This window comes from Ahaetulla prasina, chromosome 3, assembly GCF_028640845.1.
Source record: "Ahaetulla prasina isolate Xishuangbanna chromosome 3, ASM2864084v1, whole genome shotgun sequence".
NCBI lineage: Eukaryota > Metazoa > Chordata > Lepidosauria > Squamata > Colubridae > Ahaetulla > Ahaetulla prasina.
In genome coordinates, this window is record NC_080541.1 from 78,366,153 (window position 1) to 78,654,510 (window position 288,358).

The window sequence follows — 288,358 nt, forward strand, 5'->3', positions numbered from 1 at the left end:
AAAGACTAGATATTTGGATCTATACTGGATTTTGATGAGGAAGGACTAAAGTTGAATAGATATTGTAATTTTCTGTATTGAAATTTTATGTGTTGTACTGAGTTTTAAATAGAATATTCTCAAAAGATCTTATGTAAGAAAGACTTGGGGAAAAAATTATATGGTTATAGAAGCTATAAGGGAGATATTTTTTGAATTGGATTGGATTTTTATGCTTTAGCTGGTTTTAAATACTTTAGGATTAATTTGTTCTATTGATTTATATATTTTATTACTGTTAATTGTTAATTATTATTTTTTATTTTTTTTTATTTTTTGAAGGATTTTGGTTATGTTAGGAGGAAGTCAGAGCTAGAGAGGGAAAATTGGTATAATAGTTTTGGGGAAAAATTTTCTTAGCATATGTTTGTTTTATTTTTAACTATACCTTGTGCTTGTTCCAGGAAGTCAGGGGAGAGGGGGGAGGGTATTAGTGAAGGGAGGGGGGTTGGGGAGAAAGGGAAAAAAAAATTTTTTTGTAAGACTTTTTGAATTAAAAAAAAATGATACTGTAAATTTTAGTTCCAATTGTTTTTTACCCATATCAAATCTTTCTGTTAACAGAGCTTATGAAAACCACTCAAAATTCTCTATCCTTCTACAACTCCATTGACTTTAACTAGAGATACGTGGTTTCTGAACACAAAAGGGAATTGTACCTTTGCTGCCATATCTAATAACTACCAATCAATCACTTTACACAGATCTCATTTTATAAAAAAAACAAAACATTATGTCATTCCAATTATGTAATAATTTCCCCTGATTAGCCTGATAATTGAAATAATAAAAATATGTTTGAATGGATGTTTGCTCAGCTCAGCAAATCAAACTGAGGAAAGACAAGTGTTTCTCTAACATTTTACTTGAATATTGTTTTTTTTCAAACCTTGATTGTGAGCCCAAGATGGGAATTTGCAAGGAAGATGGTGGTGGTGGTGGGGTGCTTTTTGAAAAGAAAGACACAAGCAGCATTAAGTATGTGGGTCTGCAGTGCTGCTGACACAGCTATAGACAATGGCATTTTGCCCAGCTACAGAGGTCTGGGATACTATTATCAATGAAGCACTAAGGAGAAAGGATTTATATGCTACATCAGTGATTCCCAAACTGTGAGCCGCGGCTCCCCAGGGAGCCGCGACACCGCCACAAGGGAGCCGCGAAGAAGCAGCGTCCGCTCCACACGCGGTGCCGCGAGATCCCAGATGCACAAAGCCGGACACGGCCGCAGCCGCAGGGACTCGCACACCGCAACTCGGGACAACTCCAAAAGCCAAGGGACCCCTGCGCAGCCGCACCCACACCCCCCGCGGGGCAGGCCACAGCAGGCAGGAAGACGGCAGACGCCGACGACGGACCAAAGGAGAAGCGCGAGCTCTGGCCCCGCCCACCCGCCTGAACCACAGCGCCCGCCCAGACCCGCCGCCTGACGAAGCAACGGCACACCTCCCCTCCAGTCTGCCCGCGACGCCACTGGCCTCCCAGACCACCCGACACGCTGCCCAACACGGCCGCGCCACCACGCCGACGGCATCGGGAAAGAGGGCTGCGCGAAAATAGCAAAACCACCCCGTTAGTTCCTCCCAGGTGAGCCAGGCTGGAGGCGAGAACAGCCACCTCCTCCACAAGGCGGAGACCCGAGGGAACAAGGGGATCGCGAGAGGCCAAACTCCGAGACCGAAGCAGGGACCCCCACGCCTGGGAAAGTTCCACAGAGGCCGCTCCCATCAAAGGAAACGGCGCGTCCATCAGCAAAACATGAGTATGCCAAACACTTTGTAGAAACAGACTTTTTGATTAAACTCACATACCTATGTGATATCTTTGAAAAGTTGAATGTGTTGAATCTCTCTTTACAAGGAGGCAATATGCACATTTTAAAGTTAACAGAAAAGATTTCAGCTTTCAGAAAAAAATTCAGAAAAAAAGACAAAAATTAAAAAAAAAATCGGATGTACCTATTAAGGGAGCCGCGGAAAAAATCCGAAGTGTTATGGGAGCCACAAACCGAAAAAGATTGGGAACCTCTGTGCTACATCATTATTTATGTATTTGTTTTTTTATTTCAGTGGATATCTAAGAATGCAATTTTAAAAAGAGAAAAGATATTTGTAAGCCAGACCAGGTTAAATATACAATTTGAAATAACATTATCTTAGTGCTGCCTTTAAAGTCTCTTGCATCAATTTAAGACTTTAGAACATTTTAGAAATCAAACTGACTTTTAACAATAGTCAGTAAAATGTGAGCTATAAGTCAGAAAGCAGAGTTAATAGAAATTTCTGTCAAATTCAAGAATTCTGTCCATAGTCACTGAATCAAACAAAAGTTTGGGTATTAAAGCTCTGTGTTAAAACAAGCCCAAATTTTGAATGTAGTTCAAATATATATATATGTATAACTGTAGAATCAATGCTGTTAATCAAATTGAGTTTGTTTTTGACACAAATGCATACTTCTACGACTTGATTTGCCCATTCTTCCATAGGTGATATATTATTATTTAATGATACTACATACCATTATCAATCTTCTTCTGCTGTCCGGTGAGTTGTTTATTAATTCAATGTCTTGCCACAAATACTCTGAAAATTTATTCTTTAGTAAATCTAATTTTCATACTGAAGGATTTGGATACTAAAACACAAGGAGTCAGTTTTTTTGGGCAGGCTTTTTCAGAGGTATATAAGGTTATATGTTGAAAAAGTTGCATTTGTCTCAACTTTGCTATGCATTAAGAAAAGCTACAGAGTATGACAGCTAGTTTCCTAATCTAACAGATTAACAGAGTTGGAAGGGATCTTGCAGGTCACCTAGTCCAACCCCCTACCCAAGCAGGAGACCCTATATCTGCCTCTTCCTAGGACCCAACTCACAACCTCCTGATTGTGAGGCAAGAGTTCCACCTCTAGGCCAAATCTGAAAAAGTAGAAGGAATGTTGCCATTGATGTCTATCTGAATTACATTTTTCACTTATCTGAATTACATTTTTCACTTATCCAAGAATGAAAACATTATTATTATGCAGGCTTTTTTGCCTAAGATGGGGAACCAACAATTATTTTGAATAAGAAAATAAATATTCGCCTGTTTCTTCTTCATAGATCTTTGTAAATGACTTTAATATAACTTAACCTTCACATGTGTGATGGACAGCACTCTGCTGAGATGCCTGCAGGCTGTTCAACATCTTGTTGCACTTCAAAATCTGCTACCTTCTTCAATGACTATAATCTACTCCTGAGATCAGTTTGGGACTTAAATCATAAGGACAAATCCAGATTTTCCTTCCTTTCTGTTTCTGAAAATTATCTTGCCTAATTAAAAAAAAAATCTAAATGCTTTTATGCTATTTTGTAACATTTGGGTTGGCCTACAAAAGGCACTGGTTAAATGTAGGAAAATTTTAAAAAATATTCAAGTCAAATTTTATTTCTAGTTATTTCATGGAGATATTCAGTCGATTCCATTCCAATAATATGGAAATTATTGTCACTGTTTTCTTCAATAAGCTTATGTATGTATGTATATATGTACCTACAACCGACATATGTATATCTTTACAAATTGCCTTAATAATTCCTGGAAGAATCCCACCCAAGGACTAATAAGGCCTGGCACTGTTTGGCTTCCAAATCTAATTCAAATTACTATTAAACTTCTCATAGTTCCCACCACCCATCTCCTTCCACTTATGAGTGTATGACTGTAACCTTGTTGCTTGTATCCTTGCGATTTATATTGATATTGTTTCCTGTTTATTTTTTTAATTTTTTTATTTTGTCACAACAGTATACACAAACATCAACATAAAACAACAACACATCGTATAAACATATATATAAGCAAAAGTATGCAACAACTATATTAATTTGATATAATGAAAGGGAACAATAGGACAGGAACGGTAGGCATTTTTGTGCTCTTATGCACGCCCCTTATAGTCCTCTTACGAATGGCGTGAGGTCAATAGTAGACAGTTTTTGGTTGAAGTTTTTGGGATTTTGAGAAGAGACCAAGAGTCAGGTAGTGCGTTCCAAGCGTTAATAACTCTGTTACAGAGGTCATATCTTCTGCAATCAAGATTGAAGCGGTTAACATTAAGTTTGAATCTATTGTTTGCTCTTGTATTATTGCGATTGAAGCTGAAGTAGTCTTTAACAGGAAGGACATTGCAATAGATGATTCTGTGTGTTAAACACAAGTCTTGTCGGAGTCGGCGGAGTTCTAAGTTTTGCAATCCCAGGATTTCAAGTCTGGTGGTATAAGGTATTTTGTTGTTTTCAGAGGAGCGGAGAACTCTTCTTGTAAAATATTTCTGGATGTGTTCAATTGTATTAATGTCAGAGATGTGGTATGGGTTCCAGACAGGTGAGCTGTATTCAAGAATAGGTCTAGCAAATGTTTTGTATGCTCTGGTTAGTAGTGTAGAGTTTTTGGAAAAGAAGCTGCGTAAAATTAGGTTTACAACTCTTAGAGCCTTTTTTGCTATGTAGTTGCAGTGGGCTTTGGCACGTAGGTCATTTGATATGAAAACTCCAAAGTCTTTAACAGGGTTGGGGTCATCTGTAAGGTAATGTCCATCAAGCTTGTACTTAGGGTTAGGGTTCTTTTTCCAAATATGTAAGACTGAGCATTTGCTGGTTGAGATTTGGAGTTGCCAAGTTTTAGACCAATTGGATACAAAGTCAAGGTCTTTTTGAAGGGTAGAAGTATTTTTGGTGGTGTTAAATAGTTTGTCATCGTCAGCAAAGAGAACACAATAACTTGAGATATCGTCACAGAGATCATTTATGTATAGTATGAAATATATTTGTATATTTAAGTATATATATATATTATATTATTATATATTTATATTTTATCTATATCTATCTATCTATCTATCTATCTATCTATCTATCTATCTATCTATCTATCTATCTATCTATCTATCTATCTTTGTATATTTAAGTATATAAATATATTTGTATCCTATGTTGTACCTTAGAATTCTTGATGAACGTATCTTTTCTTTTATGTACACTGAGAGCATATGCACCAAGACAAATTCCTTGTGTGTCCAGTCACACTTGGCCAATAAAAAATTCTCTTCTCTTCTCTTCTCTTCTCTTCTCTTCTCTTCTCTTCTCTTCTCTTCTCTTCTCTTCTCTTCTCTCCTCTCCTCTCTTCTCTTCTCTTCTCTTCTCTTCTCTTCTCTTTTCTCTTCTCCTCTCCTCTCCTCTCCTCTCTTCTAAATGCTGCCACCTGCTGTGAGATAAGTAGTAAATTATTATCAGATTTATGCACGAGCAAGAGCTTCTGATATTTTTTGCCCCAGGGGATTTTGAACACAACATGAGAAAAGCCACCATTTTTGGGGGTAACTGGTTCCTCTACTGGACTTTTCTCACTGTTGAAAGGTTTTATTCTTATATTCAATCAGAATCTGGTTTCCTATCTCAAGTTATATTTCAGGTCAAACATAAGAATCTTTGGGAGATTCTTTTTCTCAGTCTCATAACACATGTGAAAAAAAATACAGATCCTCAGTATATTTTCTGTAATGTTTTGGGATACGATCTAGCAATTGTATTTCTATTAAGAAGTTCTTTAAATTCTTTTTAAAAATAATATTGATTGTTCCACTGTTGACATTCACTATATTTTGTTGGGAGAAATGTCCATCTGGGTTCAGTTCCAAGTGGGGAGAAAGACACTGGAAACATGGTGGCTGATTGGAAAGGTTTTTAATGGAGGACAGGATCACATGGTTTGATGGGAAAAAAAGAGATGTTGAGAGTGCTCCGGTTTTATGCCCTCTCTGAGCTTTTGAATGTGAGCTTGTATTATGATTGGTTGTCAGATGCCCATGGGGCCATGCAGGGGCAACTCTGTAGGCTTTCCTGAGCCCCAAGCTTGGTTGACTCTTGCTGCATGATGATGTAATGAAAGGGCTTTGGGATTCCTATTATGGCTCTGCTCAAGACATTTTTGTTTCATCGCGCAGGGCTGGCCTAATAGTTTTAATGGGGGCTTTTATTAGAGTTTTATTAGAGTTTTAATCATTTCTAGCCAAATTGAATTAGTTTTTTAATAATGTTTTAATTTTTGTATTTTTGTTTTTTATTCGGCTGTAAACCGCCGACTCCTTCGGGAGAAGGGCGGTATATAAATCAAAATAATAAATAATAAATAAATAAATAAATAAAGGAGGTAAAGGTAAAGGTAAAGGTTCCCCTCCCACATACATGCTAGTCATTGCCGACTCTAGGGGACAGTGCTCATCTCCTCATCTCCATTTCAAAGCCGAAGAGCCAGCGCTGTCTGAAGATGTCTCCGTGGTCATGTGGCCGGCATGACTCAACGCCAAAGGCACACGGAATGCTGTTACCTTCCCACCAAAGATGGTCCCTATTTTTTCTACTTACACGGCAGCACTAGGCTGAGCTGCTGACCTTCTGATCTGACAAGCTCAACATCCTAGCCCCTGAGCCACCATGTCCCCTCTGAAGGAGGTAGATCTTTGTTATGTAGAATAGACTGGCCCAGGCCTTAATGGCCCATTGACAAAGGTGCGAGGGGCTGATTTTCTGTCTCCCTTTTAGGGGAAATATTCTGCCCTTTTAATATTTCCTAAAATATCTCATTTTCCTAGGAGAAGGGTGGGTGCTAATTTGAAATTTCATTTTTTTTCTTTGAATTTATTACTGCGAAATGAGAACTAAATATATAATTTAAAAAAAAAGAATAGTTACCCTAAAAAGCCAGATACATATGTGCATGGAGACAGCAGGAAAGGGGAAGGGCAAAGAGCAAATCTAGATGGGTTGTCCTTCTGTGATTGCTACCTGACTTATAAATCAACCTTTTTACTCTTATCCAATCATAGTTATTTGAAGGGGAAAAATAAAGTCACTAATGAGAAAATTAGCATATGTGACAAGTTTACATTTGCTAAGTATATACCTTTAGACATCACAAGCCTAATAATGAGCTGGTATAAGTTTCTTTTGACAAGACTCTGCAGGTATGGACAACACTTATAATATGGTTCCTTTTTAGAGGAAGAAACATTTATTTCATAGCTCTTAGAAATGTGCCCTTTATAAGAAAGAACAAGATCATTGTGGGGTGTCTCTCACAGAACTGAAGTTACAGCGATTGTGAAATGAATAATGAGGTTTCTGACTTTGTCTAAAACTGCAAACCACCAGATCTCAACCTCTACATCCTTTGTAGATGTAGCAAACAATAGAGCTGGGGTGACTCAATAGGAAGATGTGTGTAGGAGAACCAGACAGGTCTGAATCACCAGTTTCTTTATCTCTGAATCACCGTTAGTGTCATGTAAAACCGCACTTGCATAAACTCGAACCTGCTGTTGAAGACCCATGTTATGCATTTGAAAACTGGTTTGCACAAAATGCACCATTCCTTTGTACGAACAGATGATGACCTGTTTAGACAGGTAATTTAAGACATCAGTGAATTCCAAACATTTTCCACGGGTTTGACAAGCAAGCTCTAATTTCACAGTTCTAGTTCTTTCTTTAATGGATGTTCTTGCTAGCTACTCCCTTATTTCTAGCTGTAAAACAAAGCAGAAATAAAATACAGTAAACATTATAGAAGGCAAATGTTGTTGAAAAAGGTGCCAGATGAATCATAAACAAATAACGCTTAGATGGAAAGTGTGGGGGAAAAAATGCAATGCATATTACATATTTTTTTAATCTGCCAAATAGAAAATGCCTAATTACTGTCCATAATATTTTTATAAACTGCACACTCATGAAAGTGACTTTCTTTTAGAAAATTCCCTTTGAATTTCCTTTAATTGGCCCAATGTACACCTTAATTAATCAAAGGTCAGTCCGTTAAGATAATCTCTAAGTATAATATTAACCTATTTGTTCTCTCTAGTTTCAACAGACATTTAATGGTATTGCATCTTTCATTTCTTAATTCCAATTCTTTTGAAATAAAGTGTTTAAAATCCATGCTTGCTTATCAAACTTCCAGCCTGCATGCAAGAAGAAGTCATATTATGCCAGTTGCCAAACCATCTTTATGGTTTTCCTTTGTTTTTTTCTAGTTCAGAAACAAGGAAAACAAACCAAAAGACAATATAATATTGGGCACGCTCCCAGGATTATGGTTAGATGACAGTTTGTTGCACATTTATAATTGTTTACTTCATGAATTATATCCATTTTTTGGAATTTAATATCAAGCAATAATAACATAATACATATTTATTAATTAATTAAGGATATATACTAAATATTAAGAGATGTGGTGGCTCAGGGGCTAGGACGTTGAGCTTGTCGATTGAAAGGTCGGCAGCTCAGCGGTTCGAATCCCTAATGCTGCCGTGTAACGGGGTGAGCTCCTGTTACTTGTCCCAGCTTCTGCCAACCTAGCAGTTTCAAAAGCATGTAAAAATGCAAGTAGAAAAAATAGGGACCACCTTTGGTGGGAAGGTAACAGCATTCCGTGCGCCTTTGGCGTTGAGTCATGCAGGCCACATGACCACAGAGACGTCTTCGGACAGCACTGGCTCTTTGGCTTTGAAACGGAGATGAGCACCGCCCCCTAGAGTCGGCAACGACTAGCACGTATGTGCGAGGGGAACCTTTATCTTACTAAATATTAATAATATAAAGTAAGATACTGAGGTAAATTGGACAACTGTGATGGTTTTTATGTTCAGAGCACTGGAAGCAGACACTGCTTATTAATTAAATAAGTATGCAGATGTATCTCTTTTAGGTTAAAAAAAAATGGAAGTTCTTTCAAGTTTTTATATTAAGAGTTGTGTTTCCCAGGAAATATTATCTGGGATGCATGCAGAGATCAACAAAGCCAAAGATAGCTCTAAATAGGTCTATAATAAAACAGGACAGTCCCCCCCCCCTCTGTGAACCTCTTTTTACCTCTTTCTGTCATCCACTTCTCACTTTCTCTGCTACTCAATTCATTTTTATTTTTACATCTTGCTAAAGAAAGCAGTTCTTCAAGTGGGCATGCCTTCTGGCAGTGAAAAAAAAATGAGACAAAGTGTTGTCATGCACCATTTCTGCTGATATGACCTAAAAAATAAATTGTGTTTTATGTGACCACTTGTTGGAGATTTTATCATTGCTATGAACCTAAGAGCTTTTTAACTACTACTGGTAGGTGAGAAGTAGAGAAAAGAAGGTATTTTCACGTGCTGCCCACATTTCTGTTTTCTCATGTAGCCTGAAAATAAAATGAGTTTCTATATTTGAGACAGATGAAACTTTCTCTCCTTCCCCATCTCCCTCTCCTCTTGTGGCTTAGGTGAAGGTGTGACTTTCCTACCATATGTATGTATGTATGTATGTATGTATGTATGTATATATGTATGTATGTATGCATCTATCAGTGGTGAAATCCAAATTATTTTACTACCGGTTCTGTGGGCGTGGCTTGGTGGGCATACTGTGGCTTGGTGGGTGTGGCAGGAGGATACTGCAAAATCTCCATTCCCACCCCACTCCTGGGGGAAGAATATTGCAAAATCTCCATTCCCACCCCACTCTGGGGCAGCCAGAGGTAGTATTTGCTGGTTCTCCAAACTACTCAAAATTTCCGCTACCGGTTCTCTGAACTGCTCAAAATTTCTGCTAATGGTTCTCCAGAACTTGTCAGAATTTGCTGGATTTCACCCCTGGTATGTATTATGTATATATATTTAATTTCTATGCTGCCCATCTGACCTAGATGACCCTAGGCAGCTTACAAATTATTTTTTAATACATCATCTCCCTTTCCCATTTAGCCAGGTAGTGGAAAATGTTCAGATATATCTTAACTTCTGGGAAGAAAGAGTAACAGTTAGTAACAGAAATATTTATTGCCAGTGAAAATGTTCTTTCAGTATAATATGTGTGTGGAAAAAGCTGCAAAACTGGAAACATGGGGGGCAGAGGTGGGGGGGAAGGAGGGAAAGAAAGTAGAAATAGGCCAAGAAGCAGAATAAGAGGTAAGATAGTTGATAATGAGAGATCAGAAGAAGCCTTACATGTTTTGGCTGGATCAAATTAAAACTCCCTGCTGCACTGTATTGAATTACATACATTGATTTGAGTCTGTCAACCACTCACAGGTCACTAATGCTATAGTATTATTTCTGTATGCATTCATTTAAAAATGATTGTAACATTGGGAATAATAGCTAAATTATTTTTTCATGCACAAATAATATGGAGTAGGCAAAAATGTGTACATTCTCATGGTGTGTGTGTGTGTGTATGTGTATGTGTATGTGTATGTGTGTTTACTTTCAAGAAAAAAAGTTGATTCCCAATAACTGTCTGAAGAAGTTCCTGCAGTTTTCTTGGCAAGATTTCAGAAGTGGTTCACCATTGCCTTGTAGGAAGTTAGCACTCACCCCTCTCCTAGAAGAATGAAATATTCTAGGAAATATTAAAATATTATACCTCCCTGGATGAGAAAAGGAGAAACATGCTCTTGGAAAGCAACCACCTGTGCTAATAGCCACAGAAAGGCTGGCCCAGCTTATCTACAACACAAAAGACCTTCACCCTCAGGACCTAATAGGATTAGCCCTCTACCCCATCTCACCACATGACACCAGAGAAGATTACATCACCCAGCACGATTCAACCAAGCCTGGGTCTCAAGACAACCTACAAAGTTACCCCTGCATGGCCCCATGAGAGTCTGACAACCAATCAGGATACATTTCTTGCCACAGGAACAGGAAGCAAGTTCAAAGCCCAAGAGAGGATATAAATCTCTCTCCCCCTCTCACCCATGTGCTCTTTTTGCCCAGCACCTCAAACCATGTGGAATTGTCCATCATTAAACCATCTTTTCAAGCAGTCTCCATGTTTCCAGTGTCTTTCTTCCCACTTGGAACTGAACCCAGATGGACATTTCTTCCAACAGCCTGTTTCCTAGGGTTGAGAGACAGTGACTGGCCTAAGATCACTGGCTTTGGGCCTAAAGTTGGACTAAGAACGTATATCTGATGCCTTTTTTAAAAAAAAATATTTATTTATTTGTCACAACATTATACACAAGCACATATAATGAAGGAAAACAATAGGACAGGAACGGTAGGCACTTCTGTGTACTTATGCACGCCCCTTATAGTCCTTTTAGGAATGGGGTGAGGTCAATAGTAGACAGTTTTTGGTTAAAGCTTTTAGCTTTAACTACTTAACTACTACAACTTTATAAAATTTTATAAAGGCCACTCAATACCTTCTTGTAATTGAAAACATGGATTAAGGGAGCAGAGAAAAGGTGTGCATGAGAAATTATTTGATTTCAGGTCAGAGATCTATGGATTTTGGAAAAGGCCTGGAGTTTGTAGATCCCATCTTTTCAATCACTAGAATCAGATTCATTCCCGACTCCTTTTCAACTTGACTTTTTGACATCGTCTATTACAGAAATGGTTTTTAAAAAATAATGGTTGTAGGAAAAAACAGTTACAGCATAGCCCTGAAGTAGGGGCGGAGAACAGTGGAATTATTTGCAAATCAGGATTTTCCCAGCAGAGAGTATAGCAGAGTAGAGCCTTGTGGACTTCAACTCCCAGAATTCCCTAGTCAATGGCTGGGGAATTCTGGGAATTGGATCCCACAAGTCTTAAAGTTGCCTAGTCTGGAGACCCCGGGAGTAGAGGGATAAGGAGGGTTAACCACGTCCTGTATCAGCTCCGACTCCCGAAAGTGACAAGATCAGGGAGCTCCCTGGAGCGAGGCAGGCTCGTGCTCTTCAGCTGGAGCCCTCTGCCCTTCTCTCGTCCTTTCGACCGGTCAGGCCTTGGGGGTCAGACGCTGCGGCGGGATACTGCCAGCCCGGCTTCGCGGTGCTTGTTTACTCCTTAACGATAGATCTCCGTCGCCAGAGCCAGCTCAGCTCCGGGCAAAGGAAGCCAGGCGGGGAAGCCTCCCTATTAAGCCAGAGCCACCCTCCAGCCGGTCTGGGGGCCAATGACAGGTTGAGAGCTCAAGAGGGCGTTGCAGGAAAAAATCCACTCGAGGTGACAGCCAAAACTCCTCCTATCCTCACAACGCTTTGGCTTGTATTGTGGGGAACATGGCAGATAGAGATTAGAAACGGGGCGGCTGCTGGGGCTTCGGTTGCTCCTACCTCCCGCGCCACTTGTTGGCTGCCCTTCGGTGCCCTTGCATTGGAGACGGCCGGGATGCAGTAGGGCGTTTGCAAAGGACCTGGAACCTTTAGAAAACCGAGCGATCGGGTTGATCGGGATTTTTTTTTTTTAAAAAAATAATATCGCCGGATTCCTTGAATGCCCGCGCGTGTGCGCAGCGCAGGCAAGCACGGGGAGCTCAGGGCCGTGCGCGCTTGGGATGACCCGGCCATGGAGGGGCAGCGGCAGCGAGCCGGGCGGGCAAGCCGCTTGCTGATGAAGACGCGCTGGACGCGCGGCAGGGGCCCGCGGCCGGGAGCAGAGCCAGCCACTGCTGCAGGGATCGGGTGCCGCTGGCTCCCTGCGGCGGCAGCAACAGCAGCAGCAGCAGCAGTTCCCAGTTGGGACTGGGCGCCCTTCGCGTAGCAACCCCGCATTGCTCGTAATCTTTGCGGCTCCGCGCGAAAGGGCCGACGCGGAGGAAAGGAAGGCGCGTCGGGCATCCAGATCGCAGCGAGGAGGAGGAGGAGGAAGACGAGAGGGGAAAAAAAGGTGAGGGTGGAGGGAAGCAGACAGAAGCAGCCGCAGCAGCAGCAACCATGCTGCCCGGGGTGGGCGTGTTCGGCACCAGCCTGACCGCCCGGGTCATCATCCCGCTTCTAAAGGACGAGGGCTTCGCGGTCAAGGCGCTCTGGGGCCGCACTCAGGAAGAGGCAGAAGAGCTGGCCAAGGAGATGAGCGTCCCCTTCTACACCAGCCGGATAGACGAGGTGCTGCTGCATCAGGATGTGGATTTGGTCTGCATCAACCTGCCGCCTCCCCTCACCAGGCAGATCGCGGTGAAAACTCTGGGTGAGTCTCCGCAGAGAGCTTGGGGGGCAGCTGGTTTCCGAGGGGCAGGGGGAAGGCCGTGGAAGAAGCGGCAGCGCCTTGAAATGGAAAAGGCCTGCTTGGAAGCCAAATTCCTGGCTGCCCTAGATGCCCTCTAGAGTGCCCTCTTATTAGGTGTATAGCCTCCCTGACTATTTATTGGGGTGGAGTGGGGGGAAGGCTCTGGGCATCCTTAGGGGCACAGGCTTAGTTTGTATTACTGCTTATGCGACAGGGCCTTTCTTTCCCCCTTCATAACAAGCCCTACATCAGAATACTGCTCCCTTTCAAATCCCAGATTGCTTAACTGGTGCTTCAAAAGTCCTTTCTTGCCTACAGGGGTGTAACTTTTGAAAGGGTTAAAGTGCCAAGCAAAGGCCCTCTTCATATGTTGTAGAGGTGTTCTATTCCTGAAAACTGGCAGAGTGATGAAATAAGGGAATATAAAAAACTTGCACAGAATTATTCTTCAAGGAACTGGCAGTCTGCCCAATTTTTTTTTTATATTCCTAATTTCCCCCCCCCTGGCCAGGGTGGTTTTCCTCATGGATTTCTCATCTTCTGTGACTGAATTATCATTTTTGTATCAAATCATTCTTTGAGAACTTTATTTCTGTGGATTTGGTCAGCCCATTTTACTCAAACAATACAAAATTGAGGTTCCAGCTGTTTTCCTTCTGAAATTCTTATATCTACCTGGTGCTCCATGGTGTATGATCAGAGAATAACGGGACTAGGTTTTGATATGCCCAGTATTGAGTTTGACATGGTCAAGCTAGAGCAGTGTGACAAAGGCAGATGGAAAGTGGGTTAAAATATCCAAAGCCTATCTCATTCTAAATTAATTTAATATTTTTCCCCTTTGGAATGGATTTGTGTATTCATTTTGAATTGAATATAATTAGCTTTTCAGGCAACTCAACCCCTGCTTTTTTGAAAAGTGTGTGGTAGGAAACAAATCTTAAACTTACTGATTCACTAAATAAATTAGTGTTTTTCAAACACCCCATACACCAGGCATGTCTGACCTACAGTCCATTAGCTGCATGTGGCCCTGGAAAGCTAGTAATGCAGCCCAAAAGATAAAAATATATTAAAAAGGGAAGCTTGTTACTTATATACATTAACTATATTATATATTTTATGTGTGGCCCAAGACAATTCCTCAATGTATCCCAAGGAAGTCATATGGTTGGACAACCATGTCACAGACCTTTCCACTGTTACACTTTTATTTTTGTCCAATATAAGAGACAATAGTCTTTAAAAAATTGATTGGCAGCATAGTCCTTGCACTTTGTTTCCCTCTATTGCTAATATTTATTATAAATAAAGCATTGTTATTTCCAGTGTAAACAGCTCTCTGTGGAAAGGACACTGTGTTGTATAAAAAGAGCCAGTGTTAAATTTTTGTTTGAATTTATGAAAGTTATTTTTCTATGGGAAAGTGATGTAGCTTTGTATTAAAGCTATACTTCAACTACAACAGATCCTACTTTCAGTATCTAGCATTCCAGGTAAGGATAGAGAAAATTACTTTGTAAAATCTTGGAAATCTGAAATCAGTGTTGATCAAAATTTCCCAAGTAAAGTGTATTCCAGAAGTATTAGATTGCAACTCTCATCAGTTGGCTCCTCTTTTTTTTTTTAATTTGCATTTATATCCCGCCCTTCTCTGAAGACTCAGGGCGGCTTACACTATGTCAAGCAATAGTCTTATTTATTTATTTATTTATTATTTATTATTTAAATTTTTATACCGCCCTTCTCCCGAAGGACTCAGGGCGGTTTACAGGCAGATAAAATAAACAGTACTATTACAAAATAAATACTATTAAAATACCACTAAAAAACTTATTCAATTTGGCCGCAATTAAAATTTAGCAAATAATAAAACCCATTAAAAACCCATTAAAAACCCATTTAAAACCCCTTAAAACCCACGAATTTAAAAACTAATCCAGTCCTGCGCAGATGAATAAATGTGTTTTAAGCTCGCGACGGAAGGTTCGGAGGTCCGGAAGTTGACGAAGTCCTGGGGGGAGTTCGTTCCAGAGGGTGGGAGCCCCCACAGAGAAGGCCCTTCCCTGGGTGTCGCCAAACGACACTGTCTCGCTGACGGCACCCTGAGGAGTCCCTCTGTGAGAGCGCACGGGTCGGTGAGAGGTATCCGGTAGCAGTAGGCGGTCCCGTAAGTAACCCGGCCCTATGCCATGGAGCGCTTTGAAGATGTTCACCAAAACCTTGAAGCGCACCCGGAAGGCCACAGGCAGCCAGTGCAGTCTGCGCAGGATAGGTGTCACACGGGAGCCACGAGGGGCTCCCTCTATCACCCGCGCAGCTGCATTCTGGACTAACTGAAGCCTCCGGATGCCCTTCAAGGGGAGCCCCATGTAGAGAGCATTGCAGTAATCCAGGCGAGACGTCACGAGGGCGTGAGTGACCGTGCACAGGGCATCCCGGTCTAGAAAGGGGCGCAACTGGCGCACCAGGCGAACCTGGTAAAAAGCTCTCCTGGAGACGGCCGTCAAGTGATCTTCAAAAGACAGCCGTTCATCCAGGAGGACGCCCAGGTTGCGCACCCGTTCCATCGGGGCCAATGACTCGCCCCCGACAGTCAGCCGAGGACTAGTCTTCATCCATTTGTATATTATATACAAAGTCAACTTATTGCCCCCAACAATCTGGGTCCTCATTTTACCTACCTTATAAAGGATGGAAGGCTGAGTCAACCTTGGGCCTGGTGGGGCTTGAACCTGCAGTAATTGCAAGCAGCTGCTGTTAATAACAGACTGTCTTAGCAGTCTGAGCAACTCAAGGACCCTCTTCATAGCCAGTGGTATTGTTCTTAAAAAAAAATCTCAGCAAGAAAAACAGCAGCATTTTCATAATATCTAGGGACATTGGGGTTGCAGTTTTACCTACTTGGAGAGTAGCCAGACTGGAGAAAATTCTTTTAGACAGGAGTTAAGAATCATGATTTAACCTTAGAATTTTTAGAATTTTATAATTTTTCAAAGGTAAAAACTCTTCTTAATGATTCACAAAAATAAAATAGCATGTAAATATTATACAAGAATAGTCATGTAAAATTTGACCCACAATGATACTGACCCATAATAATTACTAGTTTTGTATTCCTTCTTAGACTGCATCAATTTATATACAATAAAACCTTAATTTAAGAGATCAAGGGAGAGGGTGGGTGGTTCCATTATTCCCAAACGTCTATTAAATCACAAATTATGTCATTTATTATAATGTAGATCATCTGCATAATACAAATGAAGCAGATAGTTATTTCAGTCAATTTGCATTGTTTTAGTAACCCTCTCATTAGGCAAATGATATAAATTATGAATGATGTGAAATTATCATAAAATATTCAGTTGCAATGGACTTGTTTGTTGCTTCAGGGGCTGTCCAGAAAAAACTTTGGTCTCTTGCATAAAAAGGGGTCCATTCAATTGAAGTTTTGTTGTATTGTGTTTTCAAATAGGATGCAGATGTGATAGAATAGAGGTTTTTTTATTTTTATAAAAAAGAAATCTTTAGATATTTTTCAGCAGTGTTGCATTATTTTTTTAAAATTGCCAAACAAGATTTTTTTGGTTTTCCTGAATTGCACACCTGCTGCAGTTGCATAAAAAAGAAGTGTGTTCACTTCTGTTTTTTAGACCAACACAACAGCTATTTCAGGTTCAGAGAGGAAGATAAGACAGGAACCAAAGTTGGTCCTCAGACATGTTGCCTGACAGAAAAGTGAAAAAAAGCAAAAGATATTTTACTGCCTTTCCAAATCCCCCTTTATAAAAGTTTCTAGAGTTTCACTTCTTTTGTTATTTTGCTGCTAGAGAGAAAGAACTGAAGTGGAAACCCCATTTGCTAGGTTCTCATTTCTCCTGCCTCTTTTTTAAAATCCTAGATTTTCCCCAAGCCAATACCCTATACTATTTAGGTGTGTTAAGAAAGAACAGAGTGAGTAGCATATTGGGGAGGATAGGAATTGTACTCTACTGTCTCCAAAAGATTGCCATTAGATGTTGAAGATTGCCAGTGAGAAATGTGTGTCTCTTTTTAAAGGAACAACTAATGGCTTCCATTGTTATTAGTGACTAATTCAATCAGGGATTCCCTGAAGTTAAGCAAAACTACCATGGAGACCACTGTAGTGATACTGAAAAGCATGCCTATTTTATACCACAAGACATCTAATTTGACACAATTGACAATTGGAATATAGATATATATTCATTTATGCAATATATACACATTATATATTGTGCTGAATACTTGTATGTCCAGAACCTTTACTAAATATTAGTGTAGCAAAACTGCCATGGAGACCACTGTGGTGATACTGAAAAGCATGCATATTTTATACCACAAGACATCGAATTTGACACAATTGACAATTGGAATATATATATATATATTCATTCAGGCAATTAAGACACATTATATACTGTGCTAAATACCTGTATGTCTGGAACCTCTACTAAATATCAGTGTAGGTTTCCCCCCACCCCCAGGTAATACGATCAATATAACTAAAAATATAATAAATGTAATATATATTATACAGTGGTGAAATCCAATTTTTTTTACTACCAGTTCTGTGGGCATGGCTTGGTGGGCATGGTGTGGGTTGGTGGGTGTGGCAGGAGAAGGATACTGCAAAATTTCCATTCCCACTCCACTCCAGGGGAAGGATACTGCAAAATCCCCATTCCCTTCCCACTCAGGGACCAGCCACAGGTAGTATTTGCCGGTTCTCTGAACTACTCAAAATTTCCTCTACTGGTTCTCCAGAACCTGTTAGAACCTGCTGGATTTCACCCCTGATATTATATAAGAATTATATACAAATGTTCATGTTTTGTGGTGGATGTTGATTAGTGTTATGCTTGGCTTTTCTTTTCTAGTAAATGGTAAACAAATCTGGGATTTTATGGATTTCTGAAAAATTTTGTGGATGATTTATTTCTCTATAATTGCTTTTAAAGTAAACTCATTCCTAAACATTGTACTTCATTCTTTTTTAAAAAAGAGATATCAGTAGACATGACTTCCTTCCCCTCAAAATCTCCTCATAAGTACTTTTTAATATTAACTATTAATTAGTTTCACTTAGCTTTCAGAAATCTGCCATTTTATGTCTAAAATAGAGTTCAGGAGCATACTTGAATGAAATATTTGCCCTTTGTAGCCTGGATCCCATGTATCCCTGAGAAAATATTATTCATCTTTTTTATGCTTTGTTTCTTTGGTCCTCGGAGCTTCAGCCTTTGTGTATTTGGCACCTGAGTAAAGTTTATTTCATTTTATTTTGTATATTTCCAAATTGCCTATCTCCTTCAAAGAGTTTTTTTTTTCATTTTCTTAAATTAAAAAAAAATACCGGTTCTAGATTTTTCTCCATTTTAAACAAATCATTTTGAATATTTATTATTTATTTATTTATTTATTTATTTATCTTGTCACAACAGTATATATAAGCATAAGCATGAAAGCAACTATATAATATATAAGCATATATATAAGCATAAGTATGCAATAACTATATTAATTGGATATAATGAAAGGAAACAATAGGACAGGAACGGTAGGCATGTTTGTGCTCTTATGCACGCCCCTTACAGACCTCTTAGGAATGGGATGAGGTCAATAGTAGACAGTTTTTGGTTAAAGCTTTATTACCATAAAGAATAGACAATGAATGAAACATCCAGAGATAGTGAAGTGTCCATTATTCTAAACGCAACATGGGAGTAAAACCTATGTCCTACATGTTGAATATTCCAGATTGAATCCCTGCCATTTATAGAAAAATTCTGGGCAAACCCTCTGAAATAATTGTTCTTATGTTATTGAAAGTTTTAAAAAAGGAAGGCAAAAACTAACAGAAACCAGTATAAAGTAAAGAAGAAAAAAGAAAAAGAAATGAAAAAGAAAGCTAAAAGTATAAGAAAGGAAAAAAATAAAAGAACAATGGCAAAAAAAGAAAAATTAGAAAGTGAGTTCTGATCTTCTTTATACCACAATATGTGCAATTATAAATTTACCGCTTTCTCTAAAAGATAAATAGAATAGATGACTCTCCATCTATCCTATTTAGCTAAACCATAAATCATGAATTCATTTCTTCTGTTTTACTCAAAAAGTCCATAAGGAGTTTCCAGTCAGCAATAGATGTCTTTTTTGTCCTTTCTCTACTGTAATCAAAGAAGTCAATTTGGCCATCTCAGCAGAAAGGCATTAAGATTCAAACAGTAATCTGCCAAGTATAGTAATGGTTTGATTTATATTGGACATCTTCTTATGTTCCTTTGACTCTTACCTTTCCTGGTAGACTGGCTGGATCAGTGGATGTGTACACAGCCATTTACTTAACAGGAAGTCCATGTTTCCTTCCTCAGCCTTTATTTTGCAAATAATGCATACAATATAGATTATTGTTTGGCTGGAGCAAAAGGAACCTGTGTATTAGGCCATGGAGAAAATAATTTCCATCATATTTTGTTTACATGAGATTATATTGGAAGAGGTTTGTGGGATTGTTCCTTTTACACTGGCCCCAGTTTTATGCCTCATGTGCGAGACAAGAAACTTTAGAATAAATCTAAAAGGGTAAAAGTCTTCATGGATTCTAGAATAATGAGTGTAGAGAGTTCTGGATTCTGAGCCAATGTTTGTATGTAGGAATTTAAGATTTTACTGTCTTGGATAGCTTGGCAATATCCATTGGATAGGGCCTCTAGTGCCCCACAGCATCGCAGCAAGGCTTAAACTTGCAGCACTTTAACCCATTTATTATTTATTTAAAAAATAAATAAAGATCCATTAAAAATGTAATGGACATCAAACAAATAAATTAAAAGCGCGGCAGTAAAAGATTTGGAAAAACAAATATACTTTGAATTGTCTCCCAAGTGATATTAAAGAGAGCGCTTATTTCAGCTTTACTGGCAAATTATTCTATATCTGGGATTCTGCCACAATAAAAGAAGAATTATTCATTTAAAATGTACTAGTCGAGAGACTTGAAAAAGATGCTCCTTAGATAATCTAAAGGTATAAGATGGACTATATAGAAGCCTTCGTCAATTCATATGGCTATCAGGAGGAACATTATATAGTATGGATGTATCTAAAGCATACGACTCAATGCTTAAAGTTTGTTGCCATATCTTCTGGCACTGCTAATGTGAGGGAAAAGGATGGATAAAATATTGAGTCCTTTGAAGATTGTCTATAAAGGCTATACACAGTTTGAATATTCAGAAGTGTGCTTTGGAGTGTGGATGCAAGCATAGCATTTTTCTGCTGTTCCTCAAAACATGCATATCTTTCAGACTAAAAAGCCATTACTTTAAGAATTTATTAAAAGATGTGCTATTTTAATTATTCAGTTTATTAAAGCAGTAGCATCTTTTTTCAGATTCATGTGGAAACCTGAAAAAAAGTGTTACTTTAATTAATGGTAGATAAATGCTATGGTGGGGTGAAATCAAATAAGTTGGTAATAATGAATGTGAGAAGAGAATGCCAAAGACTGAGAAACAGAAGAAAACAAACTGGAAGTCAAAATGAACTGTGGAAATTGCCAGAAAAAGGAGAGAAACCAAATCCAAGAAAGACAAAGAGATCAGGAAGAAATTTAATAAAGAAATTAAGGGAAATTAAAATAACCTATATAAAGATTCCAAAGGTAGAAACAGACATGGTCAAATAAGGGAAGTCTTCTAAAAGGCTTCTAAACTTAGAAGAAAATATCAACCTTAAGTTTCTATGCTAAAAGACTTCAGTGGACAGAAGATTAAACAAAAATAGTATACTAAAATTCTGTGTTATAGATACATTAATGTTATGGATAACCTAGAAGATATTCTCTATTTACAAGAATCACTAGTACTTAAGCATGAAGTTAGATCAGCGCTTTGGTCATTATCAAGGCTGCAATAATTGGTGGAATTTACTGAACTATGGCAAGCAATAGAAGAAGAAACAATAATAGTTCTAACAAAACTATGCCAGCAAATCTGTAAAAAAACACGGTGGCCAGCAGATTGGTAGAAATTATTTTACATTTTAATACTTAATAAAGGAGGCTTAATTGAGTGTGTATACTATTTCACAATATTTTTATTTTTACATGAAAGCAATAGTATCCTTAGTATCATCAAACGCAGATAAGAATGCTACATGAAAAAAGAGATAACAGATGTTCAAGCTGATTTTGGAAAAGACTGAGGAATAAAAGACATAATTGCTGATTTATGCTGGTAATATGTGTGATGGCTCAGCGGTTAAAGACTCTGAGCTTTTCAGCTGGAAAACCTGAGACCTGAGTGCCATATAACGGGGTAAGCTCCCATTCCTTGCCCCAGCTCCTGCCGGCCTACCAGTTTGAAACAAGCAAATGCGAGTAGATTAATAGATAATTAATAATATCTTCACTGTCATCTTAACTCTGGATGCTGGATGTGGGGTCATTAGCTTATGTCCTTTATCATAGTCCCATTTTATATCTGCTCCTTTCATTATTAAAGCTTGCAGATCACTTGTAGTTATCAGAGCAGTGTTATCAACATAATATGGTTGACACAATTGAAGGTCTTTCTATAATCAATGAAGCAAATGCTGATTTCTTTGGGTATCCTTTGACTTTCTCAATTGTCCAGCAAGGTTTCCCCTGTCCATTTGTGTCCGACTCTAGGGTGCGGTGCTCATCTCTATTTCTTGGCTGATGGAGCCAGTGTTGTCCAAACACATTTTCCATGGTCAAGGGGCCAGCATGGCTCTATGTCAAAGGCGCACAGAACACTGTTACCTTCCCACCAAAGTGATATCTAGGAGTCAAAACCAACATAATGGCACATAGTCAGTATCAATCAGATAGATGCTATGCATGAATAAAATCTGGAGTACTTCCTCCAAATATATTTTCGAAGTCTGTTTATCTGAAAAGGAAGAATTTTAAGGGTTTTGTGCTCAAGTGTCTAGATCATGGGTGTCCAACTTTTTGGTTTGCCTGGAAAGAGTTGAGTAAAGACTAATTGTCTTGGGCTGCATATCAAATATATAATATAGTTAATGTCTATAAATCACTTGATAATGTTAAAAGTTTACAATCTTGTGGGGCCGCATTACTAGCTGTCCAGAGCTGTATGTGGCCCACAGGTTGGACATACCTGGTATAGATACAACTGCCCTTGTTCCCTTTCCTTATCTGTATCTGGCAACTCCAATATAATGCTCTTGCATACTAGTGTGCTGGTGGATACTTTCTTTGGCACTTGCCAGGCTTCAGCGTCATTTTAATTTCTGAGAATGAATCTGGGATGCAGGTGTTCATTATTAGAGAACACAAACCATGAGGAACTTGTCCAGTGTTTGCTTTGAAAGAATGATTTGATTAAAAATCCAGGTAAGTAGAGGTAATAGGGATCATCCTGTAGAAGGTAATGATTGAGGAAGTTGGAGTAAATTCTTTTATAATTTGGTTATATTGTCTGTGGCAGTTATTTTAGGAACTGACAAATCTCTTCTAGGAGTTGTTTTGTAAGAATCCACAACGTGTTTGCAAAATTGCAAATGTGCTACTGGCACAAAATACTTAGAACTCGTGTGTTAGTCTCTTAATTGCTTGTTGCAAGCCCAAATTGACCCCAGGTGAGTTTCTTTTGATGTACAAATATTACTGTTCTAACCACCTCTTGCTTTACGATTAATTAAAAAGTAATATGAAGTCTCCCTTATTTAGTATTTGAATTTATTTATTATTATTTTTATTGTGCCAGAGACAAGGAAAAAAGAATCAGTAATATTTTATTATTCTTAGGATATACTTCCTGGAATAAAAATGTAGTGTTTAAATTATCTTACAGAGCTCTTTTCCTCAATATTTTTTTCTTCAGCTTCCAAATTATGTAATGATCTTGTGCAGTTGCTATGGTGTAGCCCTTCATTATAACTTAGACCCACTGATCAGATCAAGGCAAAATTAGGATAAATAAAACTTCTGAGAGATGTTATAGAACTGGGCAGCTTATAAATGTCTAAAATCCATAATAGATAAATGATGTCAAACAACCTGTGTACGTGGAAGAGGCTTGTAATAATTTAAGATCCCTGTGATGCATTTTTAATATCTGTAAAATCACTTCAATGTGAAGCAAAATCCATTAATTTTTTTTAGCAGGATATAACTCTTTTTAATTAATCTTTTCCCAAGGTTGAATTAATTCTCAGCTACAACTAGGTGTTAGTATTCTATCTAACTGATCTCGGAAACTAATTGGGATTGGTTAACACCTAAATGGGAGACCATGAGAAATTAGATTCCTGTAGATTAGATTAGGAAATAAAAATAAATCTCTAAAGAAGGAATTCCCAACAGCTTTCATGCTGGAGTGAGGAAAAATATAGAAATCACCAGGAGTTGAATTCTACTGAAAGGATACTCCTCAAAGAGTCTTTGAGGAACAGGTCTTTGCTATTGCAATGAAGTTGCACTTACCATCTTACCAGTTCTGACTGCTGTTCCCCTTTTAACTTCCATGTTTAGCAAAAACAAACATTTTAATTTTTTTTAACCTATTGCCTCTTGCAGATATGAGAATGAGAAAACTAAGTCATCAGACTATTTAAACACACCCTGTTAGTTGTGCTGATCTATTACAGTATACAAACAAGAGAAATGCGACACTGATCAGCACTAGTTCAGATATTCTTGCTGAACGTTATCTAACATTTATAAAAAATATAACTTTAAAAGCAATAGAATATTCTGGGCTGGGCATCGATTTACAAGAGACGATTTCTTAAAGCCCTAAAAGAAGACCATTCAAAATGTTATACCAGAAGCTGGAATTCAATTTGGCAATAAATTTTTGCTTTAGTAAATATAGGCTATGTATGTATACATTCTTTTTCTATGTGAAAGCTTACCTAAGTCTTTTTTCTATAGACTCATTCAGAAGCGAGCATGCAAAAATATTAATTTGGTTTGGGGATATAACTGCATGCCGGTTCAGATGTAACTCATTTAAGAATACGTTTTTATATATATGCCTAGTAAATATTAACCGAACCATTTTAGTAAAAGTGAAAGTAGGAAAACAAATCAGAGTTGTTCATTTCTTGAACTGTGTAGAAGAATTTTGAAATCTGTTTGTTCTGCAGTAAATCTATGGATTTATATTCTAACTTTGATTGGAAACTGTAGTCTTTGAAATACTTAATATTTAGATATTTTAATCCCAAACATTGGGATCACTGAACTCTATAGTGGAGAATAGCTCTAATGCTAGAGAGTTGTAGAACTCTTTTCTCTGTCCATGAGACTGCCATGACTTATACTACAATGTACCCTTCCTTTTTTCTACTACAAAGATACCTGTATTTTTCAGAATATAAGACGCACCTTTTTCCCCAAAAAGAGAAGGTGAAAATCTGGGTGCGTCCTATACTCCGAATGTAGCCCCGCCCAGCTTCTCAAATGGAGGTTTCAGAGGCTGAAAAAAGCATCAGAAATAGAGCTTCAGAAAAAAGCCCCAAACGGAGTTTAACGGAGCTTAGAAAAAAAGCCCCAAACAGAGCTTCAGAGGCTTTTTTTCTGAAGCTCTGTTTCGGAGGCTTTCAGAGGCAGAAAAAAAAAAGCAAAAAAAAGCAAGTCACAGAGCTCACAACCAAGGAACCTGTTGTTAAAATTCACCTCTGGGAACAGCTGATTGGGGGTATTCTGGGAGGCCAATCCACCTGCCAATAAGCTTTTTTCTTATTTTCCTCCCCAAAAACTAAGGTGCGTCTTATACTTCGAAAAATACGGAAGTTTATGGTGGTTTATACTATTCTTAAAATGCATAAAGGCAATAGTGTTCTATCTAGCCCCAATGTCTGTAACAACACCATGGTGTTGTTTTTTCAAGAGGCCACTGGACTTTCTGGTTTTTCTTTGAAGACGTTTTGCTTCTCATCCAGGAAGCTTCTTCAGCTCTGACTGGATGGTGGAGAGTCATTTCTTCCCAGGGTACCATATGCAAGAAACTAAAACAGCAAAAGAAGCTTATATGTGTAACAGTTTTGTAGCTCTCTATATAAATGGATTCAGAGCTGCCATGTATCATAATCGATTTCACCACTAAGTGAGATATTCTAATGCATTAAATTAATTAATTGATCTCTATTTCGAAGCTTGCAGCCAAACATCTTGTTTATTAGTTCTGAATTCAGTTGGCTAAAATTAAGCAAGCCATAATCTTTTTCAATACGGGTCTCCTACTTTACTGATTTCTTTTTTATTTACTTTATATTCTGTTTATTTAATATATATGCAGTTCACTCCCATTTTGTGGCTTACAGCATCTACAATAATCCAGTTTAAAATTCAGTCTAATCATAGTGTTGTTGACCCTCTCCTTGTTGTAATTTAAGAGAAGGCTTTTATGTATATGTTCAATAATACAGGTAGTCCTTGGCTTATGACCACAATTGAGCCCAAAATTTCTGATGCTGAGACAGTTATTAAGTGAATTTTGCCCCATTGTACAACTTTTCCTGCCACGGTTGTTAAGTGAATCACTGCAGTTGTAAGTTAGTAACACCGTAGTTAAGTGATTCTGGCTTCCCCATTGACTTTGCTTGTCAGAAGGTCGCAAAAAGTGATCCCAGGACACTGTAATCATTATAAATATGAGTCGATTGCCATTTGAATTTTGATCACATGATTATGGGGGTGCTGCAGTTCTTGTAAGTGTGAAAAATGGTCATAAATCACTTTTTTCAGTGAACTGCCACTAAATGAACTGTTGTAAGTTGAGGATTACCTGTATTTGTTTCCTGCAGGAAAGAGCTGAGATTTCATGTAAATAAGATTATTTTCTGTTCACACTATGATTTAAAATATGGTCTATGACATTTGTAACATTATCAAACTTTCACAAAAACTTTGATTTTTAAAAAAAATATAATGTAATGCCCTTAACAGAAAAAGCACAGTTGAATATAGTTAAAATTTAATAGTGTTTTGAACAAGGCTGGAGGGCTAATGATTTGATCTACATATTTCTACTTCCAATTACTTTTCTGTTAATTGATTTAACTACGGTACCTCTATTTTTTCTTTTGCCTTTCGACGAGCAAATTGGGTGATTGTCCTGCTACATATTATCGTCCACTGCCATGCGTTCTTGCTGATGTCATATGAAATATTAAACACTAACAGTAATAGAAGCACAAATAAGGCAAAATACTAAGCTTTCTTTTTCCTTCTGTTGAGGTCTATAACCCCAGGAGCCTATTGAATCACAATTCTGTAATTATTCCGTTGCCAGAATAGATGAGTTACCACTAGAGGATTGAACTGGTTTTTACTGAAAACTGGCACATCGCTGAATGAAAAATAAAAGGCAAATGTTGATTATGCATTTTTTATGAGCAGCAATGATATTATGAGTAGAAATTGGCTCACGCTGCCAGCTTTTGTAGTTAAAATGTAGCTGATTTCATAAGGTATCTTATGTTTTGCATGTAATAGTAAATCAGAATTTCCCAGCATCCTGGCTTACTAAAAATGAGCAAATATATTAAAACATCGTGATGGATCATTTCTATTAAGCTTCTTTGGTCAGGGAGATGCAGCTGATTAAACAGGAAAAAATCTTCTATAGTTTCCCTATTGTGATATGCAAAAGTAACATCCTAGCTTGTCTGTCCCAAACAAGCTTAGATTAAATGTCAAGAAAAAGCCATGGCCTCTGATTCTGACTTTAGGAACAAGGTTTATCAAGCAAGGACTTATATCTTTCATGATTCGTCAGACAAAGGTATGAGAGGAAAGACAAAATTAAACGAAGAGAATTTTATTGTTTATTCAATTTATATAACTCCCCATCTCACATACATATGACTATGGGCAGGTTACAACACTTAAAAACAAGACAAAAAGCAGGATACATTATAAAAACATAAAACAATATGACTGTATAATTGTTTGATAAAATAAATAAAATAGAATAAACATAACTGCTAGGTTACCAGGGAATAAGAATGAGATTCTAGGTAAATTTGGAATTCCTACTCATTTTCTAGCATCACTGATGTTCTTCCTTTCGTTCTATTCTTCTTTTTATATTGGAGAATACATTTGTGTTTGTTGATAGATAACTTTAAGTCTTTTCTTCTTCAATAGTGTCTCCGGTAATTTAAAAGTCCTGAACTGAAAAGACCTCTGCCTGCATATAAATAATCAGCTCCAAACACGTGAAAGACTGTTAGAACAACGATAAGATGCTCACCTTTATTTTCTACTCAAATTAAAATACTATTGTGTGTTCAGATTGATTAATTAGATTTAAGTATTTGTCGCCTGCAACATGCTTAGGTCCAACTTTTTTTGTCTAGTTCAGGTGACATTTTTTATCTTTTTCCATAACAGCTTTGCTCCTTCTTAACTACCAGCCTATAGACAAAATTCCTGTTTTTTGTCCACCCTGCTTATGTGTCTGCTTCAACTTTAGATATGTTATACTATACTGAATGGGTATATCAGTGATGGCGAACATATGGCACGTGTGCCGGAAGTGGCACGCAGAGCCACCGCTACAGGTATGCCAGCCGTCACCCGTTGCTGTTCCGGGTTCCAGTGTGCATGCGGGCCAGAATCCAGAAGACCAGGTGACCGGCGTGCATGCGCACACTTGAAATTGGAAGCTCAGCTTCCCGGAGCACACATGTGCACCAGGGAACTGTTCTTCTGATTTTTGGTGCTCCCGTGTGTGCGCATTGGGGAGCTGCTCTTCTTGTTTCCGGTGCTCCCATGCATGCGCATTGGGGAGCTGCTCTTCTGGTTTCCGATGCTCCCCCGTGCGCACGCATGTGCTCCCGTTTCAGCACTCGGGGCCGAAAAGGTTTGCCAACACTGGGGTATATTATACATTTGTTGGAAGATTAGCACAACCAACACATTCACAGTGTGCTGTTCTGGGACAGCTGACAAATTAGCTTGATGAGTGCAAGGGTTTTTATACAGTTTCTGAAATGCTGCTGGGGGTTGTGCAAAGTCTGAAATGTCCTTAGGAGATTGGGCAATGTAGTGAGCACTACCATAGCTAAATGGTAGTGGTTAATCCTCATGTCCTAAAGCTGTGATGGCGAATCTATGGCACATGTGCCACAGGTGGCACACTGTGCCCTCTGTGGGCACATGAGCCATCACCCCAGTTCAGCTTTGCCGCACATGCGCACGTCTCCCGCTGGCCAGCTAGTCATCGGCTCTCTGCTGTGCATGCACGTGTGTGTGACGTGTGTGTGGGTGCTGTGCATCAATGCGTGGGTGGGCGGGTGTGCATGGACGTGGGGCCAGGGCACATAGGCAGGGCACGTGCAGGGGGCGCATGCGCATGCGTGGGGTTGGGATATATGCATGGGGACTGTGAGTGCATTGCATTTTAGGGGCTCGGTCGCGCGCACACGCGCTCTGGGCACTGGGTCCAGAAAAGGTTAACCATCACGGTCCTAAAAGGTCATGTCTTGTTCTTAGAATTTGGGGGGAGGAGAATCTCCATAGACATATACCTTCTTTTAACATGATGGAGATCATTATTTATATATTAAGATTGGGATGTTTGGGACTGATTTTCTTAAGCTGCTTTTTACTTTGCTATGTCTTTTATATAGGCCCTAATCAGGGTAATGCTTCCACCTTGTCACCAAGCCACACCCAAGACAATATTAAATTCTCCTCAGCTGTTCTGAGTTAAAGTAGGTTTTTCCCCTCAAAGCAAACCATGGGAAAGGAAATTCTCAGTCATCCAGGTCATGGTTGTCCCAAAAGTGTTTTTTCAAGAGGCAACTGGACTTTCTGGTTTTTCTTTGAAGCTGTTTTACTTCTCATCCAAGAAGCTGAAGAAGCTTCTTGGATGAGAAGCAAAACATCTTCAAAGAAAAACCAGAAAGTCCAGTTGCCTCTTGAAAAAACAACACCATGGTGACAAAAGAAGGTATACCTTTTCAGTTCTGAAACCATGTACAAATGCTTGGGAGGTGGGGGGGGGATGGGGGTTGAATGCCAGATGAGAGGAGTCTTGACTTCATGACTTGCTTTGTCATTTGTTGTTAAGAAAGGAGAAATGGGCAGAAATTGCTGGTTGTTAGTTTTGTACTCCCAATCTACTGGATTGTAGTATACCAAAGAAGCGCAACACCGTAGTATAAAGCTTAAAAATATAACTATTTCATGTTATTCGCTCCTCAAACCAACATAACTTTTATGGAGACAATAGTTTTGCCCCAAATGTATTTGTTTTATGTATCCCTACTTCAAAGGAAACCCCACAATTTATAGATTAAATCCTTTGTTGAGGCTGCCAAGCCTGTAGTTTTCTAAAGGAAATGCATTTTCCTCTTTTGGACTTAGTGGAATTCTTCAACGTTTATAATATACATTAATCATTAAGCCACATTCAGCTGTTTGTGGAATCCAAGAATATCTGAATAAAGCTTAGCTTAATGAACCACCAATCTGGCAAATTCAGTGTACCCAACTTGCTTAATATTTTCATGGACCTAAATATAGATTTAAAGAACGCCATAAATATTATAACTTTCAGAATCCAAAGCCCAAGTTGTGATTAGCAGAACCCAAGCCTGACAGATATGCCTGAAATGTATATTTCTGTGTTAAATGAAAATGTGGCACAAAACGCATGAACTGTGGCATACTATCACATAAAAAATAAATGGCATTGAAGGCGAGTATGTTGAACAGATGTCATCAATTGAAAACAGTAATGCCATTAACCACAGTGTGTTGAACCACTGTCTAAAAGGGGTGAGGCAAAATCCAGGACAGTATGCATGTATCCCCTGCCACGTTGGCCAGAATTTGCAGATAGAGTCTTCATTCACATGATTTCTTCATTTACAGCCTCCCACAACCATACACCCAAACACACCAAAAGCCATGTTTCAGAAATTAAGTTTTAAAAGATACTCTCTTGGAAAACCTTAAGATTTAATTGAAAGTCTAATTGTTTTGTTGGACAATGATTTTTTTTGAGACACAGGCAGCGCTGAGGAGCGAAGGATTACTTTCTCTACCTTGTACGCCCCTGCCCTCAAAACTGAGCTTTAATGGCAATGAATTTTTAAAGTAGGTTTCATAACTTTGATTTTCATATGACTTTTATACAAAATATCTATCTATCTATCTATCTATCTATCTATCTATCTATCTATCTATCTATCTATCTATCTATCTATCTATCTATCTATCTATCTATCAACTCAAACTCTGCAGACCACTAACCAACTAAGCAGCAACTTGCAGAATTGATGTTATTAGCACTTTACAAATGAATCATCAACATAGAGTAAGTATGGATTTTTATAATAAAATGTGACTGCCATACAGGTAGACTTTGACTTATGACCACAAAATTTCTGTTGCTAAGTGAAACATTTGTTAAGTGAGTTTTGCCCCATTTTACAACCTTTCTTGCCACAGTTGTGGCAAGCGAATCACTGCGGTTGTTAAGTTACATGGTTGCTAAATGAATCTGACTTTCCCATTGATTTTGCTCGTCAGAAGGTCACAAAAGCTGATCACATAACTCCAGGACACTGCAACCGTCATAAGTATGAACCGGTTGCAAAGCATCCAAATTTTGATCATGCGACCGAGGGAATGCTGCAGTGGTCATAAGTGGACGTAAGTCACTTTTTTCAGTGCCATTGTAACTTTGAATGGTCACTAAATGAACTGTTTAACTGGAGGACTATTTGTAATTGATTTTGTTAGAACTTTTATATGTCTTAAATTTATCCATGAATGTTTCCATTACCTTTTTTCCCTTAAGTTTGTGTACTCTTTGTTTTTCTCTTTATTTGTTATACTTTAATTTGAGACTATTTAAAGACAGTCTTGCAGTATTTTTTATGTTGGTGTATATGTGGGTTTTTTTCAACCAGTACTGGAGGAGAGAGGGCCTGTTCTTTTCAGAACTTCAACAGCTTTCCCAAGAAATCTCTAATGCTGGGAGATAGAGGCTTGGCAGCAGTGGTGGGTTGCTACTGGTTCTCCCCGGTTCGGGAGAGCCGGTAGCGGAGATATTGAAGTGACAATGAACTGGTTCACTCCGACTGCCATCTGGGCCCTCCCGCCCACCCTGCGCTATACCTACCTTTATTCCTCCGTTTTTAGCCCAGCTGAACAGCACGGCAGAGTGGATTGCATTGCCTCAGCTATTCATCCAGTCAATGCGCTTGTGTGAAGCACATGCGCAAAGTGAATCAGTGGTAACCCACCACTGCTTGGCAGTGGGGGCAGGATTAGAGATTAGACAGCTGGAAGAATTAATGGGGCTGAAAAAGAAGATATAGTTTGATCAGAGTGATGGGGTAGGAGACTGCTACAAACTGCCCTTTCTGACCTTTGAACTAGAAATGCCTCATATAAGTAGTCCTTGCTTAACGGCTAATTGCTTAACAACTGTTCAAAGTTATGACAAACCTCCCCCCTCGCCCTGCACATAGATCCCAATTTCTTACAGCTTAATTTCAAAGTTAGAACAACTGGACGCGCACACTCCTATGGTCCCATGACTGCATTTTTGGCATTTGGCAAACACTTTGGCAACTGGCTCACATTTATTTTGGCAATTGGATCACATTTATGGTTGTTTGCAACTCCCGACAGTCATGAGTCTGCGATTTTCAGTGGTTTTTGGTAAAAAAACCACGTCCAACACAGATTTAACCCTTGTGTTTGCTTAACAACCTCATGCCTCCCACTGACCCGTACGCTCGCACAGAGAGGGCCTTCTCAGGGTGCCGTCCGCCAGACAATGTCGGCTGGCGGCCCCCAGAGGAAGATCCTTCTCTGTGGGGGCTCCCACTCTTTGGAATGAACTCCCCCCTGGTTTACGCCAAATACCTGACCTTCGGACTTTTCGCCGCGAACTGAAAACATATCTGTTTGTTCGTGCGGGGCTTTCTTAAATTGTAGTTTTAAATTCTAAATTTCTCTCTGGTTTTAATTGGGGTTTTTTAGATTCTTAATTATTTTAATTTTGGCCACACTGTATAATAAGCTTTTTAATTGTATTTTAACTGTATATTGTTTCTTTTTACTTTGGCTGTACACCGCCCTGAGTCCTTCGGGAGAAGGGCGGTTTATAAATCTAATAAAATAAATAAATAAATAAATAAACAACCATCATCTAAATGGTTGCAAAATTGAGCATGATCACATGATGACCTGATTAATGACTGCAATGACTAAGAACCGTGATGTGTTATCCAATGGGCGTGAAGTGGCATGCAGAGCCATCTCTCCGGCCACATGAGCTGTTGCCTGTTGCTCTTCTGGGTTCCAGTGCACCAGCCAGCTGCTCTTCACGCACGCGGGACCTCCGAAAACCAGAAGAACAGCAGCCCGGTGCACATGCGCATACTGGGAAGATGATCTTCTGGTTTCCGGTGCACATGCGTGTGCAAAGACCACACCAGTGGCCAGTGCTCATCCACCGGTCAGCTGGTCTTCACGCATGCATGTGTGCCAGAAACCAGAAGAACAAGTGGCACACCAAAAACCAGAAGATCATCTTTCCAGCGCACGCATCCACATTGGTCAGGTGCTGTTCTGGTTTCTGGCACACACACGTGCTCCCGTTTCGGCACTTGGTGCCTAAAAGGTTTGCCTACGCTGACTTAGAACCTTAATTCCAGGCTCAATTACAGTCGTAAGTGGAGGACAACCTATACTCAATGTAGGGGAAAAGGCTGTCTTCTAATTGTGTGATAGGTACACAAGATAAATCCTCAACTTTGCAGACAACATCGTATGGTGTATCTCACACTCTGTTCTGTTTCCCTCCCCCCAATACTCCCAGCAAAGAGTCAGTCAGAGGCCTTCTTTTCTCCTTTTATTTACATAGATATATGTCCTGGCCACGTCTACCCACGGGCCTGCCAAGTTTCTGGAGATAACGAGGAAATTATAGATAAGGCCAGAATTATTCACGAATATATTCTTCCCTCCATTGAGACAGTTAGCCCGCGCCAATTCATTGCTTTGTCCAAGACAAAAAACCAGGAAGTCCCGCCTCCTATTTATAGTCTCTGCAGATGTCACTGCATGACAATTATAACTTGGCTTTCCCCCAACTCTTCTGCTGCTGCGCACGCCGATCACGTCTGCGCAGTCTTGCATCACTCCAAAACTGTTCTTGGGGCGTTGCCAAATCAGAAGAAGGCTCCAGGGAATCAGGTCTTGCCGGCCCCTCCTCCTCCCTTTGAGTGGGTGCCAGGGAGGGAAAGGGCTCAAGAGAAACAGGGCTTGCCAGGTCTTCTCTCTCACTTTCTGAATCATCCGAGTCCAGGAGTCCGGGTCCAGGAACCTGGGTCACAACACACTCTTTTTGGCCTGCACCAAATATAACCTTATTTTTTTTTTAATACCAAGGCTTGCCAATCAGACAGCTAGATGCATCCGTCATCTATCTCAGTTCCCTGGGGCTTCTTTGAGTAAGGCTTCACATATTACATAGACTTCCTCTAAATAAGGTCATGTATGCAGCTAGTATTTAAAATACATTTTAATAAAAGTGTTCCCTGTCACTCATTGTGAGTCTGCCTTGTCTTCATATTGTTCTTTCATCAGGAAGGCGATCCTTTTTAGTGGAAAACCAATTCCACCTTTCATCCTTGTAACGGTGAAAGGAAAATCATGTACTTGAGAGATAAGGGAGAGTGCCAACCTTACCCGCAACAGAAATGTACCTTTCAAGAAAGAATACATTTAGGCACCGCTATTGTTTGTCTTTTAATGTGCTTATAATCAACGGACATAGCTCACCCCAGATGCATCCTGTAGATTTGTCCCGTGGATTTTGAATAAGGAGAAAACAAAGCTAAGCACTCCTTCCTAATTTTGGGGAAAACCACAGATTGAGTCATTCTGAAAAGCACCCTTATTTTTCCTTATATGTTCTGGGATGAATATACATATTCAGTGCAGTGACTGCAGAAATTAATTACAGAGAATTAGCCTTACATATTCCTTGGATTTGGTGAACATAACAGGAACAGTAGTTGAGAAGAATGTATCTGTAAGGATAGAAGAATCTCAAGGAAACATTTTAAAGTGATTATTTTGTACTGTGATCACAGAAGGATGTCTAATTAAAGGGTGTAAACATTTGTGGATAAAATAATCTGCCTCTTAAGAATAATCAAGTAAAAATATGACTATTTGAGTGGTCACTTGAGTTATCACAGTTGTAATCTCACTGAACAAAATTATGAGTAGAGGACTAGAATGGAACCCTTGAAGTATGGATGTATTAATGTAATAATTTGTAAAGCTAGAGTTATAGATAGCAATAGCAAGAGCACTTAGAATTATATATCACTCCACAGTGCTTTCAGCATTCTCTGAGCGGCTTACAAATATCAACACATTGCCCCCAACAATTTGGGTCCTCATTTTACTGACCTTGGAAGGGTGGAAGGTTGAGTCAACCTTGAGCTGGTCAGGATCGAACTCTTGAGTGGGGCAGAGTTAGCCTGCAGTACTGCAGATAAAGTGACAAACATGCTTTTCATAATCAGTTTCGATATTTGTGATGCCTATTATTAGGGGAGAGCCGCCTAGGGACTGAAAAATATCAGCAATTTTTAAGATACAACTAGGAAACACATGCTAGTGTTGATCAGTGTTTACTTACTTTGTATGGCATTTAGGCATACTCAGTGGTGGGATTCAAGTAATTTAACAACCGGTTCTCTGCCCTAATGATTTCTTCCAACAACCAGTTTGCCAAACTGCTCAGAAAGTTAACAACTGGTTCTCCCAAAGTGGTGCAAACTGGCTGGATCCCATCACTGGGCATACTCTTTTTAAATTTAAATAGAGGTATCACTGCTTTGCAGGCCTCTTAAATAAGTCAGACTGGATAGCTATGAAGGCTCACAAAGACAAAAGTAATAAAGACTGTTAGGTAGAGAAAACCATGGCTGCCTGAGTAGTATGACAATTGTAATCCAATACATCAGAGGCCACCAGTTTGAGGAACAGTAAATGAGACTATTTTGTTTTTCAGAGAGTTAAATCCATGATTCTTGATCAGGTTAGTATATGAAACCGATGTTCATTTTCTCCAGATATGTACATCTGTATTTCAGAAATTCCCTGTTATTCAAGATGTGCAAATAATGTTGATATTTTATAGTAGAAGTGTATACATGAACTACTAGATGTGTTCAGTGGGGAAAATGGATGGCAAAATGTTGTATCTAACAGCTTTTTCACTGTTAATCTCCCAGAAGATGATCTGCAAAATTGCAAGAGCAGAACATGCATTTTAATTTAGCATCAAATGACTGCTTGCTCAAAATAGCACGCTTGTATATTCTTCATATGAGCTGTTTAATCTCATAAATATTTAAAATGCCTTCTTTTACATTAATTCTGTAGCTTGTCTATAGCTGTAACATTAACATCTATAGCTTGGACTTGTCTCATCTTTATAACCTTGAAATAAATATCTCCCTTTCGCCTGATTATCTATGTATTGCTAGGCAAACAATGGAAAATGTCTCTGGGGAGAATTACAGCCAATACGTTAGGTTCAGGAAAATCAGATATTGGTCAATATTTTTTTTAAAAAAATCCTGCTTGTTAATGGTGTTCATTAATGTCCATTTTAATAGTCACAATCATTATTAAAAATATGTGATTCACGGTTCAGTTCAAGACTTGAGCTTATTTGTGCCCTTCCAACTCTGTTATTCTGTTATTTAAGTTCTATTTAGAGGAGATATGCATGTTAAATAAGAACAAATTGGCATTATCAATTCTAAACAAGGAACAGATGTTTCCAGAATCTTAAGTTAATACTGGATTCAACAGATCTTTTTTTGGTTACCTTGTATAATTCAGGATTACTTGAAAGAAGCCAGGGTTATATGTAACAGGCTAAAGCAGAAATGTTGTGAATGGTCTTCAACTTACAACCACAATTGAGCCCAAAATTTCTGTTTCTAAGTGAAACTTTTGTTAACTGAATTTTGCCCACATTTTACAACTTTTCTTACCACAGTTATTAAGTGAATCACTGCAGTTATTAAGTTAGTCGGTATGGTTGTTAAGTGAATCTGGTTTCCTTATTGACTTTGCTTGTCAGAAGGTCGCAAAAGGGGATCACATGACCCCGGGACACTGCAACACCAACCATCATAAATTCTTGATGAACGTATCTTTTCCTTTATGTACACTGAGAGCATATGCACCAAAACAAATTCCTTGTGTGTCCAATCACACTTGGCCAATAGAAATTCTATTCTATTCTATTCTATTCTATTCTATTCTATTCTATTCTATTCTATTCTATTCTATTCTATTCTATTCTATTCTATTCTGTTCTGTTCTATTCTATTCTATTCTATTCTATTCTATTCTATTCTATGCATAAATGTGAGTCAGTTGCCAAGCATCTGAATTTTGTTCATGTGACCATGGGGATGCTGCAACGGTTGTATGTGTGAAAAACAGCCATAAGTCACTTTTTCCAATGTCGTTGTAACTTTGAACGGTCACTAAATGAATTGTTGTAAATTGAGAGCTACCTGCATCGCGCATAAAGGCGGAATTGCTAAACCTAAGTTTACATTAGAATCCTGTACTTGTCTATTCTTGTTGAGTTATCTCTACATCAGAATATGTGGGGAACTGGGACTGTATCTGAATGGTATCATTTCTTTTTCTTTTCTTTTTTTTTATTATTTTTTTTATTTACATTTATATCCCGCCCTTCTCCGAAGACTAAGGGCGGCTTACAGTGTGTAAGGCAATAGTCTCATTCTATTTGTATATTTACAAAGTCAACTTATTGCCCCCCCAACAATCTGGGTCCTCATTTTACCTACCTTATAAAGGATGGAAGGCTGAGTCAACCTTGGGCCTGGTGGGATTCGAGCCTGCAGTAATTGCAGGCTGCTGTGTTTTAATAACAGGCTATCTTACAGCCTGAGCCACCACGGCCCTTTTGATCGGATTTCACTTATAATTTTGCTCTCAGAAATTTTCTCAGGTAAACAGAAATATCCCTGAAGTACTAAGGTGGAAAGAGCTCTAGACACTTCATTACAGCCTGGCTTTGCTTCAGTATTTAGTATTTTAGAGATGAAATAATTACAGGTAGCAACTATTATTGAAAGAATATGCAAATAGCTTTTAGTCCTCAAAGACAAGTGATTGAAAGCAGCAACTTCCTCAGGAGTATTTATAGCATATGAAATCACTCTAAGGCAGTTTCACAATAAGGTCATGGCAGTCTCAAAAACATAAAAGCAAATTTTTGAGAACTGTTATGTGGCTTAGAAAATTCCCAAATATACCAATCTCTTCTTTTTAAAAAATTGCTTCAGATTTTACATGTATTATTGTATGATAGGTATAATGAAATGCTGGTTGATTTTGGATAGTTAAGAACATGTTTGTTAAGTGAATCTGACTTTCCCATTGATTTTGCTTGTCAGAAGGTCACAAAAACTAAACACATGACTCCGGGACATTGTAATCATCATAAATGTGAACCAGTTGCAAAGCATCTGAATTTTGATCACATGACCATGGGGATGCTGCAACGCTTGTAAGTGTGAAAAACAGACATAAGTCACTTTTTTCAGTGCTGTTGCAACTTTGAACGGTCACTAAGTGAACTGTTGTAAGTGGAGAACTAGCTATACTTATTTCATAAAGGCAATCATACAGGGGTGAAATCTACTTACCATCCCAACTGGTTCGGAAGTGCATGTGCCACCCACACGCGCTGGCTTTGCTCGCACTGGCTTTGCTCGTGTGCATGCATATCACGTGAACACGCAGACCCTCTGTGCATGCACAAACCCTTTTGCACATATGCAGAGAGTAACAAACAGGTTACTTCCTGGTTAAAACCAGTAAGTAAAGGCGACCGGGTAGATGGACGGAGCCTCACACCACCATCGCTACCGGTTCTCTGAACCACCGGCCGCCATTGCTACCCATTCAGCTGAACCGGTCTGAACCAGGAGCATTTCACCCCTGCATTCATACAAATGCTACCTGTAAAAAATTATGTTGTGATATTTCATTGATTCATTTATCTTTGCTCAGGATGGGGAGCAAATCTAGCAGTAGAAAATGTAGATCTAAGGCAAGGGTGTCAAACTCAAGGCCCGTGGGCGCGATCCAGCCTGCGGGGTGCTTAGATCTGGCCTGTGGGGCCACTCTGGAAACAGCAAAGGACTGGGCCGCCGTGCCTTTGCTAGCGAAAACAGAGCTTAGGAGTCCCTGAGCTCCGTTTTTGCTGGCAGAGGCTGCAGGAGGCTGTTGCGGCTGAAAACAGGGCTGGGGGAAGGGCTGCGCATGCCCCCCCACCAGCTCCGTTTTTGCTGGCAGAGGGCTAGCAAAACAAATTAAAAGTAAAACAAAAGGAGAAATGTTTCCCCTTTTGCATTTGAGCATGAAGAAGGGACAGGAAAGGAGAAAGGGAAATGGGAAAGACAAAGAAAAAGAAGGGAAGATGGGAAGAGAGCAAGGAAGGAAAAATAAGGAAAGAGGGGAAGGAAAAAGAAAGGAGAATGAATAGGGAGAGGAAGGAAGGAAGGAAGGAAGGAAGGAAGGAAGGAAGGAAGGAAGGAAGGAAGGAGATTATAATGAGAGTGAGGTAGGGTCTGACGGAAGTCCTGCCTTAGCACTTGGCCACCACAGGTGCCCCCAACATGAGTGACATCGACCTGACCATGCCCACCCTGGCCATGCCCACTCCAGCCCCCTGAGGTAAAACACAACTCTGATTCGGCCCTGAATGAAATTGAGTTTGACACTCCTGATGTAAGGAATCAATAGCTGCTGTGGTCATGGAATTAAAAGAAAGAGGCTGCCCCCACCCTTCTCAAATTGATGTAAACTCAAAGGAAAGGAAGCACTATACGTTATTCAAGCCAGGGAGTCAGGAGTACATGCCCTGGCAGAATAATTGCTTTTCTCAAGAGATGCGTAATTAGAAAAGTCTGCCAGCACTAACCTTTATAGTCATTGCTTATTAATGAGTTGGCACTCTGAAGGTAGCATCAGGAATTAGATTCAGTGTGTTTTGCATTTTGGCTGGGCATTTGAACCGATCATCGGATTGCTTTGCTTCAAGGGTTCCGTAAAACATGCTTTGGATCCACATTGTTCTTATGTTGAAATCCTGCTAAAATACACATTGCCTGTTTAGGAATGGCTCTAAATAAGAAACACTCCCTCAGATCTTCAGAAAATGGGCCATGTCTTGTGCTTTCATCTTCCTTATGACCAGAGGGATGAGCAACAAATAGCTAAATTAGCCCAGAGTTCCAGCAGTTTTATGATATGTGACAACTGGAATCACACAGGGCTCTTATTTCTGCAAGTGAAATCTTGTTACCGTATAAGATTATGCAATGTTCCGTTCATTTTCAACATGAAGTTGGACTCCCTTTTTGGCAATAACTATAAGCTTTGTTGTTTTACACGGTAGAAAAAAAGGAAGCAGAACTAAATAAGTGAAATGTTCTTTCTGGTCTGAGGTCACTTTCAGCTTAAGTAGCTTGAGGATCAGCTATCAAGAATACTTTACAGATAGTGTTGTGCCTCGCCCGCCCCCCTCTCCACAGCCGGGCCCCTCTCATCTCCTGTTATCTCAGCCAGGGACTGATAGTGCAGACGAACGGCCTGACATGCCTCCAGCCCCCAGTCCTGGCACCATGCCCGGACAGACCGAGCAAATAAACCCCTCCCCCACAGCATGTGAACATGAGGAGCCTGAAGCCAGTCACGAGCTAGAATTGCCGGCAGCTGGAGGGTGGACGGATCCACGCTTCTGGAGAATGGAGAGGCGACGTCAGCAAAAGGAAGGGAGGGGCAGGTCTGGATAAGTGCTGAGTCATGGAGCCACACCCCATGGCCTATATAAAGGATCTGCTTTCTGGCATTCTTTGAGTCAGGCAAAGTCTAATTTGGATTGCTGAAGTCACATCTTGGACTCCTGCCTGCCCTGAGAACTCTGACAGAACTTTGGCAAAGCTGCAGAGGCTTTGTGGCCACGCTTGATACAGACTTCCCCGACCCGGCCGTCAGAGGAGGAGTGGGACATGACAGATAGTGTTCGACTTACAAGGACAATTGAGCTCAATTTTTTTTTTGCCAAGTTTTTTGCCATTTGCAGTTTTGCCCCATTTTATGACCTTTCTTGCCACACTCGTTAAGTGAATCACTGTAGTTATTAAACTAGTAACATGGTTGTTAATTGACTTTGCTTGTCAGAAGGTTGCAAAAGGGGACATTGCAACACCAACCGTCATAAATGTGAGTCAGTTGCCAAGCATCTGAATTTTGATTATGTGACCATAGGGATGCTGCAACCATCATAATTGTGAAAAACAGTCGTAAGTCACTTTTTTCATTGCCGTTGTAACTTCAAATGGTCACTAAATGAACTGTTGTAAGTCGAGGACTAGCTCTACAGCAGTGAATAATGTGTGGGGTTAATGCAGGTTGCCAACAAATGACTTTGGAGAGACATGATGTCAGTAAAAATTCCTACCGTCTCATGCTATTAGAAATGAGGTTCTGTTTTATCTTTTAAAAATGACATTTTATTTTGCATTCCCTGATCTCAGATTCAAATAATACAATGCTTGAAAGACTGGAAGACGCCTTCGTTTTGGTCCAAGCTCTGGAATGCTTCTGTGGTTTTCTGGTCCTGTTTCTTCTGTCTTGTTAAGACTTTTCATGCCAGGGAACGTGAAATGTTTACCTTTGCTGAATAGCTTCTCTTGGTTCACATCTGGTGAAAACTCATTACATATTCTGTGATCTGTTTATTTAGCATATGTGCAAACCTAGCCAACTGTGATTTATTCAGTGAATAATGATTTTTTAATGCCAGTTTCTAAGGCATCGAGGTAGAGATAGAAAAGGCAAGAAGTGCAAGAATGTAGTTCAGTGGGACTTGCTCCCAGACAGGACTGGGCCTTTATTCTCTTTCCTTCCAACTTTATCAGACAGCAGTAATATGTGACTATTGATTTTGTAGGCTACAAAACGTGTTCTTCTTCTTTACCATGCAAAATTAAAATTCCTGCTTGTTGTTGTTGTTGTTAGTTGTGAAGTCGTGTCCGACCCATCACGACCCCATGGACAACGTTCCTCCAGGCCTTCCTGTCCTCTACCTGGAGTCCATTTAGGCTCACGCCACAGGGATGATCCAGGATCTTTCACTGTTGAAGGTCTCCTCTCATCACTTATTTCCAAATAGAGAAATTGATCATACAGAAAATGGTCAAATCTTACTTCAACACTTGTTATAGAATTTAGGGAACAGAGGAGAGGAGACGGTTTTCCTACCATGTCTTGTCACATTCTTTGCCCTTCAGTTTGCTACAGCATTAGCTAGTCTAAAGGTAAAATGAATTGTTCTTCCATCTGCAAAATGCTACAAGGACCTTCCAAAGAAGAAATAACCCTCTGGGCTTTTGTTCACAGCTGCATCTTCCTGTTCTTGAATAAGCAGATAAATTTGCTGGCCAAGTTACATGCTGCCTGAACTGCTGAAATCTGTTGTGCTTCAGGAGTGAGGCAGTTGTGTGGTACTGCCCTTACAAATGAGGCAAGTTAAGGGAAATGATTGCTGGATTTCTCTAGCTTGCTCTCTCTAGTTGGGAAAAACAACTACTACTTTCCTTTCCTTTATATATGAAGGGGCAGAATTGGGAGAGGTGGGTTTGCGATGCAAGGATTTAGCCACCTTTCAAATTCTGTAAATGCAAGGATACAGATGTGGAGCTGTTTTGTAGGTGCGACATATTAATTGGGCTATTTTTAAACATAAATCTAGTTCTCTTATGAAAGAGCATAAGAGAATGTCCAAGAATAGGGTGACTGACAGATTGCAAGTGCTGTGGGGCAAAGTGGGAGGCAACTGTCCTGACACATCAAGGTCAGTCCCTCCACTTCACCGGTGCCTCAGTTTTGTTAATTTTGAACATAATTTTAGCATTCGTGCGCTTAGAAATAGTGCAATGACACAGAGGATTGGCAAGGACGATGGGGGAAACTTCCCTTCATTCTCTGTGCCTGTCAGGTTAGCCTAAGATTTTAGTGTTTGGTTTTAATTTATGTATATTTTAATGAATATGTATGATGTAATCCACTCAGAATTACCCTATGGCAGGGGTATCAAACTTGATTTCATTGAGGGCTGCATCAGGATTGTGCTTGATCTTGTGGCCTGGGGTGGACATGGCCAGCTCAACATCACTCATGTCGGGGGCGCCTGTGGTGGCTGAGCCCTCTGCCAGCAAAAATGGGCTCGCAAGCTTCGCTTTTGGCTGCACTTTTGAATGGCCATGTTAACACTAAAGCAAGTGTAATTTCCTTAAGAGAAAAACTCCATAATAATTGTTGGATCATTAGAATGAATTATATTACTCGCTGTGTCTTTGCTTCTGGGTGGAAGTCTCTGAATGCTGTGGGAAGTAGCCATTCAGGGATAATCACAGTGGAAGTATCTTCTTTGTGTAGAGATGTATGCTTACATGATCAAAGGTAAGGCTCTTGAAGTGACCACACTGAGTTTTGGAGAGAACAGGAAGCATCTCTCTGAAGGATTCATAGTTTGAACAATTATCAGTCAAGAGCAGATGTGGTTTTCAGCCGGTTCGGACTAATTCGCCTGTACCGGTAGTGGAAATCATGGATGGGTCCCCGCGCCCACCTGCCCTGGCTCTATGCTATCCTATTTAGGCACGTTTTGAGGCCAGGTGCATGTGCAGAAGACACACGCATGAGCAAAGCGCATGCGCGGAAGGCCGGGTGCATGTGTGGAAGGCAGGCGCGCACAGCGAGCATGTGCGTGTGGAGCAAACCGGCAGTAACATAATGTGAAATCCACTGCTGGTCAAAAGCCACACGGCACAACCTTTGTATCTTTTGCTGATTAACTGATTTTTGTCTGAAGATAGACAAATATAAAATGTTAAAGTTGTCTTGGTTTGGTAGAATTGCAATGTGTAAGATGATGTTGCTGCCCAAGTTTAACTTTTTATTCGAGATGCTACCGCTAAATTTGACAGAGAAAGATATTGAAGGATATCAGAAAAAATTGGACAAATTTTGTAATGGTGGGAAAAGACCTAGATTAGTGAAGAAAATGTGGTATCAAAATCAAAAGGAAGGTGGATTAGGAATCCCCAAATTATTTAATTATTACTGTGCGTATGGTATCCGGATAGTGGTAAAAATATTTAAAGGTGAAGATAACTATTGGAGGGACTTAGAGTTAAGGGATATAGAGAAATTTGGATCAAGGTGGTTTTTAGATAAAGCAAACTTAAAATGTGTAATTAGAAGTTATTGGTTAAAGGGATTAAGTAAAATGTGGAATAAATTTGTTAAAATTTTAATTCCGGATATAATCTTTTTGGGGAAGACAATTGGAAATTGGCCGATTAAAAACAATATAAGACGTAATGAAGTGATTAAAGAGGAAAATATAGAAACTATTAGAGATTGGATAAAAGTTTTGGAAAATGAAAGGAGGAATAAAGAAATTACTGAAAAATTAGGGTTAAGTTGGTTTGAAAAAATACAGATAGAAAAATGGACAAAAAAATTAAGGGAAAACTATTCGATAAATAGATGTGAAACTGAATTTGAATATTTAGTATCTCGGATTATGAAAGATGAAATTGGGCTAAAGGGACTCGTTAGTAGGGTTTATAAGATTATAAACTCTGATGAAAAATTACAAAGAGTGATGAGGACAAATTGGGAAAAAGATCTTAATATTGAAATACCAGAGTCAGATTGGAATGTGAATTGGAATAGTAGAATTATGAGAACTTTATCTATAAGGATTAAAGAGCATAATTATAAAGTTGTTTGAAATGGTATTTGACTCCAGTAAGATTGTCACAAATGGATAAAAAATTAGTAAAAATGTTGGAGATGTGAGATGGAATTGGGGACTTATGAACATATGTGGTATAAATGTGATAAGGTTAAAAGTTTTGGCAACAATTGGAGAAAATGATATTTGAAATGATGGGGAAAGTAATAATATTGAGAGTGGAAACTATATTATTGTTGGTAATTAAGGAAATAGAATTAACAAAATATGAAAAAGAATTGATTAGAATTATGATTATAATAGGTAGAATTATAATAGCTAGATATTGGAAATTAGATGTGATTTTTAGAATAGAAGAGTGGAATTCTGAAATGTGGAAATTAGCCTTAAATGATAAAATGACATGTGATATTAAAATTAGAAGTGGTGTGTATAAAGAAGATATTTTCTGGAAGACTTGGAAACCATTCGTGGACTATGCGCTTGGAAAATTGGACGCTTCGGTACCTGTACCTCGAGAACGTGGATTTTGGCAATCATGAGGACATATCCGAAGACCCAAATCTTCCTTTTTTATGTATAGCACAAGGGTGCAATAATGTATTTTCTTTTTTGTTTGTTAGAAAAAAGCAATTAAAAAAAATAATAATAATAAAAAAAAGAGCACAATAGTGCCTAAAAAAAAATAAAATTAACTGATTTTTCTGTGGCTTAAAAAAAAAAAAAGAACTGAAATGTGAAAGGGAGAGAGGGAGGGTTCCAGATGGAAGATCCCAGCATCTGGAACCCCTATTCAGTTCTGTGAATGGGCCATCAAGGAAACAGCCTCTTTACAACCACTATATTTTAGAAGCATTCTATAAAATAAAGTATGGAAAGTGATCTGTTAGGCATTCCAACTTAAGCAATATCTGCTAAGGTTAATAGGCAAGCAGCTGAATAACAGCTGCCGGAAGCACAAAAGACCACACTATTCAAACAGCCAAGGATTTGATAAAAGAGAAATAAAGCAGAGCCTTTTCCTTTTCCCAAGGAGAACCTTCCTTTATAAACAAAGAAGTCTAATCATTTCTATCTTACAAAGATCTAATGCTTCCTGTTGGTATGTAAATTACTACACTCCATTTCTTGTGATTCTTCTGCAGAAGCAACATTTTTGGGGTTGGGGACTCGTCAGTAGCAGAGATATAAATTGGGAATTTACTGGGGAAATAATTGTGATTTGATTTGTGCAGGATGGATTTTTGTTCTTAGGACTGATAAATAAGAATGTTCTCATTTTTATCAATCCTAAGGATAAAAGGATGTCATTTTTATCAATCCTAACTTGTACAAGTTCTTTATCTTTTAAAATCATGGTGTTTAAGGTCCAACTAGATATTTTCCTCTGGCCTTTCCATATCAGTGTCATGGGGTTATGATCTGCCCAGATATTGGCTTCTATATCTACTTTTCTTATATTAAGACTGATTTCTGTTGTCATCCATATCATATCTATTCTGGACCATGACAAGTGTCTATTAGAATAAAGGACAGGAAATGGTTCATTGTTAATAAGCACAGCCATTGATTGTGATGACTGGTTTGATGGGAGCTGCAGTTTGGCATATTTGTAGGGTGCCTATTTGAACAAAATAGCTCGAATCGTCTTTTCAAGTTACTCGTCTCCAGGTCATCCTTACAGAGCATTCTGCATTTGATCTTGTTTCTACAGCTCATAGAATCAAAGTTGAATGGGGCCAGAATATTCTTTTTTCTACTTATTATAAAAATCTAAATCAAAGCATTCTTATCATAGATTATATGAGTTGGAATGGATTGCATGGTTCATCTAGACCAGCGGTCCCAAACCTTTTTGGTATCAGGGACTGGTTTTTGGGAAAACGATTTTTCCACGGATCGTCGGGGTGGAGATGGGGAAGTTAGTTTTGTACACTACCTATATCCTGCGCATGCACAGGATGAATTTTTGCTCACTTGCACAGCCTGGTTCCTAACAGGCCATGGCCCGGTACTGGTCCGTGGCCTGGGGTTTGGGGACCCCTGATCAGTGGTGGATTGCCCCCAGTTCGGACCGGTTCTATAGAACCGGTAGTAAAACCGGTGGGTGGGTCCACCCACTGACCCAAACATCATCAAAAGTGATCTGTGCATGCGCAGAAGCTTTGTGCGAGCACGATGTGAAGGTAAGTAGAACCCACCCCTGCCCCTGATCTAGATTAAACATCTATTCATTTTTAAATGAACATTGGTAAAGCATTCCTCTTGATAATTAGCCTGAATCATGGTCTTTAAACTATAATTTCAACTACTATATTGGTCCTTGTCATCTGCTCAATTTCAGCAGATCTGTCTCTTCTTGTAAAGGGCAACTTTTTATATACCGGGATTTGCAGATCGTTGCATCTTCCTTCAGTCTACTTTTTTATCCATTTCCTTTAACCATTTCTTAGACAGCTTATTTTCAAGAATTGGTATTGCAGTTCTCCTCAGAAGTTTCTCCAGCCTCTTCACATCAATCTTAAAAGACCAGACATAGTACATATACTGTGATCTAAATAGCACAAAGCACAAAAGTAGTATTACTTCCTGTGATCTGAATGAAATATATTTGCATGCAGCTCAAGGCTCCCTTGTCCTTCTTAGCTATTCCTTCATACCATTTGCTGTTCACCTGGTAGTTCAGTATTGTAAATCCCTCTCACACATAGAACTGGAAATTGGCTTTGCCAGTCATTACTGGTTTATTTGATTTTTCTTATCCAGATACGGATGGAGCCCGGAGGACCCCATTTAGAATTTCTCTCTGTGTTGACACAAAACCATCTATGGGAAATTTTGATCCACATGGCTTTGTAAAAAACTAATGCTGTATTGATAACAAAGAAGAAATGTATTTGGTTCTGGAATATATAAAAAGGAAAATATAGTTTTAAAATGGAAGATGAACTAGGTTCTACAGTAAAATCTACAAACTTATGATAACATCAGGCCCTGTAAGACTCATGGTTGTGTAACATCTCATGAATTTGGTAACATTTCATTTTATGCTGAGCTTAGTTTTCATGCATTTTTCAAGCAGATGTGTTTCTTTTACTTTTTAAAGCTATTTCATATTTTATTATTTATGGTTGATTTAAACTTGTTATTGCTGTCCTTTCTTTGTTGATGAGAGCAAGTAAAACAACCCCCTAATTAACCTGATGTTCTTGTCTGACTTGTTTTAAGTTAAATACTAATAAAATGAGTACATGGTTACTCATTTGGACCAGTTCACGTTATTTCTGCAACTTAGTACAGTAGCTCTTGAAAAATACTAAGTAAATTGTTTCATGTAAAGGTTAGAAGAACCCATTGATTTGGGTAGTTTATATGATTTACGTGTTAAAAAATTATGTTATAGTTGCAGTCGTAATTGCAATAGTAATTGCTATGTTTTAGAAAATAGTGATGCAGGAATATGCTACAAGTAACATAATATAACATGGGTAACAACACTAGAATTTCAAACTGTTCCTAAAAGGGATAATTAAATAGTGATTCAGACACAACCCTTAATATTTTTGATTGCATAAATTAACCTCTGATTATCTTATAGGAGTAACATTTTGGTTTGGTTTTTTCAGTAATAGAGAATTAATTCTGATGGCAGGAGTTAAAAATAACCATCCAAACTTTTGATCAACAGAGACCAATTTACAACTCCTTTGTCATTATGTGAGACTAATTGGTAACTGTTGTTACTATTAAATGTTGCATTTAATGCCTTGCAGTTACACACCTAGAGAATCTTAAGAGTTTTATTTAGCCCTAACAATAAGCAAAGGAATAATTGCCAGTATTGCACTCAGTAAATGTATAAATAAATCAGTATTGATGCTGCCATAGCTTTTTAATGAAGAATAAAATATTCGTTTCTGGATTATGTGAACATTTTTTACAAAATATCACTGGCCAGTATGACCTGAGGTCTTGTTTTAAATGTAATTTAGTTTAAATACGCAACTTCATCTCTTGGTCAACAGGGGCTAAGGTTGAAAGTGGCACTTGAATAGGCTGCTTAAATCTCTTTCAAAGCAAGAGAGCAATCTGGATTGGAATAAACTATGTATGGGAATAAAATACATTCTGACTCTTTGTATCAGATGTTTTATGCAAGGCAAAACAGCTGTGGTTAATCAATAATTAGCTTTAGTTTCAAATGTTACATCCAAGTAATATGAGATCTTTTTGTGGCATTTTGTCAATACAGGGAATATAAAATACAATATATAACTTCCAATCCTTTAAATGATTAGATAGTTGTGAAGTAAAGTTTTGAAAAGATAACACTTTCCACTCCTGTCTGCCTCCTCCATTTCAATTTTCTGTCAGTCCCTATTTAATTATGAAGATAGAACCAAGTCAAACTGATGTTTGAAAATTTAATGTGCAGTTATGTTTATCATGACTGTGATTTGGGTGTTTTCCAGATATCATGCATCTAACTAATGGCTATTTTGAATGGATAAATTTACGGAAAACAAAACAAAACTCAATGTTGCAATGTAATTGACAGAGCAACTTTTAGACAGCATTCCTGTATTCCAGATTTGGTGTAGATTTAGAGAATCTTGATTATAATCCTTAGTTTTCAAAGTTAGGCCCAAGGTGACTGTCAGGTTCTTTTAGCACAAGGGTGTCAAACTCGATTTCATTGAGGGCTGCATTGGGGTTGGGTTTGACCTCGGGGGGGAGGAAGCTTGGGGGGAATGGCCAGGGTGGGTGTGACCAGCTTGACGTCATTTGTGTCAGAGGCACCTGTGATGGCCTGAGTGCTCTGCCAGTGAAAATGGGTTCCCAATCTCTGTTTTCTGTTTGCGTGCGGCCCTCCCGAGCTCCATTTTCACTGGCAGAGGCTTTCAGAAGGCTGTCCCAGCTGAAAACGGAGGTTGGGAGCCTGTTTTCGTGGGCAGAGGCACTGCGGGCCGGTTCTTTGCTGTTTCTAGGGCGGCCCCACGGGCCAGATCTAAGCACCTCAGGGGTCAGATGCAGCCCACAGGCCTTGAGTTTGGCACCCCTGATTTAGCAAAAGAAAAAAAGAGACATTAACAATTTGCAAAGCAGAGCAGCAGATTTAAGTGTAAAACTACCGTTCCATAATGGTTTGGGGCTCCGCCAGAAGTTGTCAGGTATCCGTGTTATAAAAACATGGATGCTATACCGGAATGCGCACCGGCCAGCTGGTCTTTGTGCGTGCGCGCATGCATGTCAGAAATCGGAAGACCAGGTGGCCAACGCGCGATCATCTTCCTGACACACTCATGCGCACCGGACGGCTGCTCTTCCGGTTTCTGGTGCTCCCGTGTGTGTGGCCGGCATGCTGGAACTCGGAAGAGCAACAGGCGACGGCTCGTGTGCCTGGAGAATGGCCACTTCCAGCACACATGCCATAGGTTCACCATCACGGGCATATATGGTAAAGTGATAATTATAATTCTAGAAGCATATCTTAACTCTTTTCAGGAATATGTGACTAAGCTTTTATGATACCAATCATAATTATTTCAGTGTCTTAATAATTATAATTATTTTGGTTCTATATTTCTGTTACATAGAAGTCGTGGCTAAAGATTTCTTAAATAAGAATCTGTCATTAATGAAAAGGATGTATTGGATGGCTAAATTTGTGTGAGACTTGTATGATTTGGTTCAAAACTTGTCCACTGCATATCTTACAGTTCTATACCTTTATCGATTTGGGATGTAACTCACAGCTGTGTAGTACTTCTAGTGTATCATCGATCTGTTCAACTAGACAATTCTTTATATGGAAGAGCAAAGGAAATTATTTTCCATTTCCTCCCCATGCTGTTCTTTTCAGCATGACTGCCTCTGGATACTGACATGCTGTAGTGAAAGACAAATTTGGCTTCTGGGCATTTTAATGTATCACAAAAGCACAATCCATGAAGGGTAATAGTAAATGGACTGATGCTATGAAGATAAATGTCTCTCTACTGGTGAACATATACCACTGAACTTTGCAGAGAGTTCAAAGAAAGTCAACGCATACTTGAATTTTTTTTTGCCCTGAATGTGATATAAGGAGTACGATTTAACTGATGCTCCAATGATAGCATCGTCATAGCACTTGGAATAAACGCCCCTTTTATCCTTTCCTGTTTATTACTGTAGTTGTTTACAATTTATAAGTTACATTACAACAAAATTATATCCTGGAAAAGTTTTTGTCCAATTGTTCAGTCAAACAAGAGAAACAGCCTGGGTTGTGCTATTTTTCAGAGCTGCTTTCTTTAAGTCTCCTAGTTAATTTGCAGCAAAAGCAAGTATTTAGGAGAGTAATTAAACAAAACTTGAAAAAAATTAAAGTCATTGTCATTGTTTTTGTTTAAAATTCTTCAAGAATAGAATATTCAGTAGCATACGTAGTCCTCCTTCAAATAAAAAACGTTGTCTTGAACCTAAGAGAAAGAAATGCAGGGCTCTTTGTTTAATTAATTAATTCATTAATTTGCAAAGAGCAATCATATAAATATGCAGATATGCCTATGTTACCCGGACATAAAATTATTCCCTTTTGAAAATAAAATGTGGTGCTTCTAGTGCAGAGTATATACAATTCCTTATATACCCTTTTTTTTCAAGATGTATGCAGCTAATGAAATAGCCCCAAGGAAACAGTGCTATTACCTTAATTGCCATTCTCAATGTTAACTTAGAAGTGTATACCTAGCTTAACCTATATCCTTTGGATTGGTTTCAGTCTAAAGATATTTTATATTCAGGTAGTCCTCAGGTTGCAGCAGTAATTGGGACTGGAATTTCCATTGCTAAGTGATGGCATTTGTAAAATGCAATTCTTCATCCATTGATTAGCAACAGACAATCCCACCAACGTGCAATTTGGTGGGCCGCAGCTTTTGGGAGGCTTCAGAAGCAGCATGAGAAGGAAGCATATAAGGAATTGTATATACTCTGCACTAGAAGCACCATATTTTATTTTCAAAAGGGAATAATTTTATGTCCAGGTAATATAGGCATATCTGCATATTTATATGATTGCTCTTTGCAAATTAATGAATGAATTAATGACACAAAGCACACACACAGTTTGGAGAGGAGCATGTGCAGCTTTGGAAAGAAGACCTGGTATGGCCAACAGCTGCTTCACATAGGGCCAAGATGGGTGCACCTTGTTGGCAGCAGGTCATCTGGGGGCAACAGGGCTTGTGGAGTGCAGAGCCATTGGGGCTTTGTGCTGTGGCACTGGTGTGGTTGGCTGGCAGCAGTGGCACCATCAGCGATGCTGAGGCTGAAGTAGAGACCCAGGAGCATTGGCAGCCAACTGAAGGCCTCAGGCATCTATTTCATCCTCAGCACTGCTTGTGCCACCACTGCCAAGGAATGCTGCTATGCAGGTAGCCAAAAGAGCAGAGATGAGAAAGATTGGTGGGTGGAGGGAACTGAAGTACCTCTGCTGTCATAACTATGACGAGTTGCTAGACACTTGAATTTTGATCAAGTGACTGCAGGGGCCTTGCAATGGTGGTAACTTTGAGGACCATATAAATGTACCATTCATTCAGCACTGCCATAACTTCAAATGGTCACTGAACGAATGGTAGTTAAGAGAGGATTATCTGTAGGATGCTCTCTATTGCTCTGTACTTTGTATTGTTCGGGATTTTTTTTATATCTGTGCATTCATATTAATCAAAACACAATATTTAGCTAAAAATATTTTCCACATTTTGTATTCTTTACAATGGAAATTGTAGAGTCCTCGGACTTACGACGCCGGCTCGCGCCTTGCCAACAGCAGACGGCTGCTGATTGGCTAAGGCGCGAGCCGGCTAAAAGAGCGGGAAACCAACAGCGCGGCGATTGGAGCCGCCTTCTGACAGCCGGTGTTTAAGAAGAGCTGTCAGAGCTTTTCTGTTCAGTTTTTGCTTGTTCGTTTCTCGTTGAGCGTTGTCCCAGCCAGCGCCTGTTGCGCTGAATAATAAAGCCTTTGTTCCTTTCCGTTGTCGCCTCATATCTCCCATACTTTACAGTATCCAGCAGAAATCACATTCAAGTCCTAAGTGTCAAACCGGACTTAGCTGGGTTTATATGTGATAGCAGATGTTATGTTGAATGAAAAGTATAACAGTTTATATCAGTGGTCACCAACTGGTGGTCCGTGGACCACTGGTGATCCGTGAGAAAATTTTGGTGGCCCCCAGAAAAATTATTTGCATTTTTTTATATTGCACTAAATCGGGTCCTCAAACTAAGGCCCCTGGGCCGGATACGTGCAATGAATGTTTGTGTTGCTGTAAAGAGTCTCCCCATTTGGGATCTTTTTGTGTGGGTCAGAGGGGGGCAGAAATTCCGACTTGGGGTCTGCTTCAGCCTCCTGGTGCGGGGCTTTGGGCAGAGGTTGGAGGGAAGCACCGCTGGTGGCGAAGAGCCAGAGCGCCTTGTTCCAGTGGGATTACATCATGGCCTGGAACTAGCTGACCATCTCAGCCTGCTGAGCCGCCAGGTGCCGGTACCTGGTCTTGCACTCTCGCAGGTCTTCCCTCTGCTTGGAAAGCCTATGCTTGTAGTTCTCAGAGAGGTGCTTCTGCTGAGCTCCTTCTCAGTCAGATCAAATTTGAACTGAGCTGTTTTGCCAACTCTTTCTCGTGGTGGCTGCTTAGCTCTAACAACTGCTTTCCGTTGGGGCCCTAAAGAGCCCAGGCGGGCAGGCGAGGAGTGGCGAGTAGAGGCTGGCAAGGTGCCCCTCGACATGAGTGACATTGAGTTGGCCACGCCCACCCAGTCACATGACCATCTTGCCATGCCCACCCAGCCGGTCATTAGGCAGATCATATTAGTGGTCCACAGGATTTAAAATTATGAATTTAATGGTCCCTGAGGTCCGAAAGGTTGGTGACTCCTGGTTTATATAAATAAGTGGTATAGGTGACCTTTTTATAACATAGTGCAGAATGTGGAGGCTTAGACATTTATCCTAAACATAATGACCTGTATTGAACTGGTCTTGAGTTGCCATTAACATGGTTGGTATTTGGACTTCAAAATTTGTGTTTCACAAAGCCATACTTTCAACAAATGCCTTTCAACAAGATGCTGTGGGATTGGGATTAACGTGCTTAAATTCAAAAAAGTATCATTTTGATCCCTTCATTGGCTTAGTTTTCCTTCTGTTGAAATTAATAAGTGGAACAACTTGCCTGCAGAAGTTGTAAATGCTCCAGCATTGGAAATTTTTAAGAAAATGTTGGAATACCATCTGTCTGAGATGGTGTAGGGTTTCCTGCCTGGGCAGGGGGTTGGACTAGAAGGCCTCCAAGGTCCCTTCCAACTCTGTTGTTGTTGTTTTGTTGTTTTTTTTTAATAATAATAATAATAATAATAATAATAATAATAATAATAATAATAATAATAATAATAATATATTTCCAGTTAAGTATCAGACCACCAAATCTTTGCCCATTTTTAAAAATTTGATGTTAATTATATTTCATATTGAACATGAATGGGGGGCACAAAGGAAGTGAAATGAATTTGTTGAAGACATAATTTCTTGCTGATGTATTCCTTGCTTCGGGAATAACTTGTTTACATAGCCTTGTTCTAAAGCATGTAGAATATTTTTCCTTGTCTCCTAAGATATAGACTTCCAAAATCATGTTGGTGACCGTTCTGTAAATTACCGGCATGAGTCTTGAGTTTCCAAAAGCAAAGTATTTGCTTCTCAGCAGTAATTTACTACTATACATTTAATACTTGCTGTGCTTTGAATAATTATTTGCATAGTAAGCAGTGTTTTTTTTAATAAGGTAATGTGCATACAGAGAGAATGATTGTTTGCTTTGCATTAGTAGAGGGAGGCATTTCATGTGCTTTCTGAAATGGAGACAGAAGAAAAAGCAATTAGCTGAAGTTGATGTTGTCAGAGTCAGCTGAATATCATGACCAGATGTCTCTGCATTGCTGGTTCTTGCTCCACAGAGTATTTTTGGACATTGCAGAAAGAACAACAACAGCCTTTAAAGACAACCAGAATCAATAGGGTGAAGTAGTATTTAGGTTGGGAATAAATATTCGGTTGATTCAATGTGGGATTAAAAGGTTAGTTTTGCTGTTTGGCATGGCTGCTGCTGCAAATCTTTTTCAGGCAGATTATACCTGTGTGAAATAATCTTCAAGCTTTGTCATAGTTATATGTCTGCAGAATTCTCTAGGGAATTACTGAAGGATTTGGCACACATACACTGTAATTTCCTAAAATTAATATAATGCATACATGCTTTCAAATTATCTGGTGATTTCTAATCTTTATTATAATGAGCTTTCGCTGTGGACTTTCACATTTAGCATGGAGAACATCTCTGAATGAGACTCTTGCAACTCCACAGATAAAAGGATGTTGCAGAGTTGAAAGGGGCATTTATTTAAGGCTGTAGAGAATCATGGCCAGTTGGAATGGACTTTAATAAACAAAGTCTATGAGATTGTTTAAAGTTTAATTGTTTTCATTTGTTTACATCACTTTCATGCATACTTCCTCTGATGTAGCTCTAGTTGTTTGTTTCTGTTTGGTAAGACATTTGCATCTGGTTTTTATTCTTTTTCTCCGAAGTACAAACCGTGCATTGATGTGTGTTGTTCCTCTTATGTTGAACCTGACAGTATACATAGATTAACAATTGTCATGCAAACAGCAGAGGGATCTAAAGCAAAGTCTGGTATTCTGCCATTCCATGGTGCTGATTCTCTGCAACAGTGCCGCTGTCATGGAGATAGCTGATAGATGGAACAATATAGAACATTGCATCTTGTGCGTACACCCACTAGGTTAATAGAGGACAGACAGACAGAATGCTCTGGGTGAATATGATATACTGGATTTCCCTGTCTGATGTAGAAGGGTCTTAAGAAGATTGTCTCTAATGATGGATGTGTCTAGGTCTTGTTTTTTTTTTTTTAGCCCAATGTGGCATGAACCTAGGAAAATTATTATAAAGTATTCATCTAAGTACAATTTTCAAGAAAAATAAATAAATAGAGCAGATGTAAATCTGGCTTTCGTCAGAATTGGGTGAGGCCAGGGGATAGCAGTGTTCAAATTAAATCAAGTCTTTAGGTTCCAGCAAGTAGCCTGCGTTGAATATCTAGGTTCTAGGGCTTGGCGCAGAAAGAAGCCACATGCATAGGCACCAATACGTAGCTGTCTAGGTAAAGCTGTCACCAAAGTTGTTCCAGCAATAAAGTCTGAGACAGACTTAAATACTAATAAAACAGGACATATGTAGCTCAGGGATTAAGGTATGGTTCTCTAAGCTTGGTTGTTTGTGTGCAGACATTCCATTACCTGGCTAGCAGAGGTGGGTTTCAATGGATTTTGACCAGTTCTGGAGAACCGGTAGCGGAAATTTTGAGTAGTTCAGAGAACCGGTATATACCACCTCTGACTGGACCCGTCCCCATCTATTCTCAGCCTCCTGAGTCCCAGCTGATCGGAAGGAAATTGGGATTTTGCAGTAACCTTCCCCTGGAGTGGGGAGGGAATGGAGATTTTACAGTATCCTTCCCCTGCCATGCCCACCAAGCCACACCCACAGAACTGGTAGTAAAATTTTTTGAAACCCACCACTGCTGGCTAGGTAACATTTTCAATGGATTGTTCACCGAAGATACTATCCAGCCAGGTAATGAAATACCTGCATGAAAGCAACCAAACCTAGAAGATTACTGAGGAGTCCACAGACTTAAATGCCAATCAGCAATCTCCTATCCAAGTGCAACTACGGTTAAGTAGCTTTGATTTAATAAAAATGGATTCTGCAATGTTTTTAACCTTGGTTGTTTACCTATTTCTACTGATGTTCCCAAGGAGGCTAGTGGGATTTTGTCTCCAAAACTAGACCAGAGTTTTTTTATATCAGGACAAGGGGCATTATGGCCTATAATGGTATTTCACTAGAATACTAGGTATTAGAACTTGGTTCCATGGTCTCTGGGTTGCCAAATACCTGGCTTGATCATATACTGGCCCCTGATGACAGTTACCTGTCTGTTCATCCAATGTAAGTAATAAAAACCTCCATATAAATAGGAAGAATCAAGTATAGACAACTTGCTTGTGTATATACATAAGGATCTGTGTCATTTCTAGTGTCATGTACACACAGCCTGATCAAGATAGCTTGCCCATTGTCATTATGCATATAATTCAGATTTTCTTAAAGCTGCTAAGGTGCTTCAGTGGGATCTTTATGACCAGTTAGCTTATTTGAGCTATTAGCCCAGTTCTACATGTACATAAATGCTCTTATATTCAGGTCACCAAGAATAGTTTGTTCAGTTTTATAAAAAGAAAGATAAAAATAAGGCATCCTGATTCTAATGTTTATAACATAAATGCTGCTGTTTTTTTTAACAATATGCACTAGCCACTTGGCAAATAATAGAACTAAGGAGAAATTTCCTGACAGTTAGAACAATTAATAAGTGGAACGACTTGCCTTCAGAAGTTGTGAATGCTCCAACACTGGAAATTTTTAAGAAAATGTTGGATAACCATCTGACTGAGATGGTGTAGGGTTTCCTGCCTGGGCAGGGGGTTGGACTAGAAGGCCTCCAAGGTCCCTTCCAACTCTGTTGTTATGTTATGTTATATTAATTATTTTATTGTGGGATCACAGTCATGGCTGCACAGAATCTTTATAAAATTAGTGGTTAGGGAAGGTGGGAGAATGGATGGATAGATAGATAGATAAATAGATAGATAGATGGATGGATGGATGGATGATGGATGGATATTGGTCTACTGCTTTCATTAGCACATAATATCACTAATGATCAAGACATACTTTGTTATTGTTTTTAAATCAAGATCAAGATCTAATTGCCTGATGTTTCCCTAAACATCCCCAAATGTTTTTCAAATGCATTGGTCAAACATGTTCATTGCAACATATTTTCATTTGCTATAAGGATAGCGATTGTTATTTATCACTAGATTACAGTCTGATCGTCTTTCAGATACAACAAGGGTGAAAAGATTCACTTGAGGCAGCAAGTTACGTAGGCTGCTTTCTAGATAGCATTCTCCTATGTCAGGGACTTTGCTTCAGTAATCAGCTGACAGCCCCAAGATGTGGAAAGGCCATAGCAAAGCCGGTGCTGATTTTCCAGTAGTTCAGAAAAACTAAAATATCAAGTATCCCTTGAAAATCCAGGGGATTTTTGGCTGGACATTTGCTATCTCTTAAAAGGGATTCAGATTCACTTTTAATTTTTATTCCAATTGAAATGCTAATTACCACATGCAGGTGCTTAATTTAGAGAGGGGTACAATACAATAGTTATTTATTTAGCAACATTCATTTAGCAGTTGTAAAAAGGTTTCACTCTGAGATACCAGTGACCCACCCATTTCCAAAGGAGATTGAGTGAGTGGAAGGAGGCTGAAGCATTTCCAAAGCGCTGTTTGTTGTGGCCTCAGAATATTCTCCAACAGTAGCTACATAATCAAATGTAAGTTTGTGATAAAATGTTTTATTACTTACGTTCTACTAGTACAATTAAAAGGTTAACTTCATACTGCCTTATAAGTAGGACTGTACTGTACTGTACTGTATTACTGTACCAGGATTGGGTTTCAAAAAACTGGGAGACCACTAGATGGCAGTATGTCTTCCTGCTGTAGAATAACCAGCACTTGGGTAAATGTCTATGGAGATTCTTAGTCATTCAGGTCATGGTTGTCCCAAAGGTGCTTTTTCAAAAGGCAACTGGACATTGTTTTTTCTTGAAGACGTTTCACTTCTCATCCAAGAAGCTTCTTCATGCTCTGCTCTTATTGGGCTCTTCAGAAGCTTCTTGGATGAGAAGCGAAATGTCTTCAAGGAAAAACAAAAGTCCAGTTTCCTTTGAAAAAGACAACCACTTGGGGTAATATACAGGTAACATGTATCAGGAAAAGGAACTGATATGAAAGAAGACACCATTAGTATAAAACTCTAACTTTATTCTGTGGTGATGGCAGAGGAATGTTAAGGTGTATTTTAGTCTCTCCCATACAAAGCTTGAAGAAATTATATTACTTCTGATTAAATAATACTTTTCTTTAAAAAAACAGCCTTGCTTACTCTATATTTCTGTGAATTGTCTATATCATCATCCCATCTATTGTGGTAGAATTCAACATTTTCTTCCCATATAAATAAATATCAGCTTCAGAGGTGAGATTTTTTCCCTCCTGAACTTCAGCTAGGGAAGAAAAACACAAATTTACTTTCTACTTGTGCTTTTCCCAGTAATTCAAGGTGATCCCGTTTGTGTTTTCAAACCTTTGTGTGTTCAGATACAAAGACACATATTTTTAAGAAGTTCCATCCTTAGTATGAACCTTTCATTTATACTAGTAACCAAATGTTGCAGTAGAAAGTGCCTCTGTTTATTTGGTGTTTCAGCTATTCTGTTTCAAATCTGATTTTATTTTATGGGTCAACTCAGCCCCCATCCCAGTTGTAGGTTAGCACTCCCTGCCTTTGAGCATGTTCTGCTCTTATTGGGCTCTTCCCCATCCCCAGACATGAGATTCAAATAGATTACAATTTTGTATTCTTGCACATCTCAGTCTCTTCCAATTCTGCTGGTATTTCTCTCTTGGACATAGACGGTACCATGTTTGCTGCATAAGCAACAGCATTCTCCGAGAATGCAAATACCACAATTCTGCTGAGTCCCTTCCTCTGAGATCCGCAGACCGCCCATGCAACTACTTTAAAAGTGATCGCTAGGCTTCCCAAATATATGCATGATTACACAGTGCAACAAAGCATGAGCTGAGCATCTGCTGTGACTCAGCTTGAGTAGTCATTTGTTAATCAAATGGGTGGTGGCAGTTCAACCCCCTTGAAATGCTGAAAAATGCTTCTCACAAAGCCAAGAGGCTGGAGAGCAACATTCTATGCTTGCAAATTGAGGCTGTAATGGCATGTGGTTTTTGCTTATTCTTCTAGGCTCTTTCAGTTGTTACTCTCTTTCTCCACAACTCTGTCACTTTAAACTGACAGTTGCAGCATTGCTTTTGTCCTATGATGGCAAATGTGTCTTCCTTAAATTTGGGGAATCAGTGGCTTTTAAGCAAAATGGATGAGATCCCGCTGAATGTCTGCAATTCTCTTTTACAAACTGTTAGAATATTGAATTTAGTAGCTGGAATAGTAACGTGTACAATAGGCCAGAACACAGTTGTAGTTGAAATGATAGAAAACACAGTTGTAGTTGATTTGAGGCAATCTATGCTATGATTGGTTGTGGTAAGTATAAAGGGGGCGTTTCCCTCCTCCCCTCTTTTTCCTGTGTGTTCTGTATACTGTTTAATTCACCTCATGATATTCCTGCATTCCTAACTATGTTATGTTCTTCCTTTTCTGGATGATGATAAATTCTGCTACTGCTGGGCAATTCCATGACAGAAACCTAATAGCAGGGGCTGGCAGCAACCCCACAGCAACTTTTAAGACCAGTTTCAGTGGCGATAGGGAATTTGAGAGGTGGAACTCAACCCAGTTGGAAGGTTTGAGGGTGGAGAGGGCTTGCATTAGAACTTCATGTGAGTTATAGTTGTGAAACCATATTACACTGTATTTATTCACAAACTTTAGATTTAGTTCTCCTGTTTCTGTTCACCCATCTACAGTGGCTGCCAATTCCACTACATAGTTATCAGATAATGAAATCAACTTATTAGGTTAGGGATGCATAAGCTGAGGCTTAAGGGCTAACATGGGTACATAACATGCGACCTTTCAGATATTGCTGAACTGCAATTCTTTCATCCTTTGTTATTGTCCACACTGATTGAGACTGTTGAGAGTTGTAATTCAGCAGTATATACAAGATTGGAAACAGTGCAGCTGTGCCAAAAGTTTTGGATGCTGCTCCCAAAGCTGCTCCAAATATGCCAATCACTAAATTGTAAGTTTTAAAATGATAGAATGGAAAAATTAAGTACCTGAGAAGTAATCCGTTCTTAATCTTAGTTAAATGTTAATTAAGTTAAATGTGTTACTCCCGACCCATTCATTTTTTGGATAACAATCCTCAGCATGCCACTGAAAAGTTCTGAGTTACTTGGAAGTCTGTACTTTAATCCATAAATACAGTTTGCAAATTGTAATTCTTCTTCATGTATCAAGTGACCCATTAGCATCATGTGTGAATTTAGCCACTGCCAGGGAACAAGTTATTATAATGATAAATCCATGGAAGCATAATAGTCCATTTGTATAATAAGTAATTCACAATGGACAAATAAAGAGTTAAAAAAACTTGAATTATATTCGTTGACATAACCTACATGCAACAATCTCAAAAATTTCAATAGTATTGTTTTATCATTTTAGTTTATAATGCAGTTCAAGATATTATTTTAGGCCAGAAAGGTGGAAAATGGAAGGAATTCTGTTAAACTCAGATTTTCTTTATAAATGATGCAGCAGAGTATGATACAGTATACGTTAATATAAAATTTAAAGAAATTTCAATACAAAATGAAGAGCTGCAAGCAATAATATAGAATGATGTCTGTTTGCAGAAGAATTGCTCTTCTGCAGGCTGAACTGATAGCTTTTGCCAACTGAGACCCTTCGAATTTGTGTTAATTGTAAGTGAAGCAATAAAGGGAAAGAAAGTTTGTCATACCCTCCTGAAATTGTTTTTAAAATTATTATTTTCTTCGTAGCTTTTCTTGATTTCTACACTTGTACTTTGTACCACAGCATATCCTAAATTCTCCTTACGTTTTTTTCCCTTCAATATCTAACAGGGATTGGGAAGAATGTCATTTGTGATAGAACAGCCACTCCGCTGGATGCCTTTCGGATGATGACAGCTGCCCACTATTATCCCAAGCTTATGAGCATCATGGGCAATGTTCTCCGTTTCCTGCCTGCCTTTGTGAAGATGAAGCAGCTGATCCAAGAGGGCTATGTGGGAGAACTGCTTGTGTGTGAGGTACAGGTTCACAGTGGGAGCCTGTTGGGGAAGAAATATAATTGGAGCTGTGATGATCTGATGGGAGGTGGAGGGTTGCATTCTGTTGGTACCTACATCATTGATCTCCTGACTTTCCTCACCAGTCAGAAAGCAGTGAAAGTTCATGGACTTCTTAAGACCTTTGTGAAACAGACTGACCACATTAAGGGAATACGGCAAATTACGAGTGACGACTTCTGTACATTTCAAATGGTCTTAGAAGGTGGGGTGTGTTGCACTGTTACCCTTAATTTCAACATGCCGGGAGAATTTAAACAAGATATTGTTGTGATTGGATCAAGCGGGCGGCTAATTGCAGTCGGCACTGATTTGTATGGACAAAGCAATAACTCTCCACAGAAAGAGCTCCTCTTGAAGGATTCTGCCCCAGTCAGCAATGCCTTGTTACCCGAGAAGGCCTTCAGTGACATCCCATCTCCATACCTCCGGGGCACCATAAAGATGGTACAAGCAGTCAGGGAGGCATTTGAAGATCAAGATGACAGACGAACCTGGGATGGCCGGCCACTCACAATGGCTGCAACTTTTGATGATTGTCTCTATGCTTTGTGTGTGGTGGACACCATTAAGAGATCCAACCAGCTGGGTGAATGGCAGAACATTGTGATTATGACTGAAGAACCAGAACTGAGTCCTGCTTACTTGATCAGTGAGGCCATGAGGCGGAGCAGGATGTCTCTGTACTGCTAGATTTTTGTCTTGACTTGGGGGAAAAAAGGAAGTGACTCGAATCAGTTTTTCCCTGACAGAAATACGACTACACATCTCAGGCCTGGAAAAGGGAAACAGTTTAAGGAAACAATATTTGTTGCTAAAGCGACATTGCCTAGTTGGTGCTCAAATTGTAGATGCATTTGAAATGCCCTCGTAGCATATAATAGTTGCAGATCCTTATGAAGGAAAAATGTGTGTTAGCTTTTTACCAAATAATAAGAAGGTAAAATATAATCAGTTTGCAATCTGTTGGGGTATGACTGATTCAATTGTATTTACTGTTTTTAAAAAAAATGGTTCAGGAAGGTCCAGTTGGGCATTACAGAAAAAAACAAAACAAAAACCAGGCCATAAAAGATGCTTGAATCAGAAGCCTATGTAGATTGCACAGACGTACCCATACCTTCTAAGAGCTCCACTGATAAAAGCATGCTGCTTGGTTCTTAGTTGGTTAAAAAACCCATTGCATTAGTTAAATGATACATAAGAACATTTGGCATGAATATGTTATCTGATGTCAAAAGAATTTGGTAGATTGGTTTTCATGGCTAACATAAATAATGTTTTTGGATTATTTTTTCTTTTTCGATGGAATGTAACTTGAACAAATAGGTTCCCCCCCCCCCGGCCCAATTCATATTGTTCCAAATTTATTGTATGTTCCACTTCAGGTTCTCCGGGCCCATAGGCTCAGTATGCTTTGATTCAAAGCACAAAATTCTATAAAAATAGGATAGCTACATAACATTTGATGAGCTTTGATTCCTGGTAAATTCCAGGGTGATATATTTTGCTTTGTTTTGGAGCAAAACCATGTATAACTCCTATGATACCTTAAAATGTTTACTTTAGCACAAATTTTCATGGACTGGGCCCTTTTTTTTTTGTTAGAGGCATGAAGTAGTCTGTCTGACAAAGTGGAATTAGTTGCAAAATGATATACTGTAATATGTTAGTTCACAAGCAATTACAAGGTTACTAGTTCCTAATCTGGAATGACATATTTAAGTCTCAAACTAGGGGAACAGAGGGAGATAATCAGCAAAACATAGCTTTGAGCCAAATCTCTTGTGTTTTAGGCAAAACCTACACAAAGCAAAATGATGCCTCCCCAGTAAGGAAAACCCCAGCTTAGAGAAAAAGTAATTTAGCTAAAGGTGAGGTGAGATATGGCAACTGATCATTTTTGTATGTTTGAGTTGGACAGTTTGTTCTTGTTGTGGAAGCATATCTGTGATCATAATTGGTGTGCCTAGCAGTTTTATTGCAATATGGTTTGAGTATCTAATCCATATCATAATGACAACAGGAGAGCCTTTTGTCCTGTTGCTCCCAAACAGTTCATTCTCTGGGATTTTCATTATGAAAACTCCCATCACAATGAACTGTTCATGTTTCGTTTCTTCCACTTTGAAAAATTCAAATAAATATTGGAGGTATTACTTGGGACTGTAGGTTTCATATTACTTTATCCCTAGAACTGAAATTATCCTGCAGGCATTGATGCATATTTCCTTCTAGCAAAAGTTGCCAGAGCTCACTAGACTGAAAAAAGCCATTTGATCCATAACTACCTACAGCCCTAGGCCAAGACCAAAACTCAGGAATTGTCTTTGATGGGTGAACTGAGCCAACGATAGCCCCAAATGGTAGGAATTTGATCCGATAACCTCTCTCCCTCATCACTTGTTGGCACTCCTATATATTTTTCTCTCTCTCTCTCCTAAGTAGCAGAGTATAGATTAATTGATTTCCTGAAGAGAGATTTTGAAATTACGATAACCATGATAGGTGTGATCTTCGTCACATCTCTTTACAGTAATTTGCTTTTAGAAAAAGTCTAATCCTGAACAAGAGTCATCTTGTCTTTTGATTGATTTTACAAGTTGTGAAAGAAAAAAAGTGTATTCTTTCATATATATATACTTTTTATTTTCTGCTCTGGAGTGCCATCTGCAAACTCTCCTGGATAAATTTAATCAAAAATCTTCTTAAGAAAGTCCCCGTTTGTTTGCAATATCATCATCCCCACAAATATTTGCTATTAAGAATCCTGAGAGTTGCACTGGCTTAAAATGACACTACCCTTTTGGTGGGAAATGCATGGAATTTGGACATTGTTTATAAAGTCATTATAAAGTCCTTCGGGAGAAGGGCGGTATACAAATTAAAACATTATTATTATTATTATTATTATTATTATTATTATTATTATTATTATTATTATTATTATTATTATATTTCCAGTGAAGATGGGACTGATTTTTTTAAAAAACGATGTATTGGAGAAAGGAAAGGTTGGGAGGGTTTAAATATCTATTTTAAGGAGGGTATTGCATTAAAAGGACAAGTTGCACTGATGAAAATAATAATTTTCCTGGCAACACTGTGGGAACTGAATCTGGCCACAAGCCACAAATGTCCCACTCTTGTTTTATATCATAATTTGCATTTGTCTGGCAACTGATCTTCACTAGAAGTTAATAAATTGCCCAAAGTCAGGAACTAAAGATTTACGAAAAGCTGGATTATACTTGGTCGGTAGGGCTTGATTTAGCACTTTGCATGTATAACTGAGAGAACTGCATTAATTTCAGGAACTGGATAGAGCCCATTTTGTATAAAGTCAGATGAAAATTAGTAGAAACAGAAGAATCCTGTTCTGTCATGGAACTCATATGTACTTGAGCTTGCCTTATCTAGCTTAATGTTGGGGGGAGGGGGTTATTTAAAGGAGTATCTGTTATTGGGACATTGTAACAGCATCATGAGTAATCTCTGCTGCCTGCTAAGGTGTTTCACTTGTGTCTATATGGATTGACAGAGCATCTTTTAATAAAGAATCTCTACAAGGGTCAGTAATATAACCTCCCTTACTTTTCCTTCTCTCCTAGATCCAAAACTACAATTGAAATATCAGGTGGGTGGGTAGGAATATGTTTGCACTAAGAAAAATTAGAATGTAATGGCATCACTTTCTTTATATTATCCCCACTATCCCTCCATCCTTGTTCAACGTTTTACATATAGTATAAAATACTGGATAGAAAAATAATTTTAAGAGAGCAAAATGCATGAAGCACTGGAAAACTGTCATTGTTATTGGGTGGTATACTCCATTTACTTGATAATAGGCAAAGCTTCTCCAACTTCATGTTCTTGGGATACATTGAAACACAGTGCCTATTATCCCAGTTAATGTTGGCTCTGCAATTTTGCAGTTGTGGACCTAATACAGCTGGAGGGCACCAGATGGCTGCTATAGACTATTAAAAGTTCTCTATCGCTTTTGCTGCTGGTCTCCATTTGAACAATCCTTGCAGAATGATTTATTCTCTGATTTACAGGTCCCCCCCCCCCACATTAATTTAAATAATAAAAGGATGGAAGTCTACTGGGAACATTTTGTTATTTCGCTTAATCCAAGGCAGATTTAGTCAGTTTTTGTTTTGTGTCATTCTGCTGTCCTTCTCTATAAGAGCACTGAAGATGACTGAGGGAGATAGAGAGGTACTTAGCCCTATAAATCTTCTTAAAATAGCATTTCCATGATAGATTGCAGTTCTTTACTTGATCTGGTTCTAGAATGACATTTTGCTCTTTGCTTTTAACTTTAAGCATTCAAGTGTACATTTATTGCTGTATTTAATATATATATATATATATATTTATTGTGTTTTACAAGCATATATATTATATAGAGCATGAATATATATATATGTATATATATATATGTATATATATATATATATATATATATATATATATATATATATATATATATATATATATATATTCAGTTGCATGGGCATTTTGTGTGTAGCAAATATTTTAAAAAGTTATTTATCAAACAATAAAGATGTGATTAAAAACAGATTCTATATTTTATACCTCAAGAGGTTAAAAAGCAAAAAAAGAAAGCGGGGTTATAAAATAAAAAGAAAAGAGCAGATGTGGAGAATGTCCCCAGCTTTTGACAACCTGGCTGCTTTTTAATAGAAAGCAGCCTTTGATGTTTCTCAGCTACAATAAAATCCATACAACTTCTGTACAATGTTTATGTGTTAAGTCTTTCATTGTTTGGGGAATGTAGTTAGATATAATCAATCCTTGGCATATATGTGCTGCTTTAAACAAGACTTCCTGCTGTTCATACATATTTGATAATCAGAATAAAAAGAACTGAAATGCTGAATAAAGACATAAAAGAGACTGGGTTCCAGCTGCAAGTCATTCCTTTCAGTTGTGTGTTGTTCATCCATAGCCTTGTTTTTTTTAATTTTCATTACTCCCACAGCATAACAGATGTTTAATTTGATATACCTGAATGAAAACTCCCAAGATTTCTACTATCCATTTGGTTTTGTTTCTTTGAGGATAAGACTCCAGGGAACACAGTGGGAAGAAGAGAAGTAATTGATTCTGTTCCACTTCCCTGGGGCCAGTTTGAATAGCTATTTTGAAATATAAAACATTTTTTTAGTATTTCTGTTGAATAGTTTTTATCTGCTTTTACTCGGCAGAATTCTGTTAGAATTCTGTATGGCATAAAAGATGAATCTTAGAAGCCAAACATTTTTACCATAATTGGCACAAAGGCAAATCCAATGCAATATAATACAGTACGAATACTATACACCAACACATACCCTGTGTTTATTCTAAGCTTATTAATCAGTGCTGTTCTTTCTTTCTTGTTTCCTTCCCAAAGTGGACAAGTTGTTACAGTACTAGGTGCTATACCTAGGTACAAGGTAGTGTTTTTGCTCTCAAAAGCAAAAGGTAGTTTTGCTTGGTAGTTATCCTACCCCAGGATGTACTTGAGAGAAATAGTTTTGGGGCTAGAGTGCAAACCAAGGCTGGTCTATCCCTTCTATGAGTCTTCACCCCCCCCCCCAAAAAAAAACCCTATAAAAAGCAAATGGCTTCATTTTAACCAATCTTAAACATGGCCAAATAAGTACATGGGTGGTCTCACTATGCTTTGAAAAAATTATTAGTACACTGAGCTTTCTTTTGCAAATTTGAGTTTGGTTCTAGCCTAATCTCCATTGATACTTCATATTTTAGTCCAGGCTTTAAGAGATAAAATTAACTACTGACTGATGAATGTTAAAGATGTCCCTGCATTGGGAAAATTAAGTGCAGGGGACAGTCCACAACTTACAACCGTTCGTTTAGTGACTGTTCAAAGTTACAGCAGCATTGAAAAAACTGACTTATTTTCACACTTATGAAAAGTTGCAGCATCCCCCATAGTCACGTGATCAAAATTTAGATGCTTGACAATTGACTCATGACGGCTGCAATGTTCTGGGTCATGTGATCACCTTTTGCAACCTTCTGACAAGTCAATGGGGAAGCCAGAGTCACTTAACAACCATGTTTTTAAACAACTGCAGGGATTCACTTAACAACTGGGGCAGGAAAGGTCATAAAATGGGGCAAAACTCATTTAACAACTGTCTTGCTTAGCAAGAGAAATTTTGGGCTCAATTGTGGTTGTAAATCAAGGATTATCACCGGTATAGCATTCTTAGTTTAGTCTTCCAGTGCCTTGTTGCTACATGCTCATTATGCTGTCCACTACCTGCTTGCTGCCCAGAATTGTGTGTTGCAATGAAGCAAGCACCAGCTTGTCTTGTGTAGACATCAGCACTTGAAACCATGTGTGGGCTGCCTCTCTGATCATCAGGAACATTTCCCAAGAAGACATGTGAATGCAGGGTATTGAAAAAGGACAACCTAAACTTTGGATTTCCTTTTTCCTGCAATATCCCAGAATGGATGTTTGTATCTGATCTCTGTCTACGTTAATTCAAGGCCTGCATTTATATTTGAAGTAAGAGCTAATTAAGTTTCAATGGAGCCCTAGGGAAAAATGTCATAAAAACAAGTGCTGGAAATACAGCTGGGCTGTTATAGTATTGATTAAGTAAATGCAGCAACTAAATGTTGTTACAATGCAAAAGGCTTTTAAAAATCAGTAGAGCAAATGGGACGAGAGCTTTCTTTTTACTAAGATGTTTTCACAGGGGTTTGTAGGATTGCTCACAGGGGGTAGGAGATCAGACTGGTGTATTTAGTTGATTTATATACCACTCCTAATGTCTGTTAAATAGAGGACTGTCCATTAACTCAGGTTTTACTGTAGATTATGCTATTTATGTCCATTAAATGGTACAAATCTACAAATAATGTGAATTTGGATTTAATAGACATACCCTATCTCAAATTATTGGATAAATCAAGGTTTAATTGTCTTCAGCCTTCATAATACCTATATTCAGGCAATGAAGCAGAACATACTTTCTTTTTGCCATATATTCTCCTAAGCCATTTTTTAGAAAATGAGACTGACTTGGCAAAGAAAAGATAACTTGTATTGCCCAGCCATCGTGCCTTTTTCCTTTAATTGTTGCAATAAACTTGCAAGATAGGCAATGCTGAAAATAATTGGTACAAAAACCAAGAGACATTTAGATTTAACAGCAACTTGAATTTCAGAATTCTAGCGAGAAACTGGGAATGCACAAAACACTCCTCAATTTATGACTGTACATTTAATGATGGTTCAAAGCTACGAGTGTCTTGGAAAAAGTGATTTACTCCTTGTCCTTGCACAAGACCGTTTCCCCCCCATGGTCACATGATCACAACCCAAGTGCTTGGCAACTGGCTCGCATTTATGACCATGCATTATAGTTTTACCGTTCTCCAGTCATGTAGTTGTGATTTGTGTCTCTGTCAGCTGGTTTCCAGCAAAAAATGTTAATTGGGGAAGCTTAACATCTATGGCAGGGGTGTCAAACTTGTGTTGCCATGTCGTCACGTGATGTATCATGACTTTTCCCCCCTTCGCTAAACTGGGGATGGGTGTGGCCAGCATGTGACCCATCCGGTCTGCAGGCCACGAGTTTGACACCCCTGATCTATGGTGATTTGTGTAATTGTGATAAAAATGGTCATACAATTGGGTCTGGGTACATGATGACTCACTTTAACAATTGCAGTGACTTAAGACAGAAATTCCGGTTCCAATTGCCCATAAATTAACAGCTACTTATATATGCTTCTAATACAAAATTAAGAAAAGATTTCATCAAACTGAAAACATCTGCTAAAATATGTGACTATAAAAAGATTGCAAAAAAGTCTAGAACAGTTAATGGAAGATAATGGCAATCAAGATTTGATTGTCACTTCTTCTTTCCTCTTGAAAGCAGCTTTGACTTTTATTAACATTTCAGAAACATCAAGGTAGGGAGATGTATAATTCAAGACAGCAATTAGGCTTATGCAATCACTCCCTCTTTTATTTATTTATTATTTATTTATTTATTTATTTATTCGTATTTTTATACCGCCCTATCTCCCTAGGGACTCAGGGCGGTGTACAGCCATCTAAAAACAACATAAATATACACAGTAAAACATTAATCTAAAAAACTTATTAAATAGGCCGAATATTTAAAATAGACATAAATAATAAAACCCCAAGTTAAAACCAAATCTAAAATTTAAACAATTAAAATTTAAGAATCTAGTCCAGTCCTGCGCAAATAAATAGATGTGTCTTAAGCTCGCGGCGGAAGGTCCGAAGGTCAGGAAGTTGACAAAGTCCTGGGGGAAGCTCGTTCCAGAGGGTGGGAGCCCCCACAGAAAAGGCCCTTCCCCTGGGCGTCGCCAGTCGGCACTGCCTAGCTGACGGCACCCTGAGGAGTCCCTCCCTGTGGGAGCGCACGGGTCGGTGGGAGGCATTCGGTGGCAGCAGACGGTCCCGTAAGTAACCCGACCCTATGCCATGGAGCGCTTTAAAGATCATTACCAAAACCTTGAAGCGCACCCGGAAAACCACAGGCAGCCAGTGCAGTCTGCGCAGGAGAGGTGTTACATGGGAGCCACGAGGGGCTCCCTCTATCACCCGCGCAGCCGCATTCTGAACTACCTGGAGTCTCCGGGTGCTCCTCAAGGGGAGCCCCATGTAGAGAGCATTGCAGTAGTCCAGACGAGATGTCACGAGAGCATGAGTGACCGTGCATAAGGCATCCCGGTCTAGAAAGGGGCACAACTGGCGGACCAGGTGAACCTGGTAAAAAGCTCTCCTGGAGACGGCCGTCAGATGATCTTCGAAAGACAGCCGTCCATCCAGGAGAACGCCCAAGTTGCGTACCCTCTCCATTCGGGCCAATGACTCGCCCCCAACAGTCAGCCGAGGCATGCATCATAGCAGTGGTGGGTTCTAACCGGTGTTACCACCGGTTTGCTTCGCACACGCTTTTTGCTAAACAAGAAGGAATAAAGGTAGGTATAGCACAGGGGCCGGCGGGAGGGCCCAGCTGACGGTCGGAGCGAACCGGTTTGCTCTTACATCAACTTTTCCACTATTGACTCTCCTGAACTGGGGAGAACCGGTAGCAACCCATCACTGCATCATAGACGATGGGATATAAAAAGGGGCAGAGCATTAATCACAGCCACATCGTGATTTATTCATTTTTGATCCTCCTTGTGGATGCTCCTGATTTGGTGATACAGGTAAAAATTTCCTACCACGAGAAGCTATGTTTGTAGGGCATCAGCCTCTTAATACAAATTAATATGCATAAACTGCAGAAACATGGTAGAACTAGCAGCCATTGATTAACTGATTCATGTATTTATGTATCTCCCTTCGTAACCATATACTGAGTTAGCCAAGTTCCATATAATTATTATATAAAACATGAAGAAATACTTCTGCCTGTTTTGTACCTCCCACTGTTCAGCTTTGTTTGATAACTATAGCCCCAGGAACGAAAGGATAAAAGCAGTAAGAGAATGATTTACTTCATGTTGGAAATGCTCCAACTTCAGAAGCAAGAGAGAAAGTTTTATATTTTGTTTTTCTCTATGCCTTGCTTCTCCCAACCCCCCTCCAATTAATAGGAGGCAACTGATTTATACCACTGGCTGAATAGGTTTAGAAAATATGCCCCGAGGTCTGAAGAACTGTGGCATTTCTACTAATTTCCATCATTGGAATTTGATGCTGGAAAGACCCATGGTCATTTCTAGACTATTTGAGCTGAATTCTCCTGCAGGCAGATCTCTGCCCATGTTTAAAGATAGATGTGTCTGAACACATTTATCTTCAGTATAAGCTTTTGTGTATGTAGCTACCTATAAATACACAACCATTCTGTATCTCTGTGTTAACACAAACATAGACTAAATCCAGAGAGACTTAGTTCTGCATTTTCAAAGTTACTGTCAATATTTTAATAAGATGAAGCGATAAGTAGTCAAACGCTGTATTGGTTATTTTTAATTTGCCGTCGCATTCTCAGACTAAAATACTTAGAAAATCCTAATCTGGGCATTTTACTGTCAAGAACACAATGAGAATTAAGCTACACTAGGTAGCATTATAAGCAAGGTCCAAACACCATAGCTTAAATTGTGTATCCAAAGAGTGGATTTAACATTTCATGATTACTGGTAGTCCTTGATTTACAACAGTTCATTTAGTGACTGTTTAACATTACGATGGCACTGAAAAAAGTGACTTATGTCCTTTTTTAAAGTTAACGACCGCTGCAGTATCCCCATGGTCAAATTCAGACACTTGGTAACTGGTTCACATTTATGACAATTGTAGTGTCTCAAGGTCATGTGATCATTTTTGGAGACCTTCTGACAGGCAAAGTCAATGCGGAAGCCAGATTCACTGAATACCCGGGTTACTAATTTAACAACTGCAGTGATTTACTTAACTGTGCCAAGAAAATGGGGCAAAATTCACTTAAAAACTGCTTCCCTTAGCAACAGAAATGTTGGGCTCAATTATGGTAGTAAGTCGAGGATTACCTATACTGTATTTCTCTCAAATTGCTTACATAATGAAGACACGCCTTTTCTCTTCTACCCTACCCACGTTTTACAACCCTATAAACATGCCCAAGCTCTTAGGTGTGCCTCAGCAGGCTTTGTTAAATCCTGGCTCATGGATCTTGTGACACCAATAGAATTTGTTTTCATAAATAGGAGGATATAAAATGCACAGAACAACTCTGCCGCTAATCGACAGGACTTCTAACAGGCGCTCTTAAGAAAAGCTAGTTTAAGGCTGCCATCTCCTGCTCCTGCAGTAAATTGCAGCAATAAAAAGTGAGGAAAAATGCAGGTGAGTAATTGCCCCCCCTATAAAAAGCAGCTGTTATCCAGAGCATAATAGTATGCGCTTCTATCTACAAAAATGTTTTTCTTCGGGATAAAATTGTACAAAATAGCTAATTACCAGTTAATAAAATGTTTGTTTTGCACCCACATTTCTCAAAAGCAAAACGGTAACATTTATGGGCTCCTTAAGATCCTAATAAATATATTATCATCAAGGTTTTGTGGCTCACAGGCTTTTCATTAGATGTATGGAGTACAGCACAATAAAATATAGAACTGATTTTATCCAGCAGTCCTTTCCCCTCCATGTTTTGTGATTTCATTTGTACAATCATATACTTTGTTACCTAACGAGTTTGACATTGCAGCCTTTGTAATCTTTAATATTTGCTATTCTAAAACTGCATTACTAGACACACACTGTCTAAGAAATTAAGTGGAGTTTTTATAGTGTCTTCAGCCAGCTTTATTTGATTAAAATTACTTCAAGATAGCTCAAGAGAAAACAATAAAGTGCAAATATTAGAAACAGAGAAAAGAAAAATAAAACTGAGAAGTAGCAATAACAACAGAGCAACTGCCAAGAGGAAGCTATTGCTTTGCAGATTCTGGTTAGCCACCATCCTACAGGCCTGGATCTGACTCAGAAAAAAATATTCTATGGTCAGGCAAGACCAAAATTCTGGGATCAGTAAATGTACTTTGAACTAAATTCAGCTTCACCTAACCCAGTATCTTCCAGATGTTAAATGGTAAAAGGTGGGAAAGACCCCCCACCACCACCAAAAAAACCCTTTAGTCCAAAGGATTGCAGGCAAGTCATCACTTCAAGAGAGCAATTGCACTACGGGTAGTCTTCAATTTACAATACTTCATTTAGTGACCATTCAAGGTTACAGTGGTACTGAAAAAAGTGACTTGTTTTGTTTGTTTGTTTTGTTTACATTTATATCCCGCCCTTCTCCGAAGACTCAGGGCGGCTTACAGTGTATAAGGCAATAGTCTCATTCTATTTGTATATTTTTACAAAGTCAACTTATTGCTCCCCCAACAATCTGGGTCCTCATTTTACCTACCTTATAAAGGATGGAAGGCTGAGTCGACCTTGGGCCAGGCTTGAACCTGCAGTAATTGCAGGCTGCTGTGTTCTAATAACAGGCTCTAACAGCCTGAGCTATTCCGGCCCCTCCTTACGACCATTTTTCACACTTACGACCATTGTAGCATCCCCAGGGCCACATGATCAAAATTCAGATTCTTTGGCAGCTTGCTCATATTTATGACCATTACTGTCCCAAGGTCGTGACCATCTTTTGTGATCAGATAAGCAAAATCAATGGAGAAGTCAGATTAATTTAACAAGTGTCACTAACTTAACAACTGCAGTGATTCGCTTAACAACTGTAGGAAGAAAAGTCATAAAATGAGGCAAAATTCACTTAACATAAATTTTGGGCTCAGTTGTCATAAGTTGAGGACTACCTGAACTGCAGAAGGCGTTTTACCAGGTTGCACCAGCTTGATACAGGTAGTCGGTTGACAACAGTTCATTTAGGAACTGTTCAAACTTACAAAAGCATTGAAAAAAGCAACTTATGACCTTTTTTCACACTTATGACCATTGCAGCATCCTCAAGGTCACGGCATCAAAATTTGGATGTTTGGCAATTGACTCGTATTTAGGACTGTTGCAGTGTCCCTGGGGTCACGTGATCACCTTTTGGGAACTTTCTTACAAGCAGTCAATGGGGAAACCAGATTCACTTAACAACCACGTTACTAACTTAACAACTGCAGGGATTCACTGAACAACTGTAGCACAAAATGTCGTAAAATAGGGCAAAATTCATTGAACAAATGTTTCACTCAGCAACAAAAAATTGGGGCTCAATTGTGGTCGTAAGTCGAGGAGTATCTGTACTCTGGTAATAGGCTGCCTCTTCTTAACGGCTCTACTTTGACATATTATTCAAATAATTATATAATAACCCTCCCCTTCGGAATATGAAACAAACACCACCAAGAAGACACCCCGCCCCCACCCAGTCGCTTTGGCCAGCCCCCAGAGTCCAGACTCGACCGACGCCGAGGTTCGAACACGTTTCCGCCAGAGGCTGCAGCGGCACGCGCCGCGCAACCTCTCTCTCTCTCTCTCTCTCTCCCTCCTTCCCCCCCCTCTCTCTCTTTAGGGAAAGCAAACAAAGCGGTGCGCGCGAGAACTCGCGATATCTCGAAGGCGAGGCCTCACGCCGCCCGGTTGCCTCCGTGGTTTGCTCCCTCCCCTTCAGGTCTGAGCCGGTTGGAGTCTGCGCGGTGGAGCCGTGGGAGGGAGCTGCTGACTAGCTTGGAGAGGCCGAGGCGTGGCTCTTGTTTTGGCCGGCTAGGAAGGAAAGGGGCGCGAGGTGTTTTGTTAGCTGCCTCAGCCGGGTCTCTCCCGCTGTTTTTCCTGCTCCCGTCGTGACGGCTTCCAAGTCAGCCTTTCTTCGGCATTCAGTCACTCTAACGAGCTGCTGGTTTCCCATCTCGCTGCTCTGTTTGTTTCGCCGGCTGTTTCAGTTGACCATAAGCTCTTCTCTCGAGGTGCCCTTCTTTCCAGCCATCTTTCAACTGCCCGTTGTCCCATCTCACCAGGTGGTCTCAATTTCTCAGTGGAGAGTGAGGGGCGCTTTTGTTGATATCCTGCGGACTAGCGCCTTTGCGCTTTGGCTTTCAAACTGCTTACCCTCCTAAAGCCAGTCCTTTACAGCCTGCTGTCTTCCGATTGTGTTAGGCTTCCGCTCCTATTAGTAGGTACTTCGATATCACAACGGTGCAACGTGATCTGCGTGTTTGAAGGTCGTTTAAGGGGCGTGCATAAGAGCACAAACGTGCCTACCGTTCCTGTCCTATTGTTTTCTTTCATTCTATCCAATTAGTATAGTTATTGCATTCTTATGCTTATATATATATATGCTTATATATTATATAGTTACTTTCATGCTTATGCTTATATATACTGTTGTGACAAAATAAATAAATATAAATATAATATAAGGTCGAAATTGGGGGTGGGTGTTACTTAGATTCAAGTCCAGCCCAAGACTTTGTTAGCTTGTCCCAAAACTTAACCAAATTTATTTCACAGGATTATTCTGAGAATCGGGTCAGAAAATAATATGTAAGTTATGGAAAGATAAGAATAATAATTATGGCTCCTTTTTTTTTATTCCCTGTGGCATAGGAGTGAAAACAAAGGTAACTCTTTAACTTCAGAAACAATGGAGATTGGTTTGGTTTTGTTGCTTTAGAAGATTAACATGTTTATCACAGACAAGTCTTTCATGTACTATAATCCACTTTATGAATCGAATGCTAATCTACATATTAAATATTTGAAAGTCTTTTAAAGTATTGTACTACAAATCTTTTTTCCAAAACCAGTTAGCTTTCTGGAAACTTTTAGTTTGATCTGCAAGAGTCCTTTAATGGCATAATTTGTAGTGAAACTAGATTGTGCAGGATTGCTTTTTATGTTTTAATTCCAGGGTTCTATTTTAAAAAACACCTTAATTTTTAAAAGCAAAATACGCTGTAACTATCAGTGTTTCCCCTTAAAACACCAACCTAATAATGTTTAGCAATAAACCTGAAGTATCCGTTCACTTTAGTTCACCTGCCTGCCACTGAGGTAAGGTTTAAACTTCTGAAATGCACTTTCTTCGTGCATTCCATTATTTTATTTATTGCAAAGAAGTAAAGATGAAGCTATCTTTAAATTTTTAAATTGTAAAGCATCTAGACATTGCTGTCATGTGACGTATAGTGATGTTTTTCCTCGTTGCAGAGCTGGGGTGGGCGTGGCCTGTGAGTGATGCCCGTGGGCCACCAGTTTGACACTCCTTTCTAGAGGTATTATATGCCTTTAGTGACAACTACAACACACACTGTCTATGCTTCTTATTTTTGCATTATTAAAGTGTGAATTCCAATGTCTGTGCAGCCAAAACAATATCACCTCCCACCCCCCAAATGTTTCTGACGACTAAGTAAAATTGAGGTGTGCAGAAATTGAAACCCACTGTGCAGGAAAAAGAAACAGCAAAGTGGAAAGAAGGGAAGAAACTGGCCTTAATTTTGCTGCTTATCCCTGTTTCCCATCATGGTTTAAAATCACAACTACATCAGATGTTTGTCTTATTTTTATATAGAAATCATGAATACTGCCCTGTGTTCCAGTTCATGCATAGTCAAATCTGCATTTACCCTGCACATAAAGGACTACGAATATTACTTGGGTGGGTAAACCTCATGGTCTTTAAAACATTGCAAACAAACACCAGAAGCAGAACTGATCTATCCAATGAGAGGAAAGTTAGAGAAAAGCCTTGGAAAAGTGAGGCAAAAGGGGCAGTGGAATTAATTATTTGGAAAGGAATAACATCAAACAGGATAATTTTGTACTGCAGCATTTTCTTGTTGGATATACTTTATTTGCTGACATACTTTATTTGGTGACAGACGTTAATTTGTCTTTATTTTAGAATGAGACATGGCTGAAGATCCCCAGAGAAATTTTCGATCTGTGTACTATGAAAAAGTAGGATTTCGTGGTGTTGAAGAAAAAAAATCATTAGAAATTCTTTTGAAAGATGATCGGTTGGGTATGTGCAATATATCTATGTAGTATAATGTTTACAGTTGCTAAAAGTGTGTTTTGAACTTAAGCAGAATTACCTTTTCGGTCTTTTTGAATTATTCTCTAGGTTCTGAATTTCTCTGACAACTGAATATCCATTTCCCCCAAAGCCCGAAATGTTATTTACAGCAAGATAGATATGAGGAATGAGAAATATGTTTTTTCTCTCCTCCATTTTCAACCTTTAAAAATATCCCATCTTAAGTATTTCATAAAAGCAAATTGTTTTAAGTCAGTCTTCTGCTGGGAGTAAGAATAGTAGACGAGGACGTGTCACCTCTTGATTGGACTACCGTAATGTGCTCTACATGGGGCTGCCATTGAGGAGCATTTGGAAGCTTCAGCTGGTCCAGAATGATGTCCATGTGTTAGAATAACAGAGTTGGAAAGGACCTTGGAGGTCTTCTAGTCCATCCCCCTACCCAAGCAGGAGACCCTATAGTATTCTGGACAAATGGCTGTCCAATCTCTTAAAAACCTCCAGTGATGGATCACCCATGATTTCTGACGGCAAGCTGTTCCTCTGGTTAATTGTTCTCACTGTCAAGAAATTTCTCTTTAGTTCTAGGTTGGTTCTCTCCTTGATTATAGTTTCCATCCATTGCTTCTTATTCTGTGTTCTGGTCCCCAAGGTGCATTTATTTTAAAGGCAACTGGACTTTCTGATTTTTCTTTTTCGCTTCTCATACAAGAAGCTTCTTCAGTTCTAACTAATGGGGGGGGGGTTGATGGAAGGAATTCCTACTTTCTGCAACCAGGCAGTTAATATTCTGAGGGTTTTTGAAATAACATAGGTCCTAGGGGCTAATCTGTGTCCTCAGAGTCACCTGAATCAGAATGCAAGCGAGTGTGGAACATCTTGGGACTGCTGAAAGGACTGCATTGTAAACAGATAAGTAGTGTCAGCAGAGGGGGAATATTCTCTGGAAACCCTTTTGTTCTGGTGCCAGGGTTCCCGTGTCAGTATTGATTAGAGCTGCCTCATAACATTGTTAAACACTGTTTTTATATCTTTATTTACAGATATTGAGAAGCTTTGCACATTTAGTCAAAGGTTTCCTCTCCCATCCATGTACCGGACGTTGGTATGGAAGGTGCTTCTAGGTATGGAAATTGGTGAAGACCAAAGGCTTCCTTATAAATAACAAGGGTGGCTTTGCTGATCTGCTTGCAGTTCTGCTCCCTGATAAAACCTTGCAATAGATGCCTTAGCAGGTGTACCCATTAAAATATATTAAGAAGTGGTGCTAAGCAATATAATTGGCTACTATAACACTTATAAAGTGAAATTTCCAATAGTTTGAATTAACAGTATGTCTCTGGGTAGTTTTGGTTAACCTGAGGTATTTAGGAAGGAATCCTGCTTAATTTTTTTTTCGAAAGTATTCTGATATTTCTCTAGTCTAGATTTTTAAAGGTGGATCTGAGAAAAATTGCTCTTTGAAATTTTCAGAAAGCTACTATCAGTCAAAATAGGCAGTTGTAGTTTTTAATCAGCTTCCCAATCCTGGCTTCTTTCAGATATGTTGGAACTGTAAATTTCAGTTTCTCAACCACATCTGTGTCTGGGATGGGGAAGACTGGCTTATATAGTCTCCCTGTTTTGCTTCCTAAAAACAAGTACATGGTTAAAATGTTCAGTAACTTTGTTAATAAATAGGGAGACTTCGACTGTGCTTGGAATTTTCTGTATAAAAGCTTTATTCTGTAATTAATCCTAAATCAGTCATACCCAAGTCCCTTTCCATATATGTACATATATTTATAGGGGGTACTCCTGTTCATTTTTTAAAAAAGTACATGTATGAGGCTTGCTTTTCTGCTCATTCCTCCTGTTCAGTGTCTTCAGCAACAAAACTATCCTTGCAGTTTGTTAGCAGAGATATTAGTGAACATTAGGCAATGTGTGACCCATTGGCTCATCCTTCAAGAGATGCAGTCTGATGTGATCAGGATGAATAATGACATTTTAGGCTGACCATATTTTTTTATCCTAACACTGCACAGTCCTGTAATCGTCTTAAGAAGAGTATAAATGGAAAAATAATTGTAGTGGCAAATGAACTTCAGTAGTAAGTCAATATTTGCTTAACCTAAAAAGATAAACAGAAGGACTATTGGGGGGGGGGAACTGTGGGAGAAGAAGTGATTTCTGTCTACCTGCCAATTTCCTCACTAACTTGGCTGCTCACATATTCACAGTTGTGATCACGGGAATGCTGCAATGGCTGCAACTTTGCAAATAAAACTGGTCTGAATATTGTGGAATTTCAATTCCACAAAGAAGGTCCCGGGTTTTGTATGCGTTCTTAATGTATTTTAGGTACCTTGATTGAAAAATTGTTGTGATATCATGCATAGTTTGGGCTAGCTTGCAGATAGAAACAAACTTATAAGCACAATGAGAATTTTAGTAGTATATGGATAGCAAATTAGTGTTTGCAATAACAGTGCCAAAGCATTTCTTATGAACAAATGCTAGATCTTTTTTTATTTGATCTGAGAATAATTGTTATGAAGATGAATGTTTCACCCTTAGAGCAAGTAGATTTAATTTAAATCTCTCATCTTCTCTTTTTCTTTATAGGAATTCTCCCACCTCACCATGACTCTCATGCATTTGTGATGAAATATAGAAAAGAACAATATGGGGATGTATACCGTGCCCTTCAAGTAATTCGCTTTATCACAGATTCTACTCCACAGGTTGAAGTATTCCTTCGGATATATCAGTTGGAATCAGGAAAACTACCTCAAAACCCATCTTTTCCTTTGGTCAGTGAAGATTAATTTTGCTTTTGATAAAATTTTTACACACAAACCCAGATTTTTTCTTTCTGATATTAAATGCTATGGCTGTTCAAAACATGTTGGTATTTGCAGTAATGTGATAGCATCATCTATGTATAGATTCTGGTTAGTTAGTGTGGGGGAATGAAACTTTTGCTTAGGGCAGAAGTGGGGAACTATGGGCCCTTTATGATTTGTGGATTTCACCTCCTCAGCATGGCTGGCTTAGGAATTCTGGGAGTTGAAGTCCACAAGTCATAAAAGGGCCATGGTTCTCCACCCCGACTCCACCTCTGACTAAGGGCATCTCCCATAATTTTAATAAAATTAAAAAATATATACTCTTGTTTAAGCCCTTTGTTGCCCCTATGTTTGAAACTGCCTTTACATTCTGTCTTACCTTCAAATTGGTATTTTTATAAAGTCCGTGTAATGGGCTGAGAACAGGTTGTCCTCAGTTGCGGTTGGCAATTGAGACTGGAATTTCTGTCGCTAAGTGATATAGGACAACATCATGCGCCCGTACCACAATTCCTGCACTTCTGGTTGCTATTGTTAAGAGACTCCCACTGTGTTGTTCAGTGCAAAGTCACATGGTTGCCATTTGCAACCTCCTGATGGCTTTCTTATTGACTTTGCTTTTTGGAAGTTGGAAGTTAAGGTTAAAATTACATGACCGAATTATACTGCAGTGTCGTAATTGTAATCCAGTTACCAATACACTCCAATAATCAAAATTAAGTATCTCTCTTTCAGAATAGTTGTAAGTTCAGATGGTTATTGAAAGTAAATGAGGGCCACCTGAAATCATATCAATCACAGTTTTATTTTTAACTTATAATAACCAATCTTTAGGACCCAGGTACAACGTGTTCCTCTTCCATAATGTGTTTTAAACACAGTCTTATCTATAGAGGTGGACAGTCTTAAAATTACCTTCTGGGTCCATTGTTCAAAAATGCCTTTCAAAATGTCTGTTTTAAAAACCTGTTTGGTGTAGTGGTTAAGGAATCGGGATAGAAAGCAGGAGACTGTAACTTCATCCCGCTTTTAGGCACAAAGTCAACTGGGTGACCTTAGGCCAGTCACTGTCTCTTAGCCCTAGGACAGAGGCAGTGCAAATCATTTCTGAAAAAGTTTGCGAAACAAACTGCAGGAACTTACCCAGGCTTCTGTCTCTGAAAATCAGACATGATAGAACGAAAGAAAACAAACTTTTGTATTTAAAACTTCTTCCATTAAACATTAAAAAAAACTCTTCCTGTGCTATAAAACCTGTCTATCCAAAGGTTCCTAGTAACTGAAAAGCAGTTAAAAAGCAATTTCTGAAAGGGATTAGAAAATGACCCAGAAAAGAAAAGCCAACCCAGTTTTCTTTTGAAGGCGCTGGTCAAAGTTTAAGCAAAATATGACTTATGTCCTCATTTCCCAGCAGTTCTAAATCCACTGATGTCATATCCTCGCTCCCTAACTGTCTGGAGCATTTGTGGGAGATCTCAAGCCCTCTCCTTGTTTGGAAAGTAATCATGAAGAGCTGGTCTACTTGCCAGCCCTTCTGCTGAGGTCATCAGTTCCACTTCTAGCAAACTCATTTTCCGTTCACCATTTCATCTCAGAAGTTCTGTAGCTTTGCTGATTTAGAAAGTTTTGGGTAGCATCCTCAGTGCACATTTGTACCAAACACATTGCTATTAGTGGGAACTTGATTGCAAATTTTTAACTGAATGTATGATGCACGTGCTCTCTTTCTCTGATTCTCTGCCATACCCCCTTTGTTTTCTAGCAATCAGAAGATGAGATATTCCTTGCTATTGCTAAAGCAATGGAAGAAATGGTGGAAGATAATGTTGATTGCTACTGGCTAGTCAGTAGTTTTGTGAACCAGTTGAACAATAGGTACAAAGAGTCATTACCACAGCTGGTAAGAAAATAAGTGTTATCTCTGCAGAACTGCACATATGAGCTTATGTCCAATATAGAAATAGGATTGCAGGTACAGATAAGTCCTCGACTTACGACCACAGTTGACCGCAAACTTTTAAGCTGCTCAGTGAGGACAATTAAATGAGTTTTGCCTCATTTTTACGAACTTTCTTGCCTCAGTTGTTAAGTGAATCACAGGAGTTATTACTAATATAGCTGTTAATTGAATCTGGATTCCACATTGACTTTGCTTGTCAGAAGGTCACAGAAGGGGATCAACATGACCCCACAACACTGCAACCATCATAAATATGAGTCAGTTGCCAAGCATCTGATTTTTGATCACATATCCATGGGAATGTTGCAATGGCCATAAATGTAAAAAACGATCATAAGTAACTTTTTTCATTGCTCTTGTAACTTTGGTCACTAAATGAACTGTCGAGGACTGCCTGTATATAATTGATAATATGTATCAAGCTTACTGTTAGAGATAAGGAAAATATACATTTTCAGTTACATGCAAATGTTTGGGTGAAGCAAAGATACTGTAGTTACAATTATCTAAATTAGTTTCTGGCTATGGGCTGTTGGTTTAAGTAATTTCACATGAGATATCAATGTGAATATTAAAAAAACTTCATGATTGACTCCTGCTGTTTGCTTGTCTTGTAGGCTTTATATTCACCATGTGTAAAAAAACCAATTGCCTAGGATCAGAACTTTCTACTGTCATGTTAGCCATCTCTAATATTTGTTGCGGATTTATGTAGTTATAAAACTTTGATGCATTGAGTTTGTGCATATGCAAACTTTATAATAGACTCCATTGAATTCATTATCCATCGACACCACATTATTTTGCATTTGTTATAAAAAGTGGATTCGGGATTGTGGTAAAAGAAGATAATTTCCATAATAAGTACAGTCCACTTATCTGTACTCTTTGACACTTGTTTCTGGCAAGGTATCTTAGAAATATACATCATGGTTTTGAAGGAGACCCAAGAATTGTGGTCTAGATTGGAGAAAATAGGCTGTGATATAGTAGGAGATAGTTTGTTTGCCCTTGGCTTAGTGTGTATGTGTGATCTCCTCCAGTGACACTTGGAACAGTAGTGGGAGATTGGAAATAAGCTGATTATTTCAGAGAAGATGAATCATGTAAGAGATAGGCTAAATGAATATTCTTCAGGCTTCAGCTTCGTGCTCCCAGAAGAAGCCTGAAGATTGCTCCCAGAAGCACGAAGCTGAAGCCTGAAGATGACGAATGAGACTTCGTCGAAACGTCACCAAGACACTTCCAATCTTACGCGGGAGAAAAACCGAATAACCAAAGACCTACACACACACACACACACACACACACACACACACACACACACACACACACACACACACATATTCAGTATATATATAATTAAAATAAAAGTGCTTGCTCTGAGATTGGAACATTCTCAGTATGTATGTATACCCCCCCCCCCAAACACACACCTTACTGATCAGCTTCTATCAATTCTTGTTGATGATTTCTGTTACATTTCATTATCTTGAGAGTTGCCGACAAAACCAAGAGGTGCAAAGAGTGATAGCGGAGATTGGGTTTTTCGTAATATATGATGATTTATTGTCATAAGTGATCCAGATTCCTGCTGGGCTTCATGTGCCCCCTGTTACCTTTTACACATCTGCTAGGAGTAGATTGCAAACTTTCACATTCAGTTTTGATTAACTACATTATATTGCTGCACCTGAACTTTAAAAATGTGCTAACCTTTACTTGGTTTGGAGGTTAGTTATTTCAAGTGATTTCAAGTGATTTTCCTGCTGAATCAACTCCAGGGATTGGTAGAATTGGAGGCACTGTTCTCCAGCTTTCTTCCCTTACTTAATTATATCTTTCAATCCCAGACTAACAGAGTGAGGCTATCAAAGTTCGGCTCCAGAGACCGGTGGCTATGCAGGCCAGGATGGGGATGGAACATCTTGAGTTCAGTTTTGCAAGTACCAAATGGCTATGGTTGTTAGGGCTGCCTGGATCTAGCGAAATTCTTGCTGATCTTGGGTGCAGTTGCATCTCGCTACTTGGATGGTGCCCAATCTGAGGGTCTTGTTGGACTCATTGCTCCTGCTTGATGAAAAAGTAGCAACAGTGGTCAGGAAGGTCTTTAAGCAGCTTCACCTGGTGCAACAGCTGCATCCTTTTCTGGTTTAGGAGGCCCTTCAAACTTGCCACTCGTGGTCTAGTCCAGGGGTGTCAAATTCACGTCATAGCGGCATCATGTGATGTATCATGGCTTTGATACCGCCCTGAGTCCCGCCCTGAGTCCCGCCCGCCCTGAGTCCTACGGGAGATGGTGCGGTATATAAGTATGATTAATAAATAAATAAATAAATTTCCCCTTCGCTAAACTGGGCGTGGATGTGGCCAGCGCGTGATGCATCTGGCCCGCGGGCCAGGAGTTTGACAGCCCTGCTCTACTCACTCACACCTTGTCTTGCAAAGCAGTATATGTAGGGCTGCCTTTGAAAAACCCTTGGAAGTTTCATCTGGTTCAAAATCCAGCAACAAAGCATCGCTTCTCTCTGTGAGCTGCATTAATTATATGCCTGGTTCTGGATGTAATTCAAGGTGCTGGTTATGACCTTGAAAAACTGATACAGGTAGTCCTCAACTTAGGACAACATTTGATGTGCAAATTTCTGTTGCTAAGCAAGGCAGTTGTTAAGTGAATTTTACAGCATTTTCTTGCCACTGTTGTTAAGTGAATCTGGCTTTCCCATTACTTGACAGGAGGTTGCAAAAGGTGATCACGTGATCCCAGGACATTGCAACCGTCATAAATACATGCCAGTTACCAAGTGTCCAGATTTTGATCAGGTGATCAAAGGGACGCTTACATTCATAAAATACACCTGGAAGGCCTGATTTTGAGTGGGGGGGGGAGGGTTATTCTTAAATTGTGACCAGTAATTTTGAAGATGTTGGATACAGTCCTGTATGCATGCAAAATATATGTGTGAAGCAGAACCACTGAAAAAAAAGATCCAATTGATTAGCAGACAGAAACTGGTGTCAAGGTAAAAATGTCATAATGTGCTCCTTTTGCCTTGTGATGCCCCCCCCCTTTTTTTTTTTACAAAGCTGGTTCTGTAAAGGAATTCTCAAATGATTTTGTAAATATATTGTTTTGTATATTTCTAACTTGTAAGAAATATAATGAATGAAGTCATTTGCTTCATATATCACACTAAATTGAATTTGATGGTTTTCTTGCCACAAATATCTGTGATCAAGAAAAGTTTTGATTTTAGCATATTTCATTAATTCTGTTTATGTTGCTACAGCCAAAACTTCTGGAACAAATCCTGAGCCTTGAGGACAACCGGCTTCTCGCATATCTGAAGTCGTGTTCAGCAATGGGTCAACTTCCTTATAAACTTTGGTTTAGAAAATGTTTTGCTGGATGCCTACCTGAATCAAGTTTACAAAGGCAAGTTTCTCTCCCTTCCACCTCTCCTAGACTGGAAAAATGTACATCCCTGTAGTCGTGAATCATGTAGAGAAGATGTTTTGACAATCAGCAATATTGCCAACATGTCAATTTTTCAGCTTTTCTAGGGCTTCACCAAATTTTAATTTTAATCACAAAGGCAGTATATTGATAATATAAATTGTAGATGTAAAGTTAATAGACAATTTTATGACTGTCTTGTTCAATTTTCTAGGGTTTGGGACAAGGTTATTAGTGGTTCTTGCAAAATTCTTGTCTTTGTTGCTGTTGAGATCTTATTAACGTTTAAAATGAAGTTGATGGCCTTGACTAGTGCTGAAAAGATTGAACACTTTTTGGAAAATGTAAGTATTCTTTCATACATTCTAAATTGTAAGAAAACTGCTTTAATTAAATTCAATAATATGTTGAAGTCCAAGACCAAACATGAATACTACACTGTAAAATACCTCTATTTCAAGCTATGCTTTTATCTTTCATAGATACCTCAAGATAACACTGATGCAATTGTGAGTAAGGCTATTGAACTGTGGCACAAACATTGTGGGACCCCTGCTCATTCAGTTTGAAATTAACTGCATTCTGTTTTTGTTTTATGTTTGTTTCCTTCTCCAAAATATATAATTAAAGTTATTTAAAAATTGTGGGTACAGTGGTTGTAATTGTGATGTGTTACTCCTGTTGCAGAGAGTTGAAATCTATAATACGACAACTCCTAGCAGTCAAGTCCCAGTTGACATTGTGAATGGTGAAGGATTCAGGATGCTGTAGTTCAGCAACATTTGGAAAGTCACAGATTTCCTATCAGAAATATTTTTTATCAGATACTTTTTAGGAAGAAGCTAACTGGAAAAAGGAAAATGTAAAAGCAAAGCATTATGAAAGGAAAGTTTTGATCAACTTAATATAGCTCATTCATTCTCACCATGGTAGCACAATGGTTAGAATGCAGTATTGCAGGCTACTTCTGCTGACTGCCGGTTGCCAGCAGTTTGGCAGTTTGATTCTCACCGGCTCAAGCTCAATTCAGCCTTCCATCCTTCCGAGGTCAGTAAAATGAGGACCTAGATTGTTGGGGGCAATATGCTGACTCTGTAAATCGCTTAGGGCTGTAAAGCATGGTGAAGCAATATATAAGTGCTATTGTTATTTACTGAGGTTCAGCAGAATATGCTCTTTTTTATCATGAAGATTCCTCTAGCTTTGAAGAAAGGAATATGTGGGCCATAGCAGTGCAATAGCACAATCTCCTACCCTTAGTATAACAGGTCCTATCTCTGCCTAAACTAATTGCAATAAACTGGCAGAAGTTCTTTTATACATCTCAGTTTCTGTACAAAACAAAGATAATGTGCAAATCAGTCAATGTACAAAAAGGAGTCAATGGCTGTTGGTGTTAGAAAGCGGTCCAATTAAAATGCTTTGGGCTGTTTTTCATGGTTGGCATACTATAGTGAATTATAAAGTAACCCAGATAGGCTAGGTTTGCACAACATTGCTAAACCATGAAACAAACCAAGGTTAAAATTAAATATTATATGAGTGCATCTGTTAGAACTTTATCTGACCTGGTTAAACATTTTGGGTGAGGATAGATCTTTGTGTTGTGCATCCAGATCGTGACCCTGTGATTGTGGGTGCACTGGGATGGCTGGAACTCCAATGACTTTGTAACCACCATTCATTCAGTGCCATCATTACTTGGAATGGCCACTGGCTGAATGGTTATACACCGAGAACCTGTAAACTGTATTTGGGATTTAACATTAATCTTTACCCTGTTTTCATGAATATACCTTTTCCTTCTATTATATTAATTTAATAATTAGAAATCTGTCTGGTCTGTACAGAGATTTTGAGGACAGAATGTTTTCTTTGAATTAGATCCGCTGTCCAACTTCTAGTCTGTCTAGAGAATTGGGTTTTGTTTTTAGATTTTTCTTTCTTAAATTTGTAAGCTGCTGTATGACCAGGATCTGGACAGTTCTGTAATTATCCTCCACCTTGAATGTCTAACTTTTAATACTACATTTCAAAATAGGTTTTGGTCTTTACATTTTACATTTTCTGTTTTTAATAAAGTTTGATTTTATATGTGTGTGTGTGTGTGTGTGTGTGTATCCTGTGGGATTGATTTGTGTCTCAAAGGGAGAAGAAGGGTTGAACCTTGTAGCCACCATTACTCTCCCCTATGCAGCAAGGAAATGGCATTATATAAATTATTTGAACTTTTTATTTCGATAAAGGGCAGCATTGGACGTGACTGATTTTTTCCTCTCATGCCAAGACTAAACATTGTATACCAAATGAAGTAATTATTCCTTACTCCACCCCAGAAGATGGATTCTGGCAGCAGGAATTACTAAGCTGCTAAACCAACAGAGGAAATGGGATCAGAGTTTGAATATCAGAGATAGCAATAGCACCTAGACTTATATACTGTTTCACAGTGCTTTACAGCCCTGTCTAAGCGGTTTACAGAGTCAGCATATTGCCCCCAAACAATCTGGGTCCTCATTTTACCGACCTTAGAAGACTGGAAGGTGGAGTCAACCTTGAGTCAGTCGGGATCGAACTCCTGGCAGTGGGCAGAGTTAGCCTGCAATACTGCATTCTAACTACTGTAGCACCACAGATCTTCTGGAAGAGGTTTTAGGTTCTGCAGCCATCAGCAACTCATAATAGAGTGGATTTATTTTTATTATAGAAAATAAATGTATTGCCTTTCCATTCATATGCTTAAAATGCAGATTACTTTATGATTAAGGTAACATTGACAGTGTGTGAGCAACAAAAGACTTCTGATAATGGCTCGATCCCTTCTTCAAATTTTATTTTCTTCCACAGCAGTGCAAGAGTCCTCACTGTGTCAAGTGTGAATTGCTATTTAAAAATAAGGTGCCAGACTAATGAAATTCAAATCTTTCTTCAGAGGCAGGCTGTTCTGTTTAATGTTCTGCAAAGGTTTTCACCTGAACAAATCTATATTAGATTAGTTTAGAAAGAGCTCATAGAAGTTTTTTTCCACAATGCTCAGAAGTCAAATATTACCATGTGAATGTTAGTGGAAAACTCATCACTCAGTTTTGCATACAAAGATTAAGGATGGAACTGCTTACTTTGTGGAGTGTAATTAATTCAGCGATACACTCTTCAATCAATAACTGTCCAGGGCTAAGAGTACTAAAAGAGGAGACTTGGCAGAATTTGACAAAATAATTAACTGCATTTTTTTCCCCGGTGAATTGAAACCATAGCTATGATTTCTGAAAAACTGAAAACAATGAAAAAAAAATTAAAATGTAAAAAGGGCAAATGAGATTGCTTAATCTCCAAAACCAATGACCAAATTGCTTGGTGGGGTCTTTTTAAGGTGGCTTCTGGAACAAATTTTGATTCCTGAGCGTCTCTGAACATGTAACAGACAGAAGAAAGAAAACCAGAGCATTTTTTTCTTTGAAACTTTTTTTTAAAGAAACTGCATACATCCAAGACAATTTAAATACCATGCAGTTTCAGTATGTACAAATTGAAACTCTAGATGTAGAGATTCACTTTAGTGTTTTCTCTAGATATTTACATTTTATCATCATCGTTTTTTCATACAGCCATAATCTGTTAAATTACAATACTGGAAGATCACAGTCTTGACTGTCACCACATTCACTCCTATACAAAGACAAAAACTATGTACATTCATTTGATGGGAAGAGGGCCTGGGAAATGTACCAGTTTCAGAATAACTTGGAGAGCAACTGGAATCCTCATTTCTAGTCCTGCAACTGTTAAATTAAGCTGTCTAATCAAGTTGGATGCGGGACTAACTTGCAACCTTGTGTGCCTTTTGCAAGATTTACAATCATCATTCTTTCATAGAGATTAGGGGGGGAAACGGTTCCTCCAGGAGTGGAAAATAGATGTCTGTGAGAGCTTCATGTGAACAACAAAGGCTTAGAAATAAATTTAATATGCTAGGAAAATGACTTCCCATCTCCATTTAAACAAAATACACCCTACTCAAGCCCTGGTGAAATGAATGGGAATAGGGCAACAACAATAGCTTCTTTTCGCCCATATCCAGAGATTTTAGTGGTGAAAATAGTTAAATTTGACATAGCAGTGGAGTATACTCGATGTTTCAGCTGACTCTGAATAAGAAAAATAGCTGACTGTGCTTTAGAAAGACCAAACACTATTCAATCTTCAAAAATAAGCTATTTTTCACAAAAGAGCTTAGGGAATAATCATTTAAACATTGAATTGGTGGGACCTCAGCTGATAACTTCGACTTTTTGAAAACGGATAAAGAGCTTTGCCCAATTCAAGAATTTGCAACTTGTATGAATGGTAAGGATTGGAATAAAATATTTTGCGCACAAAAACCTGAAAAGATTTGTATGCAGAAAGCAAAACAACCCTCCGTTTTGATAAGCTACACCATATGGTTCCATTGTATGAATTAGTTATGCCCTATTTCTTGATTCCATCAAGATTCCATTATTTTTACCTGCATAAAAATAAAGGAGTTATTATTCCCTGTGTCTTCCAACATGGACAAAAATGCTTTCACTTTTATGGAAGATGATGTAAGAGAAGGACTGGCAGTACCTGGGGGCAGAGTGAAAAGGGGGATCAGCCTAGAATCCCTACATTAGGGGTATCCAAACTTGGCAACTTTAAGACTTGTGGACTTCATTTCCCAGAGTTCAGCAAAGCTGGCTGAGGAATTCTGGGAGTTGAAGTCCACAAGTCTTAAAGTTGCCAAGTTTGGACACTCCTGCCCTACATAGTTCAAATGAACTAAGTCCAATCCCCCCTTGAGTGCCATTGACCCTTATCTAACTTTAAACAGGATGCTGACCATTAGTTGAGAAGATTCTTGTGCCTGGGCTTTTAGCAGTTCCATTGAACCTTCATGTGTGGTCCTGGTCTTTTACTCCCCATAGGTAAAGAGGCAGGAGACAGGTAGTACCTGGATTGGGAGTTAAAGTCATCTGGAAATTCAGATGTGCAGAGAGGATCAGTTCTGTAACCTATTAATTCTTCTCAAAAAGAAAAAAAAAGATAATCTGTGGTGGTGGGAAAAATTAAGTCTTTGAACAATGGGGAAGAGTTTCACTCAAGGGTTGGTGGGCAGAAAGGCTGGTATGTTGGGCAAGCGGGTCTCCATTATTTCATAATGCTATGAGACTATGACAGTTGAAAACTGGCTATGTTAAAATGACAGTTTTCAAGGTATGAAAAACGGCTTATGTGCCATAGATTTGCTCTGTGCAAACTGGGCAAATGAATTTAACATTTTCACTACCCTCCCATCTCCACAGTCTTTTTTTTTTTTGTTTGTTTACATTTATATCCCGCCCTTCTCCGAAGACTCAGGGCGGCTTACAGTGTCTTAGCAATTCACCCAGCTACAAGCCCATCTACTTCATCTGCTGACCACTAATGGTGTCGTAATCTTTTTATTTTTTGTATTTTTTTTAAAAAAAACCAATACATGTACTTTTATCTAAAAACAAAGTACTCTTATTACTTCATCTCCTTTTTTCTTATACCCAGAGTAACAAAACTAGACAAACTAAATTGTATAAGAAAAAATGAATTTTCTTAGTCTAGTTTAATCACCTATTCAGTGGAATCTGAGGATTGTAATGGGCACTGCAGTGACTCAGGTTTTAGTTTGGAGAATAACCTGAATCATTGTAGTCACCCATTAAAATGTGCTTCTATATACATGTTTTCTAAAAGAAAATCTATTTAATCCTAAATAGATGAAGCCCACTAAAATCACCTGAATTTAAGTAGCCATCATCTTGGAGGAGACCCACTGAAATCAATAGTACTTAAGTTATGGTATAATTAAGCCCTATTCACTATAACGGGTCTCCTCTAAGTATAACCATGTTTGGATCCCAGATTATAGTTTTACACCAGTGAAGGTCTGAGAACTAAAGCTGCCATATCTATAGTGATTCGTATCGATGGGCAAAAAGTTCAAGATGGCAACGTTTCTACCTAAAAGGCATAATCAGATATGTTTAATCTGAACTAGATGTAGATGTTAGTAGACATCACCAAAGTGTTTTGATTACGGTGGGTTCATAATTCTTTCCAATGTGCAAAGATAATCTTACTAAGAGAAGACCAATACCTTAAACGTGAAATAATATAATAAAATAAAATATAAAATATGATAAATAATAACAATATCACATCTCTAGCCTTTTGCCAAATGCTTTGGTTCTCAATTTAAGACTGAGCCATTCACAACAGCGTATTCAGTTATTTATACCAAGAAGCACTTTGAAGAATAGAAATCCCTCCTGTGAAAAGAAGAAAACAAAAATCAACACCCAAGCATACAGCATAAAGTCAACCTTGAGGTTCTCTTTAACTTGTGTCTTTTCTGTCTTGCACATTAGTGAATTGGAAAAACCTATGTAAAGCTGACAGGCCACGCCAGGACAAGCTAGGCTATCGAACTGCTACACAGGACCATATGAAACATGAAATAGTCAGCAGGGTAGAAGGCAGTATGACAGGTTCCACTGTAGAAATGAAAAGTTCTTCAATCTTGAACTCTTCCAAACATTGCAGCAAAAGAATCATTTGAAGAGGAGAAATGGATGATGAAGAATCCTTGGTCCTGTAGAAATCAAGAATATCCACCAGTCAGCCAAAGATCTTCCTGCAGGTGATGGGGCTTGGAAAGTCAAAGAGAGATGGACCCTTTGAGGTGGGTTCTATTTCCCCAGCTCACCCCATCAAGTTCTAAGGTGCTCCACACAGAATGAAATGTTTGGTAGAAATGTTGTTCCAGAACAGTGGCTTTGTGTCCAGCAGAGCTTCTGTCCGTGTCAAATACCAAGGGCCTCAGCTTCCTTCAGAGATGAAAGAGGACTGACGGGATCCAAACAAAGACCACTAATGTGAATGAATGGCTTGGGGACTCCACACAGCAGCATTTAAAAGTGCCAACTCCAGGCATGATTCTTGCCAAGATAGCCTCAGTTGCTGAATGTTGTGCCAACAGATTGTATGAGGAAGTTATTTCCAGGATGAGAAAACTCACATTTCCTGCATGTTTTTATAGGTTTTAGAAAGGCAGTTCAGAAGATTTACCACTGTACGTAACAAAGGAATGAATGACATCAGCACTTATGGTTCTTTTCCATTACGTTCTCAAGATGGCAGCATATTCAGTTCCTATGGTCTGTGAAACCTAAAAAAGTGAAGGAAAAAAAGCCCAGACAAATGAGATAGATTACTATCAGCAGTAGCCCCCATACTCAGAAGAATCAAAGTGACAAAACCAACCAAACAAAAACTGGCTTATAGTGATTTTAAAAAAGGGGCTTTATTTACTAGAGTGCTTTAAGTCAAGGGTCTCCTAACTTGGCAATTTATAAGGCTTGTGAACTTCAACTCCTCAGCCAGCTATGTTGGCTAGGGAATTCTGATAGTCCATGAGACTTAAAGTTGCCAAATTTGGAGACCCCTACTTTAAGTAAAATATGTGGCAATGTATTTGCCTCAGAAAATGGCAGACAATGAAACTATCAGACCATAGAGAGGGCTGACTCCCAGTAATTACTTATTCAGTAAGCTACATAGAAGACATGAGAGAACAGATAGCACTGATGTAAACATCACACACAAAATAGTGTTTCCCAGCCTAACACATTCTATATAACTTGAAGCTGTAACTTCCATAACTCCCAGACAGCAGTCCCAATATAACTGATGGATGCCAAGCTCTAAGAGACCATTGCATTGGAAGGCAGGACATTACACCTACCATGAACTTAAAAAGGAGTTGAGGAGTTATTTTTGTCAGGTGAAAAAAAAAAATCTGAGGGCTCAGATGAGAAACAAGAAAAAGGCAAGAAAAAGGAAACTCAGAAGTGCAGTATGATGTGGAACTGTTGTGAAGATTAGGTAAATAGAAAGCATTTCTCTTGAAAGTATAATTTATATCCCACTTTTAATTACATATCTCTGGCTTGCTTCACATAATACGTTTTTCAGAGTGAGATTCTTCTGACTCCAGAAGAGTCTCCAATTTTTTTTGATACCCAAAAACCCCCACCTTTCCCCCTCTCTTCTCCTTATTAGGAATCTATATCTTTGTTTTCAAGAAGAAATTCGAGTTTTTTATTTCTGCTTATTAAGAGTAGTAGAAAAGCAAAATTCAGCAGTGGCATCTTTGGGGCATTCTGACAATTGCTGGAAATTGAAATGATGGATTCCTTCAAGAATTTAGCTTTGTTTCTTCCCTGCATATAAAATATCAAGTAGAAAAGAACCCTAGGAGGTCATTCAATATGTTAATATTGGTTAATAGCAATATTGAATATTATTGAACAATAATAATGTTGAAATAGGGCTGATTGCCCAAGTTCAAGTCTGCCCTCAGCCATGACAATACCCTGGATGATTCTGAGTCTGTGTCTGCATCGTTCAGCCAAGCCTTTATTTATTTATTTATTTATTTATTTTTCATATTTATATACCGCCCTATCTCCCTAGGGACTCAGGGCGGTTCACAGGCAATTAAAAATACATATAAATACAAGTTAAAATGACAATTAAAAAACTTATTCTATAGCCGAATTATTAAAAAACAATATAAATAATAAAAACCCATTTAAAACCAGTAAATTTAAAATTTAATCCAGTCCCGCGCAGATGAATAAGTGTGTTTTAAGCTCGCGACGAAAGGTTCGGAGGTCCGGAAGTTGACAAAGTCCTGGAGGGAGTTCGTTCCAGAGGGTGGGAGCCCCCACAGAGAAGGCCCGTCCCCTGGGTGTCGCCAGACGACACTGCCTAGCTGACGGCATCCTGAGGAGTCCCTCTCTGTGAGAGCGCACGGGTCGGTGAGAGGTATTCGGTAGCAGTAGGCGGTCCCGTAAATAGCCCGGCCCTATGCCATGGAGCGCTTTAAAGATTGTCACCAACACCTTGAAGCGCACCCGGAAGGCCACAGGTAGCCAGTGCAGTCTGCGCAGGATAGGTGTCACCTTTCTCAGAGGTTGTTGCAAATGGAAATAAAATTGGAGGAAAAAGTACTACCTATGCTACTTTGAGCAGGAGAAAAATCCTAACTAATAAGATAAATAAGTAAGATATAGAAATAGCCTCAAGCTTGGGTGGTTTTTAAGAATTTAAAAAAGTTAAGTAAAAAAGTTTAAATGTTTAAACATCTTACCTTGTTAAATGCCTGCTTAATTCATGAACTTCCATTTCAGTGCTCTTGAATTCATTTAGCTCTTTACGAATTGCTGCCTGCGTGGGACAAAGGAATAAGCGATTAGCCCAGCTGAAAAGAAATATGTCAGTAAACTAGATGAGGAACAGCCAAACTCTGCTGCTAAGGTGAGGTTGTGGAAGACAGTTTCCTGTCATGTGTCACTCTTCCACAGGGAAGAGCATTTCAAATGGAAGAGATGCCCACCACACTCTTATACATGTCAATAAATGAGGAAATGTAATGTTGTAAGAATAAAAGGCTTGTGGGAAGCAACCAGAATTATTGTACAAGTGCCTGATAATAAAATTAACTAAAAAGCTAGAACTAAAAATAACAACAACAAAAAAATGGTAAAAAGAAAGGACAGGAAAAAACATCATACAATTCTGGCTCCTCTTGGGTAGGTCTTTCAGCTGGAAAGGATGATGTTGTAATCACTGCCACAGAAAATAAATTTAACTACATCCTCTGGTTACTGATTCCCTCCAAAAATATTTTAGAAGTTTCTTCAGTATCCTGGCTGTTTTTGAGGCTTGTCCTACTTACTTTGTCAGCAGCTGTTAGCCTTGTCCATGGTTTATCTGCCCGTCTGTCGTAGTCCTGAGCATCTGCCACTTCTACATAATCACTAAAACGGATGAGAATTTTCCTCTCTCTCAACTCTTCCACCGTAGGCCTTTGACTTAGCTGTAGGAAGAGCAAAATAGGAAAAGAATACCCAAAATGTCCTTCTTTCCAGAAGACTTTTCCAAATGTCTTAAACAAAAGAGCCATAAAGGAAAGGCTGCTTTATTTTCAAGTTAATTTTACCAGTAGTCCTTGACTTACGACCACGACTGAGCCCAGAGTTTTCCATTGTTAAATGAGACAGTTGCTATTTGAGTTGGGGCTCATTTTATGACCTTTTTGCCGCAGTTAAGTGAATCACTGCAGTTAAGTAAATCATGCAGTTGTTAAGCAAATCCAGCTGTCCTTCCCTCAATTGACTTTGCTTGTCAGAAACTGGTTGGGAAGGTCACTAATGGAGATCACATGACCCCAGAACAATGCACCTGTCATAAATACGTGACAGTTGCCAAGTGGTTGACTTTAGATCACGTGACCATGGGGATACTGCAATGGTCATGTGTAAAAGCAGTCCTCAGTCACATTTTTCAGTGCTGTTGTAACTTCATATGGTCACTAAACAAATGATTGTAAGTCTAGGACTACCTGTAATGGCTAGAAACTATTATCAGCTGTTTAATTATTAGACAAAACTGTATATCATGCATAGTGAGATCAAGCAGACACAACCTCAAATAAGAGGGTGTGAGCCCCAGGATCACAGGTAGTTGACAGCTTGATTTAAAAACCTTTGTAAAATAATCTGATTTTCTTCTACTCCTTTTCTGAGGAAAACTGTCCTCTGCATTTCTTCCCTCTTTTAGACTTATCAAGATTCTTGTCCTCTTCCTGTTCACTGTTTTTCCAACAGAGTATCAAAAGAGGCAGGTCCTTTCAGCTGGAATGTTTTTTGTGTTATCAGTCCAAAAGCTATTCATCTTTACTTTTTTTCCCTCTGGTGATGAAAAGCCTGAGACAATTCCAAATCAAAGACAATGAGGCTATCAAGACCTTCTGCTGGTGTGCAAGGGATGGTTTTGAAGGAAAAAAAAACCCTCAATGGTAAATACATAGCACAGTATCCTCCATGGTCATTGTAGAAACGGCAGTCAAAACTTGCCTGCGGGCACCCTTTGGATTGGCTTGGTTAAGGGAGTCGGGTTTAAGCAGCTATTAGAGATACCCTTCTGAATGTGGAAAGGGACAATAAAGGAAAATCAGTATAAAGAATGCATGTGCGACATCAAGATATTGGATGCTCCATGAGCCACAGAGGAAATCTCTGGAGGAATGAATGAAGAAAAAAAATGAAGAAAGACGATTTGTTTTAAATGCTGTAATGAATTGTAATCAGAAATGCTGATATTGAACACAGGTCTTCTAGTCCATCCCCTGCTTAGGCAAGAAACCCTACACCACTGTTCTCCAATCTCTTCTTAAAACCTTCCAGTGTTGCAGCATTTACAACTTTCCACTGATCAATTGCTCTAAATGTCAGGAAATTTCTCCTTAGTTCTAAGTTGCTTCTCTCCTTGATTAGTTTCCACTCATTGCTTCTTGTTCTGCCCTCAGGTGTTTTGGAGAATATTTTGACTCCCTTTTCTTTGTGGCAGCCCCTGAGATATTGGAACACTGCTATCATGTCACCCCTACTCCTTCTTTTCATCAGACTAGATATACCCAGTTCCAGCAACCAATCTTCATATGTTTTAGCCTCCAGTCCCCTAATTATCTTTGTTGCTGTTCTCTGCACTCTTTCTAGTGTTGCAACATCTTTTTTACATTGTGGCGACCAAAACTGGAGTCAGTATTCCAAGTGTGGCCTTACCAAGGCATTATAAAGTGGTATTAAAACAACCCAAGTTTGCAGTCTTATTTATTTATTAAATTTGTTCACCACTCATCACACCACAAGTGAGTCTTATAACCAGGCTCACCAGTCTTACAACAATTCCAGTAATGTTAGGGACTCAAAGTAAAATATACGAAGAGGAGGAGAAACACACATTGGGTTAGAGAGGAGATATGGAATTGACCTCTGCCTCAAATGGATCTACTGCTAGTAGATGGAACGGTCTGATGATAAATTAAAGCAGCTGTCTGGAAATGCTGGAATGAATTGGGCTGATTGTGCACTACTGTGACTTCCAGCCTTAGAATTCTTGAGCATAGCTGATGTAGACTGAAGAGGTTGACCTTGTTGGAGAAAGAAGAGATCCGTTGCCAAAGCAATGAGGAGAGAAACATTGCTTAAGTCCAAACAACGGAATGCAAAAATGTTTCAGACCTCCCTAATTCACATTAGTATAAAAGAGGAGACGGTAAACTATAATCAGATGCTCTTACTGCAGCCAATCTTAATAAAAGTAGTTTAAATCTTAATATAAGAGTTCGTTTCTTGGACTGATCTACAACTTGGGGCTAAGATCTATTTGTCATTCAGCAACTCAAGATCAATAGGCTTAGTGAGAAAGTAGCTGACTTTCTATCCCTACTGAGAAATCACAAGCTGAAGCTACTTGTTATAAAAAAAAGAGTTTCAAATAAAAATGTTTTCCAGCTAAAAGCTGTACAGGACAGCCTTTAAAGCCTTTAGCCTGTCCTTTAGGCAATAGTATCAAACTGGCGGCCTGTGGGCTGGATGTGTCATGCACAGGCCACGCCCACCCCAGCTCCGCGAAGAGGAAAATCATCACGAAACATCATGCGATGGCAACGTGACGCGGCAAGTTTGACACCCGTGCTCTAGAATGTCTTGATAGAAGGTTACATGGAAGACAAGCACAGAACTATGGACTGCTTATTGATATGCTCAGATTGATATGTTCTTTCTCTCACTCTCTCACACACACATGCACGCACATATACACACATACAAGTTGACCCCAAGAAAATACTGGGTTTTACATCCCCAAAGAAAATCTGACCTTTTTGGAAAATGCACATAAAAAATTCTTTGCACTTCTACAAAGGATAAAAGTAAAAAGCACACAAAAATTTGCTCGGTGTTGTAAACTCACTTGTTATAAAGGGGTTTCCTTCTCATAGTATTGGCTAATTTTGAACTGTGCATCAAAGTGTACATTTTTATTATTGTTTTTGCCACTATGGTAACCACCCAATGATTATTTATTTTCCATTCTGTTCCTAAGCCGAATAAGTGAAACAAAAATCGCCTGAAAGCCTTTTTTTAAATATCAAAGATAGGACTATAAGCACAAAATATGCAGAGGTAAATTGGATTTGTGCTATCTTTGTTCATGTTAAAATGTCATTCTTTTCCCACTTTCAACATAAACTAAGGATTATATGTTAAGGATTCTGAAGCTATTACAGAATGTCAACACTTCTGAGAGTTTATCATTGAATGCTATTTAAATGAAGCAAGACTTTTAAGACCACTATAACTACCACAGTGATGGCTAACCTTTTTGCCATCGCGTGCCAGGAGAGGGGTGGGGGGTTGCGTGTGCCCATAACCATAATTCTATGCACCCCACCAACGTGTGACCCCCACGCTCCCCCCTCTCCCAGCACATGATGGCCCGGTAGGCCCGTTTTTCTCTCTCACCAGGCTCCAGAGTATTTCTAGGAGCCTGGGAAGAGTGAAAATGGCCTTCCCCGCCCCCCCAGAGGCCCTCCAGAGGCCAACTTCCGGTGGGACCAGAAGGCCCATATTTTGTTGTCCCCAGCCTCCAGAGCCTTTTGAAGAGTCTGGGGAGGGCGAAAACAGCCCCCCCCCCACGGAGACCCTCCAGAGGCCAAAAACACCTTGTTTGCCAACTTCCGGTCCCACTGGAGCTGAGCTTGTGTGCCCTCTGATATGGCTACATGTGCCACCTGTGGCACGCGTGCCATAGGTTCACCATCACGGCCCTACCATAAAAATAGACTTAGGTTACAGGAAAGACGAAGGCGAAGAAGAAGAAGAAGAGGAGGAGGAAGAAGAATGCAATCACTAAACTGGGAGGGGGCAGAGCCAGCAGGTGACGCATCTGGCCTGTGGGCTGCGAGTTTGACACCCCTGCACTAAAGTAATGACCTGAATTCAGACAGCCACCTGTTTGGTGTACTGATTATTTAAAATATCTTTCACTGCACAGCATTAATTAGGTGAACACAGCTGTAACCAATAATCTGGAATATTTCAACATACATTGAACTGAATACATGTAATCCTCGATTTACGACCTCAATGAAGCCCAATTTTTTTGCTGCTTAAATGAAACATTTGTTAAGTGAACTTTGCCCCATTGTATGCCTTCTTGCCACAATTGTTAAGTGAGTCACTGCAGCTGTTAAGTTAGTAGCATCGTTGTTAAGTGAATTCAGCTTCCCCACTGACTTTACTCGTCAGAGGGTCACCAAAGGTGATCACATGACCCTGGGATACGGCAACCGTCATAAATATGAACCAGTTGCCAAGTATGCGAATTTTATTCATGTGACTGTGGGGATACTGCAATGGTTGTTAAGATTGATCTACCAAACCTCTCGAGTGTTTGAAAACCTTTCTTCATTCAATAAACATTAAATAAAGAGATGTAAATATAAATGAATATAAATGTGTAGATAAGAATAATGAATATTATAGTGTGTGTGTGTGTATGTATGTATGTTGGAGTAACACGATTATCCTACTATTGAGTAGTAAATAGAAATGATAGAATGGAGAACTACAAAAGCAAAATACCTAAGTCGATACGAAATGCTGTAAAATTACCATTAATGTTATGTAATGTTTAATGCGTTATGTTTTGACGTCTTGTTTTTATACATGTGTGATTGTTTTTTGTGTTGTTTTTAAAGACAAACTGTTTAATAAAAATTATTTTTAAAAAAAGAAAAAGAAAACCTTTCCTCAATTTTTGCAGCTCCAAGCAATTTATTGAATTCCTCATGGCTTTCTGACAGCCTCTCTACTGGTTTCTCTATCCACATTTAGGACTTCAAAGCTATTATCAAGAGAAAATGCCTGAAGGATTCCTTGTAAGGAATAAAGTGTTTGGAAAACATGCTTTTCAGGAAACAAACACATCAAAGATATATATAGTAAAGAACATCCGTTTCAAAGCTTTAAGGTTGTCACAAAGGACAAAACAAAGGAATTTCTTACCTTGCGGGTTAATCTTCTCTTGATCTCTCGTTTTTCTTCCTGTTCCTCTTGCTCATTCCGTGCTAGAAAAGATTGACAAAATTCTAAATATGCATGCATTTTAAAAAAATGGCAAAGGGTGAATAGTGCTCCTTGATCATTTGGAGATAAATTTCTGTACGTCTTAAAAATACTCAAGTTCTTTAGTCTCTCACTGGAAGCCACCCAAAATTGGTTATAAGATGGGTAGCTATATAAATGTTTTCAATAAATAAATAAGTAATTATGTTAGTGTTCATTTGACAGCAATCGTCTGCGATGCCAAGATATCATTAATCTCTGCAATTTTTATCAAGATTTATCAACTACAGATAAAAGTAGAGAATAATCATGACAGGGCAAACAATAGGGAAGGGTTTCTGGAGTGTTTCTAGAATTTTTAGGCTTTAAAAGATATTGCACTATACAAAAAGATAACACAGATTCCATGCCTATCTGTTGAATTTCAACTATATAAGAAATAAGTTTCAACATACTGCTTCGTTTACAATATTTATTCGATCCATCGTGACAACATTTTATTATATGCACTTACACATAACACTTAGGTGGTTACCGTTTGGTTATACATTGTTGTAGTCAAATAACCACTGAAAGATTGCAGCAGGCTTGTTTTATTATTGAAAGAACCACAGTATGGATAGTGATCAAGCCTCGAAAAAGAGCTGCAAAGAACCATGAACTAGTCCCCAAAAGTGCTTTTCCAAAAGACAACTGGACTTTACTGGGGGGGGGGTAGTCCCCTTTGAAAAAAATTTTGCTTCTCACCCAAGAAGCTTCTTCAGATTTGAACTGAAAAAAAAACACCTGAAGAAGCTTCTTGGATGAGAAGCAAAATGTTTTAAGGGGAAAAAAACCAAAACAAGAAAGTCTAATGGCTTTTTGGAAAAAGCACCTTTGGGACAACTATGACCTGCATGATTGAGAATCTCCAGAGACCAGAGTTCCCCAATATTTCTGGCTTTGCGGACCAGTTTTTTTTTGGGGGGGGGAAAGGGATGGTTTGCGCAAGTGGCCGCAAGCACAAATGGAGCGTGTTTGCACCCACTCACCCACTGCTCACACAAATGGGGATGTGTGTGCATGCCTTCACCAGCCATTTCTACAGCCCAGTTGCAAGCCCCTCACAGCCCAGTAGTGGGCTATGGCCCATAGGTTGGGGACCCTGCCATAGACAGCCCTGAACTAGAGTCATGTATGTAAGAAGGATGGCTATATAAATTGAAATAATAATAAGAATAGTAATAATAAGAATAGTAATAATAAGAATTGTAACTAGCTGAGACATGTAAAGATGCATCTTTGATCTCACTGTTTGTAATCTCTATTACAAATATTTTTTGTAGGTTTGAAATTTGTCTCAAGATGGCTATTTATTATTTTATTTAGTTTGCCTAATTCCAATTGACTGCTCACAAAGAGTGACATAAAAAAAATAACAGTACAACCCCAAAACCAAGATGATTCTGGGCACAATATACTTTGTGAAAGCGAAAATAATAGGTACACCCAGCAAGGGACCACACCAATCAAGATCTGGGAGATTTTCAAGGCTTTTTGGAATGCCAACAAGATTGGAGCCATATAAATTTTAGTGGAGATCTCATTCCACAGGCAGGCTCTGTGACAGAGAAGTCATGCTTCCCAGATCCTGATAGATGACATTGTTTAATTGAAAGGACCTAGAGCACCCCAACTCTGCTAGCACATTCTGGCCAGGCAGAAATCATGGGAAAGTGGTAGTCAATCAAACAACTGACCTTACACATATAGGGCTTTGAAGGTAATGATAAGTACCTTGAATTGCACCCAGAAGTGGCAATCAGTACAGCTTGCAGAGCAGAAGTGTCACAGAGACATACTGAGGCATGCCCATCACTGCTCATGCCTCTGTGTTCTGGACTAGCTGAAGATTTTGAGTGATTTTCAAAGGCAGCCCCATAGAGAACACTTTGCGCTAGTGAAGCCTTGAGGTGACAAGGGCACATGTGTCTCTCTGAAGGGCCTCCTGATTCCAGCTTGTGATTGTCAAAAGAGCATTTATAAGACTGATCACAGTGGAGTGAAAGCAGATATATAGTTGGCTTGCGTCTCAAAGCACGCATGCTGAGACACAGTCTTACTAGCATTCAGTTATTAATTGCATCAAAATACCAGTCATTTTGCTGGAATTTATGTTCACATTGCTTTGCTTAAGATTAATGTCCTACAGCCAGAGGAGTGTAATTAAACTATTTTCTCTCTTTAATTATTTATGGCTAAGTGTCTTAAACTATTTTCAAGTCAAATATATTTGTGCCAGTATGGCTTTTTGCTGAGGATGAGATATCATTAATTCAGGTTGTACAACCAAAACTCTAGTATAAGGTGTGTTTTTTTCCTGTTAAAAAAATGTGGCATGAAAATGTAGTTATATATTTCTGTACGAATGACTTGCGTACTACTCTTCGATATTTGGCCAAGGCTGTACATCTTTATTTAGGATTAGCTCCACTGCGTTTTACTGGATCCTTTTTCAACAAGCATAGATTAGATTTTTGGTTGAAATCCATACACAGTATCTTAGACGTAAACACGCTGAGGTCAGTAGGGAATATTTCTAAATAAATCTGTATAGGGTTATACAGATTTATTCAGAAATATTCCCTACTGATTTCTTTTCGATAAAAGAAAAAGAGAAAATGGTGATCCTTTATTTGACTATCCTGGGCTGACCTCAGTATGTTCTCATTTCAACTTTAGGCTAAATATGACTTCTTTATAAGCAGTCTCTTTTAGGTAATAATAACAGCGCAAGAGCATAATGTATGCCTGTCTCAGGCAGGTAAGAATGGAAGAATGGAAACTCCATCCTGGATGGATTCCCTAGAGCAGTGCTTCTCAACCTTTTCTTCACCATGAGCACCCTTTAAATATTTTTGTGGCCACGGACCATGGCCATGGACCCCCAAGACTTAACATTTAAATCATAACATTTCTTCAAGCCTTCATGGACACCCTGTGAAGACATCGCAGCCCACCAGGGCTCTGCAGACCACAGATTGAGAACTACCACCTAGAGCCATGTTTCTCAACTTGGAAATTCCCCAGACAGCATTCTGGGAGTTGAAGTCCACACATCTTAAAAGACGGCAAGGTTGAGAAAATACTGTTCTACCCTGGGGCATACTTACACTGTATGATTTTTCCTTGATTTAAAAGGTTTGAAGCTACTTACGTTTGAGAATATTCCTCTGCTCTAATTCTTCAGCAGTCGGTCTCTGGCTCAGCCGCCTGTAGAAAAATTTCAATTTCAATTTTTTCACCATATCAGGAGCTCCTCCAGCCTTCAATATTTGCCAGAGTCACTCTTCAACAGATAATGCGAGAGCTCAGGAAATGACATTGTTCCTATGTAGATACAGATATTACCGAGTAAAACATAGCACTTGTATTTTCCTTTATTGCAAACCAAGGGGAAACCAAACAGATTGTGTCATATTACCCTTCAGGCTAACCAGTGGAGAGTTAGATGAGGAAGATTTCTTTTACTTAATTTCCTTCCTTCTATGCTAGCTTTCTGACTGTCATGAGTGTGACATCAGTTCTGCGTTTTTGTTGTTGTTGTGTGACCCTCCAAACTATGGAGAGATCAAAGCAATCCAGGGAAACTACCAGGCATGTTTACTATGCTCAGATTAGGGCTTTTCCTTTGTTCCCTAGATCAGACTTTCCATCTGAAAACTTGTCTTCAGATTCTGGAATAAAACCTGGAGGGAGGATAGAAGGTGAAATGAGATGATCTCCAGCCAACATGAAGGTCATCAGATTATAGGTGGCTGCCTTAAAGTAAACCTAGAAAGCTACCTGCTGTGAGCAGATCATCTTGTTCAAGGATTTCAACCTGCCAATTCAACATGGACCTTTCAATCTGTTAAACCAAAATCAAAATTTAAAAAAATTGAACAAGTCTTCTCAATAGCTGGGAATATATTGTGAACAGACTCTCATCTGATTGTTTTTGTTTCCTAGCTCAGAAATATGAGGAACCCGTGTGGTATAGTGAATAAGTTGCTGACTAGGAGTTGGGAAATCCAAGTTCAAGTCTACACTTAGCTGTGGAAATTCTCAATCTTTTCAATTCTTTCTCAGTCCAACCTCTCTCACAAGACTCTTGCCTATTGGAGGAAAAAGTGCTTTGTGTGCCATCTTATCCCCATGGCATAGGGCCGGGATACTTACGGGACCGTCTACTGCTACCGAATACCTCTCACCGACCCGTGCGCTCTCACAGAGAGGGACTCATCAGGGTGCTGTCGGCCAGACAGTGCCGGCTGGCGACACCCAGGGGAAAGGGCCTTCTCTGTGGGGGCCCCCACCCTCTGGAACGAGCTTCCCCCAGGACTTCGCCAACTTCCCGACCTTCGAACCTTTCGCCGCGAGCTTAAGACACATCTATTTATTTGCACAGGACTGGACTAGATTTTAAATTTGAAATTGGTTTTAATGGGGATTTTATTATTTTTATTGTCATTTTTAATTATTCGGCCATTTGTAATACGTTTTTTAATGGATGTTTTATTTGTATTTATATGTATATTTTTATCTGGCTGTGAACCGCCCTGAGTCCCTAGGGAGATAGGGCGGTATAAAAATACGAAAAATAAATAAAATAAATAAATAATAAATCTTGAGCTTCTGGTGCAAAGAAGGGGGGGGGGGAATAAAAATCTAACAAATAAACACAACAGATCATCAAACAGCCTCCTGACAAAGAAAACAGTGAGCAGTTCACAGTAGACAGTATTTGAAAAAGATCCCAAGAGGTATTACTGTACTTACTATGAGCACAGGAGAACCAAGGCTAGTAACCAATTTCTCTGCATCATTTTTTTCTCTCTCTCCAGGTTGTAACCAAGCTTTTAACTGGGTTACTGACTGAACTTATTTTCTGAATTTGCCCAATATGGGCAGTCCTCAATTTACAACCATTCATTCAGTGATCATTCAATGTTTCAATGGCACTGAAAAAAGGGACCTACAACCAGTCTTCGCATTTACAACTGTTGCAGCATCTCCTCTGTCACATGATTTGAGTGCCTGGCAACTGGAATGCGTTTAGAACAGATGCAAGTTTCCTGAGGTCATGTGATTGCTATTTCTGACCGTCCCAGCTGGTTTCTGGCAAGCAAAGTCAATGGGGAAAGTTGAATTTGCTTAACAACCACAAGATTCCCTTAACAACAGTGATTTGGTCATAAAACCAGGTGGTTAAGATGCTGAACTTATTAGCTGGAAAGCCGGCAGCCCAGGTTTGAGACCCGAGCACCAAGACAGAGGGTGAGCTCCTGTCCTCACCCCAGCTCCTGCCAACCTAGCAGTTTGAAAGCATGCAAATGCAAGTATATAAATAGATACCACTTTGATGGGAAGTTAACAATACTCCGTGATGTCATGCTGGCCCCATGACCGCAGAAATGTCTTTGGACAGTGCTGGCTTAATGACCTTGAAACGGAGATGAGCACCACTCCTTATAGTCAGCAATGACTAGTGGACTAAAATCTGCAGGGACTCCTTTAGCCTTCTTTAAAACCTCTCTACTAATGTTTTATTCTGAGCTTAAAGCAATAGAAAACAAAAGAAATGTTTCTTTAAAAACATCTAGATCAGTTTTCTTATGAAAATGGAGAGTCCTAGTTGAAAGCAGATGGGTATGATTATTGTCCAAGGAGTCGTATGCTCAAAATGTTGTTGTTCCTGCTGGAATTAATGTAGTTAATTCAATCAGCTGGCTGTTTTAAGACTTCAGGAACTTTCTTTAGAATGTTGCATTTCTAATGCAAAATTATTAAATTTTCAATAACACCTCGCATTTCAACCTTCTCAGAAGGCTATAATTTTAAAGTTTTTCTTGACTCTGCTAAGAGCTGATATCCTTACCGAGCCCAGATAGCTTAGTATGCCACCTCTAATTCTCTATGAAAAAAGGTTTGAAAGAATGATTGCAATATATTAAAGAAGAGTTTGAGATTCTCTTGAAGTAAGAAGTATAAATTTTGGGGAATGAGAATGCAAAAGAAGGAAGAGGTAGATATCAAAAAACAAAAATCCTTCAACTTTGGACAGTGGAATTTCAATTACTACAATCCCAACCAATGACAACCGGAGGGCATCTTGTTCAATGCCTTACACCAGCTGAGAATCTTGTAGCAGGATTGTTATGTATGCTTTAAATGTCTGAGTACATTGTTGTTGTTGTTTTAAATCCCACAGCCAAAGACAAAATAAGTGATAAAAGGAAGTGATATGACAACAGAAAGGCTGAAAATGAAACTGGAAATACAACATGAACTGTTTCCTTCTCAGTTTTAAAGGTTAACTCTCAAAGAGAACGACAAAAGCTCTTTGCATGCTTTATTTGACACAATCCTAAGAATTAAATGAGATAATTAAACAGGGTGAATTAGTTTTTTCTTTGGCTGGATTTTACCTATGAGGGATGTGAGAGAAATTTGATCAGTCCTCATTTTAATACAAAATTTTTGATTCAGTAAAGGAACCAAAGCTCTAATAACATTTACATTCACTCATGGTTGATTTTTGTTTCAATGTGCTCATATTAATAATATATAAAAATCCATTAGTGAAAAACTGCTTGCAAAATATATGTATTAGGGAAATGAAAAATATACACATTTTCTTACATGAACTTTATTTGTGTCAGCTTTAATACTAATGGACTCGTCATTCCAAAACGTGAGGCTAAAACAAAAGCTTTCTCTGGGCACCTTCCTAATTTATTATTAGGGAAGCCAAAACAAAAATAGGATACTTGACACTTGTAATTAGATAAATATCCATTTACAAGCAGTCTTTGACTTATGACTGTGATGGAGCCTGTCCATCATGGTAGTAATTTGGGATTGTTATAAAAATGGGTCATCAAATGACCAACTCTGTTTTATAACTATTTTGTGGTTGTCGTTGTTAAATGAATAAAAGATAATATAAATAAAATAAAATAAAATAAAATAAAAGATCATTAAATGAACCCATGCTATTTGAATGAATGCAGTTGTTATTTAATGAACTCATTATCTGCTATGGGAGTGTTTTTGCCCAAACCTAGAGGTAAATATCCATTTTTGTCAAAAATGTCATAAATCTCAGTTACGTGATGAGGGGATGCTGGAAATGTCCATAAATGCAGCATTATGAGTGTGGGGGAGGGGATTTGTCAGATATTGGATCATAAATATTTTTTGAGGAGATACAAATAGTCACTAAACGACCAGTCATAACTGGAGGACTACCTGTAGAGCAAATTAAGGCTTTTAACGATCTGGGAGGGTGTGTGTGTATGTGTGTGTGTCATTTTTCAATTTTCTGCATTGTGGAGGAAACAAATAAAGGCTACTTGTGGTGGGCCTATAATATAGGTAATATAATTCTGCATTTGGCAGCAGCGATGGGAGACAATTTTGTGCCTGCTGCTAAAACATCCTCGAAGTCAAGGTGAGAAATCTCCTCCATTGAGACTCACAGATTTGCAGTATGAAGATCCAAGTCTTCTGAAAGCCACACAAATTAAATTTCTGAGAGAGATGCTCTGAGTCACTGAATGCACTTCAAATTTCCTTCTAAATTTGGAAGACAGGCTGTCCCCCTTTGAGACCCAAATGAGATTTAAGTGCCTTAAATCCTGGCCAAAACTGATTACTTTAACTTCTGCTAGAGGGCTTCTCATCATCCTGGAAGAAAAATGGAATAGAACTGAAGCACATACAGCACACTACAGTTTATCGGTCTAATGCTTTATCTCTTTGAGGAGCAGGAGAGCCAGCACTGAAGCTGACTTAAAAACAAAATGTTTTTGATACTTATCTCCCCCCCAAAAAATCAGAGGTCAGCCTCCTTCTCCAGTGGTGGTTGTTTGTCTGGCTAACTTATAGTGACCAGATTTTAACATTGGTAAAGTGGGACACCATTGACCGGGGGGGGGGTTTCTAATTTTTTTTACTACTGGTTCTGTGGGTGTGGCTTGTTTGGTGGGTGTGGCTTTGTGGTCATGTGACTGGGTGGGTGTGGCCAACTTGATGTCACTCACATCAAAGGTTAGGGTGCCTGGCCTCTCCTTGCCTCAATTTGTATCCATCCATCCATCCATCTTCTATCTGTCTGTGTCTGTGTCTGTGTCTGTGTCTGTGTCTGCCTGTCTGCCTGCCTGCCTATCTATCTATCATCTATCTATCTATCTATCTATCTATCTATCTATCTATCTATCTATCTATCTATCTATCTATCTATCTATCTATCTATCTATTATCTATCATCTATCTTTCTATCTTTCTATTATCTATCTATCTATCTATCTATCTATCTATCTATCTATCTATCTATCTATCTATCTTTCTATCTATTATCTATCATCTATCTTTCTATCTTTCTATTATCTATCTATCTATCTATCTATCTATCTATCTATCTATCTATCTATCTATCTATCTATCTATCTATCTATCTTTCTATCTATCATATGTCTGCTTAACAATCATCTATCTATCTCTCTTTCTATCATCTATCCATCCATCTTCTGTCTGTCTGTCTGTCTGTCTGTCTGTCTGTCTGTCTCTCTCTCTCTAATCTGTCAAATTTGTCATCTGTCAATCTTATCATCAGTCAGTATCTGTCTGTCAGTCAGTCAGTCTGTCTACCAATCCTTCCTTCCTTCCATCCACCCACCCACCCACCCACCCATCCATCCATCATCCATCATCTGGTAGCCTTAAAGCTAAATACAGGTATATGTATGTGATCCCAAGAGTTGGCCCTGCCTACAGGTATCTCTGTCTCGAAACTTCTCCTTAAATCTGAACTGCCTAACTATGCTTGACGGTCCCTTTACAGCAGCGCCCAGTTCTCCCCGTCCCGCCCCGCAAAACGCAAAGTCCGCACCCTTCCTTGTTCCACAAGTTGACAACGACCAAAAAAAAAACAAAAAAAACCCCCCAAGAACATGCTGACGTTGTTGCAGTCTAACAAACTTTTCGCGGCTTTGCCTCCCTTCCCTTCTACAGCGCAGTGATCAAAGGCGGCATAAGACAAGCGCGGCCACCCTCAATCCCCCCTCCCCCAAAAAAGATCTCTCTCTCCATTTGCTCAGAGTGAGACGCTGCCTCCCTTCTGCCGGCTCCTTCCTCTTGCAAGAGGGGGACTCTCCAGGTTGCCCTCCTCCCTCCATCCCTCGGCGCCCTCTTCCCTTGGCTCCCTGCTGCTTCCCCTCCTTTCTTGCAACTCCTCGCCCCTCCCTTGGAAGGAATCTCAAATTGACCGCGTGAAAACTCTGCCTCCTGGTCAGCCAAGGACCCTTGCTCGCTCTCGCTCTCCTGGATGGGGGGAGATTCGGCTCTGCCTAAAATGAACGGATGCCGCAAAATGCACCCTCACCCCTTCGGCACCTCCGCAGGAAGTCTCAATCGGGACTTTTTCAGAACGCCGCCGGATGCGGGACAAATTTTTAAAAAACGGGACTGTCCCGCCAAAAGCGGGACGTCTGGCCACTATAGGCTAACTATTCACCCCATCCAATAATCAGATACCATCTCATGCCTATCACACTAGAGAGTCCTTTTTTGATCATGTTTAAGCCCTGTCATCTGTGAAAATAGAAGAGAGATACAGCAATATCCCAAAGCAATATCATTTCTGCCTTGCCTATTGGAGGAATCCCGAAGCAAATCATGTATGCATTATTGCAGGGGTGTCCAAACTTGGCCCCTTGAAGAGTGATGGACTTCAACTCCCAGAATTCCCCAGCCAGCATGAGCTATAAATACGAGCAAGTTGCTGGCTGGGGAATTCTGGGAGTTGAAGTCCACCACGCTTCAAAGGGCCAAGTTTGGACATCCCTGCATTATTGTCTTGTCCTATTGCTATACTCAGTTTAGCAAACTGACCTAACAAATACCTGGTTTCTAAGCCTCTCTCTGGGTTCAGTTGGGAGAACCTTTGCTTTTTGCTTCCTGGCATCTGGAAAAGTGCAAAGTTCAATTCTGTGATCGGGGATGTCTGGAAGTACAGGGTTGCTTGTCAACTATACAAGTAGTCCTCGACTTATGACTGTAATGGGAACCCATTACATTTGCTAATTGAGTTTTGCCCCATTTTATGAACTTTCTTGTTGTAGTTTTAAGTGAATTACTGCAGGGGTTAAGTAGTAACACGGTTGTTAAGTCAATCTGGCTTCCTCATCAACTTTGCCTGACTCAGAAGGTCGCAAAAGGTGATCATGTGACCCGAGGAGACTGCAACGGTCATAAATATGTGCCATTTGCCAAGCACCTGAATTTTGATCACGTGACCATGGGGGATGCTGTCATAAGTGTGAAAAATGGTCCCAAGTCACTTTTTTTTCCGTGCTGTTTTTTTTCCGTGCTGTTGCAACTGTGGTCACTAAATGAACTGTTGTAACTCGAGGGCTACCTGTATTTGTAACACAGAATAGCCCTAGCTTGATTTCATGCTTGTTGGTGCTGAGAAGAAAGGCAATTCTTTCCTACCTTGTCAGTTTGGTGCCAATCTGCTGCCTGAGCTCCAGCCGCTCCTCATCTGTCTGCATGGGGAGGATGTTCTTCTCCTCCAGCTCACGCTTGGATGGCCTGTTGCTCAATTTGATAGCTAAAGAATCTTTCCTGCAAACTTTCATTGCCAGGGAGCCTTGGAAAGAAAGAATCACGTTCAGTTTAACTGCTGCAGTGCAGGCACAGGAGCTTACTTTTCCATTTCTTTTGTTAAAAAATAAATAAGGAAAATCAAATCTGTTTTTAAGATCTCTACCCTTACGGAAATGTTGAGTATTGAATGAGAGAGCCCATTTCAAAAGCATTTCCTCCCCTTTAGTGTGCTCTCTTGTGAAGGTGAATGTTTCAATGCTGAATATAATGTTATCTCAACCCTCCATGCAAAGTGGATTATTTTGCATGTGAATCAAATGTGCATATGGAAGTGATTTCAAGGTTCCAATCTCAGCTAGTTCAGGCCCAAGACTTTTAACTCTTGCCATCTCCAGGGTAGGAAAGAGCAGCGGACCTAATAGGCCACTGTAAGAAAAACAACCATAGTTGGGATGAAGGATTGTGGGAAAGAGAAATGGGGTTAATGCTCTCCTCCCTGTCTCAGAATCCTAAATTCAAGGAACTCTAATGGTAGAAAAGCACAATATGTAATGATATAACAACTTTTTAGCCTTTTGAATTTTTAACTGAATTCCACTTTTACAGTGTACATTTTAATTTTGATTTAAACTCCATTTTCAACCTCTCCGTTTACATACCCTGTTTTCCCCAAAATAAGACATCCCCTGATAATAAGCCCAATCAGGCTTTTGAGCGCATGGCAATAAGGCCAAGCATTTATTTCAGAGTTTAAAAAAATATACGACAGGGTCTTATTTTCGGGGAAACACGGTACGTGTTTACATTGTTCTACTGCCCAGATTCGTTCCGGTAACATGGGCAGTGTAGAAATGTAATGAATAAAGAACAAAATATAAATTGCTAGTCTTCAACCTATAGACGGAAAGAAAAAGGGGGAACACCTGATTCCTCCTTCATTTAATGTTACATCCTGCCAATCAATCTGATCATATCTGTCAAGAACATTATTACGTCCAACACTAGATATTTTTCCTTGCTTCTGCAGTGGGCCATATTCCCATGTGGGCTGTATTCCCATATTCCCAATGAAACTTAAACGATTGCTGCTTCATTGGATATTGTTCAACACCAGTTTTTTTGTGTGTGTGTGGCAATGGGATAAGAACGTCATATTTGTGTTGCAGTATTTGCAGCTAGGGAAATAAGGAGGCAAGGTGACAATGGAGACAGAAAGGATTGGACTGTATTCTCCAATTCCATTGTAGTGCAAACCCAGTTTCTTTTTCTGAAATCTCAGGCTGAAAAGCAACATACCCAATGTTTCGGAATGTGATCAATGGGTCAGTAAAGGGAACAGTCTTGTCGGTAGAACAAGAAGAACCACACAGGGGTTCCATATAACAGACCTGGAAAAACTAAGTAACTTGTCTTTTCAAGCAACATTTGAGACTTGTTGCTGCTACGTGTTGTGGTCTGCCAGCAGCCTGCGGACCTGGCAGCAGAGTTGGACAGTGAGGAGGCTGGGGAGGACAATCGGCCAGTACTGGAGTCAGGGGAAGGCTCTGCGTCGGAGGCAGAGATGGGGCCAGGGCCATCTGGGAGCAATGCGTGGACTCCGGAGCCTCCAGAGGTAGACAGCAGAGAGGCAGAGGAACAGGAGGAGCCTGTTCCTAGTGCACGCATGCAAAGAGCTGCCAGAAGGTAAAAGCAGCTGAAGAAAAAAAGGACAACTTGGGAGTTTTCTTCAGCAGCTGAAGAAAAAAGGACAACTCGGGAGTAAGGCCAGAAGATGATTGGCCACTCCCATTAGGTTTAAAAGAGCAGCAATGAGCCATTGGGTTCTTTGTAGAAAAGTAACATTGATTGATTGTCAGTGTCTCTTGAAATTTGTGGGGGTTTTGCCAAGAAAAGCCTTTGGCAGGTTGCCAAAGACATCAAAGGTTGGTGATAAGGCCGAGGGACTGGTTATTAAGAATTTTGTTTTGGACAAAGCTGAGAATGAATTAATTCTCAGCTGTTTTAATAAAATAAGTTTGTTGAGGACTGAATTGTGTTTCGTAATCACTACTTGGGCCTTGGTCACAACACTAAGATTTGGAGCAAGACGTTGAGTGTCTTTTCAGCTCCCCATACGAATATGCAAAGATTTATGCAGATATATCATGTATCATCAATCCTTTTCAGATTTTGTCCAATCCCACTGTACTCCACTGTCACCTGTAAGATCATTTTAAGATTATTCTCCAAGTTTTCTCTGGTGATATGGGAAAAAAAAATCTCACAAGATTTGGTGATCTCATGAACCATTGGCCTTCCTTCAGTTCAATTGCAGCAACAACTTGCAATTGTTATGTTATGAAAGGACTCAAAAAGGTTGTGTTGAGACTCTCTACAAGAGATCAAGCAGAAGTTATACATTTCCTGATCTATCACTTTTACTTTTCTATCCGGACCTGTTAATTCCCAGAATTTTCATATTCTTACAATATGCTAAGGTTTTCTCATATATTTTATTTCCCATAAGGAACTGTTTCACCCCGGAAAAGTTAGCAATCTGAGAACCGGGCAACTTTTTCTCATTATGATCCATTCAAAGCAATTGCAAGAACCAGTACTGTTTTCTCTAGCACCACGTGAAAAAAACATGTAAACTTGACTTGTAATTAATGAGCTCTACTTACTTGAAAATAACGAGCTGTCATCATCTTCCTCTTCTTCCTCCTCATCCTCTTCTTGTCTTGCGTAGAGGCATGAAGAATCGCCAAAGTCAGATTCATGAGGCACATTTTCTTTATCGTCATCACATTCAATCACAACGGTTGGCACTTGTCTCATGTCTGCAAGGCCTCCAGGTCCAGTTTTTGAGAGGCTGTCACCGCCATGTAAACTGGAGCTTTAGAATCAAGAAACAAGTGTGGCACGAAAGGTCATAAAATGGGGCAGAATTCACTTAACAACTGTCTTGCTTGATCTCAATTGTGGTCATAAGTCAAGAACTATCTGTATCATTTCAACTATTGTGAAATCATATATAAAGTGATGTTCAGACTTCATCTCTTCATTGTCTTCAGCAGAGCTTGGCCATTGTTTTATGCACACACACACACACACACACACACACACACACACACACACAGATATATATATTTGTAGGTTTTCATGGGTATAGGTATGTAGGCCTTGGCATATTCGGGTTTTTTCCCGTGTAAGGTTGAGAGTATCTTGGCGATGTTTCAATGAGGTCTTACTCGTCTTCTTCAGGCTGATGCTTTCGGCTTCGTGCTTCTGTGAGCAAAGCGTGGTCGGAGCTGCCATCTCTCTATAAATACTGGTGGGGAGGTGGGGAGTGTTGCTGTGAGCAGGTTGGTTGGCTGTGTGGTTGCATCTTGATTGGTAGATGGAGTGGGTGTTTGCAGATTGGTCGAGGTGGGGAGTGTTGCTGTGAGCGGGTTGGTTGGCTGTGTGGTTGCATCTTGATTGGTAGATGGAGTGGGTGTTTGCAGGTTGGTCGGCTGTTTCGTAGCATCCTGTGTGGGTGTGGGCCTAGTCTTTTGTTCCTGAGCTTTTGTTTTGTGGCCTCTGGAGTTCTGTGATGTGATGTCTTGAGCAGGTGGCTGTGATGCAGCATCCCGGGTTTTGGTTTGGCTCTGAGTCTGAGGTCTTCTCATGTGTTCTGGCGTGTGTCAGCTAGCTCTAAGTGTGTGTGTCAGCTAGCTCTGAGTCCGAGTTCTTGTCATGTGTTCCTGGCGTGTGTCAGCAAGCTGTATGTCACCAACCAGTATTTATAGAGAGACGGCAGCTCCGACCACGCTTTGCTCACAGAAGCATGAAGCCGAAAGCACCAGCCTGAAGATGATGAGTGAGACCTCGTCGAAACATCGCCAAGATACTCTCAACCTTACATGTCTCTTGCCACCAACTTTGCAAACTCTTTGGCGATTAACTTTTCCTTTACAGCAAGACTGTGAATGGCAATGCTATCAAAGACATCCGTAAGAGACGTTGCATGGCACAATTGACTTCTTAAAATAAACAAGCAAAATAAACACGTCTTTTTAAAAAATCTACATTAATCTCTTCAGAGATAAGCATGTTTGCCAAAACAAAACAAAACAAATTTAAAATGCATCAAGGCATGTTGGTTTTGCAGAAGCGTTATGAAAAGGGCAACTGCTTTTTCAGACAAAAACCGCCATCAGCTGCTTAATCTCCCAAGGATGAAGTTAACAGATATCATTCCGACAGTGATGGCGACTGAATAATTGGCCCATTATTTTGATACCCTGCTTTGGGATTATGAGAAATAAACATGTGCCACTTTTGTACCTCTTCCCAATCATTCAGCATCTGTCTGAATTCCCACTTTATGAATTATTAACAAAGCAACATTAAACAAGTAGGTTGGATTTAACCTAACCTTGAACAAAGAGCATTGTTTTGTGCTAAAGAAATATAAGGCAAAATAGAATCCCTACCAAATTAACCCAAACCAAATAGAAATGTTATCTGAAAGGTTAAATCTTAAATCTGAAAGGATTTTATAGGATGCTATGCCTACAAGCTGGTTCCATTCGTCCATAAAACACAGGTTAAGGAGAAGAGTAGTATGGAGTCAAGGGCCTGAGAGGTCTCAGGCAACTCACTGTGACTAATTTGCCACAGCCAACTTGCCATGGTCAACTTGTCATGGCCAATTCATCATGGGACAACTCATCATGGGACAAGAGTTACGCTAATATCTAAGAAATGGTGGAATAGAATAATTAAAGAAAGAATGCAAAAGGAGGGACAGAATGAAATATGAATGACAAAAATTAAACTAATTTTTGAAATTATTTTAAACAATTAAATTTAATTAAATTAAATTGAATTAAATAATTAAATTGAATTATTGAATTGTCCTGAGAAGAGTTGTCTTGCAGCAAGTTGGCCATAGTGAACTGGCCACAGTGAAACGGCGGTGGTGAGCTGACCAAGTGAGTTGTCCCATTCTGGGATCTGAAAATGACATCTTCCAATTACAGAGCAAATTCATCAATGGAGACTTCAAATGCTGGAATTGCTCCTGCAAAGGTAAGTGTACCTCAGATACCACCGAATTTCTTTGTAATATAAAGAGGGTTTCTATCTTTAGCTTGATAGTTAACACTGGCTAGGGAATTCTGGGATTTGAAGTCCAGACATCTTACAATTGCCAAAGTTGACAAACAGTGCCTTATGGTTTCTCATCCAAGCAGTTCCAAATCTGACCTGTTTATCTATTGGCCATCAGCTAGGTTTGTCTACCTGCTACCACCAAGCTCAGTATTGATTTAATGGTCAAATAAAAGATTGAGCTCTTAATGAGGCCATCATCTCTCCCTTCTGCTACCATGAAGGTTTTAGCTACATTATTTTTATTCATGCAAGACTGCAATTCCTGTAAAGCCCTATCAAATTCTGTGGGAATTACTTCCTGGTATCCAGACACACACACACACACACACACACACCCGGCAACGAGGTTGTTATAACATAACTGAGATTATGCATAGGAAGAGCTATTCTACAACACAGCACACGTTTTTCAAAGTAATTATCTTTGTGCAAACAACTAGATACATAATATTTGAATCTGAATGACAGAAATATCTTTGAACCTGCACTCTTGTTCTTTTCCTTTACAGTTGTAGGGTTAGGATCAGATTAGGGGTAAAGTAAATTGCTTATGAATACAATGACACTTTTTTTTGTTATGTAAATAGCCGTCAGGATGAAACTTGAACAGCCTCCAGTTTCTTTTGAAATTCAAATAGCGTTTTTTGATGTAGATCATGTTGTACGGGGAAGGTGGGGGGGGGCAGCGTATTAAATTTTCTCATTACATTGTGCACAATTGCAAGGATAAGTAGGCTTCCCTTTGACTCCAGGAACTCAAAAAGCACGAGAGAGTGCTCCATGTTCTTTGGCATATTTCTTTCATGGGGACCATTAATTACTGTACCCTGTATTCTCTGCTTCTGTCCTTTCAAAGAGTTGCCATCTGACTGAATCTTGTCTAATTGATGTTTTATTGTAAGCCGAGGCTCCACAAGTGTGATGAAATACAATTCTAATCTCATAACAATTTATGATTATTAAGGAGAACTGGGCTAGTTAGGACCCTGACATCATGATTTAAATGAGTCCCATTAAACCCACACCTGCAAATCTGATGGTTCCCAAGATTCATACACTTGGAAAAAGAGTGAACTGCCGTATCAGCCTCACGGGCCTTTCATTTTAGAGTGCTTGGTCTCCACTACAACATTAAGCGTTGCTAAAGAATGCCATCTCATAAGGAAAAAATATATATCCCGAAACACCCATTGTTCTGCCACAGTAATTCCTAATATCTGCTTCCAGACAACCCATGATCTGTTAAGATTTCTGCAGATAATTTTACAAGCATAATCTTTTCCCCACTGGGAAGACTGCTGTAGATAAATTACTGAGATGAATATAATAGGTATGGAAACGAGGGTGAAATGTCGTTCAAAATGTATCTGCTTTTTAAATTCCTTCTGATATATAAAATGGGCTGAAAACTGCAGTTGACAATAGGAAATAATCATAGCAGATTCATTATATAGGGATTATATAATCTTATAGGGATAATTGGTTATGTTATTATATAACTGATATATCACAGGGATGACATATAACTGATATATAATAGGGACAGAACCAACATATCATAGGGATGATTAGTTATACCATTATAGAGGGATTATATAATTATATAGGGATGATTAATAAAGCAGCTGGCAGTGACTATTGTCTTTGCGTGACAAGTCAGGAATTTGAAACGACTCTTTGCCATAAACACACTGCACAACGCAACCATACATCCATCTAATAATTATTTGCTTTTTAAAAAATGAACACCTTATATTACAAATTGCCTGATCTAGCCTAATCTGAATAACGAACATAATAATTATTATGGTATTCCACCCACAAACACATAAATATCAGTATACAAACTAAAGGCAGTAAGGGTAATTGTAGTAATTTTCTTCATCTCCTTAATTGGGTCTGACCCATCAAAATAGATAGCCACACATTTTTCAAAAACATGAAACCAACAAATGAAATGGGAAGCAGAAATATGTGATGCAGGAATGTTTCCGATTCGTAACAGTGTCTGTAAAGGTACAGTATTAGTATCAAACAATTTTCAAAGAGGTGTTAGAGAAATTGCTCTCCAAATTACTCTAACCTCTAAAAAACCCCAGGATTATCTCAAAGATAATCAGAGTCAAAGATAACAGAGTCGTTAACGCTTGGAACTCATTACCAGACTCTATAGTCTCTACTCATAATCCCAAAATCTTCAACCAAAAACTGTCCACTATTGATCTCATCCCATTCCTTAGAGAACAATAAGGGGCGTGCATAAGAGCACAAATGTGCCTACCATTCCTGTCCTATTGTTCCCTTTCATTATATCAATTAACATGGTTGTTGCATACTTTTGCTTATATATATATATTTTCTTTTATAATTTGTTGATTTTCTTATGTTGATGTTTGTGTATACTGTTGTGACAAAATGAAATAATAAAAAATAATAATAATGGAAACCTGTGTAATTGGTTTGACATAACAAACACAAGGCCTCAAAATGAATATTTCCCAAGAAAAAAGAAATGATGGGGATCACTGTATTATCAACACCAGGAATAAGTAATGTAACAGAATATAATCTCAAAATTTTGATGTATAAATTAAATATATTTCTGTATTAAAATGTACTTATGTATTGCCTATGCTCAAAGAGTTCTATTTCTATAGTTCCTGATTGATCACATCTCTTGGTATCTACCTCTAATGGGAGACAATGCTTTCTATCAACGCAAACCATTGAACTATCCACCCAGCATTGTCAGTATTGATTGAGAGATTCAAGGCTCCATACATGCGTTTTCCAGCTCGAGCTGGATTCTAACGCTCAGAGTGTTGCATCTTTCCATTATGGATAGCAATAGCAATAGCACTTAGAGTTATATACCACTTCATAGTGCTTTACAGGCCTCTCTAAGTGGTTTACAGAGTCAACATATTGCCCCCAACAATCTGGATCCTCATTTTACTCACCTTGGAAAGAATGGAAGGCTGAGCTGGTGAGAATCAAACTGCTGGCATTTGGCAGAATTACCTTGCAATACTGCATTCTAACCACTGTGCCACCACAGCTCTTTGCTCCCAGTATGGAGAATTATCTGCATTAAAGTCCCGAAGGTGCTTTCTTCTTCTTCTTTTTTTTTTCTTTTTTTTCCCCAAGAGGCAACTGGACTCTCTGGTTTTTCTTGGAAGACTGAAGAAGTTTCTTGGATGAGAAGTGAAACGTCTTCTGAGAAAAACCAGAAAGTCCAGTTGCCTTTTGGGAGGAAAAAAAGCACCTTTGGAACAACCATGACCTGGATGACTGAGAATCTCCACAGACATTTGCATTAAAGGTTAAGTCACCAGAAAGAAGGCATGGCCAAAACTGTTAATTTTGAAAAAAAAAATCAGCCCTTCTGTAAGTAAACAATTTGGGCTCGTAAGAAGAGCCTCACTGGATTTAACCAGAAACCTATCTAGTTCAGCATCCTGTTTTTTACGATGACAAACCAGACTCTAGAAATCAGCCTGCTCGCAAGAGATTATGGTTAAATCGGGGGTGTCATGGTGGCATCACTTGACGTATTGTGACTTTTTTCCCCTTTGCTAAACTGGGTGTGGGTGTGGCTAGCATGTAATGCATCTGGCCTGCAGGCCGAGAATTTGACAGCCCTGGTCTAGATGTTTCTTTTGCACAGCTTTTCTTCTCAATATGCAGAGAGTTGGGATGCTCAAATTACCTTTCTAGCCGCTGCATGGTCATGGACAGTGTTTTATTCAACTCCTCGATCATGCGACATCCTGAAGGGTGCATGGGTAACGTGTTGGATCCAGAAGGCATATGTGGGCTGTGGCTGCCGTACTGATGCTGGTGCGCTGCTAACTGTGACGGTAGGACTGTGTGATGATGCGAAGTCAATGGTTGCTGGGAGTTCTTCTGTGTGGAATAGGATGTGAGGGAGAGATCGGGTCCCCCTAAAGGCATGCAAATCATGACTTTCTTTGGAGGTAGCGGAGGTGATAGCTTGACTGGCATACAAGGCAGCTTCATCGGAGCACCAGGATCTTAAAAACAAAGGTTGAGAAATACGGTTATGAACGTAGGTGGAAAAAGGTACTGTTGTGTCTTGCCCGCCCTCAGAGCAGCCGGGGCCTTCTTACCTGCTCCCCAACACTGAGGAATGTATGCCTTCCGGCCCAAGTCCTGGCTCCATGCCCCCACAAACTGCAGAAGAAGGAGCATCTCCCTGCCCCAGCCCTGACTCCATGCCCAGGCAAACGGAGCAGCTAGACCCCTCCCCCTCCTCCACAGCAGGTGAGCCTGAGGAGGGTTTACTCCCAAGAACAGCTGATTGGAGTGACCCTCGCATCAGAAGATTGGAGAGGCGGAGGCAACAGAGGGAAGGGAGGGGCAGGCCTTAATGAGTGCTGAGTCATGGAGCCACACCCCATGGCCTATATAAAGGAGCTACTTTCTGGCAGTCTCTGAGTCAGGCAAACGTCGAACTTATCTTGCTGAAGTCACTTACTGGTCTCCTGCCTGCTCTGAGGACTTTGCTAGGACTTTGGGCAGAGCTGCAGAGGCAAGCCTGATTCAGATTTCCCTGACCCGGCCGTCAGCGGAGGAGTGGGACACGACAGGTACTTTGATTCGCTCTACAGCCATTGACTCATCTAACATTGAAAGCATTTTTTCTTTTGCATATCTTATGCAGTTCAAATAGATATGAGAGATTACTATACATATCATGCCGTCCTTCCTGGTTCAATCTGTAAACAGGTAGTCCTTGACTTATGACCACAACTGAACCCAAAATTTCTGTTGCTAAATGAGGCATCTGTTAAGTGAATTTTTTAGATTGTTACAGCAATTTACATGGCCATCCAGTTGAAACCTCTAATACAGGGGTCTCCATCCTTGGTCCCTTTAAGACTTGTGGACTTCAACTCCCAGAGTCCCTCAACCAGCAAAGCTGGCTGAGGAACTCTGGGAGCTGAAGTCCAAAGCTGGTTGAGGAACTCTGGGAGTTGAAGTCCACAAGTCTTAAAGGGACCAAGGTTGGAGACCCCTGCTCTAATAAATATGCATCTATAAAGAACGTTTGAAGAGCCGCAAAGAGGAATAAGCTGGAAGAAATCCCCTTTCTCCCTTTCTCTTCATATCATTGGCTAACATTTTTAGCTACAATTCTTCATATATTACCTGTGGAAAAAGAAACAATGATTTTTCCCCCCAGATGCTTGTGAGTTTCATTAAGACTAGAAAAAAGCTCACTAATTTTACTAAGATCAACCTTAGCTTTTGTATGCTTTGCACCCTAATATATTTTGATATGTTTTAGAGTCACTTAAGTGAGATGGGTGGTATAGACGTATGATAAACGAATGAATGAAACTGCTTGGTTTAGGATTATGTTAAGGTAATAGGATTTCAATAAGAGAATATCCTATGCTGCATTTTTGGTACATTTTTAAAGAAAATGTAATTTCATACTAATTATATATGTACATGATTCAATATTAATACAGATATATGAGTGAGAGGGGAGAAAGAATAAAGTAAAAACAGTCTTAAGATTGGGCCATATAAAATCTACAGTGTTAAGTAGAAAATCAACTGCATTTTAATGTGAATTGATCTAATTCTTAGATTAAATGTCTTCCTTTAAATTTTACCACACAGGTCTCATCCCACAAAAATAGCATAGATTAGTAAATAACATATGGAGAACATTTTGGGTAAGGCAGGTGAATAGATGCCCAGTGCTTTGCTGGGGACAGTACAGCAGAAATGTGGTTGGATGCAGGATCTAAATTGCCAATAATTCTCCTTGGATTAAAGAGAAATCTTGAGAGCACACTCATGTATTCTACACAGCTGGAGGTTTTTTTATGAGTCAATAGAGAAATGGATATTTTTGCAGCTGCTCATGATCAGCTGGGAATCGTGGCTTTTATCATGTTCTGAGCCATTAACATAGCCTTTTTTATGAAGCCAAAGTTCAGCCAAGCCTCATCTTTTTAAACACCCTGGGAGTTTAACTTCCTTTTTATTATTTTCTAAAGAGTGAAAATCTTTCAGAACTGCAAACTTTGTATTCACCGGGTTAGTCCCTCTTTAATCCATTTAAAAAAGAAGAAAATATGTGTGTTTCCAGCTCTGTAAGATTTTATTTTCTGTAATAGACACAGAAGGATGAGTATAATGTTGTTTTTGGAAAGTATTTAAATGCTAAAATTTGCATAAAATTGATTTAAAGAAAGACTTGGAAACTAACTAAAATGTCTTCTGTTGTGGGAATTTCTCAATTTATAAATTGCTGATAAGAAGGCTTTGAAGGGTAATCACTAGAAAGCACTAGAGGTTACGTTAAAGGAAATTTAGATTTGTGGACTCAAGAACTGTGTGAGCTTCTTAACCTTATATTTTGAACACAAAGTGTTGAAGAGAATCAAGTTTCTTTGAATAAAATAAAAAGGATATTATAGGCATAGGGGACTCAAAAACTATAATCTACAAGAAAGAGATGGATTTGCAAATGGAGGACTATTAAAAAAACAAAAGTGATACACAAATAAGATATCAAAAAAAGATATTGCTTACTCATTTAAATTAGACTATCAGAAAATTACTAGAGAAGGTACACTGAAATTGCAAATGGACTTTAATAAATATGACAAGGACTTTGAGAGAAGAGACAAAGATAACAGTTTTTAGAAAATGTGTTGAGATATGGAATGAAGTTGTATTTGGTAGTATTTTTAAGTTACAGTCACAAGTTAATATTGGATATACTTGTGGAGATGAAGGGGGAAATTTCTTCATATAGTTTCTTTTTCTTTTCTCTTTCCTTTTTTTTGGGGGGGTCTGCACTTTTTTTTAAAAAAAATTCTTCTTTAATGTATTTTTGTATTAGGTTTTTGTATCTGCTTTATCTGTTTAATATAATCCTTATTAAAATTATTAAAAAGAATAGTAAATAACATACCGATATTCACATTTATATATTTAACAATAGTGAACTTCTTTAGCATTAAAAAACGTTGATAGACCTTGTCAGTAATAATTGGATGGAATAGATCCAATTATAGAATAGAATTCATGTAAACCTGACAGATGTGTTTACAGCCTGATTCTTTTATCTTTAGTTTTAATACACTGTATTTATTTATTTAATGCATGGCAAAAATGTAAAAAAATATGCTGTAATTGTTGTTTAAACATTAATCAAGAATCTGAATTTGAATGTATGGCATTTTCTTTGTTTCCCTTGGCTCAGAGTAGCAAAAAGAAGCTACTCTGAAAAGCTAAAGAATCAGTTTTCAGCAAATGAACCAGCAAACATGTGGAAAACTCTTAAAATTATCACCGGTTATGGCAAACCTCCTTCCCAGGCTGAAGATAATCAACAAGTGGCAGAAGACCTGAATGAGTTTTACTGCAGGTTTGGAAGGAAACTACAGCACCTATCTCCACAACCCCCATCTCAGACACACCAACAACAGCCAAGCCTCCTACAACTGACCCCATTTCATTGGGTTCACAACCCCTAGTGATCACAGAAATGGAAGTGCAGGATCTATTTTATTTATTTATTTATTTATTTATTTATTTATTTATTTATTTATTTATTTATTTATTTATTTATTTATTTATTTATTTATTTATTTATTTATTTGATTTTTATACCGCCCTTCTCCCGAAGGACTCAGGGCGGTGTACAGGCAAATAAAAACAGACAAGACAATATTATACAAAATGCAAGATTAAAAAACTTATTATAATTTGCCTAAAAATTTAAAATATATAAAAAACTAAAACCCCATTTAAAATTAATAAAAACTATAAAATCCATAAAATTTAAGCCAGCCCCGTGCGAATGAAAAGATGTGTCTTCAGTTTGCGGCGAAAGGTCCGAAGGTCAGGTATTTGGCGTAAACCCGGGGGAAGTTCGTTCCAGAGTGTGGGAGCCCCCACAGAGAAGGACCTTCCCCTGGGGGCCGCCAGCCGACATTGCTTGGCGGACGGCACCCTGAGAAGTCCCTCTCTGTGAGAGCGTACGGGTCGGTGGGAGGCATGTGGTAACAGCAGGCGGTCCCGTAAGTACCCAGGCCCTAAGCCATGGAGCGCTTTAAAGGTCATAACCAAAACCGTAAAATGCACCTGAAAAGCCACAGGTAGCCAGTGCAGTCTGCGCAGGAGCGGTGTTACATGGGAGCTACGTGACGCTCCCTCTATCACCCGCGCAGCTGCATTCTGGACTAACTGAAGCCTTCGAGTGCACCTCAAGGGGAGCCCCATGTAGAGAGCATTACAATAATCCAAGCGAGAGGTAACGAGTGCATGAGTGACTGTGCACAAGGCATCCCGATCAAGGAAGGGGCGCAACTGCCGAACCAGGTGGACCTGGTGGAAGGCCCCCCTGGAGACGGCCGTCAAATGGTCTTCAAACGACAGCCGATCATCCAGGAGGACACCTAAGTTGCGCACCCTATCCTTTGGGGCCAATAACTCGCCTCCAACAGTCAGCTGCAGCTGCAGCTGCAGCTGACTGAATCGAGATGCCGGCATCCACAGCCACTCCGTCTTGGAGGGATTGAGCTTGAGCCTGTTTCTTCCCATCCAGACCTGTACGGCTTCCAAACACCGGGACAGCACTTCAACAACTTCATTGGGGTGACCTGGGGTGGAGAAGTACAGCTGAGTGTCATCAGCGTACTGATGGTACTTCACCCCAAAGCCACTGATGATCTCACCCAACGGCTTCATGTAGATGTTGAACAGAAGGGGTGAGAGAATCGACCCCTGCGGCACCCCACAAGTGAGGGCCCTCGCGGTTGACCTCTGCCCCCCTGTCAACACCGTCTGCGACCGGTCGGAGAGATAGGAGGAGAACCACCGATAAACGGTGCCTCCCACTCCCAATCCCCCCAGCCGGCGCAGCAAGATACCATGGTCGATGGTATCAAAAGCCGCTGAGAGGTCTAATAGGACCAGGGCAGAGGAATAACCCCTGTCCCTGGCCCTCCAGAGATCATCCACCAATGCGACCAAAGCTGTCTCCGTGCTGTAACCGGGTCGGAAGCCGGACTGGAACGGGTCTAGATAGATGGATTCATCCAGGTATTGGGGTAGCTGGCGCGCCACAGCACTCTCTACAACCTTCGCAACAAAAGCCAGGAAAAGCTCCAGGCCCAGACAAAATAACTCCTTCTTGCTTAAAAGTCTGTGCTGACCAATTGGCCCCCATCTTCACCCATATTTTCAATAAATCACTAGAGATGTGTTATGTTCCTTCTTGCTTCAAATGCTCTACCATCATCCCAGTGCCGAAGAAGCCCACCATCAAGGAACTGAATGACTACAGATCAGTTGCTTTAATGTCTGTGGTCATGAAAACCTTTGAAAAGCTAGTGCTTTCCTACTTGAAAACCATCACGGATCCGCTGTTAGACCCCTTGTAATTTGCATACCGAGCAAATAGATCAACAGATGATGCTGTTAATATGGCTCTGCACTACATCCTACAACATCTTGAGTCTCCAAAGACCTATGCAAGGGTCCTTTTTGTAGATTTTAGTTCAGCATTCAATACCATCATTCCAGACATTCTTCTAACTAAGCTAAACCAGCTACAGGTACCGGAACAGACTTGTAAGTGGATCACAAGCTTCCTAACAAACAGGAAGCAGCAGGTGAAGCTAAGCAAGATCACATCAAATACCTGTACAATTAGCACAGGGGCCCCCAAGGCTGTGTGCTCTCCCCACTTCTCTTCTCTCTGTATACCAATGACTGCATCTCCAATGATCCATCTGTTAAGCTACTGAAGTTCGCAGATGACACAACAGTGATTGGTCTCATTCGAGACAATGATGAATCCGCATATAGACGAGAGGTCGAACGACTAGCCTTGTGGTGCAACCAAAACAATCTGGAACTGAACACACTCAAAACCGTAGAAATGGTGGTAGACTTTAGGAGAAACCCTTCCATACTTCCACCTCTCACAATACTTGACAACACAGTATCAACAGTAGAAACCTTCGAATTTCTAGGTTCTATCATATCGCAAGATCTAAAATGGACAGCTAACATCAAAAACATCATCAAAAAAGGATAACAAAGAATGTTCTTTCTGCGCCAACTCAGTAAGCTCAAACTGCTCAAGGAGCTGCTGATTCAGTTTTACAGAGGAATTATTTATTTATTATTTATTTATTTATTTATTTTGTCACAACAATATATGTAGGTATCATACAAAAAGATTATATAGTATATAAACACATATATGAGTAAATATTAGGAGGTATAAGCATATATATATATATAGAAAGAAGAAAAGAAAAACAATAGGACAGGAACGGTAGGCACGTTTGTGCGCTTATGCACGCCCCTTATGGTCCTCTTAGGAATGGGGTGAGGTCAATAGTAGAAAGTTTTTGGTTAAAGCTTTTAGGATTATGAGAAGAGACCACAGAGTCAGGTAAAGTATTCCAAGCACTGATGATTCTGTTACAGAAGTCATATTTTCTGCAATCTAGATTAAAGCAGTTGACATTAAGTTTAAATCTATTAGTTGCTCTAGTATTATTGCAATTGAAGCTGAAGTAGTCTTTGACAGGAAGGACATTACAATAGATGATTCTGTGAGTTAGACTTAGGTCTTGTCGAAGGCAATGGAGTTCCAAGTTTTCTAAGCCTAGGATTTCAAGTCTGGTGGCATAAGGTATTTTATTGTTTTCAGAGGAATGGAGAACTCTTGTTGTAAAATATTTCTGGACACGTTCAATTGTGTTGATGTCAGAGATGTGGTGAGGGTTCCAAACAGGTGAGCTGTATTCTAGAATTGGTCTAGCAAATGTTTTATATACTCTGGTTAGTAGTGTGGTGTTTTTGGAAAAGAAGCTACGCAAGATTAGGTTTACAACTCTTAGAGCTTTTTTTGCTATGTAGTTGCAGTGGGCTTTGGCACTCAGATCATTTGACATGAAAACTCCAAGGTCTTTAACGGGATGGGGGTCGTCTGTAAGGTAATGTCCATCTAATATGTACTTAGTGTTTGGGTTCTTTTTTCCTATATGTAAGACTGAGTCTGTAATTTGCATCTCTATAACTGTCTGGTTCGGTTCTGCAACCCAACAAGAAAAACACAGACTTCAGAGAATAATTAGAACTGCAGAAAAAATAATTGCTACCAACCTGCCTTCCATTGAGGACCTATATACGAGTCAAAAAGAGGGCTGTGAAAATATTTGCAGACCCCTCGCATTCTGGACATAAACTGTTTCAACTCCTACCCTCAAAACGACGCTATAGAGCACTGCACAACAGAACAACTAGACACAAGAACAGTTTTTCCCCGAAGGCCATCACTCTGCTAAACAAATAATTCCCTCAACACTGTCAAACTATTTACTAAATCTGCACTACTATTAATCTTCTCATAGTTCCCATCACCAATCTCTTTCCACTTATGACTGTATGACTGTAACTTTGTTGCTGGCAATCCTTATGATTTATATTGATATATTGACCATCAATTGTGTTGTAAATGTTGTACCTTGATGAACGTATCTTTTCTTTTATGTACACTGAGAGCATATGCACCAAGACAAATTCCTTGTGTGTCCAATCACACTTGGCCAATAAAAATTCTATTCTATTCTATTCTATTCTATTCTATTCTATTCTATTCTATTCTATTCTATTCTATTCTATTCTATTCTATTCTATTGCAGCTTATTTTTTTACTGAATGATGGCCCAATTGTTGAAACAAATCTTTGTATTTGGTAAACTAAGGGTTTTGGTACAACATGCTAAATGAGCACTGCCATACAATCAGAGTAGGGAGAGATGTTTATGAAGACCTGTGTGGCTTAATATTTGAGGTTAATCTGCTCTATCTGCTGGCTTGGAGAAGGCTGTCTCATCAAAAATGTTAAAGGAGGTGAAACACTGACTGGTTTCTGTATGCACAAAGGAAAATACTATTTCTCTCTTTGCCTCAAGCATGAAAATGCCTTGAGCTGCCTCTGCGTAAGAAAATATAGCTATGTTCCAACTCATAGATTTCAGCATCTTTCAGAACAAAAGTACACAATCACAGCTCCAGGGCAGTGTGCCGTCTTCAAAAAAGCCTCCACGTTATTTTTAACCAAAATGCATTAATGCGGCAGAAAGGAAAAGGGAAATATATGATTAACCACAGCTAATTTTCAATTAAATTTAAAAACAAAAGCGAAGTATCTGAATTTTTCAGAAATCATAATATGATGACAACAATGAGAAGAGAAACCAAATATTAAATTAAAGGGAAATTATTTTTCTATATTAAATATTCACTCTCAAAAAGATGAAACTCGCAACAGCTTCTGCAAGCCCCTCCTTAATTAAATCATATGGTAGCTTCTATAAAACCAAAAGCAAACTGTCCATCACAACTTGCTACTGGTTATGTTTTGTCTGAACAAAAGCGCATACCCATCATCTCATGGTGGAAATTTATTGAGAATTGAGATGGTTTTTCATTTTCATTGTGTGTTTCATTAAATGCATCTCTTAAAATGCAATCCAAATGTGACATTTTCATTTTGTAAAGAAGGATGAGCTGGAATTGACTGCTCATTTCAAGACTCTCTGCAGGGCAACATAATCCATAATTCCAGCTTGAACAACATCTTTTGATTTATGATCCATACAACCTGATTATAAGCATATTTATTAGCAAATAAGAGTTTTAACTTCACCAAGGCCTAAATTAACCTATAATTTATAAATTATAATTTATATAATTTATAAATATAAGGGGCGTGCATAAGAGCACAAAAGTGCCTACCGTTCCTGTCCTATTGTTCCCTTCATTATATCCAATTAATATAGTTGATGCATATTTTTAATTATATATATATATATTTTCTTCAAGATATGCTGTTTTATCTATGACATTTGTTTGTGTATACTGTTGTGACAAAAAGAAATTGAAAAAAATATTCAAATTCAGCCAGTGGTGGGATTCAAGTAATTTAACAACCGGTTCTCTGCCCTAATGATTTCTTCCAACAACCAGTTTGCCAAACTGCTCAGACAGTTAACAACCGGTTCTCCCGAAGTGGTGCGAACTGGCTGAATCCCACCACTGAATTCAGCTATATATAAAATTAAACTAATTGTCCATCTCCACCATAGATCATCTTCAGATGGGAAGGAGCTAAGAACAGGCAGAAAGGTAGAAAGGGAATATTTAACCCTTAAGCAATTTCTCAGCCATTATTTTATCTGCAAGAAAATAAGTCCCCTATACCTGGCTGGGGAATTCTGGGAGTTGAAGTCCACCAGGCTTAAAGTTGCCAGAGTTGGAGATCCTTGACCTATACTGTATCCAAGAACATAAATACAGGTAGTCCCTGATTTAAAAACACAATTGAGCCCAAAATTTCTGTTGCTAAGTGAGACATTGGTTAAGTGAATTTTGCCCCATTTTGCGACTTTTCTTGCCATGGTTGTTAATTGAATCCCTGCAGTTGTTAAGTTAGTAATACAGTTTTTTAAGTGAATCTGGCTTCTCCATTGACTTTGCTTATCAGAAGGTCACAAAAGGGGATTACATGACCCCGGGAACTGCAACAGTCATAAATATGAGACAGTTGCCAAGCATGCAAATCTTGATTATGTGACTATGGGGATGCTGCAATGGTTGTAAGTGTGAAAAATGGTGACTTTTTTTTCAGTGCCGTTGTAACTTTGTACAATCACTAAGTGAACTGCTGTAAGTCAAGGACTATCTGTAGGTGTGAAGCTGCTTGAATGTAAATAGGCAAGGAATGAGAGGGAAAACTTTCTATTGGAAAGCACTGCCTCTTAGAGAAAGAAATACTGGACATATTCCTTAATTTTACAGTGGAGACACTTAACCATATGTAGTTTAACTGGGAAACTGTGATCACCCTAGACCAAGCCAAGTCTAAAAACACTAGACAATTCCTGGAATCCTGGCACTCAGATAAACTGGTCATCAACAGCACATAGATATAAACAACATCTACATACTATTCAAAAGAGACAGTCAAAAAGCCAAAAAGGAAACTAAAAGATTGAAACACCTCCTCACCAGCAATCAACACCCAGATGAGCAGAAATTTCCACCAAGATTAACATTAGACCAATAATCAAGAAGCAAACAATACTTCAATCAAGGAACTGCCAAACAAGCTAACAGTAAACAACAGCTGAATCAAGGAACCATCAAGACCACTCCCACCAAAACTGATAGGGCAAGCCACTTGAATATAAAATGAGAGCAAACTCCACTCCTTACTAGCACTGATGATGTTACCTAGTTTGGTATTAAAACATCTGCAAGAAAACAATCAAGTTCAGTGAGCACCAAGGACCCCACAACTCTGGGCATAATATTACATAAAACTGCGTTCAACAACATGCTCTCCGATTTCCAAATTGTACTAGATTTACACAAATCTGCAATGATTTTATGCTATTAAGGGTATTCATTAATAAAACTAAATCTGAATTCTTTATTGTCCAAGTGTGATTGGACACACAAGAAATTTGTCTTGGTGTATATATTCTTGGAGTACATAAAAGAAAAGATACATTCGTCAAGAATTATAAGGTACAACACTTAATGATAGTCATAGGGAAACAGTCAATATAAATCTTAAGGATACCAGCAACAAGGTTACAGTTGTACAGTCATAAGTGGGAGGAGATGGGTGATAGGAATGATGAGAAGATTAATAGTAGTGCAGACTTAGTAAATAGTTTGACAGTGTTGGGGGAATTATTTGTTTAGCAGAGTGATGGCATTCGGGGAAAAACTGTTCTTATGTCTAGTTGTTCTGGTGTGCAGTGCTCTATAGCATCGTTTTGAGGGTAGGAGTTTATGTCCAGGATGCGAGGGGTCTGTAAATATTTTCACAGCCTTCTTTTGACTCATGCAGTATACAGGTCCTCAATGGAAAGCAGGCTGGTAGCAACTGTTTTTTCTGCAGTTCTAATTATCCTCTGAAGTCTGTGCCTGTCTTATTGGGTTGCAGAATCAAACCAGACAGTTTTAGAGGTGCAGATGACAGACTCAATAATTCCTCTGTAGAACTGGATCAGCAGCTCCTTGGGCAGTTTGAGCTTACTGAGTTGGCGCAGAAAGAACTTTCTTTGTTGTGCTTTTACGATGATGTTGGGTGTCCATTTTAGGTTGTGAGTTATGGTAGAACCTAGAAATTTGAAGGTCTCTACTGTTGATATTGTGTTGTCTAGTATTGTAAGAGGTGGTAGTATGGGATGGTTTCTCCTAAAGTCCACCACTATTTCTAGGGCGGTGATTATCTAGACAGGAAAAATCCAGGGAGAAAAAAATTCCTTGCTACCATCTAATTATTGTCTGGGTTTCTGCAGCCCACAAATGGTAGGCTTAATTAATAACGTATAAATCTCTGCCACTGATTTTGAAGTGGCCATCCTTGTACAAAGGACTTTCAAAGACTTTCTATCCTGAATCTCTTAAATTACAACTCATCCAGAAATTCAGTTCTGTTCATTTGGGTTTCAGCGGAGACAATAATTGCATGTTGCACTATAGATAGTAATTAATTCAGCATTAATGTGAAATTTTTGTGTTACCACCTATCAAGCTTTCCCCCCCAAGAGATTGGTGTGCTTATTTTGAATACATTCGAGTTCTAATTAAATTATCCCTACCAGTGTATTTTTCTCCCTTATAATCTCATTATTCACAACCTAAAATGCCCTCTAACCGAGCAAAGGAGAATAAACCATGTGTCTGATGACAAGTTGGCTAGGAGTAGGAAGATAAGGAATTGGAAGCTTCAAAATGATATTTAGATGATTTCTAATTGATCAGAACAGGCAAAGTAAGGATATGAAAGTCAATTCTCCTAGTAATGCTATTTTAGAATTTCACGTTCTTGCCATCAGCCCTTGCAGCAGTGAGCAGTAATGATCGTCTATAATTCCTGATATCTTCACATTGCAGCTAAACAGTAAAAGTCCTTGATCCTCCTTTCAAAATCCAAATTTTAAAACCTCTAGTATCTCATGCATAGCACTGCATTTCACAAACAAAAGAGCTGGTTAGAAAAAAGACACTTCCTTTTCAACACAGGACAAATCGCATAAACTATGATTTCACCTCTCAAACCTGCTATATTTATTCCCCAAATCACAGAAGCGGTTTGATGGCAAATTATGATTAACTCCACTTCTGCTGATTTGAAAAACGAAGAACAAGTGAAAATTACTGCCATACCGAGCTACTGAGAGTTTTGCAGCAACAAAAAGAAAAACCCCAACTCAAAGCTTCCACAGGTCCTGCTAATTTTATGCTGAAAAGAAAATGAGAAAAACATTTGTCAGTTTTATCTGGAATTTATTTTGCCTAGACTACCGAAAAGTTTTATAGAGCCATAAAGGTAATATGTCAAGTAAATGAAGTTTACAAGACTTGAAATTCTAGAATTAGGAAATAAGCCAAAAAGTCCTTCTCACTGAACAAAAACCATGCAAAAATGAACTTTGCAGCATTCACATATAACACATTGAAATAGTAGCTGGAACAAAACAATCACAGCTCTTTCACAGTATTGTGGGAGCAGAGAAGTTTGGTGTTAATAGAAACCTCGAGGGGACAAAACTGAAAGGAGGCATGGAAGTCCTCACTTGAAGCCAGGTTTAAAAAGTTTACAAGATCCCAAGTGAAGCCAGATGTTGAAGGATCTAAAACTCATTTAATCAGGTCACATTATTTTGCCTTCCCACTCAAAAGCTCTGGAGTCTGATCATTCTTCTAGTACATTTGGGGCAGAAGATCTGTTCTGTGTACAAGTGTGACCAACCAACCAAGTAATTAGAAAGCAAAGAAAACACAGTTTATGTGAAGAAAGGTAACAATGTCAGATAAACTTCTATAATAGAATGGAAACAGAGTAGAGGAATGGTGAAAGACATAAAAGAGGTAACAAATAAGAGCAAGCAACAGTGAATTCCCCCATTGACACATAAATAGAAAGGAATGAAATCTAAAAGATATTATTAATATTAGTTTTTTTTTTAAAAAACAGAGCAATCAGCTCTTGAAACAACTACCGGTACATAGCAAAGAAAAAAACCCATGAGATTTAAGCTCTCATTATTTATTTCCCATAAGCTATAATGGGAACTTCAGTTCCTTAAGACAGACCTGTGAGCTTCTTTTGGAAGAAGCTGGAGGAAACATAGAGAATTAAACTGACATTTGATTGAAACAGACTCCAGCCAACAATTTAATGCTAGAAAATGTTTTCTTTTATGGTCTAATAGCCACATGTTCTCATGTATTTGCAAATTGGTAACCCAGGTATTCTAACGAAAGATGTAAAAACAGCAGAGGCCTACATGACTGTATCATGAAGAAAATAACATTTTGTCTAGAGATGTGAGGAAAAGTGCATTTTTTCAGGGGAGGGCAGCACAAACCAAACAGGAACATTTACTTACCAGCTAAATGGTTGGCAATCTTGGTAATGGGCTTAGGAGGCAGGGCGGGGGGTTGTTTGAGGAGGGAAAGCTGCTTCACTGGGGTGTCTTCATGATCTCCAGAGAAAGCAGCAGATTTTTTAGGGGGGAGTAGCAAGACTGGTTTAGATGTAGGTTCTTGAGGGAGGTGGATTCCAGATTCACTGGACGTGGGGCTCTCTTCAGACACTGGAGGACACAACCACAGCACAGACGCAACAAGGTTACAAGCAAAGCAGCAGCAGAAAGACAAAGGCAGCAGAGCAACGCAGATTTAAAATGTAATTAGCCATATTTTACTCAGACGTACAAAGAAAAGGAGGAAGAAAAAGAGAGAGAGAGAGAGAGAGAGAGAGAAATTCTGGTGCTTTCACTACAGACCTATCACTAGTATGTCCTTCACTAGCAACAATCTAGGGACAAATTCTCTGCCTTTTTTTTTTTTCTCAGCTTACTTCTGCTGAAGTCAACTGACTAAATACCATAACTGGTAGTACTACATTGGCATTGCTTTTAAAATCCTAACAGTGCCTTCGATATTCCTTTTCTAAAATCCATGGGTTATTCAGGATGTAAAAAACTCTTTACAGAAGTATTTAACAAGTGTTTTTTTTACACTGAGGTCTTTCCCATTGACCAGACTTGCAAAATATCCTGCATGCTACAAAGGATTTTGATATTTATTGTTAGGTGTATCACTTGTACTCAAAGTCTGTAGACTGTCCTAGAATATTTCCATCATGACTGTATATCTCACAGAAAAACATGAAGAAATGCAGAAGTTTCAAAAAAGGATTCTTGTTATAATTGTTCTTCAGTGAGTCTGTCTGTCTACCCATCCATCCATCCATCCACCTTCTATCTCTATCTTATCTCTACTTATTACTCTATCTATCTATCTATCTATCTATCTATCTATCTATCTATCTATCTATCTATCTATCTATCTATCTATCTATCTATCTATCTATCTATCTATCTATCTACCTACCTACCTACCTACCTACCTACCTACCTACCTACCTACCTACCTATCTATCTATCTATCTATCTATTTATTTATTTATCTACCTTCTCTCTCTCCCATCTCTACATCTGTCTGTCTGTCTGTCTGTCTGTCTATCTCTATCATCAGCTTTCCAATTCTTTTAAAAGTTATCGTCATCATTCTGTCCTGTTAAATAATTTTCAGAGACATAATTTTATCTTAAATATCCAAGAGTATTTCTGCTTGGATATTGATGGTGGGAGCTTTCATTTATCTTTTCCAACTCAGGATAGTATTAATACACTGAAAAACTGCTTTTGGCTTAGCTGAACAATTTAAGCTGTACAATTTCTGCCAAGGACCAGCATGTCTTGTCAAGTTACTATGAACATTGCTTTTGAGAAGAATAAACCCCACTGAATTTGAAAACTACCTAATTTGTCCTTCGTTTCATAAACACATCACATTCCCTTTTCAGTACATGGTACTTTGTCACCTCCATATATTGAAAGAGAGAGAGAGAGACAGAGACACACAAAGAGAGAGAGAGATGATGACAAAATCTCACTGATGACATAAGCTAAACTTTGAGCTTGTTCATGAATATGCCAATTTTTTTTTTGGCAGGAATTCTTCCATCATGAAATGAGTTTTCTGTATTGAAATTAGATCAATGGAAAGGCAACATTAAAGTACTAATATACAAGCTACTGGGTCGAATTTACATTCCATATATTTCTGTTGTCTATGGAAAGTATGGAAACTTTAAAAATAATAATCCTTTCCTGCTCTTCCATGCCCTGCTTCTTACAAATATCTCCATATTGTTCAGCCATCATACTAAGAAACACGATGTCACTGCTTTCTTTGCATATACTTAATTCCTTTTACAGCTTTCTAGTGGAGTGGTCAACACTACAACTAACCACAGTAGTTTCTACAAATTAGATGTTGGAAAAAATAAATGGGTGTACTCTTTTAGTTTTCCCCAACCTGATCCAATTCAAAACTAGGAAAAAAGACAATGGCAAGCCAATTCTGGAAACAGTTGCTGAAAAAACTGCTTGTCCATGTAATCACCAGGAGTCAAGGTTGCCTCAAAAGATTCTTTCTAAATTATGTGACTCATGATGGAATTGAAAAGCTACCTGTTCCATCCATGACCTCTGGATTCGGGAGCACTTCATAACTACAGGAATCTCCAGATATTGAACATGGCTCCAGTTCAGATAGGGCTTGCAGTGATACTTGGCTGGAACTCAACGCCTGTCCATTCTCCAATGATCCCTCTTCATTCTGTATAGAAAGCTCTCCATCTAAAAGAAAGCACAATAGTATGGGATAAAATCATAAAGATCATAACTGCGGTTGCAAAATCAATGAAAAAAACCCTTAATACAGAATAGAATAAACCTAGTTATCCAAGTATACAAATATATCTTTGCTTTGGATGTATTTGTAAAAATGGTAACTGGTTGTTGGGACATTATAATGTAATGAAAGAAAGACACTGGAACAGGATTGTTCAGTGTGTACTTGGCATTGAGCTTCTTAGAGCAGGGCACCTCAACCCCCACCTTCCATCTTGTTTCAGGTTTTGAGTGCAATACCGGTCCCACCTGAACTCTTCCGTACAATAATCATAATATAACATAACATAATAACAGAGTTGAAAGGGACCTTGGAGGTCTTCTAGTCCAACCCCCTGCCCAGGCAGGAAACCCTACACCATTTCAGACAAATGGCTATCCAACATTTTCTTAAAAATTTCCAGTGTTGGAGCATTTCCAATTCTGCAGGCAAGTTGTTCCACTTATTGATTGTTCTAACTGTCAGGAAATTTCTCCTTAGTTCTAAGTTGCTTCTCTCCTTTATTATTTTCCACCCATTGCTTCTTGTTCTACCCTCAGGTACTTTGGAGAATAGTTTGACTCCCTCTTCTTTGTGGCAACCCCTGAGATATTGGAACACTGGTATCATGTCTCCCCTAGTCCTTCTTTTCATTAAACTAGGCATACCGAGTTCCTGCAACCATTCTTCATATGTTTTAGCCTCCAGTCCCCTAATCATCTCTGTTGCTCTTCTCTGCACTCCTTCTAGAGTCTCAACATCTTTTTTACATCGTGGCGACCAAAACTGAATGCAATATTCCAGGTGTGGCCATACCAAGGCATTATAAAGTGGCACTAACACTTCACGTGATCTTGATTCTATTCCTCTGTTTATGCATGTTAATGTTTATGCATGTCAATGTATGTTAATCTACAGACTGGAATATAGCATTTTCTGATTTGCAAGTCTTGGCACATCTTCTGCACAGGTTCTTGACTGGTGCATCAGAACAGAATGCTTGACATATCCCTGTTTCATTTCATTTCCATTGAAAGTCTCTATTTTTTTTTATTTTATTTTTTTGTTTACATTTATACCCCGCCCTTCTCCAAAGACTCAGGGTGGCTTACAATGTATAAGGCAATAGTCTCATTCTATTTGTATATTTTTTTTTTACAAAGTCAACTTATTGCCCCCCCAACAATCTGGGTCCTCATTTTACCTACCTTATAAAGGGTGGAAGGCTGAGTCAACCTTGGGCCGGGCTCGAACCTGCAGTAATTGCAGGCTTTGTGTTCTAATAACAGGCTTCTCTATTGCCTGAGCTATCCTGGCCCATTAACATTTATGAAGTCTTGGGGAAAATCTTGGAACTGATATCAATATTACGTAAACACAAATAAAAAATACTGCTTAATTAATTATAAGTAATTATAGTGGATTTAAATAACACATTATAATTAACCAATTACAAGAAATAATGTGCAACTAATCAGGGAATTGTCTAAAACTAATCTACATTTGATTAGACCAATGAAAATACAAGCTAGAAATTGCCCAGTCTTCATTATTTATAAATCCAGATATATAAACAGCAGCAATTTGGTTTCCCAAAAGTTCTAATACTTCATTAGAATTTTGGGATGATTTTTATGACCAATATGAATATCTTTGATTTTGAATTAGCTAGGAAATTTCTTTCTTTTTGTTTGTCTGTGTGTGTGTGTGTGTGTGTGTGTGTTTGTGTGTTTGCTATCCAAGGACTTGCCATTACAGACAATGATTGAATGTTGCTTGAAGCTGCCTTTTCTCAGCCTTCTTTTTCAGAAGGAAAGAAAGAGACTACAATCTACCCAACTTCAAAGGGTTGTTTTTTTTTGAAAGCGAGAGAAAGAGTTTGGAAATGGTGCTGGATGGAAATGGATGGAAATGGAAATGGATAAGCAGATTGAACTTAGAGGGAGTTCTTAAGTTTTAGATAAACTTCCTTAAGTTTATCTTCACATTTCCCCCCAGCCGGACTGGAATCAATGAGACTTATATTCAACCGAACATCACCTGATTGTGCTGTCTGGTAAACAATTACATAAAAGCAAAATGGTAAAGCTAATCATAATTGTTTTATTTATTTATTTATTTATTTAATTTTGTCATAACAATATACACAAGCATAACACAAAAGATTATATAATATATAAACAATATATGAGGAGAAACAAGGTAGTATAAGCATATATATATATATATATATATATATATATATATATATATATATATATATATATATATATATATATATATATATATATATATATATATGAAGAAACAATAGGACAGGAATGGTAGGCACGTTTGTGCTCTTATGCACGCCCCTTAGAGTCCTCTTAGGAGTGTGGTGAGGTCAACAGTGGATAGATTTTGAATAAAGCTTTTGGGGTTATGAGAAGAGACCACAGAGTCAGGTAATGCATTCCAAGAATAGATAATTCTGTTACAGAAATCGTGTTTTCTGCAATCTAAACTGGAGTGGTTGACATTAAGTTTAAATCTGTTGGTAGCTCTTGTGTTATTGTAGTTGAAACTGAAGTAGTCATTGGCAGGAAGGACATTACAATGGATGATTCTATGAGCTAAACCCAGATCCTGTCAAAGGCGACGAAGTTCCAAGTTTTCTAGACCCAGGATATCAAGTCTGGTGGAATAAGGTATTTTATTGGTTACGGAGGAATTGAGAACTCTTCTCGTAAAATACCTTTGGACACGCTCAACTCATATCAGAAATATGGTACAGATTCCAGATAGGCGAGCAGTAATCAAGAATTGGCCTAGCAAATGTTTTATATGCTCTGGTCAATAGCGTGGTGTTTTTGGAAAAGAAGCTACGTAGAATTAAGTTAACAACTCTTAGAGCTTTGTATTACTTGTGTTAATTGTATTACTGCCTTCCATTTCTAAACGATATATAAAATAACAATTCAAAATGCATCAGTTGAGAACTGCTAAGTCAAATGCACTGAATATTGCTAAGTCAAATGAAAGACATTTGAACTGCATATATAAATGTTAAATTTGAGTACTGCGTAGTCTCTTCATTAATATTTCACTGAACAGAAGGATTTAAGATCAAGCTGCTTGCTGTCATCTGTTGAGTTAGATGGTTGGAAAGCATACAAGAAATGAAAAAAAAAACACTAAACAACTTTAATTTTTTTTTTAACCAAACAGCAATCTTGCAACTATACAGAACAAATTACGCTAAAGTGTTGTGTTCTTCTTTAATGGGCTTAGAAAAAAGTTGCCCTTTTTTAGTACGGTATTCTATTTCTAAATTTATTATTCATTTTTCATGAAATGATCCGTTAATTGCTTTTACTTACTGATGTATTTCTGGGCTTCAAAATTGGGCTCAAAGAATCATACAGTTAAAACAGTCTTTATAATTTAGCACCACAAAAAGCTGTGGTAGATACAACCCAGATGTTTTTTTGCATACGTCACAAATGTTATTTTCAGACAATAAAGTAGGCTTCCAATTAGTAACCATTTTAGATTGTTGCTTTTTTTTTTCTTCGCAAATACTTAAATTCCACCAACAAATAGGTTGAACTGGGACACAGCTGATGAGAAGGAAGATTTGAGTCTCATTTCTAAGCAGAACTGGAGGGGAATGGTCTCCAGTTCTGCTAGATCATTATGCCCACCTATATTTCCCTTAGTGTCACAACTGATTTTTTTTTTGTTGTTGCATGGCTTGGGCACCATTCCAATGGTTTGGTAGCCAAGCACTCTTGATCTGTTTTCAAAAGATTGGAGATAGCTTGTGCTAAAAACTGGTAATTCATTTTATGAAGAATATCCTAAGATTTGATGTGCATTAGGTGTTATAGAGACAGATTTTTCAGGTGACTTCTTAATAACCTCAGGAATTGGGTATTTCAAGAAGCAATCCAATTTAGATGAAATATGAAGTGATAATTTGGTCCATTTACGAAGAACTGAAATTGTGATGGGGATTTTAAATGAAGTGTTGTAAGAGATGAAATAAGATAATTAATGTTATAATAAGAAATCAGAAATTAAGGATGGAAGTGATATTGTTTAAGTTAAAGGGTTTCAGTATAAAAATTGAATAGCATGAAGTATCTTGTTTATATAAATGGAGAAATAAGATAATTAATTGAAGCAATGTTAAGAATTAGGATGTGAAGGGCAGGTGATAATATTATACACTATGTATAATATTATACACTGATGATAATATTATACACTATTATTAAGAAGAGATTAAGAGAAAATAAAAAGTAGAGAAAAAAGAATATTATGGCAGAAATTGAAATATGTAAATTGTATTTGGAAAAACCAAAAAAAGAAAATTGGAATGGATTATAAAATATATATAAGTATGTTATACGTTGTATAAGATGTGACCCAGTCAGTACTCTGTTCATAAAATATGTATATAAAAATGTTTAATAAAACTTGTTTAAAAAAAAGGAAGCAGCAGCAATCCAATTTATGAGCATCTAGCATCCATCTTTTCATAATGGAATATTTAATCTGAAAATTTTGTAACACTGAATATAACTCTGAAACTTGAATAGGATTTTATGGTCTCTATGACCATCCTTTCTTGTAAAAATGTGAACGGAGCTCCCCCCCGCCCCTCTCAATGCTGTAAAAATATGGATAATTGAGCTAGAAAAATATCAGTCAAACAATATTTTAATATAAAAGCTGCTCCTGAGTGCATTTGTATTTATTGTTTATTGTATCAGTAGTTGGAGTCCAGCTATTATAAAAATCCAGATCCAAGTCCTAGACTTGCTACAAGAAATTCTTGCAAAAAAAGATAATATTATCCACACCCTCCCATTCAATTCCCACTGTGAGTTGACAGTGTTTCTTACCTTTATCAAATATTTCCTTCAGAACTCCTCTCTTGATAAGTTCCTCTCTGCTTTGCCTCATTGATATTTTTCTTTCAAGCGCTAACAAAAAGAAAGAAAATACAAGTTGAAAAATAAACTCAAAAAATATTAGGAAAAATTATTTTCATCCCTTGAAATACTTGTATAATCCTGAAGACTTGAATAAACCTGAATCATGGAAATGCTTTTACATCTTCTATTTTTGCAAATATTTTCAACTTTACGAAAAGGCATCTGCCCTTATTGTCCTCCCATTAATTGATTTTACATCTGACTTAATATTAAAGATTTCTGTTTGGTGTGGTGATGAGCTGAATTTATGAATTTCCAAGGAGATCATGTGATCTTTTGATTGCTTTATTGCTTAATTAGTAAGCAGAAAACTTCTTTTGTTTTTCTTTGCCTAAATTACAGCTTTATAGTGTCTTTCATTAGATTAATTATGGGTTTGAAATCAGGAATCACTTCCTGACCTTCAGAGGGACCACAGCTTTCTTCAGATTGTTGAAGAACAGCTGAAAGATTGAACTGGTGATGAATTTATTCCCAATTCAAAATGAAAAACAAAACAAAACACAGAGAGAACGCTAACAGCTTTAAAGGCTCTCTCCCATGGATTATGGTTTTTTTTTAGAACAACTGTCTTTACACATATTTATCTGTGAATTAAAGCTTTTTGGAGTTAAAACAAATACTTGATGCTTTCAGTCAAAAAATATCCGAGTTGAATTTTTTAGTAATCGATTCAATTGAGACAAAAGTTGCTCAGCTTAGTGAGGAAAAAGACCTGGTAAATTATTAGGTTGTCAACTGAAACGGCAGTAACAATAACACAGTGATACTATTTTTGACTACCAAAAAAAGACAAATAATTCAGCACAAATTAATGATTCTATTTTAATAAACCAATTAATCACAATTCATTCCTATTTTTTAATGCTTAAATTTCGAATACAGAGAAAATTGGCAGAAAGGAAATCATTAAGAACAATTATTGATCTTAAAAAAATAACATGGTTCTTCTGAACATAAATACGAAGCTGCTTATGTCTATCTATTCAGGAAATAATAGGCTTTGTTTTTTTTTTTTAAATTAACTGGATTAAAATGTAGCATTTTAATCCTTCGACCAGCATTTTTTCCTAATACCTTGATTTCTCTTCCAATCATCATTTCAGCCGTTAAGTTGACCCATTCTATTTCTCAAGGAAGCTCTTAATTAACTCATATAGTGAACCTGACCCTGGAATTTCTACTCTGTTTTAATAAAGACACTCTAACAATAAAATTTCAGCTGGAGTTATTATATGCTAATGATATTTTATATATTGTTGATCATTATGAATATTTTATGTCAAGATTTATTAATATTGTGTAATAATACCTATTAGATGTCATTCTTCCCAAATAGACCAGAAGGGAAAAATGATCAATTTTTCCTTTCTGGACGATTTTATTATAAAACTACTAATTCTATTTTATTGTAAAACTTCATTAACAGAATCCTGCAAGTCTGAAAGTACAAATCTTTCAGTGTCTCCTTTACAGCCTGAAAAGCTAGAGGGGTGTGTGTGTTCCTTCTAAGCATCTTTCTCTGCCTATTATTCAGCTGCAGGCTATGCCTTCTCTTATTTGACCATTCCATAGGCAGCATTTCTTTGCCTTGTCTCTCAAGGTCTTGCTCACATTATCCCAGGTTATTCAATTCAATACAGAATGTATGAAATATGTTCTATGATCTCTGGAAAGCCAGAGGAGTTATGGTGAACTTTTGAAGAAAACTTTGCAAAAGTGGAATCAATGACTGTGGCAAACAGCAAGGAACCGATGAGCAGATTGGTTCCATGGAACCTCTCATGATAAAGAGAGGATGAAACCCCCCACACACACATGCATGTGTTCTGGACCGTTGCTCCACATGAGCAGTCCTCAGGACAGTTTGAATACCGAGAGATGACATGATTAGCCATCTTCCTTGCAACCATAGTGGAGACTTTTAAAGCACAGTATGTTAGCGAACCTCCCTTTCTAATCAAGTCATTGATTAATTAATTAATTAATTAATATCTTGTTTCCAAGATATTAAAGACCTTTGGAATGACAACTTTGAAAATGCTGGATGTGTCTATCTTTAATCCTGAATGAAAGAACATTTTAATTGTAAACGTAAGAATTTAAGGAATCTGAAATAAGTAGCAATCATGCAAAAAGCACTATAGTTATATTATCTAGCCCCTCTGATATCTTGGCAGAGACTTGGTTTCTTTTTCATTACAGCAACAATTCTACCATGATTCTAGTATTAAAACCAACAAGGTATATCTAAGATGTCTTGGACAGAAATCAAAGGGTGATCATTATTCACATGGTAAACTTACATTTTGGGACAATTGTAGTTTGAAACTTCCATGTAAATAGAGGAGTTAATTACTAATAGACAAGGCACTTACATACATGAGGTGGCATTGTTCTATTTGGCTTTCAAATCCATATATTTGTTAATATAATTTGGGGAACATTAGTATGACTTGAAGATGGGAATTATATCAGAGGTGGGTTTCAGCAGGTTCTGACCAGTTCTGGAGAACTGGTAGTGGAAATTTTGAGTAGTTCGGAGAATCGATAGTAAAAATTCTGACTGGCACTGCCCCCATCTATTCTCTAACTCCCAAGTTCCAGCTGATTGGGAGGAAATGGGGATTTTGCAGTAACCTTCCCTTGGATTGGCGGGGAATGGAGATTTTACAGTATCCTTCCCCTGCCATGCCCACCAAGCCATGCCCACCAAGCCATGTCATGCCCACCAAGCCACACCCACAAAACCGGTAGTAAAAATAATTGAAACCCACCACTGAATCATATATTTAAAAGTGGGATTTATCATTATATGGAAAACTATGGATTTATCAGGCACAAGCTAGAACAAGAATGGTTTTTTTTTTTAAAGTGAAAAAGAGCACCTATCCAGACTTGAACTTTTTCAAATGCTTTTCTGGCCTTACTAGAAGTTTCTTTCCTTGAGGGAACTGAATTTTAAAAGAGAATTTTTCAAATTGCCACCTTCGTGATTATGTACTCATGTTTTATATAATTTTTATTTCATAGAAAAAAGTCTATACAATAACTGTCAATTTTCCCTCAGACATTAAATGTCAAATAAGGTCACAGTTTGGTTGCTATTGTAGTATATACCTACTGGTGCCAGTTCACATCAAAGGATTTTTTAAAAAAAAATATATCTGTGACCTTTCAGGAAATTTGCAAATCTCTTTATTTCCTGTTCATTGCAAGAGATAATTACACATGCTGTTCAAAGGGTTTCTTAAGATGTCAGGCCTGCTGAATCTATCACTGAAATATTGAGTCCCACTGAGAAACAGGTGCACAGCTTCTGTGATTCTGTCAGGCATCAATAGCTATTTTGATTTCTCATTCTTTCGTCAAGAAAACCAGCACCACACGTATTATCTAAATTGAGTGTAGGATAGTAGTTACTATCATAGCTGCAAGTTACATAGTGCCATTTTAGCTCTCTTAAAATCTTTTACAATGTTATTTGTCTCATTGTCCTCCCTAAAATCTAACCAATCCCACCATGTTTCATTTCCTTGACCATTTTTTAATACTTCATATTAACATAGCTCTCCAGCCTGATGCTGCTGATCTTCATATGATTTTGCTTCCTTCATTTGATTCTGCTACAGTAAATATTTACCCAAACAGAGCTTCTAAGCGAAACATCCATGCCAATACTTTTCTACACAAATGTCCAGAATTATATGCGACTTCAGAGAAAGTCACTGTTATTGTCTCTGCCATATATGGCTTTCAAGAAAAATGAGTGATAAATGAAGTATATTCTTCCTTCTAGAATATACCTCAGTTAAGCTGCCACAGTTTCAGGGAAGGAATTTTTCACCTGCCGTATAGATCTAACCAGACGCAAAGCCAGTGGTGTATCTGAACAGAAGCACAGATACAGTGGCTGAGAAAGCTATGCTTCCTTACCAAAAATTAGCTTAATCACTACATCAACACTTTTAAGAATCCATGTGCACGCATGAGCAGTTTCAATTCTGTGATGTTGCAGTATTTTCCCCATCAACATCAAAATGTTTAAGAGCAATGAGCCAATATGCAGAACAACTTATTCACTGACTGGCTAACTACAAGTTTGTTTGGCAACGAATCTGTGTTAATTTAAAAAATGATCTGCATTTTAGCAAAGGTGGGAAACTTCACTGCTTGGTAAGAGTTTTCTACATTTACCATTTGGTAAGAGGGATAGTACATTAATTTGTGGCAGAAGGCTATCTTGAAAACATAAACAAACCTGACTTAATGTGTTATTTGAGCAACTTCAGATTTCCTTCTAATAAGGACTGGTCTTTCTGCAGAGGAACCCAAGCTACCAAAAAGTTCCCTCCCCCCCTGAAATCTCTCCTCCTCCTCCTCCTCCTCCTCCTCCTCCTCCTCCTCCAAGCCAGTGTTGATTCCCGATGATTGCATGGACCAGTCCCTGCAGTTACCTTGGCATGAAGTGGTTTTCAGAAGTGGTTTGCCATTGCTTCCTTCCTAGGGCTGAGAGAGAGTGACTGGTCTAGGTGGGACGAGGACTCCAATATCCTAGTTTATAGTTCAGTACTTTAACCAACAACTAGTTTTCTCCCATAAATTCTTACTCCCGCCAAAAAAGCTCCTGCTGTTACCAAGGAACCTTTTTTTTAATTCTTGTTTTCAGTGGAAGGGGATTTACAGACTAAAAACTCCCTTGTATTTACTTTTGATTTAAAGAATGTCCTGATGTTTAATATCAAATAAAATGAGGCTAATAATGGAGAAAATACTTTCCCACCTTTAGAATTAACTTAATAAAGCGTTTTTTCTCTAATCTACTTCTTCCAGTGTTATTTTCAGATAGTTTTACAAATCAACTATATAGTAAGTCTCAAAGCCAGTTGGCAGTTTTTAGCAACGTATCTTTGCATTTAAATATAAGCCTTTGATTGCTATGTGCTTGGTTATTTCCCCCCTACCCAGTCTCTTTTATGTTTTATGTTATGATGATATATTATGTTTTAATTATTATAGCCATTGACTATATGGGAACCTATAGATTAATGTAGTTCTTAAAGAAAAATGAGATAAATACATTTTTTGTTACAAGGTTCAGAACAATGGTTCAATGAACTCTGGGTTCAATGAAACCCAGGGAAATGCAAATCAATGGCATCTGAACGATGCTAGAAGCCTTAGCTAACTGTGGGAAATGCACTGAGAAACTTCAAATCAGGTACATCTAGATCTTTCATAAACTGAAAGTCTATTTAAGAAGAAAGTATTTTCTTGAAAAGAGAATCCTTTAGATTGGATAGAAATTCCAGAATGAATTATTCATAGGCAAACTGAAAAGGGATATTGAATTATATTATTTCCTGATAAAACAAAAGATGTTTATCCATAAGGCACAAAAGAAACCCATTTTAACCAAATCTAGGCAGGCTTAAAGGTCAGCCAAAATAAAGGGAAGTGGGTAGGCCATCTATAATGCAAGTGCTTTTTCCTTTTGTTTAATTTCTTTGTGAGAAACCACAAGCATGTCTTTGAGCTCTCCCTCAGTTTGTAGCAGTGCCATCATCACAGGAAGCCAGATGGATGACATTTTCTATTGAGGGCTGGAGATTACCATCTCTATTACAGCCACCGGAACTATGTCTTTGTGGTTGGAAGGAGACATGATAACAGATTTGGAATTGTAGCTGAAAATGACAATCTACCTCTAGTTTTCCTTTCTCTGCCCTTAACACATTAATTATAGGAACATGTAACCTAATTTTCTACAGGAAGTCAAGGAATTTTTCATTTCCACCTTCTTCTTATTAGCTTGTAAAGAGAGACACAAGATGTGGCAACATCATGATCATTTTTTTCCAGAATGAGGTGTATGATGAAGAAGTCAAAAATATTAATACTAGATTTTGTCATGGAATGTAATAAGAATACGGATTCCCAGGAAGGAGGAGGTGCATTCCAGAGGAATAGGAGGCAACTCATCCATGATCATTGACCATGATCCATGATCTTATGTGTGGGAGAAAGAGGATGAAGGCAGCTCCTTCCTAATTCTTTGTTGATGCAGTGCTCAGTTTGGGAAGATTTTGTCTATAGGTGTGAAACAACAAGTATGGAAGAATTGACACGTGTCCTTCTTGGTTTTGGGCCTGACACACTCTGTGATGAGAAAGTTATGCAATTGTTTGGATAGTCCTGCCTTACGCCGATCTCCATTGAGCATAAAATAATGCTGCACCGATCAATTTCATAAACTGCTTCATTGTAGTTGACTTATTTTTTGTCAGTCAAGATTTCTGGTGAGGTATAGAGACCTGAAGTGTCCCTGAAAAATGGAGATGACATTACCGCTGAAACTTATAGCCGCATGCAGGATCTGGGCCTGCAAAATGTATCTGGAAAGAGAGATCTTCAGATTGCCCACTTATTTGTGTCAACTAAGTTTCAAATCTAGTGAATAGGCTTCCCCATGCACCCAGATTTCAAAGTCATCCATCAATGTCAATGAAAGTTTCTTTCATTTGAATTTCCATCAGCAAACTTATGTGTATATCTAACCGACTGTTCCAGCCATAAAGAGAAAAAAAATGATTGCCATTGACACTGTGACCAGATGAGAGAACTAAGAAATTAAAACAAACAACAAAGGTATAACAAAAGAAAACAAGAACGAGCAAACGTAATGACAATGTGATGAATTGCTTACAAAACCCATTTCAGGTATTTTCATACTTCCATTAATAGAGATTTCTATTAAGGAAGAAGGTGAACATAGAAAGGGCAGGTTGCATTTTAAAAAACCCAGAAACGTAATCTCAGTTTCAAACAGGTTTGGAGCAAGGTGAGAAACATCGTATTTTACTTAGCTGAATAGCAAGAACATTATGTATTTAGTCAGTAGTCCTTAACTGCAAAACAAGCCACATTAGGATGTTCTAAAAATAGCTACCCAATCATATCCCCTGGATTAATCGCAATGAAGAGTATCAAGCCACCTGGAAAATTCAGAGACTCAATAGACAGCAGCAGAGGTTTTCTGCTGATTTTCCACTATCAAGTGATCCTCCTGCCTATATATCAGTAGTGGTATTCAGCCAGTTCTATCTGGTTCGGGAGAACCAATAGTGGCGGCTGTGGGAGGCTCCACCCACTCACCCGGACGTCATCATTTCTGGTTTTTGATGCTCTGCGCATGCACAGAAGGTCCTGCGCAATCACGGAGGTGGTGCGTGAGAGCGAAGCGAGCTAGCGCGCGCTTCACATTTGCGAAGGTAAGTGAATACTACCCCGCTATACATCCCAGATTTGGTGATCCTACCAATGGTCCAGATAATACAGAACAGCTTCAAGCCACAATCTGGGTCCTTTACATCAGCACAGATTTAATGCTGCAGCTTAGAAGTCAGTGTCATAACCTGAAAACAAAGTGGGATTTACTTTTAAGTAGGCATATGTAAAATTACAGTGTAGGTACCTGATAAGCCTAATTGACTCTTAGAGATCTTCTAGAGATAGAATATTAGACTCTCTACCAAGCTTAAATCTAGGAAACCAATTTGGAATAACATACCATAGTCTTCTGACATAGATGGAAAATGGCACTTAAGATGGGTGACTTTTAATAACTGCAACAAAACAGATCACACAGATCCAACAAAACCACTTCAGGAATGCAGGTGCCTCCCAAAATATGGAGCCACCCCCTGGTGGGTTGCTCCCAGTTCGGTCCGGTTCTTGCGGTAGTCTGGTTCTTACTGGTAGTAAAAGCGGCAGGAGACTCCGCCCACCCTCCCAGCCGTCATCATGGATGATCTGCACATGTGCAGAAGCTTCTGTGCGTGTGCTCCCATTGCGAACCGGTAGTAAGGGTAAGTAGAACCCATCCCTGGAGCCACCTGAATAGAATCAGGACAGGCCATGCCAGAACTAACGCAAAGTGTGGAATGGCCGGAAGTCAGCTATGTGATTGCACTGCAACAAATTATAACACATATAAAAGACATAAGAATGTCTTCTAAGGAAATTTCAAGGCACCTGGGATGATCACATCGCAGTCACACTAGAAGCAGTTAGATGGCTAGCTTCCTTAGATATCAATTTATAACATCTATCCCATTGTGATTCTATGGCTCCATATTATGGTGATCTGTAGAGAAGTATACAGAGGGTCAATATTATGGTTTTATCTTAATTTAATATATTATCTCCTATATTCTATTGTCCATTTATATATACACACAGAGTGATATATATATATATATATATCGCGTAAAATTGGAAGTGTCTTGGTGACGTTTCGACGAGTCTCATTCGTCGAAACGTCGCCAAGACACTTCCAATTCTGTGAGAAACCCGAATAACCAAAGACCTACATACAAACACCGTGAAAACCTCAGAAAACACACACACACACACACACACACACACATATATATATATATATATATATATATATATATATATATATATATATATAATATATAGTTTGCTTAAACACGCTCTCTCTCTCTCTCTCTCTCTCTCTCTCTCTCTCTATATATATATATATATATATATATATATATATATATATATATATATATATATATATATATCAAATCTGGGATGTTTGGCATATTTGGGTCTTTTCCTGTGTAAGGTTGAGAGTATCTTGGCGACGTTTCGACGAGGTCTCAGTCATCATCTTCAGGCTGGTGCTTTCGGCTTTGTGCTTGTGGGAAGTGGATCTGCGCCACTTCCTTGCCTAGACTTCTCACTGAGAATGCCTACACAAACGTCACTGAGTAATCCATTTTTCAGCACCAAAGAAGGGGGAAAAACACTGAATTAAAGCATTTAAAAAAGCAAAGAAAGCAAAGAAACAAAACCAAAACGCCCAGGATCATCCTTCCCTGCACCATCGCACCCTCAATTTCTGTCATATTGTTTGGTGGCCCTGTATATACTAACCACATATCAATAGACTATAATAATATCAATATAAATCATAAGGATTACCAGCAACAAAGTTACAGTCATACAGTCATAAGTGGAAGGAGATGGGTGATGGGAACAATGAGAAGATTAATAGTGCAGATTTAGTAACTAGTTTGACAGGGTTGAGGGAATTATTTGTTTAGCAGAGTGATGGCGTTAGGGAAAAAACTGTTCTTGTGTCTAGTTGTTCTAGTGTGCAGTGCTCTATAGCGTCGTTTTGAGGGCAGGAGTTGAAACAGTTTATGAGAGCTGCAGACAAGGGTACAGAGGACCAATATTGATAATGTTTCCATATGTAGGTATATGCCAATATGAAGTATTTCCTACGATTGAAAAAAAAATGAATGAATTACCAGGGAACTAATATTCTGAGACTAGCTGTTCACAAGCATTTCCTAGGCCTGTGGGTTCTTTTTTTTCACCAGACCTTTATTTGTCAATCATATCTGGAGATTCAAATAAAGAATGCATTTTTAAAAAATTGGCACTGTTCAAGTACGAAGTGCAACATCATCTTCACAACTCTACTGGTCACAGATTTGACTATTACATTCTGGTAATATAAAATGGGAATAAACCCTGTAATGATACGCTACTCTATTTTACTTTATGCTGTTGCTAATTATTATTGATTGTAACATGACAGAAGTGTAGTAACTGAAGAGCCAATGTGGTAAAAAAAAATGAAAGAGGACATCTGGCCCAGTTCCCCAACTAGGCAAAAGGAACAGCTGTTTCATGAAGTTTGATTACTGTTTCACTGTAGGGCTCTGCAAATGGTCAAAATGGATATACTGAAGAAACTGGCAAAGATGATAACAGAACCATTCTCAGTGATCTTTGAGCATTCTTGGAAGACTGGAGTAGAAGCAAATATTATTCTCATCTCCAAAAAAGGGGATAAAGAAGACTGGTGAAACTGCGGACCTTTGAACTTGTCTATGAATGGCACAATTTAGAAGATAGGGAGACCTCGTTTGGTGGTGGCATATTTGAAAAGAATCTGGTATCCTTATTGACACAAGTTAAATATCGAGCCAGTGGTATCATGCAGCTGTTGAAAAGGCAAATCCTATCTTGGGGTGCAGGAAGAACATATATCACAGTTTCTTTCAAACAAAACTGGAAATGAAATAATTATCAGAATGAAGCATGTCTTTTAATTTTTCTTCCTTCAAGAAAAAGGCAACGATATACTGTTAACTATTATATTATTAATATAATAACTTTCCCTTTGTCAAATGGATAAGCTATTTGAAACTGATGTGCCAAACATTAAAATACTTCCTCCATCAAGTCAAAAAAATGTCTGGCATTAATCCCAGGGGTGAAATGCTCCCAGTTCGGACTAGATTGCCCAATCTGGTAGCTATGGCGGCGGGTGGTTCGGAAAACTGGTAGCAAAAATCCCTGCCCCCCCCCACTTGCCCAGCTGAACCGCGCGATCATCAGAGGCTTTTTTTTTAACTTTTAAAAGCATTTTTTCTTCGGATGAAAAAATGCTTTTAAAAGTAAAAAAAAAGGCCTCTGATGATCGTATGGCTTAGCTGGGATCGTCAGAGGCTTTTACAACCTCTTTGGCCTGATCATCAGAGGCTTTTTTTTTCTTTTAAAAGCCAAAAAAATGCTTTTAAAAGAAAATAAAAGCCTCCGATGATCAGGCAACTCAGCTGGGATCATTAGAGGAGCCTTTTAAAAGCATTTTTTCTACAACCTCTTCGGTCGAAGAGGTTGTAGAAAAAATGCTTTTAAAAGGACCTCTGGTGGCTCAGACTGCTAAGACAGTCTGTTATTAACAGCAGCTGCTTGCAATTATTGCAGGTTCTAGTCCCACCAGGCCCAAGGTTGACTCAGCCTTCCATCCTTTATAAGGTAGGTAAAATGAGGACCCAGATTGTTGGGGGCAATAAGTTGACTTTGTATATAATATACAAATGGATGAAGACTATTGCTTGACATAGTGTAAGCCGCCCTGAGTCTTCGGAGAAGGGCGAGATATAAATGCAAATTTTAAAAAAGGGGAAAAAAAGGTGGCCACGCCCATCCAATCACATTACCCCCACCACCACCAAGCCACACCCACAGAACTGGTAGTAACAAATTTTACATTTCACCCCTGATTAATCCTATACATCAGTGGTGGGTTTCAAATTTTTTTATTGCCGGTTCTGTGGGTGTGGCTTGGTGGGTGTGGCAGGGGAAGGATACTTCCCCATTTCCCCAAAATCCCCATTTCCTCCCGATCAGCTGGGACTTAGGAGGAAGAGAATAGATGGGGGCGGGGCCAGTCAGAATTTCTGCTACCAATTCTCCAGAACTGGTTAGAACCTGCTGAAATCCACCTCTGCTATACATGCTTACTTGGAAATCTGAATAAAGGCAATCTGATTTGCTTTCAAATAACAATGCACAAGATCAAAATATTACATTTATATTTTATGTGAGCAGTTCACAATGGAATTTGCTTCCACTCCATGTCAAACCCTCCCCAGTAAATGAGATTTAAGAATATTGTAGAAGTAAATGCTGAACTTCAATTACAAATTATGACATACATGAAACACTGCAGGTATGTAATATTCATTAACTATATCAACATGAAGTACAGATTGCTGTTCAGGAGAGATAAATGAATGAAATCCAATAATAATTTCTATGAGGAAGCCTAATGCAAACTTATAACATGATTCCTCTCACCTACTTCAAATATGAAAATATATAAAGGACCCAATTGGAACCACCATGTTCCTAATGGCCACAGTTTGCTATGAATTAGAATCTTGATTTAATAGATTCCTTTAATGCAGGGGTCTCCAGCCTTGGCAACTTTAAGACTTGTGGACTTCAACTCCAAAAATTCCTCAGCCAGCTTTGGGAGCCAATTCTGGGAGCTGAAGTCCACAAGTCTTAAAGTTGCCAAGGTTGGAGACCCCTGCTTTAGTGTGCTTCAGATGCAACCAACCAAAATTTATGTCTAAACCAGGGGTCTCCAACCTTGGCAACTTTAAGACTTGTGGACTTCAACTCCAAAAATTCCTCAGCCAGCTTTGGGAGCCAATTCTGGGAGTTGAAGTCCACAAGTCTTAAAGTTGCCAAGGTTGGAGACCTCTGGTCTAGACATCATCCCAAAATAACAGATAGGACAATTTTTCTGAACTGAAGTCGTCTGGATGAGTCAGTTCAAGTTAAGTTGATTTTATTTTAATTTTATGATACTTGTATAGAGTTATGTCAATTAAGTAATTGTTACTTAGTACTAATGAGTAAATAAGTATTTTATGCATGTATTATTTTATTTAGTTGAGAACTGGAAATAATGGAACACCATTAATTTTTCATTCCAAACTAGTCTGACTATTTTTGTTTAATTTAATATCCAGCCTGAAAGTCTTCTGAAGTCCCCTGACTGTTTTCTAATATTTGGATTAGGTTTAAATATGGCTAAAAGTTGAAAATAACGAATTCATTAGTTGAAGCTAGAATGTTCATAATTCTTTAAAGCGGAGTGAGCTCTGCCTTAGAATCATGAACATTCAGTTTTTAAAAATTCAAATTAAGGTAATTGGCATTCTATGCCCTGCCTGCACACTATATGTGTAGTTGAGTGGGACAGGCTTGCAGTCAGTGTAGCAATATACAGTGGCCCATTTTTTAAAAGTTTATTTCTTTGTTTTAAGATTTACTTACATACAAAAGCATGCCTTGTAAAATAGGCAAAAAGGATCCTGGAAAAAAGATTCTGTGACCAGATAAGGTTTACTAAGAACTGTCCAGAAAGATAAAGAAAATTGCGTGTCTCATATTAATTTTTTAAATATTAAATCATAAAAAATCATGATTGCAAATATATTTTAACTAGTTCCAGTACAGTATTTCCTTCCTGAAAATATTCCTGAATATCTGGAATCTGGAATCACTTAGACTTTTTAAAAAAAATAATTTTTATTAAACAGATTTTTTTTTAAAAAAGACAAAAACAAAAAAGAAATATTGACACTTTCTTCTTTCCAACAGTTTCGCATCCGTGATCAATACTGTTGTGGCTCCAGCTCCCCCCCGGGCCTGGCCCCCTGCCAGAGAGTGACTCAGAGAGTGAGGGGGAAGGGCCGTCAGGGCTCCCCTCCGCAGGGCTGGCCTCTCTGGCTCAGCTCCAGGAGCCAGAGGCAGGCCAGGTGGAGGAAGTAACGAGGCCTCTGTCTCCTGTATCTCCCGCTGCCCAGGCAATGCTCCCAGACCCAGCTGTGGACAATCAGTCCTGGTTAGATCCCAGGTTTCGTAGACAAGAGAGGCGGGAACAACAGAAGCAGGGATGGGGCAGGCCTAGAAAGTGCTGAGTCACGGAGCCATACCCCACAGGGTATAAAAGCAGGAGGGGCTGCTATACTACTTCGTGATGAACAAATCAACTGACTGAGCATTTGGCTTGGAGTGCTGTTTGTTCCTGACTTCCTGGTTGACACGCCGGCACCAAGAAAGATAAAAGAAAAACCTTGGCAGACGCTCGCTGGTTTGCTGCCAGAGCTGATAGCTGCCATGGACTAAATTGCCAGCTAACTGAGTCATTTCTCGTACCTCCCGGACTGAGATGGGGGGACAGAACAAATACTTATACATTTTCTCTCTCTTATCCTAATGTATCTTTTATACATATATTTCTAATATATCATATCATATATTATTCTAATTATTTTATTTACATATATACTTTGATATACACGTGTACCCAATTTCCTTTCCACAATTTCTGTTTCTTTCTATTTGTTCTTCTATTTCTACTCCTAGTTTATCCGTTATTTAATCTTTCCTTGCACTTCCCCCCCCCTCCTTTTCACTTAGACTTATATACCTTTTCACAGTGTTTTACAGCTCTCTCTAAGCAATTTACAGTCAGCATATTGGCCCCAATAATCTGGCTTTGCATTTTACCGATTTTGGAAGGATGGAAGGCTGAGTCAATCTTGAGCTGGTTAGGATCGAACTACTGGCGGTCGACAGAATTAGCCTGCAATACTGCATTCTAACCACTGCGCCACAGCACATTAGTCGCTGTTTCTCCTAGTCATAGATTACTTTAGGGTGAAGAATAGATAATTCATTGTTATCAACATGAAAGTCAGCAATTCTTATTTCTAAGCATCCATTAGATCCAACAATTTTTGTGAAAATCTTGTTTATCGAATGTATTCATAAAATTAATAGCAGATTACTGTAAGATTTATGGAATAATGCTCAACCTCCAAAAATAATTGCTTTAAAATACCTAGGGAGTTTAAAAAGTTTGAACACATGCCCTTGATCTTTCTCTGAACGTCAGTACCATTTTAAGTTCCCTCTAGGAAGTTTCCACTTGAGTAAAACTTGGTGAATAATTCAGTGTATAAAAAAACAACACAAAACTGACATAACTGCATCCTATGAAGATTAGCTTTCTGAAATCTTGTAGGCTTTTACTTCTATTAAATAATTGCTTTTTGATTAAACAGAAGACAGGGAGCTTGATTTAGTTGTTTTAATGTGTAGAAATCTTAGGCTGGTAAGTATATTTGGAATTCTGACACCATATTCTGAATTCTGAGTTTATTCAAAAATTGTTTCAGAAGGACCATGCACCTACAATTTATATCATCAGGGATGTCCACAGGGTACGGTTAAAAATGTCAAGAGGGCAGCTGTGACTGTGCAATTGAAGCTCTTACTGCTTTTTATGAGTGTTGTGACACATAAAAAAACCACGTGGAACTTTGATCGCAGTAGTGAGTTGTCATCTTGACTTTTTAAATCATCCTTGGTTAGCTCATTTTTGTAGTAGCAGTATGGATTTTGTTGTCTATAAATTGTCACCTCCAGGATTGTAGTCGCCAGGCTGGCCAAGTGTCCTCCACTCCTATTTTAATTTATTTTCCATTATTGCAGACTGCCATACACATCTAAGTTTTCCATAAATTTAAACTGTAAAACTGCAAAACCATAAAGACACATCCTATTATTCATTAGAATCAAGGATAGCATTAAGAGAACAAAATGCCAAACAGATGGCATGGAATATGCAGGTATTAATCTCCAAAGGCTGGTCAGAACAGGCATGTTCTAACAATTTCAGGAAGCTGTCTAAGTTAGAGGTCAACCTGATCTTGGGGGAGGGAAGAGAGCTTATTCTAAAATGTCAGAGCAGTAGAGAACAGCCTCTCTATCTCTCAAACTGAGGGTACCTTAGTAGGGGTGGGTTCTACTTACCTTTACTACCGGTTCACAATGAGACCGTGCTCTTGCGCTTCTGCGCATGCGCAGATCACCAATGATGATGTCGTGGTGGGTGGGCGGAGCTTCCCACCGGTTTTACTACCGGTTCTATAGAACCGGACTGAACCGGGAGCAACCCACCAGTGTACCTAAGACATCATCTCACAAGAAGGATGAACAGATTGGCAAACTGAATTTGGATGAGGCTATCTCATAGACAACCGGTATCCAAACCGTATAAAGCTTTATGGATTTAAGCCATCACTTTGATTTGTACTCTATTGGACTGTTGGAAGAAGCTCTTCTATCCATTCCAAATCGTTAAAAAAAAATCATAAGAAACAGAGAGCTGACATCTTGGTATTGTCATCTTCACACCAAAGATCAACTGGACTTCATAATAAGCAAGCTAACAGTTGGAGTCCTCATCTCTATAATAACAGATTCTTAGTTCAACTAAAAATAGAGAGTTTTGGGGCTAGCCCAAAACATTAAGCTGTTAGGAATGGGGAAAACTCAGCTTCAATTGTGACTTTCACTATTTTGAGGTAGTAACACTATATTTTAAGCAGAATTTGAGGTTAGAAATAATAGTAGTACACGCCACAGTGATCTTTTAGAAAAAACAACTTAAATAATTAGCATTATATAGATTGAAAGGGCAGATTGTTACATTTCTCTCTCTCTCCACATATACATTAGGCTATAGATATTTTATACAGATTGATACCTACTTTTTAATAAGCAAGACGTCAAAGAATACCTATCAATAATATTTTGCAGTTTTTTTGCATTACACTTAATTTTTAAATATTTTATTTTCATAATTTTTATCCCTACTTTCTTCCTATATTGTGGAAGTAGCTGACTTAAATGTACTTCTTAATTTAATCAGACAACTTTTAAGTTGATCAAAAGATTTCTAATGGGTTGACTATGGGCATAATTTCACGTTTCAAAAAGCAATTTCTTAAAAGTATGTCTGAATGACTGAAGAACTGGGCTATATGATTTTTCAAGTAAAAGTTACATTTCTCAACATCCTTGTTCATAGTACCTTTTGCCAACACAATAGCATTCAAAGAATACCAGACCAACTTAAGATACTTGAGTTGTATTTAAAAAGTTAAAGCTTTTTTATAATTAGTTGTTGCTATGGCAAGACTGAATTTTTTTAATTGTAAAAGTATCTGCCATTTACAACATGGAAAAGTCACACTTTTCTTTTTTAGCTAGAGACTATAAGACAACCAGTGTTGTCTGTAGGCTAAATGGAAGTTTGACTATAGGACTTGTGGCATCTCACATAATTACTATTTGCCAAATTATGAGGACAAATATCATCCAAAGGTATCTATTTACAAAGTCATGCAATGAGAAAGATTTGCATAAAATCCATTGAGAACAATATTCTGAAACTTGAAATAGCAGCAAATTAGGACAAATTGCTTGGAATTAATTTCGCCGATTAACATAATAATATTATTCCAAAATTCAGAGAAGAAGGGAACAATGCACGCTATTAAATAAGCTATGAAAACCTATGGAATAATTTCTTTCCCATCTTCCCTGCTCTCCAGCATATCTTCATTTTTCAACCCCCTTCCCCCAGTTTTTAAGAGGCTTGCAGCAAATTCTTACATTTCACAATCTGTTTTTTTTTTAACTGTTAGCTGTCAAACGTTAATATACCCTACCTGTCACTGGATCAAATGCGGTCATAGATAATGTGGATCACACATTGGGTTGCTTCAAGGCAATATTTAATTATTTATTTAATTTCTATATCTGCCCATGTCAACCAAGTAACTCCAGGCTTTGGGCAGCTTACAATTCTAAGACCGTGAAAACAATAACAAATATTTAAAACAATAAAATCATCCAAAAATAAATATATATAGCAGCCAAATAGTTACCTAGTAACAGTAAAGCCAAAAAATGTAGTCCTTATCATATTTGGAGCACTAGACCCAGGTATGCCGCCATGTTTTTAAAGTCTTACAGAGGACCAACAGGGTTGGGGCCAGTGGTGGGTTACTAGTGGTTCACCCCAGTTCGGGTGAACCGGTAGCAGCGGTGGTGGGAGGCTCCGCCCACCTGCCCGGATGTCATCAAATACGATCTGCGCTCACAGAGGCGAGTGAACCAGTAGCAAAGGTAAGTGAAAACCATCCCTGGTTGGGGCCACTCTATTCTCCAAAGGGAGAATATTCCGCAATGCAGGAGTTACAGCAGAGAAGATCCATCTGCTAGTCCCCACAAGCCGGCAGTATTTGTCTGATGGGATCTGTAGCATGGCCAATCTGCTTGATAGAATTGGACAGGTAGAAACTCATGGAATCTGATCCCAAATTATGTAAGGCTTTAAATTAACAACCAGCACCTTGAACTCCACTCAGAAATACATTGGATATAATGTAGCTGATGTGTTATATGTGGTGTGTGTCTAGCACCAATGACTACTTACACAACCGTATTCTAGCACCAATGACTACCTGCACAGTTGAAATTTCTGAATGCCTTTCGAGGACATCTACCTCCCCACTTGCAGTAATCTAAATCAGAGGTTACAAGGGCATGGGTGACAGTGATTATACATTTTAAGACCCTGATACAACCTTTGCTTGAATAAAGAAAGTAAAGAGTATTAAGGATTCATTCCCCCCACGACACAGCTTTGAATATGCTCTAGAAACTGGTTTTCTATGGCATGTCATAGCTGTACTTCTGACTGTCTTTCTTCCATGGAGGGTGTATGCCATTGTGCTTCTTCTTATTTAAGTCTGCCTCCATGGGCTATGTTTAAGTGCTGCTCACCATGGCCATTCGTTCATTCGTTCGTTCATTCATTCATTCGATTGCTATAGCTGCCCATCTCAGCAAATGATTCTGGGCTGCTCCCAATTCAAAATATTTCTTATTCTTCTTATTTAAGTCTGCCTCCATGGGCTATGTTTAAGTGCTGCTCACCATGGCCATTCGTTCGTTCATTCGTTCGTTCATTCATTCATTCGATTGCTATAGCTGCCCATCTCAGCAAATGATTCTGGGCTGCTCCCAATTCAAAATATATATTAAAATTATTATTTTTTTAAAAAAAACATTTTAAAACAGTAGAAACAGTAACTCTAGCATTTTATGCATAGCTTTTTCTCTTCAGGAAAAAAAAAAGCAAAATGGTATTTTTAGATAGCTAATTTGAAAGATTTCAGAGCCATCTGTTATTCTGGGTTATGTTGTTCACAAAACACACAGGAATCAATAGAGTGACAGAATAACTGAAACTTACATAATCAAAAAATTAATCAGATGATATTATAGTGTATTGATCCTGATAGTGCAGGAAGGACTGCAGCTTTTTTTCATAAAATAGTATAATGGAGGCAGTAGTGGGATTCAAATAATTTAACAACTGGTTCTCTGCTCTAATGACCAGCTGGGTAGGTGTGGCTCGGTGATCATGTAACCGTGTGGGCATGGCCAACTCAACATCACTCAAGTTGATGGGCGCTTCACTTTAGCTCTTACAATGTAATAAGGGTTAACCAGAGAGGCAGTTTCTGTAAGCAGAGCAATAAAGATTAGGCTAGAAACAACACCAGAATGTTTCCTTCCTGCCTTCCTTACAGGATTAGCCCTGTAAAGTGGAAAAAAACAAAAGGATATTTCTTCCAACAACCAATTCTCTAAACTGCTTAGAAAGTTAACAACCGGTTCTCCCAAATAGATGCGAACTGGCTGAATCCCACCACTGAATGGAGGCCCAAGATGCATTCCATTGCCAAATCTTTATTACAGATTTTGGCAACCTGTTGTCTATTTTTTTTTAAAGCTGGGTCCATGTATTGGTCTTTGCACTTGTGAAATCAAAAGGAAGACACTACCCACTCATGTTCATGCTCTCCTTGACAGAAACTGACTCCAATATCTCAGGCTGAATCGAAAAATCTAAATATTTTTCTACTTATCTACTGAATATGTTTACAAAAGTGATGACAGCCACAACGGTACTACTGAAACTCTGCCTGTTTTTCATGTGGGTCGTATGTGCAATATACAGGTAGTCCTCAACTTATGACCACAACTGAGCACAAAATTTCTGCTGCTAAGTGAAACATTTGTTAAGTGAGTTTTTACTTGTGAGTTTTTACGACTTTTCTTGCCACAATTGTTAAGCGAATCACTGCAGTTGGTAAATTAGCAACATGGTTGTTAATGTCGAAACTGGTTTCCACATTGACTTTGCTTGTCAGAAGATCGCAAAAGGTGATCACATGACACCTGGACACTGCAACAGTCATAAATATGAGTCAGATGCCAAGCATCTGGATTTTGATCATGTGACCATGAGGATGCTGCATTGATTGTAAGTGTGAAAAAAAGCCATAAGTCATTTTTTCCCCAGTGATGTTTTAACTTTGAACGGTCACTAAATGAACTGTTGTAAGTTGAGGACTAACCTGTAACTTGTCTCTTAGAATTATTAGTTTGGAAGAAGAACAGCTTTTTTTCTTCGATCAAAAAAACCTTGTATGTGATCAGATTCAGAACACTCAATTAAGTTAAGAAGTTCTAATTAAAAAGAATGTGATGTTCAACCAGGAGATGGCTCTGGCTTCCTGTTTTCAGGCAGAAGAAACTTATGAAGAACACTATATATAGTAGGTATAGTTATAGACAGATGCAGAGGTCTGTTTATATATTTGTTAACTGGAGCCTAGTTACGAAACTGGATAGACACTTCAATAAAATAGAGTGAATAGGAACACCAAAAACCAGAGTTTCTATTATTATAGAGTTTAAAAACTGCTTCATATTCAGGCTTTAAAGTCCACATTTTAGACACAGACTTCAGAGGATCATTATAACTGCAGAAAAAACAATTGCTACCAACCTGCCTTCCATTGAGGACCTGTATACTGCACGAGTCAAAAAGAGGGCTGTGAAAATATTTATAGACCCCTCGCATCCTGGACATAAACTGTTTCAACTCCTACCCTCAAAACGATGCTACAGAGCACTGCACACCAGAACAACTAGACACAAGAACAGTTTCTTCCCGAACGTCATCACTCTGCTAAACAAATAATTCCCTCAACACTGTCAAACGATTTACTAAATCTGCACTACTATTAATCTTCTCATCGTTCCCATCACCCATCTCCTTCCACTTTTGACTGTATGACTGTAACTTTGTTGCTTCTATCCTTACGATTTATATTGATATTGTTTCCTGATTGCTTATTTGTACCCAATGACTATCATTAAGTGTTGTACCTTAGAATTCTTGATGAACATATCTTTTCTTTTATGTACACTGAGAGCATATGCACCAAGACAAATTCCTTGTGTGTCCAATCATACTTGGCTAATAAAAAATTCTATTCTATTCTATTCTATTCTATTCTATTCTATTCTATTCTATTCTATCATAAAATGCTCAACAAACAAATGCAATCTCCATTAAAAAAAGAATAGACATTACACTTAACATAAAATATATCTTTCTGTGTAGCACCTTTAATGTTCTTTATGATATGCTTTCACATACATAGATGTGTGTGTATATGTGTGTGTGTGTGTGTGTGTGTGTGTGTCTGTACGTACACACATACCAATTCAAACCTCCTCTCAGCTCTCATGCCAAAAATTGCTTTTGGTATTTCTCCACAGAAATAGCCGGGATTTGAAGGAAAGCCAATATCCACATGCATTTTGCAACAAATTTCTTCTTGAATAATAAAAACCCTGTGAAGTTTCTCTAAACAAATTAATCATCCGGCAGTGTAAAATGGAGTTACAACTTTGTTGGAGAATATCAGTCATGCAGCTTTCACACGTTGGTGCCGCAGCCCTTGTAAAGGGATGTAAAAAAATAACACCTCCACTGAAGAGAGCAAAGGGAGGCCGCTTTAAAAAAAAAAAGGCATATAATTACACATGCTGGAAAGGCAAACCAACACCTGTGTTAGCAGCACCTTGGCTTTGTGCAGCTGCAGTGAAAGGACAAAGATATCACAAATCACAGCTTTTCTTCCTTGTTTTGGCATCCTCTGAAATATACAATTAGGAACATTTTCTTCTGCTGCTTCACCACTAGTTCATTGCTCTAACAACAGCAACAACAACAAATCAAAGCTTTTAGAATTGGTGGAATCAGGTGAAAAATACATTGTGTCTTATTAGAAAAGAAACCAGCTTTTTCTTCTCCTTGTGCCTCCATCATACACACTTACAGGACTGCAGGGTTTTGTTCCAGAATAAACTCCCTCTGAATAAAAGGCCAGCAAATCTGTCTTCTATTCCTCATACAGCTGCTCTTTTACAACAAGCTTCTATGGCACCTTTTTCTCCCCCCCAAAAAACGCAGAAGGGTTCCATGTTATCTTTGTCTGGAGCAAGAAACTAGGAGTCAGGATGAGTTCAAAAGTACTATGAGTTTATTTCAGGCTACTTACACCCAAGAATCTGAACTACTAATGATCAAGGCAAATCGAACAACAGAATAACAGAATTAGGGGCAGTGGTGGGATTCAAGTAATTTAACAACCAGTTCTCTGTCCTAATGATTTCTTCCATCAACCAATTTGCCAAAATGCTCAGAAAGTTAACAACCGGTTCTCCCAAAGTGGTGTGAACTGGCTGAATCCCACCACTGGTTAGGGGTCTATTAGGGGTCTATTAGTTCAACCCCCTTCTCAAGCAGGAAATCCTATACCATTTTAGACAAATGGGGGTCCAATCTCTTCTTAAAAACATTCAGTGTTGGAGCACCCACAACTTCTGATGCTAGATCAGTGCCGATTCAGACTGGTTCAAGCGAACCAGTAGTTCCGATGATCAGCTGACCCCGCCCACCTGCCCCTGCCCTATCTTGTCCTGTATTTCCTTCTTTCTGGCTCAGCTGATTCGCGTGGCACAGCTGATTTCCACACCTCCACTGTTCTACTTACCAGGCGGCCTTAGAAAGTAAGCAACTGAGCTTCAAATTGCTCTATTTTGAACACTGCGTGCAAGAGCGTTAGGTGTGCGTGCGTGCAAAGCGTGAACTCACAGAACCAGTTGTTAAACTGGTTGCAGCCCACCACTGCGCTAGATAGTAGTCAACAGAAAATACAGAGGGCTGGACTTAAGCCTTTTGTGGGAGCAGAGCGATTCCAAACTGATGAGCATTTGACCCCTCCCTCGGGCTCAGCCTAGTCATCTTCTACGTTGTTCTGGTGGAAGAACTGAAACAATACACATCGCTCCAACTCAACTAACTTACATGAATCCACTGTTAAGAATGTTAACAAAACTCCACCCCCGAAGAACAGCTCTTTGTAACTACAGGTAATTTTTTTTTTTAAATAAAAAAGTTTTATTTCCATTTTTCAACAACCTATTCAATATACAGTCTCTTATTCAACATTAGTTATTAACTTTCATTTGTTACTTATTCGGACCTGCCCAGCTACCACTTCCTTCCTTAACACAACCTTTTCTCCTCCCTTCTCCACTTTCTTCTACTTTCTTCATCCATCCTTTTCTACTTCCTCTCCTCCTTCCCCACTCTTCTCTTCCACCCTTTCTAACCCTCTCTCTTTCCCCTTTCTTCTTCCTCTCCTTTCCCCCTCTTCTACCTCTCTCTTTCCTACCTACTTTCTTCCTTCACTCTCTCTACTCCTCTTTCCCTTCCCATTCCCTTCTGAAATGGCAGCCCCGATTTCATTTCAAATTATTTCTATTTCTTAATTACATATCTTCAATCATTCCTTTACATTGATCCTTGGCACCAGAATTTCCATTGCTAAGCAAAGCAATTGTTAAGTTAGTCACACCTGATTTTAGGGCCTTTTTTTTTAACCAAGGTTGTTAAGTGGTAATTACCACTTAATATCATTAAATGAATCCAGCTTCCCTCACTAACGTTGCTTGTTGAAAGCCAGCTGGGAAGGTTGCAAATGGAGATCACGTGACCCTGGAAAGCTACAACTGTGGTAAATACACGCCGATTGTCAACTGCCTGACATAAGTGTGAGGACTGGTTATAAATCACTTTTGTGATTGCTGTTGTAACTTCAAGCAGTTGCTAAACTAATGGTTGTAAGTTGAGGACTACCTGCACTGGAGCCAAACATATTACTAACACATAATGCCCTTGGCCTACATAACTCTCATTTCCCCCTGGAAAATAAGTTTTCTAAACAGCCCATATACCAGTAGATAGCATTTTTTATTTATTAATCATATTTGTATAGCCACAAATCTCACGTTAGAGTATTTCTGGACAGTGTACATTTTGCCATTTACGAAACCATACCCTGGCAGCTCTGGAGGAATTAAATCTTATTTGCTAACGTTTCTCACGTGTATTGAGATTGCAGAATTCCAACTACCATTTAAAAACTCTAAGGCAATATTTATTGTGTCAGAAGAAGCATGGTTTAAGAGACCAAGGGGTACACTGTGAGTAGAAGTGATGTGCCTGCTGATTTGTGGGCTGATTTGTGTGCTGGCAGCGCCAATTGCTGGCCCTGAGCCTAGTCATAAAGAAATAATGCTGGTGGGGAGATATTTGGATCTTACATACATTCTGCTCTAGATAGGGTGCTGTTCCTTTAATCATGCTGCTCTGGAAATCCACATCTTCCTCCATCAACAATGCTTTTTATTGGAAGAAGTTCAGGAGTGAGATGGATTCTCGCTCTTTCAGAAAACATCCTAGTTGGCCCTAATCCTTCTCTGACAGCGCAGTGAGCCCTGAAAGTCAAGGGCGATGCTCATTTTAGTTCTGACGGCCTTGTGACTTTTCTATTGCTGTTGTTGAGAGAAACTGGGTTGGAAAAGGTTGGAAGGCAAAGAAAAGTGCAGAAACAGCTTGGGAAGACATCTGTGTACGGTTGTTTCTGGCACAGGAGAGGCTGGATAATGGTGAGATATTCCAAAGAATGAATTTGTGTTCTTCCTTTACTGATTTAGTTTTCTACAGGCTTTAAACAGTGGAGGAGAATTAGTCCTCCCCCTCAATTTCTGGCTGCCAATATGAAAGACAATTACATAACATCCTTCATCTTAAATGTATAAAAGCCTTAATATACCCTGTCTTACTTTTAGCTATGAAGGCTGTAATTAAAGCCAGGAGCTCTGGATATGACTGCAAATTCTAATTGTCGGCAGTCTTCTCACAAGGTTATATAATCCTAATTAAAGTTAATTTTGGACAGCAGAGGAAAAGTCAAGAGACAAGAAACATGCACAACCATATACATGCGCACCATTTTTGTTTCATTACAATGGCTTTCCATTTCAAAAACTGCAGCCCATGTATTCCTGTGACACAAATACTTTAATTTAAGTGACTGCTGTGGCAATAAATAGATTGTCAAGGACTAACAATGAGGATGACTCATTGAAAGCTGGCTAGTCAGTTACTTTCTCTCAGCTCAGTCCACCTCACAGGATTGTTGTTGTTGGGAAAATAGGGGACAGGATCATTAGGTAGATATGCTGCCTTGAGTTGATCAAGATAAAGGCGGGATAAAAATCAATAAAAATACTCCATTGCTAAAATATCCAAGTATATTGCACCAGCAGAGAGGAAATATTTCCACTGAAATATTAGTGTTTGTGTCTTAGACTAAAAGAAGCAATTTGTCTCATTTTTAATCACCTTTCAAACTCAGGAATTGAAATCCAAATGTTAGGAAAGTGCAATGGAAAATTTGCCTTAAATACTAACTGAATCATTGTGACATAAGTTTTAACTGACAATTTCATTTGACCAGATGTGTAGAATATTATCATCAATTAGGAAATGTGCATTTTAGGCATGAATATAGAAAACTACAAGCAAATATTGCAATACAGTCCTAGTCATCTACTGAAGGTACTTATTCCTTGAATATTTATCCTGCGTTATGAGCTGCTATATGAAGTTAAGCAATACAGTTTCATAACAATCTTCGATGCTAAAAGTGGTATTCAAAATTGGTGACAAAAGTTAAATTAATGTTGATTACAATTTGAAGTCAAGGTAACATTTATACCAGGGGTGTCCAACCTTGGCAACTTTAAGACTTGTGGACTTCTATTCCCAGAATTCCCCAGCCAGCCATGATTTCTATCCCTCATTTATACCATTTTCAGGCGTCTAAGTTGAAAAATTATAAAACAGCAGACAACTGAACTAAACTTTGAGAGCAACAGTAGCATACCTGTGCAAAATGCAAATACAGTATGCAGTATTACGAGTCTAAATGTGCACTATTTAAACATATTTTGTTTGGTTAAAAAAAGGCAACTCTTCTCAATACTGATAACAAAAAATAGGAATTTGAACATCCAAAATGGTTGCTCAAACCTTTACTTCTGTAATGAAGCTGATATACAGTACATGCATAATTTTGTAATTAGAATAATGGCACTACAATCACAGAAACAACTCCTGACATTTTCTTAGAACAATTCTTTTATGGTTGCCTGTTGGGTGTGCTAAATATTCTTAATGAAGATACAGTCCAATATACTCATTGATAAAATGAGATGTGCAAAACTAAATGGACACAAACATGAAAATTGTCCAGGGGAAATATTTAATTCCAACCATTTCTTAGCTAAATGTTTAAAACTTGACTTTTTATTTCATTGGTCTGAATCCTCATGGCCTTGTATACTTATTAGGCTAATGGATGGCCCTTAGCTAAATAGTATAATAGGCACATAGAGAAAATAATCAAACCAGGGCCAGGAGGACATGAAATAGTAAATCTGTAATGATGTCTAAAAAATCTCAAATGTCTACACTCCTTCTATGACTGTTGCTCACAAGCCAAATAGAACAAGCCATAAAGTCAGAGCATACTAACTCCAAAATCTGCAGAGAATTCCAAAGCTCTACCAATTAGAACCCAATTGGGTAGAAGGTAGGAAGAAGCAATATTTGGTGCCAATTAAAACAAACAAAACAATAAAAAAAATCCCCCTCACCACCATTTATTTCAATAAATTGATTGGCTGGTCTAGTTCCCTGAATCAGAAGCATGAAACGAGCCTGAGGTCTAGGACTATCTAGAAGCCTGACTACCTTTTGAGACTTTAGAAGATCAGGATGACCCAGGTCTCATGGAAAGTACTCTCCTAGCACATTCCAAAGGTGCTTTTTCAAGAGGCAACTGAACTTTCTTGTTTTTCTTGGAAGATGTTTCGCTTCTCATCCAAGAAGTTTCTACAGCTCTGAGTGGATGGTGCAGAATGGAAGGAGTTATATTCCTTGCAGACAGCTGGTCATTTGCATTCTTTCAGACAGTCATTGAGGCCACTTGGAGGTTTGTCTGTGTCCTCAGGGTCACCTGAGTAGTGCAAATGAGTGTGGAGCTGTGCTTTCTGCAGCATGTTTTCTTCCCTGTGTCCCTTCACTGTTGAATACAGGTGCCATCACCTTTGGGACAACCATGACCTGAATGACTGAGAATCTCCATAGACATTCTCCCTGCACATGTATCTATCCAAAACTGGCCTGCTCCTGTACTCTATTTCACAGATCCAGAACTCTGATGATACCATTCTTAGCTGTGGCAAGGGGAAATAGACACACTCTGTTCAAGACCAAGCAATAGATGTTTACCAGTAGTTATTGAATCAGATTACACCTAAACAAATCCTGTGTTTTGAAACTTTGCTTCTCATCGTTTAATGGTGTTACAGAACCCTTCCTGGCTTTATTATTATTTTTTTCTTTCCAAATATTTAGTTTTGACACAATTGTTTGATCTCTCTATTCAACATTTCAAATTCAAAGTTTAGGTGGTAGAGCACACAGGACAAAATGCTATTAGCATTTTGTTGATGGCAAATGTCATCTTCTCTCTGTTTTGTCCTTGCCCTAAACTCATCCCATTGACTCAGTTGGCGGTACAGCTGAGTGGGAAAGAAGTGCTCAGTGGTCTAATCGATTGTTTGTCAATAGGTTGCCTGAGCTCTCTATGGGGAGAGCAGCAAAAAAGAGACAAGGGTCAGAAGAAGTGACAGTAACCAAACCATGAAGTCCAGGATAAGAAAAACATACAACTGTATGGTGCATCCAGTTTTTCCTGGATATATCCCTTTTTTCCAGTCTTGAAATTGTCGTCCAGTTGGATTTTCAAAAATATCAAAGGCTCAAGGATTTTGTTATGATGTAGCAGATGATCTAACAAAAAGGTAGAGGAAGAAAGCTCTTCTTCTCCCAATCACTTAGAAACGTCAGGATTGGGCTGGGAGAAGGGAGAGGTTACTTTCCCTGCATGGAACTGTTGTTCATGGAATGGCCTTATAGCTCTGTTAAGGGTATTTAGGTGAAGGCTAAGCATTTTGGCCCAGTCTTGGACATCTACCTATGCTCATGGGTTTATTGAGAGAAGCAATTATAGTTTGCAGCTTCTGATTCTTGCCTATTCCTTTCAGCCCCAGATGCAGCCACTGTCAGCTCAATGCAGCACAAGTACCAGGTGTGCAAATCCAGTCACAACTGCATGTCTGCCTTCAAGAGATGCTCTAAACACCGTTAGAGCAGGGGTCTCAAACTCACAGCTGATAGGCCGGATGCGTCACGTGCTGGCCACGCCCACCCCCAGTTTAGCGAAGGGGGAAAAAAGTCATGATACATCACATGACAATCATGTGACACTGTGATTTGACACCCCTGCTCTAACAGCTCTGCTTTGTGCATCTAGGGCATTTTCTGTAACAAAAATCAGGAGCCTTGGGAGGGGAGGGAGGAGGGGTCCCAAAAGTCAAGATGCAGCTATATACCGCTTTGTAGTGCTGTATAGCCCTCTCTGTGCTTTACAGAGTCAGCATATTTGTCCCCAATAATCTGGGTCCTCATTTTCCTGACTTCGGAAGTATCGAAGGCTGAGTCAACCTCGAGTCAGTGAAAATTGAACTGCCAAACTGTTGGCAGCTGGCAGTCAGCAGAAGTAGCCTGCAGTTCTGCATTCTAACCACTGCACCACCACGGCTCTCCTTCTTTTTACATCATGCAATACATATTAAAATTAGGGGCCGGATAGCTCAGGCTGGTAAAGCCTGTTATTAAGAACACAAAGCCTGCAATTACTGCAGGTTCAAGCCCGGCCCAAGGTTGACTCAGCCTTCCATCCTTTATAAGGTAGGTAAAATGAGGACCCAGATTGTTGGGGGGGCAATAAGTTGACTTTGTAAAAATATACAAATAGAATGAGACTATTGCCTTATACACTGTAAGCCGCCCTGAGTCTTCGGAGAAGGGCGGGGTATAAATGTAAACAAAAAAAAAAAAAGCAGATCGGGCTTCAATTGTTTAATTTATAGTTTAGGGTCTGATGTTAACCTAGAGGAAGAGTCCCGCGATCATTATTTGGATGCTGTGATTTAGGCACAGGGGAGGATTACTCCATAAAGGCAAATGTTACTTCTAGTCCCAGTTATTTTAAATTTAGGACCTGAGAGACAGAAGGCATGCAGGGATGGTAGAGTATGAATTATCTAATTAAAGTTGTGCTACACACACAGTGCAATTGGATTCAAGCAAACCCTTTTTCCCCTTAAGCATCTCTTTTTAAGAAAGTTCCAACAAGATCATCTTACAACAGTGCCACAGAAATTTTAACACCAGCAGGAAGGAGAGGGGGGGTTGAATAATGACAATGCTTGCAACAAATAACATGCTATCCTCAATGGAAAAAAACATAAGTAAAAACAGAGATATATCAGGGGCTGGATCTCCATTGATTGCCCTGATAAACAGAGATGGATGAGCTACAACTCGCCTTGCAATGAGATTTTGCAGAAAGGGAAAAAGGCAAGGCGAGGATGGATTTGAGATTAAAGGTGGTCCTTGTCCTATATTAGTAGACCCCAGTAAACTCATTTGTTTCTGATATCTGATTAGTGTAGGATAGCTGTCATTTTTATTGGGTTTCAACAGCCTTTGAAGCAGAGATGATTTCTCTAGATTCTGTGCCTGTTTGGTGTGAGTTCATATTAGTTTTCCATAAAAGACACACATTCTACCTCTAAAAGAAAACTTTCCTCAGACGTCAGAAGTTCTTTTCAACCAGGTAAACAACACTTGTTTTGAAGTTGGTCCTTTTAAAGCCAATACATTTGAACCTTACATGGAAAGGTTGTTTAAGATGCTTCTTACACGACCTACAGAGGTGGATATCACTGATTTCATTTAGGAACTGTTATAAATTGTCGCTCATGGAACAGCCTTATGTCTCTGTTAAGAGTATTTAGGTGAAGGCTAACATTTTGATCAGGCAATTAATGACAATATTTGGCTGAAGAAATTATATCCAATAATTTTTCTTTAAATCAAACACCAATTATGTTTTAGTGCCCTGGCATATGTGAATTATAATTTACTCATTGTAAAATTAAAAACCTCTATCCATTTTGCTCTTGCCCAACAATTGCTTTGTAACAGAGATTTTTAACAAATACTTAGGCATGGCGGAAGGAAACCTTTAATCCAAACTCCCTGTTGAAGTATTTTGAGAGAAAAATCTTCCTGCTGATCTCATAAGACCATATCACTGACTTCCATATACTGGTAAATTAATGTAAAACTCTGTTAAATGCTAACAAAATGGTTGAAATTCTTATCTTTAGCCTTTTTCATATACATGCAGAACTGCAGAAAAAACAATTGCTACCAACCCATTGAGGACCTATATACTGCACGAGTCAAAAAGAGGGCTGTGAAAATATTTACAGACCTCTCACATCCTAGAGATAAACTGTTTCAACTCCTACCCTCAAAATGACGCTATAGAGCACTGCACACCAGAACAACTAGACACAAGAATAGTTTTTCCCTGAACGCCATCACTCTGCTAAACAAATAATTCCCTCAACACTGTCAAACTATTTACTAAGTCTCCACTACTATTAATCTTCTCATTGTTCCCACCACCCATCTCCTTCCACTTACTGGTATGACTGTATGACTGTAATTTTGTTGCTTATATCCTTATGATTTATATTGATATTGATTGTTTCCTGATTGCTTATTTGTACCCTATGACTATCATTAAGTGTTGTACCTTATGATTTTTGATGAACGTATCTTTTCTTTTATGTACACTGAGAGCATATGCACCAAGACAAATTCCTTGTGTGTCCAATCACACTTGGCCAATAAAAAATTCTATTCTATTCTATTCTATTCTATTCTATTCTATTCTATTCTATTCTATTCTATTCTATATATATGAAATTATGAATATTTCCTGTTTATCCTGTCAGTGCTTGCCTATTATTAGCAACAAAGACTATATATGGAGTCTTAAATACTGCTGACCAATTGGATTTCTTAATCATTTCACTGAAGAATTTAGCAAATGGGCAGCAACTATGGCACAAAATAATGCAATCTGTACATTATCAGCTGTCTTGCACCACAATGATGTGCTCCAGTGTCTCCTCTTTTCACCAGCTAAAGCAACAACTGAGGCTCCTTTGTTAAAATCTAAGCAAAAAAAAAAAAAAGATTAGAAATTCAATTAGCACCGAGTATGACTCAATCACTGATTTTCATGTTTGCAGTCTATAGATATTGTTATGTTGACCTTACCTCATAATGTAATTTGATATTCCTCCCACTGTTTATTAGCAATCACTTCCTATTATTGTACTGTTAATATTTAGGGCAGAGTTCAACCTGTCCTAGAGTTATAATGAAAAAGTTATTGAACGCTTATAGGTTTAAACTATAATGGAACTGGAATTCTTCCACCATTCCCAGATGAGAATTAAAAGGAAAACACATTAATACATGGAGTGGTTCTCTATTTTTCATTTCTGTGGCAGTAATTTTGAGACCGCGAGACTCAGAATTGAAGAGAAGCTTTCTTGTCTCTGATGCCTTTTTAATATAAGGGCTCCCAAATCCCACAACTACCAGTCTGAATGGGAAGATCTAAGGTAATCTCATATCAAGTGATTCTGATTTTTTTCTGGAAAAACCAGCTTCTTCCTCTTACTAGTTTTTTCTTCCCTCCATCCAATTGTGTCTGATTCTCAGAGATTGTTTGGACAAGTTCCTGGAGTTTTCTTGGCAAGGTTTTTCAGAAGTGGTGTGCCATTGCCTTCTTCTTATGGGTGAGAGAAAGTGATTGGACCAGGGGTGAAATGTTTGAAGTCTGCTACCAGTTCGTTTTGCTACCAGTTCGCTGCGCATGTGCATGCGTAGTGCACACCAAATGCATGCTTTGTGCGTGCATGAGCACCACAGGTGCTACAGCGCAGCGCTGAAAAAGGAGGATTAAGAAGCCTTTTCTAAGGTAAGTAGAACAGTGAAGGGGGGAACAGCTGTGCCACACGATTTAGATTCACTAGAAAGCATCCTGCTTTCTAGCAAATATGAATCACGCGACATAGCTGATCGTCGGAAATAATGGTTAGTCCAAATCGGTAGCATTTTTTTTACTACCGGTTCAGGTAAACCGGTCTGAACTGGTAGCATTTCACCCCTGGAGTGGCCAAGGTCACCTAGCTGGCTTCATGTCCAAGGTGGGGCTAGAACTCATGATCTCCTGCTTTCTTGCCTGATGTCTTAACCACTACACCAAATTGGTTCTTGTATATCTTTTTAAGGATTCCTAAATGTCTAAATCTATTGGTATTTTTAAAAAATACATGTGTAAGAAACTCAGTTTCTTTTATATATATTGCCATACATATAAATGACTGCACATCAATAGTAGATTCTCATTTCTCAAATTGTGCCACTGATAAGATTCATGAGACAATATTAGATTGTGCATTACGTTTAGGAAGCATAATTCTGTGTTTGGCTTTTAAACTGCTAGATTTTCTATGACAGAAATGGACATAGCAGAGCCTTCAGCAATGCATACTGTAATCAAATTAGTGTCATCAAATTTGCAGATGACAATATGCTGGCAGGAGTAGCCAACACCCCGAAAGACAATTTCAGGATCCAAAAAGATCTTGACAGATTTCAACAATGGGCCCTATCCAACAAAATGGAATTTAATGTATAGAAAAACAAGGTTTTACATCTGGGCAGGAAAAACCAAAGGTACAAGTACAGATTAGGTGAAACCTGGTTCAAAACAGTAACTGTGAGAGGGACTTTGGAGTCCTAGCAGACAATCACTTAAACATGAATCAGCAGTGTGCAGCAGCAATTAAAAAAATGAATACAATCCTTGGTTGTATAAACAGAGGCATAGAATCAAAATTACATGACATATTAGTACTGCTTTATATAGTCTTAGTAAGGCCTTACCTGGAATGCTGCAACCAATTTTGGTCACCACATTACAAAAAAGATGTTGAGACTTTGAAAAAAGGTGCAAAGAAGAGCAACTAAGGTGATTAAAGGCCTGGAAATGAAAACATAGGAAGAATGTTTGAAGGATTTGGGTTTGGCCAGTCTAAAGAGACGAAGGACTAGATGGGACATGATAGCAGTATTCCAGTATTTGAGAGGCTGCCACAAAGGGGAGGGGGTCAATTTATTTTCCAAAGCACCAAAGGGCAGGACATGAAACAATGGGTGGAAATTAATCAAGGAGAGAAGCACCCTGGAATTAAGAGAAGCTTCCTAACAATGAGGACAATTAACCAGTGGAACAGCTTGCTTTCAGAAGTTGTGGGTGCTTCATCACTGGAGATTTTTAAGAAGAGACTAGATAAACCTTTGTCTGAAATGGTATAGGATCTCCTGCTTGAGCAGGGAGCTGGACTAGAAGACCTCCAAAGTCCCTTCCAGCTCTATTCTGATTCTGGTTCTAATCCCATCAGTGATGGGATTCAAATTTGTTTTACTGCCAGTTCGGAGGGTGGGGGGAAGGATACTGTAAAATCTCCATTTCTATTCCACTCCAGGGGAAGGATACTGTAAAATCTCCATTTCTACTCCACTCCGGGGAAGGTTATTGAAAAATCCCCATTCCCTCCCGGTCAGCTGGGACTCAGGAGGCAGAGAAAAGATGGGGGTGGGGTCAGTCACAGGTGGTATTTACTGGTTCTCCGAACTACTCAAAATTTCCGCTACTGGTTCTCCAGAACTGGTCAGAACCTGCTGAATTCCACCTCTGAATCCCATGTTATATATAAATCAGGGGTCTCCAACCTTAGTCCCTTTAAGACTTGTGGACTTCAACTCCCAGAGTTCCTCAGCCAGCTTTGCTGGCTGAGGGACTCTGGGAGTTGAAGTCCACAAGTCTTAAAGGGACTAAGGTTGGAGACCCCTGTTATAAATAATGTATTCATTAAGAATATTTATGTAAGCAACATCTCATACATTCACATATATTCAGCAACAAGCATTTATCTGGTTCTGGCAATTATATCAGATGGAAACCACAAAGAATATATGCATAATCTAAGGCCTTATTTGCAACAATATTTGCAAATATATGACTCAATGATTTTGTTCAGACAAATTGTGGTGAGATTCTTGACTCAATATATTTTGTAGGAAACCAACAGGCACAGGATTAATTTCCCCAGACTCTCCAAATAACAATTCTTTCAACTGAAGAATAATCCTCATGCAGCAATATGTGGTAATAAATGTTTTTGGGAGGAAAAAAACACTGCTTAAGAAATCCTTAAAGAAAACCATGGAAATCAGTATAAGCAGAGTCTAGTTACATTATGGTATACTTTCATTAAATAGCAATAAGTATCACCGCGCCTATTTTCAGTGGATTTCATCCTCCTCTTTTTCCAAGAACCTGCGAAGATTCATACAAAGATTCATAGGCAATCATGAGTTTTTTTAAATTCTGCCTAAAATTTCTTGTAATAGGGCAACCTTTTAATCAGCTGGTATGGACCTTAATGTTAATATTGGCAAGATTAATGAAAGACAAGTAAATATGGAAAAATTAAGCCAAGTGTATTCTAACCTATCCTTTTATAAAGGTAAAGGTAAAGGTTCCCCTTGCACATACGTGCTAGTCGTTGCCGATTCTAGGGGGAGGTGCTCGTCTCCGTTTCAAAGCTGAAGAGCCAGTGCTGTCCGAAGACATCTCCGTGGTCATGTGGCCGGTATGACTCAATGCCAAAGGCGCACGGAACGCTGTTACCTTCCCACCAAAGGTGGTCCCTATTTTTTTACTTGCATTTTTTATGTGCTTTTGAACTGCTAGGTTGGCAAAAGCTGGGACAAGTAACGGGAGCTCACCCCGTTACATAGCAGCACTAGGGATTCGAACTGCTGAGCTTTTATACAGCTTTTATACTTTTATAAAAAGCTTTTATACTTTTATAAAAAGTTTTTATACTTTTATCCTTTTATACAGGAGGAAATTGTGTATAATTGAAAAGAAGAGGACATGATGATCAGTATATGGTAAGTCATGACTCCATGAAGCCATGTTATCGGGTTCATGATATTTAAGATATTTGGAGCCCACCAAACTGGTGAAGGTTGATGCAAACTAATTTGAAAAGTATACTTGCCTGCATAACCATATCACCCTATACAGGCTGCAGCCTTAAATCATCAGATAAGCATTCAAAGGACAGGCAAAAATAATAGATAACTTTAAAAGGTGCTCCATAACAGGTATTTAGTTTTTAGCTATTTACAATAGCAATTGTATACTGTTTCTTCTCTTGAAAAAGCAAGGTGGGATACTTAAAAGATTTCCTCTCATTTTATTTTCATAATACAAATTTGTGAGGGTCCTTGGTGCTCTCCAAGCTTGGTTGTTTTTCATTACCAAACTTAATAGCATCATCAGCTTTTGTAGGGAGAGGGAGTTGCTCTCATTTTATATTCTGGTGGTTTGCTCTGTCAAAGTAGGCGGGAGTTCCTTGGTTGGGCTATTTATTGTTAGCTTGCTTGGGGTATTGTTTGCTTCTTGCTTGTTGGTTTTGTGAGGTAGGTTTGGCTGAGAGAAAACAGCTGGCCAAAAATTACTACTAACTTCTCTAATAACGTGGAGCCCTGAAAAATACAGATCACCACATTATATTCCTGTGGGAAGAATGTCTCAAAGTTCAGAGTTCCTATTGTTTCTCATTTCCTACCACCTGCTGCCATACTGTGCTGCGAAGGAAGGGTCTAATCCTTTTACGGCAGAGTTGTGAAAGGATTATTTATGGAAGTTTCTTTTGAACAAGCTTTTGTCTGAAGTCACATTTTGCTTACTGTCTATGGATATCTCCAGTGGTGGGATTCAAGTAATTTAACAACCAGTTCTCTGTCCTAATGATTTCTTCCATCAACCGGTTTGCAAAACTGCTCAGAAAGTTAACAACCAGTTCTCCTGAAGTGGTGTGAACTGGCTGAATCCCACCACTGGATATCTCCCAAGATGCCCTACACACAACTTGGAATATAGCTCCACCATTTCTTACGAAGATGACTATGATGAACAAAGCATCGCGACATGAGCTTTGCAATCCAAGATTAGTGGAGAATTTCAGAGAGCAAAAAAGTCTTGCAAATGTTCTACCGTTGAGTAACGGCTACTTCCATCAAATACTGAATGTGAACAAATACCTTTAATGAAGGCTTGGCAACCCACTCTGACTCAGGATACCTCTTTCTCAATCAGCACTCCAATAGATTTCACCAAGAATCTCCTCAGAAGACTGTGATGGGATCATGGGTGATTTATGAGTGCCACTATCCTCTATATTACCGTATATGGCTGAGTTTCAGTGGTTATGGTGACGACAGAGGGAGAATTCATTGGTAATATTTAAAATATTTTAAAGTATGGATCTGAATCATGTAGCCTGTAACCTATGACAACAAAAAACGCAGTGCTATTACACTTATCAGAGTCCTTTTTGATTGAGTGTATATTCAAGGAAACACTCATCATGGTTCTAAAACACTGAACACCTTCAGTAGAAAAATGGATCTGAAGGATTTTCTTGATTAAATAAGAGAGTCTTTCAAGGAGGAAGGCCCAGGTATACATTGTAGAAAAATAGGTTCTTTTCACAGCATTCTTGTGATACAAGTTAAAAACATTGTGTGACATTTAAGATTTTATTGCAAAAAGCAAAACTTGTCCAAGAACGTGGTGGGTTTTAGTTTTAACTCTCTTCTCTGCATAAATAAAGCAGTTAATCATGTGCACCAATGTGTAGATCAATGTTTCTCAACCTTAGCAATTCTAAGAGGCATGGACTTCAACTCCCAGAATTCCCCAGCCAGTCATCAGCAGCAAAAGCTATTTCTGAGTAGAGTTATATATCAGGGGTCTCCAACCTTGGCAACATTAAGACTTCTGGATTTCAACTCCCAGAGTTCCTGAGACAGCAAAGCTGGTTTAGGAACTCTGGGAGTTGAAGTCCAGAAGTCTTAAAGTTGCCAAGGTTGGAGACCCCTGTTATATATCATAGTGTTAGACATGGATTTCCAATTTCAGTTCCAAATTCTGAAAATAAATAAAATAAATCTTAGTAGCTTTGTTACGTGGCTGATTGCATTAGTAGATATCTGGCACTGAGTTTGTTTAGATGGCTGCACATTTTTTTTCAGTGTGAGAGCTGCAATCGACACACATTTATCTTATTCAGGAGACACATTTTTTTTAAAATTGCATCTGCAGTTCCAGGAACACCATTATTGCTACTTTGGATGACAGATCCTTTGAGATGTGACGCATTCCACCAGTTATGGCAGAGAAAACATAAGAGAATCACTTTTATTTCGCTTGCTAGAGCTTTATATCCTGTTTATATAAAGTCCCTCCTTCCAGATGAACTTCACACTGGTTTTCTTCTTTGGTAGAAGAAAATACCATTTTAGAATGGCACTACAAAATTGCAGTTTGAAGCGGTTGTACATAATCTTTATAGCAGCTGGAAGTGTAATTAGCATAAAATCCAAATGGCCTCATTAAACATTTTTTCCCTGTAAGACTGGATACATTGAAGGATCTCCCCCCCCCACCCACTCACAAATGTGTCATTTAAAAGCGAAAGCATGAGCGTGAGTACATTCTTAAAAAGCCTTTTCAATCCAGTAAGTCAAATCTTTTGCTTCTTAATGGTTATAAATTTGCAATGCACCCGATTTTGAAGAGGTTGCAAAAGATTCAGCTGCAGAGAAGCTTACTAAAGAACTCCTTCGTTGGACGTCCATATTATCTAAGTCTCATTAAAAAGAGTTGCATCAATTGCATCAAAAAGTTGTTGCATAGGAGGATGAGAATTTATGGATAGTTAGCATAAGTTTAGTTTACGATTGTTAGATGTTTGTTATACCCTGTATTTTGCTCTGGGAAGTCTGGGTGAGGGTGGGGGGTTGGGAAAAGGGGGGTGAGGGGAAGGGGGGAGTTGGAAGGAGGGGGGAGGGGGAAGGAGGGGAGATATTTGTTAAAACTTTGTAAAACTTTTTTAATTAAAAAAAAAGTTGTTGCATCAATTGCAACAACTAATGTCAATTTAGCATTAGGTGAGAACTGCTTTTGTCAGAGTAGCCATCCACCAAATAACATTTGCATATTATGCCTTCTGATCTGAAGTTTTACATTGGGAAAAATATATCATCATCAATCGATCAGAAAATGGAATTCATAGTTAGGATCCCCCTTCTTTATTCTAACAGTCTGACAACATTCCCGTCCCCAAGTCAGGAACCCCAACATTGTAGGATTGAGTATACATATTATGCTAATTAGTGTGAACCCAGAAGATAGGATTTTAAGCTATAGTTTATGTTTAACATTATGCATCAACCCAACTAGAGTGGCTCTTCAACTCAATCAGCTCATTAGATCACATTCTATATAAACCTGAGCTTTGAATCTATAATACAAGAATAAAATACTGCAACTAGTCCTCAACTTCGCTTAGTGGCCATTCGAAATTACAACAGCACTGAAAAAAGTGACTTACAAGTGGTACTTGCACCTACAACTATTGCCTCATCCCTATGAATATGTGACCAAAATTCAGGCATGTGGCAATAGTTGCCCTGCCCTGGGATCATGTGACCATCATTTGCAACCTTCCCTGCCTGCTTCTGACAAGCAAAATCAATGGGGGAAGCCAAATTTGCTTAATGACCACATGAATCACTGATACAGTGATTCACTTAACGAGTGTGGCAAAAAAAGATAATAAAATTGGACATGACTCACTTAACAACTGTCTTGCTGATTTAGAAAGTTAGCACTTACCCCTCCTAGAAGAATGAAATATTTTAGGAAATATTAAAAAGGAAAGATACTATATTTCCCCTAAAAGAGAAATAGAAATCTTAAGGGAGACAGAAACTCAGAGCTTCAGCTCCCTCCCCCAGCAGTTATTTGGTACCCATTGAGAAGGACTGGACCAGCCTATCTACAAAACAAAAGACCTTCAATTCCAGGGTGATGGGATTAAGACATGACCCTCCAGGACATAATAGGATTATCTAACAGCAAGGCTCACTGCATTGTAAAATCACCTGGGGACATTGCATCACCCTCCAGGCTTCAACCAAACTTGATTCAGACAAAAATGGCCCACTTGGCCCCATGGGAGTCTGACTACAGCCAATAGAATACATTTCTTGCACAGGAACAGGAAGCTCAAGGGCAAAGCCCAAGAGAGGGTATAAATAACCCTCACTCTCCACTCCATGTGATCAGCTGCCCAGGACCTCAAACCCATGTGGCACTGTCCATCAATAAACCACCTTTTCCAATCAGCCTCCATGTTTCCAGTGTCTTTCTCCCCACATGGAACTGAACCAGATGGATATTTCTTCCAACACTTAGCAACAGAAATTGTGGTTGCAAGTTGAAAACTACCTATCATGGCTAGACATACATTGGAATTCTCAGCTGAAACTGAATTTAAGTACTATGAGTGGTAAGAAGTTGAGATGAGAGATTTGATTATGCAGGTGTCTTCCACTAATTAGTATTTCATACGCCTCTCCCAAAGTGGGTGGGGAATCCCTTTGAGAATATGAATGAAGAAGTGGAAGGTACTGGATAATCCCTAAGACTTCTATTTTACAGAGAAAAGCCACTGGCAATGTTTTCCTCTTTTGGCGTTCACCAAAAGGTTAACAATATTCTCAATGACCCCGGGGAGAAATTATGCTACCTTTGTAATTAAAAAACAACTTATCAAAATCCTAGGATGTGTTGTAGGAAATAACACTGTAGGTAGATTTTCATCAGACGAGAACAAGGCCAAGTGTTTTCGGTGTTCTACAAAAATGTCCACCACCTGCTCTCTTTTCTACATTCCCGAAGGACGCAGGCTTTGTTGCCCTAAGTAGAACAGCAGAAAGTTCAAGACATAAGTAGAACTGAGGTGCTTATATAATTAAAGGATTTCTTTTTTAAAAAAAACAAAAACCCTTCCCCTTGAGGGTTTGGATTGTTCAAATACTGTGCCTGAAGTGATTAAGTGTCTGAATAAACTCTAGATTGCTCTCTTTCTCTCTTTCTTTCGTTCTCTCAGATAGAAATTGATTTGAAAGTACAGTATTGCTTTGCCATTAGCAAAAGGTTGAAAGAAAAACAAGGAAGTTTGCTTAAAAAAGATTTTGAACAGGCACATAGGATTCCTTGTGGAAAAGCAACGTTGATTCCATTGCTTCTTGTCAGCATCTCTTGAACTTTGTAGGTTTTTTGCCAAGAAAAGCCTTTGGCAGGTTGCCAAAGACATCAAAGGTTGGTGATAAGGCCGCAGGACTGTTTATGAAGAATTTGTTTTGGACTAAGCTGAGAATAAATTAATCCTCAGCTGTTTTAATAAAATATTTTTTTTCAGGACTGAATTGTGTTTGGTAATCACTACTTGGGCCTCGGTCACAACACCCCTGCCTCTTCATCCACCTCCAAAAGTTCTGCTATGCAGGTAGTCCTCGACTTGCAACAGTTCATTCACTGACCGTTCAAAGTTACATCACTGAAAAAAGTGACTTATGACCATTTTTCACACTTATGACTGTTGCAGCATCCCCATGGTCATGTGGGAATAAAAATTCAGCCCGTTGGCAACTGACTCATACTGATGACCTTTGCTATGTCTTGGGATCATGTGATCCCATTTTACGACCTTCAGACCTGCAAAGTCAACGGGAAAGCCAGATTCACTTAACAACGATGCTACTAACTTAAGAACTGCAATGGTTCACTTAACAACTGGGGCAAGAAAGGTCGTATAATGAAGCAAAACTCACTTAACAAATGTCTCACTTAGCAACATAAATTTGGGGCTAAATTGTAGTCATAAGTTGAGGACAACCTGTACTTGCACTCTAGTTTAGGAAACAGCATGGTGAAGGCCACTTACTGGGATGAAAGAACACGAAAAGTTCCTCAAACCTTCTCATTGGCCACTAAGGGAAATAGGATGTTTGAATAAACAGGCATTTTTTCAGATCCACCAGGGCTCTTACTCTAAATTTAAGACATTTTAATTGGATCTCATACATTAATTACCTTGATATTCTCTTTGGCTTCCTGAATGAGCTTCCTATCTCTCATGCAAATGAACACTGGGAAATAACACCCTTCTATAAACCTTGGCTAATTTATAGAAAAGCACTTTTAGCACAATATGTTGAGCAATTTAAAGAGAAACCTAAAAAGGATTGAGTTCTGGAAGCAAAGAATGGTATCAACTATTAAGAGATATATTGGATGTGCTGCAGTTTTGAAAATCTGGTCAAGACATATCTTATATATTACAGGAAGCAACAACAAAGAAGGATAATGGAAAGGAAATTGATGAAAATGTATACCAACGAAGCATCTATATAAATTGACACTTGTTGGTGAGTAAAGACATGCCATGGAGAAAGATGGATTCTCACACCACAGTGTGCTCACTTCTTTCTGTGTAAACAAACGGCACATGTTGTGATGCATTTCCACTCCATAAAAGAAATGCCCTTGTTCATTTGATTCATAGACCAAAGGTAGGCAACTACGGCAACTCTACGACTTGTGGACTTCAACTCCCAGAATTCCTGAGCCAGCATGGAATTATGGGAGTTGAAATCCACACATCGTAAAGTTGCCACAATTGCCCACCCCTACCATGGATTAACAAGGTGTTTAAATCTGGAGGCAAAGCAATAAACTCAGTGTATTGGCGGCCCACAGGCCAGATGCACCATGTAAAGCCACACCCACCCCAACTCCACAAAGGGAAAAACGTTGCGATACATCACATGATGGCAACGTTATGTGTTTGACACCTGTGCAGTAGAGAGAAAAGTGTTAAGGGACTTCTGGTTTTGTCTTGTTTTTTTTCCCTGTTTCTACCTAAGCTAATGCTATTCTGTAAATTACTATATAGAACCACTGTACCAACCACTCAAATAGTTTATAGCTATTGAGACAATTGTGGAATAGCCATTTATTTTACTTTGGGGACAAAATGAAAACAAATATTAATCCAATTCAGTGCTGAAAAGAGGCTTGCAACTTACCTGCTGATGTGTGCTTGAACTTTTCACTCTTCTTCTTCCTCCACTTCCATGGTTTGAAAAGTCTTCCTATATTGGCAAACTTGCTTCTCCTCCTTATAGGAGGGGTGTGTGTTCCTGGAACCAATGAGTCCGAACGCATTGCAGCCAGTCTCTCCACTTCCTCAGCTGGGTTGTCACAAAGGAAAGGAAAAGAAGAAAAGAGAAGAAAATCAGTAAAACAAATGGGCAATATTTCTCCATATTGAAGCCCTGTTTGGAAAGTGCTACCACATTAATTTTAGCACTTGGCAAAAAATAGTCACCAATAATCCGAGAAGAGAATCTCAGAGATGTCAGATAGAACTTTCCCTTCAGGATTATGAAGGAAGTTTAAGAAGATTTTTGAGGCAGTTTGTTTCCTGTTTATCTTTAAAAATACGTGGGAGAACTAGAAGAGATCCGGATGACACAACCTAAAGATGAAGTAGAACTCAAGACATTGCCTGCTACTCCTGTAACATGCATTGTCCAAGAATTATGCTGGTTAGTGCACGAGTCTGAGAATCCAGCTTCTTTAAGGAGAAGTTGAAGATGCAGTTTGTGTGCCCCTACAATGATACATTTCTAAATTTCCCCTTTCCTCCATTTCATTTAAGGAGGCCTAGATACCAGGGATGTTGAAGACTTTCTACACAGCTTCTGCAAATTATTGCTCAAATTCTTAATTAAATGTTGATGCTAAATGTTTGACAGTGACTTTGGTACATACATCATAGACTATAACTCCTTTAATCCACCAACCTGGGCAATCTGCCTTCCCTAAAAAGATGACAAACCTCACATATGATTGATTGATATTTGTATTTTTTATTCAGAAATCTCAGGCAATCAAAGAACATTATGGATATAGAAGTGGCTGAAGCTAAGTTTGTTTCATCATTATGGATTTTTTAAAGTTTTACTGACATTCAGATCAATTGGAATATATCCCTTCAATGATTTTAAAGTGGTCTGTGGATATTTGGAAAAAAAAAAAGGTGGGTTACTTGATGTTTGATTAAATATCTTTCAATAAATACTAAAAAAAAATAAGGTTGTATTTGTCGATTGGAGCATTTATTTATGTAATATGTAAATCACAATACTCAGTACCAATTACTGACAAGACCCTGCAATTAAAATTAGAAACAATAGTAAAATATTAACGACAAAACCAAATAAAAGTCACACAGAATTATCTGCAATTATCTTGATACCAAAATTATTAACACAAATTATTACATGAAAACAGTAAATAAAAAGTCAACGAAACATGCAAAATATACATAAAAATACATGACAGCAATAAAAACAGACAGCAAATAAACTATTGTGCAAGCAAGCTAAATAAGCGAAAGAAAAATAAATGGGAACGTTGGCTTACCTGAACGTACCTTCTTGGAGAGGGGGAAACAGGCCGTCAGGTCTGGGTTTTATCTCCTCGTTGCCGATTGGATAAAACCCAGACCTGATGGCCATTTCCCCCGACAGGGAGAATTTGGGATTTTTATTAAAACGTTATACAGAATAGGGCAATTGATGAAAGGTGTAAAGGGAATTCAGAAGTGCTGGTACTGACACCAAATTGTTTATCTCAGTTTAGCACTGAGGTAAACAGATGATTAAAACTCCTTAGGAGTGTATTGGGAAAGATAAATAATTGCTGAAATGAATTTTCTTCAAGTTAGACATTATGTACTTCAAGGGATTCCTATGTCATTATCTTTCAGGTGTTTTAAGGAGACAGGTAAATAATTTATGAATTTTCTACGGAAAGAACAGCCCCCTACAAAGAAAATGGTTTTAATTTCACTCATTTGCAGCTTCATTTGGGGGCATGTGATAGATTTAATTCTACTTTTTATGAAATTTAGAAAACTGAGATGAAAATTCAGATTTAAGTTTTTATTTGACTCCTCTGATCTGGCAGGGGTTTCATGCCTTTTTTAAATGAATGCTCAACTATATTTTTTCAGCACAAAAGGCAGGTTGGAAAATACTGGAGAAGATGTTGATCCTTACTCATATCATGAGCTTAGACTTTGGGATAGCCCCAGTCTGAAAAATCATAGGTAAAATTTTTTGAAGGGAACTTCTAAGTGAATGAAGGTATCAATATTTTAAATCAAAATTAATCCATTTTAAGCATGATCATTGTCAAGTATCAGTTTATATATGTCAGGTTTTCCTCAACTATTAGTAGCAGGACCAATTAGACAACCTTATAAGAATCCAATAATATCTGATAAATAATATTTTTTGAAGAAAAGTTAGAAACCCACAAATAATCAATGATCACCATTGATTTTTCCTAAGAACAAGCCCTATATATAGAAGCAATATTCAAAGTGATTTGTGCCTTTTTCTTTTTTCTGCCTGGCCCTCTTTTCTACAGAAACTAGAGAGCAGTTTTCAGCTGTTCCTTGTTTTTGCAATGATCAAATGTGCCCCCATGTTGTTTCCCACTGGCTGTTGGAGAATTAATTCTCAAAATTTAATTAGAATTCTTTATGATTTCAAAATTTGGTCCAAATGTTTTAGCTTTGTAACGGTCTTGAAATATTAACAATCATGAAAAACATTTTGGATGTTTCTACACCAGTTTTTCTATAAACTATAATATTTTCAAGGTAGAAATCAGTTATTTGCAAGAATTTTGGAATTCAGAGTTGATATAGCCTATGCTGACAAAACAGTAACAAGATTATTTGTGCTGGGGAAATCAGGGGATTCAGGCAGTTCAAATATGTGTAAAGATTTATTGCAAACTTAAGCTCTCTACAGGAATCTGGCCAACTAACAGTCAAGGGAAATGGGTGGGGGATAAGAAAGGCAGTCTAAGTGGGCTGGACTTAGATCTCTTGTGGGAAGGGACCCATGACTTATGATGCATTTGACGCCTCTCTCAGTCTCAGCTTGATCATCTCCTACAACTTGATGACAGTTAAAATGCTTCTTCATACTGAACATATCTTTAGGATATTTGAGATAAAGCTAATTCAGCAATATTTTCCATGTTTATTGGACAGTCTCAAAAATGTTTAAAAAGCATTGGTTGGCCACTTCTTTATGCAAGAAATAGAAAACGATGGAGAGAACATCTCCATATATGATATAGAATTGTCCTATTGTTTTGGTTCAATACATGTAATCTTCAACTTACAACCAGTCATTTAGTGATCATTACAAGTTACAACGGCACTGAAAAAGTGACTTAAGACCGTTTTTCACACTTATGACCATTGCAGCATTTCCATGGTCACGTGATCAAAATTCGGATGCTTGCCATCTGGTTCATATTTATGATAGATGTTGTAAGTCAAGGGCTACCTATTTTGCAATGCATACATTAAGGTTTAGCAAACTACACAGCTGCTACCAACTGTGTTCTATTTAAAAAATCATAGCTAAGCACATTGTAGCTAACATCCTAGGTGAATCTCACATTTTTTTTCTTCCACATCCACTTTTTTCTTTTCCAAATTCAGAGCACTACAACGAATTGTTTAATTTAACCAAATCAATGGTGATGCTTCAACTCTCAAGATGAAGCCTCTGCTGTAGGAATGACACGAAAATATGGCCCACATAGTTTAAATAGTTGACTTTGCAAGGGTTAGGAGGAGAAGGGTTAGGAAAGCAGTAATTATCTCTTCTCTTATTCCGTTTTATTTTTACTCCACATTTTGTTTAGTTTTCTTGAAGTGTTGAAAAACACTTTACATTTATATGAATCATAAGTAACAGATTTCCATAGGGCTAAATCTGGAACCAACCATATACTTAAAGGAAGGGCATTAAAAAAAAAAGCATTAGGCCCCTTTCACACAGGCCCTGCCACATCATCCTTAGATTCATTGTTATGCTAAATAGAAGTGAACCCGTTACAACCATTTTGCTGAACAAAAAACTGAGAATTAAACAAAATTGCTCTAAAACAGTTCAGAATGACACTATATGGATCCCTGTTCGCCTAGTTCTATAATAAAAAAAACATCAAAGTATATCATGTCCGTAACCCCACCTTGCTTGTACTCAGTTACTCAGCGGATGGCAATTATGGCAGCCATTATACTTTTTCTCTCTCAGTGGCTCAGCGGTTTCTTCTCCCCCTCAGTTTTAAGGAGGCTACATTAATTGTGTAGCTACTGCCAAAGAAAGAGTGAACTCTAATAAGCAGAATCTGTTACCAAAAAAAAAACCCAAAAAAAAAACCCCCCAGCAGTCTGAACAATTCACACCAGAGGTAATGTGAGCAGCATAAGAGGGATGTCCTGCTAGTATTTTTAATGTAAAATCTCATTCAGAGATGTTTTCCCACATTGTTTGGGAAAACATTCATGTCACAAGCCAAGCATATTGGAGTAGTAGGTACTGCTGAGAAAAGGGATTGTCTTTTGAATAATGGCACATTTAGAGTATTTCCCAATGTGAAACTTCCATAATTTTTTATCTCCACAAGCTATAGAAAGATCAGTCATTGGAAAGATAATAAATGGACATGATTGGTATAATCTACTAATTTATTAGCTGGCTTCAAATTTCCCTCCCATTGCCAAGTCAATTGGCAGTGCCAGGCTCTCAGGCTCTTTTGGAAGGCCAAGAGGGTGGTGATGGGTCTCACATTGCAAGGAGTGGGAACCATGACAGAAGAGTCTCCTGGACCCTGCCAGCTGCAGTTCCTTGGCTGATGGGATAGAGACCATGTCTTTTTCTATCAGAGTGAATGGGGAAGGCCAATCCAATTGGGGTGAGACAGGTAACCTGTACCCATGCCATAAAGGACTTTAAAGCTGAAAACCAAACCCTTGAATTGGAAGCAAACCAGCAACCAGAGCCATTCGCACAACATTGGTGTAACATAGGCCACCCTAGGGGCCCCCTAAGACTGTTGGCACTGCTGTATTTTGTGCCAGCTGTAGCTACCAAATGCTCTCAAGGGTAGCCCCACACTGTAGAGTGCATTGCATTGCAATAGTCCAAGTGTGAGATGGACTAATCATGGCATGAGCAGTACGGTGACAATCTAAGAAAGGGTGCAATCTGAAGTTGTGCAAATGCAGGAGGATTCAAAGAAAAGGGAAAATACTTCTTTCCTTAAATTTAAACTACTGCATTCTCTGATGACAGATATAGCCATCCATTCTGACAGGTTTAAAAGGGAGTTGGACAATTTGTGGAATAGAGGGTCATCATCTCAGGATCAAAAACAGCAGATACCAAGCACTCAGGACTACAACGGAAAGCAGCTGTCTCTCTCATGATTTCTTGGTGAGCTTCCTCAAGGCATTCCTTTAATCGCTTTGTGATACATAATGCGGAACTGTTATGTAATGTTTAAATTACATTATCTTTATCATCGCTGTTTTATGTATGTTTTACTGAGGATAGTGCAAATGTTTTATCAGTTATTTACGGTGAGGTACAGCACAGCTAATTGTCCTGAATCTTGTAGGATTGGCGGTATATTACTGAATAAATTGTAATAAATGAACTATAAAAGTCTTTCAGCCTCTTCTAATATTCCCTAGGGAAATCAGTTGCGGGTTACAAACCCCAGTTAGGCAATAGTTGTATCTACCAGTTGTCCACATTTTTGCAGCCTAAATCTGGTAGCCCTAATTTTTCTTTTTCTTTTTTCCATACAATATGGAAAACAATTATTTAAGTGGACTAGATTAAATATGTCCAGCTTTCTCACTAATACCGTCAAATTTAAATATCATTAGCTCTTGGTAGGTTGTGCTCTTAGGAAAATGTTATCCAGAGTTTTGAGCGCTCATGGAATTAGGCTGGAATGACTGCAACTCTTTGATGAAAATATAGACATTCCATAAGTTCCCCCACCCCCAGCTTATTAAAACAGAAGTTCACACAGTTGTAGAACCTCCACTTTCATCAGGTATTGTAAAATAACTGTACTAACAAGTATAGTTCTCTTCAGGAATTTCTTTCTCATGCTGATCTACTTTTCCAATATGGCATTCCAGTTGCTCTTAAAACTCTAGGAGACACTAGAGATTTTCAGCTTGTAACTGAGGAGGCTACAGAATATTAGCTATTTCTGAGGGCTAAGTCAAATTCAGTACAAGTGACTGCTAATTTGATAACAAAGAGTGAGGGCTTGACTTTGTTGAAAGTGCCATAACCTAAGTCATCTTTCTAGTGAAGCAATCCTGAATAGTAAAGATGATCACAATTCTTCAAGAGAAGAGCATATCAACTGCTCTAAATAGCTAAAACCAGCCACTCTGGTTATATAAGAATGTTGACAAAAGTTGCTTGTAACTCTTGAAACCCTGTAAAAAAACAACAACTACTCTTCCACTTCTTGCCAGGGTGCTCTGGTGAATTTCTCTGCTTGTTCTGTAAATGAAACATCTCTCTACTTTTAGAAGAGCTTTTCTTCATTTCTTGACCCATGGACTGTTCATGGATGACCCAGATTTTCTGCCTTCAGTTGTTTCCATTAAGCAGCCTTAAGGTACTGGCAGAATCTACACAGCAAAAATTCTGTCCTTTATCTTTTCAAGCCTTTATGGTTCTCTTAATAGCCTGCTTCTATCTCTACCTTAATTTCTGTTGGAAGATTTATGACAGTCTAGTTAAACCCCAAACCTTTATATATCTTTAGATCTGTTTACCTAGCCTTGAGCATAAATAAGGCAATTTTACATGAGGTATCAACATTTTACAAGTAACTTCATTTTAGAAATCAAACTTTCACCAAAATAACAGGCAAACAACTTCCAAATAAAAGACTATTGGCTAATCCATATGAGTAATTGAGATTTAATAGAACTTTTTTAGAATGAAAAAAACCCTATTACTTTAAAGGAGAGGTAATCACTGTATTTCCATATCAGTTTCCTTAGCAAAGAATCGTATGACCTTATAAACACCTACCTCTCATTTCTTGACTGGCAAAATCTATTCTCAACCTGTATCACTGCTGAAGACCACTACAGAAGTTTCCTACTCGAAATCAATAGAGTCATTAAACTCTACGTACCACAAACCACCACTAAAATCAGGAAAAACAAATTACCCATATCAATAAAAAAGCTTCAATCCAAAAAAAAAAAATTCCCTTTGGAGAAAAAACAAAAAGGGACATGTAGCTAATTTCAAAAAACACTACAGAGATATATGGAACCAAATAAAAATTGAATGCACCAATTACCACACCAAGCAAGAAGAAGACCTTCTGTGCACAAAATCCAGTCGTGCTTTTTATAATTTTGTGAACAACAAACTTAATGACTCAAGATCCATTCCACCACTAAAAGAATCTAATGGCAAAGAAAATAATGATGAAACAGTTAAAGCAAACCTCTTTAACACATTCTTCGGCTCAGTCTTTGTTAACAGTGATAGCTCATACCCGACATTCCCCAATGGTACCAACAATGAGTATAACGATCTAACACATATAGACTTCACAGAAGATAATGTTGAAAAAGCTCTTTGCAAACTAAAACCATCCCTATGTATTGGACTTGATGGACTATGTGCATACTTCTTAAAAAAACTTTCTACTAATATAGCAGAACCCCTAAGCATAATCTTTGGAAAAGCTTTCATGACCAGTTCCCTTCCCAAACTTTGGTCACTAGCCACGGTCATCCCTGTCTTCAAAAAAGGAGACCCCAGCCTAATTGAAAATTACAGACCAATATCTCTATGCTGCATCACCTACAAAGTAATGGAATCTATCATCAACCAATCCATTACCCTCCACTTAGAAACAAACAACCTACTCTCTAATAAACAATTTGGTTTCAGAAAAAAAATTATCATGTAACTTACAACTTCTTCACTGCAAAAACATATGGACTACAAACCTTGATCAGGGCAAAGCAATAGATATGATCTACATAGACTTCTGTAAAGCTTTTGACTCTGTTGTACATGATAAACTTCTCCTAAAACTAAAATCTTACAGCATTTCAGGACCCCTCCACAATTGGATAACAGCTTTCCTGTCAAACAGACAACAAGTGGTCAAAATTGGCAATGCATTATCAAATCCTGTTCCTGTCAGAAGTGGCATTCTCCAAGGCAGCGTTCTTGGACCAAAACTCTTCATATTATACATTAATGATCTCTGTGACCATATTACAAGTGATTGTGTTCTTTTTGCTGACGAAGTCAAACTGTTTAACACCACCTACAATACAACTACCCTTCAAAAAGACCTTGACTTTGTATCTGAATGGTCTAAAACTTGGCAACTCCAAATGTCAACCAGCAAATGCTCAATATTACATATTGGAAAAAAGAACCAAACACTAAGTACAAGCTTGATGGACATTACCTTACAGATGACCCCCACCCTGTTAAAGACCTTGGAGTTTTCATATCCAATCTAAGTGCCAAAGCCCACTTAAACTACATTGCAAAAAAGGCTTTAAGAGTTGTAAACCTAATCTTACGAAGCTTCTTCTCCAGAAACACTACACTGCTAACCAGAGCTTATAAAACATTTGCTAGACCAATTCTTGAATACAGCTCACCTGTCTGGAACCCATACCACATTTCTGACATCAATACAATTGAACGTGTCCAGAAATATTTTACAAGAAGAGTTCTCCACTCCTCTGAATACAACAAAATACCTTATGCCACCAGACTTGAAATCTTGAATTTAGAAAACTTAGAACTCCACCGCCTTCGACAGGACCTGTGCTTAACTTATAGAATCATCTATTGCAATGTCCTTCCTGTTGAAGACTACTTCAGCTTCAATCATAACAATACAAGAGCTAACAATAGATTTAAACTCAATGTTAACCGTTTCAATCTTGATTGCAGAAAATATGACTTCTGTAACAGAGTTATTAATACTTGGAACACACTACCTGACTCTGTGGTCTCTTCTCAAAATCCCCAAAGCTTTAACCAAAAACTCTCTACTATTGACCTCACCCCATTCCTAAGAGGTCTATAAGGCGTGCATGACCAGTTCCTTCCCAAACTTTGGTCACTAGCCACGGTCATCCCTGTCTTCAAAAAAGGAGACCCCAGCCTAGTTGAAAATTACAGACCAATATCTCTATGCTGTGTCACTTGTAAAGTAATGGAATCTATCATCAACCAATCCATTACCCTCCACCTGGAAACAAACAACCTTCTCTCCAATAAGCAATTTGGTTTCAGAAAAAACTTATCGTAATTTACAATTTCTTCAATGCAAAAACATATGGACTACAAATCTTGATCAAGGCAAAGCTATAGATGCTATTTACATAGACTTCTGTAAAGCTTTGGACTGAGTGGTACATGAAAACTTCTCCCAAAACTAAAATCCTACGGCATTTCAGGACCCCTCCACAATTGGATAACAGCTTTCCTGTCAAACAGACAACAAGTGGTCAAAATTGGCAATGCATTATCAAATCCTGTTCCTGTCAGAAGTGGCATTCTCCAAGGCAGCGTCCTTGGACCAAAACTCTTCATATTATACATTAATGATCTCTGTGACCATATTACAAGTGATTGTGTTCTTTTTGCTGACGAAGTCAAACTATTTAACACCACCAACAATACAACTACCCTTCAAAAAGACCTTGACTTTGTATCTGAATGGTCTAAAACTTGGCAACTCCAAATGTCAACCAGCAAATGCTCAGTATTACATATTGGAAAAAAGAACCAAACACTAAGTACAAGCTTGATGGACATTACCTTACAGATGACCCCCACCCTGTTAAAGACCTTGGAGTTTTCATATCCAATCTAAGTGCCAAAGCCCACTGAAACTACATTGCAAAAAAGGCTTTAAGAGCTGTAAACCTAATCTTACGAAGCTTCTTCTCCAGAAACACTACACTGTTAACCAGAGCTTATAAAACATTTGCTAGACCAATTCTTGAATAAAGCTCACCTGTCTGGAACCCATACCACATTTCTGACATCAATACAATTGAACGTGTCCAGAAATATTTTACAAGAAGAGTTCTCCACTCCTCTGAATACAACAAAATATTTTATGCCAGCAGATTTAAATCTTGAATTTAGAAAACTTAGAACTCCACCGCCTTCAACAGGACCTGTGCTTAACTTATAGAATCATCTATTGCAATGTCCTTCCTGTTGAAGACTACTTCAGCTTCAATCATAACAATACAAGAGCTAACAATAGATTTAAACACAATGTTAACCGTTTCAATCTTGATTGCAGAAAATATGACTTCTGTAACAGAGTTATTAATACTTGGAACACACTACCTGACTCTGTGGTCTCTTCTCAAAATCCCCAAAGCTTTAACCAAAAACTCTTTACTATTGACCTCACCCCATTCCTAAGAGGTCTGTAAGGGGCGTGCATAAGAGCACAAAACGTGCCTACCGTTCCTGTCCTATTGATTCATTTCATTATATCCAATTAATATAGTTATTACATACTTATGCTCATTTATATGCTTATATATTATATAGTTATTTTCATGCTTATGCTTATATATACTGTTGTGACAAAATAAATAAATAAATAAAAATAAAATAAAGTACAGAATACAGAGTTTTAAAAGGATCAAAGAAGCATACAGAAAATAACTCCTGGTAATAATACTTCTAACTCGGTAAACATGTAGAAAGTATGATTAAAGTTTACAATTTCAACACTGACAACTATGCCTTTCTGAAAAATAAGCATCCTGAATTCTGAAAAGGGATATTGTTTCACCAATCCTAAACATGTTTCAAAAATATAAACATGTAGTAGGTGATAATCTGGGAATCCTTATATAAAAATGCAACATAGATCCTTATGAACCAGGGGTCACCAACCTTTTGGACCTCAGGGACCACTAACTTCATAATTTTAAATCCCACGGATCACTAATATGATCTGCCTAATGACCGGCTAGGTGGGCGTGGTTAGGTGGTCATGTGACTGGGTGGGCGTGGCCAACTCGATGGTCAGCTCGATGTCATTCACATTGAGGGGTGCCTCACCGGCCTCTATTCAGCCCTCCTGTCCCAGTCACTCCTCCCATCTCTGCCTGGGCTCCTTAGGGCCCCAACAGGAAGCAGTTGTTGGAGCTTAGCAGCCACCCTGAAAGAAATGGCAAAACAGCTGGCTCAGTTCAAATTGGATCTGACCGAGAAGGAGGCTCAGCTGAAGCACCTCACTAAGGACTAGGAGCATAGGCTTTCCAAGCAGAGGGAAGACCTGCAGGAGTGCAAGGCCAGGCTTGGAGGCTCAGTGGGCTGAGATGGTCAGTCAGTTCCAGACCATGATGCAGTCCCACTGGAACGAGGCCCTCCAGCTCTTCGCCACCAGCGGCGCTTTCCTTCAACCTTCACCCAAAGTCCCACACCAGCAGGCTGAAGCAGACCTCAAGTTGGAATTTCTGCCCCTCTCCGACCTTCACAAAAAGACCCCGAAGAGGGAGACTCTCTGCAGCAACACAAACGTTCATTGCACATATCTGTCCCAGGGGCCATAGTTTGAGGACCCCTGATTTTAAAAAATGCAAATAATTTTTCTGCGGACCACAAAAATTTTCTCGCGGACCACCAGTAGTCCACGGACCACCAGTTGGTGACCACTGTTCTGAACTACATCTGAAATATGGCTGCATTAACATACTGTTTATAATTCCTATTGTCTTTGCTGAAAAATACTCTCAGTAGAATTTTTGCTACTTGCTGTTTGAATGCACCCTGAGGCCGACATAAAAATATTGGATCAGACGTTCCAAACAAGGGTGTCTGTGGAGGAGTATCCAAAAAGTTAAGATGGCATTTCTTAACTGTGCAACTGGAGCTTTGTTCTTCTTCTTTTTTTTTACATGTGTTGAATATTTGACACATGTTAAAAGGGGGGATTGAATCATGGACAATAGCTTTCGTTTTTGCCTCCTGCAGAGATGCTCCTGCCAGATGGCCTACTTTTGGGGGAGGGGGAATGTTTAAAATGTGAATTAGTAGAACCTGGGAAATCATTTGAGCCCACTAGTCAGATTAATCTTTTTAGTTTGATTAGCTTGTCTAACCAGCTACTCCCCAGATGTTTTGGGATTAGAACTAGAACCCCCACATTCTGAGGCACAGCCGAAAGGGATGGGAGATTCTACTCAGATTGGCAGCAATACTTCAGGATTACAGAACAAACCTTTTCTAGACTTAGTTTGAGTGCAAAAAGACCAGATGTTGCATCTCGCTCAAAAGCTTTTTCCATTGACCTTTGATTATCTCTTCATTTGGAGCTAAAGATATAACCTGAAGGGCTCCAATTATTCCACTGTAAAAGGGAGAGATCCTGTAACATGGTGACTTGAAATATAATGGTTCAGAATGCATGGTTTAAACAAATTTTATTTCAAGTCATGGTGCTACAAGATCCCTGCATTTTACAGATGAGCAATCTAAGTTACATGATCCTATCAATGAGCTACCTGGGCGGCTTAGAAAACTTAGAACTCCATCGCCTTCGACAAGACCTAAGTTTAACTCATAGAATCATCTATTGTAATGTCCTTCCTGTTAAAGACTACTTCAGCTTCAATTGCAATAATACAAGAGCAACCAATAGATTCAAACTTAATGTTAACCACTTTAATCTAGATTGCAGAAAATATGACTTCTGTAACAGAGTTATCAGTGCTTGGAACACATTACCTGACTCTGTGGTCTCTTCCCATAATCCCAAAAGCTTTAACTAAAAACTTTCTACTATTGACCTCACCCCATTCCTAAAAGGACTATAAGAGCACAAACGTGCCTACCGTTCCTGTCTTATTGTTTGCTTGTTTTTTCTTCTCATATATATATGCTTATACTTCCTTATATTACCTCATATATATGTTTATATACTATATAATTTTTTTTATGTGATGCTTATATATATTGTTGTGACAAAATAAGTAAATAAATAAAAATAAAATAAACTGGAAAGTTCTTTTCTTAATGCCCTGTGGAAACCTTTGAGCTGGGTTTCTGTCAGTTAATTGGGTTTACAATGTGTTACAATGTACAACATCATAAAAATTCTAAAGATGTTCTAGACACGCAAAGATTATATTCATCAACCCTGCCAGGCTCCCTGGCCTGTTCTTGACAATAAATCACAGATCTCCTGACACTTAATAGTTTAAGTTCAGAAGTTGATTTTATTTGGCTGAAAATTCTCAGGCACAGCTTGGTTAGATTAGAATCTTCCTTGAAGTAAAGAGTGAAACTACACTCAAAAGGTGATTGCTAGTGCAAAAGGATAAAAGACTTTGTAGACTTTAGTTCAGCATTCAATACCATCATTCCAGACATTCTCCTAACTAAGCTAAACCAGCTACAGGTACCGGAACAGACTTGTAAGTGGATCACAAGCTTCCTAACAAACAGGAAGCAGCAGGTGAAGCTAAGCAAGATCACATCAAATACCTGTACAATTAGCACAGGGGCCCCCCAAGGCTGTGTGCTCTCCCCACTTCTCTTCTCTCTGTATACCAATGACTGCATCTCCAATGATCCATTTGTTAAGCTACTGAAGTTCGCAGATGACACAACAGTGATTGGTCTCATTCGAGACAATGACGAATCCGCATATAGACGAGAGGTCGAACGACTAGCCTTGTGGTGCAACCAAAACAATCTGGAACTGAACACACTCAAAACCGTAGAAATGGTGGTAGATTTTAGGAAAACCCTTCCATACTCCCACCTCTCACAATACTTGACAACACCGTATCAACAGTAGAAACCTTCAAATTTCTGGGTTCTATCATATCGCAAGATCTCAAATGGACAGCTAACATCAAAAACATCATTAAAAAAGGACAACAAAGAATGTTCTTTCTCCGCCAACTCAGTAAGCTCAAACTGCCCAAGGAGCTGCTGATCCAATTCTACAGAGGAATTATTGAGTCTGTCATTTGCACCTCTATAACTGTTGGTTCGGTCCTGCAACCCAACAAGAAAAACACAGACTTCAGAGGATAATTAGAACTGCAGAAAAAATAATTGCTACCAACTTGCCTTCCATTGAGGACCTGTATACTGCGAATCAAGAAGAGGCCGTGAAATATTTGCAGATCCCTCGCATCCTGGACATAAACTGTTTCAACTCCTACCCTCAAAACGACGCTATAGAGCACTGCACACCAGAACAACTAGACACAAGAACAGTTTTTTCCCGAAGGCCATCACTCTGCTAAACAAATAATTCCCTCAACACTGTCAGACTATTTACTGAATCTGCACTACTATTAATCGTTTCATAGTTCCCATCACCAATCTCTTTCCACTTATGACTGTATGACTATAACTTGTTGCTGGCAATCCTTATGATTTATATTGATATATTGATCATCAGTTGTGTTGTAAATGTTGTACCTTGATGAACGTATCTTTTCTTTTATGTACACTGAGAGCATATGCACCAAGACAAATTCCTTGTGTGTCCAATCACACTTGGCCAATAAAATTCTATTCTATTCTATTCTATTCTAATTATACTTACAGAGGCGTAAACTCACAGGTTCTTCCTCCTATACTCTCTGAATCAGTGGATGTTTGTACATTTGATAGTCTTGAAGTCAAACCCTAGTATATTAACATGGTAGTAATCCCTGGTCTGTGAACTGCTGCTTCCCAACCTCCCTGCATCAAACTTTATACCAACAACAGAGCCGACAATTGTGGTTGCTAAATAAGGACTATCTGTTTGGGACTTCTGGGGAGTTGGGGAGGGATGCTATAACCTCTCTGCCTGGTTGTAATGTGCAAACTCACTTGGGAGACCTTCCCTGAATAGAAATTCTTCACTGCATTCATTCATTCATTCATTTATTTATTTATTTATTTATTTATTTATTTATTTATTTGTCGAGTACGTATTAGATAATATATATAAGTATAAGCATGAATTGAATACATAAAATGAATACAATTAAAGGGAACATTAGGACAGGGACGGTAGGCACGCTGGTGCTCTTATGCACGCCCCTTACAGACCTCTTAGGAATGGGGTGAGGTCAACAGTAGCCAGTCTAAAGTTAAAATTTTGGGGGTTTTGGGATGAAACCACAGAGTCAGGCAGTGCATTCCAGGCATTGACCACTCTGTTGCTTAAGTCATATTTTCTGCAATTGAGTTTGGTACGGTTTACCTTAAGTTTGTATCTATTGTGTGCTCATGTATTGTTGTGGTTGAAGCTGAAGTAGTCATTGACAGGTAGGACATTGCAGCAGATAATTTTATGACCTACGCTTACGTCATACCGAAGGCGGCGTAATTCTAAATTTTCTAAGCCCAAAATTTCAAGTCTGGTAGCATAAGGTATTTTGTTGTGAGCAGAGGAATGGAGGACTCTTCTTGTGAAATATTTCTGGACACGTTCAATTATATTAATGTCCGATATGCAGTTCCAGACAGACGAGCTGTATTTGGGCATTGGTCTAGCAAATGTTTTGTATGCTCCGGTTAGTAGTGTGATATTTCCGGAGAAGAAGCTACGCAAGATTAGGTTTACAACTCTTAATATGATTCTTAATTAATTAAATTAATTAATTAAGTAATTAAACCCTTAATTCTCAAAAGGTGAAGGGTAACATTTGGAGAAAAGGATACTGTATTTATCCTCTTCTTCCCCATGTGTAATTTTATACATTCTTACAAACATTTCAAAACGGTCATAATAAAAAAAAATCAGGTACAGGTGATCCTTGAGTTATGACCACAATTGAGCCTAAAATTTATGCTGCTAAATGAAGCATTTGTTAAGTGAGTCCGCCCCATTTTATGACTTTTCTTGCCACAGCTGTTAAGTGAATCATTGCATTTGCTAAGTTAGTAACATGGTTGTAAAGTGAATTGGGATTTTTCCATTGATTTTGCTAGTCAGAAGGTCAGAAAAGCTGATCACATGACCTTAGGATCCTATGCAGCCATCATAAATATGAACCAGTTGCCAAGCATCTTAATTTTGGTCATATGACCTGCAAGAGTCATAAATGTGAAAAAGTATCTTTTTTCAGTGCTGTTGTAACTTTGAACACTCACTAAATAAACTGTTGTCAGTTATGCGCTACCTGTATTTAAAGTAAATATTACTTCAATACTTTAGAAACAAATAAATATTCATTTTCTGGCGGTCTTATTGAATGATCTTACACTAGTATCCCTCTGAATATCAGCTGTTATCTTTCAGTTATCAAAAGGATGTGCTTTGTCACTCTGAATTTGGCAAGCCTAGCAAAATTGCCACCTACCAACAATATGGACCTAGTTTCCTTACTATTCCATCCCATATGGACCTATTGGCCATAGAAGTCTTATGGCAGAAAAAAATAGAGGGATACACAAACATGGCATTTTGTGGCACAGCGTACTTAGGATGACGTCAAATGCATTGTAGAAAAGATATATCCTACTTTAGTCTTGCACTAAAATTGGACTGGCACCACATAGCTGTTTAAAACATAACACTGTTCAACATCATTACATCTCCATGAAATAAACAGATTTATCAGTGAGGTATCTGAAATTTTTAATAATACTTTTCCAGCCTGGTGCGCTTCCCCAGAAATGACAACCAGCATGGCTAATGGCAACACTGACTGAAAACTTTGTGAATTGAAGTCCATATCCAGAAGGTACCAGGCTGAGAAAGACTGCCTAATAATAGCAATAGCATCTAGACTTATATACAGCTTCAGAGTGCTTTACAGCTCTCTCTAAGTGGCTTACAGAGTCAGGATATTGCCCCCAACAATCTGGGTCCTCATTTTCCCCACCTCTGAATGATGGAAAGCTGAGTCATCTTGAGCTTGAATTGAACTGCTGGCAGCTAGCAGTCAGCAGAAGTAGCCTATAGTACTCCCTTCTAATCATTGCACCACCTCAGTTCTTGGACAAATATCATCTTACTCATAGGCTATGAAGAAAGTTTCTATTAGCAATGGATTATGAACAAAATCGACTATATCATTTCTACTTCCATTTATCTTGATAGCATATAGTTTGGAGCTTTCTCACTATGCAAATTCTTGACTACACCATCACCAAGAACCAGTTTGTGAGAGTTTAGTGCTGAAACATTTAGTTAGGAAAAAGGATTAGCAAGGCATCAAGAAGTAAAATTACTCCCTGTAATTTTGCCTATATAGCTTTCAAGCCATTGCTGGTTATATGAGAGATGAGACCTGATTGGAACAGATGAATTATAGGCAGATGGAAATCCCATGTATGGTTGCCCTACTTAAAGTTATAGCATAGGTCCATATTGCTGAGGGCTGTTTTCTTACCAGGTGGTATCGCTCAGAAGATTCAAATAAAAGTTGTTTTCTAGTGCTGTTACCTGAGCCTTTTTAATGGGAAACTTGGAGATGTACTGCTATACATTTTAAAGTCACGTATTCTCTCAACTGGCCAATTATCCAGCTGTTACTATGCAGCATTACTAGAGACAGGAAAGAATCACAATGTAAACATCTGCCAGTATTTGAAGCTGTAGCAATTCTCAAATTAATGAAAGATATTAAGTAATTTGATGAAGGTTTTTTTTTTTCTTTCTTTTTCTTTTCTTTTATGTACACTGAGAACATATGCACCAAAACAAATTCCTTGTGTGTCCAATCACACTTGGCCAATAAATTCTATTCTATTCTATTCTATTCTATTCTATTCTATTCTATTCTATTCTATTCTATTCTATTCTATTCTATTCTATTCTATTCTATTCTAAAGGCAAGCCTAACTTGCATTGTCATAATCCAACTATGGCCAAACTATTCACAGGCAAGCAAACTAGTTAGTAATTAAGCTTTACCCATAATACTCAGTTAGGCTGTTCCTTTCTCTCCCATAAATGAGTCTATGCTAGGCTTGTGTATGGTCTAAACCTGGTGGACTTCAACTCCCAGAATTGAAACACCCTAAACTTCCACACGAGGTTTAGACCAGGGGTGTGGGAATTCTGGGAGTTAAAGTCCACCAGTCTTAAAGTTGTCAAGGTTGGAGACCCCTGGTCTAAACAACAATCTAGGTACTAAACAACTTCATTGAGACCATCAATTCTTTTGAAATAGACACCAATATTCCTCCTGAACCTCTCACTATGCAGGGCTACATTACAAACTGAGATACCTTGAATTGTTATTCATCATGGCATCCAACCACAGAAGTCCACAAAGTACAATTCTAATCTGCAGAACTATCTGAAGATATCCAATAATGCTCTTCCAAAAGGCAACTGGACTTCCTTAGTTTTTTTCCTTGAAAATATTTCTCTTGTTGGATGACAAGTGAAACACTTTCAAGGCAACAATCAAGAAAATGCAGTTGTCATTTGGAAAAGCACCTTTGAAACAACCATGACCTTGATGATTGAGAATCTCCATAGATATTTAAAGATTCCTTTAGATCTTAGCAGTATGCCCCAAGTGTAGAAAGTTAGGACCCCGCCTCTCCTACAAGAAGGAAATATTTTGGGAAATATTAAAAAGGCAGAATATTATATTTCTCTGGATGATAAAAGAAGAAACACGTTTTAAAGACAGAGAGCAGCTCCCTGCCCCCAGCAGATATTTGGTGCCCTTTAAGAAAGACTGGGCCACAGTCTACAAGACAAAAGACCTCCAGCTCCAATGTGATGGGATTAGGACATAACCCTCCAGGATACAATAGGGTTAACCCATCTAGCAGCACAGCTCACCACATGGCACAATCACCGGGGACGTTGCATCACCCAGCAAGCTTCAACCAAGTCTGGGATTCAGACAGCCTACAAAGTTAGCTATGACCCCTAGAACAACCAACAGAATACACATTATTGCACAGGAACAGGAAGTTCAAGTGCAAAGCCCAAGAGAGGGTATAAATACCTCTCTCAATTCCATGTGGTCAGCTGCACCAGGACCATGTGCTTGATGGTTCTGCTCCATTAAACCATCTTTCCAATCAGCCTCCATGTTTCCAGTGTCTTTCTCCCCACTGAACCAGATGGGTATTTCTTCCAACACAAGAGTACTGGTTCCATTTTGGGGGGTGGGGTGGCCTTCATGTTCTGAAAACTGGATTAATTTAATTTCTTCCCTTTTGGCTGCTGAGTCTTTTCCCCAGGAAACCATGAAAGTCTGCTAAGCCTGACTTTAGAATAGAATAGAATAATTTATTGGCCAAGTATGATTAGACACACAAGGAATTTGCCTATGGGGCATATGCCCTCAGTGCACATGCAAAACAACAAACCAATAGTTATAATAACAAAGGATAATATTCAGAATAATGATACAATATTGAAGTTAGTGGAACAGATGAGAAGGATAAAAGTAATATAGCCATACTACATGGATAATATACTTAGAAATAAGACAGAACTGTAAATTAACTGTTCAGCATAACGATGGCATGAGGAAAAAACCTGTCTCTGTGTCTAGTTGTAGAGTCATCATATTGCATTTTCAACTTGCATTGAATCTAAAATGGACAGCTAACATCAAAAACGTCATCAAAAAAGCACAACAAAGAATGCTCTTTCTGTGTCAACTCAGAAAGCTCAAAGTGCCCAAGGAGCTGCTGATCCAGTTCTACAGAGGAATTATTGAGTCTGTCATCTGCACCTCTATAACTGTCTGGTTTGGTTCTGCAACCCAACAAGACAGACACAGATTTCAGAGGATAATTAGAACTACAGAAAAAAAAACAATTGCTACCAATCTGCCTTCCATTGAGGACCCGTATACTGCATGAGTCAAAAAGAGGCTGTGAAAATATTTACAGACCCCTCACATCCTGGACATAAACTGTTTCAACTCCTACCCTCAAAATAACACTACAGAGCATTGCACACCAGAACAACTAGACACAAGAACAGTTTCTTCCTGAACGTCATCACTCAGCTAAACAAATAATTCCCTCAATACTGTCAAGTTATTTACTAAACCTGCACTACTATTAATTGTCTCATCTTTCCCATCACCCATCTCCTCCCACTTATGACTGTATGACTGTAACTTTATTGCTTGTATCCTTACGATTTATATTGATATTGTTTCCTGATTGCTTATTTGTACCCTATGACTATCATTAAGTGTTGTACCTTAGAATTCTTGATGAATGTATCTTTTCTTTTATGTACATCGACAGCATATGCACCAAGACAAATTCCTTGTGTGTCCAATCACACTTGTCCAATAAAAATGCTATTCTATTCTATTCTATTCTATTCTATTCTATTCTATTCTATTCTATTCTATTCTATTCTATTCTATTCTATTCTATTCTATTCTATTCTATTCTATTCATCTACTACCTTAAAAATTCATTAAATATACAATACAGGTGAGATAACTTGGTCCCATGTTTAACAGAACCGAGGGATTGCTAATACAAAAGATGTGACTCAAATATGATATTGCAACATTGAAAGATTATCCATTCAGCATCCTTATTCCAGAGCTTCAAGATCCATTGAGTTTGCTTTAAAAAACAAACAAACCCAGCAAATGTAAGCTCTGGAAGAAGGCTCTAATTTTAGCACCTATATCTATGTGTTTATTTCCCCTTATTCAAACGTCAGTAATCTCCACCTTCCAATCTATGCGGAGAATCATTTCCTTTGCAGAGTTAATCTGGTGTCCAATAAACCTCCTTACTACCTTGCATATTCTCGTACACAGAAAAATGCCATCTCCACGCTTTGCTGATGGTGGCGTAACTTTGCCTCTCTTGTGGAAGAGCGACATTAGCAAGAAAGTAAAGAAAGCGTGCTTTCTCATTGTGACCCAGTGCTACGCTATATTGTATGGTTATCATTTGTTACAGCCAAGGCAAAACCAAAAAAGCCATTTCATGGCTTAACGTAGCTTAATTTAGCGTGATAGTCTTATGATTTATGTTTCCATCATATTTCCCAGCTATTGTGTAAAGGAGCACAGACTTTCTAAAGATTCATTACAGAATAACAGATTAACAGAGTTGGAAGGGACCTTGTAGGTGATCTAGTCCAACCCACCCCCGCCCAAGCAGGAGACCCTACACCGTTTCTAACAGATGGCAGTCCACTCTCTTCTTGAAAGCTTCCAGTGATGAAGCTCCCACAACTTCTGAAGGCAAGCTGTTCCACTGGTTGATTGTTCTCACTGTCAGAAAATTTCTCCTTATTTCTAGGTTGAATCTCTCCTTGATCAGTTTCCATCCATTTATTCCTTGTCTGGCCTTCAGGAGCTTTGGTAAATAGCTTGACGCTCTCCCTATTTTGAAAAGGGGCCCTTTATTCATATATATCAGTGATGGCTAAGCTTTTCCATACGGAGTGCCTAAAGTGCGCACATGCCCGAACCCCCAAAATGCAATGTGCACGCAGCCCCCATGCATGCGCCCTGCTCCCCATGCATGCGCAGTAGAGACCCGATGACCAGCTGGCGGTTGGGTGGCGCACGCGCATGTGTGGCGGACCTGAACTGGGGTGATGGCTCATGTGCCCATAGAGAGGGTGCTGCGTGTCACCTGTGGCATGTGTGCCATAGGTCCGCCATCATGGTTATATATGAAGAATTCTGCAAAGGATGCTCTGAGATCATTAACAGAGGATGAAATGAAAGTCAACTTCCATAAAGTCAACTTTGGTTTCTAATGATTACCTATACCCAATCATATAGGTTTTTTGGCAAAAATAAGGCAATGGTTTGCCATTGTCTTTTTCCAAAGTATGTTTTTACTTCCAAGTCGAGCTTATAGCCCTGGGTATTCTGAATAGTATTTTGGTTTTCTGCTCAAGTGCTAACCATGTCTGTCTGTATTTGAGATACTAATATTATTCCTATAAAAATAATTGAGGGCACCTGGATTTAGCCATTATCCACAACAGACTAAACTTTCTATTAGGCCGACAATCCTTGTGTTTCAGAGAAGCAAACACAGTGCTATTGTTTTTTCAGATAAGACTCACAATCTTACATTTCATTAGCAACAGAGCAATAATAAAGCAGATAATTATCAACCCTTGGGTTCTGTTCCACTGTCTCTTTTGCATATAAAAATACATCATATGTTATAAAACGTATAATACTAATCCAAATATGGAAAAATTTGGGGAGCTGTGGCTCTAAGACTTTTGGAAAGTATTACACTACAACAGAATGGTGTGTTTCAAACAATTATCTTTATTGTTTGGATTATCTGGCATCAGCATTTATAGAATCTTTCAAGTATAAGATTGAAGCTGGAAATCCTTGCATGCAAAATAGGTACTGCTTCATTTAGTTTTATCTGTGGTCTCCAAACTTGGCAAGTGTAAGACTTGTGGACTCCAGCTCCCACAACTCCTCAGCCAGCCATACTGTATGATTAGTTGTTATAGTTTATAGTTATAATTATGTACAGAGGTGGGTTTCAACAGGTTCTGACCAGTTCTGGAGAACTGGTAGCAGAAATTTTGAGTAGTTCATAGAACCGGTAAATACCACCTCTAACTAGCCCCGTCCCATCTATTCTCTGCTTCCCAAGTCTCAGCTGACCAGGAGGAAATGGGGATTTTGCAGTATCCTTCCCCTGCCATACCCATCAAGCCATGCCCACCAAGCCATGCCCACAGAACCAGTAGTACAAAAATCTGAAACCCACCACTGGTTGTATAGTATGGTTGTTTTCCATGTCAATGACTGCTCTTGTCTTAGTTAACTTCAAAAGAAGAGCGGTAACTAAACTAATCACAAGACACGCCCCAAACAGGGGGTGGCATTAGCATTAGTTCCTTCATCAACAAAGATGCCATGAAATGGCCTCCATGAGGGGAAACATCTCTCAAAAGACTTCTCTAAAACCCATCATAATGATAGCTAGCATTTGGTGAGAAACTGCCATCACTATCATAGAAACAGCATCTTCTCTTTCCTTGAGAAAGAGATATGGGTATATGGCAAACTTAAATATACTATGTATATTGACACCAAGGGTGTCAAACTTGATTTCATTGATGGCCGCATCAGGGTTGGGTTTGACATCGGGGGAGCATGGCGTGGCTAGGGGGCATGACTAGGGTGGGCGTGGCCAGCTCAATATCACTCGTATCGGGGGCACCTGTGGTGACCAAGTGCTAAGGCAGGACTTACCTCAGACCCTCCCTCACTCTCATTATAATCTCCTTCCTCCCTCCTTCCCTCCCTCCCTCCCTCCCTCCCTCCCTTCCTTTTCTTTTTCCATCCCTCTTCATTTTTTCTTCTTCCTTCCTTCCTTGCTCTCTTCTCAGATTTTTCTTTGTTTTTCCTCTTTCCCTTTCTCCTTTCCTTACCTCTTGCATGCTCAAACACAAAAGGGGAAACATTTCTCTTTTTGTTTTGCTTTTAGGCCTCCTGAGCTTCATTTTTGCTGACATAGGCACTGTGGGCCAATCCTTTGTTGTTTCCAGGGTGGCCCCGTGGGCCAGATCTAAGCACTCCGTGGGCCCGATCTGGCCTGCTGGCCTTGAATTTGACACCCCTGGTCTACACCATACAATTTAGTCACAAAAAGAGCGTACAACTAACAAAACAAAAACAAAAAGTATCTTAGACAGACGGAACAGCTAATTATTTTTAACCAATTGTCGAAACTACAGTTTACTGCTATGGGATATGCAGCATTGGGTAATCGAATAACACTCTATTTAGAGTGCCAATCAATCGCACAATATGCGAAACTGTCTTTATCCAACTAAAAACTGTAATGAGTACAGTCAGCTTAAGACTTGCTTTTTTATTTATGAATTAAGGTCTAAAGCAGGGATGTCCAAACTTGGCCCCTTGAAGAGTGGTGGACTTCAACTCCCAGAATTCCCCAGCCAGCAACTTACTCATATTTATAGCTCATGCTGGCTGGGGAATTCTGGGAGTTGAAGTCCATCACTCTTCAAGGGGCCAAGTTTGGACACCCCTGGTCTAAAGCATAAGGCTAACAAGCCCCATGACTTCAGTGACAGGGCCATACACAGCATTATCTTCTCTTTTTTCTGGATGCTTTGTTGAAAAGCAAAGAAAATTGTACCATTAATGGTGGGCCTTAATTGGAAAAAAAAAAGACTAAGCAGATGCATAATAGCATTCTAAAATTGCACAACTGTAGAATTGTAGCTGTCACATTTTTGGAAGGTTTTAGAATAGGCTTCGCACACAAAACATTATTCTTTATAATTTATTTATTCTTTATACTGTTTGACACTAGTTGTCTAGGACATTAGACATCTAAAGAAGAAGATTTCAATTATTAGATTGAAGTTAGGACTTCTCCATGTTAAAGAGAAACTCCTTCAATTAGCTATATAGTATGTTTATTTTCCATGTCAATAGCTTTCATTGTATTTAACTTTTTCAAGAAATTTCTTTGATGCACAATGTATTTTTTTATTGTTACATTTTACTTTCCCTTGCTCTTTGTTTTTGGCTATGTTGTTACGATCTGCAGCTACAAGAATAAACTTACTGTATTACATGCTTATTTCCAATTTCACAGTTTGCAGTATATAACCATGATTCAGCTGATCTTTATATCATACTGGACAAGAATGTTGATTTTTTTATTTAACTTTTTGACAAAAGAAACAGCCACAGCTTTTTGTTCTCTTAACTTTTAAAAATAATATTCACTTTGCACTATGCACAGAAGGCAGGAACAGAAACAATATATTTATTAATCCTACTTCAGGCAATAATGCCCACACGCACCAGAAAAGCAGAATGTCCTTAAAGACAGTCATAGCATGTTATAAAAATCTGGAGGCAAAATGGTCCAGAATAAGACTGAACAGCTCTGGTCTTCAACTCATTTCATGAGCTACTTTACCAAAAGCAATTTCTGAAGGTGGCCTATTTGCATTAATAGCAGGCTTATGAATGGCAAAAAAAAAAAAAAAAAATTGAAAATAGACTGCAAAAAATTATGCTTATATTCTTCATGACAAACAACTGCATTCTGATTAATTTTCACCTGCCTTTCTTCCAAGAGGTTAGGGCAGCATATACAGTAATTAACTCTAATTAAAACTCTGTAGGTTTTAGATTGAAAAAAAATGGTACAAGGTCAGTCATTAAGGCTCACAGTCAAATGATTATTTGAATATTGGTTTTTTTGGTGCTAGCGCAGCAAATTTTCAGTAACCGATTTTATTTCCTGACTAGCATAATAAGAACAATTTGTGCCAATTAAAATATTCCATTCTAGTCATCTGAATTAGGAAGTTATAGTAAAGCAACGAATCTCAGACTTCAACCCAGTAAGCAGAATGTACCCTATTAATAAAAATCCATGGACATACAGGTAGTCCTCAACTTACGAGAACAATTGAGCCACAAATTTCTGTTGTTAAGCGAGACATTTGTTAAGTGAATTTTGCCCCATTTTACAACTTCTCTTGCTACAGTTGTTAAGTGAATCACTGCAATTGTTAAGTAATGTGGTATTCTTTTCAACCACTTTCAAGGGCTGGAGTCATCACATTATATTGATTCTGCTCCTTCTTAAATGGGTGTTGTGACCCGGGCCCAAGTAGGTAGTAGGAAACTCAGTCTGTGAAAAAACAAACTTTATTCGAACAGCTGAGAATTACTTCATTCCCAGCGTAGTTCAACTAAATTAAAACAAATTCCTCCCAACACAAATTCCTCAATTGTATCACAAACCTTGGTCCAATTAGGCAAACTGCCAAAGGCCTTTCTTGGCAAACGTTCAGAAGTCACAAAAATAAATGCAAGGCGTAGACGAAGCAGACGACGCAGCTACCAATGTTGTTTTCCGGCAAAGTCCAAATGCCATTACTAGTCTGTTTTAAGCCTTATGGGAAGGGCCAATCATCTCTTGGCCCTATTCCCGAGTTGTCCTTTTTGCTTGAGCTGCTCTTGCCTTCTGGCAACTCTTCATGCGTGCATTAGGAACAGGCTCCTCTTGTTCCTCTGCTGCACTACTATCAGTCTCAGGAGGCTCTGGAGTCTGCACCTCACTCCCCAGTGGCCCTGGCCTCACCTCAACCTCATCGCTGTCCAACTCCGTTGCCAGGTCCGTAGGCTGCCGGAGGACCACAACAATGGGCAAGTCCAACTGAGGAGGACACAAGAAATTGAACTCTTGGCCATTCTTGCTTCCAAGGCTCCTCCATGTTATATAATATTTATGTGCAATTGCTAGAAAAGCTCATGAACTAGTCACAATACCCAACTGTGCATTTACACCCCTGCAAAAGCAGAATAATAATAATAATAATAATAATAATAATAATAATAATAATAATAATAATAATAATAATAATAATAATAATAATAATAATAATAATAATTTAATTTGTATACCGCCCTTCTCCCGGAGGACTCAGGGTGGTGAACAGGCAGATAAAATAAAAACGATACATTTCAATAAAAACAATATTTAAAAAACTTATTCCAATAGCCTAAATTTAAAATACAATACGAAATATAAAATAAACCCCAGTAAAATCCATTTTTAAAACCCTATTAAGCCAGTCCTGCTCGAAAGAATAGATATGTTTTAAGCTCGCGGCGAAAGGTCCGGAGGTCTGGAAGTTGTCGAAGTCCTGGGGGAAGCTCATTCCAGAGGGTAGGTGCCCCCACAGAGAAGGCTCTCCCCCTGGGGGTCGCCAGCCTGCACTGTCTGGCTGACGGCACCCTGAGGAGGCCCTCTCTATGAGAGCGTACCGGTCGGTGGGAGGCATGCGGTAACAGAAGGCGGTCCCGAAGATATCCCGGTCCTATGCCATGCTATGGAAATCCTCGCGTGGAATTTTAGGGTGTGTCCAATTTTTCAACTTTCAATTTCCAAACATTAAGGGTGCACATAAAGTTGTGACATGCCTTGGGGATTGTAAAGCTATTTTGGTTACTTTAATATAATTTAGATGTGCTTGGTAAGTAACTACATAAATATCATAACTTTTTAACATTTTGTTTGTTTCATTATGTGTGGTGTCCAGAGCCTATAAAGAACTGAGTGGGAAGAAGCAGGCCCAAATGAAATTCCAGCAAGATAAAATGTCTGTTTACCCCCAAATCACTGGACACTGGTTAGGTCTAAGTGTGTCTCCCAATGAGGTGGCATTCCCCTAGGAGTAGGTGCATAGCTGTCTAGAGCAGCCCCATGACAAGAGAGGCAGCAAATGCATTTAACAAACAAACAAATAAAATAATATCTTGGATTCTAGAGTAACAGATGGAGGCCACAGCCTGGGGATCATCCAGCTTAGTCTGGTTAACTATTACAACTGTTCTTCAACTGAGATGCTTTGGTGAAGACAGATAATAACAGATAACAGATTAACAGAGTTGGAAGGGACCTTGTAGGTCATCTAGTCCAACCCCCTGACCAAGCAGGAGGCCCTACACCATTTCTGACAGATGGCAGTCCAGTCTCTCCTTGAAAGCTTCCAGTGAAGAAGCTTCCACAACGTCTGAAGGCAACTTCTGTTCCATTGGTTGATTGTTCTCACTGTCAGCAAATTTTTCCTTATTTCTAGGCTGAATCTCTCCTTGTTCAGTTTCCATCCATTACTCCTTGTCTGGCCTTCAGGGGCTTTGGAAAATAGGTTGACCCCCTCCACTCTGTGGCAGCCCCTCAAACAGGGGTGAAATGCTACTGCTTAGCTCCAGTTCGGGTGAACTGGCAGTGATAAAAACTGCCTGTTCGGGTGAACCGGTAGGAAAAAAATGCTTTAAAAAGAAAAAAAAATGGTTCTGATGATCAAAGTTGTGCCACGTGATTGTTGGAACCTTTTTTCTACTTTTTAAAAGCATTCTTTACTACCTATTCACCCAAACCATTAGTAAAAAATGCTTTAAAAAAGTAAAAAAAGGTTCCGACAAGCGCATAGCACAGCTGTGATCACGCAACCTTTTTTTACTTTTCTAAAGCATTTTTTTACTTCCAGTTTAGACAAATAGGTAGTAAAAAAAATGCTTTAAAAAGTAAAAAAAAAAAAGTTGGCCACGCCCACCCAGTCACATGACCCCACCACCAAGCTATGCCCACTATGCCACACCCACAGAACCGGTAGAATAGAATACAATAGATGATTCATAGAATCATTTATTGTAATGTCCTTCCTGTTAAAGACTTCAGCTTTAATTGGAATAATACAAGAGCAACCAATAGATTTAAACTTAATGTTAACCGCTTTAATCTAGACTGCAGAAAATATGACTTCTGTAACAGAATCATCAGTGCCTGGAATACTTTACCTGACTCTGTGGTCTCTTCCCATAATCCATATATATATATGTTTTCTGAGGTTTTCGCGGGTGTTTGTATGTAGGTCTTTGGTTATTCGGGTTTTCTACCGCGTAAAATTGGAAGTGTCTTGGCGACGTTTCGACGAAGTCTCATTCGTCATCTTCAGGCTTCAGCTTCGTGCTTCTGGGAGCAATGTGTGATTGCAGCTGTTTCTTCCTTTTTAACTGCTAGTGGGGGTTTTGAACTGATTGGGTGGGAGCTTGGCTGTGCTCTGATTGGATGGGGGCTTTTTTGTGCTCTGATTGGCTGGGGGTGTGTCCTGTTTGGGTGGGGGCTTGGTTGTGCTCATATTTGTCTGAGTTGCAGGGGGATTTGAGCTGGTGAGCTGCATTGCTGTTGTTTGGCTTCGTGTTTGTGGTCGTGCTACATTTTCATAGTGGGTGTCTGTCTGCTGTATGTATTATTATTATTACATACTGCTGTATGTATTATTACATACAGCAGACAGACACCCACTATGAAAATGTAGCACGACCACAAACACGAAGCCAAACAACAGCAATGCAGCTTACCAGCTCAAATCCCCCTGCAACTCAGACAAATATGAGCACAACCAAGCCCCACCCAAACAGGACACACCCCCAGCCAATCAGAGCACAAAAAAGCCCCCATCCAACCAGAGCACAGCCAAGCTCCCACCCAATCAGTTCAAAACCCCCACTAGCAGTTAAAAAGGAAGAAACAGCTGCAATCACACATTGCTCCCAGAAGCACGAAGCTGAAGCCTGAAGATGACGAATGAGACTTCATCGAAATGTCGCCAAGACACTTCCAATTTTACGCAGGAGAAAACCCGAATAATCAAAGACCTGTATATATATATATATATATATATATATATATATATATATATATATATATATATATATATATATATATATATATATATATGCTTATACCTCCTAATATTTACTCATATATATGTTTATATACTATATAATCTTTTTATATGATGTTGTGACAAAATAAATAAATAAATAAAATAAATAAAAAAATTTGCATTTCACCACTGCCCTCAAATATCGGAACACTGCTATCATGTCTCCCCTGGACATTCATACTCTCATTACCTCATGGTTGGATGATTATAATCCATTTTACATGGAGCTTTGAAAACTATTTAGAAACTAGAACTAATGGGCAGCGACACTTCAGTAAAATAAACACCTAGCTGTATGAACTATATTGGTTACTAGACATAATTCAGAGTGTTGATTGTTAATTATACAAGCCTTGGTCTCTTGGGTTCTTAATATCTGTGGTTCCATTTTCTCCAATCAGAGTTTTATATGTTCTACCTATGGTAGGTGGGTATTGTCAGTCCTAAACAAACCAAGAAATCAACTCCACAGAATAGCTAAAAGTACTTCTATTTAAGAGTGGCTATAATAATAGAATCTTGCATGTCCAATAATGTGATACTTCCTCCAACTATTTATTGTTTAGTGAATTAGAAAGCTACCTGTCTGATTCACTTCCTAATGTTATCTTCAGGTTCTGCACTTCAAATAAGTTTTACCTCTTGGGAACAGATCTAGAATGATCTCCATTAAGATCTTCCTTACTGTCTTCAGATCTGGATTTCCTTTTCCAAGAGGTTAGATGGGCAGCGTTGTGGCAGCAGGTTCTTCCCATAAATACCCTAATGCTATGGAATTGCTTCCTGCTTAAAGTGAGGATGACATTTTTCTGGTTATTCTGTAGGAAAGTGGTGGAGACTCTCCTCTTTAACCCGGTTTATGGAGTCTAGCAGAAGATTATTATCTCTCTCTATTTTGTGCTAATGAATTAACTATATAATGTTTTTACATGGCTTTATATTTTATGACTGTTTCATCTGCTACTTGTGAGTTATCCAGAATTATAACTAGGGAAGGATATAAATTATGTACAACAACATAAATATAAAGAAATGAATAAATCATTGAGGGGGGGAAATGCAACAAGGTGTTTAATTGAAGGAATGAAGAAAAACGTCCATAGTTCTCAATGGGGTCTCCAAACTTAGCAACTTTAAGACATGAGGACTTTAACTCCCAGAATTCCTCAGCCAGCCAGCCAGCATGGCTAGCTGAGGAATTCTGGAAGTTAAAGTCCACAAGTTGTAAAAGTTGCCATGTTTGGAGACCCCAGGTTTACAGTATTATTCAAGGGAAAGTGATATAATCATTTGAAACACTGGATATGTGGAACAAAGGATTTATAGTGATACATTTAGATCATGTTTGCTGATTACTTTGCTTTCCATACAGCATGAATGTGATTATTGTTCTTAATTCTATTTTCTAAGGCCACCCATTTGCCAACTGATTCAAGGCAGTATTCAAAGAACACAACGTAATAATGAAGGGCTTTGCCAGTGGCTCTATGAATAGTCTTTCACAACATGGTGATCTCCAGATATACATGGCTGTGGTAGTTGGGGAATACCAGAACTATGAAGTGACACATCTAGAGAGAACTACGGGGTCAATCTAAGAAATCTTAGAGAGCATTAAATCAGTATATCTTAGATTTACACATATTAACTAAGCAGATGGCTGTAAGGTAGGAGAAAATACAAACAATGTAAAACTCGTGGGATTTAGCAACCGTATAGTTAACCTCTACCCAAGGGCCCTCCCAAGTTCTCTTAGGATTCAGAAACCCTAAAGCACTGAGCAAACAATTCCACTTGCCAGTAGTGTTATATTCCCTGGTCTTAAGATTCAGGATTTGTTTTGTTTGAAATCATGCAATTCCAGCGCAACACATAGTTTACAAGCTCAGCCAAAAATAGTCCACTTTCATTATATTTTTTGCAGTTAATTCAAACACAGTTATATGCCAAACAAAGAAGAACAATATATACCCCAATTTTCTTTCATAAATATCCTAAGGTGGAAGATTTCTGGCTGTGCAACAGATTTCCTGCCCCAGCTGACACCTATAATGTCAGTCTATGTCAACTTGATGTTTGGTTTTTCCTCACGTATTTTGGCCAAGGTTTTTCAAACTGCAGGCAATCATAGAATCCAATATTTCTTTATGTAAAATAGTCCCTATACATAGGAAAATAAATGTCAAGGGAGCATGTCTTAAATGCTTTACAGAATTTGTAAGTTACTTGGAACCTTCTAATGCTCTAGACTATTTTCTGTCCAAGTAAAAACTTCTTCCTTGGCTGTTGTGTATTTTAATTTTTTATTTATGAAAAGAATTGTTTTCATTTAGTTTAAGATCGTTTGCCACCCAGAGTCACTTGATGAGATAAGCAGAAATAGATTGAAAAACAAACAAATAAATAATAAAGGTGGCCTTTTTAAAATTGTTATTCAAACATATGAGATCTAGTTATCCATCTGAATCTGAATCATTAGGACTTAGACCAGGGGTAAAATGCTCTTGGTTTTGACTGGATCTCGTGATCCAATAGCGATTGTGGCCAGTAGTTCGGTGATCCGCTGCCCGGGTGTCATTACTTCCTGGTAATGTGTTTTTTACCTTCTACACATACACAGAAGGTTTTAAGCATGCGCAGAAAGTCTATGCACGCATGTGATGCATGCACGAGCAAAGCGAGCGTGCGCGGGGGGCGTGTGGACTTCTGAGCCGATAAGGAAGGTAAGTCAATTTCATCCCTGACTTAGTCTAAATAGACCTTGACTTATGACCACAATTGAGCCCAACATTTCTGCTGTTAAGTGAGACATTTTTAAAGTGAGTTTTACCCCATTTTACAACCTTTCTTGCCACAGTTGTTAAGTGAATCACCACAGTTGATAAGTTAGTAACACAGCTGATAAGCAAATCTGGCTTCCCATTGATTTTGCTTGTCAGAAGGTTGCAAAAGAGGATCAGATGACCTTGGAACAGAGCAACAGACATAAGTATGAATCAGTTGCCAAGCATCTGAATTTTTATCACATTATCATGGGGATGCTACCAAGGTCATAAGTGTGAAAAATGGTCATAAGTCACATGTGTCCTGTCCTGTCTCCCGCTGGCCACTATTCAGCTTTGAGTAAATATGTACTTAGTAATGTTCATATTAGAGTTGGTTAGGAAAGACTGCTAAAGTTCCTGGAGTTTGTATTCCAATTAGTAAATGGAAAAACATAAACTCCTGGGTTTATAACCTCCCTACAAAAGACTGATTTGATTCAATAATTACTTTTAATTGCAACAAAATAAATATCTTATTTATTAACAGAAAATGTTTCATTTAACAGCAAATAATCCCCCCCCTCCAGCTTTCTACTGGAACAGCTGAGTCAAAAGTTTTAATATCCAGATGGGAATTGAAACTTCTCTTTCTAAAGGAGAAAGGTATTGTCCTTTGTGATTAGCCAAAGCTCGAGGGTTTTCCTGCTGTGCTTCGCCAGCAACACAACTTCACAATCAAAAGCAAGACAATCCTTCACAATCAACACCATCGGCTAGTAACAATTACATTAATTCTATCGCACATGAATCCCCTGGCTCAAAGATCTCCCACGCATCTAGATTGCTTACAATCACAGGATAGGCGTTAGCCTCAGTTCCTTGGCTATTTCACAGTTATGGATATTCTGTACTGGAAAAAAGGGGAAGAAGTATTCAAATAATATGGAGAGTCCTTTGCATGAGACTGTACAAGTCTTCTCCAGCCTGGTATTCTGCAGATATATTCCACATTCCACCAACATGGTCAAAGAAAACGAAAACCCAACTTGTCTGAGAATGATAGGCATTGTAATCCAAGCAGGTACCAGATTGAAGATAGATGTCCTTATAGTCTCTTTGCTAGGTGGTTGCTATGTAAAAACAAACTGTAATTCATGAAATACTGTCAGAGATCATGACTTAACAGACAGATAAAAACAGGGTTCCATCCATCCGTCCGTCTATCCGTCTGTCTGACCATCCGTCTGTCTTATCTATCTATCTATCTATCTATCTATCTATCTATCTATCTATCTATCTATCTATCTATCTATCTATCTATCTATCTATCTATCATCTATCTATTCATCTGACCAAGAGGAGAATGTGGTAAGGGACCAAATACTACTGTACCAAAACTCGTGGGATTTAGCAACCGTATAGTTAACCTCTACCCAAGGGCCCTCCCAAGTTCTCTTAGGATTCAGAAACCCTAAAGCACTGAGCAAACAATTCCACTTGCCAGTAGTGTTATATTCCCTGGTCTTAAGATTCAGGATTTGTTTTGTTTGAAATCATGCAATTCCAGCGCAACACATAGTTTACAAGCTCAGCCAAAAATAGTCCACTTTCATTATATTTTTTGCAGTTAATTCAAACACAGTTATATGCCAAACAAAGAAGAACAATATATACCCCAATTTTCTTTCATAAATATCCTAAGGTGGAAGATTTCTGGCTGTGCAACAGATTTCCTGCCCCAGCTGACACCTATAATGTCAGTCTATGTCAACTTGATGTTTGGTTTTTCCTCACGTATTTTGGCCAAGGTTTTTCAAACTGCAGGCAATCATAGAATCCAATATTTCTTTATGTAAAATAGTCCCTATACATAGGAAAATAAATGTCAAGGGAGCATGTCTTAAATGCTTTACAGAATTTGTAAGTTACTTGGAACCTTCTAATGCTCTAGACTATTTTCTGTCCAAGTAAAAACTTCTTCCTTGGCTGTTGTGTATTTTAATTTTTTATTTATGAAAAGAATTGTTTTTCATTTAGTTTAAGATCGTTTGCCACCCAGAGTCACTTGATGAGATAAGCAGCGAAATAGATTGAAAAAACAAACAAATAAATAATAAAGGTGGCCTTTTTAAAATTGTTATTCAAACATATGAGATCTAGTTATCCATCTGAATCTGAATCATTAGGACTTAGACCAGGGGTAAAATGCTCTTGGTTTTGACTGGATCTCGTGATCCAATAGCGATTGTGGCCAGTAGTTCGGTGATCCGCTGCCCGGGTGTCATTACTTCCTGGTAATGTGTTTTTTACCTTCTACACATACACAGAAGGTTTTAAGCATGCGCAGAAAGTCTATGCACGCATGTGATGCATGCACGAGCAAAGCGAGCGTGCGCGGGGGGCGTGTGGACTTCTGAGCCGATAAGGAAGGTAAGTCAATTTCATCCCTGACTTAGTCTAAATAGACCTTGACTTATGACCACAATTGAGCCCAACATTTCTGCTGTTAAGTGAGACATTTTTAAAGTGAGTTTTACCCCATTTTACAACCTTTCTTGCCACAGTTGTTAAGTGAATCACCACAGTTGATAAGTTAGTAACACAGCTGATAAGCAAATCTGGCTTCCCATTGATTTTGCTTGTCAGAAGGTTGCAAAAGAGGATCAGATGACCTTGGAACAGAGCAACAGACATAAGTATGAATCAGTTGCCAAGCATCTGAATTTTTATCACATTATCATGGGGATGCTACCAAGGTCATAAGTGTGAAAAATGGTCATAAGTCACATGTGTCCTGTCCTGTCTCCCGCTGGCCACTATTCAGCTTTGAGTAAATATGTACTTAGTAATGTTCATATTAGAGTTGGTTAGGAAAGACTGCTAAAGTTCCTGGAGTTTGTATTCCAATTAGTAAATGGAAAAACATAAACTCCTGGGTTTATAACCTCCCTACAAAAGACTGATTTGATTCAATAATTACTTTTAATTGCAACAAAATAAATATCTTATTTATTAACAGAAAATGTTTCATTTAACAGCAAATAATCCCCCCCCTCCAGCTTTCTACTGGAACAGCTGAGTCAAAAGTTTTAATATCCAGATGGGAATTGAAACTTCTCTTTCTAAAGGAGAAAGGTATTGTCCTTTGTGATTAGCCAAAGCTCGAGGGTTTTCCTGCTGTGCTTCGCCAGCAACACAACTTCACAATCAAAAGCAAGACAATCCTTCACAATCAACACCATCGGCTAGTAACAATTACATTAATTCTATCGCACATGAATCCCCTGGCTCAAAGATCTCCCACGCATCTAGATTGCTTACAATCACAGGATAGGCGTTAGCCTCAGTTCCTTGGCTATTTCACAGTTATGGATATTCTGTACTGGAAAAAAGGGGAAGAAGTATTCAAATAATATGGAGAGTCCTTTGCATGAGACTGTACAAGTCTTCTCCAGCCTGGTATTCTGCAGATATATTCCACATTCCACCAACATGGTCAAAGAAAACGAAAACCCAACTTGTCTGAGAATGATAGGCATTGTAATCCAAGCAGGTACCAGATTGAAGATAGATGTCCTTATAGTCTCTTTGCTAGGTGGTTGCTATGTAAAAACAAACTGTAATTCATGAAATACTGTCAGAGATCATGACTTAACAGACAGATAAAAACAGGGTTCCATCCATCCGTCCGTCCGTCTATCCGTCTGTCTGACCATCCGTCTGTCTTATCTATCTATCTATCTATCTATCTATCTATCTATCTATCTATCTATCTATCTATCTATCTATCTATCTATCTATCTATCTATCATCTATCTATTCATCTGACCAAGAGGAGAATGTGGTAAGGGACCAAATACTACTGTACCAAAACTCTCTATATAATAACTATTAATAACCTATCTATTTTGAGATCTCTTTTTCACTTCTATGAAAACCCAAACATTTGAGTTGCTTTAGATCTCATCAGACCAGTCATCAAATGCTATGCCTAATGCCTGCATTTAAATCTTTTCTTTTCTCTGAGTTGCTTGGAATGATAGCTAAAAGCAATGTGTTAATAGGAATGAATTATTTACCTAAGAGTTTACTGTATCTTGCTGTAGCATCCTTAGATTCTTGCATGCGAGAATAGAATCTTGATCAGACTGAAAACTAAATTCTATGTGGCTGATCTTTTGGAGGTACTAGATAGTAGTTTATAGAAACATTTCTGGTCCTTCTTTTACACCCATCTATTCAGACGCCTTAAAGGACTACTGCAAGTGATCTTTCAAAATCATCCATTATGCCAACAGAATGCTTATTTTAACAAACCTACCCCCCACCCCAAATTTCTATGTGAGGAGGTGACTAATGACTCTTGAGCGGGAACTTTCTGAACTATTACTCCTCTGCACATTATTTAGAATAGAATAGAATAGAATTTTTATTGGCCAAGTGTGATTGGACACACAAGGAATTTGTCTTGGTGCATATGCTCTCAGTGTACATAAAAGAAAAGATACCTTCATCAAGGTACAACATTTACAACACAATTGATGGTCAATATATCAATATAAATCATAAGGATTGCCAGCAACAAGTTATAGTGGAAAGAGATTGGTGATGGGAACTATGAAACGATTAATAGTAGTACAGATTCAGTAAATAGTCTGACAGTGTTGATGGAATTATTTGTTTAGCAGAGTGATGGCCTTCGGGAAAAAACTGTTCTTGTGTCTAGTTGTTCTGGTGTGCAGTGCTCTATAGCGTCGTTTTGAGGGTAGTAGTTGAAACAGTTTATGTCCAGGATGCGAGGGGTCTGTAAATATTTTCGCATATTTTAATATTTAATGTATAAACATACTAGTAACACACTTGCCCCATCTCTAATATCCCTATGTTGGTACAATACCCTCTTAGACTTTTTATCAATGTAGCACGGAAAATTACACCCTTTCCTCCCTTTGAATATTTGATCCAGGAATGTATCTGAATTATAATCTGGGGACTTTGAGACTTCTGGTTAGGCTGCTGCAGTGCTTGCCCACCAAATCTTGATGCATTACTGCTGAGAATTTCATTCAAACCAATTTCATTTATACCAAGGGTGTCCAAACTTGGCAACTTTAACTGACTTCAACTCAAAAAGTTGGACTTTGCCAACTTCCGGCAAACGGGCTATTTTTGGCCTCCGGAGGACCTCCAGGGGGGCGGGGAAGGTCATTTTCGCTTTCCCCAGACTCCTATTGAGGTCCTGGAGGCTGAGGACAGCAAAAAAATGGGCCTTCTGGTCCCACCAGAAGTTGGCAAATGGGCCGTTTTCAGCCTCTGGAGGACCTCTGGGGGGATGGGGAAGGCTGTTTTTGCCCCCCCCCAATTCCTAGAGAGGCTCTGAAGCCTGGTGAGAGAGAGAAACGGGCCTACCGAGCCATTGTTGCCAGGAGCGGGGGGAGCGAGGTGTGTGTGTCATGCGCGCATGCGTGGGGGCGGGGCACATAGAATTATGGGTGTGGGCATGCGCATGCATGACGCCCCCTCCTGGCACGCGATGGCAAAAAGGTTAGCCATCACTGCCAAAGTGTATAACCCTAACCTCCCCGTCATAAGACCTACTGACCACATGTAGCTCTTATAAACAGAAGAACACCGACACTGACATCCCCTAAACTCAGTTGGAGATGTTACCTAGCCTGGTAATGAAATATTCCCACAAGCTCGGAGAACAAAACCTCCACCCTCTTTCTTCAGCTTGATCACGACATACTTTTCCTAAAGGAAGCAAGCCACAAAGTGTTTGATAGAGAGTAACATTTGCAAAAGCCTTTGGATGTGTGTTAAAGTTGGCAGACTGGGCTTTGGGGTTAGGGGCTTAGAGCCCAATGAGTTAGATGGAGTGGCTTAATTTATGCCCGAGAGCCTCCGGTTCCTGTTGTATTTGAAGAATTGTTCAGCTCAAGTACAATTCAAAAAGAAAGAATGATGAGTATAGAGAGCAGAAATGTTTAAATTCTCGGTCCATTGTTTCTGGCACGATAATAAATTGAGCAGCAGACTGTGGTGAGAGAGAAACCTCACGTTTATTGATATAGGCTTTATTGCTGCATTTGGCATATGCAAATGTTACTCAATCAATGTCACCAGGTATAGAAAGAATGCATTTCCTTTTGGGGAAGCAAAAACGATTTGTGTCCTTTGTAAACAGATCTCAGGCGAAATCCTTGAGACTGATTTTTAAAAACAAATCCAATATGTCTTCCTTCCAAGAACAGCAAATAGGAAAACGAAAGCTTGCTCCTTGGGCAGAATCGTTTTCAAGTTCTTGCCTTTTGTCTTCTGAGGAAGATACTGTAATGTCTTATGCAGAGATGGGCTTCTGATAACTAAGGATGAAAGAAGGAATGGAAAGGCTGGGAGAACTCTCTTTGTTTCTACACTGGCATATGCTTATTTCAAAACTTAGATGTCAGTTTTCGTGTTTCCCACCTCAAGATTTACAGATCCCTCACATCCAGGACATAAACTGTTTCAACTCCTACCCTCGAAACGACGCTATAGAGCACTGCACACCAGAACAACTAGACACAAGAACAGTTTTTTCCCGAAGGCCATCACTCTGCTAAACAAATAATTCCTTCAACACTGTCAAACTATTTACAAAATCTGCACTACTATTAATCTCATCATTCCCATCACCAATCTCTTTCCACTTATGACTGTATGACTGTAACTTTGTTGCTGGCAATCCTTATGATTTATATTGATATATTGACCATCATTTGTGTTGTAAATATTGTACCTTGATGAACGTATCTTTTCTTTTATGTACACTGAGAGCATATTCACCAAGACAAATTCCTTGTGTGTCCAATCACACTTGGCCAATAAAATTCTATTCTATTCTAAGAGGGTGAGAACCACTTCACTAGCTTTCAAAAAAGATATTCAAAGGTATCTCTGGGAGCTTCTGATTATTCACTCCTGGCCTACATGAAGGTTTATGTGCTATTTTAATGATGAGCATTGTTTTGCTGTGAGGTATATGGTGCTATAGAGCAGGGGTCTCCAACCTTGGCAACTTTAAGCCTGGAGGACTTCAACTCCCAGAATTCCCCAGCCAGCAAAGCTTGAAGATCTCCAGGCTTAAAGTTGCCAAGGTTGGAGACCCCTGCTGTAGAGAGTCAGTATAGTGTGATGGTTAAGACACTGCACCAGAAACCAGGAGACTGTGATAGTCCCTCCTTGGACATGAAGCCAATTGGGTGACCTTGAATGCATCACACTCTCTCAGCCTTAACAAGGAGACGATGGCAAACCACTTCTGAAAAATCTTGCAAAAGGAAACTACAGAGACTTGTCGAGGTAGTTTTTGAAAACCAGACAAAATTGAATGGAAACACACACACACACACACACACACACACACACACACACACACACACACGTACGTTATGAACAATGGACATAATCCACTGAGACCTTCTGTAAGGTCTCACTGAAATGAATAAAATCTGCACATGAGCTTATTACTAATTTTCAATTGGCTTTCACGAGGTTTTCGGTGAACAAGATTCTAACTGATCGTGACTGTTCCACTCTCAAAAAAGAAGCATTAGAAAAAAAAAGAAAAAAGAAGTGAAATTGGCAACATCTAAATTAGAAGTTTTTCTTCTTCTGCCTTTGCTACTATTACACGCTGGAACATTTACGGTACTTCTTTAACTTCATACATGGTACTTAACAACCGAGTGTCAACTTAAAACCTCTGCAGAAGGGATCTTATTTGTGTAGGTCCACCAATGTTGTTACAATGGGTTTCAAGCCATTACGAAACACATTTTAACAAGATCATTTGCTGTTTGTAGACAGACATTAGGTCTACCATATTCAAGCTGCACAAATCTAGATGATCAGTAACGTTTTTCCTCTTTTGTTAGCCTTGATACATTTTGAGATCAAAGATGCTAATAAACAGACTGCAATCTAAAGATGAATTAAATCAAAGCCTGTTTTAGTGTATTCGTTAAATAAGTGGCATAGCCCAGTTTTGGGAAACCCACACTAAAATCATAAGGCAATGTACTGCCCTTGTTCTGCAAATTCCTTGGTTTAACTTCTAGTAAACTTTGCTGACATAGAATACACAGAAGGGATGGGAAGAGAGAGAAGGATAACAAAGGCACAGAAATTCGAGTGAATTTTATTTCTTAGTCCCAGAAAAAAATCGGTAGAAAAAAACTGTCCTGCTGCTCTATGCAATCTCAATTCAGCCTGTTTGTGTGTAATTGTGTGTAATTCTAATTATACTAGTAAGTTTCCATTTGTGAAAGGGAGAACGGTGGGGTGAATAGAATAGAATATAATTTTTTATTGGCCAAGTGTGATTGGACACACAAGGAATTTGTCTTGGTGCATGAACTGTAAATAATTAAATAATTGCGGGATCACAATTATTTAATCGCTGCCCTGATACAGGTATTATTTAATTCTTCCAGGCAGGATGGTGTCTATTTAAAATGCACAGCCTAATTTTAAAAAGTTAGAGAAATAAAACAGTGGCAACTCAGATAACAAACCGCTGTGAGAATCCCATCTTCTTCTTCTAATTTCTATCTTCTTCTTCTTCTTCTAATTTGCAGTTAAAACCTTTCACTGACCTTCAGTGAATGAACACTGCCTGGCATATCCCTCTGAACTGCTCCTACCACAAGCAGATTTATATGTTAACTAAAATATAGAACATCCATACACTCCTCCCCATCACACAGCCCAGGAGGATGAAACGTATTTAATAGGAGATGGCTGATAACACCTCCAACATATTTTTGCTTATGCCTCTTGACACTTTCCCCTGTCTCTTTCAGCTGCTGACTCGGATAAAACGAGAACAATTTTTTTTTTAACCCTTCATCTGAAACATTTTCTTCGCCTCTGACAAACACACAGAAGGGCTGGGCGGACCTGTTAAAACCCTTTCAATTTCACCGACTTCTGTTTGAAGCCTCACCCCCCCCACATCCCTTTGAGCATTGCACTGTGGGTCAAAAAGAGAGCAAGGGAGGGAAGGTGTTGACCACACAGCCTGACTAAAGATGCTCGATTCATCCCAATAAGACATTCGCCAGTACAACTCGCTCCTCGCGTCCCAGGGCGCGCCGAGAACCAAGACAGTTCATTTTACAGACGGAACATCGCACGGCATCCATCCATCCCATAAAAACAGGCTCCTAAACCCTCCTAATTAACTTAGCCGAACTCGTAATGCGGCATGCTTGCAAAGAGGACGAGCAGCGGAGGAAAAAAAAAAGTTGATGTGCCAAGGCTGGGGAGGGGAAAAGCCCCAAACAAAAACCGTGGCGATTAAAACAAACAAGACAGCTACTCTCCCCCCCCCCGCACCCCACTCCCCCAAAAAGAAGCCATTACGAATTCATTCCCCGGGAACGCTACGGACCCGGGCAAGTGAAAGTAAAAAGAAAAAAGAAAGAAAGAAAGAAAGAAAAGGCGGGCGCTTTGTTTATTTTTTATTTATTTTTTCCTGCTCTGCTTGTCACGCCAAACGGCGAGTCCAGGCGTTAAAACCCTGCCTGCTTCCCCCCCTCCCTCTCCTCCTTTGGAGCAGCAAGCGCAGCTTTTCAGAATTGGGGGGTGACACTAACCGCTCAACCCCACCAAAAAAAAAAAAAAAAGATTTACTCTCTCTCTCTTTCTCTCTTCTCCTTTGCTCGCGACTAAGATCATCATCCCACTCACCGTCACGGGCTTCTTTCCCGCAACTGCAGTTGCTGCATATGTGCTTGATCTCCTTGCCTATGTGACAGTGGATCACGAAAGACACGTTATTGTTGTTGTTGATCGCCGGCTCCTTCAGGGGCTTCATTCGCACCAGATAGAAAGCTCGCTTTTTGGGCTTCGCCTCAGCCCTGTCTGGAGAAGAGCCATCTCTGCGGCCAGAAGAGGATGAGCAAGACAGCACCCGGGACCGCCTGGGGTGTGTGGAGTCCGCCATGCGCGCGTTTTCTCTCTCTCGGTGTGTATGTGCGTCTCTTTCTATCTCTCCCTAGCGTCTCTCTGCCACATTCAGCCTCGTTCCCTCAATACACTCTAGGATTAAAAAGGGAGGGAGGGGAGGATGATGAGCAGAAGGCAGAGATGGAGGGAGGGAAGGAAAGGAAAGGAAGAAAGAAAGCCTTATCTATGTGTGACCTCTCTGGTCCTCCTGTCTTTAAGCAGAGCTGTTCAGTCTCACACCCCCTCACCGGCCACAACTCTGTTTACTAACCCTGCCCGCCTTGTCAATGCCCACAGCTCTGTTTTTCTGATCGCGCTCCTGACTCTGAAGCACAAGGCAAACGCTTCTCTTGCAACTCTAGGAGAAGCCGCTGTTCTTCAACCCACTGAACCATAAAAAGTACTCCCTCAAGTTGAGCTTGCTTTGGGAGGGCTACACGGATGAGTCCTCACAGAGGACATTTCCCACTTCTCACACAAGCTTGGAATTCCTGGGAAGTTCTTATCTCTGGGTTAATAGGAGACCTGGCCCAGCTCAGCCCAGGCAAGGTGCTGCCACCCATTAAGGCCACATAATAATAGAAAAACATGATTTAGTATTCTATTCCTGCACCTGGGATTCAGGGACTTGTTCTTGGCAGAGGTAGGTTGCTTTCCTTCCTTCCTTCCTTCCTTCCTTCCTTCCTTCCTTCCTTCCTTCCTTCCTTCCTTCCTTCCTTCCTATTTGTCTTTTTCTTTTTTATGGGAAACTGAAACTGCCCTGAAAGTTTTGAGGGGCTGTCACAACGATGAAGGGGGCAAACTATTTACCAAAGCACCAGAAAGGCAAGACAAGAACCGAAGGATGGAAACTCATCAAGGAGAGAAGCAACCTAGAACTAAGGATAAATTTCCTAACAGTGAGGACAATCAACCAGGGGGAACAGTTTGCCTTCAAAAGTTGTGGGTGCCCCATCACTGGAGGCTTTCACTGGACCCAGATACTTGTCTGAAGTGGTACTATAGACTCTTCTGTTTGTGCAGGGAGTTGGACTAGATGAACTTCAAGGTCCCATCCAATTCTGTTGTTCTAAGTTCTAAATGGAGAACTAAAGGGCAGCAAGGAAAAATGAATCAATAACTTAATGTCTAGAAAAACAAACTTTCATGGAGGCTTAAAAATATGAATTAAATTACATTTAAAAGCCATGCTCTCTGCATAGGTGGGAAATCCCAACCAGCAGAGCTTATAATATGAATCAAAAAAGGTGAAGGTGCCAAGCGATACTCCTTACTTTTTGATTTATTACTACACACAGCATGCCTCAGGCAAAGAACTCTTTAATTCCTCTCCCTGTGAAAAGCAACAGAGGCTTCCGTATCCCCCCTCTCCAATCTCTTTACGAATCTCAGCTACTTTGGTGATAGAAAAATAGGAGAAGACACTAAAAGGGGGCAGCATAAAAGAGATGCTCTATAATGATTGTCCCAAAGGTGCTTTTCAAGAGGCAACTAGACTTTCTTGTTTTTCTTTGAAGACATTTCGTTTCTTCAGCTTGTTGCATGAGAAGCGAAATGTGTCAGTTGAAGAAGCTTCTTGGATGAGAAGCGAAACGTCTTCAAAAGAAAAAAACAAGAATGTCCAGTTGCCTCTTGAAAAAATACCTTTGGGACAACCATGACCTGGATGACTGAGAATCTCCATGTTGTGGTCTGCCAGCAGCCTGCGGAGTTGGCAACGGAGTCAGACAATGATGAGGCTGAGGAAAAGTGTGGGCCACTCCTGGAGGCTGGGGAAGGCCCGGATGAGGGTTTTGCATTGGAGGATGAGGTGGGGCCAGGGCCATCGGAGTGTGAGGTGTAGACTCCAGAGCCTCCAGAGGCTGACAGTAGTGAGGCAGAGGAACAGGAGAAGCCTGTTCCTAATGCATGCATGAGAAGAGCTGCCAGAAGGCAAGAGCATCTCAAGCAAAGAGGACGATTTGGGAGTAGGCCGCTCTCATAAGGCTTAAAAGACCAGCAACAGCATTTGGGCTCTTTGCCAGAAAACAACATTGATAGCTTCGTCTTGTTGCATTTATTTTGTATCGCTGTCTTCTGAACTTTTGCTAAGAAAGGCCTTTGGCAGTTTGCCTAACTGGACCAAAGTTGGTGATAGGACTGAGGAATTGTGTTGGGAGGAATTTGCTTTAATTTAGTTGAACTATGCTGAGAATGAAGTAATTCTCAGCTGTTCGAATAAAGTTTGTTTGTTTTTACACTGACTGAGTTTCCTACTCCTTACTTGGGCCTGAGTCACAACACTCCATAGACATCTATAAAGGTTGGTGTGTGTTCATACCAGCAAGGAATTAGGATAATTCAAGAGATCTTGCTTTGCCATGGGCTCCATGGAGAACATATGCTGATTCTGTAAACCGCTTAGAGAGGGCTGTGAAGTGGTATATAAGTCTAAGTGCAATTGCTATTTATTTTGGTGGGGGGGAAGAAAACTAAGAAAATACTAAGTCACAGAAAATGCTGACATTCATAGTCCCTGAGAACACCTGCTGTGTTAAATAACCAAGTGGCTAGTTTGGCTTAACCTGTTAGAAACTGACTCTGTGTTTGATTTATGTATCCATGACCTAGCACAATGTGTGAACAAGGGCAGATACCCAAAGTTAGAGACCATGCCACATTGTGCACAGTTTTTAAGAGCCTAGCTTTAGGCATCTATGCTCCATATCTTTACAGTTGCTATCTGTTAGCATCCCAGTCTCTGGGGGTATGTCATTTTTAAATTGCCTGGTGTCCATGGTAACCATGGGGGGGTTGTCTGAACTGGGGGGGGGGTCCTCCTAGCCGCCAGTCCATTATTTTTTTTCACTCTTTCAAATACACATGGGATTTTTTTTTCTCTTGCTACATATCCATCTAGAAAAGTTATTTGGAGAAAAGATTCAGGCTGGGGACAGTCACTTAGGGCCCACTTGTGCTTCTGATATCATGAGGTGCATCAGTTTGAATTTAAAAACAGGATTAAAAAAGGACTGGTTTTCTTTTTTAAAAAAAGTTTTATTGGCCTTAAAATGAACTATGCATAAAAAACAGCCATAGGTGGCAAAGTTCTAAATATTTTAATCCTGTCCCCTAGGTTGCAGCCCTAATTGGATCATAACTCCCCAATTTTGATTGATAGATCCAAATGTAGGTTTCAAACATGTCCAGAAATTCTCTCAACATTTGAGAATACAGTGAAAAGTTGAGAAGGAAATTCTCAGGTCCCTAAACCAACTGACACCCAAGATAAGACAATCAAAGGCCCTTCTGATGTTTGTTTTCAATAAATCAAGTTTAATTTAAATTGTAATACGTTTCATTTTTATACTGTTTTTTTAATATTTAGTGTTTTAAAGTATGAGACACTATAGCTGTCCTGCTTTTAACAATGATACCCATTGACCACAGTTGGCAGAGTCTGACTGAGAGCAGGGCAGGCACTATCTGCCCTTGGATCCTCCCCTCTGGATGAATCGTTAAGGGTCAACACAAAGAAGAGCAGATTCATTGAATCAGTTTAAACTGCTAATCTGAGGATGAATACCTTCCTTTTTCTCCCATCATCCCTTTTTTCCAAAGGACCATTGACCTGGAAAAACTACACTTATCATCCTTTACAAAAATCTGTTGGATTCCCCCCCCCACCTGCACCCTTCACTGAAAGCCAATGAAAAGCTCAGTAAAGTTTAAACAAAACTTTTATCCAAATCTGTCAAATCTAGACAGCTGGCTGAAGAAGAAACATTGCCCTCCCACCTGGCTTAAGACGAGATGACACTGGGTCACTCTAAAGAAACTAAGCTTAAGGATGGCGTGAGAAAGGAATATGGAACACTAAGGGATTCTCCCATCTGAACAAACAGGCCAAAAGGAACTGAAGGAACTGGCAGAAAATGAGAAAGAAATGAGAAAAATCATGCTTGATAATGAAGTTGTAATGAGTTATAAAGGCTAAGAGGGCCAAATCAAGCAAACAAAAATTAAAACACAGCTATACGCTTTCCTTTTTGTTCAAATAGCAGATAGAGTAGCTACCCACACCTGGTAATCACCAGATACAGTAGTGGCCAAAATTGTGGAAACCTTTTGGGAAAAGTGTATTTTCTAAAATTAGCTAATAAAACCACTTTTTGGGGGGAGTAGTACCATAAAATTATATATCAATGGAAAGATAATTTAATCAAGAATGTAATGCAATACCTTTTACGAATGATTTGCTATTAGAATAGCAGTTACAGTATAAAGAAGAAAAGCGAAACGTAGAAAAAACAAGATATACAATAATTATCACCATGTCAGTTAATACTTAGTTGGGTAACCTTTAGCATGAATTACGGCCTTACAACGTCTTCCCATGGAGTGAACCAAGTCTTTTAGTTCTGCAGCTGTTATAATGTGAAACCAAGATTGAATGATTGCTTCTATTAACTAGGTTTTATTTATTTATTTGTCAAACACAACAGTATATATAAGTACAGTATAAGCATGAAATAACCATACGAATTGGATACAATCAAAGGGAACATTAGGACAGGAATGGTAGGCACGCTGGTGCTCTTAATATAATATAATAATTAGAGTTGGAAGGGACCTTGGAGGTCTTCTAGTCCAACCCCCTGCAGAGGCAGGAAACCCTACACCATTTCAGACAAATGGCTATCCAACATTTTCTTAAAAATTTCCAGTGTTGGAGCATTCACAACTTCTGCAGGCAAGTTGTTCCACTTATTGATTGTTCTAACTGTCAGGAAATTTCTCCTTAAGTTCTAAGTTTCTTTTCTCCTTCTCTTATGCACGCCCCTTACAGACCTCTTAGGAATGGGGTGAGGTCAATAGTAGATAGTCTTTGGTTAAAGCTTTGGGGATTTTGGGAAGAGACCACAGAGTCAAGGTAGTGCATTCCAGGCATTAACAGCTCTGTTACTGAAGTCATAACAGAATTGCTAATGCCTGGATTATTGCTGGGTCGCTTCTGACTAACAAGTTTCTTTAGTTGGCTCCATAGATTTTCAATTGGGTTAAAGTCTGGGCTATTCCCAGGCCATTCCAGCAGTGGAATATGATTATCTTGAAACTCCAAAAATGGTGTTATGAGCTATCAAACCTCAAAAATACACTTTTCCCAAAAGGTTTCCACAATTTTGGCCACTATTGTATATCTGACTGTCATAACAGTGGCTATACTGGCTGAGAATGTGAGCACTGTCTGGAATTGGGACAGGTTTTGTGGAGAAACATAGAAAATGATCAAGTATAATCTACCATAATTAAAAGAAAAATGGTGATCACAGGAACCAGTGCAACATCACTCAAGCGCTCTGTTGGGAAAATATATTCTTTTCTCCTCCCCCTCCCCCCGACCAGTTGTAAAGCTAAGATAACAGGAAATCTACGAAGTTGTGGAGCCACACAACCCAACCAAACCTTCTCTGAGCTGGTGCTGTCCACAGGTTTTGGACTGCTACTCTTAAAACAAAATGGTCAAAATGTCAAACAATGGGTGCTTTCATATTGACATTGTTACTTCTTGCCAGTCCCTCAAGAGCTGCTGGAAGCCAACCCATAGATAGTTTTTACTCCTACTCTTTAAAATGCTGAGAACAGCAGTTGTCTTCATTCCAGACAAAGAATATAATGCAAAAATTGCTACCAGTAACTGTCCTGCCTCCCATCTACATTTTTATGCCTTTGCCTAGTGATTTCCAGAGGAAAATGAATGTGTGTTGAAAATGGTGAGATGCAAACCATTTGCCATTAAGGCCAGTGAAATGACATTGTCGTAGCATCATGCTACAGCTACTGAACTATGGAGAATGGCTGACAAGCTCAGATGCCAGGTGGAAGAAGCCAAACTCCTACCAATGCATAAACAGCTTACCTGCAAGCTCTGCAGAACTTCAGTGCCGCCAATGGAAATACCATCTTTTCAATACAACACATGGCAGTTGAGCAAGAAATTTATTGGCTCAGCAGTCAAACGCAGGTGATGTTATGAGACTAGACAAGTGCCAAGTTACTTCTGGAACAGTGAAAAGGCCCCAGGTGGAAGTGACCTAGCATAAATGTTGCAAAATGATTGACCCTGTGAACCCTGTCCATCAAAGAGAGTACATTTGTAGGCCAGCGTGAAACACAAAAGGTGCTGAAAATTAACTGTAGAAAAATTAGCCTTTTTACAGCATCTGCCAACATACTGCGATGTTTAATAGCAATTGTCAGTCATATTCAGAGAAACCATATTTCCTCAAATTAGCAATGAATAGGGATGAGATGGAAGAAAGAAGGACAAAATTGTTTATTCTACAAATGGCCTGCTATTTCTATTTGTAACATTGGGAAGGCACGCAACCCAAAGCATGGAAATGAAGCACAACATATTTTTTGGATTACCTAATTAATGCATTCTGTGGCTCCCACTCCCTTCTGTGGAAATGCATAGTCCTCTGTTTTACCAAGAAATCCCTGAACCAAAAGTTGATGAAAATGAGGAAGCTTGTAGAATGGGATCTAGAGTCATCCTCCATTTCCACCTGAAGAATCTTCCTTATAACTTCTAAATAAATTTCTTTAAAACATTTGGCATAAACATATTCAAGTTTTTTTAAAATCCTGGGATTTAATTTTTAGCATAATTGGTTTTCATAAAATCACAGAGGGATGATAGAGGTCATCTAATCCAACTCACTACTCATCGTAAGATCCAGTAAAGCAACTCTGACAGATGACCATCTGGGCTCTGAAGTTCTCTTGGAAAGGGGAACTCGCATATAGCAGTCTAATTTTTTGCCTGACAGCATGACCTGCTTTCTTGTAGTAACTCTGGCAGATCTTTCGGGGTTAATAGAGAATTTCAATATTCTTCATAACTGCACAACATAATGATTAACATTCTATGAATCCATATAGTATCTTTAGTTCTCAGTAAGACCACCACAGATTGTAAATTTGTTGAGAAATCTTGAGAATCGGGCATCAAATTTTCATTTAGTACTAAAATCAATGGGAGGAAAGACTGTAACTTGTGAACTATTTAAATAAAACCCAGTGGCTATAATTACCATAAAATTTGTATCTTAAGCCAAATATCTTTACCACTTGATTTCCTTTTGCTGTTATACCCCCCCACCCCATTTCTATTTTATCTTCATTGCTTCCATTTTAGACTTTCTGCCTTTATTCCAGACATTTCACATTTATTTTCCACCTTCTAAGTTCCTAAAAACTTTGATTGCAAAAAATAGATCTTGCATGGAACCAGGTACACAGAATGCTCCACATACAGTTTCAGTGGGTGAGGTTGGACAATATTTTTTCAAACATCTATCTATCTATCTATCTATCTATCTATCTATCTATCTATCTATCTATCTATCTATCTACCTACCTACCTATCGTCTATCTGTCTATCATCTCTCTTTGTCTCTCCCTCATCCATCCATCCATCCATCCATCCATCCATCCATCCATCCATCCATCCATCCATCCCTATCTCTATCCATCTATATCATCCATTCATCATGCATGCATACATCCATCCATCCATCCCTATCTTATTTATTTATTTTATTTATTTGTCATAACAATATAACAATATATATATATACAAGCGTTGCATAAAGGGTTATATAATATATGAACATATATATGAGGAGAAACGAGGTACTAAAAACATATATATACATAGGGGAAGAAACAGTAGGACAGGAACGGTAGGCACGTTTGTGCTCTTATGCACGCCCCTTAGAGTCCTCTTAGGAAAGTGGTGAGGTCAACCGTGGACAGTTTTTGAGTAAAGCCTTTGGGGTTATGAGAAGAAACCACAGAGTCAGGTAATGCATTCCAAGTATATACAATTCTGTTACAGAAATCGTGTTTTCTGCAATCTAAACTGGAGCGGTTGACATTGAGTTTAAATCTGTTGGTAGCTCTTGTGATATTGTTATTGAAACTAAAAAAGTCATTGACAGGAAGGACATTACAACGGATGATTTTATATGCTAAACCCAGATCTTGTCGAAGGCGACGAAGTTCCAAGTTTTCTAGACCCAAGATATCAAGTCTGGTGGAATAAGGTATTTTATTAGTTTCGGAGGAGTGGAGAATTCTTCTCGTAAAATACCTTTGGACACGCTCAACTGTGTTGATGTCAGATATATGGTATGGGTTCCAGACAGGCGAGCAGTAATCAAGAATTGGCCTAACAAATGTTTTATATGCTCTGGTCAGTAGCGTGGTGTTTTTTGAAAAGAAGCTACGTAAAATTAAGTTAACAACTCTTAGAGCCTTCTTAGCTATATAGTTGCAGTGGGCTTTGGAACTTAAATCGTTAGATATAAAAACTCCAAGGTCTTTGACAGGGTGGGGGTCATCTGCGAGGCAATGTCCATCAAGCATGTACTTTGTGATTGGGTTCTTTCTTCCAATATGCAAGACTGAGCATTTACTGGTTGAGATTTGTAGTTGCCAAATTTTAATCTTATCTCTATCCATCTATCCATGTATCATCCATCCATTCATCCATGCATCCATCCATCCCTATCTTATCTCTATCCATCAATCCATCCATGCATGCATGCATGCATCCATCCATCCATCTCTTTCAATATGTTTGGGTAGGGAAGTTGATTCAATGGAAGCTGAATGCCCCTCAAACACATCAAAAACTATCTTGATTTGCTGCTGAAAGAGCAGGCTTTGAGGCTGATTTCTCGCAAAGTAGCTTTTTACATCTACTGTTCCATTCATCAGACACACTGATGCCTCACAATTTCTAGCTAGCTGGGCGAATGAAGTGATGATGGAAGCTGTAGTCTGCTATAAAAAGGAGATGCTAGGAAAATCTAGATAAACAGAAGCAGATATGATTTTTGCACTGAAGTAAAGTACTCCCCCCAAAATATAATTAAGTTATCTGTGTAACTGCTCTAATAATATCAATCTCATGGGTAATGAAACAAATATAGACCCAGAGACAAAATTCTAATCTTTTAAGGGATTTCCCCCCACCCTGCATGGATCACAAGCCAAGGACAGAGAACTTTGGTCTCCCTCATCCTGGTCCAGCACTTTAACTATATTTTTTTTATTTCTTTTTGTCACAACAGTATACACAGACATTGTCATAAATAAAACAACATATCTTGAAGAATATATATATATATATATATATATATATATATATATATATATATATGTAAAAAATATGCATCAACTATATTAATTTGATATAATGAAGAGAACAATAGGACAGGAACGGTAGGCACTTTTGTGCTCTTATGCACGCCCCTTATAGTCCTCTTAGGAATGGGGTGAGGTCAATAGTAGACAGTTTTTGGTTGAAGATTTTGGGATTTTGATATTGTGCCACACTGATTTTAAACCCTTTTTAAAATATCAGGGATGGGCAAATTTTATCTAAATAGTGTGTTTTAAGGGGTTCATGTAAAAATTACTAGTACTGTATAGACTATGGAGACTGGTGTTCAAATCCATAATTATATTTTAGGGCAGGACCCTGTTTTTAGCATAATCTTCCATGTATCTACATTTTCATTTCATGTAGCTCTTACAGGACTGTTGCAAGAAAAAAAAAAGAGAATTATATAACCTTAAGGTCCTTGGCAGAAGGATAACATAAAATGTAATACGCTGTATTTACTGATGCTGATTTGATACAAACTGGCTTCACAAAGGAGGAAATACAGTATAGGCTGCCTCAATTTGTTTTGTTTTGGATTGAATTAACTGCACCAAATGTCCTAAAGCAAATTATGCCTTCCTGAATCTGCCCCTTTGGGACCAGTAATCTTGCATCCTGCGCCAATCTTGTTTGTTTTCCTGCCTTTGTTTTTTCTTTTGCCTAAAATTAATTGTACTTCAGTCCTGATACCTGAAAGGCTGCTTGTGCCTCAATTGCGACTCCGTTTTTTCTAAATCAGCCTTCCCCAATCCACTAATGGGCTAATCCCAGCATTTCAAGAGTTGTCATCCCAGCATATCTGAAGCATGCTGGGTTGGTAAAACTGTTATGCGGGTCATATTTGTCAGATAGTCAGCTATATAAGTTTGATAAAATCAATCAATAAAATTAGATGAAGGTAAATGTGATTACATTTCATGGTATCATCGTAGAATTGTATAGTAAGACATTTTACTATGGAATTGTACCTTTTCATGAAATATATGGTGATAAAAACATGTCATGGTATCAGTAGTGGGTTGCAAATCCCATCAATACCAGTTCGCTTGTATCCAATGACAGGACTTCCAAACTCCCGCTTCTTCCCTCCAGCGCGTCTTAACCAATCAGAGACCGCCTGGCTGTTGTCAAGGCTCAGGCGGGTCGTAACCCCGAGGACTTTGTTAGACATAACAGCTTGTGGGTGGGTGTGGGCTTGCGCGCATGCATAATGCTTCTGCGCATGTGCAGATGCATCCAGGTGGGTGGGCGGAGACTCCCGCTGCAACTACCGGTTCACCCAATCCGGGGTGAACCGGTAGCAATCCACCACTGCATGGTATGTGGGAAAGGCCTTGGGAGGTGGGGCAAAGTGATGTTGCTTAGGGAACATCAGGCAGCCTGCAGCTGGATAGTGGGTGGGACAAGAGGCTCAGAAGTCACCCTCACTAGTTTCTCAGGCTGTAAACAGGATAACAGGAGAACTGTATTTTCAGGCTTGCAAGTTTCTGTTTAATGTAGTTTTACAATGGCAATAACAATAGCGTTTAGACTTATATGCCACTTCACACTGCTTTAGTGGTGTCCTCTAAGCAGTTTACAGAGTCAGCATATTGCCCCCAACAATCTGGGTCCTCATTTTACTGACCTCAGATTGAGGGAAGGCTGAGTCAACCTTGAGCCTGGTGAGATTTGAACTGCCAAATTGCAGGCAGCCAGCAGTCAGCAGAAGTAGCCCGAGGTACTGCATTCTAACCACTGCGCCATCACAGCGCTTCTATAATAAAATAGAATAAATCTTATCTGGTTGTAGTTCCTGCCTGATAAGGCTGATAAAACGTGAAGAAGGAAGGACAGGGGCCTTTAAATGTTGTGATTTTTTTAAAAAGCCAGTTTTTAAAAAAAACTGTTTTCAATCTGAAATGAATGAGTGCCACATTCTGGAGGATTATTGACATAATAGTATATTTATCTGATACATCAGTTCATATCCCTGATACTTAGTAAAGAATATTAGCTCAGATCTCTTCTCAAGAATGGCCAGCTTCTATTAGCATAATAGCTACATCAGGAAAGGGAAAGACCACAATCCAAAATTAAGCAGGACAGGGGCTATTTGGTGGGAGGCATCAAGAATTCCACAGGGCAAAATGAGACCTGGTGAAACTTAAGGTCTTAATTTTCTCCCCTAACTGATCCAAAGTCCTCCTCTTCCTCCTCCTTCCTCCCCCACCTGCCAACATTATAATTACATTTCCACCTGAATAATTCTTGGGGATTTATCAATTTTCAAGGTCCACAGACCAGACTATTTAAGAAATGCCACAGATTCAAGAACAATTGCTTACATACACACACAAACACACACACACACACACACACACACACACACACACACACACACACACGCATATATACCCATATATTTCAGATGTTTATTCATTAAATAGTTTAATTGTTTACAGAAAGATTGCAAGGTATATATTTTGAAATTTTAAATATAGGCATTGAACCTAGCATCTGAATCTTATAAAGTACAATGATGCATGAAAAAATAGTGGAGGCTAGTTACTATTTAGTAATTTAAGCAAAAGTCGAAGAATGCTATAAAATCTGTTCTCTTATTCTGTCTTTTACAGCCCAAGGATAGAGATCAGAAATAAGTACATGGAAAGTAAAATTTGCAAAGGTTTGACACTGAAGCCAACTTCCCTTCCCTTCCCTTCCCTTCCCTTCCCTTCCCTTCTCTGAGCCTTTGAAATGAAATTGGATCTAAAGGCCAATACATATATATTTAATTCTTAATAAAACAATGTAAATATTTGTTTTGGTATAGCACCCAGTCTCACAAATGTTGCACATGTGTTCAAGCATATCAAGATTGCAGCTGATTGTTCAGGATTTGGTAAGTCATAATCATAACTCAGTTCACAAAGCTAATCATTATGTTTGGGGTCTTTTTTTTAAATCAACTCCTTTGAAGCGCTCTGAATAAGTAATTTGAATCTTATTTAGATTGCATCTAGTATGGCCTCATAGAACTAAAAACGATGAGCAGATGATCATAGAAAGAGCTGAGCACTTAACAGTGTTGTCGGTTCGATGCAAATCCACATGCAAGTCAGCCCACATTTTTAGTCTGCACTGCAGAAAATAAGAAATGTATCTGCAACACAGTGTATGTAGCTGGTCTGGAGCCAGATGTTTCAAAAGGAATTGTCAATGCTTCAGTTGAGTGGGAATCCAACAAATCATATTGCTAGAGTCCTTAGTTTTATAACCATCAGATTTCATAATGGATCAGTAATTAGGAAAAGGAACAATAGTTCATTTAAACCATTCAGATTATCTTGTGATTTGCTGAAAGGAAAAAAAAAACTGGTACTCAAATGAAACAATCTGGACACTGGAATGCACATAATATATGAATATATAATATGATTGTAGCTTCTTGTCTGAAACTAAGAAAGAATAAGCCTAGCGAATTAAGCCCTAAATAGGAGACTGCCCAAGTATGAAGTAGTTGCTTCTTTTAACATAAGAAGATAAGCAATATTCTGCTTGAACAGTCCCCTGTGTCAGAACTGCCACCTCGAGCCTGCACTCTGCTATCGCTTGGTGCCAGTCTGCCATAAACTCTGGGGAGACTGGATGGGATGGGGGAGTATTCAGGGGTAATGAAAAGTTCACTGTATCGGCTGGAGATGTAACTTCATGCTCAGACAACTGAGAATGATCTGCAGCTGCATTCCAACCCATACTTGAAAACCTTCTAAAAACATCTTTTATAAATTTGATTGGACATTTGAAGGCCAGCATGGGGAGGTACCTAAGGGAAGAGAAGTTTCAGTTCTGGCTTTGATTTATTGTATTTAACTTGACCTTTAGCAAACTATACTTTTTTCAGCAAATGGAGTCAAGGATTGTTATTGCTTAAAGGTTCATGTTAAGGCAGGTCTGACATCCTGACCCATCTAGTCCAGCAGTCTGTTCTCACAATGGCCAACCAAATGCACAAAGAAACTTGCTAGTCTCCAAGCAGATGGCCTTCAGAGACAGTCACCCTGCCTTCCTTTCCTTTCCTTTCTTCCCTTCCCCTTTCAATTTTTAGCTTCTTGTGAGTTTCATGAAAATATCCTCCATTCTCTCTCTCTCTCTTCTACTGTCAGCCCTTTAAGATGAGACAAATCAAGAAACAGATGCCAGAAAAAATTATTGGAATTATGCTTTGTGGTTGCAAGGTGTGGTAATAGGATCCTTCCTTCCTTCCTTCCTTCCTTCCTTCCTTCCTTCCTTCCTTCCTTCCTTCCTTCCTCCCTCCCTCCCTCCCTCCCTCCCTCCCTCCCTCAGTCTATCACAACTTTCCTCTTCTCTGCTGTCTGGCTGCTGGTAGACAGAAAACTGCTTTTGTCACAACCCAAGCCCTGGGATGCTTGCCAATGAGTTACATCAATTTTTTTTTTAATGCTCTGCTACCCCTTTCAGAATAATACGGCTAAGGATGCTGCCGAGCTATGAATCTAACTCTCTCACGTTAAACTAGATCACCTGGTTCTCCACAGACTTTCAGAAGATACCACAATGTCAAACACAGCATGGACCCACATTTCCGATTCACAGCCAGGTCCTCCAGCACCTGTTGTAATTAGATGCGGTGATTTGGCAACTGCAAAGTATATAGTTGCTCTCAGCATGGAAAAAAGTAGAGCTGCCTGTGTATTTTAAATAATCAAGGACACCCACACGATGTATAACAGAGAGAAACAAAAGGCTAATGCTGATGTTATAAATACAAAGTCAAAAGAAATATATTGTCATAATAGTTAACAATGCTGTATTACACAATCTTGCCGTCTGCGTAGGATGAGGTTTCTCATTTTCCTTTCTTTCCTTGCATGCTTCATCACATTTAACCTCTGGGGTTTTGTCAAACTGAAAGTTACCCTTTATAGAACAAGTAATTGAATCGGGATTTCAAAAGAGCTTGCTTTTTAATGGATGTCAATGGGTTGTGATTAATTTTCTCTTTCAGATCCGCTGTCCTAGCTGTCCTCCCTCATCCAAACTAATCTTGCTCAAAATAAGTAAATAAAGAGAGTTTAATGTCTAACAAGATAGACTGCTAAGGACTGCGGCAGGCAAGGACAGATGTGTTTGAAAATTGTCAAAACTAAGCAACGGAATGATCTCTATATGTACTAAATAAATAAATAGAAAATGTTCCTAAGTGATAGACCTAGTATAGACACACGTAAGATGGAAGAAGCACTAAAACCAGCCATCCAGTTAAACAAATTACAGCAATCTTTTATACAACACCCTCTTCCAAAACAGCTGCACAAAGAAAAAAAGGAGGTGCAAAAGTGGTATGGAATATTCTGAAAAAGGGCTGAACTATACCGGCTGCATGAATAGTGAAGTGGTTTCACATTATCATATTTCGTTGCAACCGTCACATTTAGTACTTAAAATCCCTGCATTTGTTATTAGAGAAATGGAAATATTATCCACCCCACTCTGCCCTAAAGATAGCTGAGTGAAGCATATTTGGCTGCCATGTTTACAATATATTTACAATATCTCCAACTTAGGATATATTTAGATCGAGCTTTGATAAAATCATGCAATGAATATATGTCCCTCATATGGATTCTTTCAATACAATGATCACTTTCAAGAGCAAATATATATATTTTTAGAACACTAGATCAGATCTGCATATAGAAAGTATTTGAATAAAACTCTGCCTTGATCCCCCTAAGAATACTGTTTTGAGTTCTGGGCAACATGGTTCAAAAAGAAGAAAGTTCAAAAGAGGGTTAGCATGATGGAAACATGTTTGGAAAACCCACTATGGAATGATTAAAGGATCTGGGTCAGGGTGGAATGTAAAATTTGTTACTATCGGTCTGTGGGTGTGGCTTGGTGGGAGGGTGGTAATGTGACTGGGTGGGCGTGGCCAACTTTTTTTTTTTAAACTTTTAAAAGCATTTTTTCTACAACCTCTTTGGGTATATTTAGCCTACAGAAGAGGGGACTGTCACTGAGGGGATTATAAGATAGCAGTCTTCCAATAACTGTAGGAAAACAAACTTTAGAAGAGGGGATAGATTCATCTTTTGTTGCTGCAGAGCAGTGGTGGGATTCAAATTTTTTTACTACTGGTTCTGTGGGCATGTCTTGGCATGTCTTGGTGGGCGTGGCAGGGGAAGGATACTGCAAAATCCCCATTTCCTCCTGATCAGCTGGGACTTGGGAAGCAGAGAATAGATGAGGGCAGGGCCAGTCAGAGGTGGCATTTACCGGTTCTCCAGACTACTCAAAATTTCTGCTACTGGTTCTCAGGAACTGGTCAGAACCTGCTGAAACCCCACTCTTTGCAGAGGATAGATGTGATGGAAGGGAGAAGGAAGGAAGGAAGGAAGGAAGGAAGGAAGGAAGGAAGGAAGGAAGGAGAGGGAGAAGGAAGAAAGGAGGGAACAGGAAGGAATGGAGGGAAAGAAGGAAGGAAGGAAGGAAGGGAGGGAGGGAGGGGAGGGAGCCAGGGAAGGAAGCAAGGACGGAAAAGATGACAGACAGGAATGAGGGAGGGAGGGAGGGAGGGAGGGAAGAGGAGGGAGGAAAAAAGAAAGGAAGGAAGATTTTTGACATTCCCTACTAGCTGGCCAAATAGCAAGTCATGAGGAAATGGATGGAAGTTGGAAAATGCTCCCATTCAAATAGAATTTTTTTACCTGCACATGGTCGTTCTGTTCCTTTGTTTAGATAAAGGAAATATCTCTGAAATAATGACTGTTCTTTTCAACAGCATAAATTGAGTTGTAGTATATCCAGTGGTGGGATTCAAGTAATTTAACAACCGGTTCTCTGCCCTAATGATTTCTTCCAACAACCAGTTTGCCAAACTGCTCAGAAAGTTAACAACCGGTTCTCTCGAAGTGGTGCGAACTGGCTGAATCCCACCACTGAGTATATCCCATATCTAGCATATATTTGAAGCCAAACCAAATGTCTCTTATATATTTATCCATAAGTATATTATACAAGTAAGGGGACATCACAGATCCTTTTCTTAGTCTCTGTTCATTTTTTAAACGTTTGCTAAGAATTCCATTTATTCTCGGACATGCATTACTCCACCCACCACTCTTACACGTTCAGCAACTAACCTCCAACTCCTCATTGGTGCAGGCTGTTCCATAATTAAAGCCTGGTTAATGTATGATATGCTATTTCTAATTCAACAGACAATAAGGATTTTCTCACATTCACACATTTTTTAAAAGCAAGTCACCTTCTTTTTCTTAGCGACTTGTGGAGAAACAAAAATCAGCTTCGCATGTTCCTACTACACACACGTTCATACGCACGTTCATAAGACCACACTATGCAGGTAGTCCTCGACTTACAACCACAATTGAGCCCAAAATTTCTGTTGCTAAGAGAAACATGCGTCAAGTGAGTTATTCCCCATTTTACGACCTTTCTTGCCACAGTGAATCCCTGCAGATGTTAAGTTAGTAATGCAGTTGTTAAGTCCAGCTTAACCCATTGACTTGGCTTGTCAGAAGGTCGCAAAAAGTGATCACATAACCCCTGCAGCTATCATCAGTATGAACCAGTTGCCAAGAGTCTGAATTTTGATCATGTGACCATGGGGCTGCTGCAATGGTTGTAAGTGTGAAAAACGGTCATAAGTCACTTTTTTTCAGCGCCGTTGTAACTTTGAATGGTCACTAAATGAACTGTTGTAAGTCGAGGACTACCTGTATTTCTCAATTTTTGCTCATTGTTAGAGAGCACGGATGTCAAACTCATGGCGTCACATTGCTGTCACATGATGTATCGCGATGTTTTTCCCTTTTTGGAGCTGGGATGGGCGTGGCCTGCATGTGATGCATCCGGCCTACTGGCCTCCAGTTTGACACCCCTGTTATAGATTATTTTAAAAGAGACGTCAATGAATATACTATCAGAGTGCAGACATCAACACTTTCCCCCTGTTTTCATCACTATAAAAAGCATAAAAGCAACTCCCAGTATCTGGTTATTGTTAACAGCAACGCAACATGATTACATTCTTTCGGCACATCTTAAGGACAGCTTTTGTCAGGGTCCTGTTGAATAGCATCTTTGTCCCTGTGGTGCCAGTCAGGTGGAGAACATTACGTACTATGCCCTCCACTTTCCCATTTTCAATGAGATTAGGGCCAAATTATTTATTTATTTATTTATTTATTTATTATTTAAACTTTTATACCGCCGAAGGACTCAGGGCGGTGTACAGCCTACATTAAAACAGTTAAATATACAAACTTAAAATAACAATTAAAAAACTTATTCAATAAAGGCCGAAATTAAAACCGTCAAATTAACCATATTAAAATACCCAATAAAATTATTAAAATTTAAAAAATTTAAAAAATTTAAAATTTAAAATTCAGGCCAGTCCCGCTTGGATAAATAGATAGGTTTTCAATTCCCGGCAAAAGGTCCGAAGGTCGGGTAATTGGCGTAAACCGGGGGGAAGTTCGTTCCAGAGAGTAGGTGCTCCCACAGAGAAGGCCCTTCCCCTGGGGGCCACCAGCCGACATTGCTTGGCGGACGGCACCCTGAGAAGACCCTCTCTGTGAGAGCGCACGGGTCAGTGGGAGGCATGAGGTAACAGCAGGCGGTCCCGTAAGTACCCGGGCCCTAAGCCATGGAGCGCTTATTATTAAATTATTATTAAATTATTGATAATATAAGTGACTTCAGGGTTTGGATCCTGAACAGTTGAATTATCTTCTTGCAGATATTTTTTTCCGGCTGTTGGTAGTCATGTTTCTTATTTTGCTTTGTCAGCGTTTAAACTGAGAAGTACATTTTTAAGTTCCTAATCATAGCCTTTAAGTTATTCATCGTAGTCTTTCAGTTCTCCAAATAACTCAGAACAGGAAATCAAAAAATGTTCAAGCTAAACAGATGACCTAAAATATGTTGCAGAAAATCAAATTATAGAACCATACAGTTGGTATAAATCTCTACTTTTTTTTTGCTCGTTTATTTTTTTCTCCCGCTCTTTTTCTGATTGTATTTTCTCTGCACATTTCAGAAGCATTTCTTCCAGTTCTTTTTTCATAAGACAAGATCTTTTTCTGAAATTGAGATATCTCTTTACAGCATACCCGTTGTCTACTAACAGTCAATCAATTTATTGTTTTGACTGCCAGTCATAAAAAAGACAAGTTAAACCTGCACAAAAGTGGCACAAAATAGCATTAAAAATATATATTAAAGTGTACAAAAATCAGTAAAAATATTGAAGCAATGTGCTTTCAGCAAATATAACATTAGAAAACATTAGGTTTTGATAAAATATTTTCTCTGTTTTGCAGCAGCCAGTGCAAAGCTTGCTAATTGCAGTACAGCAGTATCTCCTTGAATATTCTCTAGATACTCAATTTTATATGAATAAGGCCAAAATGATTTTCTTTATCAACAGGGGTTCCGGAAATTTTCCATATGCTAAAGTGGAAATAGGACAGTATAATAAATAATGGATAAAATCTTTTATAATTTCCTTAGAACAAGGGCAGAAGCACATATTATTTGGGACATTGAGAAATTGGACTTCTCTAGTTGTTCCAGCCATTTGCTGGAACCATAATGTTGTATGTGCTTTGTAGAGAGCGTAAGGGGGCAACTTGTCACAGCCAACTTGCCCTGGCCAACTCAGTGCAGGCCAACTCAGGGTGGGACAATTCAACAATTCAATTTAAGTATTTAATATAATTTAAAAAATATTTTAATTTTTGTCGTTCACATTTCATTTTATCCCTCCATCCCACCATTTCTTTGATATTAGTGTTAACTCTTGTTCTGCAATGAGTTGGCTGTGGTGAGTTGGTCTAGACCGCTCAGAGGAATGGCACTGCAACACATTTCAGATAATGTTTGCATTCAATTTTGGTTTTATTATGTGCATACCAAAGGGCAATTTTATTTTGGGATAATTTGATCAAATTTCATTGGGCATAGACATCCAGCACTCTGTTTTTAAATAATAGATTATTGTTTGCATTATTTGAATCTAAAAAGAATTCTGGAAAAAAAACCAAAGGTCTACTACTGATTGGATAAAAATGTAAAAAAATGCCAACTCAGTAAGCTCAAACTGCCCAAGGAGCTGCTGATTCAGTTCTACAGAGGAATTATTGAGTCTGTCATTTGCACCTCTATAACTGTCTGGTTCGGTTCTGCAACCCAACAAGAAAGACACAGACTTCAGAGGATAATTAGAACTGCAGAAAAAATAATTGCTACCAACCTGCCTTCCATTGAGGACCTGTATACTGCACGAATCAAGAAGAGGGCCGTGAAAGTATTTACAGATCCCTCACATCCAGGACATAAACTGTTTCAACTCCTACCCTCAAAACGACGCTATAGAGCACTGCACACCAGAACAACTAGACACAAGAACAGTTTTTTCCCGAAGGCCATCACTCTGCTAAACAAATAATTCCCTCAACACTGTCAAACTATTTACTAAATCTGCACTACTATTAATCTTCTCATCGTTCCCATCACCAATCTCTTTCCACTTATGACTGTATGACTGTAACTTTGTTGCTGGCAATCCTCATGATTTATATTGATATATATTGACCATCATTTGTGTTGTAAATGTTGTACCTTGATGAATGTATCTTTTCTTTTATGTACACTGAGAGCATATGCACCAAGACAAATTCCTTGTGTGTCCAATCACGCTTGGCCAATAAAAAATTCTATTCTATTCTATTCTATTCTATTCTATTCTATTCTATTCTATTCTATTCTATTCTATTCTAAACCAACTGGTGCAAGAAGAAGTGGAGAAATTCATTTGAGAAATTCATTTGAGGATCTGATAATAAGAGGAGTCTAACCCAATAATTAAATGTCCCTACAATTATTCTAGCTTTAATTGGGTGCCAGTTTTTGTGTAGAGAAAGGGAATAGGAGTACCATTAGCTACACCTAAAATCATTTTGAGGGGTTTCTTCTGAAAGAATTCCACACCATGAGGGGTAGAAATTCCCCATAACAATACTGTATATGGAAAATAAAGAACTAGCACAGTTTTTAGAAGAATTAGTATTGGAGGAATTTGTTGACTACAATTTGAATGCCAGAACTTCATTATTCCTGCCAAAGCTTTGTCAGGTTTTATTTTTTGGGCCTGAGAGTAAGAGCATCAACTACCAAAAGCATTAGAAAGGATGATCAAGTTACATTTTCCAGTTCTCCATACCACTACCATTGATTTTTCCAGAATCATAGTTACATAATTTAAGGAGTAATAGCTACCCAAGGCTCTTAACTATCTGCTCAAGCCCATCTGAAAATGGGAAATAAGCAGTAAGTCACCTTTAACTGGAAAAAGAAAATATATCCATTCAAGGCTGGAACAATATAATTAATAAAGAGATTAAACAGCAAATGTGAAATCACATATCCATACCCTTTAAAAGTCTTATCATTTATCAGCTGTCCTGCTGGGCTGAGCCTAACATAAATTTGATTATTGGTATGTAAAGCCATGTTCAAAGCAAATAATCTTCTACCCAAATTCAACTGATTTAGATTAATTCATAGTTTCTATCAGTTGAATCAAAAGCTGCCCCAAAATCCACAAAGGCAACATATAGTTTCGTGTGGAGGTATTTTACATACTTATTTATCAGATGATTTATCAGACTTGAGGGACTTCCAGGAGGTGTGGAGAATGAGACAGCCAGAGTTTATGTGAGCTTTTGAGTCTTAAATTTTATTTTATCTATCCTCTTTTGGAGCATAATCGCTAAAGCTAATTATTTATGAAACTTTACCTTAAGTTGCTCAGAGGAACGACAGAATAAAAGAAATAGAAGGGCTTGTAAATGGAAATTTTGAGTAGTTCGGAGAACCGGTAAATACCACCTCTGACTGGCCCTGCCCCATCTATTCTCTGCCTCCTGAGTCCCAGTTGATTGGGAGGAAATGGGGATTTTGCAGTAACCTTCCCCTGGAGTGGGGTGGGAATGGAGATTTTTACAGAATCTTTCCCCTGCCACGCCCACCAAGCCATGCCATGCCACACCCACAGAACCGATAGTAAAAAAATTTGAAACCCACCACTGGACTAGGGGTGATATGATATCAGTGTTCCAATATCTCAGGGGTTGCCACAAAAAAGAGGGAGTCAAGCTATTCTCCAAAACACCTGAGGGCAGGGCAAGAAGCAATGAGTGGAAACTAATGAAGGAGAGAAGCTATTTAGAACTAAGGAGAAATTTCCTGACAGAACAATTAATCAGTGGATCAACTTACATCCAGAAGTTGTGAATGCTCCAACACTGGTAGTTTTTAAGAAGAGATTGGATAACTATTTGTCTGAAATGTATAGAGTTTCCTGCCTAAGAAGGGGGCTGGACTAGAAGATCTCCAAGGTCCTTTCTAACTCTGTTATTCTATTCTATTCTATTCTATTCTATTCTATTCTATTCTATTCTATTCTATTCTATTCTGTAAGAAACTTACAAAGAGAGAGTCTGCAATTTCAATCTGAATTTTTAAAGTAACAGCCCTCTCTTTGTAGAGCTTCTGTAGGTACTTATTGAAAGCTGTTTACAAACAAAGCTCATGAAGGAAAGGCTCAGATGCTAAAACAATGGCCATCACTAGAGATGGCTTCAAACAAAAGAGGTTATGTCCAGTGCCTGAAAATGTTGATGTGTACATTAAATCTCAACAACGGTCAAGATTACCATCTTTTGCTACAGGGTTGTAATCTCAATCAACCCTGGTGACCAGGATAGCAACTCAAAAGAAAATGGACACATTTCCACTTATGACTGTATGACTATAACTTGTTGCTGGCAATCCTTATGATTTCTATTGATATATTGATCATCAATTGTGTTGTAAATGTTGTACCTTGATGAACGTATCTTTTCTTTTATGTACACTGAGAGCATATGCACCAAGACAAATTCCTTGTGTGTCCAATCACACTTGGCCAATAAAAATTCTATTCTATTCTATTCTAAGACAGGAATTCCTTACCTGAAGGAACTGAGCTAAGAAATACTTTTAATGACTTGCTCCTTATGAAGCAAAACTGTATCATAGTTACATTTTCCTGATTAAGAGAAGAGTTGGTTAAAAAATAGGTAAGCTCACCATCTATAACTTCATCCCCTCCTAACCTTAATCTTAAATGATCTGAAAATGAGGTGAGACAGTGACAAATGTAACAGAAGGGGAGGAAAACGAAAGTAAAATGTCCTGCAACATGGAACAAAGCAGCCAACAAACATAACAAACTTCCTCTTCAAGAAGATAATACAAGATCTTACAATCTCAGCAGAGAAAAAGATCCAGATTCCTCTTCTAAGAAAACAATAAACATGCCACCTTTTTTCAAAGGACAGGAAATCACCTAACCACCTTGCTGTAGAGATCCAGGACCCTTCCATCAGCTTGCATTTAATTTTTCAAGATCCTATGGTATCCATCAGGGAGAAGATTCAAACTTGTCCCTTGGAATTAATACGCAAACAAATGTGGTAAGACAAAATATCTCAAATGAAATACCACCATGCCCAGATCCAAAGGCTAATCCTGCCCCAATACATGAAATTAAGAGTAGATACAGATTAACAGACTTGGAAGGGACTTTGTAGGTCATCTAGTCCAACCCTCGACTCAAGGAGGAGACCCTATACTATTTCTGACAGATGGCAGTCCAGTCTCTCCTTGAAAGCTTCCAGTAATGAAGCTCCCACAACTTCCGAAGGAAAGCTGTTCCATTGGTTGAATGTTCTCCCTGTCAGGAAATTTCTCCTTATTTCCAGGTTGAATCTCTCCTTGTACAGTTTTCATTCATTATTCCTTGTCTGGCCTTCGGGTGCTTTGGAAAATAGCTTGACCCCCTTCTCTCTGTGGCAGCTCCTCAAATATTGGAACACTGCTATATTTGTCACCCCTGGTTTCTCTTCACTAGACTAGCCATGCCCAGTTCATGCAACCATTCATCATACGGTTTAGCCTCCAATCCAGGTAGTCAAAAACAAAACCTACCCAAAAACAAGCCTACCCATCTAAACCTCACTATAATTCCTGAGGTGGCACTATTCCAAAGGATAACAGCAGGCGTTTGGTGTTTTGAGTTTGGAGGTTTCGTTTTGTTTTCTTTTTAACCCAGTAATAACTTATACTATGAGCAAATGCAGACAGACTTGCCACCACCAGAAGAAATGGAGCAACCGAACACAGGATGTACATCTCCTTGTTTTCGGGATTTTTTTAAAATAAATAAATAAATAGAATGATGCTCAAAATGATGCTAATAATGCACAAGCTATAAATGAGTTATGTCATTCTGGTTTTGTAAACAGAAATAAGGACTGAACATGACAATTAAGTCAGGGATCTGTAAATAACTCATCCTTCTTGGTTTGGAATTTAATAGGATGGAATGCTCAAACGACTGACAAGGATTCCCTAGAGTTGCTAAAATTATACAAGTAGGTGTATTCGTTAGAAACTTGGATTCCGAGAAAACCAATACAAATTATTTATCTGGCTTTAGATCCTGGGTTATTCCAGCAAGGAAATTACATTCTATGGGCCTTGGGGGACTTGTTAAACATGAAGTGGAATCTGGAGGCAGTGCAAATAAACTTGGACTGTAATTCCTCTTTTCTTATAGAGATATTTAGGATAACAAATAAGATTGCCCTAATATTATTAAATGATTATATGCCTTCTAGAGGTGTTAAATTTCAAATTTAGGATTTCTGAGCTCTACTCAAAAATACAATGGATGCTCTAGAGGACAAATTCCCACTAGATACTATTATCATAATAGGTGCTTTTAATGCAAGAACAACAATAGTGACTATGTATATATCCTTTTTGAAAAAATTTCGAAAATTTCATGGAGATTATTCCATGAGGCCTATTACATTCAATACAGCCTATTACATTCAATACACTGGCTCTGAAGATGGTGGAATGTTTAAACAAGGGGTCGGCAACTTTAGACACTCCAAGAGTCGACTGGAAGTCCGGTTCCCCCACCACAGAGTCTCATCCTAGCACAACATCCTTTTTCCTCTACCTGTCCTAACCGAAAGCCCTATCAATTGTGGAGCCGACCACTGACAGGGAGCCGCAGCACGGGGATGAAAGAGCCACATGTTGCTGATCCCTATTTTAAACTGTTTAATAATCTCATGCCTACACTAAAGCCCCCCCACCCCAAGAATTAAATGTCTGTTAATTTAACTGATAAAATCACTGCAACACTTCATTGTCTACTAAGGAAAGTTACCTGATCAAAAAAATGAGGCAATGTTAATGTAATAAGATTTCTGTTGTCATTCGCTTGTATATGATCACAACATAACTATGTTTCATATTATTAAATGCGCTTTAATGTTACCTAGCAATTGATTAAGTAAAGTGACAGGTAATTTCCATTAGGTGAAGCAGAGTTCTATAAATCTGCAAATGCTTGTTTTATCATATTACATGTATTAAATTCTGAATAGCTGGAACTGTACTTTATAGATGCCGCCTGAATCATTATAATAGAATGATGGCAGAAATATTTTTGATTTCAGCCATGTAGTGACTTGAGTGCAGGTTGTCTGAATCAATCAAAAGTAAATGTACCATTATCATTGATGACCTCTTAAAAGTATGCATAATGTTAATCATTGGAACAGTCTCATTCAAAATTTTTATGACAGAGGACAAAGAAGCAACATACCCGTGTGCCTGAAAAGGGCTTTTTTCTTCAAAAGGCAAGTGAACTTTTTTTTTTTAAGGAAGAAGAAGAAAACGGTGAAGGGGGAATGGAAGGTTTGGGGATGGAAGGATGACTTCAAAGAAATACAATCCTTCCATGTCACCCACCCAACCCTGTCCTATCAGAACCTATCCTTCCATTCCCCCACCATCCACTCTCAACTGTCAGTACCTATCCTTCCATCTTCCCACCATCACAACTGATGAAGCTTCTTGGATGAGAAGTGAAACGTTTTCTTCTTCCTTAAGGAAAAAACAGTTCAGTTGCCTTTTGAAGAAAAAAAGCACCTTTGAGACAACTATGACTCGGATGACTGAAGATCTCCACAGACACCAATGTGCCAAAACCAACAGCAACAGATCCTTTGGGAAAAATAGAGCATCACAAAAAATTTTGGGGGAAAAAATCCAATATTCTCCTTCATTGGATTGTATGTTTTCATAGTTCTCTCCTATGTAGAAATGGAAGAATATAAACATGAATAATCCTGTCGTGTCTACAAAGCTTCAGTTTTCAACCTTTGAGGCATTTGCTTGTTTTTTTGATTAAAATGAAGTAATGTTTTGATGAGAAAATCTTAATTTTTCAAAAGAGAGGTTTTTCAAAACAGAGCATGCCAAGACCGTTTGAAAGCAAACAGAACTTTCAAGGTAATAAAACATGAAACCATGATCTAGCTTAAATAGTATCTTCTCCCTTGAAATGTATATTGGTTGCTAGAACTTTTACCACAGAAGTTCACACAGCCAAACATGCTTCTCCCATAGTTGGTCCCATGCAGGGGTGGGCTTCAGATCCTTTAGCAATGGGTTCATTGCTCTGTTGCTGGGTGGGCGTGGCCATGGTGGGCATGGCCTAGTCGGCCGCCTGCACCACAGCGGGGAGGGGGATTTTTCGCCCTCCCCAGGCTCCAGAGGCTTTCCTCGAGCCTCCACGAGGGCAAAAACAGCTTCCCGGGCTCTGAAGGCCCTAAGGAGGCTGGAAATAGGCCTATTTCTGGACTTCTGGAACCTCTGGTAAGCCCATCTTTTGCCCTCCCAGACCCTCCATGGAGCCCCTGCACTTACCTGGAATGATGAACGGGCCACATGGAGACTCCTGGGAGGGGTGGAATGGGGTAAGCATGGCCAGCCAGGGGTGGCATTTGGAGGTTTGCCGAATCCCAGTGATCCTTGGCTAGAGGATTGCCCAAACCTTGCCAAAACCCCAGGAGCCCACCCCTGGTCCCATGCCATTCTGCTAAGACACGGATGAAGTAATCAAATTATGGAAAGTGCATTCTTTTCTCCTTTATGCTAATAATGCCCCTTCAAGGCTAGAACTATGAGGAAGTATGTCTTGGAGATTCTCAGTCATCCAGGTCATAACTGTTCTAAAGGTGCTTTTTGAAAAGGTAACTGGACAGCTTTTTCTTGAGGAAAAAGATGATGTTTTGCTTCTGATCCAAGAAACGTCATCAGTTGTGACTGGATGGTGGGGGGAATGAATGGTACCTGTCCTTCCATCCATGGAGTGGATGTACCACCCTATTCATCTAAATATGAACCACCTTCAAGAATCATAGACATGTTACAAAACTAATATGGGAATATGTGACTATTGCGATATTTCCTCAGACTGTCAGCCCTTCAAGGTAGATCAGACTAGGATGTCAAAGATATAAATACTAACACTACTTTATTATAAAGTTAAAATAACAGAATCTTGTCAGTCTGAATGTACTTCCTGCTCCTCTCCTTTTAACTCCATGAGAATTAGGGAGGGTCATATCTGAGATGCTTATTCAAATTACATTTCTGCCCCAGATTCAGATTTTTTTAAAATTTGTCCTTTGCCTTGGTTGCAGCTCTTCTTCCTGTTCATCAATGCTATTCCTATTTCCCATTAGGCAGAATTTGACCTGTTGAATCATCCATTGAGAGAAGCCAAAAAATGAATAAAAAATGAATAAGAATTGAAGTATCAAAATGGGCAGAAAGATGGACAGAAAGGAAATGCCTTTTAATATAATGGTGGCTTGACTAAAAGCTAGAATAGAAGTAGAAATAAGAATACACATTTTTATATAATAGAATAAAAGCAATAGCTAGACGGAAAGATTAGACATTGAAAGATGGTATTACTATGCATGTTTAAATAATATGGTGACTGCCATTAAAATGGCGTATTGAAACATTGAACAACTAAACAATGAAAGACTATATTTCAATACAAACGTGTATCAACACTAATGGTGGCCTGACTTGAAGCTTGAATGGAGGTGGAAATAAGAAATGGGGGGAGGGGGAATATTAGTATATGCATTTTTGTATAATAGAATAAAAGCAATAACCAGATGGAAAGACTAGAAGTTGAAAGAGGATGAAAGATGGTATTACTATGCTCAGATAATATTGTGATTGGCATTAGAATGACACATTGAAATTCTGAACAACTAAATAATGATTATATTTTAATACAAACATGTGTATTAACCCTAAGATTACAAAAGTTTGACTAATGTAATAAATGTTATTAATGTTATTATTGTTATTTGTATCAAAATGAATGATACCCAGACGCCACACTGTTCATGTATTGATATTGATGATTATTTAAAAATAAAAGAAAAAATATGCAAAAAAAGAGAAAAGAAATCACAATCCCATGAACGCAGGGAGGAACACTGCAATGGACTCAACTTTGCAAATAAAACTGGTGTGAACATTGTGAAAATTTCAATTCCACAGGAATAATTTGTCCTGGATCTTTTATGCATTCTTTCAGTTAGCAGATGTTAAGTACCTTGGCTCAAAAATCATTGTAATATAATGAACCGTTTGGGCTAAATTGAGGGTCCAAAAAAGAAAAACATAAAACACAATGAGAGTTGTATATGTATATGTATATGTATATGTATATGTATATGCATATGCATATGTATATGTATACACCCACCCACACATCCACACACCAGTGATGGATTTCTACTGGTTCGCCTCAGTTTGGGTGAACCGGTAGCGGCGGCGGCAGCAGGAGGCTCCGCCCACCTGCCCAGACATCATCAAGGATGCTTCGCGCAAGGTTCTGCGCTTGTGCAGAAGCGCCGTGCATGAGTGAAGCAAGCACTCACAGTTTAGTTCCAAACTGGTAACGAAGGTAAGTGAAACCCATTACACACACACACACACTCATACTGGAAGATTTCTATTCCTAAAACGGTTCAACCTGCTCTTACAATTTTTTTCTAAATGCTTAGATATTTAGTCATGTGTGCATCCATTTATACCCTACTTTTCCTTCAGGAGTTGAAGGCAATTACATAACATTCCCACCTCCAATTTTTCCCCACAGCAACAGTCCCTGATGTATAAATATCATGCCTATTTTCTATCGCTGCTTAATCTTGTTTGTGAACCCTTGTAATTTAGAAAGTTTTGCAAGACGGTTTTTCAAAACAAGGAAAAGTATTCTGGTTACAAAACAACTGCTCAACAGTAAAAGTATGTTGTGTACAGACTGTGAAAAACCTAAACAGGTATCATTTAGGGATTCTTTGACCAGTTAAATCCCTCTGCTCTTGGGAGAGACAAATATATCCCCATAAAACCATTACATATAATAGTAAAGGTTTCATTAGCATGAATTACATGCTGGCAAGCCACCTCTTAGTCCTCACAAAGGCATAATTTAAATTTAGAACTGGGAGTTGAGAAAGGCATTTGTTCTCTTGAGTGGTTACTTTATTTTTCCGTTCGAAACCAGTAGCAAAATACCAAGGTTTATGAAAAGCAGTATACACTGTTGTATTATATTGAAAGCACTTGCTCGGCTGATTTAAGTAGGAACACGTGCATATCAGTGGTGAAATCCAAATTTTTTTACTACCGGTTCTGTGGGCGTGGCTTGGTGGGTGTGGTGTGGTTTGGTGGGCGTGGCTTGGTGGGTGTGGCAGGGGAAGGATACTGCAAAATCTCCATTCCTACCCCACTCCAGGGGAAGCATACTGCAAAATCCCCATTCCCTCCCCACTCTGGGGCCAGCCAGGGGTGGTATTTGCTGGTTCTCACAATTACTCAAAATTTCCACTGCTGGTTCTCCAGAACCTGTCAGAACCTGCTGGATTTCACCCTTGATGCATATAGAAAGGCATAAACAATGCTATAGCTATATAGTGTTGTTGTTCTTGTTGTCCTTTAATTTCATCCCTGTTAGTGTGGAACAGCCAAAGTGAATGAAGAAAGATATTCAGCCCCTGATCTATTACGAGTAAACTACATTTTAGGTGAGTTGCTGGAGAAAAATATTCATAATAAAGAAACAGCTAAAGGTTCTAGCACATTCAGAGATCAGTGTTAAAACTTAATTATTATTTTTTTTTTGTTAAAAGCTTTCTTCTATTTCAAAAAACAGTATTCTAACCAACACAGATTTGAGATTTTTTGGCCAAGAATTTCAACTATTTTTAGGTGTTGACAATGGAAGAAAACATAATCAAATACAGATAATTCTATACTTAAAACAGTTTGTTTAGTAAGCTTTCAAAGTTACAACGGCACGGAAAAAAGTGACTTATTCACAATTTTTCACATTGTGGCATCCCATGGTCACATGATCAAAATTCATTCACTTGACAACCGGCTCATATTTATGATGGTTGCAGTGTCCCAGGGTCATGTGATCACCTTTTGTGACCTTCTGACAGGCGAAATCAATGGGAAAGCCAGATTCACTTAATAACCATGTTACTAACTTAACAATTTCAGTGATTCACTTAACAACTGTGGCAAGAAAGGTTGTAAAATGGGGCAAAACTCACTTAATAAACTTCTTGCATAGCAACAGAAATGTTGAGCTCAATTCTAGTCCTAAGTCAAGGACTACCTGAACTGCAATTGTTTAATATGAAAGGCTCAATAGAGTAGCACAGTCACACTTAAGATGTTTTAAACAAATGTGGTTTCCCAATCATTTCAATTTTAGACTAATATTGAGAATAAACAAAAATGTATTGTTAATCTCAACCACATAATGTTATGAAAACTAATGAAAACCAATCAAGTTGTTGTGTATAATTACAGAGTTTTAGGAACCACCAAATTACTCCAATTCCTCCATGTTTAGTTGGTGGGAGCACAGATGAGTCCCAAATCAAACAAAGAAGCTAAGAAAAAATGCTAAATAATATGTGTATTAATAGATAGATCCGGCCGATTCAAGTGGGAGAAAGAGGTCTTAAAACCACCCAGGAACCAAGCCATAAAGAATTTTCTAAGTCAAAAACCAACATTTTAAATTGTACCAGGAAACCAACTAGTAGCCCATTCATGCTCTGTAGCAGACATATATCATGTTCTTAGCATCATGTTTGGCTTTGTACACAGGCTACTGTGTTCTGAACTGTTATAGTACCTGGTTTCTTCAGAAGGGGGCACTGTAGTAGCCTCCCTCTCATAAAAAGGTGTTGACAATCATGGTTCCAGGTGATCTCAGTTGCCCCTTTTCCTCACAAATACATCATACACGTACACCCCATCTCCCAAACCCAGATACAACATGAGGGAAAGTAGAAATACACATACATAGATACAGCACATTACATTGTTAGATATGCAATATAATCCAAATGGCTCTGATATCCAGGAACAGAAATAAATCCTGTCCCCAAGCTTCTTCTACATTATTTAAGAAAGGCAAGCACCTAGCTGATTCTTAGAACAATCTTTGAAATATACTTGACAGATTACAACTACCCCGATCAATTTTTAGTGCCTTGTGAGTTTCATGAAACTCATGAAAAGAGTTCCATTCTCTCTCTCTTCTACTGTTAGCCCTTTAAGATGGGACAAATCAGGAAACAGACCCCAGAAAAATTATTGGAATTATGTTTTCTAGTTGCAAGGTGTGATAACAGAATCCTTTCCTTTCCTTTCCTTTCCTTTCCTTTCCTTTCCTTTCCTTTCCTTTCCTTTCCTTTCCTTTCCTTTCCTTTCCTTCCCTTTCCTCCCCTCCGCTCCCCTCCCTATAAAGCCTAGATTTCTTTTATTTCTTCTCTCTTACAACCAAAGAAAATCAAAATAGGGCAATCTTGAGTTTCTCTCTCACTCCCTCTTCTCTTTCTCGGCTAAGCTGACGTTTACGTAACTGCTCTTGCTTTCCTTCTTCAAAGCTCTCTCTAGTCCTCATATACCCCTAATCTTCTTGTGCTACAGTTTCTCAGGAAATGCCTATTTGCAGAAACGGTTATTATCAGATGAAAACCTTGAGTATGGCATTAAAACAGAACTGCAGTTGGTAGCCAAGCCATGATGCTGGAAATATATCAGCACTGACAAATTTTATAGTTGTGGTGACTCTATGCCTGGCCTGTCATGCTCCTAGATACACACTCAGAAGCCACAAAACTTTGGGCAATATCCTTCTATCTCTGTTGCTTTCTCATAGGAAGTGCAGGCTTTCAGGCCCCTTACAGTAGCAAAAATCAATAATATATTGGCTGAGTACTATGAGAACTTCCTAGCATCTATACCTGCGTACCTGAATCAGGTATAGTCCTTGATTTACAACCAATCATTTAGTGACTGTTCAAAGTTACAATGGCACTGAAAAAGGTGATTTATGACCATTTTTCAGACTTATGGCTGTTGCAGCATCCCCATGGTCACATGATCAAAATTCAGATGTTTGACAACTGGTTCATATTTATGACGGTTGCAGTGTCCCGGGCTCATCTGATCATCTTTTGCAAAGTCAGTGGGGAATCCAGATTCACTTTACCAACCGTGTTACTAACTTAACAACTGCAGTGATTCACTTAACATCTGTGGCAGGAAAGGTTGTAAAATGGGGCAAGGCTCACTTTACAGCTGTCTCGCTTAGCAACATAAATTTGGGGGTGCATTGTGGTCCTGCTACGAGGACTACCTGTACCACCTATTTCAATTTTGGTGACACACTCCTGCTTTGTCTGTCTTAGCATTTCAGGCTCTGATCCCTGTCCGCTCATGCTTGCTATATTTGAGAGTTGTAGGCCATTGCTACCTTCAAGCAACATGCCCTTCCGGACAATCTGACAAGAAGCCTTCTGAAACTTTAACAAAACATTTGTACTTGAAGTGAGCATGAATGAGAAGGGACATTCACCCGCAGAACAAGAAAGATGCACATGCTTTACCATCTCAACCATGTCTACCTATCTGTTCTTTGAGTCTCCAGAGCTTACTTTACATTCTCTCTGTCAACAGCTGTGTGGCCTAAAAATAAACAAGTTCCTTTAAGTCTCAGTTCTGAAAATACACCTACAGTTTCTATCTCCATCCATAGTACAGTCAGAATGACAGACATTCCCTTATTTTAGGTTCAACTGACAGGGGGGAGAAAGGAGGGAAGTGAGGCCCTGATTTAAATGCTAACTTACAGCAAAGGGACCCAAAATAAATTTGAGTAATCCAAATTGCAACCTCTTAAATTACTGCAGCATTGAAGCAGGGTTGTGGAAGAAGTTGCCTGACTTTCAATTCCTTCCTTCCTTCCTCCCTCCCTCCCTCCCTCCCCCCCTTGTTCCTTCCCTGCCTCCCTCATTCTCATTCTCTCATTCTCATTTCCTCCCTCCCTCCCTCCCCACTCCCCCCTTGTTCCTTCCCTGCCTCCCTCATTCTCATTTTCTCATTATCATTCTCATCTCCTTCCTTCCTTCCTTTCTTCCCTGCCTCCCCATTCTCATCTCCTTCCTTCCTTCCTTCCTTCCTTCCTTCCTTCCTTCCTTCCTTCCTTCCTTCCTTCCTTCCTTCCTTCCTTCCTTCCTTCCTTCCTTCCTTCCTTCCTTCCTTCCTTCCTTCCCTGCCTCTCTTCTCATTCCCATCTTCTTCCTTCCTTCTTTCTTACTCTGCCTCTGTCCTTCTCATTCCCACCTTTCTTCCTTCCTTCCCCCTCCTTCTTTCCCTGCATCCTTTCTTCTCATTCCCATCTCCTCCCTCCCTCCTTCCCTCCCTCCCTATCTCTAGACTACTAGCTGAGGCAGTCCCTCTCTCTTCTGTTTGCCTATCTCTTTGCTTGCCTGCCTGCCTGTCTCTCTCTCCCTCCCCCCCGCCCTCCCCCCCGCCCTGCTCTCTCACACACACAACCCTGCATGCCACACAGTCCCTGGAAAAGGTCATCATGCAGTGACAGTCTTGAAGGAATAAAGAATGAGATGCACTTACCTCTACCAGTCAACAGTTCCTAACTCTGGGATGGGGTCTCCAAGGAGCAATTCATTTCGTGGCAGATAAGATGAAAACAGGTTCAAAGGCATGGCATACTTGGGAAGGGAAGGGTGAGCAAATCACATGTCTAGCCTATTCCCTTTGCCTAATCGCCCCATCCAGCACCAGGATAATTCAAATCACCATGTGGCTGTTTCAGCACTCAAATCCTTCAGATATATTCACATGGAAACAGCAAGGGCCTTATTTTGGTGGTTGTGGGGGGGGGGGAAGAGGAGGGAGTTGGGTGTTTTAAAACACAATTTGTTCTGCTTTTTAATATGCAGTTTGTCTCCTTCTACAGGGAATTACTCAGACAGTCACATGACTCCAAGCAGCACAATTATATAATTCAAATGCTGCTAAGGTTGTTTTGGGGAGAGGTGTATGTGTGTAATCTGGAAGCCACGGCTAGGAAAGCAGAATCAAATCAAACCAACATTGGAATGTACATTCAAGGAAAAGCAAACAGATGCTTTCAAAAATACTCTATTTCGGGAAACTTCCATTTTATTCATTTTCTATCAATTCAGACCAACAAGCCAAAGTAGTAGAAAAACTTTAAAGGTTTACAAAGGAGGACATGATTGTAAGATTAAAAACAAGCTCTTAACTGGGAACCTTGTTTTACCTACACAAAGAAAGTCAATGTATAGGAAGCCCTGAAGACAATGACATTAGGTAGGACTGCCATTTTTGGGACAGAAGACCAGTTTCTCACCTTGCCTGGCGGGACCAGAGAGTTAATTCTAAGAACTTGTGCACCTCATGTGGGATTTTATCACAAGGTAACTATGCCATAGTGTGCATTTTGAAATTCTGCAAAACAAGACTGAATGTGTCATCTCCAGTAAGGGGACCAGACCTGAAAATCAATTCTGCAGGAGGACTAACTTTATTGAGATATACCATAATCACAGAATATTACAAGTCCCCTTCTTCTTATACTCCAGTGAATCAGGGAAGCATTTTCTTGAGTTGTTCCATTACTTATTTTGTTTCTCTGAACTTAAAGACCATTTCAGTCAGTTCTTGCACTTTTCTATCAAGGCCATCTCCTTTACACTCTATAGAATGTGTCCTGGAAAGTAAATTGTAAATTTACTATGTTTGGAGATATAAATCCCAGCAAAGAGGTGAGTGTGTTTTGATGGGATGAAAACTGTTCTGAGAAAGAACTGAAATTTATATTTTCAAATATGAAGAGCTCCAAATGTTTGCTTGTTTCTTCTTCCGGGCAAGAATTAAGAGAAATCTTATTACAACTTCAACTATTTTTTCCTGCTAATATTCAGTTTATATATCCATAAGCTTTCAGTAGCAGAGACATGTCAGACATCTTGCTACGTTCAGCCACTTTTTAGTCCTGTGGTTCTGTTTCTAACTAATTCACCTGATGAAGAATTCTTGAAACTTGAACGCTTGCTGCTTTGTAGAAGTTCAGCTGATCTGAAGGAAAACAATTCCACTGACTAAATAATTCTCACCAACAGGAAATCTTTTCTTAATTCTAGGGGTTTTTTTGTGTGTGTGTGTCTGTTGGCCTCCTTTGCAACCAAAAGGTTGGAATAATTCTTATACAGTCGGTATAAAAATTATTACTCCGTGCAGATAACCTGCGGTTTCATCAGTTGTCATCGGACTGGGTGGAAAGTCTTTTCGCAACAAATATCTTTCTTAAACAGCTCTTGCTTCACTAACCTTTAAAATTACTCTGAGACCCCTAACAAGGCCTAACTGCATATGACCAAGAGACACCACATTTTAGAAATTGAGAAGGTGCTTGCAAAATTTCCCCACATTCAAAAGTCTGGCTTGACTTCTCCAAAGAACTGAAAGTATGACCAGGCTCACATAGGGTACTGTGGCTTCATCGAACTACGGCTTCAGGATCAGCGCCAATCAACTGATTCTGAGCAGAATGCAATTCTCCACATCCATAACTTGGGTCAAAACAGATAAATTAGGTAGAACCAATATAATATTATCAATTAAAATCACTCAAATTAAAAACCAAACAATTTAATAACTTCTCTAGATATGACAAAAGTACAATCCTTCTAGGACAGGGGTGAAAACTCGATTTCATTGAGGGCCACATCAGGGTTGTGTTTGATCTCAGGGGCCGGGGTGGGTGTGGCCAGGGTGGGTGTGGCCAGCTTGACATCACTTGGGTCAGAGGCGTCTGTGGTGGCCTGAGCACTCTGCCAGTGAAAACAGGTTTCCATTTTCACTGGCAGAGGGCAACAGGAGGCCATTACAGCCAAAAACAGAAACTGGTAGGGCCCTTTGCTGTTTCTAGGGCAGCTCGGTGGGCTGGATCTAAGCACCCCGTGGGCCAGATCCAGCCCCCGGGCTTTGAGTTTGACACCCCGTTCTAAGAGAAAATTCTTAACCAGAAAGACGAACTTCACGCAGACGGCACAGCCAGACTCCTCCTCAAAAGAAATATCATGACTGAAACATTGCACCACTAACTACATTGCTATTTATCACCTTTCCCTGCCCCTTCACTTAAAATGCTTGGGATTTTAAAAACCATACTACATTACAGCCATATATGATAGATTTGCTAGGAAGAAAGAATATGCTTAATATTACTGGCATGAATTAATAAGAAATTGAAAGCTAGCTCTCCCAGAATTTAGTCCGTGTCTCTTTCTTCTGCACCATGTCAGCTTTTTTTTTTTAAAAAATAATTCTCTAGGATCCAGAGAATGGTGGCAATAATCTTTGCTGACTCAAAATGGACACAAGATTTTCCTCCCCTCCTACAGCTTCATCATGAGAAAATATTTAAATATGCCCAAAATACATTCATCTCATCACTTAGTGCTCTATTTCATCTGACAGATTTTTGTAGCTCATAAAATATTAAAGCCTCTAGCAAACTCTCTGCAGTATTTTATTTATACAGTGTTCTTTTATTAATTAGTGTCCTTCTATCCATTTTATCTGGCTAATGGATTTCTCTATTCAGTTGGCTTGATGGGCTCGCCACTTAAATCAATCGATTACTTTTGGTCTCCATATCCTTTTTTGGGAACATCATTCTCCATAAAGGAGCTCACTATAAATCATTCAGCTGGCTGGTGATCCATCGTTGACCTTGTTGTAATCTGGGCCAAGGGTGAGGAAAGTCTGGAACGGTTCAAGAACTGCATCAGCTCTCTCAACACACAAATTTGTAAGCAAAAAAAAATAAAAATGAAGCAGTGAACTGACATACATTACATTTTCTCCTTTAATGTTCCCAATATCAGGCAAAAAAAAAAAAGATAGCCATTGAACTGCAAATCCTCTAATTCTTTAATCCTCATTTTTATTTAAGATGGAATTTATGTTATTCAAGGTATAGCAAGAAGTAGGTGGAAGAGGAAAGAATAAAGGATAATTTATTGCAGTCTATCTAAACATGCTGTCTTCAGGATGTCATGGACCATATTTTTCATGCCTTCAGAATTGGATTTGCAACAAGGATCCAAACTATCTCCGCAGACCCCCACAACCTAAAAAGGAACATCACGTCAACTGCAGCCGAAGAATATCTGGTTAGGTAAGACTTATCTGTCCTAACCCAAGCATCTGTTTTCCACAACAGGAAAGAAGATAATAATGTCAAGCACAGGAAATCAGGAGTCAAACGAGGACAGGTTTATTGCATGTTAACACTTTCTACAAAAATCTGAGCTACCAATGGTCAAAGCAAATTGATAGTAAATAAGGGTCAACAGAATTCAAGGTGGACTGGATTTAGATCTTTTGTAGGCACACAGGTACTCAAGACTGATGATGCGCTTGATCTTGGGCTTAATTTAGTCATCTCCTACATCTGGGAAAACACACCACCATTCCTGTCACAGTAGATTTTCATCCATTATTTCCTCTCAAGTTCAGCTGGTCTGAATGGATTCTTAAGCCCTCAGGCAGGGATGAAATTTAAAAATTTCCCCTACTGGTTTTGACGGTGTGGCTTGTTGGGGGGAGGTCATGTGACTGGGTGGGTGTGGCCAACTTGACATCACTCACATCGAGGTGCTCCTCAGCAGCCCCTCCCCTCCCAGCCACTCCTTGTCGCAAATGGCAGGAAAATGGGGAGGGGAATATTCTTGCCTACCATCCTTCCCTCAGCCTGTGCTGAGATTGAGGAATGGATGACAGATAGGAAAATCCCCTTCCCCATTTTCCTGCCTTTCACAAAAATGGCTCCATTCCAGCTGCTCCCCCTGTCCCCTCCCTCCTGGGAACTACCTTAAAAGGAACAGGCTGCAGCAGCTCCGTTGTGAATGGAGAGAGAAAAGTTAGCATTCTCTCTGCTGCATTTAACATTGAATTCTGTGGAATATTGAGAGGCCAGAAGAAGTGAGCGGAGACTGGCTGGCCGGGCATGGATGGGACCAAGGAGGGGTAATTACTACCGGTTAGTAAGTAACTGATGTCATAATCCCTAGCGGTTCACCCAAACCAGTCCGAACAGATAAGATTTCACCCCTGCCCTCAGGACTATCTCCTTGTCACTGACACATAGATTCCCCATAATTGTTGCCATTTTTTCCAGATTCACCACTGTTTTCATGTCCTCCTTCTCTTCTCCCTGATATATGCAGGGAATTTCTATTACCTGCCTGTCTCTCAAACCCAAACATCTAAGGGAGTGAAGAGCGGGATGAGAAAATACAAGATATAGGACTATGCATTCCCATGAGAGCATTCCATTGGAGCGTAGTGATAATCATACCCAACATTTCTACAAATAGGGAGCCACGGCCAAGAAGAGATCTCTATTGCAAGCTCTGACAAATCTTCTTTTTATAGGTCTCTGATGAAAAGAATTACAATAGGCTTCAACCAACCTGGGGATTTCTAACTTTTTTCAAGGGATCTCTCTGTTATAGGTTTGCTTTGTGAGGAAGAGAAAAAAGGGCAAGGAAAAATGAGTTTCTGGAAGGCTTCATTCTGGAAAATCATGGCAGAATGGAGTCCACATTCTCAATCTGCAATCCGCTACCATGGATTCTTACCCTGATAACATAGATTTGGCATCCAATTTGTGGAAGTCTCATCATAGAGTCACTCCAAGGGCAGAAGACAGACAAAATACAGGGACATTTGAAGTAGCTGTGGAACTGATTAAAACTTGAGAAAAGGGGGGGAGGGGAATTCTATGGCAAGAAATTGGAAACAAAATTGTATTCTAGAGATTGGAAAATACAGGTAATCCTTGACTTACAGCAGTTTATTTAGTGACCGTTCAAAGTTACAACAGCACTGAAAAAAGTGACTTATGACTGTTTTTCACACTTACGAATTGCAGCATCACCAGGTTCACACGATGAAAATTTGGGTGCTTGGCAACTGGTTCATATTTATGATGGTTGCTATGTCCGGGGTCATCATTTTGCAACTTTTGGACAAGCAAAGTCAATGGGGGAAGCAGATTCCCTTAATAACTGGGTTACTAACTTAACAACTGCAATGATTCTCTTAACAACTTTGGCAAGAAAAGACGTAAAATGGGGCAAAATTCACTTCACAAATATTTCACTTAGCAACATAAATGATGGGCTCAATTGTGATTGTAAATCAAGGACTACCTGTATGAGATGGATACCAATTCATACTCTGGAAAAATATGCTGGCTGAGGAATTCCGGGAGTCCGCAAGTCTCAAAGTTGACAAGATTGGACCCCCTGCCACTAAGGTGTTTGTTAATTATTGATTAAAGGTTATAATCACTGGAGGCAATGAGCCAGAGAGAAGACATCAAAATAATGGAACTGCCAGCAATAAAAGTATGCTTAATTGCACCATCTATATTACTTGCATTTCAGCATTTATATCCCAGCTGCTTGATCCAAATGCTGAATATCGAGAACACAATTTTTTATTTCTTTGGCAGCCAAAGCATATCTCCAGTTGAAGCTTGCTGCTGAATAGCACATAAAACTGTCACTCTTTTTCTAAGCTGCACAGCAGTCAGATGCGATATGACGTGGCCAAGAGCCATGCCCAGCAGATGCTAAACGCCATACCCACTTGATAGTATCTTACAGTCATTAAATTCAAATATCAAGTATACATTTAGAGATTTGATCCCCCAAATGCTTAAATTTGCATTCTTGGCAGTCCTGCCATTGCTTACAAGCACAGATGTATTTATTTGAAGGTCCAGTATTTAGATCAGCCATTGATAAAGGATGCACTTTTTAAAATGGATATATTACATTCATTTTAATGGGGCAATTAATATTGTTTTTCATAAAATGCCAAATTGTTTGATTAATAATCCAGCACAATAATGTGCATTTCAGCATTTGCATTTCAGAAGTGTGGTTTTACAGGTCCCATAGTCCATAGCCAGTCTGGCAATCCAACAGATTTGAAGGGACCAGTTGGGGGGTGGGTTGATCATTCTGGACTAGCAGATCTCCAGGATCTAGGGCAGTAACTTTTTAAAACTCTATCTACCCCACTGAGTCTTCAATTATCTGTATTATCTGTATTTCAATTATCTGTATCAATTATCTGTATTTCTCTATTTTACCTCTGGATTAATTCTATTCATATAAAAACATGTCATTCCCTGGTCAAAATAGCATACAAAATGAGTAATCCATCACTACTACGTGAATGAGACTCACTTTCCAATTAATAAATGTGAAATAATTAAACTGAAATAAAATGCAAATATTAAAAGCAAAACAGTTAGCCAACCCATTAGAATGAAAGAAAAAATCAGAGCTCTTCTTAAAGATTGAAAAACAAAACAAAACAAAACCACTCCACGGTCTTTTGACCACTTAAGTATCTAATTTAAATGAATAACCAAGTATTTAGGCTGGAATAATAGACAGATTAATGGCTGTAAATTAACCAATAGAAATGCTGCATTTAATATAGATAGGTTGCAGCTTGAGAAACCAATTTTAGGTTCCTAAAATTAGCCCTCTGTAACTCAACCGATGATTCTGGATAAGGTATTCATTATGCAATCCTGCTGCTTCATTTAAGGAATTTCATGGATGATGAAAATTCTTGACTGATTTCCTGTCTTTGGGATTCATCTACTTTTTTAACTAACAAAAAATCATTAAAGAAGAATTAATGGATAGACAATCACAGGAAGTAAACCTTCACATGAAAAAAACTCTAAACACATCTAGCCATATACACACTCACCTGTGTATGCAAGCACATACAAACCTACTGGTTCTTAAATTTTTTGTTAAACTCTAAAATAGGTCAAGCTAAAAATATGTGTGTGTGTATGTGCATGTGTGTGTGTGTGTGTGAGAGAGAGAATTCACTAACACAAATGAAAGTATTTCCTTTAAGCATCTAAAAAAAAGTAAGGCAGAAATATATGTTCTTTTCAATGGATTATGAACTTAGTAACTTTTGCAAAAAGGGCTGTATACTTTGAATTTAAATGAGTCCTACATATATATATTTGCCGCCTTGAGTTACTCTGGCACTCTGGACCAGTGGTGAAATGTAAAATTTGTTACTACGGGTTCTATCGGTGTGGCTTGGTGGTGGTGGGTAATGTGACTGGGTGGGCGTGGCCAACTTTTTTTTTTTTACTTTTAAAAGCATTTTTTCTACAACCTCTTTGGCCAAGAAGCATTTTTTTGCCTTTAAAAGAAAAAAAAGCCTCTGACGATTAGGCAACTCAGCTGGGATCGTCAGAGCCTTTTAAAAGCATTTTTTCTACAACCTCTTCAGCCAAAGAGGTTGCTAAAAAATGCTTTTAAAAGTACAAAAAAAAGTTTGCCACGCTTTTAAAAGCAAAAAAAATGCTTTTGAAAGGCTCTTACGATCCCAGCTGAGCCATGCAATCATCAGAGGCTTTTTTTAACTTTTAAAAGCATTTTTTGGCAAGAAAAGACGTAAAATGGGGCAAAATTCACTTCACAAATATTTCACTTAGCAACATAAATGATGGGCTCAATTGTGATTGTAAATCAAGGACTACCTGTATGAGATGGATACCAATTCATACTCTGGAAAAATATGCTGGCTGAGGAATTCCGGAGTCCGCAAGTCTCAAAGTTGACAAGATTGGACCCCCTGCCACTAAGGTGTTTGTTAATTATTGATTAAAGGTTATAATCACTGGAGGCAATGAGCCAGAGAGAAGACATCAAAATAATGGAACTGCCAGCAATAAAAGTATGCTTAATTGCACCATCTATATTACTTGCATTTCAGCATTTATATCCCAGCTGCTTGATCCAAATGCTGAATATCGAGAACACAATTTTTTATTTCTTTGGCAGCCAAAGCATATCTCCAGTTGAAGCTTGCTGCTGAATAGCACATAAAACTGTCACTCTTTTTCTAAGCTGCACAGCAGTCAGATGCGATATGACGTGGCCAAGAGCCATGCCCAGCAGATGCTAAACGCCATACCCACTTGATAGTATCTTACAGTCATTAAATTCAAATATCAAGTATACATTTAGAGATTTGATCCCCCAAATGCTTAAATTTGCATTCTTGGCAGTCCTGCCATTGCTTACAAGCACAGATGTATTTATTTGAAGCTCCAGTATTTAAATCAGCCATTGATAAAGGATGGACTTTTTAAAATGGATATATTACATTCATTTTAATGGGGCAATTAATATTGTTTTTCATAAAATGCCAAATTGTTTGATTAATAATCCAGCACAATAATGTGCATTTCAGCATTTGCATTTCAGAAGTGTGGTTTTACAGTTCCCATAGTCCATAGCCAGTCTGGCAATCCAACAGATTTGAAGGGACCAGTTGGGGGATGGGTTGATCATTCTGGACTAGCAGACCTCCAGGATCTAGGGCAGTAACTTTTTAAAACTCTATCTACCCCACTGAGTCTTCAATTATCTGTATTATCTGTATTTCAATTATCTGTATCAATTATCTGTATTTCTCTATTTTACCTCTGGATTAATTCTATTCATATAAAAACATGTCATTCCCTGGTCAAAATAGCATACAAAATGAGTAATCCATCACTACTACGTGAATGAGACTCACTTTCCAATTAATAAATGTGAAATAATTAAACTGAAATAAAATGCAAATATTAAAAGCAAAACAGTTAGCCAACCCATTAGAATGAAAGAAAAAATCAGAGCTCTTCTTAAAGATTGAAAAACAAAACAAAACCACTCCACGGTCTTTTGACCACTTAAGTATCTAATTTAAATGAATAACCAAGTATTTAGGCTGGAATAATAGACAGATTAATGGCTGTAAATTAACCAATAGAAATGCTGCATTTAATATAGATAGGTTGCAGCTTGAGAAACCAATTTTAGGTTCCTAAAATTAGCCCTCTGTAACTCAACCGATGATTCTCGATAAGGTATTCATTATGCAATCCTGCTGCTTCATTTAAGGAATTTCATGGATGATGAAAATTCTTGACTGATTTCCTGTCTTTGGGATTCATCTACTTTTTTAACTAACAAAAAATCATTAAAGAAGAATTAATGGATAGACAATCACAGGAAGTAAACCTTCACATCAATGAAAAAAAACTCTAAACACATCTAGCCATATGCACACTCACCTGTGTATGCAAGCACATACAAGCCTTCTGGTTCTTAAAATTTTTGTTAAACTCTAAAATAGGTCAAGCTGAACATATGTGTGTGTGTGTGTGTGTGTGAGAGAGAGAGAGAGAGAATTCACTAACACAAATGAAAGTATTTCCTTTAAGCATCTAAAAAAAAGTAAGGCAGAAATATATGTTTTTTTCAATGGATTATGAACTTAGTAACTTTTGCAAAAAGGGCTGTATACTTTGAATTTAAATGAGTCCTACATATATATATTTGCCGCCTTGAGTTACTCTGGCACTCTGGACCAGTGGTGAAATGTAAAATTTGTTACTACGGGTTCTATCGGCGTGGCTTGGTGGCGGTGGGTAATGTGACTGGGTGGGCGTGGCCAACTTTTTTTTTACTTTTAAAAGCATTTTTTCTACAACCTCTTTGGCCAAGAAGCATTTTTTTGCCTTTAAAAGAAAAAAAAGCCTCTGACGATTAGGCAACTCAGCTGGGATCGTCAGAGCCTTTTAAAAGCATTTTTTCTACAACCTCTTTAGCCAAAGAGGTTGCTAAAAAATGCTTTTAAAAGTACAAAAAAAAAAGTTGGCCATGCTTTTAAAAGCAAAATAATGCTTTTGAAAGGCTCTTACGATCCCAGCTGAGCCATGCAATCATCAGAGGCTTTTTTTTACTTTTAAAAGCATTTTTTTGGCCGAAGAAAAAATGCTTTTAAAAGTTAAAAAAAAACACCCTCTGATGATCATGCGGCTCAGCTGGGCATAGGGAAGGGGCAGGGTTTTTGCTACCGGTTCTCCGAACCACCTGCCGCCATCGCTACCGGATTGGGTGATCCGATTCGAACTGGGAGCATTCCACCCCTGCTCTGGACCCTAAAGTCTGATTTTCCTACATGAATTGTAAAAAAAATTGTAACAGTTCTACAAGGTGGGTTTTCCCAGTGAACATAGCAAGGGTCTTCTATTTTATCCCCGCTGATGGAATAGATCTTCATATGCTACAAGATGCCTTGTCTTGCCCTCATTCCCTCTTGAAAGCCAGTAGTTTAACCTTTAGTACACTTTAGCTTCTTTCATCTGAAATCAGGATTCCTTCTTCTCCAAAATAAATAACAATGTTTGCCTCTGAACCCACAAAGATCTTGCAATATGAGATAGCATTTTTTTAAAAATTGAAGACAGAAGCAATGGGGGTATTTTTCTTTTCTTTTTTTTGTAAAAAGTTTTTTTCTTTTTTCTTTTACAATAAACATTGCATCATTAATCATTCAGGGTGATAGCTGTGTACATATTTTGTGTCATCATAATATATATATTTCTTTACATTTCAGTTTAATATATCTCCTATTAAAACATTTTTCTTCTGGATGTATATAATTTTGTACCACTTTTTATCCATATTCATTTTTTATCCAATGATAAAATTGCCCCCGTATGTTATAATACTCTGATTCTTCCTTCCCTTTAATTGCTAATGTTAATCTATTCATTTCTGCACATTCTAATATTTTCTTAATGACCTCTCCCTCTGTAGGGATTTTTTCGGCTTTCCAATTTTGTGCAAATACAATTCTCGCTGCAGTTATTACATGAATAATCAAATATACATTTTCTTTACTAATTTTCTCAAGTAAGATACCCAACAAAAACAGCTCCAGTTTTAAATCAATATGTTGCTGAGTCATTTTCTCTAACCAAATCTGAATTTTTGCCCAATAGTTTCTCGCTTCTGCACACGTCCACCACATATGATAATACGAACCCAGTGTCTGGTGGCATTTCCAAAATTTAGCTGATTTATCTTTAAACATTTTTGCCAATCTTTCCAGTGACATATGCCATCTATAAAACATTTTATACAAATTCTCTTGCCATTGTTAACTTATAGTTTCTTTCCCATAGTTGCTGCTGTTTATCTAAGTCTGTTGTGTATCCCAAAAATTTTGCCCATGCTATCATTGTTTCTTTTACTTGTTTTTCTTCTAATTTAATTGAAAGTAAGTAGCTATACAGTTTTTTAATCATTCTCTTGTCTGTTCCCGTGAGTATCTCATCCAATTCTGTCATCTCCAAGTAAAAACCGTATAACTTTGCATCTTTTTCATATCTCGATTGTATTTGCAATTGTGTATACCACTACAATGGGAGGGGGAGGGTATTTCTTGAGGGCCTTTAAATCTTGAGGGCCTAAATCTTGAGGGCCTATCATCACGCTTTCCTTCCCTGGAGGGTAGAAGATAAGTGTGATGGTTTGGGAAAGAAATCAAGGCAAGAATAGAGCTGCCTCAAACAATTTTTCATAGAGTAGGCTGGTTTGAGTGGGCTACTTTGGAGGTATTGCAAACTAGAATGTGGCTTTGTGAGACCAAACTTAAGCAGGTTTTGTGCTCATTAGTTCATTGGCTTATTTCATCTCTCCTTCTCATGTATGGCCTTGGAGAATGACTCGGAAGCCTTTTCTTCTGTTTTACAGTAACCTTAATGTGGTGTCTGTCTGTCGGTCTCTGTGTATGTGTGTAACAGTAAAGGTTTCCCTATCCAGTCCTGTCCAATTCTAGGGGGCAATGCTGATCTTTGTTTCCTAGTCGAGGGAGCCAGTGTTGTCCAAAGATTCTTCCATGATCATTTGACTGGCATGACTAAATAGTGAAGTGCATGGAATGCTTTTACCTTCCCTTCAGTGGTAACTATTTATCTACTTGCATTGCATACTAAGAACAAAACTCATCCCATCATGTGGTGGTTGGGTCTTGCACTGCCAACTTTCCAGTCGACAAGCCAGATTGTCCAGTCGACAATCTTAATTGTTAGGTTGCTGCAACAACAACACCCCTTGTTGCAAAACAAGGTCTAGATCATAGCCCTCCACCTTTTGGGCACCAGGGACTGGTTCCGAGGAGAGAGGTTTTTCCACGGACCAGAGGAGGCGTGTTTTCACATGTTGCCTGCATCCCATAGATGGAGCTTTGCTTGTTTGCATGGCCTGGTTTCTGGCATGCTGCAGCCTGGTCCCAGTCCATGGACCAGGGGTTGGGGACTGTAGATTCATTAAGGAATAAAAATATAAGTATTTCATAATATTTCATAAGGAGCCATAGAAAAGTAAGCACAATATGATACACAACTTACAGTTCCCAGAGATTCACTGAAAACTGGTTCTGAAGTGTCACCTTTAACGTGACAGACACGAAAATTATTCAAGAGAAGGAGAATAGTAGGAGTAACACTTAACTAGTTTAATTTCAATTTCATTCACACACACACACACACACACACATTAAATCAAGTTTAGTTTTTGCTTTAGTCCTGCTTATTTCTATGTTCTGACCCTATGTGCTCCTTTGAGTATGGATCCTGGCAAGGCTCTTGGCTTAGAAAAGGTAGGACCATTGCTATCCACACATTCTTACTGGAAACAAGCTCTACTGAAGCCATCTCAGAAACTGTACTTTTAACCCCCTTCAACAATCTTGCCCCAAGTTTATTTTCTCAACAGGAAACACTGGAGTAAAATCTCAATGGAATGTTCAGTCGGGGATTTGCTCCCGTTTTAAGAAGCTTTAAGAATTTAAGAAATACAAATGGCAGAGGCTCAATTATAAAACAATATTTTATGAATGGCCTGGTGCCTAATCTTCCAAATGCCACTGTGTTCTTGCATAAGTGGAGTTCAGGGAGTTGTCATGTGCTGAAATAATGCCCAGCCACTCTGAGTCAGGGCTTTCCTCATTCTGACCTCCAGCATTATTTATTATATAACCGGCAATAGCAGCATCTTTTAAAACACAACCCTTGCCCTTAGCCTAGCAAAGGAAGAGAGGAAGGAGAAGCCAGCTGATGGCTATCCATAGATATGTACAATTATTTGGGGGGGGCAGTCATGAATTCAGCATTTAATTAGTCAAATTATTCAAATGAGCCTGAGGCAGATAAATTCAAGAAACTTAAAATGGCAAACACAACATCCAAATGATGCATTAATATTATTTATGGAACTGGCTGAGCTAACATAGAATTTTAAACCCACACTCTCATTTTCTGTGAGCATAAAACATGTTCATTGTAGACAGGTCTCTGATTTATTGATACAATAGCTATCCTCCCCTCCCTTGAATTAACATAGGCTTATCTCTAAGAAAGCTGCAGAAGAGATATTCGGAGTCCCATTCTTGAGGAGATTCACTGTTTCAATGGTTTTCATATTTCAATAATTCTAGATATAGTCTCTGTGCTTTTCATTAAGTTAACATGCTCCGGATTGTTGCAGTTGCTATATTTTTAGACTGTTCTTCATCTGAGAGTCACATGTTATTTTACATCTTTACAAAAGACAAAAATTAAAAGCAGAACCAAAACTAGTACTTATACTAGCTACAGCAAAGGTATCCAAAGATGGCAGCCTGGATAAAAAGCTGTGCTTTGTTTATTTAATCAAAATGAACTCCTGCTGTTATTTTCTTCCAATAATTACTGGATAATGGTTCCCTGTATAGATTTTTTATTAGGCTTTATAAATAGGGCTGTATGACATGCAACCATCTTGCCAGATCTTGTCCCAAACTAGAGTAGAACTGTTAACTAGGCTTCCTAGGGCTTGCTGGAATAGCCAGATATTGAACTACTTAATGACAGGATATCTTTTTTCCTCAGATTTTGGAATGTGCAAGGCCACCATGGAGAATGTCATGCAAGAACAGATTGTAACTGTGGTGAATATTTGGATAGAGCACCTTTTGATCAGCATAGGCCCTGTTTACTGAATGCAGCACACTCCTCTTTCCTCACCTTGGATCATTAAGAATGACAATATTGTGGACAATGGGTGCTTGGATCACGCATATTGGCTTGTCAGATGGGAGCCTCAGTTATCGAATGTCTCTAGTGTGGAACTGGATTACCAGGAATTTAAAATGCCTGAAGTTGCCCAAGGTGTTTATAAAGAAAAAAAAAATCAACAGCAGAAATAGTGTCCCCAAACCCTTAAAGAGATTTGTCAGAAAGAACACTAATACCGCCATGACCACAAGTCTCTACATCACAGGTGTCAAATTCGCCATGTCATGTTGCCGTCATATGACATTTTGCAATGTTTTTCCCCTTCGCGGAGCGGGGATGGGCATGGCCTGTGTGTGATGCATCCGGCCTGTGGGCCGCCAGTTTGATGCCCCTGCTCTACATCAATATTTCTGAACCTTGGCAACTTTAAGATGCATGGAATTCAACTGCTGTTCGAGGAATTCTGGAAGTTGTAGTCCACGCATCTTAAAGTTGCCAAGGTTGAGAAACACTGTTCTTACACTACCATAAGCTTTGCCACGTAAAACAGAAGCAGACTCTTGAACCTCATATAGATGCGCTCATGTTCACAACAAACATCCCAGAAAATGTCTGTTTTGTTTCAAATAAAGATGCCTCAACAGGCCTTTACAAGCGTGATAAGAGTTTTCATTCAAACCACTTTGCAAAATCTTACCCCAGACTATGTCCAAATTAACCACCAACAATAATCTCTCCTGGCAGGATTCAGTCTGAATTTATCTGCTGTCATGTAGCCCATGAGTCTCTCCAAGGACTGATTCTGCCCTTTCCTTGTCTCATCGGATTTAGATTTGGTCTGCACATAAAACAAGGATATCCTATCGTAGCATCAAGGCCTATTTATATTTAATTGCTAAACATGGTTAAAAAACAACAACAATAATTACCAGCTTTGTGGTTTTTGTTTAAAACTTATTCAAATCAGAATGCTAAATCACTATATTGTTCAATTAATGCTAATAATAGAAATAGGTCCCAGCTGACAATCCCACCTATTACAATTATAGATTCTAAAGCTCACTTATGCAAATAAAGACAAAACTGTATTATTATGACAACATGTATTCTAATAGTCAAGAACAACAAATGTAATTACAGATAAGGGTGGATAGTACAATTCTATAATTAGTACCCAAAATGTTGTTTCCAGATAATTAAACCATTACATAGGCCTGAGAGATCACTTCGGAAATTTTTTTTGGGTGCAAATTAGAATAAAAGCATTGCAGAAATGTTACAGAATGTATTGTGGTTTTATTCAAAAAAATACTGAGGTTGATACTAATATTACCTTCCTCCCTTCAACAGGCATACTTCCTTTTCTAATCACTTTCAGAAAATATTTCGCTTCTTATCCAAGAAGATTCTTCAATTCTAACTTTCCTTTTCAAAGAAAGCCCCCACCCCCACCCCAAAAAAAGTCCAGTTGCCTTTTGAAAACAGCACCTTTGGGACAACCATGACCTGGATGATTGAGAATCTCCATAAACGCCAACCGTGGTTTGAACAACGACAATCCCTCATCTCCCAGAGCTGTTAACCCACCAGAACCAAACTCTGGTGATCTCTTCTGGAGGAACAACTATATGGAGCAATTATGGATGATCTCAAGCCCACGAATGCTCAAGAAAAGGAATTACAAAGAGCTAGTCTGCTCTCTGACTCTTCATTCTGTTGTGATTGTCAGTTCCGCTTTTATGGAGTCATCTTCAGTCTGGCATTTCTTCCCCAATGTTCTCCAATATACTACATTGACATTCTATATGTGCTGGAGATAATTCTTATGATCACTAGCCAACCACATATAATGGGATTTGAAGTGCAACACATCTGGAAAACTCCAGCTACAGGAAAGCCATTCTCAAATGTTCATACAAATAGAATTAAGTTTCTTAGCATTACTGGCAACATACTGCAATGAGCACCCAATAAAATGTATTGGAATGGAAGACAGTTAATTACACATGGACAACTTAAACAAATGTTCTTATTCATTTATTTATTACCCATTTTTCCTCCAGAGCTCAAGGTAACATTCATAACATTCTCTTCTTTGATGTTTCCTACAATTCAAGCCCCGTGAAATAGGTTGAACTGAGAGAGTGTGATAAGTCTAAGGCAATGTTTCTCAACTGTGGCCATTTTAAGGCATATGGACTTCAATTCCCAGAATTCCCTACCCAGCAGGAAGTTGAAGTCTACATGTCTTAAAATGACTAAGATTGAGAAACTCTGTTCTTACACTACCATAAGCTTTGCCACGTAAAACAGAAGCAGACTCTTGAACCTCGTATAGATGCCCTCATGTTCACAACAAACATCCCAGAAAATGTCTGTTTTGTTTCAAATAAAGATGCCTCAACTGGCCTTTACAAGCGTGATAAGAGTTTTCATTCAAACCACTTTGCAAAATCTTACCCCAGACTATGTCCGAATTAACCACCAACAATAATCTCTCCTGGCAGGATTCAGTCTGAATTTATCTGCTGTCATGTAGCCCATGAGTCTCTCCAAGGACTGATTCTGCCCTTTCCTTGTCTCATCGGATTTAGATTTGGTCTGCACATAACACAAGGATATCCTATCGTAGCATCAAGGCCTATTTATATTTAATTGCTAAACATGGTTAAAAACCAACAACAATAATTATCAGCTTTGTGGTTTTTGTTTAAAACTTATTCAAATCAGAATGCTAAATCATTATATTGTTCAATTAATGCTAATAATAGAAATAGGTCCCAGTTGACAATCCCACCTATTACAATTATAGATTCTAAAGCTCACATATGCAAATAAAGACAAAACTGTATTATTATGACAACATGTATTCTAATAGTCAAGAACAACAAATGTAATTACAGATAAGGGTGGATAGTACAATTCTATAATTAGTACCCAAAATGTTGTTTCCAGATAATTAAACCATTACATAGGCCTGAGAGATCACTTCGGAAATTTTTTTTGGGTGCAAATTAGAATAAAAGCATTGCAGAAATGTTACAGAATGTATTGTGGTTTTATTCAAAAAAAATACTGAGGTTGATACTAATATTACCTTCCTCCCTTCAACAGGCATACTTCCTTTTCTAATCACTTTCAGAAAATATTTCGCTTCTTATCCAAGAAGATTCTTCAGTTCTAACTTTCCTTTTCAAAGAAAGCCCCCCCCCCTCCCAAAAAAAGTCCAGTTGCCTTTTGAAAACAGCACCTTTGGGACAACCATTGAGAATCTCCATAAACGCCAACCATGGTTTGAACAACGACAATCCCTCATCTTCCAGAGCTGTTAACCCACCAGAACCAAACTCTGGTGATCTCTTCTGGAGGAACAACTATATGGAGCAATTATGGATGATCTCAAGCCCACGAATGCTCAAGAAAAGGAATTACAAAGAGCTAGTCTGCTCTCTGACTCTTCATTCTGTTGTGATTGTCAGTTCCGCTTTTATGGAGTTATCTTCAGTCTGGCATTTCTTCCCCAATGTTCTCCAATATACTACATTGACATTCTATATGTGCTGGAGATAATTCTTATGATCACTAGCCAACCACATATAATGGGATTTGAAGTGCAACACATCTGGAAAACTCCAGCTACAGGAAAGCCATTCTCAAATGTTCATACAAATAGAATTAAGTTTCTTAGCATTACTGGCAACATACTGCAATGAGCACCCAATAAAATGTATTGGAATGGAAGACAGTTAATTACACATGGACAACCTAAACAAATGTTCTTATTCATTTATTTATTACCCATTTTTCCTCCAGAGCTCAAGGTAACATTCATAACATTCTCTTCTTTGATGTTTCCTACAATTCAAGCCCCGTGAAATAAGTTGAACTGAGAGAGTGTGATAAGTCTAAGGCAATGTTTCTCAACTGTGGCCATTTTAAGGCATATGGACTTCAATTCCCAGAATTCCCTACCCAGCAGGAAGTTGAAGTCTACATGTCTTAAAATGACTAAGATTGAGAAACACTGGTGTAAAGCCACCTAGTGAACTTTGATGTCTAAAGATAGCCCCTGAATGTCCATGATCCAGCATCCTAAACCACTTTATTGCAGTAAACAAATAAAATTTTCTCCTTAGCCAAATGCACGATATTTGGAACTTTAACTTGAGGGTAGCATTCGTACCATAAAGTTTCAATAAATTTTCTACTTTTGTGGAAACTATGACAAAAAAAAGGTTATTAAATGCTAGATTGGAGGGACTAAAATAAACTTTCTATCACAGCGTTCTTTGCTTGTTTTAAATTATGTAGTAATTGTGTTTCATGCACATTGTTATTGTCAACTGGTTAAGCCCCTTTGGTTCCATCTGTTGGCAGTAAGATGGACATAAATCCAGAAATTGATAAATAATATATCAGAATGCCTAACATGCATCTCACAAGAGAAATCTCTTATCCTGACATTCTTTTTGTTTGGAATATGAATTGAGGTTGTTATGTGGTTTCACAACACAGGGTTATGACAATGACAGTATTAACATTGCCTCTCTAGACCACCTACACTGATACAGGTAAGTCTTGAGACCTATTGGCTACCTATGGTACATGCTCAGATGCAGATTATTGGCTAATACTTACATTTTTTGAAATAAGACTATAATTTGTAAAATATTTTGCTTCATGCTTGATAATACATTTAATCGGAGTCCAAGGGCTAAGAAGTGATTATCTTGCCTGATTGCTAATCCTTTGGCCAGGAATTCATTCATCCATAAATAAATAAAAGCTAAAAAGTCAAGCATACATCAAGATCCTACAAAACACAAAAACAACTTTTTAAACAGTGCATACTTTCTCAGAGGGAAAATAAACGTGGCACTGTATTAATAGGAAAATAATGAAATAATGCATATTATTTGCAATGCATACCATTTAAGGTAATATTGGTCATAAGAACTCTAAAAAAACAAACATTGAAAAACAGGAAGGAAGGAAGGAAGGAAGGAAGGAAAAGGGGAAGGAAAAGACATCACAAGGCAGCATGAGGCTAGAAAATACTGGTTTTAACTAATCTTGGTTGAAAGAAGTTAGGTGCCCCCATTACATTCTTAAGTAAATAATATTAATTGTGGGTATTTTTGAAAGTGCAAATTGATGCTACTTTTTATTATCAGTCTCCTGCTGGTTTACAGCAGTTTTCTAACAAGAAATCAAAAAAAATCTAGCCCTATCCAATTCCTTTTAACAAATGGCAATAATATCTTTTAGCTTGGAAATGAAAAAGTTGTAGTCCAGATACTTTCAAAATGAGGATTTGCTAATGGAATCTCTATGCACCCAAATCTTATGCAGGATTTCAACAACCTTTTGTTTGTGATGTTTCTCCCTTTTTTCCCAGTGTGTATTTTCCTGTTTTTAATAAAAAAAATTCATTAAGATGAAAAACCTCCATGGTATCTTTTGACTGATAGCAGGAAGAGCCATTAGTCTAGATGAATTCCTGTTAAAGAAAGCTAGAGGGAATAGTGTCTTATTACATTAGATATTTCCTTCTTATTATTTTATTGCCCTCTTGTGTTTTATAAATGCACTACAATTTCAAAGCTTAAATTAAGAGAGGTAATAAGATACTATATTTTCACCACATACATGCACTCAGCTGGAACATCATTGTTTAGGGGGGAAAATGAAGTACTATACAATGAAATTGTCACATTTACTTCAAAATAGTTAGACATTTATTCAAACAATCTTGATATGCCATGAAGAATATTATGCTCATTTGATTATGTAACTGGTGTTCATCAAAATCATAACATTCTACAACGAAACACTGAAATTTTCCCCTAAATTTGCTTTTGATACGAACAGCTATCATTGTGGGTTCTATTTTATGGTCCACAGTCCCATTTTTGCTTCTATTCTCAAAACAGTTTCAAAACAAAGCATTGTAAGGAAGCAAAACAGGGATCCTGATGTTGCCTATCAAGATTTAACAGTAGCTGGATAGATTTATGAGGCAATCAGATAGGCATACACATACAGGCAAGATGTATTGAATTTCTACTTAAATTACTATAACCACTATTTTTTGCATATCTCTCCTTCTCTCTCTCCCTCTTTCCCTCCTCCCTCCCTCTCCCCCCTCCTAATTAATATTTGTATATATCTTAGGCAAAATGGGAACTCTGTTTGCCTTAACTTAGGACATTAAGAGATGAAGCTACGAAATTGAGCCAGATGTTCAATACTTTTTCTGTCCTGGATGCTAACTTGAATCTCTCTGAAGTAGCAGTTGGATTTCTATAAATATTCAGTTTGGGTGTACAAGGATACTCTGCACTTTGGAGTTCTTGTGTTTAAGTTTAATACTTGAATAGGGCTAGGAAAGCCATTTTGGTGAAGGGGTTAAGATCCAGATTCTAGTCAGCCCCCAAAGACTTTTGGTGACTTTGAGAGAGTCACACTCTTTCTTGGCCTAATCTATGTCACAGGGTTCTTCGTTATGAGGAAAATTGGAAGATGAATTGTACAGCAGATGTCATGAATTGCTGCATTAAAATTGGGGAGCTAAATCTACCACCTTCCCTTCCCAAAGCCATTCCATCCCAGCTTGAGTTTTTCATTCAGTGAAAAAGCTTCCTGGCTTATCTTACGGAAGTTGTTATACTATAACCTAATTCATCATGGGGTACAGAGAGTACACTTATCTGCTGAAGGAGTGGAAATATATTTTCTTCCACTAACGCTTCTCTTCAGTATTAAGCTCTCCCTAGGGGCCTAGAAACTTGCAGCAAGTGTAGGAAGACTAAAATTAACCAAAGATGAGATAGATAGATAGCAGAGGTGGGTTTCAGCAGGTTCTGACCAGTTCTGGAGAACCGGTAGCAGAAATTTTGAGTAGTTCGGAGAACCAGTAATAAAAATTCTGACTGGCCCCACCCCCATCTATTCTCTGCCTCCCAATTCCCAGCTGATTGGGAGGAAATGGGGATTTTGCAGTAACCTTCCCCTAGAGTGGGGAGGGAATGGAGATTTTACAGTATCCTTCCCCTGCCATGCCCACCACACCATGCCACACCCACCAAGCCACACCCACAGAACCGGTAGTAAAAAATTTTGAGACCTACCATTGATAGACAGACAGACAGATACTGTGTTTCCCTGAAAATAAAGACTGTCTTATATTTTTTTTGCCACCAAAAAAAAGCCCCAAGTCTTATTTTCAGGGGGGCGATGTCATCCACTGACTCATCTCACTTGTGCGCGTCACCCTGGCTGCCTTTTCGCTGTTAGTGGACTTATCAGGAACTTCTGCGGTTGGCAAGGCTTTCTTGAAGTCCTCTGCATCCGCTAACAGAGCTCCAGATCGATCCGGAGCTCTGTTATTGGCTGCAGAGACCTTCAGGAAAGCCTTGCCGACTGCAGCAGAAATGGGCCAGCAAGGCAGGTATCAGCATGTGCAAGGCCTGGCTACAATTGTCCGAAGGTAAGTAGTAGTACAGCTCCAACCCCCACATTCCCACCCTAGCTTAATTTTTACCCGTGTACCCTGGGGTGGGTGGGGTCTTAATTAGGGCTTATTTTGGGAGTAGGGCTTATTTTGGGCACACATGTGAAAATCAAGCCAGGATGTACTTTCAGGGTAGGTTATATTTTCTGGGAAACAGGTTACATAGATAGACAGATGATAGAGACAGATAGATGATAGATGATATAGATAGCTAGATACCATAGTTGATAGATAGATAGAATGATAGATGATAGGTAGATGTGATAGATAGCTAGATGCTGTAGATGATAGATGATAGACAGACAGATAGATAATAGAAATAGATAAATGATAGAGATAGATAGCTATATACCGTAGAACAGGGGTCTCCAACCTTGTCAACTTTAAGACTTGTGGACTTCAACTCCCAGAATTCCTCAGCCAGCTTTGCTATAATAGGATAAAACCTATTATAGGTAGGTTCCAGCTTTTGTGGCATTTGTAATCAATGCAAAGTACTGAATACACAGTCCTAGTTCATTAGAACTTCTAAGCTCATTTCAGACTTTGACTACAAAAGAAATTCCACATATCCTAGAAAATAAGATCCACTGAAATTTAATAAACAAACGAATAGGCCTGCTTATATCTCAGCAAGTGGTCCCTGGCTAATCTTAGCTGGCCTTCAAGGGGTGAGGCTTAGTTACTACTTGGATGAGAGACTACTGTGGTATCCCAGAAGTATATGCTAGACTGGGAAGTGGAAGAAATCTTGAACAAAGGCATTATGTCCTTTCCGTTGCTAAGAAAACTGTATGGTCAAGTCCTCTACATTATCAGGACTCTACTTTGAGGAACTCATAGTTTTCTCTAAGCCAATAGCCCTCCAAAACATTAGGATCACAACTCTGGTAATCTTAGCATTGACTAGAATAGCTGGGGCTTTTGGAAGTTGTCCAAACACATCGAAAGGGAACCTTTTTTAGGGACTGCTTCAAAAAGTGCCAATAGCACAAATGCACAAATTGCTTCTCCTTGTTTGTTTTATATATAAAGCTGACTCCATCTCAAACTTCAGAAGTTTAAATTCATTTCGGATGGTGAGACAACACATTCAAACCTACTTGGGCTGCCCCAGATCTATGGGATGGGGGAGTGGTTTTCTTCTCAAATATCTTTCATGATTGTCCTGTTAAAATACTCCTTGGCACACTTGGCAAGGTTTCCATCTTTTCAGATTCTTTTGAAATTGGCTTGGCACAGGGAGGATGAGCTGCTTCCTAATTGGCATAAGGGCAGCCAAGCAACACAGTGCGTATGCCGATGCTAGCAGTAATGGAATTCTGCTGATATAAATGCTATTTAATCCACATTTCGCTAATCAATATTTCCCTTGAGCTCAGCCAGAATACAGAATAATGTATTTGTGGGGAATACACAGAAGGTAGCAGGGTCATTTTCCTGATTAGGAGACATGAATGTGGATGATTTTGACTCCAAATTGAAATGCCGCCAGTGAGAGTGACTGGGAATTAGTGGATCCAGCAAACAGGATGATCTCAGTCAATAAATACGGATTTATTATTGCATAGAACATCTACTTCCAGTATTAGTGAACTATATCTTTTATGTTTTACTTTGCCTTATTGGTATGCTGGCCTTCCAAAGTTCAGTTTTCACAGTATGTCTTACAACATATCAAAATCACAATATATTATTTTAAAACCCAAATAACAGTCCAGGGCAAGAATAACGGCAGACTATTTATTTACAAACATTTGATATAGAAAGGTAGAAAGTGGCAAGCCTGCTGGGGTAGAGCATTCTAGAGACAAATGTCTACCGTGGAGAAGATCTGCTCCCAGGTAGCCATTGGTCACAGGAAAGCAGGCAAGATCCCTTGCCTCATGCCTTTGAAGATTTCCTCATTCCAGGGTTTCTCAAAGCGTAACACTCTATACGAAATCTGAGCAACCTGGAAGGTGTGCCATATTTTTTTAACCGAGGTACAAGTTAGCCCTGTCAAAACTAGCAAGACCACAGCAGGCTTTGAAACAGTGGTGGGTTTCATTTTTTTTTACTACCGGTTCTGTGGGCGTGGCTTGGTGGGGTGTGGCATGGCTTGGTGGGCATGGCTTGGCTGGCATGGTGGGCAAGGCAGGGGAAGGATACTAGAAAATCTCCATTCCCACCCCAATCCAGGGGAAGGTTATTGAAAAATCCCCATTTCCTTCCGATCAGCTGGGACTCGGGAGGCACAGACTAGATGGGGGCAGGGCGAATCAGAGGTGATATTTACCAGTTCTCCAAACTACTCAAAATTTCCGCTACTGGTTCTCCAGAACTGGTCAGAACCTGCTGAAACCCACCTCTGCTTTGCAAACAATATAGGGAACAAAGCCTATGTTGGCTTTATGGACTAGGATACGGAGGTAAGGAAGTACAGGAAAAGAGGCAAATTACAAACATTTGATGCAGATGTAGAGGTTTTACTCTACCTACTGTAGGGCGAGAGGCTTTACTTTTTAACTTAACTTCCTGAATTGCGATTGGGAATGAAATGGGAACCCATGAAGGTAACATAAAACTCACAGTGTTCATTTCCAGTCAATATTCTTGCTGCATTATGATCACAGTGTTCATTTCCAGTCAATATTCTTGCTGCATTATTTGCACAAACCTAATTTAGGTTCAAAAGGAAGCAAAGTCAGAGATGGGGGATTTGGGATGACAATGAACCATTGCGCTTCCCAAAATGCACCTTTGCATTTTCAAGAATAACATTGCAACGCCTGGAAAAGTGTGAAACCTGAACGATAATACACATATTGGCATGAGAAATGCAAATCAAGCTGGGTTGCTTAAAGATGTGAACAGAATAAAAATAAATCATTGAACATCAATAGGAAAGAGTCAATCTTCAGTGTATATGTGTCAGCACTGTTAGGAGGCAGGCAGAGAATGTCAATAACCAACACAATTTGCCTCTTTCTTCATGTATTTACTCTACGTATGGAAGAGAAAATGGGATGAGGATTTCTATGCTTATCGAACAGTCTTTCTCTCTCTCTATTTAAAATATTTTTTTAAAAAACCGAAACTTTAACCGTTCAAATTGCAGTTATTAGCATGGCCACAAGATGGAGCTCAAATTTAAACAAGGACAGCCAGGCGGCCAATTGCAGATTAACTAATAATAATGACTATGACTGTAATTCAGACAGATGGTTTGGAGAAGCACAGAATGCAGCTAGGCCCCTGCTCACCCTAGCTGAATTTCTCAAATTGTCAATAGAGCCATTAAGTGCTTGGGTCCAACCTACCCATCCACCACAACCGTAATCCTTAAGTGGCCAACTGGCCATCACACACACTCATTCCTGAGGTTGCAGTCTCGTGTCCAAAATCTGTCACTCATATGAACTTCAAATGTATTTCCTCAAGCAGGCCAGCTTATATTATTAAAACAATCCTTAAATCACCTGCTCATGGAAGAGCTCTGTCCCAAGTTACAAAATAGATTTTTGAGTAATTTCAAAATAAGAGAACAACACCTACCATTTGAGTTCCATCTTTAATTCTTAAAATTCTGATGCCTACTAAGTTAAGGTGACCAATCGTCCTCCTTTAGGGAGGACAGTCCTTCTTTTGTAAATTCTGTCCTCTCTCGAAAAGTGTCCTCCTACACGTCCTCCTTTTCTATATTTGAAGACTAATCTGTAAATATCTGTATTCGATCAATGCCAATTTGATCCGTTGTGTGTGTTGTGACATATTTGTATTTGACATGACGATTCGTCAAGGCTCAATACAGTGTGGCGAGACGCGATTATGAGACGCATGCGCTCTGCACAGGAGAATTGTTTTGAGAGAGTGCGCCACGCACAAGTGGCGTTGTTTACTTCTTACCGAAACATGACATGGCACACATGCACGCATTAGACTCACTTCTTTCTCAGTGAATATTCAATCATACACAGGTGAGCACAATAATTCACATTTTATTCATTATCTATTTAATAATTTTCAAATATGTATAATTTTATTTACACGTTTATTTAATGGAAAAGTACTCATTTAAATAATAATCAATAGGCATGTAAGCATCATTACAATATAAAATGTTATTGTTACAAATGTTTTTATTATGCATTTATCATATTATAGTGTGTGCGGTATTATTGTTGCAATGAATAAAATGTTTCTTTTATTTACAATATTTTTTTTCTTCAATTTATTTGTGTCTTCCTTCTCATTGTAAAAGAAGTTGGTCACCTTAACTAAGTTGACTGGTAGGTCATTAGAAGAAATTAGCCAGTTAACTACGTTAACACATAGCAAGGATAATACCACACTACAATAGAAATCTGATAAATACATACTACCTAAACTTAAAAAAAAAATATTATTTTTATTCCGCTGTTACTATTTTTATACTCAAGACAGCAAACATATCTAATACTCCTTCTTCCTCCTATTTTCTCCACAACAACAACCCTGGGTTGGGCTGAGATACAGTAACTAGCCCAAATTCACCCAGCCGGCTTTCATGCCTAAGGCAAGACCGGAATTCATAGTCTCCTAGTTTCTAGCATGGTGCCTTAACCAATAGGCAAAACTGGGTCTCCAATCTTGTATAACTTCCCCCACCCCCACATGAAAAATGTAAAGAGAGCAGCAAAAGTTCATTATCCCAATCCTGGTTAATAGTGTTGTTAAGTGTTGTACCTTGATGTATCTTTTCTTTTATGTACACTGAGAGCATATGCACCAAGACAAATTCCTTGTGTGTCCAATCACACTTGGACAATAAAAAATTCTATTCTATTGTATTCTATTGTACTATACAGATACATATATTTGAGGGTGAAATCTGAAGAGTGTAATAATTAATATAACTCTCAATAGCTCTGGGTGACTCTATTAACTAGCCCAAGAGAAAAATTTTAAAATTATCAAGAGAAGGATGGGAGAGAGGAATTCTGCATTGTCTGAATGTAGAAGTCCTCAGTTCCAGAGGACTGGAAGTTAAACCTGGGACTCTTTGAGCAAGGGGGGGTGGTATCTAAGGAAAAGGCAGTATTCTTGGCATAGTATTGCAACCAACGAGTCCCCAAACTGTAGACAATGGCTTTCTTTTAATTTACTAAAGCATCTACCAATAAAAAAGATACTAGCCATATCCAGTGTTTAATCCCAAATAAACCTATTATCTGGTCCATTGACATCTTTGCAAGTTTTTACCTTAAGGCAGCAAAGCAAAAGCAGGCAGGTTAAGATAATATGGAGGGAAGGGAGGAAAATGCTGTGAAGAATTTTGATTATGTCTTCAACAATATAAAAAGGGATGCTTAAAAGCAAAACGAAGCAAAACAGAGGCCATACCCACCATAATACTGAAATGAAGGAATCGTTTACTTTGTTCCAATATTAAGTGGCTCACATAAAACAATTAGATTACTTTTAAAATGTTGACATAGCCACAGAAATAGAAACAGCCTAGTTATCAAAGTAAAAGCAACTGTAATTCAAAATTATTTAATAATATTCTTTACTGCCCTTTAACTGATGGATCCTTAGAGCCTGGTCTAATGCTTGGAAAGATTTGTATTCACATCATTTCTGTTGTTCCATTTCACATTATCATCCAGAGTAGATATCATAACTTACTAAATAGACAATGGTCCTTTGAGATATATATTACTTTTCACATTATTGTTAAAAATGTGGACATTTTCTATAGGCAGTAGTAGCTTACTAACCAGGATCACCAAGCACTGAAATCCAGCATAGAGACATATGAATAAATTTGAGTAGGAGTGGCAGGTGTGAAATTATAACCTCTAAGGTCAATATTGATTGATTGGTTTACTTATTTATATTGTTTATGGCCCCACTTTTAACATTACAGTGCTTCCAATAAAGAGCTTCCAATAAAGAAGCCAATTCAATATGGCAACTAACAGCCTTTAAACCTCCAAGTAAATAGCAAGACAAATGAAAAATAATGAAATTCCCTGAAGCTATCAAGTAACAGATGAAGAACATTGTACCCTTCCTCAATAAAATTCCAGAGTTTTATTATTTTTATATTTTATAAATTCCAGAGTATTACTAGTTTTATTTATCATAATCATGTAAAACAGCCATATGCCTGGGAAAAGGGTTCTGTAGAAAATTATAACCTCTTCTCGTTATCTTTATAGCTGTATGTTATCATAATGAGTCACCATGTGTGTTGGTGGAGCTGTATGCTATATAAATGTGATGGGGCGGAAGAGAGAGAGATACATTTACATCGAGATACATTCATGTCAGGGGTGAAATCCAGCAGGTCCTCACAGCTTCTGGAGGACTGGTAGCAGAAATTTTGAGCAGTTTGGAGAACGGGCAAATACCACCTCTAGCTGGCCCCAGAGTGGGGTGGGAGTGGAGATTTTGCAATATCCTTCCCCCAGGAGTGGGGTGAAAATAGAGATTTTGCAGCATCCTTCCTCTGCCACGCCCACCAAGCCACCCACGCCCACCAAGCTACGCCCACAGAACCAGTACTAAAAAAAAATTTGTATTTCACCACTGATTCATGTCTACTGCTGGAACAAACCTGCAATATCAGCTCTACCTTAAAGTTCTGCAACAATTCTTGGAATGTCCATGTAGAACTGTGAAAGTATTTCTGATGTAGAAAGATCTAGCTACAACATGGCCTTCAGAAAAGCAAGGAACGCAGGCCTCAGCAGAACCAAAAGGTTCTGGGGGTATAAGGGTTGAACGGGGCATGAGCTTTTAGGATTGAGGCGCATTGCATGACTTAAATGGCCACTGCTGGATCAGACATTGCTGAATCAAAAAAAAAAAAAAACTCTTTATGAGGCAGTTCACAATCTTCTATGGATTGGAAAGGCAATGCAAGAATAACAGTGGAATTGGTCTAGGCACCTCCACCCAGCAGCTTTAAGCTGCTTCTCTCGTCTGTGGAGATGAATGGGGTGGGGGGAGGCTGGTGTTGCTGAAGGCTTCTTGTGTTCCATAGCTAATCAGGGGGTGAAAGAATGGCTGCTTCAAGAAACGAAGACAGAGGCAGGAAGTGCCAGTAAGGGGACTTAACAGTGTTGGAAGGGACCTTCTGGAAGATCTGGAGATCTTCTAGTCCAGGAGTCTCCAACCTTGGTCCCTTTAAGACTTGTGGACTTCAACTCCCAGAGTTCTGTCCACAAGTCTTAAGGGACCAAGGTTGAAGACCCCTGTTCTAGTCCAGCTCCCTTCTCAAGCAGGAGACCCTATACTATTTCAGACAAATAGTTGTGCAACCTCTTCTTAAAAACCTCCAGTGATGGAGCACTCACAACTTCTAAAGACAAACTGTTCCACTGATTAATTGTTCTAACTGTCAGGAAAATTCTCTTTATTGTCTCCTTGGTTAGTTTTATTTATTTATTTATTTATTTATTTATTTATTTATTTATTTATTTATTTATTTATTTATCGTATTTTTATACCGCCCTATCTCCCAAGGGACTCAGGGCAGTTTACAGCCAAGTAAAATATACACATAGATAATACAAGTTAAAACCACAATTTAAAAAACTTATTAAATATGGCCGAATATTAAAACCCCAATAAAATAATAAAACCTGATTAAAACCAAATTTAAAATTTAAAAATTCTAATCCAGTCCTGCGCAAATGAACAGATGTGTCTTAAGCTTGCGGCGAAAGGTTCGAAGGTCAGGAAGTTGGCGAAGTCCTGGGGGAAGTTCGTTCCAGAGGGTGGGAGCCCCCACAGAAAAGGCCCTTCCCCTGGGCGCCGCCAGCCGGCACTGCCTGGCTGACGGCACCCTGAGGAGTCCCTCCCTGTGAGAGCGTATGGGTCGGTGAGAGGTATTCGGTAGCAGCAGACGGTCCCGTAAGTAACCCGCCCAATGCTTTCCATCCTTTGCTTCTTGTTCTGCCTTCAGCAAATTCTCTCAGCAAATCTTGTCAATTTGGCTAAGTGGGGTGGGGGTGGGGGTATGTGCAAATGGTATGTGAGAATGACCTTAGTCAGGCAAACAAATGCTGTCTAAGAAACAGTCAGATAAAAAGGGAGCTTAGCACAGCAAGGGGCTTAGGAGGGACCCTCCCTAAGTTATTGGACTGTGAAGGTGCTGGTAGGAAAATTGTAGATTTTAGATTTACAAGATTCTGTAAATGTAGCTTTACAATAAAGCAGCTTATCTGGCTGTTTATTTATTTATCAAATTTATACACTGCACAGTTCACAATTCTGAGCGGTGTTTCCTGACTGGTCTATTTGATAAGGCTGATAACATGGCTGCTAGTGAGAACAACATCCCTGCCAAGCACCAGGAAGAAGGGTCCTCATATGAGCCCTGCCAGCCACACTTTGCTCCTTAGGCTTGAGATTAAGAAGCTGTTTCATTGGTGCAGATGACTCCCTCTTAAAGTAAGAGTCCCCAACTTGATGGTCTGGCTGGGGAGGGGGGGAAGGGGAACTGGGCTGTTTGAGCGACAGGCTGACGTGCACATGCACATGCAACACTTGAGCAAGTGATGGGCCAGTGCGCATGCGCTCAGCTCGACTTGAATGAGCTGCGGGCTGGCATGCATGCATGCTTGTGAGTGCTTGCCGGCTGTTCTGTCCCCACCAACCACAACCAAGCAGACACACGAGCTGACTATATCTGCCAGCAATTTACTCCGATGACAGATATCAGTTCTGGCAACGAACCTGCGATTGCCTGCCAAGTTCTCTTATCTCCTCAGACCAACGTAACTGCAGTTCAGAAATAAACAGAAGCCAAAATCTTAGTCTCAAAATATTGCAGCCAAAGTTTCCAAGAGTCAGTTTTTGTCTGTCACAAGAAGCTATAGAGCAGCTCCTCCTGCTTTTATACCCTGTGGGGTGTGGCTCCGTGACTCAGCACTCTCTAGGCCAGCCCCACCCCTTCTTTTGTTGTTTCCGCCTCTCTTTTCTGCGATGCCTGGGATCTAACCAGGACTGTTTGTCAGCAGCTGCGTCTTGAGGCATTTCCTGGGAGGGGGAAGGTATGGGAGAAAGAGGCCTCGTCATCTCCTCCACCTGGCCTGCCTCTGGGACCTGGAGCGAAGCCAGAGAGGAAGGTCCTGCAGAGGGAAGCCCTGTCAGCTCTTCCCCTTACTCTCTTAGTCACTCTCTGCCAGGAGGCCCAGCTCGGAGCTGAAGACACAACACCAGCCTGCTTGCCACACAGGTGTGTGAGTGCCAACCGACCCACTGTGCATGCACACGAGTGCCCACCAGCCTGTCACACATGTGTACAACTGCCCACCAGCCCACTGCTAGAGTAAATTGAGTTGAATGCATGCGCTCTGGCTAGCCACTCATGTGGCCCAAT

At 38.8% G+C, this 288,358-nt stretch overlaps 3 protein-coding genes and 1 long non-coding RNA gene across 12 annotated transcripts; 3 read left to right on the forward strand and 1 right to left on the reverse strand.

Moving 5' to 3' along the window:
* Positions 1–12,081: 12,081 nt before the first annotated feature.
* Positions 12,082–63,940, forward strand: GFOD1 (Gfo/Idh/MocA-like oxidoreductase domain containing 1). Its single transcript, XM_058177142.1, has 2 exons — positions 12,082–13,028; positions 60,807–63,940. Exons 1-2 carry the CDS (start codon positions 12,776–12,778, stop codon positions 61,724–61,726), a joined length of 1,173 nt encoding a protein of 390 aa, XP_058033125.1. The 5' UTR covers positions 12,082–12,775; the 3' UTR covers positions 61,727–63,940.
* A 10,128-nt stretch (positions 63,941–74,068) lies between these two features.
* TBC1D7 (TBC1 domain family member 7) lies at positions 74,069–94,518 on the forward strand. Of its 8 annotated transcripts, none has more exons than XM_058176658.1 (9): positions 74,069–75,799; positions 76,099–76,185; positions 76,432–76,551; positions 77,610–77,690; positions 79,174–79,361; positions 81,160–81,297; positions 84,648–84,793; positions 85,029–85,158; positions 94,063–94,518. In XM_058176658.1, the coding sequence occupies exons 3-9, from the start codon at positions 76,440–76,442 to the stop codon at positions 94,069–94,071; spliced, it is 804 nt and encodes a 267-aa protein (XP_058032641.1). In that variant the 5' UTR covers positions 74,069–75,799; positions 76,099–76,185; positions 76,432–76,439; the 3' UTR covers positions 94,072–94,518. The 8 variants fall into 8 exon arrangements, with proteins under 8 accessions (XP_058032641.1, XP_058032634.1, XP_058032637.1 ...); XM_058176651.1 differs by lacking the exon at positions 94,063–94,518 and adding an exon at positions 85,297–85,458 and having other exon boundaries at positions 74,072–75,799; XM_058176654.1 differs by lacking the exon at positions 94,063–94,518 and adding an exon at positions 85,297–85,458 and having other exon boundaries at positions 74,072–74,697.
* Positions 86,673–224,127, reverse strand: PHACTR1 (phosphatase and actin regulator 1). Of its 2 annotated transcripts, XM_058176648.1 has the most exons (13): positions 223,657–224,127; positions 182,047–182,211; positions 140,346–140,426; positions 135,255–135,422; positions 133,101–133,307; positions 119,327–119,651; positions 113,142–113,353; positions 110,365–110,521; positions 103,043–103,098; positions 99,787–99,848; positions 94,611–94,751; positions 94,023–94,099; positions 86,673–92,036 (listed from the first exon to the last, which is right to left on the reverse strand). In XM_058176648.1, exons 1-13 carry the CDS (start codon positions 223,910–223,912, stop codon positions 92,021–92,023), a joined length of 1,923 nt encoding a protein of 640 aa, XP_058032631.1. In that variant the 5' UTR covers positions 223,913–224,127; the 3' UTR covers positions 86,673–92,020. The 2 variants fall into 2 exon arrangements, with proteins under 2 accessions (XP_058032631.1, XP_058032633.1); XM_058176650.1 differs by lacking the exon at positions 133,101–133,307 and having other exon boundaries at positions 223,657–224,124.
* LOC131195031 (uncharacterized) lies at positions 164,470–183,006 on the forward strand. The gene is made up of 4 exons (XR_009154360.1): positions 164,470–164,567; positions 174,941–174,990; positions 181,303–181,386; positions 182,901–183,006. It is a non-coding gene; the product is annotated as an uncharacterized LOC131195031 (long non-coding RNA).
* Positions 224,128–288,358: the final 64,231 nt, after the last annotated feature.

Coding starts and splice junctions, on each gene's coding strand:
- GFOD1 (XM_058177142.1), top strand. CDS start 12,776: ATGCTGCCCGGGGTGGGCGTGTTCGGCACCAGCCTGACCGCCCGGGTC. Junction 13,029..60,806: donor GATCGCGGTGAAAACTCTGG/GTGAGTCTCCGC, acceptor AATATCTAACAG/GGATTGGGAAGAATGTCATT.
- TBC1D7 (XM_058176651.1), top strand. CDS start 76,440: ATGGCTGAAGATCCCCAGAGAAATTTTCGATCTGTGTACTATGAAAAA. Junction 79,362..81,159: donor AAAACCCATCTTTTCCTTTG/GTCAGTGAAGAT, acceptor TTTGTTTTCTAG/CAATCAGAAGATGAGATATT. Junction 81,298..84,647: donor AAGAGTCATTACCACAGCTG/GTAAGAAAATAA, acceptor ATGTTGCTACAG/CCAAAACTTCTGGAACAAAT.
- PHACTR1 (XM_058176648.1), bottom strand. CDS start 223,912: ATGGCGGACTCCACACACCCCAGGCGGTCCCGGGTGCTGTCTTGCTCA. Junction 110,522..113,141: donor TGACAGCTCGTTATTTTCAA/GTAAGTAGAGCT, acceptor TTTCTTTCCAAG/GCTCCCTGGCAATGAAAGTT. Junction 94,100..94,610: donor GGCTAACAGCTGCTGACAAA/GTAAGTAGGACA, acceptor TGTCCCACGCAG/GCAGCAATTCGTAAAGAGCT.